The sequence below is a fragment of the Hibiscus syriacus genome, unplaced genomic scaffold, assembly GCF_006381635.1.
Source record: "Hibiscus syriacus cultivar Baekdansim isolate YM2019G1 unplaced genomic scaffold, ASM638163v2 tig00011079_pilon, whole genome shotgun sequence".
Classification (NCBI taxonomy): Eukaryota; Viridiplantae; Streptophyta; class Magnoliopsida; order Malvales; family Malvaceae; genus Hibiscus; species Hibiscus syriacus.
Genome location: NW_024062242.1, coordinates 922,865 through 1,211,222, shown reverse-complemented (window position 1 = coordinate 1,211,222; position 288,358 = coordinate 922,865). Strand labels below are relative to the sequence as shown.

The window sequence follows — 288,358 nt, the reverse complement described above, 5'->3', positions numbered from 1 at the left end:
GGGGTATTGTCTCATAGCTTTTGTACACTGTTAACAATTGGAACCATTCAGAAACTTTATTGGCCTTTGACAACACACAAAAACCTCGCTGACATAACTGCTTGAAGCCTCTAAAGGAAATATTTATGACTCTAAGGTCACTCAATGAATTCTTATCTTTGGTTTCAGTATCTTAAATCAGATATCATCTTTACTAATTGATCATCTTCTTCATATAAATACAGTCGAGTGGACAATGATGGGAATCCACATATTTCAAAGAAGCATTACAGAAGGGTAAAGGGATGAGCATAATCCTTAACGTCAAATTATGCCTTAAAATTCAAATATCCAAACACAATCTTTAGGTTACAAAAAGGAAACAAATTATTAAGCAACCAACAAACGAGGAGGATCTTCATTCCAAAATTTGTATGGGAAAACACAAACTACAGAAACCCCACAACACTCATTTGCTTAGGGATCAATCCTAGCAAATGGTGTGCAATCGCGATGATGTTTCTTTCTAATAAACTTAAACTATGTAAAGGCAAAATGCAAAAGAAAGACTCGTTTAAGAATCTGCGATGGTGACCTCCACCTCGACACCGGGTTCAATGGTGATAGATGTAATCTGCTTCACCACATCAGGGGAGCTGAATAGGTCAATGACTCTCTTGTGGACACGAAGCTCAAATCGATCCCATGTGTTTGTTCCTACAAAGCAACCAAATAGTTATGTAGATTTTTCAAACATATTACTCGAGTTAAATGAAACCCTTAGCATATTTCTGCATGTCAAGCCCAAAATATACAACAACATAGAATATGCACCAAGTAGTTCAAACAATCAAAGCTTCCATTACCAGCATAAGTTCAAACACAGTTAACCATGGAAAAAATGGCAGCCCTTAGAGGTTGTTAAAAAAGTTACAAAAAAGGATGGTTGCATATTAAGGTAGAAGACAGGTAAAGCATACACCATATCATCAAATATGTTTACTCAGGCTTGGATAAGAGTACCAATATCGGTATGTGTCCGGCAAAGGTTAAGTTCATATTTGTCTATGTTTTTCCATGTATTTGGTTTTAAAAAGCATAAAGCGCCCTAAAGCACCTAGGGTCCTAGACGCCGAAGCGCTAAGCGCTAAGCGAAAGCGATCGCTTTATGCACACGAAGTGCCAGAAAGGCCGAAATTCACAAAAAAAAATACAGAATATTTATAAATTATCTTATAAATACTTAAATATCAAAGTGTCAATGCATATATTCAAAACTTATAAGTACTTAAACACCAAAATATAATTCTCAATTTACTTATAAGTTATAAACACTTAAATACTTATATACCATTAACCATACGACTATACGAGCATATTAATCTCAAAAGATGGTCTACACCAAAAGTAGTCTAAAGTGAGATGAACAAAAGTATTTTTCTAAACCCTCAATTCCTTATAACTAAAAATCCTCTAAATTGTCATCGTCATCGTCATCAACTCGGACAACACCATCTCCTTCATCACTAGACACTCCAATATCTTCTTCCATCTCATCTTCATCAACTAAACATCTACGAGATGGTCTACTAGAGATAGGATTATGAGCAGGAGATTTTCCTTTATCATTTCGCGATGGTCCGGCTCCATCATTCACTACTTTTGATGCTCTAGTTAGATAACTAGGCTCATATGCACCGGAAGCGTTAACAACATCACTCCATGTCAAATCCTCACCAACAAACACCGCCTCATCATCATCTTCCATTCTTCACATGAACCACTCATTGCTCTCGTCAATATCTTGCAAAAGAATGGGATTGGTCTCCTTACTTTTAGCTCGGCGCTCCAAGGCACGATTGAATTTCACAAACACCATGTCATTCAATCTAGATTGTGCCAATCTATTTCGTTTCTTAGTGTGAAGCTACAAGAAAAAAACCAAAACTGGATGTGAGCGTGAGGCGAGAGGCCAGAGACGACAGGAGTGGAAGATGATTGCTCTCTGTGAATTTTTTACCGCTCAACCTCAATCGTTCTCTGTAAATTCTTCGATTATCGCCTATTTCAATCGCATTTTTTACCCTAGCCCGCCTAACCTAAAAGCCGATCTAAGCCTGATAATCTAATAACCCGCTAAACCCTAAACAAGCCCAAAAATCATATCTGCTAAAGCCCAGAATCGTATCTTCTAAACTCGCGATTAAGCGCCGATTAGCGCTTTGCTAAAAGCGCCGATTACTACCGCTTAATGAATTCGTAGTGCTTTTGCTATGCTGAAGCGCCGGGGGCCTTGCTCGAGTCGCTTAGCGCTTAAGCGGCGCTTTTTTAAACACAAATAGGGCTTTTGGATTTCTATACTCATGTTTAAATGTGTTGAACGCGAGTACTCGACATAGATACTTCAAGAAAAATAGTTTGACAAAAATAGATATTTAAGTCAATCCGATGCAAGGCATGTAAATTACCTTCACCACAGGGAGACTTCCTGGTGGTGATGTGAAGAACCTTGGTGGGCATTCTTACTGATCCCTTAACCCTCAGTCTCTTATCCTTCGCACCACGAACCAAATCAGCACAAACTACCAATCAAAACAGAAACAGATTAGACTAACAAATTCTATGGGCATCAATTCAATCCATAACATCAACCAACCAAAGTATCATTTCATGATTATAAATGAAACCATACTACTTTCATTAAACAAAAACAAAGTACCTTTTTCGAGGTTTTTGACATTCTTAGAGGAGAGAGTGATTCTGATCTTGTGAATCTGTTCTAAGGGCTCCTCCAAACCCGGCTTGGTAGGCTTCATTGCAGCATACGCCATTGTTATGAAACTGGCTAACGGCTTCACGTTCAGAACAATTTATTACAACAAACAAGAATTCCTCGAATTAAGTCGCAAAGTTGAAAATTTTAAACTATGGGTTGTGGGTTACAACATGAGATTCAATCTCACTAGATTCTAACTACTAAAGCAGAGAACAAGATTTTCGCATATTCCTTTTTTCCAAAGCAAGAAGAAAAAAAATCTAATATGCAAGATAGAGCCTTTTTTCCAAAATAATTTGCAGAAACGGGAAATGTGATGGGAAAAAATAGAGTAGCACAAAAAAGAAAATTCAAGCCTTTTAACATACAAAACAAACAAACGCAGAGAAATGGGAAAATTGAGAGGGAAACCTTGAAGAAGGTAAGAGAAGGGAAGTGTAGAGTCGCCGCCTCTGCTGCCTTTTTTCGCACAAATGATGGATGGTTAGGGTTAGGGTTTTTCGACGAATAAAAATGTTCTGCAAGTCGGGTAACGGATACTTGACCCAGGATGGGATCAATTATAATTAGATTTTGGGGAAACTACCTCATATACTATTGAACTTTTCTCTTTGATTTGTTTATGTCATAGAATTTTTAATTTTGTCAATTATAACACTAAATTTTAGTTTTGTATTGAATTATATCACTATGTTGTTAAGTCAATAAAGAGACGATGATATAACTAACAATTGTTCATGTAGTCTGTCACACCAAAACAATGATGTTTTGTTATGGTTGTTTTGAGGCCATATCTTTTTATACAATGAATTTTTATGGGTATATTGATTTTGTCATTGAACTTTAAACAATTTTCATTTTTAGTATTATATTTTTCGGATGTCATCGACAACCAAAGTATTCATATTTCACTCATTTTCCCCCATGATTGATTTTTCATGAAACTCATTCAAAATCGATGAAAATTCATGTAAAAGTTCGACGTGTTAATACTTCGATATCTTTCAATGACTGTCTAATGGGACTAGTTTTGACGTATATGTTTGTTTTCTCAAAATAATATTTTTCACCATTTAGATTTTCAAACAAACACACCAAGTCCTGTAAATCTAAGAAAGTCCCCAAACGTCTAAAAATGATAATTTTTTATTTAATTTTATCAATTTTGAATGGGTTTAATGAAAAAGTAATCATATGAAAATAATAAGTGAAATGAGAACATTTTTGTACTAATTTTATCGCGAAAAAGTAATAAAATCGATGTACTTTTAAAGTTCAGCGTCTAAAACGATGTCATTTTAAGTATTAGAACAATCACACTAAAACGAAGTCGTTTTAATGTAATATGTCGTGTCAGCAATCGTTAATCATATCATTATTCTGTTAATGACTTAATAGTGAAGTAACATAAAGGAATGTAAAACTAAAGTTCAATATTATAATTGATAAAATTAAAAACAAGTCAGTAAACAAAGTTAAGTGATATTTGCAATAGTTTTCCCTTATATTTTTACGGAATTCGCTTCTACCTCGTCTACTCTTCTTAAACCCTTGAACCCAAATTATTAACAAAGAAAATGATGAAATTAAGCTCATCAATCTCCAGCATTCTTTTTCTGAATTTCAATTCTCCATCCATTATATCTCACCCTTCATCAAAATTTCCCACCAATCTCAAAACAACCATGACTTATTTCCCTAAAAGTTCCATTCACTGTTCAAATTCTTCTCCCGCCATTCCTGCGGAGGAACCCCAAGTGGCGCCGCCCAAAACTATGCCTCGGCATCCGTGGCTCATTGTTGGCCTCGGTAATCCCGGCAAGAAATACATTGGCACCCGCCACAACGTATCTATCTATATCTTCTTCGAATCGTCCTCGTTTAGTGTTTAAATATTTTTAGCGAATTTAAAATTTTAATGGTTTTTTTTAACAGGTGGGTTTTGAGATGGTAGACGCCATAGCTGAGTCTGAAGGGATTTCCATTACCGGTGTTAACTTCAAATCCTTGCTTGGAAAAGGTTCTTTTCTCCTTTTCCCTCCTTTTTCGACCCCCACAAAAAAAGGGAAAAAAACTTCAGCTTTCTTCAATCTTTGAATTACTCTCTATGATTTTGAATTTGTGTACTTTAATATGGTTTGGACTCTTGCATACCTGCTGTGCTGAGAATATTATAGCCATGGCTCTTTGGCCGAGTATAATCTCTTGGTTCTTAATGGAATTAGCGTTGGACATTATAGGATCCCCCAATTTTGATATTGGACTTATTTATTTTGACATGGATTTAATTCTAGTTCGCCACTAACTTTGAAGATCAGAATGCAGCGGGTTTAAAGGGTATATTTCATAATTAGGACTTAGATGTAATAATGAAATGCTGAATCCAGTAGTGAAGTAGCATGGTTCTTACATTGCAGTTTTTTCATTTTACTAACTTTAGCTTTAATTTTCTTTCTAATTTAAAGTCTTAACTGATTATTTGTTTATCACTCTATTAAATATGAATTTTTGATTAAGTTATTAATAAAAAATAATGGTATAGAGAAACAAAATACGTGTGTTTAGATAATGGAAACTTATTAAATCGTGATGCCACTCCTCAGTTTCCTTCTGATTTGAATGATGGCAGACAATAAAAGTGACTGTTCTTAGTAAATTCTCATCTTCTGTCATCCTGTTGGGAAGGGGCATTGATGCATGATATAAATTATGCCAGAAACCTTTACCTTAGCTTCTCTTAGTTTAAGCATCAACATGAATGTTTCTTATGAAAGCCAGAGATATGTGAATCCAGATATAGCATGCTTGGCAAAGTCTAGAAATAGAATCAGACATAGTTCATGATTAATATTTTATAAAAATTCAATCTATATGTGTGTATATATATGTACAAGTTATGAACTTGTGCCTGATAGATGTAAATAAAAAGTAGAAAATTCTTTTTGATTCATGAAAAAAGTGAGTAAATTACAGAAGAATTTGTGTCGCAATTTTAATTTTTCTGGTTATAGTACCTGAAAATGCATACTACACAATATTTAATTGAAGATAGTTACTGTTTTCCAGGGTTTATTGGAAATGTTCCAGTCATGCTTGCCAAACCACAAACTTTCATGAACTTAAGTGGTGAATCAGTAAGTGGCCATCAGACCTATATATTGTTCTTGAGGGTCAAAGCTTCACATCTGATTGAAACTACTATATTCTAATTGTCATTGCATGGTTTTTCAATACATTTTGAAGGTTGGGGCCATTGTCTCGTATTACAAGATACCATTGAAGCAAGTACTTGTGGTAATTTTCTTTAATGCGACATAATACTAATCTTTCCTTCTCTCTTCGCACTGACTGTTCCTTTTAACAGATTTATGATGATTTAGATTTACCTTTTGCCAAATTGAGACTACTTCCAAAAGGTGGACATGGAGGACATAATGGGTATTTGTTTTGTATTTTCTTATCCTGTTAGAGTGAATGTTTTTAGTGTAATGGTTGGCTGTACAATTTTTTTTTAACTTTTCCTTCTAGGATGAGAAGTATCGTTGACCGTTTAAAAGGGAGCCGTGATTTTCCTCGTCTAAGAATTGGTATGCTGCTAGAAGCACTAAATTAATTTCTGAAATTCTGCTAATATCCTTAGTTGCTGGTCTTTAAAGTTGTAGAACTTTTCTAGGCATTGGACGGCCTCCTGGGAAGATGGATGCTGTTAACTTTGTTCTTCGCCCTTTCAATAGACAAGAACGCGAAGAGGTATGTAAAAATATATCAAATAACCATAGAGAAGAAAAAAGAAACAAATTGGTAACAGATGTCTTTGTTTTTTTCAGCTCGAGTTCACATTTCAACATGGGACAGAAGCTATTCAGATTCTATTACTAGAGGGTTTTGATAAAAGTGCTACATTTGTCAACAGCGCCAAAGCAATTGAACAACTTGGTTAAATTATTGCTCTTGATGGTATATCTTTTGTTAAGCGCATTGAGGTAATTTACAGAACTAGATTATGATTACAAAGAATTTTTTAGTTAGGAACTAGATTGTGGATTTTTTTGAGCTTTTTTTCTTTTATCATCCATTCCTGTTAACATAAAACAGCAGCAATATGTGAGGTGTTATTATTTTAAAGATTTTTATAGCGAGGTGTTTATGTTTTTAATGAAGTGTCATTATATGTTTAATTGTTGGTATATAGATTTTTTTACGTTGATAGCGTGTTAAAATATTTATATAAAATTTGACATATTAATACTTTTTTTTGTATTTTTCTCCTGTTGTATTTGTCTCGTATCCAAGATTATTAGTCTTTAATGTTGGAGATTTGTGTTGATGGATGTTGTTGAATGAAATATGAATGTGGTTTTTCATATGTTGTTCAAAGCTTTGGCACAGATTTAATGAAGCATTGGAGGGCTTGAAAAATACGGTGGGTTGTGGTGGAAGATGATAAATATGAATCAACATTCAAGACAGAGCAAGCAATGTGATCACAGTAAACTGACTCCGTCAAACATGACTGGTTTGCACTACTTCAGCATACATGGCTCAGGCAGATTATTGGGTTCGGACTTTCTTTGTCAGGTATTTGCAGTTGTTTATAATAAGTGCAAGAACCAGGTTTGAGAAACTATTTGTTTAACATTGCTTATGACTCCAAATGTATTTTTTTTTCCAAAAGTAATGGTGAACATCGCCCTTTGTCGTATGGAACAATGTTGAGATCTTTATTTCAGTCAGGGAAGAATTACTTGTTTGGAACAACATCAAGAAATCACCAATAAATATGTATTGTTTCTTTACCATATTTGATAGGCTCGAGAGAATAGAAGACTTTACAATTTTGCAAGCACTGACAAGCATTCACATGTTGATTCTTTGGTGTTGGATTTTTTTAAAGGATTTGATTTCGAAATGCTTCCATGAAGATGGTCCTTTTTTCTCGCAAATATTGGCACCATCTTTTGACAATTTTGAACTTTTGATTTAGAACTCAATTTTCCATTTTCAAATTTTTTTGTCACTCCATAGTCAGTTGTCTAACGATAATAGAAAAATATAGTGTTTTGGTTAGTTTTATTTATAAATTTGTCTTGATATTTTACCTTTCTTCTTCCTTATGTCTGACATCCTTTTCACCATTGCTTGATCACCGTCGGCCTTTGTTTTCTATGTAACTGGTACAAAAACATTCCCTCTTTCTTTCATCCTTCTTATGTTCAGTTTGGTTCTCCTTGAAACCCCTTCGAAATTGACAAAATTCAAATAAAAACTTCAACATTATCTTGGTCAATCTGTATTCTCCATCACTTAATCATTGTAAAATCAAGATATATTGCTTTTCTTTTCCTTGACCTTATTATCGCCTGGAATTTAGTCAAAGGGAGTTCGAAAATCTACATTTGAAAGGAAAGTTTAGGAGGATTTTTGCATAAATTTATCCAAGAATTTAAACTATGTTAGACCCTTAGTTGTTCGATGATCAAAAAGAACGAAATACAAAATTTTGGTGGTAAGGTCGAAAGTTTCTAAAGTGGAGTGACAAAACAAAAACAAAGGCAAAACTGAGTGATAAAAATATAATTTTCCATTTTGTATTTTAATTTATATTCTCATACTCGACAATTAAATGTGTAATGCACACGATGAGCATTGGTATCATTAATATGTGGTTAATTAGTCAAATTTAAATATTAAGAAAAATAAGGTATATAAATTCAAAATAACATAAATTTATTACGTATTTAATATAAAAAGTTAGAGGAACAAAAATCTAGTTTTACTTAAGTTTAAATTGATAAGGACGTAAAATGTTATTAGATCAAGTATTAAAATATAACTTTATATATTAAAATATACGTCGATAATGTATTAAAATATAACTTTATATATTTATTTAAAAGTTGACATGTTAAGAATCTTATTTTGTATAAAGTATGAACATTTTGCATGCATTTATTGTATGCTTACATATTTTTTTGTACTGTTAGTCCAGATTTGTTATATCTTTAATTGGAATCTTAAATGTTGGAGGTGAGCATTGATGAATATTGTTGAATGAGATATAAATATGTTAAAAACTTTGGTACATATTTAATGAAGCATTGGAAAGGGACAAAAATACGGTTGACAATGATAAATATCAAGAAAAAGAGCAAGGAAGATTATTCAAAAGATTGCCTCTCACCTACATGGCATGTATGGCTCGACGCATATTGGCGGCTTCAAATGCCGGCCACAACATGTTGTTGAAAAATGAAAATGCTAGACTGCTCCCAACATGATTTCTTTCTATATTGTAACGCGGCTGATTCAATATTGTCACGACAAATGCAAATTGTTCGTTGGGTTAGATCGATGTAGACAAAGCCTATTACATATCGACAAGTTCAGGGGCGATAGATAGTTGTAGTAGTAGAGATCATATCAAATATGTGAACGTTTAATTTCAAGGGTTGAGTATTATCTTTAAATATATATTAATAATCATTCCATTAACAATCATGGATAGAATTTTATAAATTTAATCTAAATTAAATATGTAAATAGAAATATCTCCTATAAAAAATACACCTGTAAATAAAAATATAACAAAGATGTGAACGCTTAATATCAAGCGGTTAGGAATTATATTTAAATAAATATATTTTATATTTACTTGTGTTAGTAAAAAAAATTATTAAACCCTTTTGATTTGAATTTGAGAAGAAAAAAAGCTACTCCAAACCTTTTACACAGTGTTTAATTAATTAGGTGAAACAGATATATATTTTTAATGAATAAAAAAATGGTGTAGGCCTTGATTGACTCGAAGACTGGGGATGCCTCGTGGGATGTTTGCTCGATTCTTACCCTCTCTCCTGCTAATGCCATCCTTTTCCCACGTGCATATGGAATATTTACTCTCGATTTTATTATTTTTATAATATAACATAGGTAAATTTAAATAAATAATATCCTTTAATAAATAATTATGAAAATGATATGTCAAGCAATATTTTTAAAAAATATTACTCATTTCAGACATTTAGGATAGAAGTATGTTTTACGACGATTATCAAATGTGTATTTTGTTAGAAACATCTGTTTACCTTGTAAGAATCTTTTAGGATTTTTTATTTTTCTATTTTGAGGATTTAGATTATTTTAGTGATTATGTTACAGAAGATGATTTAAAACTGTGGGATTAAGGGTTAGAATTATTTATTATTATAATTTTACAGAAATTAGTATATTTTATCTTAAATTTATTACAAACTTCAAAATAGAGTGGAAGAGCGAAATAAAAAACATAAACATATACAAACAGTGAAGAACTGTAAAAAGAAAATTCATAATATTCATCATAATTACAAGAAAACTCTTTCAAAGGACATAAACATATACATACAGTGAAGAAATATAAACCAGTGTTATTTGAAACACAGAGAAAAAAAATTGTAATATAAACCACATATCATCATCGTCGATAAAAAAAATATACGTAGATACCGGATCTTAATGGTCATCCAGAAAAATATATGATAATTTTATTGACAAAGGACGTGATTACCTTTTTAAATAGACATAAGAAGAGTTTATCTTTTATAGGCATAAGAGAAAAAAAACATATAATGAACCTTCAATACATGAACTGCTCCTCTACCACTATAAAAAGTTCATCTTCAATACATGAACTTTCATTTATATTTTTATCAATAAGTTTACTTTTTTACAATTTAATCTATTGACTTTATATTTTATTCAATTTAACTTATTACTGTAATTTTTTACAAATTCTTTATTCGCATAAATTTATTGTCTTATTTATACTTTCATCATTATTGTCCCTAAAATATATTACTCAAAAAAAATTCTAAATATATTTTATAATTTTAGATGAGTTTTTATTTGTTAAATAATATTATAATGTGAAAAAATGTAAAATATATATTATTTTATCTTATATTATTAGAGAAAGTTTTTAAAAGTTTTAGAGATGTTTATAACTAATTTTTACTAAAAAATTGAACAGTTAGATTAGACTAAAAAACTAAATAAAATTTTAAATAATAAAATATTATTCATAATATGGTGGGACCGGCAGTAGAATCTTGTACGTGTCATCACACATGTATATAAAACACGCTTGCCGATAATCACGGAAAAAGGTCCCCACATTTTAAGACCTACGTTTATCTCAATTTTTATTTAATTTTTGTTTAAGACTTAATGCAAATATATATATAAGCAAATAATTAAGATATTTTACACAATATAAGGTTAAAGATTCAATTACACAATATAAATTCTTTAATTTTACACATATTTAGTATCGTTAGATGAGTGAAAATAAAAGTCACTAATTTTATTAAAAAGGTTATATATATAATTATAATGAAGGCTTACAATCATATTTGTAAACTAAACAAATAATTAAGATATTTTTCCATGACTTTAAAAAAAACTAGTCACTTAAGATCATGATTATACAAGGAAAAGGTTAAAAACATATTCAAAAATTCAAACAAAAGATAAGTACGAGCAAATCTGACCGCATCGATAAACAAATCACAAAAAGAGATAAAGTTATTGAAAGATCACCGACAAACCACAAATCAGAGTCGATATACATGAAAAAAATAATCCACAAACACAAATCGCGTATCCAAATTCAATCTGAGGGTCTAAAGTATGAAATATCAGCATGATAACAAATAAACGTTATCTTGATCAGTCGTGGAGAATGTCAAATCCAACCCTAAGAAAAAATAAACAAAAATAACGACCAAACAAGCAAAAACATGTCAAAATACATAAAAAACGTGTCATAAAAACAGAAGAAAACGTGTTATAAAAACAGAAGAAAACGTGTTATAAATGCAAAGTAATTAAGAATTGAAAAATTGGAAAAATTAAAAAAAATAGTATAAGAAAATAAAGGGAAGATAAATATCGATGGTTGCAACCAACATCAAGGCGCCACCTATCAATCAAAGACGAAGAGAGGTAACAACGACGTTTAGATTTAATGCAAAAATAAATGTAAAAATTATATTTTTTTAAAATTATGCTTAAAGAAATTTTTGTTTAAAGTAAGTGTTTAACGTTTTAGGTGTTTGACCCATCATGATCGTTAAATTCAATAATTATATAACAAGACTTTTAAAATTATAAAAATTTTAATTTAAAATAAAAACTTAAAATTACAATTTGTTTAAAAACCTATTTTTCTTAAATATAAAAAGAACTCAAAACTCTAAACATCATAACTCCAAACCCCTTCACCTCTGTCTATCGCCGTCGATGTTCCCCTAGTCATCGCGATGTCTTCAGCCACTTTATCTATCTGGATTTCAACGACAGAAGAAACTGTCGTCTTTTGCTGGAATCATGTAACCGGAGTCATCGTCTTGCAATCGTCCATTTTTCGCTGCAATCGTCACTTGAAACGCAGGATTTCGACCAGTGGGTGTTTACGTGATTAGTCACAGTCAAAATTTCGATCAGTTGGCAGTGTTTGTGGCAACCTATAGTGAAAAGGGGATTAAATTAAGGTTTTAGTGTTTATAATTTCAAAAACTGTTCAATTTTGTTTTATAAATTTAAGATGAATATAAGATAGTATTCGTTCAAAGATTCTCGCATCTTTAACAATAAACACTTGTACTTTTCCATATGTGGTATTCAAATACAATACCTCAAGAAGTAACAATAAAACGTTGAATTATTGATATCGTTTAATTCATATTAATTACAATTTGATTGGCATATTAATTTTGGTATTTTAACACATTCCTTGTCTGGCTTAATGACCAAACATTAACCCTCTTGACAGGGGGTCCCACTTCGCAATATAAACCCTAATCGAGAAAGAAAACAATAAACATCTTTAAGTTTTAAAGAATCGATAAAATATCACATAAAAAAACAATCGACAAAAATAACAGAAAATGTTAATGATATATTTATCAAAATAAAAATGTAATAAATTAGTAACTAATGATTTATTAAAATAAAATAAAGATAATAGATTCATTACCAATGGTATAGTATACCCAATATTCAAATGTAGACATCAAAGTAAAACTTAATGCAGAATTTAAAAATAATTAATTTCTAACTTAATCCAACCCTAATGTTTGTTCTGGAATGTATTCCCCACCATTTTTTAACCTGCCCCTTCTCAACTGAAGCCCCTCGTTCAATTTTCCATACCTAGTAAAAGTACTAATACGATATTACACTTACAAGTAGAAATCTTGTAAAAATAACGAGTTAAACCTTTTTTTTACCAGATGTTAAAAGGGCAGGAGAGGGTAATTAACATCTAATTACTGTCAACATTTATGAGAAGAGAAGCCAATCTTATTGTTAGCCAAATCGAAGCTGACACGTGTCCCTTGCTGTTGCACGTTGCCAATAATAGACAGAGACGACGACGTAGGAGCAAACGCGAAGCAAAACGTCCCCGAGGAGTCCACCGGGATTAGGTAGTTCTTTGCGGGTAAATCCATGGATTTCCCACCGCCAAAATGCAACGACACCGTTGGCACCTTCACGCTGTTCCTCGAAGAGAGGTCGTAACACGTGTCGAACAACGCCACCCCGCTCGTGGTCGGCAAGTCCTTCGTCAGTCTCACGAACGCGTCTCGGAGCGCGTTGTAAGCCTGAGTTTGCAGCCGAGTTATGGCGGTACCGCAGTCTATTATGACACCTCCGTCACCCGATTCGTCCATGTCGAAGAGACCCGGGGCGAGTTTAACCGGTTGGCCACCTACGCTGAACCCGGTCAGACCGATGTAATAAAACGTATTGATCTTTCCGCTCTTCATTAACGGAGCAACCACCGATTCGGCCGGTAAGCCCGAGTTGAAATCTAAAGTCGACGAACCGCTCGAATCACGATCCACTAAACAGTAAGAAAACGACGTCGCTTTGATCTGCGAAGTTAAAGACAGGGACCCGCCGCCGAGTCCAATCAACCCGGCCGCTCCGACAAACAAGCCTTCATTATCATGGCCACAACCCAAAGCGACACCTTCGATGTTCCCGGATTTCCCGAACGACACCGATTCGGTGATGAACTCGCCGACAGTATAGGACCCATCACCGTACGAGACTTGGTACATACGCTTCCCGCTACGGCAAGTGGAAACTTCGAGAGAAGTACACTGCCTCGACTCGCAAGTAACCGGACTGTAAGTAGAGGATCCGGATGGGTTGAAAATCGGATCGGATTGTTGGTAACAGTCGGAACAGGGTTCACATTGGATCCAGTTAATATCACTCCCGGTATCGAGAACCATGTAATATTGCTTCGCTGGGTTACCGACTCCGACCCGGGTGAAATACTCTCCACTCCCTTGGCTTGTCCCGGAAATAATCGGGGTAGAAAGCGCCTCAGTTTGGATCTCGGTCGGCACAGGCTTCAGCTCGGATTTCTTGACACCATTAAGTGCAAAGAGGAGTTTAGTAGTGAGTGAGTCGACTCGGGCGGAGTCACGCTCGAGTCGGGATAGGACAAGGTTTTTGTAATCGGTGTGATGGGCTTTGTGTACGGATCCCCGAGAGTGAAGTGGAACAGAGAAAACAGAAGAAGACGAAGAAGAGGAGTTGAAGAAAAGGGGTTGGTTTTGGGCCTGATAGAAAGCCTCTACGGATTGAGGATCAAAAGAAAGAATATGGTGAGCTTGTTGAAGAGAAGAAGAGACATCGAGGGTAGTGGTGGTGGACTCCGGAGAGAGACGAGCGAGAGTGGAAGTGAAGAGGAAAGAGAAGAGAAGAAAGAAATGGAAAGAACAAGAAGAAGAAGAAGAAGCCATGTTTGAGGGAAGCAGCAGTGGGGGAGTTGGGGTTTTATTAAGAATGGGGAGGCGGGTCACGTCAAGCTTGTTGGCACACTTTAAAAGCAAGTAGCTGAGAGCCTGAGACGGAGGAGATTTCAACCTAACTTTGCTTTGCTTTCTCTTCGCAGAAAGATACGTAGGAACGTAGTCATGTTGCTTAAGCCTTAAGGCCAAATAAAAGGGTAAAACATCTTTAACTACAACAGTAAATGAGACCGCTCGAGTCCAATTATTATTTAGTTTAATTTGATTTGAAAATTTTAAAATTGAGTTCAAACTAATTTAAATGTTCGAAAACTTAAGATCATCAAATTTGATTTGAACCCTATAGGAAAAATAGAAGTTCAACTTAAGCTTGAAACATTTTAAACTCGAAATATTTTTAAATTTAACTCGGTTAAAACTTGAATTTATATCTTAAGTATATGAAAATCTTATATTGTATTTTTTTTTTAAAATAATATATAAATATCAATATTATTAATAATTTAATTTTAAAATTCAAAATTTCATATATTATTTCTTTAAGTTGCTCGCAAGCTTTTCAAGCCATGTATCAAATAATTTGTTTTGACTCGTTAAAAATTCGAGTAAAATTTATTCAAATATAACGTTAATCAAATTTTAATCAAAACTTGAGTAACTTACTATCTTTCTCGTGTCATTTAAATTTCTATCTTTAACTATGTCTTATTATCTGTGAAAACATTTATACCTCAATATTTGAAAATTAACATAAAAAAACAAAATGAAAGAATACAATCGCATAAAGGAAATAATATAAAGTTTTTTGGAGATTTAAATGTTATTGGTATCACTTTGAATATAGTAATTAGTTTTATTTCAAATCCCATTTATTGGATTTAAAACAGTTATGATTTTATCTGCTCTAATTTATTTATTTAGTAAAGAGACAGCTTGAAAATACTTGTTTAAGTATAAAATATAAAGAATTAATTTAAATAATGAATTTTTGGGAAGAACATTTTAACACGTAATTATTGGATGAATTTCAAATCTTATTATAATTTAACTAAAATACTATATATGTTAAAGTGCAGTTAAGATTCATTTAATTTATTTAAAGAAATATTTTTATAATATGATTTTATAAATATATATTTTTTTGTATTGTATATTTATTAAATGTTTATTTATTTTATATAAATTTCTTTAACTATAATAAATAAATAGACATAAAAAAACTTTGAAATGAAGATTTAACAAAATAAACATTGCTGGTTTTAAATAAAACTTGTAAAGGTGAAATAATTTAATTCCTAGTTTTTGCCGGCATTCTCACTCGGATACTACTAAACGTATGACTTGCGCCTCGTTGCAGTTGCAGTCGTAATCACATTTAATTATACATTTACTTGCTATTTTATGAACGTAATATCCACCGGCACAAAATTAATTAATTTTCACATCGTTGTTTAACAAACGATGAGATTGGGCATTGACCGATAATTACTATCTAAAACAATCTTAAAATACTTTCTAAATTAATTATCTTTATCATAGTTGCCAGATTTAGTACTAATAGATCAATGAGTCAAATCGAGATGGTTAGTTCTAGTTTCGAACCTCATGGGGTTCAAACAGAATATGAGCCAAAATTTCAAACTAATCACCAATACGGGCTTCCATCACCGTCCGCTCCAGCCCTGCCTGCTCCGTTTCCGACGGAAAACCGGCAAACAATCCCAACACAGGCGGCATGGTGACCAACGCCCCAAGGGCCACAAAACTATGGCCATGTGATGGTGCATTCAAATGAGCATGCACAAGCTCCTTACCAGGCTCCTCCACAGTAAGTCTATATGGCACCATACGTTCTATCAGGGTTCTACAGCCTGTTGAGGGCTGTAGAGCCCCTTATGCAATGTTTTCTATTGATAATATGTTTTCATTTCTTAACATAAAATCATGTGTCCGTCCTTGTCACTTGTGTGTTACAAACTAACGAAGGCTAATTTCGTGACCAACAGCTTTGATAACAGTTTGCTTCCCGTGAGTGGCATTCGGCCAGGTTGCAGAGATCGTGGACGAAGGCCGTACCTGCGAGTGATTTATCTTTTCATACACTTTCCTTAAAAATTTGATAGGTTTATCGGTTGAAGCAAGAAAAAAATTCTTTATATTATGATACAGAGTTAGACAAGGGTTATAGTAAGAAAAGGGGTTGATTTTAAGATAATATATTCTTCGACTGTAAAGATTTTTTTTATCAAAATTATATTGAGTTCGATAACTTACTATAACTTGAAAGTTTTTTTTAAATTAATATAACTTAAAAGTTAAATAAACAGATGCGAAAATTATTGTTATTCATAGTCATTTAGAGAGAAAAAAACTTTACATGGAATAGCCAAACTATTTGGTTGCACAAGGAAAGATAACTATGCGGTAAATTAAAAAAATAAAAAATAAAAAAGAGAGAATTTGAATGGTTTGAAGAAAGCTCCAAGATAATATTATAAGAAGTTTGAGTCTATTATAGAGCATGACCATAAAAGGACTGCCTCCAATTATTATTCTTTTTATTAAGAAATTTTCTTGGTGGTGAATTTATTAATTATTTTGCCTTATAAGAACGATATGCTTATTGTAGTGTTCTAGAATTGACAATTTTAAGTAGAAGTAAAGTACTTTGCAGTAAAGGACAAGTACCAACAAAACAAATTGTTGGTATAAAGTTGACATGTAATAGAAAGGTTAAAAAAATTGTGATTAACACAAAAGAATTACATTGAAAAGGTATTTCAAAGGCTTGATGAGGGCAGAGTTAAAGTGGTAAGCACATCCTTCTATACTTATTTTAGATTTGTGTATCAAGCATTGTACGATGTATACAATCATATGTAAGAGACTAAACTTGATCTGTTTTGTTGGTATAATTAGTTGGTTTCTTTCTAATTTAGACAGTATTGGAATTTAGTGAACAGATTATGAGATATATCCGAGACACTTGCAACTTGAATCTTCGTATAAGTTTAATTTTTAAAAGGAAGTTACTTGCAAAAAAAAAGAAACTTTATGGTATAAGTTCAACTTTTTAGAAGAAAAATTATTTGAAAAAAGTATATGAAGAAGCTGAAAAATCAAGCAGGATCAATGGAGTTGGTTGTAAAAGATCTATGGTGAAAGTGTCACAATTGTTGACGAGTCAACTCAAAAGCTACAATGACATAAAAGATTGTTATCAATCCAAATCAAACACAATACCAAAATCTTTTAGCCCAACGAAAAAGAAACTTGAGATCAAAATCAAGAGTGTCAAATGTGAGAGAGATGGGATTGGTTAAATTTAATTAATCCATACCACAACGGAAGAAAAATGAAACTCAGATGTTGATCGTGGCTTCCCAAAGCCGAAGAAGTCCGTTCCGACCACCACTGCATATCCTTTTCCTTTCTAGATCCGAAACCACACATCTTACCTACACGCACACATCCATACCCACATTATGGCAGACATAAAATTGCTACAAATCAAGAAGTGCACGAGAAAAAAATGATAGTGAAGAAGGGAAGTTAAGCATACCACAGCATTGGTCTTTTGCGGGGTCCGATAAAGTTGCCACCCGGACATTTTGGATCCCGAATTAGGGATGCCACCGAGCCTCTCTTGAGGCCGTTGGAAGAGAGACATGGAATTGTCAGCAGCTCCAACTCCTAACCACTGTTCTCCGGCGTTTATAGATAAGATAGGCGCAGTATGAACGGTTACATTCTTAACGCATTTTATTCCCTCTGCAACCAAAACAAAATATAAACTCGTTGCGTTATCGAGAGGAAAAGACAACTTTCGGAGACATGTACTGAAAGAATATGAGTCAAACAAGTTCTAGATTAAATCTTCAGTAATCGCTTTAACCAGGTTGGATAAAACCAAACCTAATAGAAAGATTAATGATGCTAGGAATGAAATACAGCACTTGCCTTCATCATTTTCCCAAAATCGGAGCAGTCCGTCGGTAGAGCCTGAGAGAAGATTTTTTCAAAGTATTAATAATATATTCTATTCCATTCTTTTCCAGCGCCAAACATAAAATTGTTGCTAAAATTCATTAACAATTACAATAAAATAAACAGATATAGGGCCAACCAGTTATTATTCCTCTGTCTGATGCCGAGTACTCGACACAAAGCAGTGGGCCGGCATGACAGGCAAGAACAGCATCACATGTTCCCCGGGTCCAAACTCTAGCAGTCCAATCATCACTTCCCGTAATCAGAGTGTCTGCAACCATTCTCATAGACCTGCATAACTGACTCGTGAACTCACTGTTCCTTCCAAGGTCCACACACGCATAGATATGAACCAAAACATTGAAAAAATTCATCATTTCTTTGCTAACCGTATCCATTTTGTATGCCCCAGAAGCTTGTGCATCTGTCTACCGGCACGGATGTCCCAGATATTTGCTACCCTGACAATGCAAAGGATTCATCAGTTGAGCTTCAAGGAGACAAACCATAAATTTAATTTCACCTACAGGTGAATTGTAAGTGACTTATACTTACGCGTCTCTGCCAGCAGCAGCCAAGATCCCACTGGAGTCATCATACTCCATGCATAGAACTGCACTAGAGCAGCGACCGACTGTCGCCACACAAGTATCAGTTCGAACATCCCACATCTTAACAGTTCCATCATAAGCAGCTGTTAGGACACGTTCACCAGACAGCATCCGCACACAGCTGACCTGCAGTAACATAAAGACAGGGATGTCATGTTTCAGTTATCCAATTCATGCACATTCAAGAAAAGGAAAAATCACTAAGATTCCTTGCAGAACACCATTAAATAAAACAAATTTAGAATTAAGAATCCCAAAAAGTAATTCATAAAAACAAGAAAACAAACAGCATTCAAAGAAGTTAATGGGAAAGCAACCAAGTAAAATGTTCACAGGCACTTATTTTTACACAAAGGACTGCATAGAAGTTATCTCTGTCCATGAGAAACCCAATACGTAAATATCCAAGATGAAAAACAGACATCTCAAAGGAGAAAACTAATATCGTATTTAGTAAATATCAACTCGGCATATGATTAATAATCCCAATAATGGAATAATCAATTCCGAAAAAGGTAAAAGAACATAGGGCTATAGAGAAATTTCTTCATTCGTAACTAGATATGCATGTCTATGCTAGTATTCAGGTTTCATTTTCCTGGCTTTACTGAGAATTGATACAACTACATATTTAGTTTAAAAGAAAAGCGGGTAAAAGACAGGAGTGACAGGGAAATGTCTTATGCTTGAATCCTTTGGACAAAACAATAAACATTTTCCCCTTTCTTTACTTTCCACTCCATGCTACCTCGAGCTCTTATTCCCCAACCAACCCTTCCCCCTTCCCCCTTCCCCTCTGAATTTTACATTATGAGTGCTTCTGAATCCAACATTGTAAAAAAGGACATTCTTAGATATCAAAGCAAATCCTTGGTTGGCTCCAAATCTGCTGTGTTGATGCTACCATGAAGGTAAAAGGTCAGGATTTACTAGATCATATCTACAATAATGCTGATGATAATTGCCATTGCTCTATGTATATACAAATATATCTTCCATAATACTAACTGCTGCAGTAAAATTTGTATTCACCAGTTACACATTCCTTAAAATGGTCCATTTCAGACTTAAACCCAGTTACCACTCAAGGATGTTATGAACAAGCAAACCTGGTCATCATGACCCTTTAGTTCCTCCAGCAACTGGGTTGTTTGCTTGTCCCATACAATAACAGACCGATCATCGGAACCAGATACAACTTTTCCTCTATCAGAACTAATGGCACGGACAGTTCTGCATAGCAAGAGTTGTGGGAAATGTTAAAGAAACTTCTGAACAAGTAAAAAAAAATCATTTTAGTGAAAAGAACGACCAGTAAAAGGGTTTAAATATCAAATAACAGAGACCTTGTATGTCCTTTCAAAGTTGCCCGAAGTTCAGAACCACGAAGGCTAGGATCCCAAATCTTAACCTGGACAAGTTATAAACCCACATCGTAAAACTGTTGAACTCAACAAAAATGAGCAATCATAATACTTGCTCCAGAAAATGAAGCAATATTTCATAGAGACAAAGAAGAACACAAGGCATATTCCTTACACATGTGACACTAGTAATTTATCAAATACAATTTCAGATAACATAAACAACTCTGTCCTAGATATACCATATCATATCATATGGATATGAAGATGATGGAATTAACAAGAGTAACTAAGTTCCACAGAAGGTCCAAGAATCCGAATTCTCTAGTGATGTAGTGACATTTTGTTTAGTTGAAAAACCAACCAATGAACTCTTAGGATACAATCAAAATACAAGATTGTACAGAAAGAACTAGGGTCCCTCAATCTGAACATGATGCAAGTTAGGGAAGAACAGAACAATTAAAGAGTGAGATGAACAATGGAAACACTCTTAGAGAAACATAACCAAGACTTACAAACACTATATTAACTTCTATCATTTGAAGACTAAACCAGCCAAAGTATGATCCTTTTTTCCTATTTTAGAAAATAGATGTTGGATAAAAAAGGCCAGAAGAGCACAATAGAACCAAGCCAGAAAATTGGAGGGAATCCCCATCCTGTTACTTCATCATTTAAAAGCAAACACCACCAATGTAGCACCTGAATTATGTGATTCAATATATAAAATAAGAGGTATAGCCACTCACTGTACAGTCAGTGCTTCCACTATACAGAAACCAGCATCTTCACGATCACCCACAAGATCCCACACCTCTCTTCTTGTTACACAATGCAAGCAGTAACAGCACCACTATGACCCCTCAATATGCGAACATTGGTTTGTGTTTTCTTCGGCCCAGCAGCAGACAAATCTTGTTTGCGTGCATTCCCATTCTCTGATCAGTTAAAAGATAACGAGCCATGAAAATATTGGGTCCATGACCTCAATATAGAACACTCTAGGCATCTAATGCTAACAAAAGATTTACCTGCAGCACCATCAGAAGCCCATTTACGAACACGACTAAATGAGTTTGTTCTTGATGCTGAATCCCTACTGAACATGCTCTGCACCCAACTCCTTCCAACACCAGAAGCCTCTACAGGTTGCTGATTCTCATCCACAGCATCCTTTACACGTGGGGATTGCAATCCAGGAGGCAATACTGACTGTGGCTTCACAGATGTGACGCCCCAGTAATTGATACGAAGTTGCTCAATATGTGACAGAAGTCCTCTGAGTTTTATCTGAAACATAATGGGGGACCATCAATTCAGCAAATATATTTATTTTTTATTTTTTTTAAAAAGAGTTCCATGGACAATCAGGCCAGGAATGGACCAAATGATTACTAGTCAGAAGCTTCAAATCCAACATAAACAAAGTGCTTCAAACCAGAGCGAGAGAGTACGAGATGTTAAAAGGAGAGAGAGTTGAGCAAACTAAAACTGAATTCCATACATGTCACAGCATAATAATTATTCTTCATACTGAGCTGGCACACTTAATAAGGAAGAATGAGCCACTACGAGTTCCTATCCCAGTAGTAAAGTACAGCTAAGGTAGTTCCAAGTCTAAACTTTTAAAACATATGCATTAGCTCGCAAGCTTAATAGGACAGCATTCACTAATCATTCATAAACATTATCTTCCAAAAACAATTTTCCAACTTCCTCATCACATCACCCAACCACACAACAAATGAAAGAAAACAAGTTCATTCCAATTACCAAAAACCAAGTTAGATATGCTGAAATTTACCTTTCAAGAAAAATGAGTTGTGAATGGGATGGTCAAAGATGCCAATTTAGTGGTTATGTACAAAAGAGTATCAACACATAAAGAAATGGTACCTAACTAACTGTACACAATTCATAAGGTACAATTAGTTAAAGGTAATGCATGTCAAATCACATGGAAATTATTTTCAATTACTAGAGTGTCTTCTGTGTGAAAGTAAAGCAAATGTACTATGAGGTGATTTTTCACCTTTATATACTAAGCATGGCACAATTATGGGCCATAGAAATGAGAAAGCGTGCGTTTGAGAAAAGTACTGACTTCTAGCTTGTGCAAAAGGGGTACTTCCGCACAAGTTGAAACCTTAAAAGTCAAACTGGAGGAATATTGCATGGAGGAGAGAAAAAGTGCTAGATGGAAATCAAAATTAAATTCAAGAACAATGTTAAATTTGGGTTCTTTAATTAAGGCTTAGATTACACTTTTACTTTCCTTAAGTTTCTTGACTTTTTTTTTTATTTCAGTTGATTTATTTCCCTTCTAGAATAGGTTTTCTATTTATGTAATAAGACTGGTCCTTATTTAAAGGGCCATATGAAATAATTAAATGCTATGCAGAACTTCTATCAAAAACCGTAAAGCGATTTGAATCTCTCTTTAAAGAGTCCTAAGGTTTCAGTATCCCTTTAATGAGCTAAAAGGTTTCAATCTCCCTTTAAACTGACTATGAACTTGGCAGGGAAAGTGGAATTAAGTGGGAAGGGTTTATGAAGGACAGATGTTTAGAGAAAACCATATTCAGTATCCTTTTATTCCATGACAAAGCAGTGTCTGATCAAGGTGCTGTCAGCAGATTAGTGGAGCCTTTGCAACTAGAACTGACAGAAGCTAAATAGATGAACTCATATCTATAAAGTTATGGGACACTGATCAACAATTACTCATCTGTTTTTTCTTCTTTTTTTTTTATAGGAATAGTAGGCCTCATTAAAAACCTCCCTCTTAGTTTACTCTAGAAAAGAGAAACTAGCTGAAGGAGAAAAAGAGTGCCTGAATTTATTAAATATAGTAACTATTACAATAAAATACACCAATACATTTAGGGCAGCAGATTAAAACTCAAATCCTTAAAGCTCCCTAGAAAGACACCCTTACAATCAACTGATCCCGTCCTTAGCTAATTTATCGGCCTCCCAATTACAGCCCCTAGGAATCAATCTAATAATAACTGCCCTCTCTAAAACTAATGACACAATATCCAAAACAAGGGAACTGAAGAAATAGGAGCAGAATTAGGCAACAAATCCAGTCTACTGCAGATTTGCAGTCACTTTCTAAGATCAGTCTTCCCTTCACAGCCCAATCTGATGATAGAAAAATGTCTATGCCTTTCTTAATAGCTTTCAACTCAGCCAAAGGAGGAGGGCCTGGACCAACACTAACAGAGAAAGTCGATAAAATGAGACTGTTACAGTCTCTCAAAATACCTCCAATTCCACCAGCCAACCCATCATACTTAACAGTCCCATCAACATTAAATTTGTAAAAATCTGCTGGGGGAGGATGCCAACTTTGTATCAAACTTTTGTGAACATGCTGATAAAAAAGTCTGCAAGAGAGGGATCTGTTTTTTCTTTTCTTTTTGGTTTGGGGTTCCTCATCCGTTTTATGTCACATACAGAATAAGGGAATACAGGGAGCTCTCAGATCTAAAACCAAATGTTGCCTTATGCAAGAATTGATTATGCTCAAGTTCATGATGTAAAATATCAGCTCTGGCATAGAGAAAATGTTTATCTTTTTGAGCACTACAAAAAATCCCCAGAGCATCTACTCCTTGAATGGTAATATATCACGTGAGAAACTAGTGGAAACTTAAAGCAGAAAGGATTCTTAGATCAAGTAATACATCAAAAATAATCAAATCAGGCTGTGAGATAATCACAAAGTATTCATGTGTTTGTTTGTTTGTTTTTTCTTGGGGGGGGGCACTACACTACTATCAACCATGTACTTCATTGTCAATCATAATAACACACCACAGAATAGAAGATTTACTTACTAGCAACTTATATCCAATATTGTTTCTCTCTGCTATTGTTTCAATAATGTACCAGGCATCGTTATCAGGAAGTCCCAGCCCAGCCTTCAAGTTAACATATAGTATTGTTAATGCTTACAGCTTTGGAAACAAAACGCAAGTGCCAGAGATGGATTCAAAATTATAAAACAAACTACCATGTGCATAGCTAGCACAATTAGCTGTGCTGTCACCGAAGTTGCATAATTGGCAGATCTGAGAAAAAAAGAACCAAAATAGATGGGCATTAGTTTCCAGTTTAAGACTTCATTAATAAGAGAGAAACTAATACAAAGTCCCATATAACTGGTTCAGCAGATATGCATGGGAAATAGCGGGTTTGATGGAACATAATGAAAAACCAACGGACAGTATGACCAGATATGATTCTAGAGTAAGTAGGATAAAGAAATAAAAAAAGATGACAAGAGATAAGGATACAACCCAGAAACTCATCCTTGTTAATAAGAGAAATTGCATGAAATTCAGAAAAAATCAAGCATATATGAAAAAAAAAATTCTAGTAATTTTCTTTGGGGTATGTTGCACCAAGTTCTCTGTCATTTTTCACAAGAATCATCCAGGTATTTTTGAACTAATAACTTATTTCATGGTCATCTTTGACAATAAGTTAACGCCATAACTGTTTCTCTTCATTATTTTTGAAGGAAAAGCTTTTTTCTTTTTTCTTTTTTTTGGGGGGGTTAAAATTGAAGGAAAAGAATTATTTCGGCACATTTATTCTAATAGTCTAATGCAACAATTAGGCATGGGTCGTAGAAAGCATAAATCAGCAATAGAAAGCATAGATAAACACCAACATTACCTGATGTAGGAAAAACAGATACTGAGCAAATATACATCAGGGAAAGAGCCTAAAGGAGCTAGTCTGCTCTTTTTTAAGGGAAGAAACAGGTTATGTGATAAGTGCTCTATTAATAGATTCTTGAGGCACTCTTTTCCTCCTTCCAATGTCCTTCATGTTACTGCTAGCATGAAGGTTATGAAGGGGGGTTTTAATGAGGCCTCCATATTTTTATCAAAAAAAAAAAGATTGTATGATTGTATCAGTAAAAGTGTTTTACCTAGCATAACCTCAAACAAACACAAACACTAGAAGTCACTAGTGTTATTATCTCAGATAAAGTAGTAATTCTTACATATATTCGCACAGTCACGCTAGCTACAAAATGCTAATGAATGGAACAAATGGAAGTTGCAATCAAGCTGAAAAGTGAAAAGATCTCAAAACGAACTCAGTGAAACCCACAACAAAAATTACAATGCAAAATAAATCCACTATGCTTTCTTCCAAAACGCCTTCAAAAACAGAATGAGTTCCATGAGCAGCCAAAGTTCAAACATATTATTATATATGAATAATATATCAAACTTAAAGATATATTTCATGAACACAACTGTTATAATCCAAGGAAATAAAACGAAGGAGATGGAAAGAATAAAAGAGGAAATGAAAGAGAAATCTGATCATTGAATTTAGGAGAGAACAATAGTTTAAATAAACCGAGTTGCTGACTTCTAATAGGACTTTTCTGCTAAAGATAAAATTCTATCTAGAGATGGAGATTACAAAGACTCCAAAGACTTATCCTTTCTTATCATAAAAGACTCTTAAACAAACAAGATTTTCACAGGGCTGATTCTAACAATAACAATAACAATAACAATAATCCAAAATATAACGTTTCAGAAATTAATTTAAAAAAATATTAAATTTATCAACTTACTTGTTAGACGACTGCTCCAGAAGATGGTCGAAATATCCTTCCCAAAACCTGAAAGAACCTTGTCTTAGTTATATAAGATTAAGGTATTTTGGTACAGAACCCCAAGAACTAACTCGAGTTCTCTAAGGCAAATGAAGGATAAAGCAATGATCTAAATTTTGGAAGAACAAATACCACTTCTAAAAGTAATATTGTATAGCATAACTGGTTTAGCTTTCAATTTATAGAAAATCCAACTTGCAAAAAGTGAAAATGACCATAAAACTCAAGCCAAGAGCGTAATAACCAGTTGTACATACCGTAACTCCTCCCATATAGACAGAGAAAAAGATGGCGCTGAACATAGTCCGGAACATTATTAGCATCTTTCTTATACATCTCAGCAGACACTTCCAGGCATCTCTAATAGTCAAAACATCATTCCGAGAGGTTGCACGACTGATAGCTGTTTTGAGCTGAAATTGTGCATTAACATATTCAGAAAAAGGAGAAAAAAGAACATTTAAAGAAGAAAGCATTATTACAAGATGAACATCAAACGTTAAAAGAAACAGACCAGAAAGTAAAAGAAAACAGCTTAAAGGAAGTTAGTGAACAATCTTGGTCATTAACAAAATTATCTAAATTTAATCATGTTTATGATTCTTAAATTACTCAAATTCTGAAAATCATTACTTAGTGGAAAAGAAAAAATGAGAAAGAAAACTGGTTAAACCTGAATAACTACACCCACTATTGAAACCCAAGAACAGTAACACTTTGCATAAACATACCAATTCTTTCACAGCTATAAACTGTTCTTCAGTCAATTGACCATGCCATCCCTGAGCAAAAAATCCAGTATAAAGTTACTAGTGCACTAAAACAGTTAATAAGGGTATGTTTCTTATAGCTATACATACTGAATTTATGTGCTCTCTTATACACTCAACAAAACCACTACCACCAATTCCCTCTGCATCCGATTCAATCAAAGCTGCAAAATTAGAGCACATATTGCTGTTACTTTGCAAATATCTTGGAAAATGGAAGCATATAAAAAATTCTCAACTGCCAACATAACATATCAGCCTAAACTACCAATTAGATTTTAGCTGTTCCAGAAACATACCCAGGATTGTGCCATATTCAAATGATGAAAGTGGATCTTCCCCTGCTTCCAATTTCAGAAGACGTAGCCATAATCCCTGTTAAAAGGAGAAAAGCACAAAATTTATTTTAAAAATATGAGAAGATGACGAAAGATCACCATAACAACTAAAGTGATCAGCTTGACATTATAATGCATGCAAACCAACTTCTTCCCCATCTTGTTAGAAAAATAAAAATTCATGAAAAAAGAAGAAGAGAACTGCTGTTTTTTTACTATGGATTTCATTTCAGAACAACCTGCTTATCTCCAATACATACAAAGCAAACTCCCCTACTGGCTGTCATAATAACAGAAAATATATATATTATATATGACAAACTGTATTTCAATGTAGCCATAAGGTTGAGAATGTAAAACCAAGCAATGTCTTATTTTGTATAAGAAACAATACAACGTAATGAGAGAAATGGCAATATTTCTCTTTTCAGATTCAGATTGTAACGAAAAAAAGTTTCTCTCATACATAGACAGGCAAAATGTAAAAGTAAAAGTTCACGAATTTTTACCTGCAACTTAACTTTTATGTCCAAAACCATACGCTCTCTTTCCGCCTGTAAAACAATGATAGTTGAACTCATTTACAGAGATCCTAATCTTGATGATAAAGCTACTGAAACATCAGATGATAGTGTAACTAACTTACAGCTCTCTCCAATGAACTTATAGAAGGTGAACTGGAAAAGAAAGAACGGACATGTTAGTGAGCATCCTAACTATTAAAAGGACCAAGCACACAAAAAAATACTTATAACACCTTGCCGTTTGCATTCCCGAGTATTCAATAGCCCCATTTGCTGCAGCAAGAATCTGCTTTCTCTTTTCTTCTTGCTCTTCTGTTCTAACATTTGATGGGAACCTGTCATAGCAATATTTGGCACCTGTTCCTGAAGAAATAAGAACATGAGAAATGGTTATTTATTTACAACCTTGCTTGTATTTGTCAGTTCAAATAAGATAATGAACTCGGAACTTTGACAAAGATTCATGCAAGTTACCAGATACTCCAACATCAGGATCTGATATTGTTATTATCTCAGGTTCTGCCAAAGGGGAAGGAAGAATAGAAAGAGGATTTTGTCCTCTTCCTAGGGCATCTTGTAATTTGTCGAGAAGATTATCATTGTTTTCCTCAGAACCTAGACCGCTCTCCAGATAATCCAAGAAACCATGAGATTCTAGAAACTGTGCAACCTGCCCAAGGAAAAGACAACAAAGGTAACTACCAATGAGCAAATTATACTAAAGATTTTTAATTCACAAAAGAGCTGACGTGTCTATGGAAAAAGAGACCGGTTATTTGCCCCTTTTAATTTCAGCACCAGAAATTTAGGGTATTAATTTCAGAAATTCCGGCTTTTATCATGTACAGGGACAACTGGAATTTCTGCAAATCCTGCACCTGAAGTAAATTTTTATTTACAGTCTGTTTTAAGAATTTCAGGAACTAGGTCGATTTCTTTAAACCCAATTAGGCTCTTACTTGTCTATAAGCCACTTCAACTAGGAATACTAGTCCTTATATGTCAGTAGAAGCCTAGATTTAGTCTTTCAAATTAGAAAACAAGCTTGTCAATGATATTATTGAGAATCAATGTCCTGATAAATACCTATGTAGCTCTTGGCAAAGAGAAAATAAAAGGAAAAAAACAGCTTTCATATTTTAGTTTGTTGAAGCATGGATGAATAGCAGTACTGAGTGAAATTTTTCTTCTTCCTCTCTAGCTACAATGTTCTCAAGTTATTCAAGACAGCATAACAAAAGTAGCCATAACCTTCAGCTACTTCTGCTGCTGCGGAAAATTTCAGTAAAGCAACACTCGATTTCCATTCCTCAATTGAGATCTAAATGAAACCCTCATTTTAACAAAACCTAATTACTTTATACCACATCTCTAACCTACACTTCATGAATTCCAAAAGTTATAAAATCCTCAAAACTGCAGTACACCATGAGAATTGACTATGTATCCACAAACCTAAACAATTAATCATGCTGAATAGAACATTCTAACATATTCATTAATCATATATAATGTAAACAAGGCAAAGTATCACCATAGGCTCTGGTGGCTGGTTGGTTGCCCGAGACCGCTTCTTCAAAAATGCCTGAGTGTTAAAGACATGAGTGACATTGTTTTCCTAACAAAAACCATTTCAACAAGATACTCAGGTTAGATTGGTCCAAAGTGAAAAGCCAAACTCATACAAGATTAAAGACAAATTTTCATACCATGAAATTGCGGTAGCCAGCTAAAATTGAAGCAAAGAACTTTAAAAATATCAACCTGCACAACCAAAAATGACCAAAACACACTAAATTTACCATGTTAATGAGATGTATAAATAAGATGTCTACATTACGTGCTGAAAGTTTCACAATAAACAAGTATTCACAATAAAGTTTTTATAAAGATTAATTGAATGCATATTCACATCTGATGAGAATCAGATGAAGCCTAATCAGAACCATAGGCAATAGGATAAGTTACAAAAATTAAGAGGAAAAAATCTCTGAACTCAAACAATTCACATCTCAACAGCTTTTAATACCAACTCATAAAAAATTAACAAATCAAAATACATACAAATTCAAGCTATAAAACCCTAAGATAAATTCAACTCCAAAAGGCAGCCCTCTACAAAGGGAAATGAAATAGCAGTAGTTTTGAGGCATAGGAAAATGGGTTATCATTTGATACATGGGCTGCGTAAAATTTATTTTACAAAACCTGCCTACTTCAATCCTAAAATCTAAAATCCTAACCCCTAAACTCTAACCTCTAACCCTAACCCTAACCCTAACCCTAAATCCATAAACCCTAAAATATACAGGTTTACACAGCCTCCATATCAGATAATTTTCCAAAGTACTATTTGCAACTATACCAAAAAGGAAATGTTTTAAAACAAGAATAGCTCAAGCGATTGCATAATCATCCAAAAAATGATTTTTCTACAGTACAGTGAATAGAGCAACTCTTGAAGAGCAATACAAGGTGAAACATAATGTTATTTGAACAATACCTTAAGATGAAGGCTATACAACTTTTGTTTTTTGAAAAATTTTCAATTATCTAAAATCATTGTAAAAAAATCAAAATTAAAAGGCAGAATCGTGTAATAAACATGCTCCCCAGTAAAGGTGACAGCTAATTAAGAAAATATATGGTCAGTTCACATTACTTCTAGAGAGAGAGAAAGAAGATATTTTCAAACAAAGTGTCATTACAAAATAACATGAAAGGTCAGAAAATAAGATAAAGCATAACCCACATAGCTAATTTTTCCTAGATAATTATCTAATTTGATACTTCTCTTTTTATAGGCAAAAAACTTCACCCAGAGCCTCTTTTCTCCTCTAAAAATAAAATGAGGAAGAAAAATAAACATATGCACTCCACATCATAAGTAACAGCAATTAAGTAATTAGCTAAGGGCTATTCAGAAGGGCTTAATTTTCTTTGATTCAGTGAAAGGAGGTATTAATGGTCGTTTGTTGTTAGAATCAGACTGCAAATTGGCAGTGGATTGGGTTAAGAATGGAACTTTCTGCCCTCAGATTTTTTTCATTCTTGTAAGGAACATAACAATTAAGCTAAAAGAAGTTGAGGGTGTTATTAGATGGGTTGCTCGGACAGCCAATATTGAGGCTGATGGGTTGGCTAAATCCGCCATTGGCTAATTCCAGTGTGTCTTAGGGGTATTTTATGTTGGGATTTTCAAATTGTTGTAAGGGGCTTATCTTCTTGTTGTAATCTTATGTATTTTCATTAATGAAGTTTAAGGCACTCTTTTCCTCCTTCCTCTGATGAAGGAACTCATTATAAGTTCCTTATTCAAGAAGGGGGTTTTTAATGAGGCCTACAATTCCTATCAAAAAAAAAAAAAACCATATGTCATAAAACAGGAAATTTGCAGTAAAAAACAGAAAATTTATATAGCAATGGGTTACGTTATTGTAAAGATGAAAATATTAGAGATTCTTCATGTCAATGCACCTAGTATAGAATACATTGTATGGGACTGTAAATGTACTTCATAAACATTTCATATGGCGTCCAAGAATCACCTAAGCTGAAGGTCATGCTCTTCTCCCCAAGGCTTGTTGATGATTTTAAAATTCTGATCAGATGAACCACAGAAATCAGCCTTCATCAGATCTATCCCCACCACATTTGGATGCAATAATTTCAGTATTTCATCACGCAGTAAACTTAGTTCTGGTTCAGGAATTGGCGGTATTTCTTCAGTCGTGGTGATTTGATTGAACTCGAGATCCACGATAACTACCTAAAAAAGAAAAGGGAAATTGCAGCTTAAAATGCCGAAGTAAAAGGTTCAACACGAACAAGATACACTACACAGCAATCGGGTTATTAAATATTAGGTAGCAAAATATTAAGCTGAACAATCATATGGACAATTATATGCTTGAGAAATTCCAATTTATTGTGTTTCTTTGGAGGATATGGGGAAAATATGATGCTATGGAATATAGTAATGCAAAAAAAAAAAACAATTGCAGAGAAAGGAACAGGATCCAAACCCCTAGAGACTGAGTCCATATTGTTTGATTTACTGATTTCCTACTTTCTAGAAATAAAAATGGGCAGGTATGGCGTTGGAAGTTCCTAAACAAGATTCTAAAATGGAAATGATGGTAGATTGTCTCAAGTTAGAGTTCCTGTTATGCTATTTTAGAACCCCCCCCCCCCCAAAAAAATAATAATAATAATAATAAATAACAATAATAAAAAAATCTACCAGGAGAGAGAAAAATGAAGTGGTAAGGATTACAGGGCATGAGACATCCAACATTCACCATCCCCATGCTTAGGGTAATATAATAAATTTCTAGATTAAGCTTCTGGAAAATTGGCTACCTTAACTCTCATTGAAAATGAGTAGGGACCGTTCTTTAGACACCTGATATGTATAAACATGTGAATCATCCCAAGTTAAATGATGCAATATCTTTTCCCAGTAACTTTATAGAAAGAAGTAAGCAACCATTCAACTATATACTCTCTCTGCCCTAGAAACTTCGTACATGTAGCATTAGTTTTTTTATACTTTTTTTTAAAAAAAATTTGACCTTGATTGTTTGAAATACTTCAATTAACTAAATTTTACAACAATATATATAGAAAAAACCATGATCATTCAAAGTTTTCAGGAAACTAGTTTTGTGTCACATGCATTGCACATAATGTTACATAATCGTTAATAATGTGTCTAATAAAAAAAGACCATGGAAACAGTTATCAAACTCCATAGCTTGATTATCAGAATATTTTGGAAGAGATGCAAACATCCTTATCTCCCTGTAAGCCAAGCATCTAACTCTTACATAAGCAAACCATTAATATATAGATAAGGTGGAAAATACATTATGTAGTAAGTTACTTGGCATGTTATTAGGATGATAAAATGCCAATTAATAGAGATAGAAAAAAGGATATCTTTGTATGATTTTTTTTTTTTTTTTGATTGGAATAATAGGCCTCATTAAAAACCTCCCTCTTAGTTAGCTCTTGGAAAGAGTAACTATCGGAAGGAGGAAAAGAGTGCCTTAGTTTATTGAATAGAGAAACTATTACAATAAATTATACCAATACAATTAGGGCATCAGAATAAAACTATAATCTTAAAACACCCTATAAAAATACCCTTACAATCAACCAATCCCATCCTTAGCTAATTTATCTGCTTCCCAATTACATCCCCTAGGAATCCATCGAATAATAATCGCCTTCTCATGAACTAAGGACACAATATCCTCAACAAGTGAACTGAAGAAACTAGGAACAGAATTAGGCAGCACAATCCAGTCTACAGCAGATTTACAGTCACTTTCTAGGATCAATCTTCCCTTTGCCGCCCAATCTGATGATAGGAAAATGTCTAGGCCTTTCTTAATAGCTTTTAGTTCAGCCAACGGAGGAGGGCCTGGACCAATACTAACAGAGAAGGTCGATAGGATAATGCTATTACAATCTCTCAAAATACCTCCAATTCCTCCCTTCATCCCATCAGACTTGACAACCCCATCAACATTAAATTAGTAAAAATCTATAGGGGGAGGCTGCCAACTTTGTTTCGAACTCCTATGAGTATTCTGGTAACCAAACCTGTCTGCTAGAGAGGGGTCTCCTACCAACAAATCAACTTGAATTTGGATATTAGGAAACTTTGCTAGAAACCATCTAGCCAACCTAAATCTTATTAGGAAAAAGAGAGAGGTTATATCAAGGCTAGAATTTTCAAACACTACTGAATTCCTTGCTTTCCAAATATACCAAAGAACTACTCCCGGAATGAATTTCCAAATGTTCGATTTTCTGTTTAGATCAGACCATGAACTTAGCAAAACTTGTGGATAATTAGGCAAAGCTGTATAGATGTCCCAAATTGTAACATCCCAAATTATTGGTTAGTGACCAAATTGTAAAGTTTCAGAATTTGATGACTAAAGTAGAAGAATGAAGTAGTTTAATGATTATTGGATATATATGATGAAGGTTATTTAGTAATTATTAAAGGAAATAAAGGGTAAAATGGTCATTTGATCATTTAAGGAAAAAAATGGAATTATATACACGTGGAAAGGGAGAGAATTCTCCAGAATTCTCTTCTCCTTTCTTCTTCTTTTTCACGTGGAAGCCAAGAGCAAAGGTAAGTTTGATTTAGCTTTTGATTTCTTGAAAGTTTTAAGTTGGATTTGAGTCTTTGAGGGTTACATAAGCTTAAGGAAAGCTTATATAAGTTTAAAACACCAAAGAGATAGAATTAGAAAGGAATTTCTATTAAGGGTTTATAAATGAACTTTTGTTATAGAAAGGTTTTTGAAGTTCTAAAGTTGGATTTGACTTGCCATCAGCTTAATTAAGAAGTATTAAGTGTTAGAATTGGATTTGAAACATGTGGAAAATAGGGTATGATTCTTGAAATTCCTAAAGAGGAGAGGATATTAAGGTTAAAGATGAGATAAATGAATATTAATGAATTTAATTATGTATATGAAAGTTAGGAATATGAAAGGGGTTGAAATATGAAGGATTTAATCCAAAAAGAAGGATTTTTCGGGTTCAAAAAGAGGTTCTGGGCAGAGTGCATCGATGCATATTCAAAGTGCACCGATGCATCAATGTTAAAACCCAGAAATTGTTTGAAGGTGTATCGATGCATTGGTAGTGCATCGATGCACTCATTTAAAATAAATACATCGAATGCAATTTGTGCATCGATGCATAAATAGTGCATCAATGCATCCCATTAATAAGGAAACATCGAATGCAATTAGTGCATCGATGCATCCCAGTAATAATACAACATCGAATACATTTTATGCACCGATGCATCAGTAGTGCATCGATGCATACCTTCATTAAAAGATGAAATTGACTTTTCTCTTGGTCTAAAGAGTGAACCATTAGAGTATATTAGTTATAATACTAATATAGATCTATGTACGATGATGTAGATGTAGAACGTGATCCCGTTCCGGATCAATTAAAGGATTATAATCGAATCAAATCAAAGCTAAGGTGAGTGCACATTCTCTAGTATATGAGGTTCAAGGGAAAATAAGACTTGTGATAAGTCTATTTCCAATAGTGAAAAACATGAATTCATAGAAGTATGTATTTGTTATGATTTATATGTGTGCATGGGTATATGTGTTATTGATATGAATATGGTAAGTAAAAGGGATTAATGGTGATGATAAGAATAATAATAAGGATAATGAAGTGATAGGTATATGTGAATATAGGTATTGATATGTTTTGTATGTATTGTAAGATGATATGTCTATGTGGTAACATGATAAGATGACAATGAGTTACATGTCATATGAACACATGAGAAATGTTATGAGCCATATGAAAGAGAAAGTATATGTGATACATGAGGGTGAATCCTATGTGACACATGAATATGAATTCATATGAAAAGTGACATGAATTACATGAAAGAAACTACGTGATTACATGTATATGTGAATGAAACCATGAGCTTATATGAATATATGATATGGTTACATGAATATGTAAAAGGATATAAAAGATAATGCCCATGTTATGTGTTATGAGAGCTAGGGGTATAGTTGGCATGCCAAGAGTCGAGGGTCTATGTGGTCCTTCGGGATATATATGTATTCTTTGGAACATGTGTGAAGTCTGGTGAGACACATACTTGATCCCTAGTATATGTATATGATTCTTAAGGAGTGATATGTGGTCCTTCGGGATATATATGTATTCTTTGGAACATGTGTGAAGTCTGGTGAGACACATACTTGATCCCTAGTATATGTATATGATTCTTAAGGAGTGATATGTGGTCCTTCGGGACATTATTATATGGCACTACGGTGCAATTCTACGTGGCACTCCGATGCAATTCTACGTGACACTTCGGTGCAATTATATGAGCTGTGATGACAGCATTAGTGCACAACCTCTATGTACTCGCATATCTTTAGTTCTCACATGAGTATCATGGGCTATTAAATAGATAATATTAATAAAGTTATAGGATAATATGTTTGTTCCCTTGTGGAATTTCATGTGTGATATTAATTGTACAAATGGTAACTTATAAGACTATATGATGAAAGGAATCGATGATAGTGATAAAATAAGAAAGAAATGAAGATGATAATATAATTGATTGGGTGTACGTGTTTTATGATAATATATATATATATATGGTTTACATGACATGGTATGTGTATGTGCAATTGGTTATGGTATATGTTATATGATATGGACATAAGAGATAATAGGAACATGAGATAAGATATATGACTGATAAGGACATATATGTATGCATATATTCGTTACATGTAAAAGTATGAGTGGTATGAAATGATAGTAAGAATTGTTTAGGTATGATTATTAGTTACCGTTTACCTTATAAGTTTTTATGCCTCACTAAGTCTTCGACTTAGCGTGTGATTGTTTCACACGTAGGTTTCGAGAAGAGTAAAGAGTAATGCGGAGCAAGACAGGTCAGTTCTCCTTACCAAATGTCAGATCAAAAATATGTACTGGTTATAGAGTGTAGTTGGCATGTAGTCTAAAGATATAAATTGTATGAACTCTGATATATTTTGTAAACGTTTTGAATGAGTTAACTGTTATCAAAGTTTTTAAATTACTCACTATTTTATACGAATAAATGTTTGAAAAGTCAATGTGACACTTCGGACTCGTATCCGGGTCGGATACGGGTTGGGGGTGTTACATTTAATGGTATCAGAGCTACGGTTTAGCCGATTCTAGGCTTAAATCGAAGTCAGAAGTGTTTTAAAAAGTGTACATGCCAACTCAAAGTGAAAAATTCTGATCTGATAGTGTAAGAAGTATGATGTCTTGCTAAAAAAAAAATAGATTAGTATGTGATAATAGAAGTATGATAATAAGAGCTTCGAAAGAAGTGAAAGGTAATAAACCTGAAGGTAATAGCATTCACCTGCCCTGGCTAGGCAGGGAGAAGAGCGAACACCTCAGGAAATGTCTGTATAAAATTTGGAAAATTATTCTTCATGATTGAAGAATGTTCTGATGTGTTTTCAATTTATACTTCTTTAACTCATAGAATGAATGTATCAAATTAGTTGATAAAGTTGCGAGCACCCAAGTTCAAGGGTGGATTTGAGGAAGGTTATATTGTTATAGACTTTTGGTTGAATGATATGATAGAAGGTTTTCATTTCTTCAAAGTGGAGATGTTGAATTGAGTATTTTTGTTACTACTTTGGTAAGTTAGAGTATGGTGGACAATTGTCACCATAAGAACGTTAAAAGATTAAATGATGTGATTAGAATTGTATAAGAGTTCAAGAATAAGTGCATTGATGACCAGTTTATAAAACAGATGAAACTGGAATACACGAGCTTGAAACAAGGGAATTACACCTTGTATGAGTATGATTATAAGTTTATTAAGTTAAGCAGAATTGCTGCTGAGTTAATTCCGACTGAAAAATGATACATGTGATATTTTGTTAGGACTTGTACCTTAAATTAAAAGAGTGTTACTGGTTTTGAATTTGTTATCGTTTCAAGAAATGTTTAATTGTGTTAAAGCTTTAAAGAGAAAAAGCTCAGAACGAAAAGTTTGGAGAAATAAAATCTTAGATGATTAAGAGAATTAGTGCTTCATAGAATTTTCGCACCATCAAAGAAAGGTAGAGATTCTGGTTCAACTTTAAACCAGACATGAATTAGTTGTATTCTCCGTCAGAGAATCAAATCAGATGAGAGTTCGACAGACTCCAACAGTAGGGTTAATCTTGAAAGATTAAACAAAGAGTTAATTGAGGATAAGTCAAGGTTAAAGACAACCCTTGTGAAGTGGGTTAAAAGTTCTTTTAGAAGTTATGTAAATCGAAGCAGAAAAAGTATTGAAATCTGGTGATTTTTTTTAAACAAGTGGAGAAAACATAAGTATAAGAATAGTAAAGAATAAGGTTTTGTGCGAGTAAAGTTGACTATCAAAGTAATGAAAATGTGATAAGGAGTGATAGTTATGGATAAATATATGTGATATAAAAGAGCATGGGATTATGAAGAACATGATATGGTTTAGTTATGTATAAGACAATGCGGATTATAAAAGGATAAATGGATAAAGATCAAGGAAGGGATTAAGTGTTTTGCTAGAAATTAAATAATGTGAAGGATAAGAAGTATTTTAAATGTATCAAGTGAGGTAGATACTGTTTTTGTATTTAAGATAGAAAGAGTTAGCGTGGGCTAACAAGATTATCGGACGGAATGTATTGAAATTACAAGATTTCAAGATATGGTAGGTTATGATAACCAAATATGAAGTGAATCTGGATACAGTTTTATACTGTGATTATAGTAAAGTGATAGAGTGAAGGAAGTGAGGATTCAAATGTTTGAGTAAAACTAAGGATTGATAAGAAGAGTTTAAATATGGGTACATCAATGATCAGTTTATAAATAAAGGAAGTTAGAATGTTAAGCTTGAATAATGGAAGTGAAATGGTGTATGAGATTGAATGTTTATTTGATTAGTTGAGTAAACTATTGTTGAAATAATTCCGACTGCAAAGAATGTATATGAATGGTTCGATGAAGGTAATAAAGGAGACAAGGCATAATATTGTATATGAATGAGAGTATGGGTTCAATAAGTGAATTACACTGGGTTGATTTTAACTGAAATGATGTGTAAGATTAATTTGATCAGGGCTTACGCCCTAGATTGAAAAGTTGTTATTAATTAGCTGTAATGGCATGGATGTTAGAATTATCAGATTTGAAGGAAACATAAAGTAAGTTAATCAAATGAGATACGAATCTGGATGTGGTTGTATATTTTGATCATATAAATATGATATAGGCAAGGAGATAAATATATGAGAAATTGTTTAGTTATGCAAAGTGTATGTTTAATCAGTTATGATGAAGATTTAAGGTTATGTTTCTTGGTCAAGTGGATGTAGTCAGAGAAATGAATAAAGATTTATATGTATTAAGGAAGATTTGGAGTCAGTCAAGTAAGGATGAAATAAAAGTTTGGTGATTCTTGAAAGACAATTGAAGATTGGCAAGGAATTTGATTGATTTATGAGTTTGAGTAATAAGAATTAATGTTATTGTCTATCTGATAAGTGACATGATAGGAGATATAAAGTAAAAAGGTAGTCGAATAATTGAAAAGATAAGAACCAAGTTTTTAAAGATGATACAAAAGATTAAGTTCAGAAAGCAGCAGGAGAACGTTAGAAGATATGTCCTTTTCAGGATGTGCAGTGAAAATTCGAAGACGAATTTTTTTTAAAAGGAGGGGAGATTTGTAACATCTCAAATTATGGGTTAGTGACCAAATTGTAAAGTTTCAGAATTTGATGACTAAAGTAGAAGAATGAAGTAGTTCAATGATTATTGGATATATATGATGAAGGTTATTTAGTAATTATTAAAGGAAATAAAGGGTAAAATGGTCATTTGATCATTTAAGGAAAAAAAATGGAATTATATACACGTGGAAAGGGAGAGAATTCTCCAGAATTCTCTTCTCCTTTCTTCTTCTTCTTCACGTGGAAGCCAAGAGCAAAGGTAAATTTGATTTAGCTTTTGATTTCTTGAAAGTTTTAAGTTGGATTTGAGTCTTTGAGGGTTACATAAGCTTAAGGAAAGCTTATATAAATTTAAAACACCAAAGAGATAGAATTAGAAAGGAATTTCTATTAAGGGTTTATAAATGAACTTTTGTTATAGAAAGGTTTTTGAAGTTCTAAAATTGGATTTGACTTGCCATCAGCTTAATTAAGAAGTATTAAGTGTTAGAATTGGATTTGAAACATGTGAAAAATAGGGTATGATTCTTGAAATTCCTAAAGAGGAGAGGATATTAAGGTTAAAGATGAGATAAATGAATATTAATGAGTTTAATTATGTATATGAAAGTTAGGAATATGAAAGGGGTTGAAATATGAAGGATTTAATCCAAAAAGAATGATTTTTCGGGTTCAAAAAGAGGTTCTGGGCAGAGTGCATCGATGCATATTCAAAGTGCACCGATGCATCAATGTTAAAACCCAGAAATTGTTTGAAGGTGTATCGATGCATTGGTAGTGCATCGATGCACTCTTTTAAAATAAATACATCGAATGCAATTTGTGCATCGATGCATAAGTAGTGCATCGATGCATCCCATTAATAAGGAAACATCGAATGCAATTAGTGCATCGATGCATAAGGCATGCATCGATGCATCCCATTAATAATACAACATCGAATACATTTTATGCACCGATGCATCAGTAGTGCATCGATGCATACCTTCATTAAAAGATGAAATTGACTTTTCTCTTGGTCTAAAGAGTGAACTATTAGAGTATATTAGTTATAATACTAATATAGATCTATGTATGATGATGTAGATGTAGAACGTGATCCCGTTCCGAATCAATTGAAGGATTATAATCGAATCAAAGCAAAGCTAAGGTGAGTGCACATTCTCTAGTATATGAGGTTCAAGGGAAAATAAGACTTGTGATAAGTCTATTTCCAATAGTGAAAAACATGAATTCATAGAAGTATGTATTTGTTATGATTTATATGTGTGCATGGGTATATGTGTTATTGATATGAATATGGTAAGTAAAAGGGATTAATGGTGATGATAAGAATAATAATAAGGATAATGAAGTGATAGGTATATGTGAATATAGGTATTGATATGTTTTGTATGTATTGTAAGATGATATGTCTATGTGGTAACATGATAAGATGACAATGAGTTACATGTCATATGAACACATGAGAAATGTTATGAGCCATATGAAAGAGAAAGTATATGTGATACATGAGGGTGAATCCTATGTGACACATGAATATGAATTCATATGAAAAGTGACATGAATTACATGAAAGAAACTACGTGATTACATGTATATGTGAATGAAACCATGAGCTTATATGAATATATGATATGGTTACATGAATATGTAAAAGGATATAAAATATAATGCCCATGTTATTTGTCATGAGAGCTAGGGGTATAGTTGGCATGCCAAGAGTCGAGGGTCTATGTGGTCTTTCGGGATATATATGTATTCTTTGGAACATGTGTGAAGTCTGGTGAGACACATACTTGATCCCTAGTATATGTATATGATTCTTAAGGAGTGATATGTGGTCCTTCGGGATATATATGTATTATTTGGAACATGTGTGAAGTCTGGTGAGACACATACTTGATCCCTAGTATATGTATATGATTCTTAAGGAGTGATATGTGGTCCTTCGGGACATTATTATATGGCACTACGGTGCAATTCTACGTGGCACTCCGGTGCAATTCTACGTGGCACTTCGGTGCAATTATATGAGCTGTGGTGACAGTATTAGTGCACAACCTCTATGTACTCGCATATCTTTAGTTCTCACATGAGTATCATGGGCTATTAAATAGATAATATTAATAAAGTGATAGGATAATATGTTTGTTCCCTTGTGGTATTTCATGTGTGATATTGATTGTACAAATGGTAACTTATAAGACTATATGATGAAAGGAATCAATGATAGTGATAAAATAAGAAAGAAATGAAGATGATAATATAATTGATTGGGTGTACGTGTTTTATGATAATATATATATATGGTTTACATGACATGGTATGTGTATGTGCAATTGGTTATGGTATATGTTATATGATATGGACATAAGAGATCATAGGAACATGAGATAAGATATATGACTGATAAGGACATATATGTATGCATATATTCGTTACATGTAAAAGTATGAGTGGTATGAAATGATAGTAAGAATTGTTTAGGTATGATTATTAGTTACCGTTTACCTTATAAGTTTTTATGTCTCACTAAGTCTTCGACTTAGCGTGTGATTGTTTCACACGTAGGTTTCGAGAAGAGTAAAGACTAATGCGGAGCAAGACAGGTCAGTTCTCCTTACCAAATGTCAGATCAGAAAATATATGTACTGATTATAGAGTGTAGTTGGCATGTAGTCTAAAGATATAAATTGTATGAACTCTGATATATTTTGTAAACGTTTTGAATGAGTTAACTGTTATCAAAGTTTTTAAATTACTCACTATTTTATACGAATAAATTTTTGAAAAGTCAATGTGATACTTCGGACTCGTATCCGGGTCGGATACGGGTTGGGGGTTTTACACAAATCTTCAACATTCTGTTCCAAATATCCCCTGCAACTGAGCATGAGAAAAAAAGATGCTGGACTGTTTCTTCATTATTTTTACATAGTGGACATAGTGCGTCTTCCATAGGAACCCCCTTTTCTTCAGCTCAATTCTGACTGCCAATTTCTTGTGTGTGATTTGCCAAAGGAATGTTTCTACTCTAGGGGGAGCGAAACCTGACCAAACCCATCTTTTCCAAGAAAAACCACCTCCTTGACTATTTGATAGAGCCATCCTGCAGGATTTCACCGAGAACAGACCATCCCCCTTCCCAGACCAAGAAAGAAAATCCTCCATTGAGTCAGATAAATTAAAACAATTTAATGCTGTCATTAGTTCAATCCATTGATCCAATTCCCAATCACATAAGCTTCTTCTTGTTTGAACATTCCACACCCATCCATTTGCATCAAAGCAACCAAAATCAGCCACTTTACCCCTTTTATTGTTTGATAATGCAAATATCCTGGAAATTGAATCTTCAAGGGTAGGTTATTGATCCAAACATCATTCCAAAATGAAATCGATTTGCCACTTCCCAATTGAGTCTTAGTATTCAACCTCAAACATCCTCCAATATCATCATCCTTCATATAATTATTCACAATTCCTTTCCAAATCTAGGAATCTTGAGTCGAAACAACGTTGCTAATTGACAGAGATAAAATACTAGCATTGTGTTTGCTGCATATCATCCTTTTCCAAAGTGAATCTTTCTCATTTGCAAATTTTCACACCCATTTACCCAACAAAGCCCTATTTATGTTATTCAAATTCAAAATTCCCAAGCCACCGTCTTCCAAAGGTTTACAAACTGCCTGCCAACTAACCCAGTGATTTCGATTTTTACTTGAGCTTTCCCCCCACAGAAAGTTAGACATCAAAGTATTAACTTTCTGCCTTACTTTGAGCGGCATTTTGAAAATGGATAAGAAAAAAATCGGTAACGATGATAATACCGATTTTATAAGCACTAATCTGCCCGCCATTGACAGTGTAGAAGCCTTCCAACCAGCTAACTTGTTGTTAAAATTTTGTAAAATCGGCTCCCAAAGTACTTCAGAGTTTTTCTTTGCATCTATAGGTAAGCCAAGATAATCCATAGGAAAACAGCCCACTGAGCATCTGATATCATTCGCCCATTCATTTAAGGTAGCATCTTCAACATTTATACCAAGCAATTTACTCTTAGATAGGTTTAAATGTAACCCTGTCATTAAACTGAAAATCCTTAGCACTCTTTTGATGTTCTGAATGCTAGTAAGAGAGTCATGACTAAACAGAATCAAGTCATCGGCGAATTGTAGGTGAGTCAAAAGGAAAGGATTAGCTGATCTACCAATATCAAAACCCCTGGAAAAGTCCCAAATCAGAAGCTTTAATCACCATTAGATGTAGGAGTTCACCAATTAGATTAAACAGCAAAGGGGGAAAGACTGCAGCCTTGTCTTAACCCTTTTGTCATTGGGAACTCCTCAGTAGGAGAACCATTTACTAGAACCGAAATTGAGGCAGAAGATAGACAATATTCAATCCAAGAAACCCATTTCTCCCCAAACCCCATAGCTTTCATTACTTTAAGAAGAATCGGCCATTCAACCGTATCATAGGCTCTTCGAAAATCAATTTTGAAGACTACCCCCTTCCTACCTTGCTTCCTCCAATAATCTATACCTTCATTAGCTAAGAATGCACAGTCAAGGAGTTGCCTACCCGGAATAAATGCGAATTGATAAGGACTAACCAAATCTGTTATACAAGAAACCAATCTTTTGGATAGAACTTTAGAAATGATTTTGTATAAACTGCCAACAAGGCTAATTGGACTGTAATCTTCTAAGCTTTCTGGATTCAGTTTCTTAGGGATTAAGGAAATGAATGCATGATTAACCCCATGGTCCCATTTTCTTCCACTGTAGAAATCAAAGACACTTCATAATCTGCTCCTTTAACATAGGCAAATACTTCTTGAAAAATCTCATAGTAAAACCATCTGGTCCAGGGGATTTATCACTAGCTGATGAAGAAATTGCTTCCCAAACTTCCTATTCTGTAAAATTCTCCTCAAGACGATCCCTTTGCACAACAGATATCTTTGTATGAATTATCAAATCAACAACAACAAAAAATCTACGGCGAGCCTAGCAAGCGAAAAAAGAAAAAGATGCAAAAGCAAAAACCCTAGATATAAAACAGAACTGATCAAAAATATCAAAGCAATAAAGATTCCTATAAAAAAAATCAAAGCAATAAAGATTCCTATAAAAAAATCAAAGCAATAAAGATAAATAAAGTGTAGTTTCTAAAATAAAAGGAGAAACTGACAATACTCTTTATATTTAAACAAATTGCAATATTTTCAGGATGACAACACTATTGCTTTGAACATTTTTAACTTATCTCCAATTTATGCAATTTTTAATCTAAAGCTTACGACCAATTTTATAGGAAAAAAAGTAAAAACATCTGAAGTCAATTAAGTTTACTAATTCCAATTTGCCCACTAATTAGTGAAGTCTTGGATAAAAATTGGTTAAGACTATAGTAGGGTTGCCGATCAAAGAAAGATAGTAACTTAGAAAATAATCCATCATTCACCGATTGACACTAGTTTATGACAATCACAAGACTGACAAAACAAAATCATCAGACAAACAAAATTGATAAAGATCAATAAATTTAAATGAAACTTATATATACATATATTACCAATTAATTTTTCTTTACCAACAAAAATTAGTCTCAAATTTCTTGAAAGATGCAAACTTATTAATAGTGCATGGACATCTGAAACACTGAAGTTAATGAAAAACTTACACCGTCCATAATAAGATTTGAAGTATCAACACCTGAATGAAGACCCATCATATATGGTGTAGGAGCGTCAATGTAGTCTACTCCACTGAAAAACAGTAATGGAATGTAGACATGCTTCAACACGAAAAAAAAAGTTCAAACATTAGATTAAAGTTGACAAATTTCTCATACAAGGGAACATTCAGTGGTGTTCGTAGTCTATCTAACCATATAAAAAGAAAAAAAAATCTTAGCTGGGGATTATCCATTAAACAACAGATAGTTCCAACCTAATTAACTAAAAGAAGTTTGTCAAGTACATAAACCTACCTGCCACCTAAATGGATAAATCAAATGGCATATCGCCTCTGATACTAGGGTTAGAAGTGAATACCTGCCAGAAGTTAACAAAGCAAAGGAAACTCATTAAGGGCAATAACAACCAGAAGAAAATGGTGACGAAATCGACATCAAAGAAGATACTAACAATGTGGTATCAATTAGATCTCTTGACAGCCTAAATACATTTATCACAGCAACCACAAAGTCATAGGTTGTACAAGTAATCAAAATAGCTGATCAACATAGTGCCACATCAAAAAAATGGGGCATAAGATGCATGGTTTCAAGAACAAAATGACTCGAGTTACCGATCACTACCAAGGTTTTTCTTTTCTTTTATAAGGAATTCACTTGACCAAGATGAAACAGGTGATAATATGAACAGTTAGACAGCTTTGGAAGTGGTTTTGCATAAAGTAAAGGGTCTCTCATGAAGCTCTAGTCCCTACCATGAGCTATTAGTAGAAAGAAGCAAGTCCCTTCAAACCAATCACTAGAATGCAATTGCTAAAACAAGCTCAAGAAAAAGCTGACAGTAATCATAATTAATAACTACAACGAAAACTACATCAAGATTTGTATATTCAACAGGCTGTTATTAAATAGAGAGAGACTATAGAGAGAGCACTACTCCAATGAAAACAAAATATATTACAAAATCTTAAGAAACTGAAAAAGGTTAACATAAATTATATTTTACTTTCAGAAAGTCATGAGTGATGTAGACAGTTCCATACAACAGCTGCTCATATCTAAAACATAGTAGGAACTGAGAAGAATTTCCTTTTCTCTAGATTTAGAAAATTACTTGTTTGATCGAAGCAAAATCCTCCTTTCAAGTAACACAGATGTAAAAAGTTTAATCAAGTTGTCAACATCCAAGCACTGTACCAACGGCTGAAAAGATATCTGCACCATTTGGTGAATAGATGTCAGCTACTGTATCATGTATGTTGTTCTGTTCACAAATGATTACTAAATAATACAACCAGAATAAAGAAAAAAATGCAGTTAATAACATATAAGAGAAGAAATAAATACTCATACATCTGCATGAGGTAGACCATCTTTTGGAGGAGCCTCCACAGAAAGCAAGTAATTGTCAATAGCAAATAAAACTCGTTCTTTCCCAGGTGTAGGCAAAGGTACTTTGGAGACCGTATGTGCAATAACATCCCACAGTGGCTTGCTGGAATTGTCACAGAGATGACAAATTAAATGCACCGAAAAGAAAACCAGATTTTTTAAACTCCATCAATCATCTAACATTTTTCACAAATGTAAACCATAAAGGAAAAAAACATATGGACATACATATTGATCTTGGAAGGTGAATCTAGGATTAGATGTGTTAACATGGCAGCTATTGGCCAGATTTGACACTTGGACTGGATACATTTGAGGTGCATTTGGTGCCAAATGGCTCGATCCAAAGCAAGCCAATACAAGACTAACTATTGATGCCAGATCAGTGTAGTTTAAAATTTCATCCAATATTGATAGTAACAAACGAGAATGAGCAAAGATGAAAATGGAAACGGAAAATATATATATATATATATAATAAGAAATAAGAAATATTTACTCTCACAAGTTACCTATCTTTTCTATAATTAGGTATATTAATCCCACTCAAATTTTAATAAAGATTAGATATTATTTAATTAGCTTGATTTAAAAATAAGTTACATCATTAAGTTTTTTGAAATGTAGGCAACAATCAGAATATGCAGTAAATCGTGATTAAAGTTTTTGACATGTAAGCATACCATATAAGGCATGATAAGTGCTCCTATTCAACCAAACTAAGGAAAAGAAAATATTAGGGAACAATCAAAGTCCCCAAAACTCCTGCCAGCTACTTACTGTTTATGACAAATGAAAACTCACCTACTACCACTAGGAGAAAAGCAAAGTGCAAATATCTCTTCTAGTGTATCCCGAAGAACACAAAAACAAGGTGAACGTGAAACAACACAAATACATTTGTCAGCAAATGAGTTTGCCGGTATACGATAAGCTTCTGCAATGTCCTCACAAACCGGATCCCTAAATGTGATGCAACTGACATATATTTTTGACCCATCCCCCTCTGCAGAAAATAATTCATCAAAACTGATGGAGTCAATAATTTTTTGGTGCAAACCAATAAACAATATCTTTTGAGCTTTACAGCATAATCACACAAAATGGAATTACTACAATAAAGGAAATAAACTAAAATTAAGAAGAGTAAATCCTTAATCTCGTGTCATGAAACATGTCATTGTTTGAGAAAATCTCTACACCAGGTAAACTGCTTTATTGAAAAGCATATCCTACCAGCAATTTTACCAATACTCTTTCCTACTATCACTTTCTTTAACATAACTTCCCTTCTGTTCATCTAAATCTCAAATTGATCCTCAATTAATTTTTGTTCCTTAGCTTAATTACGTGAGGATAAGAAAAAAATTACAATTTTTGAGTAGTGACATAATTTTCTGTTGTTAGACTACCTTGTAATCCATGTAAAAACACTAGCAGATAACTATAGAAGGATGTCAGAAGAGACAATAAATCATTTAAACCATTGATTTCTATCAAGCCTTTGTCTGAGTAGTTGCTGCATTCAAATTAACCTCAGTAAAATTTAAGAATCTCTCCAACTTGCAATGATTCCGTTCTATAACAATTCAAGCTTACTGGAAAGCTAGGCAGAACCCCAAACAACTAACCAACTAATTGAATCCAGCAACATTTGACAAAACCATATCATTGACATTATACCGGTGGGGCATGTTCTGATAATCCAAAAAGGAAAACTAAGCTCTAGAAGTTCTCATTATAAGAAGAATAAAATTGCTTTCGTAACAACAAAATCTTCATTGCAACACTAACTACAAAGAAAACTCTTACATAAAAAAACAAGAGAGAATACCGCATCATACCAGTCAAAACAATGGGATAGGTCCGGGGATAAGTTGAGGGATCATTAGCATCAAATCCCGATGAATACAACTCCACACCAGCTGGCAAGACACACTGCAAACACCATGTTTTGAGCACAGAAACATCAAGAATTGTGGAAGAGCGATTCATAATTCGAAAATGATTTTGGAAGTCGGGGAACTTACGGTTGGGAGCTGAGGAGGAGGAGGCGGATAGAGGGTATGATTGAGAGGAGGATACTGGTCAAGGAGAGAAGGCAAATACATGTACTCAGTTCCATGGTACCCTTTGATCCCATCCAATGTTCGCATCTCGGGGCCGAGACCGCACACCACTAAGTACTCGAATATTCCTGCCATTTTTAGACTTTGCTTTATGCTGATTGGATCTGATTAGATGAGTTGATCTCTGTTGGATTATAGCTACGCTTTTTCAGATCTGATTTGAATTTTTGATCTCCTCTTTCTGGGTTTTGGGAGAATACATGTGTGAGATTTGGGAAGACTACGGAACTTAATCGAGGAAATGCAAATGAAGCTCATCTTTTTGCTGTTTTTTTTTCTGGGTAAATTGCTCTAAGATCATTAAATTATACTAAAAATATTTTTTTTGACTAATAACATTGTAAAATTGTAAAATAATAATTAAACTTTTGATTTTTTTAAGGTTTAATGTTAAAATAATGTTTGTAACTTTCGATTAAATAGTTGCTTTAAACTTTAAGTTTTTAAATGATTTTAGTTATCAACGATTTATTTTAAGATTAAAAATATCACTTCATAAATATGGACAAATATTAAATTAAGATTTCAAATTTAGTTTATTTTGATTTTGTATTTCATTTTTTATGATTAATTATATTTTACCTCTCTCATTTTTTATGGGTAATTGTACTTTGTCTCGTTTAGTTGGAATCTCGACTTCATCCCTGTCTGTATCTAAACTAACGCACATATAAACCATGTTTCTCGAACTCAAATCACTAAGGGAGAATAAAACTTTCTTTAATTATTGGAACCACTTCAAAAGTTTTAGTCAACAAAAGCTTCAAAATAGATGTATTTTTGTTTAAAAATAAAACATTGGAAGTCATAGTGCTCTAAAAATAGGGTCTAAGGTGACAGACAAGTTTGTAAACATTAAGGACCTTTTTATCTTAAAATAGTACGTAAGGATCAAAAAAACTCAATAAAAAGGCATGGAGCATAGTAACTATTTAATCAAATATTAAGATATTTTTTAATATTATATTTTTTTTAATTGTTAAGCGATATCAAGAAGTACCGTGATATGAGTTCTTCAGTGAAATATTAAGCAAATGGCTAAAAATGTGTAGACACCATATTTCATCCTAATTATGTGATTATAATATATATATATATATATATATATTATTTACACATTTTCTTCTTTTTTTTACAGGCCCAGCAGAAGCCTGAAATACGAGCCCAATGCAGCAGCCCAAGTTACATGCCCAGTTTCCAGAACCCTAGTGTTCTCAGTGCCGCTCCTTCCCAAGCCCGCCTCCAGCGCCGCAATAGGGGAGACCCGTCCCAACCGAGGACTCTTCGCCACTGCCGTGTTTGACGTCGGATTCCTCGCCCACGTTAACAACCAAGACAACCAACAAGTATTAGGATTCTAGTTGGAATAGGAATGTTAAAATAGGGTTTTTATTCGACTATAAATAACATGTAATCCACACTATGTAGGGGGATTTTTACACGATTTTTGTACACGAAAATACGGTGGAAATACATACGAAATATAAGCACCTTTTTTACGAATAAAAAATCTGCAATTTTTCTCTTTTCTTTGATTTTATTTTTCAAACAAACTTCAGAAAAAAGGGGTTAGAAAGTACCTTGCTGCCCGTGGTGTTCCCACACCTTGTGGGTTGTGGTCGGAGTCGGATGGCCACCCATATAGGATGGTCGAGGCGTGGCTTGCTTCAACTCGTCGGAGGATCAACCATGTTGGTCACTGCTTGCGTGAAGGAAAAGAAGGTAGAGGGGACATGGACTGGATGAGATGCGTGGATCTGTAGAGAATGGCAAAAGGAAAATCCATGGTGGGCCACGTATGCTCAAAACATGGCAAATGAATTGAAACACCTTTAGCTCTTGTTGCGTGAAAAGTAAACAAACCCACATGGTTTAGAACTTTGGCCAAACTCTCCCTTTAGTCCCTCAATTATTTTGGTTTCCTTCCTTTTATTTCGTTTTTTATTATTTATTTGGTTTCTTTTATCCCTTTATTATAATTCCAAACTTAGTTGTTTTTTACCTTGCATGTTACATTTATTTTATTTTGGGCATTTTCCTTTATTTTATGTTTTATTCTTAATTTATTAAATATTTTTTTCCTTTCATTTGATTCATTTTTATTTTTACTTTTTACTCTATAGACGTTTTTTTATCTAACGTTTTTGACACATTTTCAGTAATAATCTCAATCGATCAAAGGTAAGTAATTCAAATTGGGTAATTTAAATTTTAATTTAAATTATTATTTTCGCAATTAAAGGCAACCGATAAATTAATTGGTACCGAAAGGGCGGTTCAAGGGTGCTAATCCTTCCTTGACCGTAATTGACTCCCGAACCCGACACGTTTCTGGTATAACGCAGATCAGGTAAGATGGTGTCCGACCCACCTAAATTCGTTTTAAAGTGGTCGGTGGCGACTCCCAATCCACATTTTTCCTAAGTCGAAGCCCGATTCCGGGGCCCAACCGAAAGACGGTTGCGACAGCTTGGCGACTCCGCTGGGGACCAGGTAAGTGAGTCAGGCCGAAATTAATTTTTGGTTGTCTTTTTATGCGAAAATGTTAAATTTTAATTTTAATTTATTTATTCAGTTCCAATTATTTATCTTTGATTATTTTGTTTCAAATAAATAGTTGTACTGATGTTTTTTAATGATTTCAGATTTTTTTCAAAATTGTCATCTCTAAGCTCTAAACCCGAGCTTCGAACCCTATTTAAGTGGGGGTGAAAGCGACGCCTTCGTGTGAATTTATTCACCGTACGGGCCTAGCAAGTAGCCTTCGGGATTCATATACCTTATGTCTTCGTGTGAATTTATTCTCCGTATGGGCATAAGGGAATGTTTCCTCTCGAGTTTAACTTAGTCCACACAAGCCTGTGATGGGTTTAGGACTAAGGGTCTGGTAAGCCTAAGGAGGCACCAGCAAGGAGAACTCGGGTACCGTTTTTTTAGAACCTAACTCGGGAGACTACAAGGAGTTAGAGCCCACCTCAAAACCTCATTTCAAACCCTAGGATGCCGAAATTATTTCCTGCTTTACTTTCTGTTCAAAGCATGCGAACTAGACAAATATGCGGTTAGGATTTGTGTGGAATTAGCATGCGGGATAGAGATCATGTCCGGGTAGGAATTAAAGCATGCGGGGTAGATATCATGTGGGGTAGGATTTTTCGTTTTTATTATTGTTTTGATTTATCTCACTAACTCTATTTTACTTTTGTTCTCTTTTATTTTATTTTCATTATTTGCATCATTTAAAAGAGGTGTTGATCCACCAAAAACTTGTTTGTTAAAACATGAATAATCTGCATTAATGGACAAAGGGGTTGTAATACAAGAGATAAGAACGCAGGGGTCCGGCTATGGTCCGAAAAGGCTCAGAAAGAAAATGAGGACAATTTGCAAGACAACTATGTGTCACATTCATGGTGCCCACAATCAAGTACATCAAAAGTTAACTTTTCAAAAATGGGTTGACAAAGGTGGCAGGGGCAAGACGAGAAAAAGGTTACTGACCTCGAGAGTCCATTCAAAGACAACAAGAATAAGATGGCAAGTCACTGTCGACAAATTCAAGAAACAAGCAAATGAACTTCGAATAATCCCTTTGATGGAGGATTTCAATGGAATTTCCGATTCAGCAAAGGATGAAAGCCAGAGATGAAGTCATTCGACACTTTTTGGGAACCAATACAAAAAAACTCAACATTTTCACGGTTCATCCAGAGAGGCCGGAGCGGTTCGACAGGTTATTCAACCGGTGAAAGACGAAGGCAAATGACTAGTCAACCGGTTCCGGGCCTAGAGGATTTAGTCCGGATGTACTTTTAAATATGTTTATTGTCTCTTAAAAGATAAAACATTTTTGTCCCAATAAAGGTTATTTACAATAACATACATGTTTTTGGATCAATGCCTCGAACATTTCATGCATTTCATGCATTTTTGCATTTTGCATATACATTTCATTTTTTAAGTATTTTCATAAACATGAAATCTCTTCATGGAGAATTCGATGAAGTGGTTTTAACCACATGACACCACATGGAAGCAAGATTGTAACATCATAAAAAAAACTATCACAACGAATGAGCCCAATCAGCTGGTTGTACGACTAAACCTGCTAAGATGATCTGAGAAAAAAGTCCACATATCCTAAGGGCTACAATGTTGAAGCTATTTGTAGTTGCCACATAGGATGCTCCAAACATTCCTCTGAGAACTATAAGGCGCTGAAGCGCAAGATCCAAAACATAATGGATTCAGGGGCATTGACAGCCGAAGAAGGGGGCATGGCATATACCATTTGCACTTAGAGGATTGTTTTGTTTGAACACGTCATTGATATTTCATGTTTGCTTAATCTTTTAAACGATTGAATTTATGCTACTTTCTAAGGTGGAGCAATTGAACAAATTTTAATCTTTAGTTCTTCGAATATTAAATGAATTAAGGATTCTTTTAACTCTTCAAGAATTATAGATTTTTGACATATGACAAGATTAGACCTTTCTTATCATGTCTCAAACCCCAAAATGAAATACCTTGATCATTACCAAAAAGACCAAATTTTGACATAACTTCCCTTTGAAATTCTTGAACATTGTCTTTATCTTTTTGATACACTCATACCTTTCTTTGAGTCAAATAAAGTCACACCATTGTCTTTTTAGACTCAAAATTGACATTTTAATACCCAAGGCATTGAGTTGTTCATTTGAACATGAGCATTCTTCTAAGACACAATTTGGGGCATCTCGCCGGGAGCCTGAACATTGAGATATGTTGGGAGCAAGGAGCAAAAAAACAATTCATTCGAAATAATTCTATTACGCATTAACTACACTGTTTTCATGTGAATGAAATTAATCCTGAAAATCTATCCCCCTGGGGATACCTCTTTTGTGAGGACTTCCATGTATGAAATGATGAACGGCTTTCTTTCTTTATCTCTTTACAACAGGAGAAAATATATATCCCTTGTGTCCCCTTTTGAGCCTGTAGTATTTTTCTTCTGATTCAACCCTAACCAAGGATCACCCTCCACATTGGGGGGCAAGGTGGAAGAAATTTGCTCACATGAGTGAAGACATCAATCAAAAGGAGACACCAAAAGGTGGACCAAATGGCAAGTGCGAAGATCCAATCAAGAACAAAAAAGAAAAGAAGCAAAAAAGCAAAAAAAACAAAAAACAAAAAAACAAAGAAAAGAGAAACAAGAGCAAAAGGAAAAAAGAGCAAAAATCAAAAAGAAAAAGGGACAAAAAGCACATGCAAAGATTCCCTAAAGACAAATGGCACATCAAACTTCAAACTATGAGATTGATCAAGCACAATCATTCCCGAATCTCTGAATCACTTCACTCGAAGATCATGGAACATCCAGAGAAAATCCATGAGAAACACATATGAGCAGATCCAAATTGAGCAAGACATGATTGAAGGCATCAGAATGAATTGATCCTTGGTTCAATACCCTGAAACACTTGTTTGGGCCTATTTATCCTTTTCTTTCATAACCATGAGCCATGGCCTACATTACGTGCCTTAAAAGTCCCTTCTAATCATACATGGATTTCTAAACAGAAGAGACTATCTTCAGATTTCATCCCGCCCATCAGGATTAATCTTTGTTTACAAAAAAACAATGTAATTAATGCATGGTAGAAAAAATAACAAAGGGGGGTTCAAGACGTAAATCCTGAATAACGTCTTGAAACCAAATGAGGGTTCGAGTTGAAAACCTGAAAAGGCGGCTCGAATATAAAAATTGTGCAACTGAGGCGATCAAGTAAATTCCTTGATAAGGCATCGCACAATCCGAGTGTGACAACAAAGGTTGGGAGTCAGGGAACACTTCCAGCAGAGGAGCATGCAAGCTACCCCATCAATCTTTTGAGCATCCAATGTCAAACCTTTGAGCATCAAATGCCAAACCTTTGACCAAACACAATAACCTAAGACTTTTTATCCTTTCCTTACTTGACTATCTCCTAAAGATAGCTTGGATCTTGGCAGTTGTCAAATATCTATAATTTATTGAAGGATTAACATTGTAATTAATTCTTTGATATCCGATGAACTCTAGTTTTATGATTCGTCTCAATTGCAAAACCGTGATAGGGGCAATATTTTTAAAACTTGAGATTAAACATTTTTTGAAACTCTTTTAATTGATATTTTCATGACTTTGAAAATAAAAGAGAAAGAAAAACATTTTTTTTTCAAACAAGACAGTCTCTCTAGATTGGATCTTGGTAAATGACATGTGACTCTCAAACACAAAGCTCATGCTTAGAATCAATGATGAAGCAAGAAATGAGGAACATTTGGGGTATCTTTGAAGATTCAACATCAAATATTGGGGCGTTTTTGGATATTGAGGCATCTTTGGGGATTCAACATCCTAATGCGAATTATCGGACCTTTTTCAGGAGATAAAATATAACCAATTCATGTTACATGCATCTTATGCATATATTTTAGAGCGTCATATCTATCATTTTCTTTCCACGTACATAATTTTTTTACAGCTTTAGAGTCAAGTTCGACTTCAAGACGAAGGATACTCGATTCAAAAGCACCTTTACAGATTGATGTCGGTTGCTTAGCTCAGCAGCAAGAAGCTACACTTCAACCAACTCGACAGATAGAAAGATCGGCATTCATTTTCAGATTCGACATTTCCAATATAAATTCTGTCTCGCTTGAGACAGTCTCATTTAATGCAGATGATTATCTCACTTGAGATTGCTTTTTTAAAACAGACTTTGTCTCACTTAAGACTGTTTTACTCGAAACAAATTTTGTATCCCATGAGGCAGTTTCGCTCGAAACAACACAATGTGCTCGAGAGTAGATTTCAACTTCACGACGGAGGATATCTAACTCGAAGCCAAACTTCACAACAAAGGGGTCTCCATGGTTTCAACTTCACGACGAAGGGAATCGTGTCCACCCGCAACATACAATACTTGGATTTCAACTTCACGACGAAGGATATTCAAGTCAAGGCTCAACTTCACGACGAAGGGGCCATCCGCGATTTCAACTCCACGACGGAGGATATCGTGCCACTCGAGACAGCTCAAGTTCAACTTCACAACGAAGGGGCCGCTGACTGTCAACAAACAATTTCCCAATCCAATTTCAACTTCACAGCGAAGGATATTGGAACTCAAGACAACACAAGTTCAACTTCACAACGAAGGGGCCGCTGGTTGTTAACAACAATTTCCCAGTATCAGACAACACAAGTTCAACTTCACAACGAAGGGGCCGCTGGTTGTCAACAAAATTTCCCAGTTTAAGACAGCACAAGTTCAACTTCACGACGAAGGGACCGCTGGTTGTCAATAAACAACTTCCCAATTTCAGAGCCAATTTCAATTTCACAACGAAGGATATTGGACTCCAGACAACGCAAGTTCAACTTCACGACGAAGGGACCGCTGGTTGTCAATAAACAATTTCCTAATTTCAGAGCCAATTTCAACTTCACAACGAAGGATATTGGACTCCAGACAACGCAAGTTCAACTTCACGACGAAGGGACCGCTGGTTGTCAATAAATAACTTCCCAATTTCAGAGTCAATTTCAACTTCACAACGAAGGATATTGGACTCCAGACAACGCAAGTTCAACTTCACGACGAAGGGACCGCTGATTGTCAACAAACAACTTTTCAGTTTCATTCAGAGTCAATTTCAACTTCACAGCGAAGGATATTGAACTCGAGACACAAGCTCAACTTCACAGCGAAAGGGCGACTGGCTGTCAACAAACAATTTCCCAGTTCCAGAGCCAATTTCAACTTCACGACGGAGGATATTTGACTTGGAATAATACTACCTACTTGGATTTCAACTTCACGATGAAGGATATCCAATTACCAGGCTCAACTTCACGACGAATGTGCCACCCGCGGTTTCAACTTCACGACGAAGGGAATCATGCACACAAGCAGCATCCATCTTTAGGTTGGATTTTAACTTCACGGCGAATGATATTCAACTCAAAGAAGGAGTGTCTGTCAACAAACTTTCCAGTTTCAGAGTCAATTTCAACTTCATGACGAAGGATGTTGGCCTCAAAACAACGCAACTTACATTAGATTTCAATTTCACGATGAAGGATATCCAATTTCAGCTCAAACTCACGACGAGGGAGTCATTTTGTGATTCAATCCAAATGGGTTATGACAAATCAATCATGACATCGGATTTCAACTCTACAACAGAGGATATTTGATGTGGACGAAATTTGTGTCTTGTAATCTTTGCTCTATTTTCGTTACACGATAATGAGCAAAGAGGGGCAGCTGTAGACACCATATTTCATCCTAATTATGTGATTATATATATATATATATATATATATATATATTATTTACACATTTTCTTCTTTTTTTTACAGGCCCAGCAGAAGCCTGAAATACGAGCCCAATGCAGCAGCCCAAGTTACATGCCCAGTTTCCAGAACCCTAGTGTTCTCAGTGCCGCTCCTTCCCAAGCCCGCCTCCAGCGCCGCAATAGGGGAGACCCGTCCCAACCGAGGACTCTTCGCCACTGCCGTGTTTGACGTCGGATTCCTCGCCCACGTTAACAACCAAGACAACCAACAAGTATTAGGATTCTAGTTGGAATAGGAATGTTAAAATAGGGTTTTTATTCGACTATAAATAACATGTAATCCACACTATGTAGGGGGATTTTTACACGATTTTTGTACACGAAAATACGGTGGAAATACATACGAAATATAAGCACCTTTTTTACGAATAAAAAATCTGCAATTTTTCTCTTTTCTTTGATTTTATTTTTCAAACAAACTTCAGAAAAGAGGGGTTAGAAAGTACCTTGCTGCCCGTGGTGTTCCCACACCTTGTGGGTTGTGGTCGGAGTCGGATGGCCACCCATATAGGATGGTCGAGGCGTGGCTTGCTTCAACTCGTCGGAGGATCAACCATGTTGGTCACTGCTTGCGTGAAGGAAAAGAAGGTAGAGGGGACATGGACCGGATGAGATGCGTGGATCTGTAGAGAATGGCAAAAGGAAAATCCATGGTGGGCCATGTATGCTCAAAACATGGCAAATGAATTGAAACACCTTTGGCTCTTGTTGCGTGAAAAGTAAACAAACCCACATGGTTTAGAACTTTGGCCAAACTCTCCCTTTAGTCCCTCAATTATTTTGGTTTCCTTCCTTTTATTTCGTTTTTTATTATTTATTTGGTTTCTTTTATCCCTTTATTATAATTCCAAACTTAGTTGTTTTTTACCTTGCATGTTACATTTATTTTATTTTGGGCATTTTCCTTTATTTTATGTTTTATTCTTAATTTATTAAATATTTTTTTTCCTTTCATTTGATTCATTTTTATTTTTACTTTTTACTCTATAGACGTTTTTTTATCTAACGTTTTTGACACATTTTCAGTAATAATCTCAATCGATCAAAGGTAAGTAATTCAAATTGGGTAATTTAAATTTTAATTTAAATTATTATTTTCGCAATTAAAGGCAACCGATAAATTAATTGGTACCGAAAGGGCGGTTCAAGGGTGCTAATCCTTCCTTGACCGTAATTGACTCCCGAACCCGACACGTTTCTGGTATAACGCAGATCAGGTAAGATGGTGTCCGACCCACCTAAATTCGTTTTAAAGTGGTCGGTGGCGACTCCCAATCCACATTTTTCCTAAGTCGAAGCCCAATTCCGGGGCCCAACCGAAAGACGGTTGCGACAAAATGTAAATGAGATATTAAGCCACTAAAATCTCAAAGGTGAAAAAATCAGAATTCTTTCACAGTATTGATAATTAAATATAATTATTAATATACGCATCCGTTTGCATTGAGCAAGTAGACCACAAATATACATGTTTATTAGCAATTAGTGTCCACCCATAATTAATGTTATATAGTTTTCAAAATATAAATAATTAAATTATTTTAAATTAAGATCAAGTTGATAAAATATATAAATTTTGAGGACTAAAAACATTATTTTACCTAACCATGTAATTATTCTGTCTAATACTTAATATTCAATGATATGTTTGTAACATTTTCTAAATTGAATGGCTAGATTGTACTAGTATTTTAAATTTTACTAATATGTTTGATAAAAAATATATTTTATCAAAATAAAGTATAAAGATGCCATCGACTTTAACGATTTAATTTTTATATTTATTGATTTATTTAAATTTATATTTCACTGATGAAATGATTAAATATGAGAGCTAAATGTGCTAGTATGCCAATTATAACATATGTCATAATTATGCTAACTATTTAGTAACGAGTGACCCAAAATTTAAGTCATACTCAAGTAAAATACAAAACCTAGTTTACCATACAAAATATATCGTAAAACAGATGTAAGGGTGAAACGGTACGTAAGCATAAGAGAATGGTAGTTACTCCTAGTGAATATGAGTTGAGCATCTCGTGAGTTGTTAAAATTCTACTCGGTTAAACTTTGACTCGCTCGATAAGCATAGATAAGCATCCCTAGCAGTTACATGTACTTCTCAAACAACAAAGATCGAATAACATACTTGAATCCGGTCTTTAACTTTCTAGTTCGGATGGGACGAATCGAAGGATAAAAAACCATAAAAGTCAAGACTAAAGCCATTAATATTAGAGGTCAGAATGTTTGCCCTACAACCTTGTACACCGTCGGTTCAAGTTGAGTTCGGTTAAGATCAGCAGTTTTCACTTCCCGTTCTGTCGGATCTGTTCTCATCGAGTTATAGAACATCATCTAGGGAAGAGACTTGTTAAAATCCAGAACTATGATGTCGTATGCAAATTCTAAAACTTCAGACATTTAAACAATTTGGAACAAAGGCCAACGGACACTCTTGCTGCTGCTGGTAACTCCTCGGGTTCCTTAAAGTTTGCGATCTCGCTCAGCTCTTCGAATGCATCAACTACGTTTTGCATTCTCGCAACGAATTCAATCAAAAGTGAACTAAATGTTGCCAATGACAATGCACTTGCATTCTCGTATGTTTTTGACTCTTCCAAAACTTGATTCGTTTCAGGAATAAATGAAGGGTGTGCTGACCATGAAATCTGTTTCTTAAGTAAACCTTCGGAGGGTGCACCGGGGGAGACAATGGGGTTGACACTGACAATAGTCTTGAGGTTACCCAAACTATTTGGCATAGTAACCGATCGGAGATCAAGTACTGCCTCACTATGGGACTTATAACCCAGGACTTTATGTTCATCACTATCCAAGCTCAGAAAATCTTGAGGCTCCGACAGAACCTGTGATCGATTTCCGATCTCCCAACTCTCGGCATTGACAAGAAGGTAGGATTTCCGGTCAACTTTATTTTGCAACTCTTCTGCAGCCTCATGTAATTCAAATAGTATGTCAGCATGACCTAATTTCTCCATCTTTTTTACTTTGTTCCCAAGCTCACGCAACACTCTAGCACCTTCTGCACCAACCCTCTGAAGTTCTTGACGAAAGACTTGTCTCCGTTCTGGTGGAGCCTATACATACAAATATTATAATTCGAAACACGTGAAGCCATCTCTGTTTTTAGGGAAAAAAGGTGGCAGTTACAATGATAAGCACATTTCAATGAGGTGAAGAACTATAATGGATGTTCATCAACTAGTAAATTCTGATGATCAATCAAGATTCCTATATATATATTATGCACACGTGGATGCCAATGGATACTTCAAGAAAAATGAAGAGAGCAACATAGCAATGCACATACTGCTAAATGAAAAAGGAGAAGCCAATCCTCGGGATACTGCCGCACTTCTGTAGAACAAGCAATGCATGAAGAGCGTGGAATTGGTCATCAATTGCATGCATTCTAGAGAGGTGAGAATACGTACCTGTATTTCTGAAAGTATACAGCCATGTAAAGCCATAACCATGAATGCACAGTGCCTCAGGGCTCCACTTAATGTGGCATAATTCTTCCATGGGTAACGAAGTGACCTATAAGGACCATGCGGTGGCTCCCATATGGCGAAGCCCAACTTTACACCAGAACGGAAAAGGAAGTGAAAAACGTAATAAATACGAGAATACCATCATTTTAAGTAACAAGTGGAAGATGCAAGTACAATAAAAATTACCAGTGCTTCCTCCTGACTTTTAGATTCTACAGCTGATCTGTAGCCACTGTAAACCGGGTCATCTGACGCTTGATAAGTTAGAATTTTGGAAGGGACCCTTTTATATTCAACGCAATTAAGGTACCCTTTAACACATTCTGATCAAAAGTGAAAGAAAACAAGCGTGAGAATGATCGATTAGTTTCGAAATTCCAAGAGATAAATAAGTAAACTACAGATGCATACTAACCTTCTAAAGAACTTGCCACACTCATGAAATTTTTAGCTACCGAATTGTGCAGGTCCTCACCAGCCCAGATGGGGTAAATGCATATGTTAACGACTAAACAAACACAGGCACCGAGTGCTATCAGCAAAAATCGAGTAACAGCTGTATGGACAAATTCCCCTGTATTATACCCAGATACTGTTATGTAACAATATGTCAACGTGAACACTCGGAACCCGTACTCATAAGCCTTCAGCGTCGGGTATAGTTTTGCATAAGTTGAAAAGAACCCTGGCAACGTATGGCATGTCAGAGTAAACCTAACAGAAAGTCGTAAATAAACTAATAACTAATAGCATAATACATTATCATGATTCATGACCAAGAAATGAACCTATTATAAAGATGCTAATAACAATAGCAACTTCTTCCCATTTTCCAGCCAACTGCGACAACTCTGCCATAGCGAGAGCAAGCCCTCCGGCCGTTAATGTACCCAGCCCACGGTTAAATCCTTTGCTAAGAGTTGCTCCTGCAGAAATAAAAGGTGGGCATTAAAGTTGCTAAGAAAACAAAACACCACTTTCATTTATGCTAACAAAGATAAACGTAAAGTGCTTTTAAAATCGGAACCCCTTCCTTAACAAGCAAAAAGCTTTTCCATCGGTTTTACCGATTGAAAACTTAAACCTGAAAAGGAAGAAAGAACTAACTTACCAAGAAGAAAGTAAAATGCCTAATAACCAAAATGAAGATTGGCTGCTCAAACATACATGATTACAAGCCCGATAGAGTAAATAAGACGATCTATTCGATTACGGCATTGGGGGAAAGAAACTATTCATGAACATAGAATGGAACCAAATAAAACTAACATTTTAGAGGTAGAAAAATTCAAGAACACATGAATTACCCATGTAACCTTCCATAAGAACACATGTGAGAACAACATTGAAGATGACAAAATCAAACAAGATCAACACTGCTAAGAACCAAACTAACCCTCTTTTTTTGTCTTGAAAGCAAAAGAACAAATAGTACATCGGCAGCCTAAAATAAATACTAAATACACCATTTTTCTTAATTTTGTCATGATATTAATTCCAGTAAGCGACAATAAATAAATGGTAGATAAACTGAAATATGAATACTTTTTAAAATTGCTAACCTATGCTGAACTCAAAGACGACGACGACAGTGAGAATAGCCCAAACAGAGTGGTCACTGAGTTCCTTGATGGGTTCTTTCAAGAAAATAAGCAATGAAATAAGCATCAAGGCAAGACCCATCTTCGCAGAGAAAATAATCTTCCTGGGATCCGACATCCCCATCTGCCATGCCTTGCCCATAACCTGTCGAACCAACTCCGAAAACCCAGTTAGCTTGTCGCTTAAGTACCTGTAAGAAAACCATCTCCGTCCTTGTTCTTGTTCCAGTTCATCTCCACCTTCGTACAATCCAAGCACCGAATACCCCATTGTTCTCCCCCTTTTCTCCAGCAGGGAGTGCCTGAAAGAACCAAGCTTGGCAGCCATTGAAAACCCAGAAATTTCTTTTCACGAAATGTTCATAGATATATGAATCTGAGATCTGGAGAGATCTTTTTTTATGGATTTTTTTAAAAGTTTAAGCTTTGTTTCAATTAAAGCGACGGTGATAGAACAGTAGAAATAAAGCTAAGAATATTGGGCGGGTGGAGAAGTGAGAAACGGCATCTCTTAACCAGAGAAGACTAGAAGAGAGATCCCGGATCAAACTACGGATCGAAGTACGGAATGGTGGGACCCGAAGAGACCAAAATCAATGAATGGTGGGCGCCACGTAAATTTGTAAGAGATCCTCATAAAGTAACAGATTAATAATATTCATCCGTCCTTACGGTATTAATTGATAATTAGTTTAATATTATTTAAATATATCTTAAATTTGAGATTTTATACATATATAAAATTTTCGTTAAAAAATCTATATATCAAAATCAAATATATGATATAAATCAGATTAATAAAACTAAAACTGCAAAGACAACTAAAAAATATTTTTCATTCATTTTTTTTTTTGATTGATGGGTTGTCTAGTAGTATTTGTTTTTGGTTTCTTTTTTTTCCGACATATTTCATTGTCCCACTATCTCCGATTTTGTTTCTTTAAATATTTTATTTATGGGTGAACTATTGAAATTGTCACTCTTATTTTATAATTGTTCATTTTTGCTCACCTAATTCGAAAAAAAACATTTTGGTCACTTCAGCTATTTGTTTATAATCTTTTAACCATTTACGTTATTAAATTATAATATTTTAATCACTTGGACGTTAATATTATTTATTTGATGACTGACATATTAATAAAAGGATAACTTTTAGTTTGACCCTAAAATTTATAAAAAATACAAAGTTGCTTAAATTTTAGATAAACTATCAATTTAATCCCATGAATTCAATCAAAGTCTCCCGTCTTCAATTGCCGCTCACCATTATTTTCGATCATTGTATGCTACCATCAATCGTCATCACCAACCAAAATTTCTAATTCACTCTTTTTTTTCTTTAACTGCATGTGAATCCTATGTTCATTTCATTAAAAAATACTCCAATCTCCATAAATATAACATAAAACCTTTCACTTTATTTAAAATTAAAGTATAATAGTTAGGAAGTTTATGAAGAAAATATAAAAGAGATAGTAATTTGGTGATTAAAGACGTGATTTATTCATAAATATGTGATTCCTATGAGGTGGTAAAAGGGATTATCATAAGCATTTAGATTTGATAATGAGTTTGCCTGGTAATCATTGATTCTCAAGAGTGAAGGAGAGGGTTCTGGCATCGTAATTGCTACACTTTCTCGTTTCTTTTTTCTTTTTAATTATTAAAATATATCGGACATTCCAGATCATCTCTCAAATTATATGTATTTTTTGAACATCTATAAATTTTGTATTTAGTTTTAATATAAGATCAGAATTTGGAAATGTCAATATAGAATGTTTTAAAGTTTAGGGACTAAGTTAAGATATTGGTCATAGTTTTGGACAATGGATGCAATTATCTCTTAAATTCCTCAAAACAATTAAGGGTCTTAATGATAATTTAAAAATACGAGAGTCTAATTACATTTTTTTAAATTTTAGGAGGTTTAATGAGTATTTTTAACAACTTTGGGAGGGTCTAAAATATTTAAAACTTTTAAGACTCCATAAAAGATTCTAAAAACTTTGAGGGCCTAATTAATTATATTTTGTACCATGATTTCCAAAGATAGTAAGACAGCTATTATTTATTTTTTCAAGCTTGCAGTGAATGATTCTCAACGAAAAGTAACCGTTTTTTTTGTTGGGTGAAAAAATTAGGCTTAATATAAAGTAAGTGTCTAAACTTTATCTCTAACTTTATATTTTGTACCATGATTTCCAAAGATAGTAAGACAGCTATTATTTATTTTCCATAAAAAAAAATTCGTTAAAAATATGCGTCTAACTGTCGTTATAACCTATATACCTAAAAGTATAACGTAAGAAACGTTAGACATTTATTCTTAGCAAACAAAATTTGAGCACTTAAAATTAACTTAGGGTATAATTTGAGCACTAATTTTTGTATTAAGTCAAAAATATAAATATGACACGTGTTATTTAACAATTATTTTAACGGTTGTTACTGTATATGCACCTAAAAGTATAAACAAAATATTAAACACTTAAAATTGTAACAAAAAAAATATTAAGCACCTATTTTTAATGAAAATTTTCTTAGACACTTAATATTATCTTAGGATATAATTTAAAAACTTATATTTTCAGTAAGCCAAAACATAAAAACAAATAAGAAGAATAGTACAACATAAATGGACAGAAGGGTGGTGATTGAAACAATTTTTTTTTCTAAAAAAAAATTATTGTGTATTTTAATTTTTTAAATATTTTTTTAATAATTTATTCTTCTATAATTTCGTTCCTTTTTAAAATCTTAAAAATTCATCTTTTATCATAAAATTTTGTTTTCTTCTTTCAACACAAAATATGATACCAAATTCTTGGTAAATGATTGGTAAATGATTTTGACCAACTATTTTGAAAGTATTTATGGGTAGGTGTGAATGAGATATTTTAAACTTCCCAAATTCTCAAAGTTGTGGATGTAAACCTACTTCCTCATTCTAATTTATGGGTAGGTACGAATGAAACTTTAGATTGAATTTGAAGGGAATACCTTACACATCAATGACGTAAAAGAAAAAAGAAAAAAGAAAAAAGAAGAGAGAGAAGATAATAATAATATTATTATTTTTATTCAATAAAAACAGTGATTTAATTTAAAATATATATATATATGGATATTATTGTATTATTCATAAATATATAAAGTAAAATTATATTTTTTCCAGGTCAGGTCGGATCGAGTATTTTTCACCCTAAACTCGAATCTGGACCGACCCGAATATCCCCTTAAAAAATCCGATCCGAACCGAATATTACCTTTAAAAAACCTGATCCAACCCAAACCCAAATTAAAGTAAAAACATAACCCGATCGGATTGGGTAAGAACCCGTCGTGTTCAAGTCTCATGTCTATCCCTAAGAGCAATAGAGTGGAGCAACGGTTTGAGGAAGAAAATATGATGGGAACCTTGCATTATATATATAGTAGTATTATCATAAACATAATACATACATACATTTCTATTTCATAGTTTATGCTAAGCTCTTGTACTTCTGGCATCTCCACTTTGCAATTCATTTTCTTTCTTAGGGTCCGTTTGTTTCATTGAAAACGTTTTTTGGAAAATGAAATCCGGAAAATGTTTTACAGAAATGTAAATCATTTTTCAGAAAACATTTTTCAGTGTTTGGATAATACATTATAAAATATTTTACACTGTTTGGTTAATTTTTCTGAAAACAATTTTCAGAATCTGTTTTTAATAAAGAAACTGTACATATTCGATATGTTTAGTATTTATTATTTTTAAAGGTTATTTTTTATATATAATTATATTTTTATAAAAATATGTATTTTAGATAATATTAATAATTGATTAAAAATATATTATAAAAGTTTATAAATCCTAAGAATTGTTTAATTACTACACCAAATTAAAAACAACAATAATACATAACATTGTAATAATAATAGAATCAAAATATATAATTAAAGGGTTTATCACATTAAAACAATAATAATATCCAACCGTAATAATACAAATTAATTTTATAAGCTGAACAGTAAACAAATCTAATTAGCTTTACATTCATAGTAGAACAATGATTTTGATACTCGGTTATTCCTGGAAATAAGTTTCTCTCCACCAAATGTTAAAATCTTGGAGAACTTAAAACAATAACGTATGGACATATCTCATGGTTGAACGCACTATCATCTGGCATGAACACTGGAGGGGATCGACCAACTTTCTCACAGCCGACATCATATTCTACTTCACTCCCGTATAAACAATTGCCATTATTAATGCTAAGCTCTGAACTACCAATATATCAGGCATTTATCCTTGCTGGTTCCTTGTGAACTATTGATGTAGGTACAAAAAGGCGCCTTTCATTTATTTAGAACAGGGCTAAGAGTTAAGACAGGGCTAAGTTTTATTTAGAACAAGGTAAAAAAAAGGAAATCAAGTAACTTCAAATTTCCAGATAAATTGTTGTATCATGTACTAGAATAATCCAAACTTCTCAAAATGTGTGCAATCCATATTATAGCGTTAAGGAAAAAATTAGTTACTCTGGATTTCAAGGCAGTCGAACGAGTGTTAGGAGTGCCAATCTGACTCATTACAGTCTTTTGTGAGTCCATCTCCAAGGAAGGAAAAAGGGGAGTACCTGGAGGTGTTAAGAGCCTGACAAGTGAGACAACTCCTGTTAATACTGTCATATTACAAGGAAATAATTTAACTTGGTTACATTCATGTAGGGAAGCAAAGGACCAGCACAAAGCCGACAGAAGTCAACCTTAACACATTCTTTACTATAGATTCATGAAACATTGCGTTTGGATCTGATCAAATTGGAACAGAAAGGACATAGAACCAGGAGAAAGAAATGGAATCAAGATTTTAACAAGGAAAATCAATTCAACTCAATCCAAAAGAACTAAGAAGGTCAAGTTTTTAACAAGAAAATCAATTTAACCCATTCCACAAACAGATTCTTTACAGTCAAAACAAAACCCTTACCTAAACCCCAAATTTGCCTCCATAACTACGGCTTTCCGACAAAACCATAGAACCAGTACAGAATAAATAAGATTATACAGCGCATAAACAATCAAACATAATTCCACGAATTAACTAAATATCTAATAACCCATTAAAGACGACATGTTGCATTTTTTTTTGATAGGAATAAAAGGCCTCCAAAAAACCCCCTTGGTGGTTAACGGAACTTAAAAATAGTTCCTTGACCCACACAAGGAGGAAAGGAGTGCCCTAGGATTCAATAAATTCAAATAAAACAAAGTATACAACCCATCTCCCTCAAGAGAGATAAAACCAAAAAGAAACAGTCCTTAACAGAGCATAATTCACCCAATACCCGCCTTAGCTAGGACATCCGCCTCTATATTGGCTGTCCTACTAACCCACCTAATAAAACCTTCAAAAACACTAAGCTTTTGAATAATGTCTTTAACTATTTGAACATAAACAACAGGACAAGAGACCACATCCTTAATCCAGTCAACTGCCACCTGACTATCACTCTCAATAATCAGTCTATCTTTAACCCTATGACGAATAGATTCAAAAAAATCTAAACCCTTTAGGATAGCCTTCAATTCCATTAAAGTTGGGGGCCCCGGACCAGCCGGCTCTTTGAAGGAACCAAGAATCGAACTAGACATGTCTTTCAAAATACCACCTAAGCCACTCCTCTTCCAATCACTCGAGGTAGCCGCATCCACATTAAGTTTAACAAAACCTTTTGGAGGTGGGGACCAAGGAAACACGGTTGAAACCCGATAAGAATGGGATGAGTAGGAATCCACTATGGACGGGTCAGCAATAATATCATCCTTGGAAATACTAACATGAGTTTCCTTAGCTAGAAACCATGAAGCAAGCCTGCACCTTGCAAGAAAGAAAATCTCTGCTCGATCAAGCTTCCCTCCTTCAAACACAATAAAATTCCTGGTCTTCCAAATTGTCCATAGAACAGCTCCAGGAATGAATGGCCAGATAAGAGAGTTGGACTTCAAGTCATTCCAAGCCAATAGGAATCTTTTAGCCTCTGTATGAAAAACCGATTGAAAATTCCAATATCCCAAGAATTTCATCCAAATTGGCCAAACAAACGAACATGAAAAAAATAAATGCGATGAAGACTCCTCTTCAAGATTACAGAAAGAACACAAAGTATCATTTATGCCCTGAACACCTCTCTTAACCAGAGCTGTCTTGACCGCCAACTTCTTTAATATAACTTGCCAAAGAAAAGTCTCAACTCTTGGAGGCAACAGACCCCTCCAAACATTAGACTTCCAAAATTTAGCTTCCTCTGAATCGGGAGAACCCGAATAAGATAGGTTGACACATGATTTCACTGTATAAACCCCTTCCCCATTCCCCTTCCAAAACAATCCATCAGTGGCATCAGCAGAAATAGAGAAATCAGAGATCACAACCATCAAATTTGCCCATTGCTCAAATTCCCAGTCATTCAACTCTCTCCTCAACTGAACGTTCCAAATCCAACCCCTTGAACTGAACTCCCCAAACTGAGTTAATCTTCCTTCTTTATTTACTGCAATAGAAAATATTCTAGGGAACAATACCATCAACGGATGATCCATAGTCCAATTGTCTTGCCAAAACCGAATGCTCCTCCCATTGCCAATTTTAAAGCTATATTTACCTCTGATACTACAGCCCAACGAATCAGCATTATAATGGTTTCTCACCATATCTCTCCACATCCAGGATAGTTTAGGAGAGACTTTACTGTCAAACTGCATCAAGGAAGGATCCAATTTATATTTGATGCAGAGCAATTCCCTCCAAACCGCCTCCCTCTCAATAGCAAACCTCCAAGCCCATTTTTCCATGAGTGCCCTATTCACCACCTTTAAATTAGGAACCCCCAATCCTCCTTCAATTTTAGGTTTACAAACATCGGACCAGCTTACCCAATGTATCCTCTTTCTCCCATCACCACCTCCCCACAAAAAATTTGACATGATAGAATTTAGAGTCTTGTAAACTGATGCTGGAACCTTGAACATTGACAAAAAGTAAATAGGGAGTGAGCATAGCACTGATTTAATTAGAACTAGCCTGCCTGCCAGTGACAGAGAGGAGCCTTTCCATCCCGCCAGCCTCTTATTAAAGCTTTGAACCACTGGATCCCATAGGATGTTGGAGTTCCTATGTGGACCTAGAGGGAGTCCCAAATATTCTGAGGGAAAAGAGCCCACTGAACATCCAATCATAGATGCCCAACCCTTAATTTCCTCTTCCTTTAAGTTCACTCCAAATAATTTACACTTCTTTAAATTCAGCTGTAGACCAGAAATAATCTCAAACACCCGAAGAACCCTCTTTACATTCAAGATCTGTTTTTTCGACGCCCCACAGAACATAATAAGGTCGTCAGCAAATTGCAAATGGGTTAAATTAAAATTCCTCTCCTCCTTTCTAATGACCAGACCCGAAAAGAGCCCTCGTGAAACAGCCTTCGCTATTAAAAGATTCAATAGTTCCCCAACTATATTGAACAACAATGGAGACAAGGAACAGCCCTGCCGAAGACCCCTCGCCATAGGAATTTCCTCAGTTGGGACTCCGTTCACCAAAACTGAAACAGTCGCTGAAGTGACACATTTCGAAATCCAACCTATCCATCTAGAACCAAAGCCCATTTCCTTCATTATTCTGAACAAAATAGGCCAGTCAAGAGTATCATATGCCTTCTTGAAATCAGCCTTAAAAACACACCCTTTCAAACCATTCTTCCTCCAAAAGTCAATCCCTTCATTTGCTATAAGAGAACAGTCCAGGATTTGCCGACCGGGGATAAAAGCGAATTGACTTGGACTGATCAAATCTGAAATGCAGCTCCTAAGTCTTCTTGACAGACATTTCGATAGTATCTTATACAATCCACCAACAAGGCTTATAGGTCTAAAATCGTCCAGTCCACCAATGTTAGAAATCTTAGGAATAAGAGTGATGAAAGTGTGATTTACACCATGTTCCCATTCCTTCCCCAAGTAAAAATCATGAAAGAATTTCATAATATCTACCTTCAGGACCTGCCAAAACCTCTTAAAAAATCCCAAATTAAAGCCATCAGGACCCGGAGCTTTGTTGCTGCCACAAGATTTCACCACTTCCCACACTTCCTCCTCAGAAAACTCCTGTTCTAAGAACTGCTTCTGCTCCAAAAAAATTCTGGGAAAATCCAGATTCAAATCATCAAGCTCTAGAGTAGTTCGTTCATTATAGATCTTAAAAAAATACTCTTTAACTATGGCCTTAATTGCCTTTGGGTCTTCCACTGTTTCCCCTTTGAAGTTTAAAGCAAGTAGAGCATTCCTTTTATTCCTAATCGTAGCACAAGTGTGGAAGTATTTAGTATTGCGATCCCCATCAACAATCCATTTAGTTCTCGAGTACTGAAACCAGATCTGCTCCTGAATCCTGTAAAGCTTCCACAATTCTGCTCTTAGATTCTTCAATTCAACTAATACCTCACTGTCAACCGTTCCTTGCTTCTGTTGAATATCATCCTCTATCAACGAAATTTTCTTCTCTAACTCAGAAATCAAAGCACCTGGATATTTCACTCTGTTCCCAGACCACTTCTTAATTGCATGTTTGGTGTTCCTCATCAGACTAAAAACGCCTGCCTCGTTCTGACTACCCTTACCACTCTGAAAAGAAGAAACAACCAGATCCTCAAAACCCTCCTCATCCATCAAATAATTGAATAATCTAAAGGGTTTTCTGCCCCAGTCCACCCCTTTATTCTCCAGAACTATAGCATTATGATCTGACAAGGATCTTGGTAGAAGCGACTGCACAACGCCCGGAAACAGCTCTAGGAAGCGACAATCAACCAAAAAACGGTCCAATCTAACAAAAGTGGGATTATCTTGGTTGTTACACCAAGTGAACCTACCCCCGTTCAAAGGAAGATCAATCAAACCCGTATGGAGAATGAACTCATTAAAGATCTCCATTGAACTCCTACTTTGACCCCTTCCCAATTTCTCATCTTCTTGTAAATATACATTGAAATCCCCTCCGACACAAATGGGATAAGTCTGCCCACTAAGAAAACTGCTTAATTCTTCAAAAAAACCAGATTTCTCCTCCTCCACTGATGGACCGTAGACATTGATGAAACCACACCCGGAATCAATACTCCGAAATTTACCGAAAGTAGCAATGAATCTCCTGCTAACAAACTGATTCTCCAGCTCAAAAACATTATCATCCCAACAACACAACAGGCCCCCCGCTGATCCAACTGAAGGAGATTCCAAAATTCCTTTAAGTTTATAAATTCCACTTCTCCTAAAAAAAGACTTCCTAAATTTCTCAGTCTTAGTTTCTTGCAGCCAAAGAAAAGTAGGGTTAAAGTTGGAGACTAAATTCTGAACAGCCCTCCTTTTCTCGTTTTTCCCCAAACCCCTAACATTCCATGAACATATTACTAGCTTTGTCATCATCAAAAAGGAAATAGGTGCAGACACACTCCTCAAACAACCAATCCTTTATTAACCCCATTTACGCCTTTCTCTAAAGCTATGATTTTATCCAAAAAGGCTTCTTTCCCTTCCTTAAAAGACACACCCAAAAGCTTGCTAACCTCCCAAGTTTCCACCGCTTCTTTCAACAGAATCGAAAAAGCTGAGGAGGATGCTGTATCAATGCTCACCTTGTCAAGGGCTTCACGATACAGGATCCTTTTAGTTCTTCTCTTCCTTCTAATCAGCAAACCAGATTTGGACTTTAGGCCACCACCTTCTGAAAAGTAACCTTCAATCTCCCTTCCTACACTCCCACCCCCATATCCTTTGTCAAGATAAGGATCAAGACTCCCCTCAGCAATGTTCTCTGCTGATAAACAGAGCTGAATATTCGTACTGGAATCAACATCTAACTCCCTCTGCTTAACTACGGCATCCCCTGTTTCAGACGAGATGTTCAACAAATCCCCATACCAGTATCTTCTTTCCCTCGACCTGTTGTAAACCCTTTTACAATTGCTCAGACTTCTAGTTTCCAGCACATTACTCTCTGTTGTAAACTCCCTTCTAGACCGAATTAACTGCCTCCCCTAGAGTTGTTATTTAAAACCTGTTCCGATGGTCTTAAGTTTTCTTCTTCGGGGTCTATCTCCACACTGAATGGCTTCTCTACAATTGGACTCGATTCCATTCCCTTGGACACTCCCCTGCATTTTCCTGATAAATGGATGTTTTCAATAAATTCCCCAAACTTATTAATTGTATATGCTGGCCCAGAAATAAAACCCGAAAAGTATTTTGACCCAGTCTGCCCAGATTCTTCAGAATGGGCCTGAGATCCATCAGCCGAAAAATTTTGACTTCTAATCCCCAAACCTGCATACTCACCAACTTTAAACTTTCCAACAGTCTGACTTTCTGACAGACCACATTTAATATCTTTCCTATCTAAGGAAAGTCTTGCTAGCTGTCTGTCCTCACTAGCTCCTCCAGAAACATGAAACACTCCCTGGTCAACCCAATTGTCCACTGACAAACGATTTTCCCCTGCTGCGCAAGTCTCACCTTCCCCATGAACTGACAACAATCTGTCTTCATCCTTCTCAGACATCCTCTCTTCAAAAAATATCTCACCGGAATCCTCCACCGGAAAATTACTGAAAAACGAACTAGAGTATTCACTTGCTGATCCAATCTTGATACTTACTTTGTATGATCTTCCATACGATCCAAGAGTAATAACCTCTGGAACATCAAAAGGACTTTCCACCTTCAATAAGATTCTTGCCATGGTGAGATCTTCTCTTTTCCTTGTACTATCATGGATATCTACCACACTGCCCCATCTACCAGCCAACTTCTCGAAGAAGGGTTCATTCCAACACAGCAAAGGAACACCTTTTAATTCCACCATGCAGAAGGCAATTGGTTTCCCAGCTTCATTCAGTAGAGGTTCCACCCGCTCGAACCACTGTTTTAAAACTTCTTCCTTCTTACTCCATAACTCCAGCATCTCCTCATGAGATTTGAGGATTATCACACAAGAATTCCAGACATAGCCCCATCTCGCAATTTGAACATCGTGGCCTTCTTTTAATAATGCCGTCCGAATGAACTCCGCTTGAAAGGAGTATTTGATAATCCCTGTTAACGACCTCTTCACCCAGTTGGCGCTGTCTGTTGGGATATGCATCTCAATATATTTCCCTTGACAGTCCTCCTCTGGATATCCTCAGACATTAGACCATTGTTCCCCCTTCTATTCCCATTAGACAACAGAGCATCCCTATAAGATCTATCATCCCTCCTACTTCTATTAATATTATCTCTATCTCTTGATTTTGAAGATTCTGCACTAAACTGACCAACATCATTGTTTGAAGAAGAAAGCAACACCCTTGACCTTGAACGTTCATCCTTAAATCTGGCAGGACTAACTGAGATCTTCCTTCCATCAATCACAATCCCGTTTAACTCCTCAACAGCCCTCTTCAGATCCTCCTCCCTCTTAAAATGAACAAAGGCAAAAGTAGAGAACCTGTATTTTGGATTTCTAGTCTGACTGGGAATAAAAACTCTCGTAACAGGACCATGAACTAAGAATAATTCCCTAAGCGTACGATGGGAGACCCTTTTACTAAGATTATCGATAAACACCGACCAACACTCAACCGGAACTGACTTTCCTTTCAAATTCTCTCTCTCTACGTTTTTCTCTCTCTCACTCATCTTGTTCTGCTTATGTGTATATTACGACATGTTGCATTTAAATCATTATTCAGATCAGAAGCCAAGAAGCAATTAATCAAAAGCTAATCGACAGAAAACACAATTGTAATATTGTCGAATACAAGCAGATTTAATGGATAGCAGTAGGAATCAATAGCAGAGTAATAGAGAGGAAGTACCAGAAAATGCAGAGGGGAGAGAGAAGTAAACTCAAAAAAATGGAAAATTAGGGAAGGAAAAAGAAAAGGGAGAAGAAGAAACGAGACATACCTGAGAATACGACCGCCCGCCTTGCCTGTGAGAAGGATTCCAAACAGTCGTCAGTGTGGAGCAAGGGACGGGAGAAAGAATTCATGGTGTTCTCTGTGTGGAGCAAGGACTGCAAGAAATTTGGATTTCAACTTACCCTTTTCCAAACGGTAAGTTGAAATACCGTTTTTAAGCCTTAGTTTTCCATTGACTGGAAAACATTTTACATTGACCTGGAGTTTTCAGCGAACCAAACACCAGAAACGGGGAAAACGTTTTCCGTAAAATGTTTTCCCCGATCCAAACAGACCCTTTATTTCGATGGCCACATCTCGAGGGTTGAACTTCCCACAAACGCTTACTCTACACTGCTTCTTCTCTATCAAATGAGTTTCCAACTCTATACTCACACATTTCATCAAACATCAAAATATTATAAAAAATAAAGATTGGAAAGGACTATCTTTAGGGTTCTTACTAAGCATGTTTAATGATAATGATGATGATGAATATATTTCATGAGATGCTTATTCCATGGCACATAATTTTAAGCTTAAAAGACAAAAAAAGCTCAACATTCATGAGAATTTCCTTTAAAGTGTTTGCAAAGAGAAAATACAAACATTAGCTTATAAATCAGGGGCCAAAAAGAAAACCATACAAGTTCCAAGTGATTTGTTTTCTCATCCAGATATATGCAGACCCTTTATCTTGTGGCAACTACTCTAAACTGGGTGCAACTTCAGTAGGGTTAGATTCAAAGACATCCGAAGTAGAGGCATCGGGTTGTTCTAAAAGCTCCTGAGATTGGATCGACTCTTTGTATGCAGGAGTCTCCTTAAAATCTGTTGCCCCTTCGTTGTAAGTCGCCACGGCAATCCCACATGCAATCAACTGATAAAAAATAGAATGCAGAGACTTGGTAGATTCAATAATCAATTATAAAATGCAGAAGAAAAAAAACAAGCAGAATATTTTACATGTTCCATGGGTACCAATGAATCATGAAATAAACAACTTGGGCACACCCCCTTGCCAAAACAAAACTGGTACACTAAGGACTACACTTAGATTTATTGTACTTGTTGCTAAAATGTCAGTGTTAAACTCGAAACTCTCGGTGGATGCTCAGTGACCCAAGGAAAGGAAAGAAACTTTCCGGCAATGAAAATTATAATCTTCTTCTGATCTTCTCATTCATCAAATGAAATGGAAACTTTTCAACAACCAAAAACTAACCAGCATGTAAATAGATGTGGATCGGCAAATTCTCCCACTACTTTTAAGACTGAGCTTCTGAGGTAAATAACCAGTAAATCTTTTATGAGGTACGTTTCCTGCCTAATTGCCTAGACTTTAACGCTTTCAAAAAAATTTCAACCATACAAAAGAGACCGTTCCCAACCAATTGTCTTCAAAGAAATATACAACTTCAAATATCGATAATTCCAAGCATCAACAATGCAAAAATTGAATAGCGAAAAAACGAAAGAAGAAAGGCGGTGTTAAAAGCTTCGAAATTACCGCGAAAACGATGCCGAAAGCCCACAAATACTGAACAAGGAAACCAAGAACATCCCACTGCGGACCTTCAAATGGATCCGGCTGAAGACCCTGAAGATCCGGAAACGGCTTACCGTCAGCCGAAACCAAATACGAACTCCCACCAAGTGTAACGTTATCCAATCCAACTCCAGCAACACCATCATTTTCTTCTGTTATCTCCATTTCATCATCTTGTTCTTTGGTCGTGAGATTGCTCCTCCTGTTCTTGCTGTCGAAGCGTCCGGTTCGGAACTTTTTGGCAGCTGAGGTCAAGTGGAAGGTTCTGGGAGAGTTTGGGAAGAGGAGGCAGCGGCGGCGGAGGAGACCGGTGGGTAAGTGATTGTGGTGGAGGATTCGGACTCCGTTTCCGCTGCTACTAGTACTACTGCTATTGCTGATGGTTAAGGTTAGCGCCATTTGAGTGGAGAGCAGCGAGCAGGATAAGAATTAGAAGATTTTTATTTTATTTTATGGTAACGGTTTATTACTATTTTTATTAAAAAATAGAATTTTGCATTGGTCTTATTTAATCCACGGACTCCTCTCAACTTGGCCGGCCCAAGTTCTTCCATATAAAAGGTTAATTCAACAGAAAGTCCCCAAATTATAACACTCATTCTAAATTAATCCTTAACTTTGAAAAAAAAATCTATATTAATTACTAAATTATAATCTCATTTTAAATTGATCTCTATATTTGAAATATCATATATTAATCGTAAAATTATCGTATCATTCCTTTTTGATATCGTTAAATATCTTATATTAATCTTAAAATTATCAATACTATTTCATTTTGATATCACTAATTCTATTAATTTTTAAAGTTTTTAATAATCGAACACATAAACTTCTAAAATGTTTTAATTTTTTATAAAGTTATAAGAATTAAATATGCAATTTAAAGATTTTCAATGTTTTTATAAATAAATTTATTTTAGAAGCTCATTATGCTTTCATAAATAACTTAATTTTTTTTCAAGACTGTTGTTAATAATATATTAATATAAATTTAAAATATAATGATATCCATAATTTAAGAGTTGATATAATTCAAATTTAAAAGTTAATTTTGAAAAAAAGTTATACTTTAAAGATCAATATAAAATATTTGAAAGATCAAAAATTAATTTAAAATGAGAGTTATAACTAAAAAATATTATGTGCAATTATCTCCTCTAAAGATTAATATTTTTTATATGTAAAAATATTTAATTTATCATAGTTCGATAAATGAGTATTGTAACTCAATGTTGAAGTGGCTAACTGCACGAATCAATTTATCTCAATGGTTAAAGGAACTGTTATTATTCATAGTTTATTATCAAAAGACTGAAAATATTTCAAACAGATACTACTTTGCAATCACCTTTAACTTAATAAAAAAAAGTGGCTAACCCATAATTTAATAGACCGGCATGAATAACTCATAATTTAACTTTAATTGAACAAACAAACAAACACGAATAACTAAACAAACAAAAATTTATTATTCGTGTTCATTCATTAATGAATGTAACTTGTTCACGTTCGCTTGTTAAAATGAAAAACGAACACAAATGAACGAACGTAAATGTATATAAAATTAATTGGATTTATATTAGAGAAAAGTTTTTTTAAAAATAATTTTTGTGTTTATATTTTCTTTTAATTGACTTGGGCATTTTTATTATTTGAGTTTTAAAATATTAATGGATTTAAGGTTAAAAATTAGGGTAAACTACACATTTAGTATATAAACTATTAGTTTTATTTTTACTTTAGTTCTTAAACTTTCACTTGTTTCAAAATTATATCTAATGTTTATTTTTATTTCATTTTAATGTCTCTGTTAAAATTTTAATGAAATTGCTGCACGGATTTTTATGGGTAATTTATATCATTCATCACTTAACTATCTTCTCATTTCTATTTTGATCGCTAAAGTTTAAAAAATTTCAACTTAACTATTCAACTTTCAAAATAATTCATATTTTAATCACTCTAATTTATTTTAGTAATAACTTTTTGACATGACATTTTTATTATTATTTTATTAATATATAATTAAAATAAAAAATAAATTTCAAAGTTATACCGAGTAAATTTATAGTAATTTAAAGTTAAATAATTAAATTAAATTAATAAACCTCAGTGATCAAAATAAGAGTATAAAAATTGTTAAGTGATGGATGATGTAATTTATCAATTAAAAAGTGTCATGTTGTAACTGTTATATCAAATTTTTAACGGCTAGATTTCAAAACGTACAAAATATAAATGTTAGGTATGATTTTAAAACAAATGAATAAATACTAAAACGAAACAAAACAGACAATTTAAATATTAAATATGTAACTTACTTTATAATTTTTTATGTCTTAATATTTTAAACGAGTTTAGAAATTAAGTTGAATATATGTAAATGTTAGGTATGATTTTAAAATAAACGAATAGATATTAAAACGAAACAGAACATATAGTTTAAATATTAAATATATAATTTACCTTATAATTTATTATGTCTTAATATTTTAAACGAATTTAGAAATTGAGTTGAATATAAATGAACGAACATAAATAAATATAAACAAACATAAAAAACACAAGTAAACAGACATAAACAAATAAATTATTTTATATTTTTAAAGGTTCACAAACGTAAATAAACGAATAATTTTTATTTATTTATGTTCGTTTATTTAAATAAACGAACCTAAAATCACATTCATGTTAATTACCAAGCAATTCATTAAATGTTTACCAAACAATTCATTAAATGTTTACCAAACAATTCATTAAATGTTGGATTCGTTTAGAGGCGTATTCACGATTTTATTTGCATCTTATTTTCTGTTTCTTCAATTAACCAGTTCCACACTTGACACAAATTTACAAACCTAAATAATTAATTAATATCCACTGTTTTTATTTGGGGGTTGGATCCAAAACGGCACCGTACATACGGAAAAGATTCAGGACATAACGTAAGCTCCGAAATTTCCACCATCGGTTTCGTACAAGCCTCCTAACGCCACAAAATCACCATTATTGTTGTTGCCAACCGAGTCACCGCCGATTCCGAACTCGAACGATTCGTAACCCGGGATCGGGAACTCGTACCCCATCATTTCCCCAATTCCATCCCCTCCTGACACAACACTTTCTTCAACATCAACGCTCCTAAATTTCTGCCCTTCCTCAACGAACGAGAAACTCGGTGGCAAACCCAGTTCATCATCCGATGCCTCGAAAAGAAAACCTAGATCCGGCTTCGACTCACCGGGTTCCGATGATTTTACCGGCTGCGTAGCTTGAGTCGGGATTAGTATCTCTTCTTCGAAACTCTTGAGCACCGAGTCAAGTCCCTGAATCACTGGTTCAGGTCCAATGACCGGGTCGGAATCGTCCAGGAAGTTGAGCAAATCCTCCTGGATAAGCTTCGACTCCCGCAATTGAATGTTCCCATCATCGGCGTCGGGTTCTATGTGAGTAAACTCGTGCGAGTCTGAGCCGTTATTGGCCGAATCGAGACGAGCGAGTTTTAACTTAGCCGCCTCTGACTCAAAATCCTCAAACTCTTCCCGGACTCTCTTCTTGTTGTCGTCACTTTCCATTGGAAAATGGATTCAGCTTCGAAATTACAAACCAAAACAACCTTAGTGTTCAATGCATTAACTTAGTCATCGGATAGGGGAGGCTTTACAAGAAGCAAACAAGTAATAAACTTCTTTTAGTGTTGAGTGTTTGGATGGCGAGAAAGTTGATAACAGAGATAAGAACTGAAAACAAGTGAACGAAATAGAGAGGTGGCAGTGGACCGGAGTTTTTCTAGAGAGAGAAAATGGGCAGTGCTGGGTGAGTTGGAAAGAAATACTAAACCGGTTTATATAATAGTTGCAGTTGCAGACATAACATGGTCGAAACTTTTATTTTACATCTTTTTGGTTTTATTTTCCAGAAGTTATATTTATTTTTTATTAAGTTTAATAATGGATAAACTGCATATTTAGTCATCTATCTATTCACTAGTTTCTGTTTTGGTCATAAAACTATTTTTTTTAAATCATGCATAACATTATTATGTTTTGATCACTAACCGTTAAAAATAAACAGAAGTGCATATGTAACAACTGCTTTTATAAAAAAAAATCGATGATAATATGATATTACCTTATGATGACATGTTAGCATCATCGTTAATATTTTAATAGTATGTGATCAAAACAGAATTAAACCTCACATTATATGTGATTTTTAAAAATAATAATAATTAAATGATCAAAACAAAACTACGAGAATAGATAAATGATTAAATACATAATTCACTCTTAATAATTTTATAATTTTGATAAAGACAGGCACACCAAACGTGCGCGTGTAAAGTAGGGATAAATCTACAAATGCATATTATATATCCACGTCTGATCTAAAAGTCTAAATATGATAAATTATCATGATAACAGATAAATAATATCTTAATCACTTGAGATGATATCAAGTCTAATCTTTGAGAAAAAATAAACAAAAGGAAATAGTCAAACGACTAGTAAAAAATTAAAATATACTACAAAAAGACATATAAAAATATGTCATAAAAGTGTATTCATTATAATTTTAAATAAATAAATAAATAGAAAATAACATCAGTGTTCGAAAATACCTTATAATATATGATTTTAACTATTTTTTTGGATTTGCGAAAATGACCAACAAGTTCGCAACGCGAACTTCAATTTCGCAACGCGAATATGTAAATCGCAACGCTAATTATCGATATAGGTAAACAGTACTATTGCAACGCGATTTTCAAATTCGCAATGAGATTTTTAAATTCGCAACGCTAAGTACTGATATAGGTAAACAGTATCGCAACGCGAATATGTAAATCGCAACGATAATATGTAAATCGCAACGCTAATTACCGATATAGGTAAACAGTGTTATCGTAACGCGATTTTCAAATTCGCAACGCTAATTACCGATATAGGTAAACAGTACTATCGCAACGCGATTTTGGAAACTGTGTTGCGATTTACAAATTCGCGTTACGAATTTGAAAATTGCGTTGCGTATTTGGAAACTGTGTTGCGAAATTAGAGTTTGCGTTGTGAATTTGTTGGTCATTTTCGTAAATCTAAAAAAAATTTGATTAAAATCGTATATTATAAGGTATTTTCGGTGACTGAAATTATTTTCTCATAAATAAAAATAAAAAATGATATAAGAAAAGAAAATAAGAATTATTGACAAACAACGATCGGCATTAAAATTAATATAATCGTATGCAAAAAGACCAACACTGAAACTAATATAATGGCATGCAAAACAAGGATGAGAAAAAACTTGGGCGGCTACTCATACTCAATTTTTTTTATATATCCAATACTATTAGTTACATACACGACTTAGTCGATATTAATTATATATATATTGATTTATATGACACATACTTAAGAAAAATAATAAAAATACAGAGATTAGTTAACAGGTGCCTTTTAATTAAATTTGATTTTATAAATAAAGAAGTTGAAAGTGATCGATGGAAGGCATTAATGGGGGAAAATGAACAAAATAACTACCAGACATATAGAAGAATATCAGGCGGTATGACTCTCTAAAAACTCAATCTTAGAATTCATAGAGCAGTTTCAATAGGTTAAGAGAACAATATTTCTTTTAAACAACTCGAATTCGAGCAGTTATATTGGTAAATTTACGTACTTTATCAATGATTAAAAAAAAGATGAATAAATATTATATTATAATCACTCAAATTATTAAAAAAATTATTATGTATGCATAAATAATAAATTAAGTTATTTCTATAACAACAGAATATTTATATTAGATAAATTTTATTTTATATATAATTTCAATTTAGCTCTTTTTTTTCTTTAATTAAAAGTACATATAACATTAAAAAATATTTTTTCATTATCTATTTTCTAATTTTCCATTTGTTTTATTTTTCATGTCAAAGTTTCAAACAAAATCTTCAATTATTAATTTGAAAGGAATGGGAACCTCAAAATTTGCTATGTGTATGCATCACCGAAATTTGAAATGAAAGTAAGAGGAATTTAACTCAGAAATTTCCACGAAACAATGAGAGGGAGAGGAGATGTGACATTAGAATTACGTGCCATCCAACCTTCCTAGGTGGGTCCATCGTGGATAGTGAGGTCGTAAATTCTATAATACAAGAAGTCATTATATTAAAAAAAATACCTTTAATATTCATTAAAATAATTATTTTGATCTTAAACGTTTATTTTTATATTAATGAAAATTATAAATTAATAAATGATTAACGTTTAAAAAATATGAGTATTTTTATCATAAAAATAAAACATTACGACTCAAAATACTGTAGGAAAAAAAGAATAATGACCAATCAAACCTTAGGAATCCTTTTATCCTAAACGGAATATTATAATTCCAAATATATTTTTAATAAAAAAAGAAGACTATAAACCAAAATGATTATTTTATTAAATATTAGTGGACTAATTTTGACATTATATCATATATGAATATATATGAGTTAGCGTTTGTATACATATTATGAGAATTAAAATGTAATTATATTTTATGAGTTAAACATATTTAAAATTTTAAAATTTATTAAAATTAAATCTATATGTAATTTTTTAGTATAACCACCAATATCTAATCTATTTACCAACTAATCCGAATTGGATACTGCAGAGATGAAGACGACTCTCTCAACCCAATTTGCTCCATTCGGAAATGTCAAGATTCAAACCCTAACCTTATTTAAAGGATATAATATCTCATCTTATTAGACTAACTGATTGTCTATCATTTATATATAATTATTAGGATAATAAATTATATCTTCGTATGATTATAGATTTATATTCTCGAGTGCAAATCATTCTTAATGTATAATTTGATAGGTTTAAACAGGAGGAGAATTTAATTGAATTGAATTAAAAAAATTCGAGTAAGCTGAGTTGATGAGCTTTATTTTATAACTCAAATCTTATTTGTATTTTTTATTAGAATCAAACTGAGTTGTTTGAGTTTTTATTTAAATTTAATTGTAAATATTTATAATATTTTGGTACATATTAATTTAAATTTAAATTATTTTTCTATAACCATATACAATATACATATATATTTCACATATGTAACCTGCATATATTATGCAAAGTTGAAGGACTCGACTCGAACTTAAAAATCAATCAAACAATTATTAAAAATTCCAGCTATCCGAGTGTCATTCAAACTTCATTTAAAAAAATTCAGTCGAGTTTGTAAAATTATGATTCGAGTCAAAAATTTTAATATCAAATAGAATTGAAAAATTCAATCTTTTAGAGTTGAATCTTATTCCCCTAGGTTTAAATATGCCAAAGGTTCATGTATAATTTTATAATTTAAAATTTAACCCCCTATATATACAAACCAAGCGATTTTGATAATAAAAGAATTTTTGTTATTCATTGAGGTTACGAGTTCGTGTTTCATGAATATCAGAGGTTTAAACGTTCAATATCAAATGATTGAGTGCTATATTAAAACATATATTACCTTTTACTTAACTTAAATTAATAAAAAAATTAATCCCTGTACTAATCTTATGTGAAAATTTTGACCCTCCTCTAATTTTTATTTAATATTATATCCTTATTCAAAATTTAATTTAATTACTGATAAAAAGAATTATATTTCAATATTAAATTTAAATAATTATATCTATAAAATATATATTATCAATAGTTAAATTTTTTAAATAAATATTATTTATAATCACCTTATTTCTTAAAAAAATCTACGTATATTAAATAAAATAATCATCGCAACGATAACGGCAACTCTGAGCTGCCACCATCTATCCTGCAACTGTACATTTAATTAAAATTAGAACTTAATAAATATCTTCTATAAAAAAATTCATAAATATATTAATGCAAGCGAAAAAAAATTAGGGAAATATAGGTTTTAAAAAATCAACTTAAGATCTAAGTTATTTGTTATAACATTTAAAAAATTTCATTGTATAGAAATAATGAATTTTATAAAATATAATAAATAATTAAAATTCGTCATATGAACATAACGACATCCATATAGTTTTCGTCCGATTCATATGACATAATTTATTTTTAATATATATATATATATATATATATATATTATGAAACTCATAATACAAACATAATAGATTTTACGTATATTATAATAAATAATTTAAATTTCAAAATAATCTTTTAATATCCACATATTTCAAAAAAGATTTCTGCCCATAACATTTTTAAATTTTATTCTATTTATTGATTAAGTATTTATTTTTAAGAAATATAAATCATCATCAGCAAATCTCTACTCTTGGTCCCACCTCCTTAATTCTCGCCGTGTAGGCAACTTTTCGAAGCCGAACCAACATATTGTTATCGCGCCGACTCGACTAACAATTTCATCGCTTTCGTGGCTCATATACATGCACGGCGCCACGTCTACCCTCATCCCCACCCACGTGTTACTGTTGCTCACCGACTCCGGTAAGACTTCAGATTCTTTTTCCTTTTAATATTTTTTTATATTATTATAGATTGATTCGTTTATATTTGACGAACGAGTTTAAAACTTAATAAATAATAAAATGATTATTTTATAATTTTAATAATAGAATGATTTAATAAAATAATTTTATATATTCATAGGATTATTTTATAATTCTTAATAGTCATAAAACTCAATAAAATAATATCATATAGTCAGAAAATCATTTGTATTCTTCATCCTATATTAAGTTACTTTATTTTAATTTATTTTATATGTATTATATATGTATTATTTATTTATAATGTTTCATTATGAATTCATTGAGTTGTTTTAATGGTAAAAGTAAATGTTATTTTTTTAAGATTTCGTTCGAACAATTACATCTGCCTGTTGTATACATTATAGTATTACTTAATTATTTGTATAGTTGATATTTTAATTGTAAAATGGTTGAAGGTGTTTTGATTTCTATATAATGAAAATATTTTGATGATAATATCTTAATATTTTAAATTATTTTGATTTTATTTGAGCAAAGACATCTCAATGGAAGTATTTCAATATTGACATCTCAACATTATGACGAACGAGGACATAAAAAATATATTCAATGACAACATTTTTATAAGGTTTAATTTCTGAAACTCATTATAAAAAATGAAAAATTACCAAGTCTGTAGTTTTGTTTATTTTTAACAACGGATGACTAAAATAGAACAAAAATCATAACTACGTATGATTTTGAAGACAAAATAATTATGATATCAAAATGAAATCACATAAATAATTAGGTGACTAAGTACGCAATTTATCCTAAAATAATTTATCAGTTAATAATACACTAAAGATAAGGTGTGGATGAGACGTTAGTTATGGATGGGCATACATAATACATTGTCTTTGTATTATTCTTTGTTACGATAACGTAAAATAAAATTTTGGTACTCCAACAAACATTTTGTTCTCAACATATAGAATTGACAAAGAAAAATAATATTTGATTCTCGTGTTGATTTATTTATTTTTTTTGGATAAATTAATCAGCTTCATTATCCAAAGAACAAGTTCAACAACAAGAACAAAATCTGCTACAGAACCAACAGTGTTCTGTGTACCAAAAAAAATTAACTTACAAAAGAATCAAGAGCAGTTTATATTCCAAAGTGTACAAAGGGTAGAATTAGTGCTATCATTTCTATTTATGTTCCTATCCCTCAGCTGAAATTGCACCACATCCTTAATGGCAGTGAACAGCTCTTGGGTGTTTTCTGCAGTGACCTTGAAAGAGCCTCCTGTTTCTTTCTTCCCATAGGATATAGATGAGAGAATTAAGAGCAAGCTTCAAAATCAAAGTTAGCAAAGATTTACCTTTCCAAGTAGAACTCGCCATCACAAAAAAAACATCCCAATAGATTATGAAATGTTGCAGACCAGTGTGAGTGAAAACAGAATTCCATAATTGCTTGGCCATATGACAATGGAGAAACAAGTGCTCCCTTGTTTCCCAAGGATCGTTGCAGAATAAGCAAAGACATTCATTGATAATCCCCATTTGGTGAAGTCTCACTTTTGTTGGAAGCCTATTAAGTAATGTCATCCAAGAAATCAAGTCGTGTTTAGGAATGTGCAAAGGGAACCAGATAATTATCTGCCAGTGGACTTGGCATCTGTTTTCACGAATTGCATCCCAAATTGCATAAACTTTCATTGTTCCAGCAGACAACACTGAGGAAGCCTCGGTTCTAAGTTTAAAAATACGCCTCAAGTTCCAGCTATATGTGGGATGAACATTAAAATTCCAAAAATTGTTGCCTTTAAGAACATAGTGGTTGACCCATGCAACCCATAGAGAACCTTCACCTGCTAAAATATTTTTGATATGGAGAATCATACAAGCTTTATTCCAAGTCTTCAAATCTTTAAGACCAAGCCCTCCCTCGGATTTCAGAAGACATGTGTTTTGCCAACTCACTTTAGCTCATTTCGTAGCTTTATCCTCACATTTCTAGAAAAAACGTGAGCAAAGTTGTTCAATTTTTTTAAGGACTGAATGAGGAAGTGAGATTTGCCGACACCAATAATTAGTGATACTGAATAAGACAACTTTGATTAATCCCAGCCTTCCAGCATAACTTAGAGATTTAGTAGACCAATGATTTAACCTTGCTCTAATGCTATCAAAGAGAGCAGCACAATCACTTTCAGTAATTTTTCTGGTGACAAGAGGAATTCCGAGATATCTTACAGGAAGTCTGTCAATTTTAAACCTTGTGAGCAGTTTGATTTCCTTCAGAATTGAACAATGAATACCAGCATCATAAAGGTCACATTTTGAAGCATTAATCTTAAGACCAGACATCTCATAAAACATATCAAGGACACTAGATTGACATTCATAAAGCCTTTGACACATTGAATTGGGACTTCATTTCTGCTATTTTACAAGCCATTGGTCTGCCAAGTACTTTCATCAATTGGATTGAACTTTGCTTCTCTACTACTAGATTCTCTATTTCCTTTAATGAGAGTCTTCTTGGTTTTTTTAAGGGAGCTAAAGGCATTCGTCAAGGTGATCCCCTCTTTCCTCTGTTATTTGTTCTCTCTATGAACATTCTCTCTAAACTCCTCAATTTAACAGCCGCCAAAAGTATTTTTGGTTTCCATCCGAAATGTAAAAAAATTGGCCTCACTCATCTTTCTTTTGCCGATGATCTTTTGATTTATTTATTTTTAAAGTATGTTTTGGTTTGTATTTATTTAAATTTTTAGTATTATATTCGTTTATTTATATTTAAAAGTATTTTTGGTCATTCGTTTAACATTCATGTTCATTTAACGTTTGTTTGATGATGAGCAACCAACACTATCTTTTACCAAAATATTTTGCAAGCCAAATAAAATGGTGAAAGCCACTAATTCTTAAGTACCTTATACTTTACAATATGAACTCTAAAGTTTATCCATATCTTTACCATTATTTAAAATGTAAAAAATAAAGGGAAAAGAAGAACAAAGTAAAAGAGATAATAAACGAGTTTATTTGTGAACATAAATAAATCAAACACACATGTTCGTATTCATTCATTTATTAAATGAACAAAAAAAATTTGTTTATACTCGCTTATTTATTTTAGAAAATGAACAAAAACGATCGTTATACAAATGATTCACGGATAGTTCATCAAACGCTCTATTCATTTACGGCCCGTCTCTTTCTAGTCATTGTTTGGAAAAGTTTCTTGAAGGCAAGATTCATGTTCCACCATTGACATAAATGTGCGATAATGGTGTTGATCAACTTGCAATCCCACTTATAGCCTCCCTTAAATTATAAAAGGGTTAATTGCACGTAATTGATTTTGTGTCGAGTTTGTCTTTACATATAAATGATCATAATCAATCGTCGAACTTGTAAAGTTGAAATTTTATAAAAATAAATAAAAAATTATGAAATACTTCATATCATAATGATGCAAAAATTAAGAAATACGATTGTTTATTCAAATAAAAATGGATCAATTATCCACTATCATCACAATTCAATTAAAGTTCTATTGACGTACCAATATCTTAAAAAGATTATTTTATATTTCTTTGATCAACAACCTTCTTTTTCTCTTTCATGACTACCAAGTGATTTGGCCATTAATCCCTTGACTTTTAATCCAAAATAAAAGAAGTCAATCCCTAGAACTATCAATATTTAGGCTATCCATCAACTATATTACTCACCAATGATTCATTAAATATTGTTGTTCTTAAAATACCAAGATTCGTCCACTGAAGAAGAAGAAGAGCAGGAGACGAAGAAACAAGAACCAAATTCTGGGAGTCATGTGATTTTTTCAAGGAGATTACTTGTTGTGCGGTTACCTTCCTTCTTCCAAAAGCGATGGCAAAAGACTTCAAAAATCTTGTATGTCGAAGGGTGTTCGACGAAGGACTTGGGGGTAAATTTGATGCGAAAATTAGAGATTCTTTCACCAAGAAACGTATATGGTTTGACACTTTCGACACTGGTGAGGATGCTGCTGCTGCTGTTCTGGCCAAGGAACGCGAGTTCGAGATGATGAAGTCGGCCATGGATAATAGGAACTCATCCGTAGTTCCATCGTCTCTTTTGCCGGCACTCAATGTTTTGGTCAATGCCATTGAAATGGAAGACAACAATGAAGAAAAACAAGGTACGCAATAAAGAAAGCTGCGAAAGAACACAGTAGTTTTGCATTCTTGTACACATTTGTATTCTTTTGCAGCTTTCTTTATTACGTACCTTGTTTTCCACTTCAATGGTATTGACTGAAACATTGAGCGCCGGCAAAGGAGACGATGGAACTACGGATGAGTTCCAACTATCCCTGGCCGACTTCATCATCTCGAACTCGCGTTCCTTGGTCCGAACAACAGCGGCAACATCCTCATCGGATGCGGAGAAAAAAAAAATCAACTGGCCTTGGATAACTTTTCAATACACAAAACATCATCAAGATCGGATGCGGTACAAGAGTCGATAGAAACACACACAAATCTCTATGGTCATCTCCACTCCACCAGATTGAGAAGAGAAAAATCAGCACAATGAATTGCATTTTGATGTAGGATTTGCTTTGATTTAAGTTTCCAATTCACTGCCCCATCCAAAAGGAGCATCTCGTGTCTTGAATCAATTGCCTATCTGGGGTCATCTCCACTCCACCAGATTGAGGGTTTTGCAAGAAAGAATCTGTTTTACCCCACACTGGCCAATAGAGGCCGTACATGAGACATTGGAGAAGGGGAGAGCTTTTCAAAGCATTGTTTCGTACCACAGATAGGCAATTGATTCAGGACACGAGATGCTCCTTCTTTCGGATGGGGCAGTGAATCGGAAACTTAAATCAATGCAATTGATTGTGCAGTGAATTGGATGTGTCATACTTTGTGTTACCAAACACAGCCTTAGATGTAGAAGCTTAACCAGTGAGTACTTGTTGCAGAGGAAGATACAGATCTTTGCTTTCAGAAGAGCTTAATCCTGGAATTGATAGGGCTTGCCTTTTTCTATGTTTTGGGAATTAAACAGCATGGGAGATGTTTTGGGTTGGCCGTACAGTGATAAGGCCTTATTGTAAGCTTTCATATAAGCATGCATCATTCAAGGGATAACTGATTGGGAGATGATTTGATGAAGATGGTGTAGAGCAGTGTAAGTGAGCGGATGGATTCAAGTTTTCTTCTTGATGCTTTTGGAAAATATGACAGATTGACAGCTGCAGAAGTAATATGTAGAGCTTTTCAGCCTCTGGTTAACATCTTAGATAAGTATGGTTTGCCCGCGCATTCACCTACAAAACACACGTGGAACCGAGTTCAGTTTTTTCTTAGACAATTCCGAATTATATGGCTTGGTACTTTGGACATTGATGAGGAAGCTGCTACTGCTGTTCGGGCAGGGGAACTATATGAAATATCAGAATAGTTTTTCCATTAGAGTTAAAGCGTATCATAATGTAACATAGATGCTTAATATCATGTGTTGTCGGTGAAGTTGTCATCCGAATTTTTTAGTATAGAATGCATGAAATGGAAACTATAGGCATCATTTGCATTTGAGCCATACCTGAACTCCACCCCGCTGAAATCGTTGCTGACATGATCTAAAATCCAAGGTGCCTCCTATGCTTCTACATGTGAATGCAATGGAGAAAAGAGTTGCCAATCCAAAGGCTCCATCATTAATAGTTCATCTCAACGCTTTAAAGCAACAAGTTCTCTTACTTCGGCATCCAACATATTGACTATAATTTAATTCTCGAACCAAAATATTGGGCTGTTAAGAAAAGCATCCATTTACAAAGTAGTTTCATGTTTGATCCAGAATATAATCATAAGAAAAATCCTCAACCTCAAAGTTACTCCATAATTCAATAATGATTAGTAAGTTCTCCACTCATGATATGAAATTGTTAAGTGTTGTTCTGTATTAACGACAGATGAGAAATGTAAATGACAGATTCGTAAGTTCTTTTGCAGCTTTCTTCATTACGTACCTTGTTTTCGCTTCATTGCTGTTTTCCACTTCAATGGTACTGACTGAAACATCGAGTCTCGACAAAGGAACGACGGAACTACGGCTTAGTTCCTACTATCCATGGCCGCCTTCATCATCTTGAACTCCGGTTCCTTGGCTCGAACAGCAGCAATAGCTCCTTCATCAATGTCCGAAGTACAAAGCCAAGTCATAGACGTTTGTGAACATAGACATGGCGGTCCATGGTGGATGTGACTGATAACATGACAGATAGACTAAATTAGTTTTTTGGTCGATTTCAAGAGTCAAATTGATTTTTTTGAAAGTTCAAGTGCTTATTTGATTTTAAAAAATATATATATTTTAAATTTAAAATATAAAAATGTTTGAAAAATTAAATATAGAAAATTCCAAAAATTAAAATTAAAATATTAAAAGAATAAAAATACATTATTATTTTTTACTTTAAATTTTATCTGAATTTGATTTATATAAACCTAAACTCGTCTATCTCGTACAATTTTTATTTTATATATTTACATCTAATTTTTTTAAAATCAAAATATATTTTTAATTCTATTTCATTATTTTTTAAATAAAAATTTAATTAAATAAATATTATAAATTCTTATGAAAAATAAATTTTAAAAGTTATAAAATTAAAATTTACATATAACTCATGAAACTATATATATATATATATAGTTTTTTATTAATTTATTTTTTATTTTTATTATTTTTGTATTTTAAATAGTTTTTTAAAATAATTAAATAAGACCTTGAACTAAAAATAATAATTTGATCTACGAACTCGATATAATAACCCATCAGTCATCGTAGACCATCACATTAGCACCATGAAGTGTCAAATCAGTATTTTAACAGTCAATGATAGAAATTATTAGTCAAAAGGTTACATTAAATTATTTTCTAAGTTTAAGAGCCAAATTAAGGGTATGCTTGTTTGGGGGAATTGGTTTTCCCCGAAATCTCGTGTTTGTTTCACGTAATTCATTTTTCGGAAAACAATTTCCAGTGTTTGGTTGGAGAAAAACTGGTTGGTTAAAATAAAACATTTTCTTGGTCAACAGAATTTCCTTTGTGTTTTCTGGAAAATGACTTACGGTCTGATTTTCCTTAAGTCATTTTCCGAACTTTTCACTTCAAAGAATAAATACTCAAAATAATTTTATTTTATGAAATTAATATTAATAAAATATTTTAAGACCATTTTAATCAAAATATTAATTATTAAAATATTTAAAATAAATTTATTAATATTTCTAATAATATATAATATAATATTTTTAATATATAATAAATAATCAATTATATTAATAATATAAGATATATTTTTATTTTAATAGTATATAATAAATTATCAATAAAATTTATATTATTTATTAATTTCATAGAAATAATATTAAATTATTAATAATGATAATATTATTTATATATTTAATATTAATATAATAATCTAATAATATTTTAATAAAGATATTTAAAATATACTAAATAATATTTTTAAAATATAATATAACACTATTACTTTAATAAATAATTAATATAATTTATAATATTTTTATTTCAATAAAATATACCAATATTAATATTTTTATTAATAAAATTATAAAAATAATATTTAATAATAAATAAATTATTTTAATATTTTAAAAAAATTATATTAAGTTTTATGATAAATAATATTATTTATTGTATTTAATATTTTTAATAAATAATTTTTAAAAAAACCCATCAAGTGGAAAAAAGGTTTAAACAACATCTTCCAAACATCGTAAAACATTTTCCAGAAAATATAATTCATTTTCCAGAATTCAATTTCCAGAAAACCAATTACATCCAAACAAACATACCCTAAGGGGTGTTTGGTTCAAGGATTGTGGGATTCTCATTCTATGGGGATCCCACATTCCCATGTTTGGTTGGTTGGGAATCTCATTCCCGGTAATATTTTATTACCAATAGTAGATTTTTTGAGGTATGTTACCGAGAATGTCATTACCTCCTTTCCCTTAGGTATTGGAACATTACCAGCATTTTGGACTAAAATGCCCTTAAATTTTTATTTTTTTTCAAAAATATCATTCTTCTGTCGTTGAATAATAAAAATTTTACGAATGTTAAATTACAAATTTATCCTTAAATTATTTTAGATTTACAAAAAAAAAAGTCTATAATTAAAATTTTATATGAAGTTCAGAGGTTAAAAAAATTTACCCTTTCATTAAACATTTTTTATATTTTTAATTTTGTAAAAAATTATATAAATATTATGAATTTAATTTTTTAAAGAAAATATATAAATATTTTACAATTTATAATATTATACAAATATATAATAAGGACAATTTGGTCAAATATACATTCCAATAATCTTTTATTCCTTTAACCAAACACGGTAATATTACATTCCTGCTAAACCAACCAAACACAAAATACAATATTCCCAGTAATCCTATTCCCTGGTAATCTTTTATTCCCATTGGTAATCTTACATTCCGTGAACCAAACGCACCCTAAGTGTAAAAATAATTTGAGGGCTAAATTGATTTTTTTTTAAATTACAAAAACCTCATGTACCCTTTTACCTATTGTAAATAATCTTTGTACAAAATCTGCATCCTCATTCCTGAAGACCAATATTTATCTTTAATGACATGTGGATTTTAATTTAACCATTTTTCAACTTGATCCCTAATACGTACCATTGTAAAATTTCTACATGACACCGACTCTATACATAAGCATATATAATATTTAATTTGACTTTTTGAATAAGATATATTTTACATTTATTGCTGGTTTTTATTTACCAACCATAAAATATAAAAAAGTAAACATTTATCTCAATCAACTTGAAGATGCTACTAAAAAGTTTGGTCATCGTTTAATTTTTTTTTAACTCAAATATTCATTTTCGCTCAATATTTTTCTTATTTCAATCAAGTTGTTGGTTTTTCTTGAAAATCAAGAATGCCAAAAGATACGTTAAATATTTTGTTTCCTTTCGCCATGCAAAGCTTTAAGCAAAAGCTTTAGCGTTTGATAGAAAAACGAAAACCATGGAACCCAGTTCAAATTTTCCCAAGACTATTCGAATTATATACACTGATCCCTACGCTACAGATTCGTCCAGCAACGAAGAAGAAGAGCAAGAGATGAAGAAAACCAGGAATCAAATTCTGGGATTCAGGCGATTTGTCAAGGAGATTACTTTTTGTGTGGTTCCCTTCAATTCGTCGAAAAACGATGGTCAAAGACTTCAAAACTCTTGCACCATGCCGAAGGGTGTTCGACGAAGGCCTTGGGGCAAATTTGCTGAGGAAATTAGAGATCCTTTCACCAAGAAACGTATATGGCTTGGTACTTTCGACACTGAAGAGGAAGCCGCTGCTGCTCATCGGGCCAAGGAACGCGAATTCCAGATGATGAAGGCGACCATGGATAATAACAACTCATCGGTTGTTCCGTCGTGTCTTTCGCCGACGCTCGATGTTTCGGCCAATGCCCTTGAAGTGGAAGGCAACAGTGAAGAGGAAACAAGATACGTAGTGCAGAAAGTAGCAAAAGAACACAAATTTGTTCAAGAATGCAAAACTAATGTTCACAAAGGAGTCTCCGTTAAAGATTTGTGGAAGGACGAGGCATCGGTTATGGTGTTGTGGGAACTTCCATCGGCTTCAGAATCATGGGAGGATCTCTTCGGACGGTGTTGTCTCGATAATCGTATGTATAATCTTAACAACCATCTTTTATCGAACGACGACGGCGTCGACCACCACCCGGAGAATGCTAAGTTGATTGAGTTGCCTGACATGAAAATAGACGATGAGAAAATTGCTTGGGTGGATGAAATTATAAAACATGGGAAGTGAAGTAAATTTTGCACATACGAAACAATATCATTTTCATTCTCTCGAGTACAATATACATTATCATTGCATTTAAATTTAGATAACTGCAATATTTTAGTGTAACATTATTTCTTTTACTTTCAAGTTGTTGAAACTAACATCAATATTCTAAATATTTAGATTAATTAAGTGTAATCGATCATTTATTGTTAACCGTTATTATTCTATTGATCACGACATCGAAATTCTTGCACCATGGCCACGGGCGTTCGACGAAGGCCATGGGGCAAGTTCGCTGCCGAAATTAGAGATCCTTTCAACAAGAAACGTCAGTGGCTCGGCACTTAGTGCACTATAGAGGAAGCTTCCGCTGCTTATCAGGCCAGGAAACGTGAGTTTGAGATGATGGCGGCCGAGGAGAATAAGAACACACCGTCGATTCTGTTGTCCCCTTCATCGGTGCTTGATGTTTCTGTCAAAGCCGTTGAAGACAATGAGAAGGAAACAATGGAAGATCAGTACGTAATGAAGAAAGCTGTGAAAGAGTACAAATTTGTGCAAGAAAGGAAACCTAGTGTCGACCAAGTGGTATCCGTTCAAGATTTGTGGAATGGCGAGGCATTGATTATGAGGTCATGGGAACCTCCATCGTCTTCGGATACATGGGATGAGCTCTTCGGGCGATGGGATCTCGACACTCATATGTCTAACCTTCATGACGATCTGTCGTGGAACGACAACGGCATCGACCGCCGGCCGGAGAAAGCGAAGTTGATTGATTTGTCTGACATGAAAATAGACAATGATGATATAGCTTGGGTGGATGGATTTTAAAGAAAAAGAAAAATTAATTTTTTGTTGCTGAACACAATAGCATTTAATCAGTTGTCATTGAAATATTCAAACATCTTGTAATGAGTGTAAAATATATCAACTGAAATCGTGATTTGTGTCGAAATTTGGATACATGCAAAGCACATGAAATTAATCCTACTGCCATAATATGTTTATATCTCCTCATTAAAGGCACACAAAAGTACAGTAAATTAATTCTACTAACGGTAAAACGGATTGTACAGCAATATTTTCATTGTTTTTACCATAAAAAATTGCTAAATATAGAAGGAAAAGCATTATATCACTCTAAAATATAAATATCTCTTCTAAAATCCAGGAAGCAAGAATTGAGAAGCAAATAACGAAAGTAAAAATCAAATCCTAAAACTAAACAATAACTATGATTCATCGTGCAATGAGATGCATTAACTCCGAATATAATTTCAACCATTTTTTAAATAATATAAATTTTTTGTCCGAAGTGGACACAAATAAAATTTCAGTTAAGTACAATCAAAAAAATAAGTAACTAATCAAATAAAATTCAAATTTCAAGATAAGAACGTGTTCACTTTGAATGGAGGATGGATCCATCGTTGTGGGTATGTTACGGCATCACATAGATATACTACGTCAGTGATAAGTGGTGGTTATTAATTAATTAACAGTTTCCTTTCCAAGAGAGTTAATTTAATCAAAAATAAAATATCTTCCTCCTCCCCAGTTGCATTCAAAACACTCTCCATTGTGTTCATAAATCCTTAAAGTTAATTTAGGGTGTGAATGATAAATTTGGAATTGGGGTTAGAGATTTGAGTATTAAGTTTAGGGATTTAAGTTTGGATATTTTGATTTAAGGGGATTGGGACGACAACAAAAGGGATGGTCGATAGTGGAAGTCCGACGATGGGTGAGTAGCCGTTTGACGATGGCAAAGGCGGCTGGTGATGTCCGACGACAACTGGTAATGAGGTTGAAACGAGAGATTTTAGTGTAGTAGAGTTTTTCTATAATTTTAAAAAAATATGTTTTAAAAAAATAATAATATTATAAAGTTTTTTAAAATAAAATTTTAGAAAATATAAAACATGACACATTATTTAACGATTTTTTAAACAGTCATTATAGCTTATGCACCTAAAAGTGTACAGTTAGACAACTACTCTTAGCAAAAAATTCTTTAAGCACCTAATGCTAACTTATGATATAGTTTGGACACTTATTTTTACATTAAACCAAAATATAAACATGACATGTATCACTCTACTATTCTTTTAACACTCGTTACTATGTAGACACCAAAAAGTATATCAGATAAAAACATTAAGTACCTAAAAGTGTAACAAATGTTGTAAAGTGTATTATAGAAAACATTAAGCACCTAAATGTGTAACAAAAATAACATTAGACGCTTATTTTTAATGAAAAAATCTTTAAACACTTAAAATTAACTTAAGATATAGTTTACACATCTACATTTATATTAAACCTTATTAAAATGAAACAATTTAAGGGATAAAGTAGGTCTCCTAATAAAAACAGAAGGGTCAAAGGTGCAATAGAGACGTAAGCAACAGATTGAAAGAGAGAGAGATGAGAATGAGCGGATAGTGGTGCCACGATTTTATGATAATGACGCCAATAGAATTAGTATTAGCCATTAGCCAACAGTTAAAAAAGCAACAATTCAATATACCCACTTGTCCCCCTTCTTTGATCTTATCAACTACTCCCCCTACACTACTATCCACCCATACCCCAAATCCTTGATAACCCTAAACTACAACACTCATGCCCTATTCCATAAATCTAATCTAAGAATGTTACTAATCCAAAAAAAATATAGGAATAATAAATTAACTCGTATCTGACAAATTCTGACTTAATTAAGTTTAAGTTTTTTTTAATAAAAAATTTAAATCCACATCTTACAAAATAAAAATCAAATATAAATTTTTATCTCAAAATCTAAAAGTGTAATAAAATTACGTTATTCTAAATTGAGTCAGATTTGGGTGTTTCTCGAGTAAGGTCAAATTAAAAATAAAAGATAAATAAAACTCAATCCAACCCAACCTATTACCATCCTTAGTTCAATCCTTCGTCTTTCCCTCTCACCCATACTATTTCATTTTCTACTAATTCAAACACATAAGAGAATAAAGTATGAAGAACAAGATGAAAACCTTAATTTCCTTCGAATTACAATCACATGAGAAGGAACAAGGGAATTAGAGCCATCAATAAACCATAACAATATATTACACAAAAGTCTCTCAAATCCTCTCTTCAAAAACATTTAAAAAAGATACCCCTGACAAGAGCGAGAGCAATAATTCTTGTTCTTTTCACTCCCCCCTCTTTGAAATTTTTATCAAAATCCCATCCCAATAATCAAAAACCCATCATCATCATCATCATCATCTCCATTTTAATTTGTGATTAATCTTCTTATATTTACAATCCAAACACTACCCACACTAATAACGAGTTATAATTTTTACTAATTTCTCATCATCTCCCTCTCTCTTTCCTTTTTTCTCATATCAAAACTTTTTCTTTAAAGATGAATCTCCGGCCCACCTCCTTTGAGGGTCTTCAGTTTTGTTATAGTTTAAGCCACGGCAGAGATGCTGCAATTGCGGTTATCTCGATTGAGACAATCGAACCCCTCGACTCGTACCGCCGCCGGCTGAAACCCGAATTTCACCCTCACGCACCCTCCTCCCCTTGAAGATGGGGAATAGGGCGGTGCCACCGTTGTTAGTTGTGCCATATCGTTGTTGAATCGGACGTCTTGGATTAAAGGGTTTGTCGCCCTACTCGGTGGTGATCCGCAGAAATACGGTGGCGATGAAGCCATTTGGTTGTTGGATTCTTCAGCTTCATATCCTCCCTGTAAATCAATTAAAAAAATCAAACTTAAAAAGGGAAATTAAATCCCAGAAATACTCTTAAAATTTGGGGAAAATGAATTTACCCTAGAGAGGATTAAATCGAGAAGATCTGTACCAGCATCTGAATCCTCCATCTCACTCTGATAATAACAACTGAATTTTCCACCAAAATTAAAAATTATAAAATAAATGAAAAAAATAATACTTTGAAAATAAAATAACAAAGAGAGAAACTAATCAGAAGATAAAAGGAGAGGCTTACTTGGTAGGCCATTTAAAGGTACGGATAGGCTTAGGGCAAACCACAGAGTCAAATCCTCTCTCTTCAAACCTTCCCATGGCGTTGGTGTTCATTTAAACTCTTTTTAATTTTCAATTTTTTTCAAACAAACCAAAGATCTGAACACCAACAAGGCCTGTACAAGAACAAAATCCCCCCCAAAAAATTAGATCTAAACAGAGAAAAATTAGAAGGAAAAAAAACAAGAGAAGAGATCTGGGCAATTTGCCAGACGAACCTTAAGCCCCTCCAATGGAGGATTTAAGGAAGAGATTTGTGTGGAATCAGAGAGAGAGAGAGAGAGAGAGAGAGAATGAGCAAATCTGGGTTGAGATTCAGAGAGAGGAAAAGTTTCAAAAGAAATGATACAAAGGGATTGGGCTGGGTATTCATAGAGAGAAAGTGACGGAGGGTGGATTAGGGTGTGGACGAACTTAGATTGATGTGATGTGAGATCAATTGGTATTGGCCGATTGATTTGAGTTGGACGGTTGATGATTGTTTTTGAGAGAGGGTCAAAGGTGTGGTTGAGACAAACAATGAAATATCAATCAATCAATTTTTCCCTTTTTTTTTAATTCGGTGATTTGTATATTTTAATCCGTCTGAAGCATGCACGTTTCTTATTATAATTATTTTTCCTTTAATAAAAACGCTCCCCTTCCTTATATAATATTTTCACTCCAATTTATTAATTGGGCAAATTTTGTTAGCCACTATATTTATTCTAAATTATGGATTTAACAACTGATTTTCTAATCTCCTCATTTTAGTTCTTATAATTTTAAAATTTTAATCCTAACTCAAACAATAACATGATTAAATTGGAAAACAAAAAAATAAATACATAATCTATGCATAATACTAGGCCTAAATTTGACCTAACAAATTTAATAGTTATTATTAGAGTTAGGATTGACATTTTAAAAATAAATAAATTAGAATACATAAATTTTAAATTTTAATAGTTATTATTAGAATGTTGGTACAAATGGTTGGTATTCAGGAATTTGAGCTTATAAGGCTAAGTTCGAATCTTACCATTGTTACTCTTGGTGGACAATCTGTAAATTACTATGTAAATTCTAATTGGGTCTTAAATATGTCCTAACGCTGGACTGAAGGAATCACCCTGACCTAAACTTTTATATACTAAAAAAAACTCAAAAACTCACCTATAATTACAAATTGCTTAACCTAAAGATTTTCAATAGTTAATTTTCAATAATTTTAAGGCATAATGATAAAAATAGTCCATAACGTTTGCACAAATGATCACTTTGTCCTTTTTCTTTTAGCGTTTTAGCTCCCAAAGTTTTAATTTTTTTTGTCAAAATGGCCCATGTTGGATGAAAGTCATTAATTGACTAACAGTCAATACATATTGTTGATGTGATATTTTTGCACGTGCTTAATTGATAACGTAATATGTTTCACATCATCAATGATGATGTGACATGTATCATGTCACTCAATATAATGACATGACACATGTCACATCAATAATTAAATACATATGAAAATATCACATCAAAAACATGTGTTAACCGTTAGTCAACTAACGATTTTCATCTAACATGTGTTAAATGTTTGTTTATATTCACTAACACACATATGTTAGTGAATGTGGAGACTAAATTGAACATAACATTAATTTTTGAGTTTAAACTATAAAGTCTAAGGAACTTAAGGACTAATTACATAAATTTCATCATATTTGCCTTGCAAATAAAAGGGTAATAAGAGAGAGTTGATTCGTGAATATTAAACAAATGTTAAACGAATATGTTTACAAGCGCTAAACAAATAAATACAAATACATTCAAAAATAAATAAATTAACACGATACTAAAAGTTTTAATGAATGCGAACTAAACATTAACACATTCAAAAATAAGCAAATAAACATAAACATAAATATATAGGGTGCGGTAAGGCAAAATAAATGTATTCAACGTCTATCAGATTTAGTAATAACATGTTATTCTTTGAAATTGTAAATATATTAATTAAAATATTATTCAAATAAATCACTTCATCTTTAGGTATTAGATGATATGATACAATAATAATTTTAGTTTTTAAAATTTATATAATTTATTATTTTAGTCCTAATCTGAAATAACTCAATAATTTAACCCTTCATATTTAAAATTTTGATCATTTTTAATTTTATTATTAAAATTACTTTTAGTAAATATTAAAATCATAGAATCAAAACACAAAATGTCTGTATAATTTTCTTGTGAGAAAAATCAATTTATAAATTTTTAAAAAAATTATCAGTAATAATATAAAATAATTAACTTATATAAAAATTTTGAAAATTTTAAAATAACGACCTTCTCATTAACTATGCCCTTAACTCACTAAAATCTCGTGAAGCGGCTTGCCAAACAACCATAAGATCGTTTTGTTTACGGAATGTAAGATTATCAAGGAATAATATTAATGGGAATGTTGTATTTTGTGTATGGTTGGCTTAGCAGGAATGTAAGATTACCGTGTTTGGTTAAAGGAATAAAAGACTACTGGAATGTATATTTAACCAAATTGTCCTTATCATATATTTGTTTTTTTAACAAGTTGAAAAATATTTATATATTTTCTTTAAAAAAATTAAATTCATAAAATTTATATAATTTTTTTACAAAATTGAAAATATAAAAAAGTTTAATGAAAGGGTAAAATTTTATAATTTTATTTTAATCCCTGAACTTCATATAAAATTTTAATTATAGATTTTTTTGTAAATCTAAAATAGTTTAAGGATAAATTTGTAATTTAACCTTCGTAGAATTTTTATTATTCAATGATAGAAGAATTATATTTTTGAAGAAAAAAATTAAGGGCATTTTAGTCTAAAACGTCGGTAATCCAACAATATTTAAGGAAAGAGAGGTAATGTCATTCCCGGTAATATACATAAAAAAACCACTATTGATAATTTTACATTACCGGGAATAGGATTCCCGAACTAACCAAACTGAAAAATATGTATTTCATTCTCATAAAAATCCCACATTCCCCATCTAAACGCGCCCGTATAGCCTTTTAAAAGTCCCCTAATTCCTAGCCTTCCAAATACTAGTTAAAGTTTACTAAAAATCCATATATTATACTTAAAAGTTGATTTTAATCTCTTTATTATAAAAAATATTTTAATTAGTTTATTTTACTTAAAATTTGTTGTAATTTCTGTATTATAAAAAAGATATTTTAATCCTTGTATATTTTAAAAGTAAAAGTTTTAGTCCAAAATTTTAAAGTTATAATTAATTAACCTGAATATTTTGGTTTAAACGTCTTTTAAGTCTCTATTAACTTTGAAAATGAGAAAATTTAACTCCTTTGCAAAAAGAGTAATTTATTTACTGTATACTTTGAAAGTCAAAAAATAAGAACCATCTAAGACGATGTTGATATTTTTCATCAGTACATGACATATGTCTCATCATGATTGATTTTAAAAAAAAATAAAATTGGTAATTTTGTATAATTTTATAATATTTTTTACAATTTTAAAAAATAATAAATTTTAAAAAAATATATAATTTTTATACTATATTTTTCAATTAAACCTTTACTCTCATTCCAAATCTAAATTGTTTTTAAGAAGAATTAATGTATAAATTTTCAATTAAACATTTTAACCTTATTTATGCTTTGACTTATAATTGTAATATTATTGTAAGATAAAATAACAAATTGTAGAGTTATAATATAAATTACTTTTATATTTAAATTTCACAAGTATTAAAAAATTATGTAAATATTTATAAAATATGTTTTTGAAATTGATTTGCTCGAGTTCCTAATTGTAATATTCTATGTTTTGAGATTAATAAAAAAATAGCAATTTGTTCAAGTTCAAAATAACTCAATATTATATGTTTTTCTAGTTAATTATTTTTATATAAAAAACTCACAATAACATTACAATAAAAAAATAGAAAAATGTTAATTATTTGTACTAATTAACAGTGTTATAAAAATAGAGAAATCGAGACATACTAAAAATTAAAATATAAAAATTAAACTTAGACAAAGAATGAAATGATAAATTAATTTAGATTGAATAAATAATATTTTTTAAAAATTTAAATTAATAAAGTGTGGATCATAATATTTAAATTATAGAATAAAATACGATTACAAGTACAGTTCTTAAACAACTTAATTAATTAATTAAGTATAGTTAGGCAATAAATAAATAAATGAGGAGCGTTCTCCGTTCAACGGACCATAGATGTCCACGTCATAAGTTGCTGAAAGGATGAAATATTAATAAGGAGCATTATTTTAAGCTCAATACAATATTTTTATTTCTTTTTTTTAAGCATTTTGGATTTAAATATTTTATTTTGTGGAAAAATCACTTCATGAATAAAAATCAATAGCCAACAAACAACTAATTCTGTAAAATAGGATTTTTCTGGGTTAAATTAAATATTATGAGTTGAAATGCTTAAAAATAAAAAAAGAGTAAATTAATTATTTAATCAAATATTTAAAAAAATCATAAAAAATGAAATATCACTTTAAAAAACAAAAATATATATGAAATGGTACAATTTTTTTTTGGTCTAGTAGACGGATATGATCGAATTTAAAATAACTAAAATCTAAAATATATCATGAGTGTTAATTAGAAGACAAAAAAAATAAGAAAAGAGCATCCATGGCCATGGGGCATAGATTTCCACATCCAAAGTGGGGAGAAGACAAAAGAATGCAGCAAATTGTGAGGATGCGAAGACGAAAAAGTAATTAAAAAAATAATAACAATTCAATATAAAATAATAACAAAAATAGAATATATATATATATATATATATGAAAAATAAAAACGTACAAAAATTATCCAATAAATTAATATTTTATTAAAATTAAATAATATAAAATTATAAAACAATTATCACGATGAAACTATAAAAAAGTACACAAATCAAGAAAAAATATATTTAGGGTAAAGTACAACAATGGTCCCTCGATTATAGTATACCACTTTGTTGAGTATCTCAACTATTAAAAGTTACAAAATGATCCTTTAATTATATAGCGTTACTTTGTGAGTCCATTGACTATTAAAAGTTACAAAATTATCACCTGACTATTTATATGTTTCAAACTCGTTATTTTTCATTAAAAAATTTACGATAGTTTTAGTTGAATGTTAACATGCTGAATGAGATATGATAAAATATGATCTCAGAATCTCAAATGACTATCATATCTCAATCAGTATGTTAATGTCCTGCTTAGGGCTATAAATGAGACGAGACATATCATGAGCTACTTGAGCTTGACTCGGTTAAAATTCGATAAATACTCGACTCGAATGGACTCGACTTGAGTTTTTAATTAGCCGAAATGAGTTATTTGATCTCAACTCGAAAAACTCATGAGTAACTAGATAAAAATAATATATTAATTTTAAAACAATTTATTAATAATATTAACATTTATGTGTTGGTTTAAAAAATGCATTATAAGGTTTTCATATATTTAAAGATCAAGTTTAAGCTTCAACCGAGTTAAGTTTAAGAAAAAAATATTTCAAGCTTTTTTGAGTTTTAATTATGGCTTCGAGTTCGAGTTAAGCTTGAAAATTTTAGACTCGTGAGTTTTCTAATCGAGTCGAGCTCCATTTAAAAGTTATCGAGTCAAGATGAGCTCAACAATACTCGAGCTCGATTCGGTTCGTTTACAGCCCTAGTACAGCTCATATGACCGTTAAATTTTTAATGAAAAAGTATCAGTTTGTAAGATATGAGTAGTCGGGTGATCATTTTGTAACTTTTAATAGTCGAGGGACTCAACAAAGAAACACCATATAGTTAAAGGACTATTTTATAACTTTTAATAGTCATGAGACTCAAAAAAATATTATCATATAATCGATGTACCATTTGTGTACGTTACCCTTATATTTAATGGTACATGTGATTGATTAAAGTATAAGGCAGAAATGATTGAATTGATATTTCACGGTCAACAAAAAGGCAGCACATAATGAATTGGATTCCTCTATAAAATATTATATTATTTTTGTGAATATATAATATAATATTAATGTATAGTCCATTCTAGGTACAGACATTAATGTCCCATTTGCCTTGCATTTTCCCCACCACCCTTGTCCACACGTTCCTTGTATAATGAACAAAATTATTGGGATTTTTTCCTCCTTTTTTAAAGTTTTTTTATTATTTTTTAACATTTAAAAATCAGATTTGAAAAAGTGCGAAGAATAAAAATTTATATTTTAATTTTAAAAAAAATATTTTTCTTGGGTTTAACTTCAACCTTAAGAATAATAAGAAACATATAAAAAAAAATGAGACATAAACATTGAAGTATGGGAGAGGACGTTTGAGAGCGATCATACAATTTATATATTTTTTATTAATGAAGTAATTTAGTATTTTATATAGTTTTATGATTTTATACTCTTAAATTTTTAATAATTTTTTTAAATATATATGTATATTAATATAAAATTGTGTATTCATTCATGTTTATAAAATTATTTTTAATATCAAACTGTTGAAATGATACAAACAAATTGTCGGAACCGTCTTTCGGTTGGACCCCGGAATTGGGTTTCGACTTGAAATGAATTGGGTTGGAGTCGCCACCGACCACTTTAAAACGAATTTAGGTGGGTCGGACACCATCTTACCTGATCTGCGTTGTACCAGAAACGTGTCGAGTTCGGGAGTCAGTTACGGTCAAGGAAGGATTAGCACCCTTGAACCGCCCGTTCGGTACCAATTAATTTTGTCGGTTGTCTTTAATTGCGAAAATTAAAATTTAAATTGAAATTTAGAAATCCGATTCGAATTACTTACCTTTGATCGATTGAGATTATTACTGAAAAGACAAAAGAATATTAGATAGAAAAACAAATAAATAAAAATAAAAAAATTGAAGAAAAGTTAAATAAATAAAAAAAACTTATTTTAAAGGTAATAAAATGGAAACGATACGAAGTAAAAATAGATAATGATAATTAAAAAAACATGATAATAAAATAAATAAGAATTCAGGGGTCAAATTGCAAAAAATGTAACATATAAATGGGGACCGAATTGAGTCGATTGAAAATCCAGTGGCCAAATTGCATACAATGACTGAAACGAATTGCGCTTCAAACCTTGGGGGACGGCGGAGCGAATTTAAATATCTTCTAATTGCAAAATGGTCCCCCGTATATAAAAGGTCCAAGAGACCCATTTCTGCTCACTTTCAACGTTTTCTCAAAATGTATCTTCTCTCAAACGAGAAGGCTCTCAATTCCTCTCCCTTGGCGATTTCCGGTCGCCGCCTCGTGTCTCCTCCGCCGCTCCGGCCACCGCGCGGCCGCCACTGCCGGCGGCCGATGAAAACCCGAACCTCACCAAAATAAACCTCACGTCCCGTGAACCCAAATCAACACTCAAATACCCAAACAACCCCCTTATCGGAGTAGATCTAAAGAAAAACCCTTCAGTTTTTTACCTTTTCCGGAGACCTTTCGCCTTTTCCGGTGGTTTCTCGGTTCCGACGCGTAATGCTTTTTGCTTTTGTGTTATGTTTGCATGGGGTTTTGGTTGGTTATTCTTGATCTGTTGTCGTTTGGTTTTCTCTCGATCTGTTGTTGGTTGTTTGGGTTTTCTGTTGATGTAGTTGGTGTTTAGTTTCTTGCGTTGATGGCCTTGTTTGTTCTCGGGCTGGATCGATGATGCTGGTTTACTGTTCGGTGTAGACACCGTTGGTTCTCTGTTTTGTGATTCTCGATGGTTGGTTTGTGATGGCTTTGTGTGGTGTTCTCGATCGGTCGTGTTTTGACTGTGTGGTACCCGATGATCCCCCTGATGGTTTCTCTCTGTTGTATTTATAGGCCCCGATGGGGGTCCGTTTCCGACTGTTTTGGGGTCGATCCCGGATATTCCGGGGTAGTTCTCGGTGATCTCGGATGGTTCAGTCCGAGTAGTTCCGGTTTTGGTGTTGCACATCGCCGAAATACTCGGCCGGCCAGTGACATTCGATCCTCTGTAACCCTTGATCTCGACCGTTGGATTGGGTCAGATCCAACGGTCCAGGATCTGATGCGGCGCTGGACTTAACGTGGAAACCCTAATCTTTGGACTTTGTTTCTGGACTGGGTCAAGCCCTGCTGTTGGACCTGCACATTGGATTCTTGGACCCTGGATCCTGAACAACAAACAAAACATAAAAATAAGGAATAAAATAACATAAAATAAATAAAATAAAATAATAACAATAATAAATAATAAAAATAAAAATATTTTCAAAAACATATATAATATATAAATTTCTAAAATATTTTTTTAAAAAACTATAATATATATATATATTCAAAAACTATATAATATATATGTTTTCAAAAATGTTTTAAAAACTATATATTATATTTATTTTCAAAATGTTTTAAAAACTATATAATATATAAATGTTTTCAAACATGTTTTCAAACCTATATATTATATATACGTCTTTTTAAAAATGTTTTTAAACTATATATATATATTAAAAAAATGAGACGAAAATGTGTGTCTACAGCTGCCCCTCTTTGTCCTTTTTCGTGGAACAAAAAATAGGACAAAGATAAAAAGGACACAAATTTTCGTTCGGTGAAGTTGAAGAATAACTCCCTGTCGAATTGAGTTGTGGATGACTCATCCGTCGCGAAGTCGAGTTCACCTTGGAATTGAAGCCGCAGTTCGGAATTAGAATGTGGCTTCTCGTTGCCCTTCAGTATTCTTCTCGGTTTGAAGACCTTGGTTGGAAAATTCGACTGGAAAATAGTTCTTTGACTCCACCTTGTGGTTGACAGGCCTTCGAGCTGAATGAAATCGAACTCGAAAAGTCTTCGCTGACAGATAGCTTTTCTCGGCTTAAGCTATGCTGTCGGGGAACGTTTTTTTTATTACTGAGGCACGGGTTAACCCAGGTCTTCTTCTCGACTTGAAAACCTCGATTGCAGCCGAACAGTAGTGTGATTGGGGTGTCATCGAGCTGAATGGAGTCAAACTCGACAATTTTATTGACAAATAGCCCTTCTTGACAACACCTAGACTATAACAGGTTCTTCTTGACAATCTTAAGAAATTAAATCCGTAAAAACTGAGCTATTCCGCTAAGGCAATTGGTTATAGAGGAAACTTGAAAGCCCTGGCCTTATGAGTAGATTACGTTCAAACCATGACATTGCTCGGACACTTGGCAATTCGGTGTTTGCTCCACTGCTCTTGTCAGGCTGAAGACTCTGTGATGAGATGAACCCTTCAGTTAACTTGATAAGAGTGATTATAATATTAAGTTGTCCCTCTAAGGCAATTGGTTAAATGCCCCGGCTTTATGGATTCAGCTAGCCAGATAATGACAAGTTAAATCAAATTTATCTAAGCAAGAAATTTTTGGTAAAATGGACTAAGGGAGTTAAGGAATACCTGTTATAGTCGATTACACACGAGTACTCAAGAATTTCATTTTTAGACCGATATTCTTTGCACTGCCTTCGCTAGAGGAGCTTGCAAAGCTTGAACAAATGGAAGATTTCAGAGGACCGAAATAAAAGGTCTAGTAATTGATTATGTTAGTTGCATCATTTTGTCTGCACCTAATTGAAATGCCAAAGTATGGTTCGATATTTCAAAAAATGGCATTTTTTACCAAAACCTTAGAAAGGAGGCCAAGCTAAAGCCAACCCATCTATTTGAACATTTGTCAAAGAGCTGTAACTCTGAAAACGTTAAAAGAGCTATTGATTTCTTTGATATTCTTTGAACTCACGTTTATAACTTGATTCAATTGCGAATAATATTTTACAGCATTTTTATCATTTTCTCTCTTGAAACAAGAAAAATGAGAAAAACATTTTCAAACAGAACAATCTCAGATATGAAATGTCTGTAAAGCCCCAAGCTCGAGAAGCAAATGGGGCACGATCGATTCCAAGGACCAGATTGGCAGACAAAGCATGAGACTCCATCCAAGAAATAAAGTCATAATTCATTCATGATTGCATGCATCTTAGACATACCTAGGTGCATCACATCCATCATTTTAGCATGCATAATTTTACAGCTTTCAGAGTCAAGCTTCGACTTCAGGATGAAGGCTACTCGACTTGCAAGCACCTTTAAAGAACGATGGTGTAACTCAGTAGCAAGAAGCTACACCTCAACCGACTTTACATATCTACAGATCTCAGAACCAATTTCAGATAGGTTCGAGAACCAATTCAGATCAAATTCAGGTCCAAGTCAACTCAACAATGAGCAACATGTTTCCAGTTTATGTATTCAAGCCAGATTTCAATTCCACAACGGAAGATATTTGGCTGTCAGAATTCATCAACGGCCTTTCCCATAAAATGGGCGTCATCCAAAGATTATCTTACTTGGTTCTCGCTCAGAGGAACCACCTGAAGAATCATGACCGGCTTCGACCCGTTAAGGGAAGCCATTTTTTTTAAATAATCATTTGCAACATAGCTTAAGTCGAGAAGGGCTATCTGCCAAAGACCCCCGGGTTCGATTATACTCAGCTTCGAGGGCACATCATTTGCAGTATAACTTAAGTCGAGAAGGGTTATCTGCCAACCAAAGACCTTTGAGTTCGACTACGCTCAGCTCAACGGCACATCATTTGCAGCATAGCTTAAGTCGAGAAAGGCTATCTGCCAAAGACCCCCGAGTTCGATTACACTCAGCTTCGAGGGCACATCATTTGCAACATAACTTAAGTCGAGAAGGGTTATCTGCCAACCAAAGACCTTTGAGTTTGACTACGCTCAACTCAACGGCACATCATTTGCAGCATAACTTAAGTCGAGAAGAGTTATCTGCCAACCAAAGACCTTCGAGTTCGACTATGCTCAGCTCCAAGGCATATCATTTGCAGCACAACTTAAGTCTAGAAGGGTTGTCTGCCAACAAAAGACCTTTGAGTTCGACTACGCTCAGCTCAACGGCACATCATTTCCAGTATAGTTTAAGTCGAGAAGGGCTATCTGCCAAAGACCCCCGAGTTCGATTACACTCAGCTTCGAGGGCACATCATTTACAGCATAACTCAAGGCTAGAAGGGTTATCCGTGACCAAAAGACCTTCGAGTTCGGCTACGCTCAGCTCCAAGGCACATCATTTGCAGCATAGCTTAAGTCGAGAAGGGTTATCTGCCAAAGACCCCCGAGTTCGATTACACTCAACTTCGAGGTCATATCGTTTACAACATATCCTTTCTAAGGTTTTGGTAAAAAATGCCATTTTTTGAAATATCGAACCATACTTTGGCATTTCAATTAGGTGCAGACAAAATGATGCAACTAACATAATCAATTACTAGACCTTTTATTTCGGTCCTCTGAAATCTTCCATTTGTTCAAGCTTTGCAAGCTCCTCTAGCGAAGGCAGTGCAAAGAATATCGGTCTAAAAATGAAATTCTTGAGTACTCGTGTGTAGTCGACTATAACAGGTATTCCTTAACTCCTTAGTCCATTTACCAAAAATTTCTTGCTTAGATAAATTTGATTAACTTGTCATTATCTGGCTAGCTGAATCCATAAAGCCGGGGCATTTAACCAATTGCCTTAGAGGGACAACTTAATATTATAATCACTCTTATCAAGTTAACTGAAGGGTTCATCTCATCACAGAGTCTTCAGCCTGACAAGAGCAGTGGAGCAAAAACCGCCGAACGTAATCTACTCATAAGGCCAGGGCTTTCAAGTTTCCTCTATAACCATTGCCTTAGCGGAATAGCTCAGTTTTTACGGATTTAATTTCTTAAGATATGTCAAGAAGAACCTGTATAGTCTAGGTGTGTTAAAAGTTAAAAAAAAATCATTTTTAGAGCTCAATTTTCAAGGAACTGACCTAAACTGGATTCACCTACTCGAAAGATCATCATCGTCATTGAACGTCTTAATAAAAAACATAGTAATGTCATATGCTAATGATGCCCCAGTTGTTCGCACCTTATGAAAGGAAAAGGGTATATTGGTTAATTGCAAGAGCGGGGTACGGTGTTTGAGGGTATATTCTGGATAAGGTCAAAGTCCTTGTTTTAAATCATGTCATTTTGTCAAAGATGTAACTTTGAACCGTTTACAGAGTTTCTTAATTCAAATGATATGCAAAGAATTGCAAATTTACAAATATGATCCATTGCTTAACATCTTTTAAAGTAACATAAATTTGATTTAAAATGTCTTTACAAAAACTTGAGAAAAATGGAATAAAAACAAAGTCAAACAGAATGCTCAAATGATGAAATGATATTCCTCACTTGGATGCCCCCAAGTTGTTGAAGTCGATCCAGTTCTGGTTACGCATCTCTAACCCTCTTGAATGCGTAACAGTTCTCAATTGTGTGCCTGGGACTCCGTCGTGATATTCACAATACGCATTCTCATCATACCACTTAGGGTATGGGGGCTTCATGGGTTCTACTGGATATGGTTGACACCACATGGGTGTCAAGCTCTTTGTAGGTCATGGGAATTGGGTCGAAATGTTCCCTTTCCCTCCTGGAATCTTGTTTAGAAGTACTAATGGTACGCTGCAGTTGATTTTGGGCTGGAGATTGTAACACCTTTGCTGGAGTGTTTGATGTTGTTAACCTCTCCATCCCTCTCCCTCATAGGAGGCTTCTTACTGGCTTCCCCATCCTTAATCTTGCCTTGTTTTATGGCCGACTCAATCATTTATCCGGCCATAACCAAGTCTGAAAAGCTTCCTGATGATCGCCACCAGATGCCCGAAGTATGGAGCCTTCAGAGTCTGCACGAAAAGTTTCCGGGTTTCTTTTCATCTAACGGTGGATGAACTTGCACAGCCAGTCCATCCATTTTTGTGCGTACTGCCTGAAACTCTTGTTATGCTTCTTTTCCATGTTGTAGCATAACTCGATCTGGCCTTATGTCATTGTTTGCTTGTATTGTTCCAGAAATGACTTGGCCAGGTCCTTCCAGGTCTTGATATTTGATCGGCTTAGCTGGTTGTACCACCAAATGGCTGAGCCCGACAGACTATCCTGAAAGCAGTGGATCAGGAGTTGGTCGTTTCCTCCATATCCTGTCATCTTTCGGCAGAACATGGTGATGTGAGCGGATGGGCAACTATTCCCGTCAAACTTCTCGAACTCCGGGGACTTAAATTTCGGGGAAGAACCAAGTCCGGGACTAGACTAAGTTCCGTTGCATCGATTTCATGGTAGTCACGGTCTCCTTTGACTATATTCATTTGGTCCTCCAATTGTTTGATTTTTTCCTCCATCTTCCTCGCTTTTTCCTCTTCGTCCAAATCTGGTACATGATAATAACCCGGATTGTTCCTAGGGTTAAATACAGAGGACAAGGGCTTTGTTTTTGCAGCAGATGAGTCCCCTCGAAGTTCTGGTAGGATTTCAGGTGAGATAACCACTTGCGGGGTAGGTTGTATAGTTACCCCTTCCGGTGAACCTGCCCCGGGCGCACTGGTCTGTTGTAGGCCAACTAACTTGGCAACGATCTGATCAACCATGGACTCTTGGTTCCTTGTGATTGTTTCCAGAGTATTTCGACTGTTCTGGTTTATCTTGTCTTCTAGCTCCTTCTGTAGTTTTAACATATTCTCCTCGATTTGTGTAATTCTGGCTTCCATCCTCTTCCTCTTCAAACGAGTGTTTGTGGATGGGGTGTGTCCAATGCTTGAGGCGGTGTATCCAGTATTTGTCCCCTTAATGAGACATGTTTATGTTAGTTAATGTGAATGCAAAGAAAATAACAAAATGCAAAGAAAATAAGAAATGCAAAATGTCTAAATATATGATGCATGAAATGTCCGAGGCATTGATCCAAAAAATGTGCCTGTTATTCTGAATAACCCTTATTGGTGACAAAAGTGTTACGTCTGAAGAGACAAAAAACTCTTTTTGATGGTACAAATCCTGTACAGCTTCTGACTAGTTGAATATCCTGTCGAACCATTCCGGCTCCTTTGGCTAAAATGTGCAAATGATGAGATGCTTGCCCCAAAAAAGATCTCGAAGGACTGCATCTCCGACTTTCACTTTCTACCGAGCTTGTTTCTAACGAAAGTGTCATTGGAGCCCTCCATCGAGAGAAACTATCCGAAGCTTGCTTATTGAATTCGTCAATAATGGCATCCAGCTCAGCTAGGGTTTCACCATCTTGTTCTTGTAGTTTTCAAAAGGAGCGACCCGGGTCAGTGACCTTTTCCTCGTATTGCCCCTGCAACTTTGTCTTTGAGTATTCTTTGACCACGGTTGGACTTCTGAGTTTTTTTATCTCTTTGTATTATAACCCCTTTGTCTGTTAATGCAGATTATTTATGTTTAACAAACACATTTTTGGTGGATCAACACCTCGTTTTAAATGATGCGAATGATGAGAACAAAATAAAAGAAATTAAATAAATAAAAATAAAAATAAAAAGAGTTAGTGAGGTAAATCAAAACAATAATAAAAATGAGAAATGCTACCCCACATGATATCTACCCCACATGCTTATTATTCCTACCTAGACATGATCTCTATCCCGCATGCTAATTTCAAACAAAACCTAAACACATGTTTGTCTAGTTCGCATGCTTTGAACAGAAAATAAAGTAGGAAATAAAATAGCCTAGGGTTTGGAATGAGGTTTCGGGGTGGGCTCTAATTCCCTGTACTCTCCCGGTTTAGGTTCTAAAAGGGTACTCGAGTTCTCCTTGCCGGTGCCCCCTTGGGCTTGCCAGACCCTTAGTCCTAAGCCTGTTACAAGCTTATGTGGACTAAGTTAAACTTGAGAGGAAACGTTCTCTTATGTCCATACGGAGAATAAATTCATACGAAGACATAAGGTATATGAATCCCGAAGGTTACTTGCTAGGCCCATACGGTGAATAAATTCACACGAAGGCGTCGCTTTCACCCCCACTTAAATAGGGTTCGGAGCTCGGGTATAGAGCCTTAAATGGAAACTTTTCGAAAATCTGAAATCATTGAAAAAATGTTAGTACAACTATTTACTTGGAAAAATAATCAAAGGTAAATAATTGAAATCGAATAAATAAATTAAAATTTAAATTTATAATTTTCGCATAAAAAGACAACCGAAAATTAATTCTGGCCTGACTCACTTACCGTCCCCAGCAGAGTCGCCAAGCTGTCGGAACCGTCTTTCGGTTGGACCCCGGAATTGGTTTCGACTTGAAATGAACTGGGTTGGAGTCGCCACCGACCACTTTAAAACGAATTTAGGTGGGTCGGACACCATCTTACCTGATCTGCGTTGTACCAGAAACGTGTCGAGTTCGGGAGTCGGTTACGGTCAAGGAAGGATAGACCCTTGAACCGCCCTTTCGGTACCAATTAATTTTGTCGGTTGTCTTTAATTGCGAAAATTAAAATTAAAATTAAAATTTAGAAATCCGATTCGAATTACTTACCTTGATCGATTGAGATTATTACTGAAAAGACAAAAGAATATTAGATAGAAAAAAATAAATAAAAATAAAAAAATTGAAGAAAAGTTAAATAAATAAAAAAAACTTATTTTAAAGGTAATAAAATGGAAACGTACGAAGTAAAAATAGATAATGATAATTAAAAAAAACATGATAATAATAAAATAAAATAAGAATTCAGGGGTCAAATTGCAAAAAATGTAACATATAAATGGGGACCGAATTGAGTCGATTGAAAATCCAGTGGCCAAATTGCATACAATGACTGAAACGAATTGCGCTTCAAACCTTGGGGGACGCGGGAGCGAATTTAAATATCTCTAATTGCAAAATGGTCCCCCGTATATAAAAGGTCCAAGAGACCATTTCTGCTCACTTTCAACGTTTTCTCAAAAATGTTATCTTCTCTCAAACGAGAGAAGGCTCTCAATTCCTCTCCCTTGGCGATTTCCGGTCGCCGCCTCGTGTCTCCTCCGCCGCTCCGGCCACCGCGCCGGCCGCCACTGCCGGCGGCCGATGAAAACCCGAACCTCACCAAAATAAACCTCACGTCCCCGTGAACCCAAAATCAACACTCAAATACCCAAACAACCCCCTTATCGAAGTAGATCTAAAGAAAACCCTTCGGTTTTTTACCTTTTCCGGAGACCTTTCGCCTTTTCGGTGGTTTTCTTCTCGGTTCCGACGCGTAATGCTTTTTGCTTTTTGTGTTATGTTTGCATGTGGGTTTTGGTTGGTTATTCTTGATCTGTTGTCGTTTGGTTTTCTCTCGATCTGTTGTTGGTTGTTTGGGTTTCTGTTGATGTGGTGTTTAGTTCTTGCGTTGATGGCCTTGTTCTCGGGCTGGATCGATGATGCTGGTTTACTGTTCGGTGTAGACACCGTTGGTTCTCTGTTGGGTGATCATTTTGTAACTTTTAATAGTCGAGGGACTCAACAAAGAAACACCATATAGTTAAAGGATTATTTATAACTTTTAATAGTCATGAGACTCAAAAAAATATTATCATATAGTCGATGTATCATTTGTGTACTTTACCCTTATATTTAATGGTAGACTAAAGTATAAGGCAGAAATGATTGAATTGATATTTCACGGTCAACAAAAGGCAGCACATAATGAATTGGATTCTCTATAAAATATTATATTATTTTTGTGAATATATAATATAATATTAATGTATAGTCCATTCTAGGTACAGACATTAATGTCCCATTTGCCTTGCATTTCCCCACCACCCTTGTCCACACGTTCCTTGTATAATGAACAAAATTATTGGGATTTTTTCCTCCTTTTTAAAGTTTTTTTATTATTTTTTGACATTTAAAAATCAGATTTGAAAAAGGGCGAAGATAAAAATTTATTTAATTTTTAAAAAATATTTTCTTGGGTTAACTTCAACCTTAAGAATAATAAGAAACATATAAAAAAAACGAGACATAACATTGAAGTATGGGGGAGGACGTTTGAGAGCGATCATACAATTTATATTTTTTATTAATGAAGTAATTTAGTATTTTATATAGTTTTATGATTTTATACTCTTAAATTTTTAATAATTTTTTTTAATATATATGTATATTAATATAAAATTGTGCATTCATTCCTGTTATAAAATTATTTTTAATATCAACTGTTGAAGTGATAAAACAAATATAATCCACCAAATGATTAAAGATTAAATCGATGTTAAAAATGATTATTATAATCATGAGTTTGAAATACTCAAGATTCTAGATGCCAAGTGATTAAGTCCGTTATTTGGAATGCTACTCATGAATCGAATTATTATAATTATTTATGAATTTGAATATTCTAGGGAGTAATAATAAAATTGACCTTTAACACGGAAATAAATTTCTTACTCCGACTGCGTCAAGCTAGTACGGGTAAAGTCTTATGTTTTTCATCTCCTTAACCCCGCCATAATATTAGTTTGCTCTCTCTATTTTACTATTTAGTCAATTAAATAAGACTAAAATTCTGATGATTTCTCATTGTATTCTTCTCTCAAGAAGTTCTCATTATTTGGTGCCTAAATCATAATCTAGGTCTAGTCTCTCATGATGATGATTAGGTGATGATTTTGTCTCAGATTCTTTAACTAATGTTATTGTTTATAACTGCTTTAGTTAAATAATAAAAGATTCTAGCTACATTATTATTTATTTATTTATTATCCGACAATGTCAAACAATTTTGTTTTCTGGCATGAGTTCAGATATACATTAGGAAACAAATATAATTCGTGCAACATTTATTTATAATATGTTATGATTATAAGGTAATACATGTTCATAATTTTATAACTTCTTACAACGTACACATACGGTGCATATATAACTCCTCGAACACGAAATCTATAAAAAAGATTCTTTTGTCGATAAAATTGCTCAATTAAATAGAAAATAAATAACATTTAATTTTTGCTATATATTGTTTCAGCGGACAGATTTCTTTATATATTTGTAGTAATGTCCTTTAGAGTGGTGGCATGCTCAAATTCCCTTTCATTGTGTTGCTATGCATGTGTGATTGTTGAAACTGTTACTGCTTCTCTTCTTTTCATAAACCAAACCCTAAAAATCCTTAGTAGACAAAACCATAACTGAACTAAAGCAAAAGTAAAAATTAAAGCTACCATTGTCCTGTACCCAATCTTCATGTTCTTGCTTTGTGTCTGCTCTTTCATGTTCAAATTTTTAGAAATATCAGATAATATAATTAATATATATTTACTTTTGTTCTGTTTTAGCACACAAATTTATTTATTCGTTTTAGTACTCAAATCTTATTTTGTTTCAAAACCATACATAACATTTAGTTTATATTTCATTTAGTACATCGCCGCTAAAAAACTTACGGGGATATCAACGTGTCAGCATAATATAATGTCACCCATCATTGATTTTTTTAAATGTCACATCAACAGTTTTGTTAATTTTTTAACGGTAGGGTACAAAATTAAAACCCAAAACTAAACGTATGTATGTTTTGAAAATAAATAAAGTCTAGGTACCAAATTGAAACCTAAAACTAAACTTTCAATGATTAGTATTGTATTGAAGACTAATTTCAGTATGAAAACAATACCCATTGTTAAAGATTTAGCTAACTACTTGATGGACAAAACTCTATAAAGGCATGATGATAAGAACAAAAATATTAAAATATGATTAAATAATCACTTTAACTCTTACTTGAATATTTTAGCTCACAATATTTTATTGTGGGATAAAAAGTATTATTCGTAGATGAAAATTGTTACTTAATAAATTATCTTTTTTTTTATTAAAGTCAATAAATAGAAAATGCTCTAAAATAGGGTCTTTGTCTTAAAATAAAATATTGTGGGTCAAGATACTCTAAAGAAACAAGAATTAAAGTAACTGTTTAGTCAAACGTTAAGAGTTGTTTTACTTTAAAATGAAAAACGTTGAGGGTCAAAATACTCCAAAAAGAAAGAAATCAAAATGATTATTTGATCAAACATTAAGATTAATTTTTAGCATTATACCCTCTATAAACTTATTTTAAAGAATTGGAAAGTTTTTTCAATAATGTTTATTGAGAACATTATCTTTTACATTACAAAACAGTGGTAGATATATGTGTTCTTCAGGGTAAGTATGTTTTTACTTTGAAAATCAATTTTTTTTATGTCAGCTGTTTATCTTATTAATGGTTTACTCTAAAATTTTAATTGTACATTTTTTATACGAAAATTTATATATTAGTACATATATTTCCACTTTAAAAATATTTGAATCACTATTGTTATAAAGGAGATGTAATTTGAGAACGTACTTTGGCATTAACTTCTTTCATGAGTTGAAGGAGTGTAAGGTAAACTGAACCTCTTCTCTTTTTTCTAAAGAAATTTCTAATGATTTGGCATGGTTTCTCCTTGTCTGCCTTGAGAAAATTCATGAAGGTTTGGATTCCATCCTCCATTATCACTCCAAATGTGTCTGCTGAGATTCTTGACCCAAACCCTTCATCCCTTTCATCTTCTTCAAAATCTTACCCCCACATCAATATAAGAGAAAACAATCTCATAATTATCAATATATATTACTCATTTAAGATATTAAATACAGGATAAATTACATATATAGTCATCCACATATTCTCGTGATTTTATTTTAGTCATTTAACTTTTTTTAAAATCATACCTAACATTACATTTTTGTTTTATTTTGGTCACTCATTGTTAGAAAGTAAACAAAACTGCTGACGTGATAATTTTTATATTTTTCAATGATGACATGACATTACTTTATGATGATACGTCAGCATCATTGTTAATTAATTTTTTAATAGTGAGTGACTAAAACGGAACTAAAACATAACGTTAGGTATGCTTTTAAAAACATAAGAGTTGAATGACCAAAACAAAACCGTGAAAATAGGTTGATGGCTGAATACATAGTTTACCCTAAAATATATATAAGAAAAATAGTATGATTTACCCCGATATTCAGGTACCAGAAGCAGCTTGGGGGGCAAGAAGACTCATCCTGGCATAAACCTCGGGTCTCCGCCCTTGCTCCTAAGGCTCGTTCTCGATGTATCTTTGCAAAAGAACCTGGAACTGCTGAGCAACCATGGCGAGGCAGTTGAAATCCTTCCGATCGGCTCGTTTACATTCGAAGTTGTTGTAGTTCCAATTGAGTGCTTCCCAAGTCGAGCAAATTTGAGCAACGTATGCAGATTCCAGTTCATGGTAAGGGTTTTGTCTTATATCTGATGGCTTTTTGTTCATTGTGCCAAACCTGTGGACTATTCTCTCGGATATTGATCTTGGGCAAGCTTGAATGAACCTCAGCGACTCTGGAAAAACAATTTCAAATCCATCAGACAAATATGCATTGTTCATATGTCTAAATATATTGTCGATGAAAACAAGTTTATTTCATCAATCGCTTACTGCTATACGGAAAATGGTGGCCAATGAGAACTACGGTTGACGGATGTTTTTATAGGGGAGATGGTTGAACATGAGGATAAAGATAAAGAAGAAGAATGTCTCTAGGTCTTAGAGGTTCCAAACCTTTCATGTTGAAGAGTATTTATAATGACTCGATAAGTGAAGAGGTCAGAAGACTAAATAGATATTCGCTTGGTAGATCATTTGAACTTGTAGATCTTATGCATTGTAGTTGACTTGTAGACCTCTATTCAAAGACTATGAGCTCTAGTGACTCCGATAAGCGAAGAGGTCTATTTGAAGACCTTGAGTCCTTGACTGATGGAGATCTGATAAATTTCGTAGGTATCTAACGGAAAATTGGAAGTTTCCCAGAAGATCCCAGATATATATATATTACCTGTTTTTTGGAGCTTTTGTGCACTGATTCTGTCGAGGAACACCATCTCCTCATCATATTTTTGAAATACTGTGTAGGATTCCCATTTGGGACAACTTATTGAGGAAGATGAAAATGGATCATTTGTTACTGAATCTCTGCAATTTATTGAGCTTCTCCACTCTGAGGAGCTCTTTGATGTTGAGCCGGTTGTGTAAGAATCTCCATAGATTTTTTCATCATCTTTATCCTCAGCTAGTAGCGTCTTAGACTCCATTCTTGGTTCTATGACAAAAAACTTGTCACTTCTTGAAAAATCTGCTTGCACCCTTTGTTTGATTTCTGGGTCACTGAAATTTTCTGCAGAAACAAACAGAAAGTAAGCATCAGGCCAGCATGTGATAATGTTAATAAAGGTTAAATACATGCACATGCATATTACCATCATCATCTTCATCATTGTCCATGTAACTTTTGTCCATTGGTGAGATTATAGGAGTGGGGCCGTCTTGATTTTCATGATCATGCAAATCAGTATCATCATCAGCAGAAGAATCTGAGCAAGGTGACGACTATTCAGTGGAGCAAGTTACATAATATTCATGATCTTCACTCGTGATAAGCTGATCATCATCATCATCATCATCGTGGGGCTTCACGGATTCCTCGACAATGATGTCGACACCATTTCAAGTCTTTCGAAAGCTATTGTCTTGCAGTAAAACAAGTGAATCACCGCCATGAATTATGTCCGCCACAAGGTGGTCGTTTTCCATGAAGTTCACCTTATAGTTATACCTTTCAACGCCATACTCTTGTTCTTCTTCTTCTTTTTCCTCTGAAAACTTGTAATCGTATCCATTTCGAGTCCTGCAAACGAAACAAGGAACAGACAAACACAATAAATTCAAACAACACAAATTCACGAATGAATTTCTTCAATCAACAATGGGAAATCACAGAGACCTTGGAATGAGTGGGTAGCTTCCAACGAAGAAGAAGACATTGACAAGCAAAATTGACAAGGAGTATAGGAAGAGAAGGAGAAGCAAAGATGAGCTTGAGAGATTGTAAAACAATATAACTAAAGCTTCTTTTTGCATATTTTCTTGGGGGTTTTTTTTTTGGTGCTTTGAAATGAGCTCAAAAGCAAAGTGAAGTCTTCGGTTCAGAAAAGAAAGAGAACGATGTGTTCCTTTCATTGGGTTTCATATACTTGGCTTAAAGTAGTCTTCTTCAAAATGACTGATCTGTCCTACGATATCAACTTTACCTCTCTATCATTTTCCAAACACAATTGCAATTTGGGGGCAAATTAGTCGCCTTACTTACCAATAGGGATGAATATCAGATGATAATTTATAAAATTTTAAGAAAAATAAAAATAAATTATAACAAAAAAGTAAAAAAAGTTTAAAATACATAAAATTTAAAATTTAAAATTTTCAAAATCAAACTCTTGATCGATCTTTTTAGTTCTTCCCTCGTACTGATCCAATCAGAAACAATATATCTAACCGGTTGGATTTTTTATTTGTTTTTACTTTTTAATATAGAGTTTATGCTATTCGAGTATATTCCTATAGATATGTTCGAAATATTTCAACCAATTTCTAGTAAGTTTTTCTCTATGAGATGTTAGTAAGCAAAGTTGCATAATACATATACAAAATCTAAGCTTGAGTCTATGGATTTTCATTTTATTAATATTAATTATTATGTGTCTGAATCGATTTCAGAGTTACTAGTAAAGATTAACTTAAGACGAAACATCAAGAATCCAATATAAATGATAATAAGATGAAGAATCAAGGTTTAATTATTTAAATTATCATTGGTTAAAAGGATGTTTGTTATCCTTAAAAGTCTCATGTTGAGCACCAGAGACTACAAGGGTGTTTAAGCTTTCACTATCAAATAGTGTAAAATCTTTAAAATATATACTACCTTATAATCGTCTTATATTAATAAAAAAAATTATTCAAAATATCATAGCAAACATATTGGTAGAGGTGGCAAACGGGTCATTCGGATCAGATTTGGGTCGAGTAATTTCGGGTCTAGATTATATTCAGTTTAATTTATTCGGGTCGGTTTGGATCTGGTTCGAATTTATTCAGGTGTATGGTAAATTGGGTCGGTTGAGTATAAATTTGGGTCAAGTGATTATCGGATCGATTGATTTTTTGGTCGGGTTAATACTGGACTGGTTGATTTTTGGATCGGATTAATATTGGATCAGTTAGATTTCGCGTCAGGTCAATATCAGATTGCTTGATTTTCGATTTAGGTCAAACTTTGGATCAAATCAATTCGAGTTGAATTGATTATGAGTCTAATCAAGTATATATATGATTATTAATATATTCTTTTTAAAAAAATATGTATTCTTATTTGTTAATCTTATCATTTAGACAATTAGACTTAATTTCAATTCTCAATCGTTTAATATTTTGAATTAAATCATCATTTAAAAATGATAAATTAATAATTTAACATAAATATAATCTTATAATACGTGTTAGAGCTTGTTACCAAAATTTTATATTAATCTTTTACGGAAAGTTTATAATGACAATTATTTGATAAAAAAATAAACTTTATTTTCAATTATAAATTTAATATTTTTATTAAATTTTAAAAAATAATACATAACTTTATGTCTTTAATTGTTAAATTTTAATTGTAACGTAAGTAATTTTTTTTTTATAAATATAATATTATTTCTATTGTTTTAGTTGTTTTCAATTATTTTTATTATAAATCTAATATTTTTATTATAAGTAACATAAGTATACTTTATTTGTTATTGTTTCGATCTAACTTTTATTCCTCTTATTATGAAACATAAGTAAACTTTAGTTGTTTGGATTACTTTCGTTCGGATTAATTTCGGTCCCGGTTATTTTCGAATTGGGTTAAATTCGATTTGGATTGCTTTCGAATTGAGTTATTTTTCGGTTCGGATTGCTTTCAGTTCAGGTTAATTTCGATTTGGATTATTTCCGATTCAGGTTAAATTGGATATGTGTTCATATTGGTTTAGCTAAATTTTGGATTGGGTATGGCTCGGGTCGGGTATGGCTTGGGCTTCGAATCAAATTTAAGCATCATGTTCGGGTTAATATCGGGTATTGAATCGAGTAAATCGGTTCGGATCAAGTTTACCAGATCTACATATTAGGTCGATTGGTCAAGTTGTTGTTTATCTTTATTCTTTCATATTTTCTTAGGTCATGAGTTCTATATTTATTATGAGACTCTTTTTCTTTTTCCTAAAGTCTCTCCTTCTATTCCCCTCTAATCTCCTCCATACAGAATTAAGATTAGATTTAGTATTTTAAAAAACTCAAACCACACAAATTCCTAAAAATGGTTTAAATAATAATAAAATTATATTTTAAAACCAATCCCATAAACCTAAATAACAACAAAAATATAATGAAAAGAAGACCAAAACCTGACTACACTAGGGTAGTTATGTTGTATGATATCCTAATATATGATCAAGGAAATGCATTATCGAAAATTTTAATATTTCCGGTAAAGCGCTAATTGAAATATATATTTTTTACCGGAAATGTTAATTTTGCTAACTAATTTCCAGTAGAAAAAAATAACATTTTAGGTATAGTCTAATATTAATATTTTTAGTAGAAAAAAATAATATTTTAGGTAGTGCTTTACCGGAAATGTTAAAAAAATATTAACATTTCCGGTAGCACATTTCATATTAGGTTGTTTTTTCATAGACATCCCGACTACACGCATCTGTATATATACACACAAGTATTGTTTTTTTCTTTTTTGCTTTATAAAAGAATTAATATAAATACACAAGTATTGTTTTTCTTTTTTTCTTTTTTGCTTTATAAAAGAATTAATGTAAATACTATAACTTTTATTAGTAATAAAAAAATATAGTACCATGTAACATAATTTAATTGGGTTCATATAATTATTTTTGGAAAAAACATGTGTAACTTTTTGATTTTTTTAGATATTATGAATATATTTGATTTATTTTAGAATTTTATAAATTAAATTAGAGTAAAGTACACAAATGATATAAAATGATCTCTTGATTATACGACACTGTTTTATTGATTTTCTCGAATATTAAAAAATATAAATTGATCTCTTAACTATAAAACATTATTTTTGTTGAATCCCCGACTATTAAAAGTTAAAAAATAATCATCTGACTATTCATAAGTTCCAAACTTGTCCTTTTTTGTTAAAAAATTAATGGTCTTCTGAACTGGACGTTAATATGGTGACAGAGATATGATAAAATCATATTTTAATGATGTCTATCGGCATCGTTGTTGCTTTCAAGCACTGACTCAACGTTATAATGTTACAAGCACTTGTTTGATGGTATAATGTAAACAGAGACTCGGTCAAAAAATACATCTCAAACAGTTATGAGATCATATTTTATCATATCTAAATGAGCATGTAACATCCAGCTTACACGGCTATCAATTTTTTAACGAAAAATGATAAGTTTAGAACATATGAATAGTCGGATGATTATTTTGTAACTTTTAATAGTCGAGACACTTAAAGCAACACATCATGGTCAAAAGATCATTTTTGTATTATACCCATTAAATTACGGCCGATCGACTTATAAATCATTACACTAATTTTATTTTTTCTTTTTGTAAAATTATAGTCGTAAAATTAATTTATAAATGTTTTGTCGTTACACTAAATAGTTGATTGATAAATTCAGATCGAATTTTATAAATATATATATTATAGAATGATACTTTTAATTTAATTTTTTTTATTCATGATATTAAATTTTAATATTTTTATCTTGTTACACTAATAGATAGTTATTGATTTAATATTATTTTAGGAACAATTAGAACTTGAGATATTCGTTGCCTCTGGTCTAAATTATGAAAAAGCCTTTTAAATGTTGATGTGTTGAAGTGTTTTTGAGGGCTTTTTGTCTTGGAAATATGTTTGCTGCATGTCCTTAACTTGGTTCCCAAGGTTTTTTCCCCCAGAAAAATGCTTAGGATTTTTGTCCCCCACTTTTCATTTATTTATTTAATATAAATAATTTAAGATTGTTTAAGACTCAGCTTGTTCATCAAGTTATTGTCTACTTATTGGAAAAGAATTAACCGAATGAATAAAAGACTGGAATCACCTCACTTCTGATTCAATAGTACACCCAAACTTGATCGGGTTCTGCCTAGAATCCGGACCATACTAATTGAGATCAAATCGGGGAGACATGGATGGATAGAAAAAGCAGCGAATGGAGTAGTCGTCTTTTGGAAATTTAAAATTTTCATATATTTAAGTTATTTTTGTATTTTTTATCGATAATCTATTTTCATCTCCTAAAATTATAAACTCATATCTCCTAAAATTATATAAACTCATATTTTAGAAGTTTAATCTCTTAACATAAATTCATATGTGGTCAAACTAGGGATTAAGTCTTCGTTTGGAAGTGCTCTTCCAACGAGTTTTTTTTTATAAATAAAAATACCGGTTTTTTTAATTTCTTGATTTTAGTCAATAATCACTTTTTAAACATGATTTTTTAATTGAAAATGAATTGTTTGGGAATGCTTATATGATTTAAACGGAACTTTAAGCCAAAAACACCTCCAAAAATATTCCTAAATCATTTAAATTCACTTTAATTTCATGTCAAAGATTAAAGGTACAATTGAGAAGAACGGATAAAATTGAGAATGTGTTTGATTTGAGAAATGTTATTTAGAATATATTATCTCGTTTGATTCTATCGTATTAACTAACGGTTATAATATAAGATTATTAATATTAAATATTATTTTGAATATAGGGACAATATCATCATCATCATCATATTTTGTATCATTTCATCGTAGAAGTTTATTATTTTATCAATTTAATACTTTTTAAATTAAACCTATAGTTTTCACTCATATATTTGTTTAATTTATTTGGAATAATTTGTGGGCCAATTTTTCTAAACCTTTTGTTTACTACAAACCCAATCTCTCAAGCCGTCAATTGTACATAGGCTCTTAGTTATTGGATCAGATAGGATTGTGAAAAGCTTGAATTGTGTCCAAAGATTAAATGAGATTTGCATAAAGATTTGCCAATGATAAATGGTCCAGATAAAATTTGGCACCTATACACGTGAATGAAAATCAAATAAAGATCATGTCACATGGTTGTCATGTCATACCATGCCATGCAAAAAAACATAAAGAGATTTTATCAATATAAACTTGATATATTTGTAGGAAAAGTAAAGCTAGCTCTGCTTTTATCAATAAGGTTTTAATGCCAATTTTGTAAAAGTAGTAGGGATTAGTAAGAAGCATGGCTAACTAACACCCTTCTCCACCTCATCCACTTCCTATATACATTGGTTTTTGAGTCTACTATACTTGGATCCTTGAACTTGCCCTTCATTTGCTCATCAACTTCACCTGATACGTAGAGACGAAGTTATGCTTTATCCCGGAGTTATTGTCTTTATTAAAATATATATGTGGATAAATATATATTTAGACCTCCCATTTTTATTTATTTTGATTTTTCTTACTAATTTTCTATTATTAATTACAGTTTGTCTTCCTTCAACTAGTATCTTGACTCCGTCCTTGTTAATATAAATTAGCTGATCCTATTCCCATATTTAATAGGATAAAGAGGAGGTAGGGTAGTAGGCTGTCCCCAATGCCAGGTTGAGAGCAGCTTCCGTGGAAGACCTCCGGCATTATGAATTGCTCACCGTGGGACTCGATCCCACGACCACAAGGTTAAGAGCCTTGTTAGTATGTGACCCTAAATGTAAAAGGCAATGCATGAATTTTTTTCATTTTATGGGACCCTCAGGTTCGTGAACTTTACTTCCCTCATTTTTTTGGGATAGATTTGATAATTCGTATATTCATATCATATTCATATATATTGTTTTAAAAAAATGTTAGGGCTAGTTCATGCATTGCTCCGGGAGACAAGCAAATGATTTAGTCAAAAAGGTGTCAAAGAAGAAAGATTTTGATTGGGAAAGAGTAACAAAAGTGGCTTTAGAAAGGGTTTAATAAGCTCTTAACTATGTTCACATTACCCCCATCCTCTTATAGGCATGGCCCAACTTCCTTTTGTGCACTGCATTTGCCCCCTTTACTCTTTTTATTTCTCACTATACAAAATAAAATAATTTGAAAATCTTTATAGCAAATAATTAGCCCTAAACATAAATCCTTAGGTTTTGTGTCCTTATAAATATTTTGCGAGTTTAGGGTTTTATTTTTTTTCCTTCCACGTGTTATACACAATTATAACCATTTATTTTATTTCTGTTTTGAAAATAACCATTTGGTCCATCTACCCATGGAAAATACACAATTTCTATATGGTATTCTTTTATCAGTCTCACAAATACAAACTTAATATAATTATTTAATACATTAAAGCTAATATGGGTTTTTAGGAATTTTATAGTTTTTCGAAGAAAAATAAACAAATTAAAATGTTGTTAATTGAGTAATCGATGGACTCCTCAACAGATTTAACATTATGTTCTCCAAATGTTTATGCTCAAGTGGGATCATATGTCCATATACATGTCCTACATGTCTTGGGATATGATTTTGAATCTCATCAACAACGAACAATTTTATTTTTATTAGTGAATGTTCTTAAATGTGTCTAAAAATACCATGCCATATATATTACAATGCTTTTCATAATATATATGTATGTTTGTAACTTTAATATTTTTCAAATTAGAATATAAATTGACTGTACTTTGGGTTCTAATCAAAAGGTGAATTGAGAGAGAAAATAGGTATAGGAATGGATGAACAAGTGGAGAAGAAATTCCATCATTAAGAGCTAAAGACATACAACATGCCATGCTTTCATGTTTTATTCGTTGTTTGTTTCTTCTAATATGTCTATGATGTGGAATTTGAAGTCTCAAGGACTAAAATAGTATTTTATCTGTACTCAAAAGAAATATAATTTTGTTTGATAGTATGAAGTGATTATAAGATAGTATTTATTCAAAATTTTCTTAAGCAATTGACAATACATATCCTGTGATTACAAATACAATTGTTCAAATTTAAAACTTTCAAGAAAAAAATATTTTTTTTAATAAAACGGCTAAATATTAATAATAAGTTGGTCTAATGGGCTAAATATTGTTTATAAGTTGGTCTAATGGGCTAAATATTTTTTTTTAATAATAAGTTGATTACAAATACAATTGACAATATTGATTTGATTTTGTTAATCTTGTTTATTTAATAAAACGGCTAAATATTAATAATAAGTTGGTCTAATGGGCAAGGGCAGAACTAGAAATTTATTATAGTGGGGGTTAAAATATTTTTTATTTTTCATAAATGTAATTTCTTTTTAATTGAGGGGGCGTGGTAATTTTTTTTAAATATATAATAATTAATAATTCCAATGTTAGTGAGATGAGATACTAGATTTCTTAAATAATATAAGAGGTTTGAATTGTGACGTTTGTGAATGAAACAAACTAAGTTAGGAGGATTGCCCTTATATGGACATTTGCAAAACTCGATCTAGATTAATCGATCCATATCGAATATTGCAATAGGATGCATGAAATCTTATGTACGTATCACTTTGTTCATTTGTCGGGTTTTCTTAGACAATTAACCATTGATTTTTTCGTGATTAACTAATGTCTAAAATGTAATTGAAGTCTATTCGGAAAGGAACTGATTAAGATTGCTCAACCTAAGAACTTACTTTTGTTAAGTTTAATGCCCCAAAAGCCCAAAAGCTTTTCTATTTTTACTATCGTTTTTATCTTCATTTACTTATACGAGCATTAGAGACTAAAGTTTAAATTTAGGGAAAAGTACACATTTATTGCCCAACTATTACTTTTACTCTGTTTCAGTCACCTAACTAACTTTTTAACACCATACCTAATATTCTGTTTTTGTTTTATTTTGGTCACTCGCTGTTAAAAATTAACAGAATTATTGATGTGATATTCTTTATTTTTTCAATGATGGGGTGACATTATCTTATAATGACATGTCGACATTGTCATTAATTTTTTTAACGATAATGACCAAAATAAAACCAAAAGTAAACGTTAGATATAATTTTAAAAAAAAATAGTTAAATAACAAAAGCGGAATAAAAATGATAGTTAGGTAAAAGAAAAACTAGGCAACTTAAATCAAAATGAAATACATTTGTACAAAACTTCATCTTCGAAGATTTTTTTAATAGTATGGGGTGATGACAAAATAATATTTTTTTAAAATTTTCTTAACCAATTGATAATGCACATGTAAACGTAGTTATTTGAACCCAGAACTTTTAGGAAAAATAACATTCTTTTTTACCAATGAAATCCCCAAAAATTACAAGAAGCTAATTTTGCTCAAAATCATATTTGTAATTAACTAATTCCTTGTAAATATAGTGAATAGAATTCCATTAATGCTTGTGAGGGTAACAATATATTACAAGTGTATAATTTCTCCACATATTATAGTTGGGGTACAATATATTTATGATACATATAAATACTTGTAAAGATGAAAGAAAAAAGTGGTGTAAAATAAAGCACGCCCTTGATCATATGTGTTTGTAAGGCAAATTAAGTCAAAGAGGACCATGTTGATGATGATGATGATGAGTGGAAGCAAGCTACCCCTCCAGCATTTCCTCCTCTCATCAATCTAAATAAATACTATATCTACATAAGGAACAAGATTATATTCATGTTCGTTTGTTTATTTTTAAAGGTAATGTTTAGTTCGTATTCGTTTATTTATTTTTAAAGATATTCACATTTGATTTATTTAACGTTTGCAAACATGTTCGTTTTGTGTTCACTAACATGTTAACATTAGGCAACTAACAATTTGTTTCTACTTTTTTATTTGCAAGTAAAAGAAAAATGGTGAAATTATGCTACTAATCCTTATTTTTTTAGAGTTTACAGTTTAGACTCTAATTCACTTTGTGTTCAATTTAGTCCTTACCTTCACCAATATTTAAAATGTAAAAAAAGAAAAGAAAAAGGAGAATTGAGTAAGCAAGCTTATAAATAAGTCGATAAACGAGTTTGTTCGTGAACATAAACGAACCAAACACATCGTTTTTCTTGTTCGTTTATTAAATAAACATAAAAATTTAGTACATACTCATTTATGTAACTTAATAAACGAACATTATGTGAATGATTTATGAATAGTTCATATAACGCTACGTTCATTTACACCCATATTAATCTATATATATGTATATGTATATATACTTTCCAGCTATACCTGCAATCTTTCCATGGCATCTGAGTCTGAGTTGAAGTCATAGTAAGTGCTTGCCGCTGTTAGCTTCATTGAAAGAAACTGTAACATTTCAAAAACAGTCAAAAACAGTACATACATGCATGCATACATCATACATAGGAAACAGATGAATGGGTAATTATTCTTTCAACTGACCTCAACTTGGTTCTGCAAGGACTGTACATAACTGATTATCTCATCTAACATGACTGCCATGCCCATGGTCTGCAAATAATCAAAACACATTGGAAAATTTCTAAGTGATTTTTGTTTGTTGTTTTGCTACTTTTAATGAATTTATACAATTATTTACCTTGTAGCATCCAGGGACAATATCTTGCAAGCATCTTAGTCTCTCATTGATTTTCCGTCTTCTAACCTGATTGATGGAAACAAAAGAAAACATCATTTTCAATTGATTAGAATGGTTGAATGAATCAAATTTCAATGTTTTTTTTTTGAAAAATGAAGAAATTTCCATTTTTTTCTCGAGAAAATTTACCCTTTCTGCCAAACTATGGCTATCAGTAGCTTCACCTCTTCTGGCCCTGACATGAACAATATCTTTTGGTTTATTTTCTTCCTTTCCGTTGTTTTTTGTTCTTTTCCCTCTCCCAGAATTCTTCATAACAAACAAAACCCAGATTGAAAATGCAGTAAAAAATAAAAATAAACAAAGGAAATATATATACTATACAGAATATGTACATATACTTACATTTCTTCTCTTGGTCCAACTTTCTAAAGGTTGTGGAGATGATGAATTCCCAGAACTACTTGCTGACACATCCGATGATTTTCTCTTGTTGCTTTCATGGAATTCGTTTTTAGCAGCGACAATGGGTACTGACTGAGAAACTGGGAATGCTGCAGTTAAACCCTGATTGGTATCATGGAAAAAACCAGGAGGATTTTCTCTGCAGTTCCCCGGAATTTCAGCGGCTTGGTTGCCGAAGAAGCTTTCATTGGAGAAGGGGAAGAAGGTTTGGAAATTCAAGGCAGATGAATTGTCTATGACACCTTGGTTTAGCACACCACAGAGTGATGACTCCACGGTTGTAGGATCAATATCCAAGAACGAAAATGATTGTTTAAAATTCTGCAACTCTGATGTGAAATCAGCCATATAGAATTTATGAGAGTATTTCTTTTTCTTTTTCTCTTGAAATGGGTGTTTGGATGATGAGAAAATGTGACTTCGTGTATATTTATAGAGTGGGATCAATATACTGCCGTTCGACATGCATGTAAAAAAATCTTCTTTTCTTAAAACTCTTTTTTTCTCTTAAATTATTAATGAGTTTTATTGAAATAATAGTTTTATCATTAAATTTTTAAAAGTTATAAAATAGTTATTAAATATATAAAATTATTATTATTATGGTATAATAATTGTGAAAGTCTAATAAATCTAATATATATTTCGTAGCAGTTCAATAAAATTTAAAGATTATTTTATAATAGTTTGACAAATATAATGACTAATTTATGACTTTTGAAAGTTTAGTGACCTAAACATCATTTAAATATAGTTTAAGGACCTATAGTGTACTTTACACTTTTCTAAAGAATGAAATCGAGTGGACGCGTGGAAGTCTGGCTTCTGTCTTTTACTCTTAGGCTGGGTCCCATGTTTCAGGAGAGATATCCAATAATGAAATAGGCCCATGAATAAGCATTTGGCCCACTTCAATTTTTACATTTATTTATTTTTTTGGATTTTTTCACTAACTTTTTAATAAAAAAATAATAGTAGGTTGAATTTGAATTAGTTTGTTATAATTATTTGTAAAAATATTTTAAAAAATAAATATTAAATTTTTCATATTTTAAAATATAATATTTTTAATAAAAAAATAAAAATCTTAAAGATAAAAATTCAAAATTTTAATTTAATTTATTAATATAATTATTTTTTAAGCTAAATCGAATTTTAATATCTCTAATGTCTTCATGTATAATTATATCAATATTCCTATTACATAAAAAATAACATATAATTTAATGGTACTTTCTTTTTATTTGTATATAAAATAATGTGGTCTTTGGTCCATATAGAGTGATTGTTTTATATTAATTTATTCTTTCTTATAATTATTAAATATTGGGGGGGGGGATTATCATCAGCACCACAACCAATGTTATCATTACTACAATAAGTGAATTTGGACATAAAATGGGTGTATCAAAAGTATTTGCTTTAGTGGTTACAAAGATGTGAATCTTTGATCAACTATACATTGCAACCATCCAACTATTCCTAACCTCTACTTCTTCAATTATTTGAGAAAAAAATCAAATAAATCTCAGTTTGATGATGCACTTATCACTTGGAAATGCCCATCATTTCCTATGTACCATGATAAATATAGATAGCTTGTACAATATATATATATATATATATAGCAATGATATGGTAGCAGTGAGATATGTTCAATCAAATTATATTATTAGTCATTGTATTATGCTTAAGTTGTAGGCTTAGTTTGCGTTTTTAAGTACATGTAATAAGATTAAATTGATCAAACCCACAAATTACGCATAGTAAATGGACTAATGACATAATTAGACCTTTTACATGTTACTATAATAAAATTAAAAGTTTCTACCATCATCGTATAAAAAACAACTTGAAAATGAATATGGATATCCATATTGAAGCAAAAGAAAAAATAAAATAAACAAATTAACTCGATGCATGTGAGATGTGTGTTTGGAAAGTGGGCAAAAGCATTAGAGTTTTGTTTCTACTGAGGGGTGTTTGGTTCAAGGATTGTGAGATTCTCATGGGATGAGAATCCCACATTTCCATGTTTGGTTGGTCGGGAATCTCATTCTCGGTAATGTTTTATTACCAATAGTAGATTTTTTTGGGGTATATTACTGGGAATGTCATTACCTCCCTTCCTTTAGGTATTTATTTTGGACTAAAATGCTCTTAAATTTTTATTTTTTTTTCAAAAATATCCTTATTCTGTCATTGAATAATAAAAATTCTACGAAGGTTAAATTACAAATTTTTCCTTAAATTATTTTAGATTTACAAAAAAAATCTATAATTAAAATTTTATATGAAGTTCAGGGATTAAATTTTTTTTACCCTTTCATTAAACTTTTTTTATATTTTTAATTTTGTAAAAAAAATTATATAAATATTATGAATTTAATTTTTTTTTAAGAAAATATATAAATATTTTACAATTTGTAATATTATACAAATATATAATAAGGACAATTTGATTAAATATACATTCCAATAATCTTTTATTCCTTTAACCAAACACGGTAATCTTACATTCCTGCTAAACCAACCAAACACAAAATACAACATTCTCAGTAATCCTATTCCTTGGTAATCTTTTATTTCCACTGGTAATCTTACATTCCGTGAACCAAACGCACCCTAAGGACATAAATTGATAGGCTTCCTTAACAAACCAAGATATAGTGGTATGAGTTTATAGACTATAGTCTATAAATATAGGTGGTGTTGGAAGATCTCATTTTGTGAAATTGAATCCCTTTGCCCAAATTTGGATATAGTTTGAAATATTGGTAGCTAGTAGGATTTGGTGCCTATTACATAATAGAATTCCCATTACTTTACTAATTTGTATATTGAATTTCAGGCACCATTTCGTCCACAAATTCATCTCCCTCGAAAAGGGTTTGTTTTGACTTAGGGAGAAGATGATTAATTTTAGTCCTAAGTCATTGGGAATCGGAAGTATATAAGTACACGTTTGTTCCGAGATATAGGTACATTAACCGTTAGAATCTTAGCACTATTGCTTAGTAGAAAATAGAAAGAAAAAAGAGGGGTACAAACTGAATATATTATTTTTAATTATATTCTTATTATGCATAATATATATATATATATATATGGGATAGAATTTTTTACACAATGTAAAATTCTTTTAATTTTACACATATTTAAGAGCGTTGGATAAATGAAATAGAGGGTTAAAATTAACAGTACGAATGAGAAGATATTCACTGGGGAAAAAAATAAAGAGTCAACTTTAATCATCTATTTTTACTCATCTATCGTTTATAAATCTTTATAAAATTAAAGAGTTTTATATTGTGTAAATAGATATTAACCATATATATATATATATATACACACATGCGAGAGGTCAGATTCCCTTAAAATCGGATCAGTTGTTCTCCCAATAGAGGCCCATACAAAAAATATAGTCCAAAACTCTGGCCCAACGTTAAACTTACGATGATCACATATCGTAATCACTGCCGCACACGTGTGAACTTAAAGAATCGTGGCCTTCAACGTCACACTATAAAGATACAACATATCTTGTAACCCTAGGGTTTTTCTGTAGCGGCAATAACGTGCATAGACTGCCTCCTTTCAACGCTCCTGTGCTTCTGTTTCAGGTACAGCTTTTCATTTCGCCGGTGAAATTTTATTGTTCACATTAAGGTTTCTCTCACATCTAAAACTGAGCGATAGGGCTGTTAATCTTTTTTATTACTGTGGTCTGTTTGTTTGCTGAGAAAATTACAGGAAATGGGAAAACGAATGCTGTTATGATCTGATTTAGATATTTTACATCAATAATTTGATTTCATTACTGGAATCTTAAACGAATCTTTATCCAGCTGTTGTATGAATTTTTTTTCTAATTTTGTGTTTCTTTAATTTTTATGTGAAATGTAGTAAATATTTTAAAAATGTTGAAATTATGTTTGCGATTTATTGTATTAATTAATGCTATAAACTATTAACAATCACTTCGGTCGATTAAACTTATGCTTATTTTACAAGGAATGTAGTGAAGAAGTAGTACTAACGGTCATTGGTTTATGAACAAGATGTTTCAAGTTAGTAATATCTCATTTGCTTTTTGTATGGTATGGACTTTATTGAGAAATTTACGAATTATCAAACGTATTATTCCATTTGAACCCGGTGCAATGATTTTAGTCATAAATTGAACCATGGTATCAATTATCAAAAGCTTGATCTTAGCTTCTTTAAGTGTCTGAGTGAAACCACATAGGCCTTTAAATGTAAAATTCATTCTGATTTCTAATTATGATATATTGTTTGAAAATTCCTATCCACTATGAAGATCTTGAGGATGTATACCGCTAGGAAGAAGATCCTCAAGGCTAAGGATGTTGAACCAACCGAGTTTGAGGAATCAGTTGCCCAGGTTTTAAATTTTCTAATGCTTGTTGCACTTCAAAAGTTTCCTGAAATGGTGCAATCGTGAGTATGATTTAATTTTGGATGCATGTTTGTAACAGGCATTCTTTGATTTGGGGAATTCCAACCAGGATCTGAAAAGTGACCTCAACGATCTCTACATTAATTCAGCAATGTAAGTATGATTTTATTAAGATTCATAATTTGTAAAGTGATTTTTGTATTTCTTCTTCATATGATTGGTTTAATCTTTTCACATTTAGCCAAATTGATGTGTCTGGGGGGCGGAAAGCTGTTGTTATCCATGTCCCCTACCGATTGAGGAAAGCTTTTCGCAAGGTTTATGTTAAGCTTGTGAGGGAACTTGAAAAGAAGTTCAGTGGCAAGGTGAGAAATTCTCCTTCAAAGGTCTTTCTTTGAATGAAATATGGGTTAGGCCTATTTATAATTCATTTTAAGTACATTATCATATAGTACAAAGTTCAGTGAACACATTTTTATTTGCACGCTTTGCATAAGATGCTATTGTCTGTGGAATTGTTTTTTCCAGTCTTGTACATTGCAGTTCCCCTAGAACCAAGAAAATTGATCAAGTTTTGATGTTATTTGTATTTATTATGATGCACATGTTTTTGGTTTAATTATTGAACTTAGTTTGTGTATATATGATAGGATGTGATTCTTATTGCCACCCGGAGGATATTGAGGCCTCCAAAGAAAGGTTCTGCTGTTCAGAGACCTCGCAGCCGCACACTGACTGCTGTACACGAGGCAATGCTCGAGGATATTGTTTTGCCTGCTGAGATTGTCGGGAAGCGCACTAGATATAGAATTGATGGATCAAAGATAATGAAGGTACAAATTGATGAGTGAAAGAATTGTAATCTTTATATACCTATGTATATATATGGTTAAATTATTCTTTTGAAGGCTAATGGTTTGTTTCATTCAGGTCTATTTGGACCCCAAGGAACGTAATAACACCGAGTATAAGCTGGAGACCTTTTCTGCAGTTTACCGGAAGCTAGCAGGAAAGGATGTTGTGTTCGAGTTCCCTGTTACAGAGGCATAAATACTTCCTATTACAAGTGTTGTCACATCTTTCTAATCTTATTTTATTTCTTGTCTTTCCTGAAAAACTGCATTTTTGTTTGGGTAGTTATTTAAAATTTTACATTAATGAGGTGCTGAACAAGCAGAGATAGAAATGTCATTATGGATTTTATTTAAAATGTTTTTATTTGCGCTCCAATTTGTTGATTTTTTCATCGAATAGTGTTGAAGAAAGAATTGGTCAAGGAATTGTGATTCCTGGAGGTCCCGAGTTTCGAGCATCATGTACACAGGAGTATGAATGTTAAATAGTTGAGTGTCTTTGAACATATATTATCAAGGGAATCCTAAAACAAACCCGGCAGTAACCTGGAAAAACAATGGCTGCAGGCATGAATACCGTCAGCCATGGGTGCAAGCATGAACATAGATGACCTGTAACGACAACAGAAACACACACAAACAAATGCAAACAATGAAAACACGGTTAGTATTGGCAAAACAAAGGACGACGGTGGTTCTATTTGGTTCATCGAAGTTCATCTGGGCTAGAAGATTTTTGAAGTGAGAACTTTGCGTCAAGATTGGATGAAGGTTTTGGTGGATGCTTGATTACTTGAGAAAGGGTGCGATATTGATCCCTGCTGTGAAGTTTATGGTCTTGTTGAAGATTTTGATAATGTGTTTGCAGGTTGAATGTGAGCGAAAGAGGTTTGGAGGCTTGCTGGTTATCGTATTTTCCATCAGAGTTTGCTGGCTTCTTTTGAACAGTTGTTTGCAGCGTCAGGATCAGCTGGTTTGGAGTATTTGGTTTGCCGCGTCAGGATCAGCTAACTGGGCTAGCTCGGTTGAGGACCGACGTTCGATTGTGGCTACTATATATTTCTCAAAAATAATTTCTTAGTAGCATGGTCTTCTAAAAAAGCAGTGTTGTATCTAGATCAACTTCGGAGGCTTATTCGCAGCCTTGCAAACTCTACCAGTGAACCTGTATGGTTCAAATCGTTACTAACTGAAGTAGGAATCAAGTTAGATGCCTTACCAGTTGTTTGGTGTGATAATTCGAGTTCTGTTGCCATTGCTGCAAATCCAGTTCTACATGCTTGCATGAAACATAGAATTCGATATTCACTTTATTCAAGAAAATGTTATGAATGGAGAATTTCACGTTAAAACAAATAAGATCTTTACAAATGAGATCATCAGCTTTACAGAAGATCTTTACTAAAATAATAATTACAGTGAACTAATAGTGGCTCATCTCCCTTCATCAATGGAAGAATATGACATGGAATTCCTTGAATAATCTTCTACAAAACTACTTCCTGCTGATGCCTTTGTGACACCTGTATGGGTGCTGCTTGCATTAGTATTAGTAAAAGCCGACGTGGACGTGATCGTCCACTGTCCTACACGGCCTTGGACTGCGGGTTTATGTGGCCTCGGCAAAGTGAACGAATCGCTCGATAGCATGAGATGGACTGAGTTCATGTCTGGCCTCTCGGCAACAGTCTGTTGACAGCATAACAAGCCCAGCTGAATGCACATTGCTGCCTCGTCAGGATTGTATTCCTCAAGGGAGGGATCAACTAAATCCAATGACTTTCGTCCTTGGAATAGTAGCCATGACTGTATAAGAAGAGCTAGAAATATTGTCAGAATTCGACACTCAAACACAAGTTTGTATCGGGTACGGATAACTATCTCTATGCTTTTTCCATATCTCTATATCCATTTGTCAGATACGAATGTCGGACAGGGGCACTAATAGTCTGAGCAACATAATTTATAGCTCATCTGTATTATAGCAAAATCTTAAGCTTAAAACTAGATATCCGAGCAGGCCGTAGGCGCAAGACGCCTATTGATTAGGGGTGTATTCGGTTCGGTTCGGTTTGATTTTTTACCAAAAATTGAACCAAACCGAAATAAACGGTTTTTCAATATTTAAACCGAAACCGAAACCGACCGAAAAAACCGAAACCGGTTTTTTCGGTTCGGTTCGGGTTTTTTAACGGTTTGGATTTTTCGGTTCGGTTCGGTTTTTCGGTTTTTCAATTAAAAAATCACTTGAAACTATATTTTTTTTTACAAAAATTGCCTATTCGGTTCAATATGGAACAAATAGGTTCCATATGGAAAACCCGAACCGAACCGAATTAAAAAAATGAAGCCTTTAAACCGAACCGAAAATCGAACCGTTTAAAGCCGAACCGAACCGAACTGTTTTACTCGATTCGTGTCGGTTTTTCGATTTTCTCGATTTCGTTGCTCACCCCTACTATTGATATCTAACACTCAAATGAGTCCGAGTAACATAGGTTTATGACGCTAATGGCACAAGCGTAGGTTGTTATGCTATAGTTCAAAATAATCCCTAATGCATGCTGATAAAAATTATCTAAGCAGCTAGCTTAAACATGCAGTTATGTTTATCTTCAATTCTGCATATTAAAAATTCCAAATTACTTTGGGATTATTTATTATAGCATTAAACTAATGTTCCTATAAGTGTAAGGCCACCTGCCCATCTGGCAACAGAAATCTAGCACTATTTAACAAGATTTGAGAATTTACATCACTTCTTTTTTTTTCCCTACAAATTTAACTTACATAATTCAAGAGGTCTGCCTTCTCTGGACCAAGACGGTTATCATGATTTTTTCTCCCACTTACTATCTCCAAAACCACAACTCCATAGCTGAAAACATCCGTCTTCACAGACAAATACCCATGCATGGCATATTCAGGTGCCATGTAACCACTGCATGCAATAGAAGGGTTTACTTATGTTAATCTTTCTTAGCCAACAACAAAATTGGAGCAGATAAAACTTGAAAGAAAATTAACCTAATAAACTTACAGATGCAATTACAGTTATATAAGAATATGACGGGTAAGAAGCAAATAAACTACTCACTGAGTGCCAGAAATCCTAAAGGTATTTACATGAGTGTCATCCCCGGGAAAGAGCCTTGCCAAGCCAAAATCAGAGATTTTGGGGTTTAATTGTTGATCCAACAGTATATTACTGGTTTTGATGTCTATATGGATGATCCTTTCAGGCGCCTCCTCGTGCAGGTATAGAAGACCTCTTGCAATGCCAGAAATAATCTTAAATCGTGTTGCCCAATCCAAAGAAGGAGACTTGCTCTTATCTGAGACGTTTAGTTGCAATTATGAGTCTTAATTTACCAAACAAATGATAAGACTTGGAGCTCATAAGCTTACTTAGTAAAAGAAGTGAATGCCACGTATAAAAGGGTTCTTACTGAAGAGAAAATAATCAAGGCTTTTATTTGGCAAATACTCATAAACAAGCATCTTCTCGGGTCCTTCGGCACAGCACCCCAACAACATCACTAAGTTCTTGTGCTGGGTTTTCAGTAAAAGTTTAACCTCATTAATGAATTCTTTCAGTCCCTGTCTCGAATCCAATGCAAGTTTTTTGACAGCTATTTCCTGACCATTTGGCATCAAACCCTGGAAGATGATATAAGCTGAAATGAGAATAATTCACAACAGTTTCCAATCATTAACATTCCTTCTCAACCCAAGCAAACAAAGTAAGATAGCACAGACAATAACCAAATATAAAAACTAGAGCTCTTTGACTGAATACATCATAATTCATAAGGATGAAACCATAAAGGAAGGGCTAACTAAAGTTATTATCTTTAACTATATTGTCTCTTTGAAGATTTAGGGGACATTGTTGGATTGATGACAGTTCAAGAGAGTAAACAGGTAAGATAATAGGAAAACAACTAAAGTGGCATTGTAGTATAGAGCTTCCCACACACAACATAACATTCCGTCAATGAATCAGAATAAAGTTGCACACAAAAGCAACGAGGGACCATTAGATAAAAAGAAGTAAACAGCAATAGATGGATGCAGTAATACATTCAAGATTAACATCTTCATTGGATTGCAAAAACACGATTTGCTCTAATTTAGTTTCATTCTATTCTAGACCATAAGCTCAAGCTCCCACTAAATATATGTGGCATAAAGATTGTTGGTAATGCAAAGAATCCTGGAGTAAGTAGTAACCGCTCGGCTTGGTCCAATTCGATTCATGTGTGTTTCTTTTAGACACAATTCCACCAGTATATTTTCGACCTCAATTCCATCTTTTTGAGAAGAGTAGTATCAATTGTTTTTCACTTTGATATTTGGGTGTACAAATAAAGGACTTGGGAGCGACGTCAATTTCAACGATTACATCAATCAAGAAGGATTTACTTCTAAGGCAGTGATTCATACCATGACATAGTTAAACTTTGTTTTAATTTATTTCTCATTACTTTTCTAGTTAATGTTAATATTTGTTTTGCAGTAGTTATATTTTTCCAACAAAGATCACATGCTTATGATTAGGTTCAAATTCCAATCTTCACGAAGTCATGGACACAAATAATTGACTGCTCATTGTACATTGGAATGTCATATAAGTGGCAGAAGCCTAAGAAAATTCCCAGTATGAGAGCATTTAGTTGGGTGGGTAACGCATGAGGTATTGTCTGAGTTTTACCCTGCGCGATAGCTATGAAGATCAAGGATTTGTGGCCACCAGAAGCTCCTTAAAAGCTCTCTTACACTATCAAAAACCTTGTTACATAAAGAGATACTAGGGCTACATCTTTGATCTTTCTCAACAAACAAATGCTCAAATCTCAGATTCGGAAAGGGAAAAAAAAGATAGAAATAGCCTTTGTGATTACAGTAATTCTAACAAACAACTCAATGCAAATTTGTGCACTAAACTTTTTATAATTAATGAGCCCTTGGCATATGATTGGAACTTGGAAGCCTATAGACATTGTATCATCAAATGCTTTTGACTCAGTCTTACAACAATATTACTCTATTTGCTCTAAATTACTATGGTGCTGGGTTGGTGTAAAACACAAGCAAAAGAAGCCAAATCTGTGCAATTTGCAATTATTTATTTATTTCCCCACGACTGATTTATTAGTATATTCATAAGTTTCAAAATAAAAGGCATTTATAATTAAATAAACTTGAATTGAAGCTACTTTTTAGCCTAATAAACAATAGCAACAGTGACAAGTATCTGAAAATAATAATAAATATTCACTAGAAAAAATATTATAATTCGCAACGGCCATAAAAAAATAAAAATTCAGCGAACTAAGTCAAAAGAAGGAAAAAAAATGAGATGAAGAGAAACGTACCTTGTAGACGGGACCAAAACCACCATGACCGAGGCGATTAAGTTCAGAGAAGTAGTTAGTAGCAATCTGGAGAGCACGAAGTTCGAAAAAAAGGCCTTGAGTGTCCGATCCGTCGTCGGATCCGCCTTCAGCGGCGGAGCCACCTCGAGCCGCTTTGAAGCGTTTATCAATGCAAGCAAAGAGTTTAGCCAAGAATCCCATGAAGAAGGAAGCGAGCATGAAGAAGAAATAGAAGTTTTCTGCCGCGTTGTTGTTTGGTAAAGAGCATTGACTTGGCTGGCAATTTAAAGACGGAAATTGTATGACTTTTCCACTCATCAAACAAACGAATCATTGAGGCGGGGTTTGTTTTAAGATCTTTAAAGTTTTTATGTTTGTATCGCGTAGATCACGAGTAGACATTTAGTTTCGCAGACCGTTTATTTTTTAAAAGATATAAATTATTCTAACGTCTACGCGTCCTCTTATTGACGCATACGTGAACTTATGTCTTCAAAGTTCTTCTAACATCTTCAAAGAACCATTTTTTCTATTAATTTTTAAAAAATTATAAAATGTCATTAAATTTAATGAATTATTACAAAATAATCACTATAATGTTGTAATAAATTATAAAAGTTCGATAATATAATAATTATTTTATAGTATTTAGATAAATTTATTAATAATTTTATAATCTTTTAATAAATTTAATAAGTATTTTATATTTTTTTAAACTTTATTGACGAAAATGATCATTTGTATATAACTCAACGATATCTAATATACTTTATTTGAAAAAATATATTAAACTTAGTAAAAAAAATTTATACAATTAAACTTAGTAAACTTTTTTTATATATAAAAACTTAGAAAATCACGGAAACATACAATTATTAGTATTAAAAGATAAAATAAATGTTTTAATAAAAAATATTCACACTATTGAAAAATCTGATTCTTATCATTTAATTCTGGTAAAGTACGAAAGTCTCTTTATACATAATAAATAAATAAAAAATAATAATATATTTTTTCTAAATAGAAAATTACTAATTAATGTATATTCTATGGAGTATATATTATATATATTTTTTGATGTTACTAGAATCGGATTGTACCACTCGAATAAATTAAGATGATTTAAATGATATTATAAAATCGAATATTGATATATTTGTTAATCGATAATAATTGAGAATTAAAATATAATTTTTTTAACAATTACTTAAACCGAAACAAACAGATTTAATTAAAATCAAATTGATTTCATTATCGATTGATTTAATAATAATTTTTAAAATGATATATAATATTAAAACCAAAATCTAATAGTCCGTAGATATAATAATTTATAATAATAAAATTCGTATAATATTTATTTAATATATTTTTTCAAATAAAGTATATTAGATATCGTTTAATTATATAAAAATGATCATTTTCGTCAATAAAATTTAAAAAAAATTATAAAATACTTATTAAATTTATTAAAAGATTATAAAATTATTAATAAATTTATCTAAATACTATAAAATAATTATTTTATTATCAAACTTTTATAATTTATTACAACATTATAGTGACTATTTTGTAATAATTCATTAAATTTAATGACATTTTATAATTTTTAAAAAATTAATAGCAAAAATGATTATTTGAGTATAGTTTAAAAAATTATTTTATTTTAGCAGCAGACGTTAAAAAATAAACAGTCTTTTCTTGCAGACTGCAGACTTTTGGTCCACCTCTTCTGCTACAGATGTAGTCCGCAGACTGCAGACATTTTACCTATGCAAAAACAAACACCACCTGAATGTCGTTTGAATTGTCTGCTGATCATGATAATTTCTACTATACGACAAGCCTTAATATACGGTTAAAATAATGTGCTATCGGTTTTGTTATTTTTTTAATAAAACTAATAAAAATTTATCTAAAATATTATTATTTCTACCTAAAACATTAATATTTTTAATATTTCTGGTAAAATGCTCAATAATAATAAAACCGGTAGAAAAAAATAATATTTTAGGTAACGCTTTACCGAATATGTTAACAATATCGGTAAAACGCTCAATAATAACAAAATGATAGAAATAATAATGTTTCCGGTATTTTTTTACCAATTTTATTAAAAAAATAATAACAAAACCGATAGCATCTTTCCTTAGCTGTATATTAAAACTGTCGCACATGAGACTTTCTCGTTTATCCCAAATGAATGAAGGGTTCTATTTTCTTTGCAACGATTTTTATTTTTGGAAAATAATAAAATTAGTTGAAAATATATTAATAATATAATATTTAAGTTAAATATTATACTTTTTAGGTTAAAATCGAATATATTATGTTTTTAGTAACAAATCATATGAATTATATAACTATTCTGATTGTAACTTAAAAAGTTATTGTCAATATATTCTTGGTTGTAATTGAAATTCTTACAAATTGTGTAACTTTATAGAATGTACATATAATATTTTAAGTTTAAACTAGTCACAATATAAGTTTCTTGGTTGTAATCAAAATTTTTATTAATTGTATAATTTTAAGTCGGAAATAATAACATTTTATGTTAAAAGTTGTCACAAATCAATTTTAAGTTAGATTGTCGCACAATAAAAATTACTCTTTTTTTTGGAAGTAAGTTCTTGTATTGTTGATTCTATTTTTATAATGAAATAAGATGTTTTATTAATCAAATTATTATATATGTTTTATTTTATTTCAATTAAGTTACCGATCATTAGTTATTAATTGGACATGTAATAGTTAAATAAATTTATATAATAATGAATTTAATCTTTATTATTTATATATTATATCAAATTGATCATAATTCTAATTAAAAACAATTTAATAAATTTAAATTTTTAATAAAATATTTAGGTTTAATTGGAAGGATTACAATTATTAATTAGTTTAAAGTAAAAATATTAAATATAATTTTAATATATATATATAAATCTTATTACAAGCATAGTTTAATCTAAATATATATTTTTTCAACTATTAAATATATTGAGCTCGTTTTGGCGGTTAAGTGTTGTAATTACACCTATATTCTAGGTAAGAATTTCCTAAAATCTGTTAGAACATCTTTAAATGCATTCTTATGTTGAAAAATATATTGCATTAACTACAGTTTAACTTTTATATATAATATATATATATATATAATATATAATTTTATCATAAATCAAATATTGAACTTGACCGATGGTTAAGAGCACCTGTACTTCCAAGTCTCACGTTTGATTTTTTTATCATATTCTTTGTCACTTTAATTTTCATTAGTAAAATAATAATATATGTTATCATCTTAATTTTATAATTTTAATTATAAATAGATATTATATTGTAATCATTTGAACCGATAATTTTTTTTTACGATTTTAATGATTTTACTGTTTATTGATGTGTTGTTCTATAGCGTGTTACTTATCATCGTCTCATGAACCCATTTTTTAATTAATAATCATAGTTGATCAATGTTAATAGATACAATAAATAAATATTTTAGAATGTTATTATCTCTATAGATCTCATAATATAAAAAGTAAAATGCAAATGAGATGTAAATATTTTGGGTAAAATACACAAATGGTCCTTGGCTATAGGATACTACTTTGTTGAGTCCTCCAATTATTAAAAGTTATAAAATGACCCCCCTACTATAGGATTGTTGAGTCCTTGACTATTAAAGTTACAAAAAGATCACTCAATTATTCATTATGTTCCAAATTTGTTATTTTTCGTTAAAAAATTAACGACAGTCTGAGTTGGACATTAACATACTGACTGAGATATGATAAAACATGATCTCATAATCTCAAACGATTACCATATCTCAGTCAGCATATTATCGTCCAGCTCATACTATCGTTAAATTTTTAACGAAAAATTACAAGTTTGAAACATAATGAATAGTCGTGCGACTATTTTATAACTTTTAATAGTATATGACTCAACAAAGCAACTTCCTATAGTTGGGGATCATTTTATAATTTTTAATAGTTATAAGACTCAATAAAATAATATCTTATAGTAGAGGGATCATTTGAGTACTTTACCCAATATTTTTCCATTACTTAAAAGGGTTTTAATTATTGTCACCAATTTCTCCACGGCCTTTCATTGATTTCTATAAAAGTCAAGGCTGTTATAGACTTGGACTTCCTGTACTGAAATTGGTGCCCCAGAGAGTTTCTCACCACTCAATCTTTTTGATTTAGTTCAATCAAGTGTGGTACAGTTCAGGTTCAGTAGAGAAATCTATTTTGTTTTACACAAGTAAAAACAATAGAAACCCTAATTTTATATTTAAAAAGTAATCAAATATCAATAATATTTAATATTAATATTGTATTTTCAAATCAAGTCAATGAATTTTATTATTAAAATAATAATTTAAATCAAATTATTGAAAAAAATTAAATTAAAAATAATTGTATCTAAAACTCAATTCGATCACCATAAATTTTTGTCACTCCTTAAGTCTTGAATTCGAGCACCATGAATGTCCAAAATTATTTGAACGTATATTATCTCATACTTACCCAGATTACTCAAAAAGATTATATGTTAGAAAATATTTACATAACATGTCTAAGACTTTCGAATTAAATGAAATGAGAATATAAATAAAATATATATTTATTTCTATTTAGTAATTTTATTCATAGAAAGAGAAAAGAAAGAAGAAAAATATATTTTGTTTTATAAAATTAATGTTAAGGTATATAATCTAATAAATTAAAAAAAATAATTTAAATTAGTATATAAATAACTATTATTTAAAGTTTTATATATATAAAGGAATAAAGTAAATTAAAACTTTTTTATACAACTAATAAACGTGTATGATTTCTTAATTAGTTGCAAAAAAAAATGCTTTCGGTATAACATAAATTATTATTTTGAAATTTATATATTTTTGTAAAAGGATAAAAAGTGAAAAAGGAAAATAATTTGTTGGTCCAAAATACAATGCAGAAAACCCAATTGAGTCATTATACAAAAAATGAATAAAACAATTAAAAAATAAAAAAATATACTATTCAAGTTGATAAACAAAGAAGGAAATTAAATAATATATTAATTTTCTTTTAACCCCAGTTAATGATTAATTTCACTAGTTCAAACTCGGTAAAAACACTATTAATAGCAAGGGAAAACTACTTCAGATGCTATCAAACTTTATCTAATGACTCGTTTTTAACACTAAATTTTTAATTTTTCCAATCATAATATTGAACATTAATTTCACATTCAATTATCACTATGTTATTAAGTTAGTAACGACACAGTGACATGCCTAATGGTTGTTGAATTGGTCTATCATACTAAAACGGTGTTTTGGTGCAACTGTTCTGATGCCTAAAATGACGTTGTTTTATATACTAAACTTTAGAGATGTATCGATTTTACCACTGAATTTTTAAACATTTTTCTTTATTAACACTGATCTTTTTGGCCGCTGGCGGCGGCCAAACACCGCCCATCGTCTATCATTGCAGCAAGATCGATACTAAAATGTTTGTATTTCATTAATCTTTCTTCTCCTATGATTGGATTTTCACGAAATCCACTTAAAAGCGATGGAAACTCATTTAAAAGTTTGACGTATCAATACTTCGGTCCCTTTCAATGATCGTTCGATGAGGCTAGTTTTGAGGTATGTTGTTCGTCTTCACGAAATAATACTTTTCACTGTTAAGATCGAACAAACATCGTAAATCCAGTAAATATAAGAAAGTCTCCAAACATCTAAAGGATGATATATTTTTTGTTTGATTTTGTCGATTTTGAGTGAGTTTCGCGAAAAACTAATAATGTGAGAAGAATGAGGAGTGAAAATGCGAACATTTTGGTAATATTTTTGCTGCGAAAGATGATCGATGATGGGCAGTGATTGGTTTTCGACGACAACCGAAAAGTGTAATGCCAAAAAAGTAAATTGCTTAAAAGTTTAGTGGCAAAATCAAAACACCCCTAGGGTAACATGCCATGACAACAACCGTTAATTATGCCATCGTCATGTTAGTGACTTAACAATGGAGTGACATAATTGAATGTAAAACTAAAATTTAATGTTATAATTGATAAAATTGAAAGTTCAATGGTATAAATAAGTCGACTGATAAAATCCAATTGTATATGAAGTAATTTTCCCAAGTAATAGTATACCCGCAAAACTTGACCCAGTCAACCCCAAAAACGACTTGCAAACATCATGTTAATCCGGACTAAAACCATGCGGCCAAACAACAGAAAAAGAGGGATAAATTATGCATTTTGATCATTCACTTATTATTTTAAAAAAAATACATTTAATATTATATTTTGATCCCATATTGTTAAAAAATTAACAATAATATTAACATGTTACCATAAAATAATATCATGCCAATATTAAAAAATAATAAAAATACCATTTCAATATCACTGTTATCTTTTTAATAATAGATGACTAAAATAGAATAAAAACACAACATTAAATATGATTTGAAACTATTAAAAAATATATAATTTGAGAAATAATAATAAGTAGGTGATCAAAACAGAAACTAAATAATAAGTAGTGACTAAAAAAATATTTTACTGTAGATTTTCTTTTGTTAAACATGTCGAAATAAAGAGTTTCAACATTTCCATAATTGCCCATAAACGAGTCTTCTCTTTGCAACAATGTCCCTACCTTCTCGCCCAATACTCCGCCGATGACGATATTTCTCATACCTTACGGTTAGCTGATCGGAATCCGCCAATCCTACCAACTTATATCTATACAGAAAAGAAAAAGGAGGGACAAATTGAAGGGAAAGAAGTTATGAGGTCTTCGACGGAGAGAATAAACATAGCGGCGAGCGCACGAAAACTCGAGGTTGATAACCGGATCTCTCTCCCGTATTACTACCGGATCTCCGACAATATTCTCAAACAGGTTTATTTTTCTTATTAAATTTATTTATTTTCCCCTTTAAATTAATTAGTTGTTATATATAAATATATTGTGCTGTTTGTGATCTGTAAGTTTGGTATGTTTAGTTGATTAAGGTGACTTAAATCTCGTTTGGAGGTTGCATTTGTCACTTACATTTTGCTCTCTGCTTCCCCCCCCAATAGTTGCCAAACATTAGAAGAAAATAACACAGAAGTGTAATCATTAGTAATTTGAAGTAGTGGATATCGGAAAGGGAAATGACTGATCTGAATCTGAGAACATAGTAGCCTTTGTATAGTTAGGGTTTCAGGGCATACACAGCTTGGGAAAGTATGAAATGTTCATATTCTAGTTAAGTATATCCCATGTAAAGTTCATTAGTATGTCTACCCATAGAGAGATTCCTGGTGATTCAGGTATTTGGCATTTACGACCATTTATTGTAGAAAACAGAAATACCTTGAAAGCGGAGAGGGGAACTAAGCTAATATAATGTCTCACTGCAAGAGTCCACTCATGAGTTTACGACAAGAACTCAGATATCTGTTGGATTATTGATGACATTTTATCCTGCTGCATTCTGCCCAGAAGATGGGTAAACTAAAGAGGAAATGAATCATCATGGGTTGTTCGAGAATAGGGACTTGTGGCTTTCTTGTTGATGCAAGTAATTTAAGCCTTAAGAAGAATATGAATGATAGCCGGCAACAGAAGAATTAACTAAAATGCGAACCCAATTTGAACATAAACTTTCTCTAAAAAGAATATAATTTTAATTCTTTTTTTCTTTTTCTTTTTTGATAAATGTGAATAATTTAATTTTTTTGAATTGCCAAAAGTATTTTCTTGTATGCAAATGAACTCCTAAACTATTTGGAACCGGAAAAACATATGGTGAAAGTGATAACCACATGGAGGACTAAATTGGAGAAAGCTGATTTATAATGTAACTGCCATTGGGATGGAAAATTTGATGTATTCTAATGCTGTCATTTATAAAGGATAATGGTAACTTATGTTACTTGGATTCTTCATTTTCTCTAAATTACTCATACCCTGTACTTGTATTTGATATATGTTTGGACATGAATATACACAATTCACCAAATATATGGAAAAACATAAACATTGTATCCAAATCAATCCCGAGTCTGGTTAGCATTGATGGTAACATTGTATAGGAGTTCGACTAGGTGTTTGTAGTTTGACGGTATACAATTGATCCCAAGGTACTCATTCTGGTATAGTTCTGTTGTAACCCTGCATTTCAAACTAAGGTTCAAATATGGCAAGGCACATTGCACTCCCAAAGAGAGACCCAGGTCCAAACCTTGGAGATGACATTGTTGGGAGGGGTAACCAGGAATCCGGAACATGGACCGTAAAACGGACATGAACCATACAAAAAAAAGTTCAAATATGGATTTTTTTTCCTTTCTGTTGTAAATTTTGTGCATCAGTGAGAAATATATATTTTCATGATAAGTTTGTTGTTGTCACTATTGTCAAAGCTATGAATAATCTCCATTTAGATATTTTTTTAGGTTATAGTTAGTGAGGGATATTGGCAATTATTTTTAAAAATAACAGATAAGGAATTCTTCGGAGTGAAATGAGTGTTAAAAAGTAGGCAAGTTCTTTTATTTGTGGAAAAATTTGCTGAAGTGTATTTTGACTTGAGAAATGAATTATTTTGCACTTGTGCAGAGGATTATTTTTGAATTTAGAATGTTGATGGCTTTATTATAGTGCATTCTTTTGGGTATAATGCATTACTGATACTGGTTACTCCCTTAGATTCTCACTTATATTATGTTAAATATTCGGCTATGCTCATGCTTTAATACTGCCGGCTGTTTGATATTGCGAATAAACTAACTTCTTGGTTTGAATGATCTGTCTTTTTCTGATGTACTCACTGCTCTCTAGGCTGATATCTTTCGAGCTGAGAAGAATATTATAGATCTATACATCATGCTTCTAAGGTTTTCAAGGTCAGAAAAGGCACTTCATCTTTTTAAATGAATTTCTTAATATTCTTTTGAACTTAATATAAAGGTACTTGTTTCCTATCTTGCTGTCTTTCTTCCTTCAGTTTGGCTTCTGAAACAATACCATGCCATCGAGACTATGGGGCGTCTCTACGAAACCAAAAGGTTTACTTCAAAAAGGTAATATCTCCCTCTCTCCCCCCTCCCCCGCCTCTGCTTACTATTCTAAAGGTTTGATGTGAAATTTGATTTCAAATTCTTTTTTGTAGAGATTAGTGAATGCCTTGACTGAGCTAGAGGATTTGAAGCCACAGGTGCAACAAAGGATCAATGAATTAAACAGAAGATATACTTATCAAAGTAATTCAGTACAACAATCTCCGATGAAAAATCAAAATTTGACATACTATGGTGTGACAAAGGTACTGTGCTTCTTAATTCTGCTCATGAGCTAGTACTTCAATTCCTTTTGACTTCCTTTTTATCATCTTGCAGTATAGGCCGAGTTAGTGTTCATTTATGATCATAGCTACACAATTTCTGATTAATTCTTTTACTCTTGTAAATCTAGCTTGATGATCTAAATGAATTCCTTTGTTCATCTGCAGGCAGTTAGACCACCTGCACGAGAACTTGGTTATTATGGCTCAAAAACTCAGCAACTTTCATATTCCAAACCAATGGAAGAGCAGTTTAAGAGAATGTAAGTTGTTTTCTTTATTTTAATGATGCCCACTGATGTTGCTTAGAATTTGGAACTTGAAGTAAAGTGTTGGTTTCTTCTCCTCAATAACATACAGAACAACTATATTGCTCTTTCTCTCTGCTACCCTTCCTCTTGCTTGTATTCTTATGTTTAACATCTGGATGCTACAATGCACAAAACTTTATCATAAATTTTTGGTCTCTACTGTCAAATCACCCTTCATAATCATTCAAATATAGACAATAGTTGTAAATTTGTAAGGTTAACTGTCATATATCATCCTAATTCTTTTCTAAATGGAGAAAACAAATTTCATAGCTCTTGAAACAGTACCAAATTGCATAATGTTTCTATTATTTTCAACGGCAGTTGAACTGGTTACTATTAAAGTTAAAAGAAAATTAAATATGAGAAACGAGCTTTAGGGTACTGTAAGATGCTCATTTTGTCATAAATTGATTTTTTTTTTCGTTTCTTTTTCATGGAGAAAGAGTAGACTCAAGTGGTAAAAAATTATCAGGCAATCCCTTAAGCTCATTAGACTATTGCTTTGATTTTGATTTGAAATTGTATCTGATGCTAAATATGTATTACCAAATGAAGTGCATGTTAGACTATTTGCTCGCCTCAACGCCAGCAACAAGGTTATAGGCTTCGTCTCATGAGGGAGAGCCTACATCACAGTAGATCTACGCTGACACCTATAGAATCATCCGTCGTCACCGGTGGTTGTTGAGCCACAAGCACACTTGGTGGACTCGCTCCGACACTGGTAATGCAAATCTAAACTTGGATTTGTGAAAAAAGGCACTCATCTTAACAAAAACCACTGAGATCATTTCGGCTTAGAATGTTCCGATCTCCTTCGGTAGTTATTGGATCGTGTCGGATCCGAGGTAGGTTGTTCCTGGGGATTTTCTACGCCTACTCATCTTTGGGATTAGCCAAACGAGAGGCAAGACTAAGGTTAAAGGCTCCGTCAAAGAACTTTGATTCAAGGTCGGCAGCTACAAGCCGATTACAGTTTCTACAATCTCGGCAGAGTAACAAAATTTTGTTGTCTGTAAAAATAAAAACCCACAGTGGGCTTCGGTAACCTATGGTGTTTTCATGTGCTCAGAGTGTTCTTGCAAACACCAAGGCTTAGGTGTACATATCTCGTTCGTTCAATCTGTTACCATGGATTCGTGGTCAGATATTCAGATCAAGAAAATGGAATCAGGTAGCAACGACAAGCTCAACGCTTTTTTGGCACAATATGGTATTCCTAAAGAAACCAATATCGTTACCAAGTATAACACTACTGCTGCGAGTATTTACCGTGATCGTATGCAAGCTCTCGCTGAGGGCCATGTATGGAAGAATCCACCTGTTGTGAAGGAAACTGTCAATGGTGGTTCTGGTGGTAATCAGAAGAAATCGGTAAGTGTTTTTAGATTGGGAAATTATCAAGGTGGTAGAATGGGAGGTGCTAAAGTGAAGTCGAGGTCGAGTGAGGACAAGTATACGAGATCCCGATTGGACGTTTCGTCGGTGAATAAGGAGACTTTTTTTACGAGAAAAATTACGGATAATAAATCTAGGTCTGAAGGTTTGCCTCCTTCACAAGGAAGGAAATATGGGATTGGGAAGATTTCTTTAGTACAGGCATCAACAGCTCAACCTGCTGCAGATGTTGTACACGCTGGAACCAAGGAGTTCATCACAAAGGGGTGTCGTGGTAACAAGTCTGGTGAATGAGCAAGAATTGGGAGAATCGATTTTAATAATTGGTGGAAGGAAGGCCATACAAATGTTAGTAATGGGTAATGTGGATGCTTCACGTTATTCATTGAAAACTTACCGGGGAAGATCCATCGGAAGAGACTAGGATCTTTATTTTGCACTCACGGTCATGTAATTGATGCCTTCATTCCTAACAAAAGAAATTCGAAAGGGTTCGTTTTGGGTTCATTCACTTTGCAACAATTGAAGAAGCAAGAAAAACGATATCAAAGATGAATGATTCTCATATTTACGGCAGCAAAATTAGTCTCTTTGGCTAAATATAATCCTCGACAGTCTTATTGGAGAAAGTCCTCGACAGTTGTTCAACGTAAGTCTAGGATTGAAGTTGTTTCGAGGAATAATCAATGTGCAGTTGAGGGTGCTGTGGACGAAGATAAACTTCACGTGTTAACTGTCTAGTGGGGTGGTGCAAGAACTTTATCAAAATCGGTAATCTTGCTAGCCAAATGCAAGCCAAAGGACTCACTGGTTTCACGTTAATGAGAGTTGCTGGAAATGTAGTTCTAATGATTTTTGAAGACTCGGCTTCATTGAGAAGTGTGAAGAATGATAAATTGGAGACTCTTGCAAAGTGGTTTTCTAGAGTTGAAGCTTGGTTATAGAGTCTGGTGGTGGAGTGCCGTCGAGTGTGGTTAGTTTGCGAAGGGGTTCCTTTTCACGCTTGGAATTGGGATACTTTCAAAAACATTGCAGCTAAGTGGGGCAAATTATTAGCAATCGACGACACCTGTGAGTTTCCATCGTCTTTTTTTTATAGAAGTTGGATGTCTCGTTAAAAACTCCCTTCGTATTCGTTCACATACTTAGAAGTATGTTAACGAACATTGGAAGGAAGAAAAGAGTACCTCATAATTTATTAATAATAATACCCGATACAAAAGACAACACGGAAAAATCTCCTATAGTGATATACACCATTACAACAAACACCTTAAACTCTAAAATCCTCATCCAAAGACAAAGTCGAATCACCTTAAATCTAATTACACCTCCATCAATAGGATTAAAAACGACGCAAAAGAACATAATACAAAAGAAAAGCAACACCTTCAACCATATAAGCTAAATCAAAGCCACTAATGGAGAGACGAGATCTACTGAGATTCGTCTTCTTCAGGAGCCCAAGAGTTTGGTTTGAATGAAGGTTCTATCTCATGCACCATGATCTTGAAGGAGTTGTCACCAACCATCAATTTCATCGTCGCATCAATTCTCGCCTCAGCCTTTGTGAGGACTTGAATTTTTCCCGATCAAAGGATGATGGTGATTGACAGCTTTCGTCGATAGCTAGTAAATGACCCCACTTATCAGCAATGTTCTTAAAAGTATCCCAATTCCATGAGTGAAGGAACACCCTCGCAAACTAACCATATTCGACGACACTCCATTACCAAACTCTCTGACCAAGCTTCGATTCTGGAGAACCACTTTGCGAGAGTCTCTGATTTGTCGTTCTTCACACTTCTCATTGAAGCAGAGTCTTTGAAAACCATTAAAACCGCATTTCCAGCAGCTCTTATTAAGGAGAAGCCAGAGAGGCCCTTCGCATGCATTTGTCTAGCGAGATGATCGATTTTAATAAACTCCTTGCACCACCCCACTAGACAATTGCTCAACACAAGAAATTTTTCTTCATCTATAACGCCTTCAACTTCATAAAGATCCTTCCTCGTATCATCTTCCATCCCGGACTTGCGATGAACAACTGTCGAGGACTTTCTCCAAAAGAAATGACGAGGTTTGAATTTAGCGAAAGAAACACCGATTTTGCTTCCGTCGATATGAGAACCATTCATTTTTGAGATCGCTCTCCTTGCTTCATCGATTGTCACGAAGCGAATGAAACCAAAGCGAACTCCTTTTGAATTTATTTTATTTGGAATAAAAGCATCAAGAACCCGACCGTAGGAGCAAAATAAAGATCCAAACCTCTTCCAATGGATCTTCTCTGGTAAATTTTCAATAAATATCGTGAAGCATCCAGACTTGTCATTATTGCATCCCTTTGAGATGGACTCCTTGGTTTCCTCGTGGACACCATCCACTGCAGACTTTACATCACAACACCCAGTATTAACAGAGGCACGTGAATACTAGGAGGTTCTGTAGAAACTGAACTTGGCGCAGGCAGAACTGGAGGAACATAATCTGTAACTATTCTTCTTTTAACAACAAGGTTCTTCCTTGCCATCTCAATGTGCAAAAGGGACTTCAACTTATCATCAAAAACCATTTTCTGAAGGGTATCCTTGGCAGCAACTGCAAATTTTGCATTTGAGAAGAGAGCGAAACCCTTAGGCTTTTCTCCCTTGTAGCTCACTTGCGAAGCTTCAAAACCTGGAAGCCATCTTAGAAGATTCTGCAACTCTCTCTCTTTGACATCTTCAGGCAGACCCATAATGAAAATAGAACGAACCTCATCTTGATGAGAATGGTGAGATGGTGAAGAAGTCACGGTTGCAGGGGGGAAGAGAAACTTGGATCGGTGGTCTCTGCTGGAGAAAAGGGTGGGAACCAGCACTCGATATGTGATGAAAACTGATGAAGAAAAAAACCCACTGACTAGATGACGTGGATGCGTGCCCGGCGATTGAGACTGCCGGCGAAGAAGAGGAGTGAAGGTGATGTAGAGAGTCCAACAGGAAAACCTTGAGCCTGTGGAAAGACGAAACTGCGTAGATGTCCTTCAATCAACCCTCAGAGGTGGTTTAGATCGGGAAAACTGCTTGGCAGAACCAAGGCTTGTTCTGATTTTGTCAAACCGGACAAAGAGGCGTTTCATTTAGTTTTAATGGTTGCAAGTGTTGGTTTTCTGTTCTGTTATGTTCTTTTGCGTTGTTTTTTTCCTTTTGCTGGAGGTGTATTTTAGATATAAGGTTATTGTCTTTGGGGCGTTGTGGTTGACGATGAGAGATTTTTAGGTGATATGGTTTTTTTGTAATGGTGTATATCCCCTTTTGAGGGTATTCGGTGTTTTCACATGTAATGGGTGTTCTATTTAATAAATTATGAGGCACTCTTTTCTTCCTTCCAATGTTCGTCAACATACTTCTTAGTATGTGGAAGAATACGAAGGGAGTTTTTAATGAGATCTCCAACTTTTATCAAAAAAAAAATGAAGTGCATGTTGGTTTGCTCATTTTTCCTTTTGTATTAGTGATAAGGACAACTTTCTCTTTTTGGAGGAATGATAAGGACAACTTACTCTGCCATAAAACACCGTTTGGGTTGAATTTTCTGATATTGCAAATGAAGCTTTGCTGAACATAGAAGATATCAGTGTCCACCAACCCAGTCTCCCAACCCTGAAACTTTGGTTTTACTTTGGCATTTTGTTTCCCTATTTTAGTTGATATTTAATGATGCTATGGTATTTTATGTTATAGGAATTGATTCTGGAATCCAACATCAAGATTCTAGTGCATGCTACGTCTGAAAAGTGTTTGATGACCCTTAATTATTATTTTCTTCTTTAGGTCATTAAACCTGTTGCGTCCAAAGGAGGAAACCCTCTCCAAACATTCTATTTTGGGTCCAAATGGGCTTTATGGGCAATGGCAGCCACCTAGGAGTGATAGAGGGGTATGGTGATATTTATCTAATTCTCTGATCCTCACTAAGAGACTGTTCTTACAGTTCTTTTCTTTTTCAGGTGAAATATCCTAGTAACCTTGACCTGACTCTGGTGGAAATTCCAAGGTGGCCATTTTTGTGTTTAGTGTTTTGGGAATAATTCGTATTTGTTGATCTCAAATTACATTGCTATTAGAATATAATAAGATAGTTTCTAGATGCATTGAAGGATTATTTTATAGAAGAATTGCCTTCACAGTGAATTTGAAACTTTGCACTAACTCTTCATGCATGAATTGATGTCTTCTTTTATTTATTTTGATTGTTTAGGAGAAGTTTATGGTTTGACTACTTTATTATCTGATGGTCTTTATGTGCAACCAGTTTGCAGCGGCCTACAGAAAATGAACTTCCAGGGAAGAATGATCATAGCAACTCAGAACCTGTAGCGTCAAGCGTGGAATCAACTCTTACCATTGATGATCATGTTAATAGTGAGAAAATTCAGGTGGATGAACCTTGTCCGATGATTTCTTTTGAAGAGTCAGAAAATGCTCCTGCTCATAATAATATTACCAGACAGCCTTCACCTCCTCCTGTACTTGCAGAAGTACAAGACTTGGTTCAGGCTACCCATGCCTCCAAGACAGATTGTACAATAGAGAATCCCTCAGCAGATGGTCTTGTTCATTCTGAATCTCCCCTTGAGTTGCACATTGTAAGTTCAAGACATTCTATTCCTTGAGAATCAAGTTTCTTGGGATGACAATGGCATAATTTGGTTATTCTAAGGAAAGATCTTTTTCTGTTTATTATCCTCAAGAACCATTAATGTTTTGATTTGACATTTGTCTGTTGCAGGCAACCACAATGATGGAAAGCTTCATGAAGCTGGCTAAATCAAATACTGATAGGAATCTAGAAACTTGTGGGGTTCTTGCAGGTTCCCTTGTAAGTATCAATGCTTTATGACCTTTGCTTTGCCTTTGACATAATGCAATACTTAAGTTTAATGTGATACTGTTTTGCAGAAAAACAGAAAGTTCTATGTTACAGCTCTTATTATCCCAAAGCAGGAATCAACATCGAACACAGTATGGCTGTGTCATTGTGGATTTACCATGTCCAACTTCAATTGTCTTCTGTCAATCAGATTTCTCTTTCTTTTCTTACTGTTTTTTATCAGGTTGCGTGATTCCTTTTATTATACTTGTCTTCTTATTAGTGCCAAACGACAAATGAGGAAGAAATATTTGAAGTTCAGGATACGAAATCTCTCTTCCCTCTGGGTTGGATTCATGTAAGTGTTTCATCGTCAGCTCTCTTGACCTTATAATTAATCTGCTCAGTTACAAAGTGATTTTGCCTCCTTTAGTAGTAACTTGAACACAAACCCAAACTCACTTACTAAACAAGTTTAGGTGGAATATAGGTTAGCTCTGTCCATAAATTAACTCAATGACCTATTTTTGTAAAAGCTTGATAGAACTTTGTTTTATTTTCCTAAGTTCTCTGCTTCGGAAGATAATTATATTTGAGAAAGTTGGCATATTGTAGATTAAAGTTCATGCACTACTTTAAAAAGGTATACGGCTACAAAGACGTTTGTCATGTGTCCATGAGTCCATAAATGATCATTTGATATGGAGGACATGTCTCTGTTGATAAGCCCCTCCTTTGTATTTATTATTATTATCTTTTCAAGCTTGATTAAAGTTAGACGAGATGAACCTCAGCAAAGGAGACTTGGCTTTCCTTTACCGCCCATTAAACTTGACACATTTGCACCGCTATTTTTGATATAATAAACCATTTCTAGTGACTTAAGTCTTTTCTACTTGGATTCTGTATATTAAGCTTGGTATATGCTACCTTATGTGGTGTTGAAGTCTTTGTATGGGGCTTATGGCAGCACATTCCGGGGGATTAGTGGTGTGAACAATTTTCAGTTTGAAATTTGTAATGTAAAATGCAATCGATACAATATTTGGGGCCAATAATGTAGTTAAACTAATTGTGATATAATTGCACCTAAAATTTTAGGATGGAGCAGTTGGGAGAAGTGGGCTATGGGCTCTTTGACCTCATAATATTGGTCTCACTGATTGGTGGCACCAAACTAATTAAGGAGCTTTATATAATTATAGACTATGGGAGGGAATGGGAGTAAACAAATTAAATCTATATTAATTTCGAAGTCCATTAATCAAGATCTTATGTCATGAAATAGGAGTACATGACATTAATACCGAGCAATACATATCGCAAAGTATTTGTCTCACTTCCATTCTTTTAATTGACATTTTGCATGTCTAATGGGGTACATTTCAATAATATGTTCAATGTTTGAGGGATGAGCTTTTTTATAGCTGGCCAACTGATTAACTAGCGATGAGTTTTTTATAGCTGGTCAACTGATTAACTATCTTTCAATCCCCAGACGCATCCTACTCAATCATGTTTCATGTCATCAATTGATCTTCATACTCACTACTCATACCAGGTATGTTTTTCGTGTCATCATTAAAGTAGTGCCTTTTTCAATCATTGATTCATCTGTGAATGTTTTTGTCAGTTATATATTTAGATCGCTGCTAATGTCTCTATTTACTCTGAATTACGTCATTTTTGTGCTTATCTTGAAGTGCAGACAGTGTCTGGCCTAAGAAAACTGTGTAAAATGTATGGACTGGGTTGGATAAAGTGAAAATTCATTTTCTTTTAGGTATCTGTGTTTGTACTCTGTAATGGGTAAAGGATCATATCAGCGAAAAGATAGCCAGAGCATCCGTTACTTCGTCACATGATTTAGAATGCACATTGAACTTAATCTACGACTGAAATATTAATTTAAAAAGACAATGATTTGAACAAATAGTGACCATATATTTATTTGAATCTGCATTATCACACTTGGATGAAGTAGTAGATATCTCAGCTATTTAGAAGGCAGTGGACAGGATCATTCCCTTTCTACCATTCTTCATTTTGTGGTTTTCTAATCTCTTTGTGAAATCGGAAGAAAGATTAAAGTCCATAAAACTACATTTTCTCCTTAATTTGGGATGCTGAATTGGGGTTTGTAGCATGTTGGTAGGAGTTACTTTGGGGCATGTCAATCGGAAAATATATTGTTTTCTTGTGTTTTACTTAGCAAACTGTAGATCAATATTTTAGCAGGATCCCCCTGAACTTAGTCATTTGCAGTAGAGAAACCAATATGGGTATTGGTATTGGTATGGGTCTGTTGGTCTTTGTATGTGCCCGTAATGATCGATTGTATTTGTAGATTATGTTGCCAGAAGCTGTAGCCATAGTAATGGCTCCAACAGATACTAAAAGGTTAGAAGCATATTATAATGTTAATGAAATTTTGATTCTCTGCTATGTGCGTATATATATACATATATATGCAATAAGTGTTGAACTTTTCGTTCCTCTGATTACGAGTGCAGAAAACATGGGATTTTTCGTTTGACAACTCCGGGTGGCATGTCGGTCATCAGACAGTGCCAGGAACGGGGTTTCCATCCACACAATCCACCTCCTGATGGGGGCTCCATCTATGATACATGTACAGATGTGTACATGAATCCGAGCGTGAACTTCGAGGTCATTGATCTCCGATGATGACTACCATCAACCATGGCAGCTGGATGGACGTGTTTTGGAGATGCATTTACCATGTGCATATTGTTACCAGCGATTAGAGTTGCACTTGTACCAGGTGTAAAACTGCCAGCTTTTATATTGCATAATATATAGAAGATAAATAACTGTCGGGAACCAAACTGTGTAATAATATCATATTTGCATGGTTAGGGTAGGAAATACTAAATTAAAAAAGAAAAAGAAATTCCATTCTTTGTATGAAAAAGATTTTTTTATAAAAAAAGTAACTTCTTATTATGTTGAATATATTATTAATATTTTTTTGAATTAGTGGTTAAAATGTGGAGACATCATTCTAAGCTTGCGTAGAAGAGTCCAGTACTGATGTGAAAGATAATTTTTTTTTGTAAAAACATAAGCTAGTTGGTGTTGTGTAAGAAGATAACTTAGTTGCAATAAGCCTTGTTCAAAATTATTTTGTTATTCTTCATTCTATGGATGTAGCTGTTTGAATTTTGTTTTTTTAAAGAGAACAAAAATTTTTTTTATCACTAAGATCATTTAAGGAGTTAATCTTATCTTTAGTGAAATGGTAGATAATTTTGTTGTCCTTTCATGGAAAATAGGGTTCTTGACAATGTGTAATGTACTTTGATTTTCACAATACAATGTAATTGGCTTGCGCTTTTGAACCTGCAACTTCTTAGAGTTTGATCAACCAGTTTAACTTCATATGCGTCTTAAGACATAGCCCTGTGTTCATTTTCTGCTTACGGCGTTACACTAATGATTAGAAGAAATACGAGAAACAGTGTTAGAATTGTAAGAAGTATGAGGAACATGTGTCCAAGTAAATCATGAGAAATACTCTACAATTGTAAGAAAATGTTTGCAACCACTGTGATTTGCACCGGTGACGGATTTGAAAATTTAAGAATATGGTATGAAATTTTAATATATTTATTTTCAAAAATAGAGGATACACAAATTTTCTTTTTTCTTTATTCTTAACATATTAGACTAATCTTTAAAAATTTTCCAAAATAATGAGGATGCCCTCGGTCAAGTAAGAATTTAATGCATTCGCCCCTGATAAGCACCCCAAATGTCTACATGAAGCATCTCAAATAATCCACCACAGCAGTGGTGAGGGTGGGTACACCTTAAAATCTGAATGTTCTTTGAATAAATATTTATTTATATTCTGTGTTCACCTTAAAATTTTATTTGTATCCGTCCTATATAAAAATCCTCTATTGTTAATATATGTGTCAAGTCCTCAAATGTTTCTCAATCCGCTATTACACTACATAAATAACAACTCTTGGTAAAAGAAGATTTAGACATTTTTGCCTTAGGAAAAATCTGAAAAATATTATCTGAATATACCTTTTTTTTATCATTTATTACAGAAATATGACTCATATTAGAAAATGGCAGATGAACAAGCTTACAATACCAAGTTTTAGCATTTATGGTACAAGCAGTAGCTTCTGTAACTGTTTCTTCATCAACACTAGCAGAACAAACTTCGTCAGTAAAATATAGTCCACGAGGTGCCTTACCAATAGTCATGGGAATGCTCATTGAAGGGTGGGTCTTGTATGAAATATTTGTTAGGCATGAAACTCAAATGACAACCGATGACCGAGTATGCGAAACACCAAGATTGCCACCTTTCCCACCCTTTCTCTGTTGTGTACACATTCCAGAAGACTCAAAAACTATACGGGCAGAAACAAAAATTTACCTTTGTTTTTCTTCTTGTATGATTTAGCATTACTTACATGGATTCAAATATTCAAATCTACAACATCTATCCATATAAGTAATACAGGTTTAAATATATTATCTATATCTATTCTAAATTAATAATATTAACATCTTTAAGAGAAAATTCTGAGTAGATGAAATTTCGATGTAGCTTCAGAGTTCTTTTTAGAAAAACAAAAAGGGTAAATTATTGGATTAGTACTTAAACTATTAGTTTTGATATGTTTTAGTACCTAAACTTTTAATTTTTTCAAAACCATACATAACATTTAGTTTTTTGTTTCATTTTAATACACTATCGTAAAAACTTAAAGCTTTTAATATCTAAACTATTAGTTTTGGCCCGTTTTAATATCTAAACTTCTATTTTTTTCAAAACTTAAGTATAATTTAAGTATTGAACGTGTTTTGGTACCTAAACTTTCAATTTTTTCAACACTTAAGTTTTGGTACTTTAAAAAAACAAAAACTAAACTTTAGAAATGTTTTTGAAAAAAAATAAAAGTTTAGATATTAAAATAAATCAAAACTGATAGTTTAGATATTAAAATCGTAATTTATCTAAATAGAAAAGTCAGTGCGACTCAGAGCAACCATTCATTTCTCTTTCATGGAAAATTCTAACAAAAGCTAATGTTTTTTTTGTGTGTGTGTGTTTTGGTCAATCGGAATAGTCCAATTTATTTACATTTTAACCCTTGAAAGAATGCATAATTTTCCAAATTTTTATATATTTTTTCCCCTTCGCAGTTCCTCCCTATTCACAACTTCAAAAAATGCATCATCACCTCCCTTCAATCTCCTCCTCCACTTTCTTGCTCAACTTACTGTTCTTCGCTCAGCTCCCAATATCATATACCCAAAATACTGCAAGTATTAATCAGTGTTATGAAACTTTCCGTTGTGGAAACATACAGAACCTCTTGTTTCCATTTTGGAAGGAAGGTAGCCCTGAAATCTGTCACAATGAAGGCTTTGAGTTGACCAAATGCGAGGAGGAGGACGATGAGCCCGTCATAAAAATCGGTGAGGCTGAATTTCGGTTGGTCTTCGTCGATCAACCCGGTTATAGAATGACAATCGCTAGAGAAGATTTGTGGGAAGGAATTTGTAATCCAACTAGCAAACAGAACATGACTCTGGGAAACCATTTCTTTCGATTCCATCCAACAAATCGAAACCTTACTTTCTTTTACGATTGCAACGAATCAGTAGTACAAAGAGATGGAGTTGGATTTACGTGCACCCAAGGGCTAATTTCTTTCTACGCCGATGATTTAGTTGAGAGAGGTTCTTATGAACGGTTTAGCAGCTCTTGTCGTGGCGGCGCAATCCAAGTTCAGATTAATGACAGCATTTTCGGACGACTAAAAACAGAAGATCCGGAAAATTTTGAATCTGGGAGATGGAGACTGGGATTTGACGTGCAATATGATCTGCCTGAAATTTTCTGTGGGAAATGCAACAGCCACAAAGGTTTATGCGATGACATGACTTCACCTCAATACCCAATCTGCAAAACGCATGGTACGCACAATCTCTTAAAACTCCATTCTTCATCCACATCAAATTGATTGCTAAAATCTGGTGAATTCATTAGACAACCTGTTCTGTGAAATTGTGTTGTGTTTAGTTTTCCGGTCTACAGTAATCAATTCTGTTTTTCATTCGGCTTGCTTTTGGACCATCGTAGGTATAGCAGCAGTAATTTGGATGATAAAATACAAAGTAAAAACTACCCTTTCTAGATTTTCCAATAACAAAAATTTGGTTTACGGCTATACGAACTTCGAGATCACATGCAAAGAGAAGCATCTTACATTTAAAATTTATGACTAAATCGGTGTTCTATTCAACTCATGAATCAACGCATGATTTTAAAAGTAAACGAAGGACGTATTTAAAAATATTAAGGAACAAAATTAAATTATCATTAAAATATAAAATATATGATAAATTAAAATTTTTAAGAGAGATGATCGCTTCTATTCATTCACTGGATCAATTATTAGTTGAATCTAAACAATAATATTTTAGTAGTAAACAATATTTCGTTAAACTTTATAAATTTAATATGTTATCTCCATTATTTATTTTGTTTGTTCAACATTGATTTTTCATTGTATTTCAGTATTCTAAAGTTTTATAAATTTATTTTTTTGGATAAGTAACTTATATTTCATCCAAAAGAAAGCAGCATAACTGCTACAAAGAATACAAAGAACGTACTAGATCAGACCCCAATTAGTGAACAAAAACCTATTTGCATCATCGATCCTATGTATGTAATTCCTATACAACTTGATTTTTACAACCTCTTTAATCCTATACACAATTGTATTAGCAGAACGAGTATATCCTCTAAAGCACCTGTGATTACGCTCCTCCCAAATGTAATAAAGGAAACCAGACCAAGCAAGCTTGAGAATTTGCACCCAGAGGGATTTACCTTTCAAATTCACGACCAACCAGTTAAGACATTCATCCCAGGTTTGCATGTCATAGCAGATCTCACATGAAACTGAAATAGATCTCCAAACTTCCTTAGCAAAGAAACAGCCTGTGAAGAGATGGTCCCGGGATTCCAGATCAGAGCCACACACAGTACAATCAGTTTCCAAAATCAAACCAAAACGAGCCAACCAATCTTTAGTAGGCAATCTGTTGAGGAAGACCATCCACGAGATAAGGGAAAACTTGGGAATATGACCAGGGAACCAAACGATTATGTGCCAGTTAACCTTCTCCCTGCTGACTCTAGTGTTATCCCAAATCCATCTGCCTTTAATTTGGCCCCAGACAGTACCAGGAGGAAACAGTCTCCTTGCCTCATCTCTTAGCCTCAGCAGCTTCTTCATAATCCAACTGAAGTGGCTTTTACAATCAATATCCCAGAAGCTCACATTTGTAAAGCAATACTCATGAAGCCATGCAATCCAAAGAGAACCATTATTAGCTAGAATGTTTTTAATAAGCAACAAGCAACAGGTTTTATTCCAGAGAACAAGGTCCCTGAGCCCTAGGCCCCCTTCTGATTTCAATGAACAGATCTGACTCCAGCCCACACGAGCTCCTCTAGCAGGGGAGTCACAGCCTTTCCAGAAAAAACGCATACAAATCCTCTCTATGTCCATAATAATCCCTTTAGGGAGGATGAGTTGTCTGCTCCAGTAGTTAAAGATACTGAAAAGAACAGTCTTAACAAGTTGTAATCTTCCGCCAAAGCTAAGTTTCTTAGTGGACCATTGACTAAGCTTGCCTTTAATTCTTTCCAAAAGAGCATCACAATCCTTACTTGTGAGTTTACGAGTAACCAGGGGTACCCCGAGGTACCTAACTGGGAGATGAGCCACCCTAAACCCAGTAGCCAACTGAATCCGATTAAGCAAATTATCATTCAAACCACAAGCATAAAGTTTTATCTTCATTGCATTCAACTTAAGACCAGATAATTCATAAAAACTCTCCAAGGTGCTCAGAACACCCAGAATAGATTCAAGGGAGCCATGACAGAACACTAGTAAGTCATCCGCAAAGCAAAGATGAGTGAGGGAGAGCCTCTTACATTTAGGATGAAATCTGAAAATTCTCTGTCTGGCAGCAGCATTCAAAAAAGAGGACAATACATTCATCACAATGACGAAGAGATAAGGGGATAACAGATCCCCTTGTCTAACACCCCTTGCCCCCTTAAAGAAGCCCACCAAGCTACCATTCAAACAAACAGAGTACATAGGGGTAGAAATACAAACTTTGATCCAATTGCAGAACGCAGAGGGAACCCCCATGGCCTCAAGAACAGAATACAGAAAGGACCAACTGACAGAATCAAAAGCCTTCTGCAAGTCAATCTTGATTGCACATATAGGAGAAAGACTCTTCCTAGAGTATCCTTTCACTACCTCCTGAGCTAAGAGAGTATTATCAACTATATTCCTTCCTTTGACAAAGGCAGACTGATTATGGGAAATCATACCAGAGAAGTAAGGAGTAAGCCTATTAACAAGTATTCTAGTGATGGTTTTATAGACCACTGAACAACTAGAGATAGGCCTAAATTCCTTAGCCAAACATGCATTTAAGGACTTAGGGACCAGAACTAATGCAGTGGTATTAAATGCAGGCAGCAAACAAGAAGTTTGGAAGAAGTACCTTACAACAGCAATGAAATCACTACCAACAATGTCCCAGGCAGCTTTGAAGAAGCCAGCAATGAACCTATCAGGACCAGGGCTTTTGTCCTTTCACTGCCTAAACAGGGCTTCTTTGATCTCAACATCACTTACCTCCTTGATTAGATATGTAGCAACATCCTCAGGTAAAGAATAGTTCAGTAGATTTCTCAGATTACCAGCTGAACAACCTTTAACTAAAGGATCAGGGGAGCCAATGAGGTTAGTAAAGTAGCCCACTAACTCAGCAGCCATTCCTTCAAAGGAGTCATAGGTCTGCCCAACCTCATCTTTGATAACTCTAATTGTGTTCTTTTTCTTGTTGGATTGGACTCTCTGGTGGAAGAACTTAGTGTTCAAATCACCATCCTTAAGTCAATGAACTTTGGCTCTCTGTCTGAAGAAATCAGATTCAGCAATCTCCAAGTCAACTAAATCAGCATGGATTCTTCTTTCTTCATCAATGCTTCTCAGATTTGAAAGGGACAGATGACGAATTTGCATTTGGTCCAGTTCATTCCTTTTGGTCCTGACTCTGCCAGAAATATCAGAAAAATATTTCAAGTTGAACTCCTTGAGAAGAGGCTTAAGTCTTCTCATCTTATTAAACAAGCAACACATGGCATATCCGCTACAATAAATCTGCCAAGAAGCCCTGACAGTATCTAAAAATTGAGCATGCCCAATTCAACAGTTAAAAAACTTAAAAGGACGAGGTCTCATGGCCATAGCACCCTTGTGAGTCCACAGAAGTCCAAGACAATGATCAGAAACACCCTGGGCCTTGAATTCCACAAAGGATTCTGGAAAGTCCAGTAGCCATTGATCATTTACCAAAATTCTGTCCAATTTACGGGCTAAGAAGCCATCCTCTTGTTTGTTGGACCAAATGAATGGAGGCCCGAGAAAAGGGTGGTCCATAAGGTCAAGCCCCTCCAAACAGTCTTGAAAATCCTTCATATCAGGGGTGCAATGGACTCCCATGACATCAAAATCAGAGCTCTCCTCAGCCTTGGCAATGATATTGAAGTCTCCCCCAATCAGCCAGGGAGAGGAACCAATAACATTCTCAACAGTATGCAAGTAGTCCCAAAGAGCCCTTCTAGATACACCAAGGTTACTACCATAGACAGCAGTAATAGTTGTGCTATGACCACTAACAGTCCCAATGATAGAGATAGCTTGGTCACAGCAGCTCAGAATAGAAAACAATAAGTGCTTCCTCCAGAAAATCCACAGTCTACCCCCATCAGCATAATTGTAATTCTCCACAAAATTCCAATCACAAGATAGAGCAGCAGTAAAATTAGCATAATTAACCCGTCTAATGCGCATCAACACTATAAGACTCTAACCTCCTCAGCACCTTCAACTGTTTAAGAAGGTTATTTATCCCCCTTACATTCCAAAACTAACAATCATTAAACTGGGATTTGCTGGGCACAGTTGTCAGTGCCTAGATTAACCACTGAACTCTTAGCCTTCTCAAGATGATCCTTCTTCCTCTCTTTTATCTCATTGAGAAGAACAACCACACCCATAGAGGCAACACGAGCTTTCCTAGGAGCATCAGCCACAACCTCTACTTGAGGAGCCAAAATTATCTTTTTTCCTACCCTTTACCTTCTTCTTAAGAGAGTCCTGCAGAGAAGGAAACTCCCCAGGAGGAACAACTCCCTGCAAATGTTGGCTGTCACCCTTATCTGCATCACCATGAGTCAACCCATACACACCAGAATCAACCATCTTCAGAGTCTCAGAGGACAACATAACACCAGAATCTGCAGTAGCATTCTTCATGGTAACCTCTAAATTGGGCTCATCAACCTCCTGCAATGCCTGCATTGTAGTTTCCATGGCTTTACCAACCTGCAGTACCATATTAGTCCCCAAGTCCTTGGAATTGTTAACACTGCCAGTAGGGAGATCTGAGCTAGACGCCTTGGAAGTCCCCTTAGCAGCATCATGAACAACAGCCAAAATATCCTTACTAACAAATTCAGAAGCACTGATGTCTTTCCTTCTCCAAACTTGTATAACATAAGTGTACATTTAAATTTTCGAATATATATATATATATATATATATATATATATAACTTCATTTATTTATTTTTTTTTGTATTTCAGGTGGTGGTTCTAACTTGAGAAGAAGGCTGCTCATCGGTAATAGAATCCCCTGGTTCTACACTGTTTCATTCTTAGACAGTTAATTGATTGCATGATAGTACATATATATTTTTAAAATATTAAAAAATACATAAATTATTAAAAAATTTAGAAAAATTGATTTTTTTTTATAAAAAATATATAAATTTAAGAATAATTTAACAAATGTATCAAGAAAAAAGAAAGAAATTTTAAAACCCTAGGTCCCATGCATTTGTTTGGGAAATTTTTCTAATTCAATGTCAAAGTAGATATTCAAGTATTGTTTCATCAACTGAAAAATTAAACATTAAATTTTTAATACATAATTTTATAAAATTTGAATTTATTTATATGCCTGATCAATTTTCTGCTTATATGACAGGCCTTGTTAGTGGAGCAGGTGGTCTACTGATCAGCTGTATCATCCTTCTCTGCTTTACAAGAAACAAGTTGCGCATTACAATAGCTACCTTTCTTCGGAAATTCACAAACAAAGATCAAGATCTTGAGGCTTTCCTGAGAAACAATGGAACTTTAACTCCTAAAAGATACAGTTATTCACAAGTCAAGAAGATGACGAACTCATTTAAAGAAAAGCTCGGACAAGGAGGTTATGGAAGTGTTTACAAAGGGAAGTTACCCGACAACCATCTTGTTGCTGTCAAAGTGCTTAATACCTCCAAAGGAAACGGTCAAGAGCTCATTAATGAAGTTGCTAGCATCAGTCGAACGTCTCACGTTAATATCGTCACCCTTCTAGGCTTTTGTTTGGAGGGTGGGAAAAGAGCCTTGATTTACGAGTTCATGTCGAATGGATCTTTAGAAAAATTCATCTACGGAAAAAATACTTCAGAGGACGACGACGGTCGGCTCCTGACGGCCAAAGACTTGTATCGAATCGCGGTCGGAATAGCCCGTGGTCTTGAATACTTGCACCTCGGCTGCAACACTCGCATTCTGCATTTCGACATAAAGCCTCATAACATTCTTTTAGACGAAGGGTTCCGTCCGAAGATCTCCGATTTCGGGCTCGCGAAACTATGTCGCGGGACCGATAGTGTTGTGTCGATGATGGAAGCTAGAGGAACGATGGGTTACATTGCTCCGGAAGTGTTTTGTAGGAACATCGGAAGTGTTTCGCATAAATCGGATGTGTACAGCTATGGGATGATGATTCTGGAGATGGCTGGAGGAAGAAAGAACCTGGACGTTGGGGTACATGAGAGCAGTGAGATATATTTTCCACATTGGATTTATCAGCATCTTGAGCAAGGCAATATTGAACCGGAATTGCTTGGTGTTTTGAGTGAAGAAGAAGCAGAAACTGCAAGGAAGATGATAATAGTTGGCTTGTGGTGCATACAAACAAATCCTAAAGATAGGCCTTCCATAAGTAAAGTCAGAGAGATGTTAGAAACCAAAGAAGCCTTGCAAATTCCACCAAAGCCATAATTTTTTATACTTTTGACTAAATAATTATTTTGATTTTTATTCTTATTTAATTGGTACTTTAACTTTAAATAGAAATATTTTTTCTTAAACCGAAACGTTGGATCAAAATACTCTAAAAAAATAAATAAGAATTAAAGTGAATATTTAATCGAACGTTATTAAATAAAATGTGTTGTTATATTTTTCTTTTGAGTCGAGTGTATGAAACTTTTGGCAGCTGTTGTTTTGGGACCTTAGTTGCCCATATGTTTGTTCCCTGGGCTGTTATGCGCTCTATATCCCTTGATTCATTTAGTGAATTTCAATTTTCTCAATGAAAAATAGAGTTAATTTCATAGGAGATCCCAAAATTATGTAATTCATTTTAAATTAATTCTTAAATTTTAAATATTTTATATTAATTCTCAAACTTTGATCTCATTTTAAATTGGTCCTTAAGTTTAAATAAAATTATATATCAATCCTCAATCTTTCATTATCATTTCATTTTGATCATTTCATTTACGTATCATTAATTGTTTTTAAAGGTTATGAGAATGGAATATGAGACAAAAAAAACTAATATACTTTCAGATATTTTAAATATTCTAAATTTCTATAATTTTAGATTTTTTAAGTATTTTCTATTGAAAATTTATTTTCGTCTCCTAAAATTTTGTAACTTTTTCTCACCTTCAAATTTTATAAATTCGCTCCATAACATAAAATATTGTGTTCTTTGCCAGCTGCAATGTAGGAAAACGCTAATAAAACTAAGAAATAAATTCCACTATTATATACTTAGATTGTGACATATGTATACTTTTATATTAGAGATGTAAATTTGAAAGATTATATTAAAATTATGTAAGGTATAAAACTATAAAATTTCAAAAGTTTGAATTTATAATAACAAACAAAAATATAAAATATATTTAATATATATGAAAATTTAAAAATTTGGAGATGCAATTGCAAGTCGCAGTCAACACTTTCAGTCAAACAAACAAATAAAGAATATTAAAAAAGAAAAGAGAATTAGCTCAAAATTTGAAGAATTCATTCAAGACTTATCCACATGATGTTTGCATGCATCCCATTTACCATTCAATGTATATATATATATATCGCCAGGAAATTTAGAAACTTGGTGTTGTAGTGGAACTGCCATTGCTAACCCATTTGATCATCACAGAATCTGGAGAACGAGGCATGGGTCCACTCTTCAACAATCCACCTTCCTCCTCTGCAGGAAACATATCCATTTCTTCGGCGTTTCCTTTCTTGTAATCATCATTCTTTATCACCATCAAAGCCTCCAACACTTGTGCCATTGTCGGCCTCAAGTCTTTCTCGTTTTGCAGGCACCGGAATGCCACCTCCGCCACTCCGGTTATCATTCTCCTAACCTTGTTGTTCGATTCGAACCCGAGGGAAGGATCCACCAGCTCATGCAATGCTCCATTTTGAATCTTGTTGATGGCCATGTTCCGCAAGTTGATCTCGTGACGGTGCCTCGTGATGTCCACGGCCGGTTTCGATGATATTAGCTCGATCAATACGACCCCGAAGCTGAATACGTCGCTCTTGCTAGTAAGCTGGTAGCACTGGTGATATTCGGGGTCAACGTAACCGGGAGTCCCTTGCGGAGCAGTGGAAACATGTGTGACATCGGATGGAAAGAGTCGGGACAGTCCGAAATCGGCGACCTTAACATGAAAATCCTTGTCGAGGAGGATGTTGTTGGTTTTCACATCACGGTGGATGGTATCCGAAGCATGGAGATATGTCAATGCACTTGCAGTCTCTATGGCTATCTCTAGCCGGATGTGCCAAGAGAGTGCCCCAGGTTTGGCAAGTTCACCATGAAGATGGTCTGCAACGGTGCCATTCGATATATATTCGTATACAAGCAAGAGCTCCCGACTGTGCTTCGACGTACTTCCGTAAAGTGAGACGAGATTTTGATGGCGCAACCGAGTTAAGATCTCAACTTCGTTCATGAATTGCTCAACTCTCTTGTAGTTGTGTTCGTACAAGCGTTTAACAGCGACAGCTCGACCGTCTCGAAGTTTGCCTAGTTAAGAAAGACGGAAATGAAAATCGGTAGACTTTTCGACAGACCGATGATTCGAGTATAAAGTTTTTCTTACCATAATATACAGTTCCAAAGCCTCCATCACCAAGCTCCCTATTCGAGTCGAAATTGTTGGTAGCTTCTTCAAGTTCCTTATAGGTGAATACATGGACGAAATCAAAGCTATCACCCTTCTCACCATCGACCACCGATGAGCGGTCCAAAGAGTTCTTGCTGGTAAGGAAATATGATTTGAAGATCCCTTTACCGCGACGACGTTGTAGCCAAAAATAGAAGACGGCACATGAGATTAGTATTCCTCCAGCGGCGGCACAGAAACCTGCATATGTTCACATCGAAACTTCATTTCATTTCCGAAAAAAAAATGCATGAAGCAACCGTCTAAGAATGAGACAGAGGAGGATCAGGGGATCATATTACCGATAAGCAGCTTTGTGTGCAAGCTATAACCGTGATCTGAAATACAAAAGAAGAACAAGAAGTTATATCTTTGTATTAAACTTGCCAATGAAGTTAGGGGCCACTGCCAAGGTAATAGTGTAAATGAAAGATAATTGATAACTTGCCTCTCAAGTACAATCGATTAAGGAAGCTAAAATGAAAACAAAAAATAAAAAAAATGAAGAAGTCATGGAAGGAAGCATTGGTAGAGTTAGAATGTATGCCCTATGCAGTTACCATCGTTGCAGGTCCTAGGATGAGGTCCGTCCGAGCAAAAGCAAACGAATTCATGAGTATAACCAAAACCGCAGCGGCCTCCACTTCTCTTACAGTTGCTGCAACTATGTGCAGTCCAGTTCAAAACGAACCCCAACTTCAAAACGTCGGTATAATTCATTCCTAATAAGCTAACGAAACTAACATCATTGTCGACATACACGGGGGATTCGATCAGAGTCCGGCATGAATCGATCGAATAATTAGTATTCTCCAAAGCTTCTTTGTGGAAAACAGCAAAGGAATGGAATGAAGTATTGCTAGCGCAATTTACTGGATACGTATGGTACGTCGGTTGCCCCTCACAGTAGTATAAAAAGGAAAGATTGACATTATCAGGACTAAGGCTAAACGGAGTTCGATCGAGACTAACATTTTCCCGTGGAGTCGGACAATAACCCTCATGAACTACAGCGTTGACAACAAGCAATGAATTGTTGTTGTAAAATATATCTCTGACGATGTAAGTTTCCTCAGAAATTTTGAGTATAGGATCTTTCCCTTTGCAGGTGATCTCGAAGTTCGGGTAGCCGCAAAACGATTCTTGTTCTTCAAAAATCCAAAAAGGGTAGCTTATATCCGGACCGTTACCACAGCTTCGAGGCATACAAGCTTCGAAGTGCGAGTCGTCGGACAGGGTTCCGGGTGCCATTGCTAAGGTGGTCAAGAAGATGATCATTACATAGGGAAATGATCTGAAATTTATCAGCTTTTGTGGATCCATTTGAGGAGAAAGCAATAAGGGATAGCATGAACTAGAAATGGGAAGAAGAAGAAGTAGTAGTTGAAGGAAATTGTATTCTTCTAGAGTTGACGGTATTTGAACTTTTAATTTATGAATTAATTGTGATCCAACTTTGAAAAGGAAAAAAAAATTAAGGAGAGCACAAAGATATTGTTGTTTAGTGTACAACTTCCCACCTAGATTGACCATACTATATTCATATCAATGGTGTAGCTTTGCCTGATCTCATGCATCCATTTAAGGGAACTCTATGGGCCAATAAACTATGCATTTTATTTCAAATGATTTGGTGCCGCCTACCCTTCTAATTGCTTCAATGGAAGCCAACTTATGCATAAAACCCACCACAAATATATTTAGATTTACATTTAAATTTATATTGTACTTAAAAGTTATTATTTTGGTTAAAATAAGTACTTAAAATATTTTTATTAAAATAGTTATCTAAAAAATACTATGTTTTTTTATTTAAATTCTTAAAATATTTTTAATCAATATCACGTGTCAATTTTATAAATTTTTTTAATTAAAATACCAAAATATACTTAAAGTAATTGAATGAAAAGGATTGTATACTTTAAGTAATTAGTTGAAATATAAGACATATTCATTATATGTCTGCAACGTGATAAACATAATTTGACTATAATGATAATACTAATTTAAAAAGATTTGAATGGACTAAACTGCCCTTTATAGTTGGGTGAGAGGAAATCTCATTTGATATGGAAAAAATGTCTATACCTACCCATTACTAAATGGTGTGGAATTATAAAAACAAAAGGTTTTGGTGGTTGAACAGTAAACGAAAGGATCAGCAAACCTTTCGATTTCCATTCGATGTGGGAAACGATGGGTCTAAAGCATCAGAAACATGTTTCTCAGATTTGTCAACTCAAGTTAAGAAACTTGAACAGTACAGAGAAAAGAAATTTGGGAAATGAAGGCAAAAATGTGAGCAATTGACGGATTCAAAAGTTGGACATTAATGGAAGCTGCTGATTAAACACCAGGAATGGTTTATAAGGTGGCCCCGCCATGGAACTAAACGTCAAAATGATTTGATCATGTTAAGACCAAAAGCTTGTCTGTTATTGGCCATAAAAAAAAGGCAGGTGTAAAAGGAAGAAAAACAGATACCATGAATGGGTTTTCCTCCATGGAAAAGGAAGGAAGATGATGACATCCATTCATGGCGGAAGTTTATGAAACGAGGCCGGTGTATAGTTTTTCTTTATTTTGTTTATTTTATCATCTAAATTCAAAATTCGTGATTGTTACTCCTAATAATATCGTCTACAAGATAATAGGAATAGTTTTAAAGGAAAGTAGAGAGTAGAAATTTCCATGGGATTGAAAGAAAGAGAAAGGATGGCAGGTGGCTGGTGAAAGATACTAGTAGAAAATGTTAGCAGCTTAAGTTTCAATTGTCTAAATATAAACGCTAATTCACCTGCAACAGAGAATTGTTCCAAGACCAAGTCCATATTCAAAGTAGTTGCCCAAATTAACTATTAAAATTAAAAAAAAATCTAAAATTTAATATTCATTTCTACAATTTAATATATTAATAAAGTCTTATTTTGATGGTATTATTGCTACTAGACCTATAATGGTCCAAAAGACAAGCCCAGTAGGCCGAATGAAGAAGAATAAGAGAGAAGATATGTTTTAAAAATGTAAATTTGATTTTAATCTATTAATTATCACTATTAGTATCTGTAATCTATCCACAAACACCTACAACAGCGCGTTGGTTAGAAGATACGTGGTTTGACTCATACCATTTTTGAGTTGTACAATGTAGACCGGAAAATTAAACGAGACAAACACAACACAATTTCACAGAACAGGTTGTCTAATGAATTCACCAGATTTTAGCAATCAATTTGATGTGGATGAAGAATGGAGTTTTTAGAGATTGTGCGTACCATGCGTTTTGCAGATTGGGTATTGAGGTGAAGTCATGTTATCGCATAAACCTTTGTGGCTGTTGCATTTCCCACAGAAAATTTCAGGCAGATCATATTGCACGTCAAATCCCAGTCTCCATCTCCCAGATTCAAAATTTTCCGGATCTTCTGTTTTTAGTCGTCCGAAAATGCTGTCATTAATCTGAACTTGGATTGCGCCGCCACGACAAGAGCTGCTAAACCGTTCATAAGAACCTCTCTCAACTAAATCATCGGCGTAGAAAGAAATTGACCCTTGGGTGCACGTAAATCCAACTCCATCTCTTGGTACTACTGATTCGTTGCAATCGTAAAAGAAAGTAAGGTTTCGATTTGTTGGATGGAATCGAAAGAAATGGTTTCCCAGAGTCATGTTCTGTTTGCTAGTTGGATTACAAATTCCTTCCCACAAATCTTCTCTAGCGATTGTCATTCTATAACCGGGTTGATCGACGAAGACCAACCGAAATTCAGCCTCACCGATTTTTATGACGGGCTCATCGTCCTCCTCCTCGCATTTGGTCAACTCAAAGCCTTCATTGTGACAGATTTCAGGGCTACCTTCCTTCCAAAATGGAAACAAGAGGTTCTGTATGTTTCCACAACGGAAAGTTTCATAACACTGATTAATACTTGCAGTATTTTGGGTATATGATATTGGGAGCTGAGCGAAGAACAGTAAGTTGAGCAAGAAAGTGGAGGAGGAGATTGAAGGGAGGTGATGATGCATTTTTTGAAGTTGTGAATAGGGAGGAACTGCGAAGGGGAAAAAATATATAAAAATTTGGAAAATTATGCATTCTTTCAAGGGTTAAAATGTAAATAAATTGGACTGTCCCATTTGACCAAAAATAAATAAGATAAGAAGATTACGTAGCTTGTTTAGAAATTTCCATGCAAGACAAGCTGACAGGAACAGCTGATAGTTTTTGACTTGTACGATGGTTGGTAGAAAACGTAATGCATTAGAGAAGCTACGTTGAAATTTCATCTCTTCATTCAAATTTCCTAAACCTGTTTCAATTATATTAATTTGATATTTATTGTTCATATTTATTATATAATTTATATTTAATATTCATGATTATTTATTCTCACGCTTGCATTTGAAGTTATAATATAATGAATTTAGCTTAACAAAAGCAAAATAAAAAAAATTAACGATGATCATGCTAATCAATGGAAAACGATTCGATACTTGGGTTGTTTAAATTCTATCTTAACAAGCGTGTTTATTTTAATGATATGTAAGTTATTTATAATTTATAATTTAGGGTTTAAAGTTTGAGATTTATTGTTTAATTTAAATTTTATATTTTAAGAATAGTTGAGTGAAGGCTACATAACTTGCATATCAAATAATAACTTACATTGATAGTCATTTATTAAATTTTAATTACATTTATTGGTTTAACGTGTTATAGAAACGTTATTAGTTGGTGTAAGCGTATTATAATATTTTTATTGTATCATAATTGCAACTAATACACTGATTATTTAACAAAGCAACACTGAGAGGACCATTTGTGGTTGTTTTAATATGTAATTTAGTAAAGAACCATGAAAACTTTTGTTAAGGTTAGGAGTTAAAATTATAGCGTGTACGAATGAAATAAATTGGGTTAGAAGGATCGTCTTCACCTCTATAGAATTCATTCCAAATTAATCGATTAATAAATCGGATATAAGTGATTATAAAAAAACACATCGAGAGTGCTTTGAGTTTTGTTTATTGTTTTTGTTAAAGTTTGACTCGAATTTAAAATGACACACTTTAATTGAGAATTTATTTAGTTTCCTTTTGTAATAAAGTATATATCCCTATAAATGGATAGTAAAAGTTAGATATCAAATTTTTCTTTCTCGAAAATCCTCTTGTATTTTTTTTCATATTAGTGAAATTCTTCTCGTATGCCCGTGATTTATCTCTTTTCGATTTTTTGCGTAAATCTTGGTGTTATTTGTTTTCTCATATTAGTCATTTTATATATTTATTTTTGAATTCGAATAATATAACTTATTGTGATAAATAAAATTCTTACATTATACATTTACAAACCTATTGCTCTGATTCCAAATTTTAGAATAAAAAAATCATAATGTTATAACTTTGGTCGTCCAGTTTCATAATATATTTTAACATGAATTTTATGTTGCAAGCAAACAATATACGATTCTTATTTGATGTTGTGAAGCAAGACACCCATCCACCATTGCAATAACTCCATGTAAGAGCTCCCCAATTCTGAACCAATAAGCTGAGGGTTGGCTTCTCCTTGCCCAATTCGGACAAGAGTGTAGGCTTTTTTCCCAGAACGCATGATCAGTTCCTTCATCTGATGGATCATGTGAAGGTAGCCAGATGCAGAAAACTTACTGTCATTGAGAACACTCTCTGAAGCATGTTCTGATAAGTCTTACACTATGAACGAACCCTCGATTTAAACATCGAAATTCTTTAGAACGGGTTACTATCATAACCCAAGAATGACACTTGGCTTCCATAATTCGATTTCGGAAAAGGCAATCACAAGAGTGTCCTCTGCATAATAAGTTCAGGAGGAACCGACGTGAAAACCTACCTACACCAAAGTGTTCCTACTAAAATCCCAAACATATTAGCATCTTTTGCTCTCTCCACTAGATAATATCTGCAAGAAACACCGGTCACATAGTGCCAGAAAGTAACAACCGTATTGGTAGGGCATAAGGAAAACCGAGAGAATGTATCATGTAATTAACGATACGACTAAATAGAACACAATTATGGATGATGTTAGCTCAGAAAGACCAGTAAGAGAAATTCGGCGAGAGGTAACAGAATAAGCCGTGGAAGCATGAAAAGTTGAAAGGCATACCTACGCTCAAGGATCCTCTTCTGTTGCATCATATGTGACTAAAAACAAAGACCGAATTATAAACAAATAGCTTTTCATGAAGATAGAGTAGCATATCCTTCTAATTGTTAATGTGTGTACACACAGCACTAGGAAAAGCTAATTTTCCAAAAGCATCAGTAGGAGAAAAAGGGTTCAACAAGATGAAATAGAGCTTCGTTGATCAAAAGGTCTGAGAAAGTCTAGAAATAGCATGGAGAGAGGATTTCAAGCTGGTATCGCCAGACTAGCTATTGAACCAAAAATACGCAAGGATGTGAAGTCCACTGATGAAATAGAGTAGCTATTGCTCCTTCCGACTTTTAAATACTTAAAAAATTCTTATTCTTTAAATATAAAACACCTCAAACTTAATAAATTCTTATTCTTTAAATATAAAACACTTCATCATTTGATCGTAACTCCGTCCTGCCACCGTATGAATTGAAAATTACTAGTTTTAAAATAACACAATTTCAAACTACAGTTCATTGTAAATAAAAGCAAGGTAAAGATTTAGAAATAATTAATAAACATGAAATAATGTACGATTGGAAGTTTGTGAACATAAAACCCATGGAAGCAGTAATAGCATTGAAATTTTAGCACTTATACAGGTGCAAAAGTATGTCAAACACGTAGTAGTAGCATCCCCAGTTTCATGTTCCGATTCTCATGGGAACATACACCAAATTGTCTTATATTCTCAAGTTTACTGTGGGGTATAAAATGTAAAAGTCGGAAGCTGCATGAACCCCATGCAGCAATTATGTTCTCCAGCCGCTTTATCCTTACAATATGTAGCAATACATCATTTCATTTACACAGCTCAGCGCTGGAATTCTTGCAAGCTCAGACAATTTCTTTTTATTGACTATAAAACGGGTGATGAAAGAGAACGGTTAACTTCAGTTATCACGCATAACCCTTTCCGAATCACGCCAACCCCACTTCTCTAAACCCCATTTTACCCACTTTTCTCCGACGCCTTACCCAAGGATGTGAAGTTCAATCTGCGAATCACAAAGGAAATGGCAAGGCTCAATTGTGATATAGCAAACAACTGAGAGTTATAGATTTACCAAACGAACTCAATTGCAATTTACCTTATTAGTGGCTTCCTCTGGACCACAGGTGCAACCGGAATTGATGGCATTGCAGTAAGTTCTGTAGGCTGCAAGTGAAAACTAGTAATAGTCAGAACATTATCAATCCTTCGTAAAAACAAAAATCAAAATTCAATCTTGTGAACATTCTGAGATTCCCAAAGAGGTAAAGCAATATTTACATGGTATGATAATCTTGGTTTTGGTTGAATTATCATTTATTTTTTTTATAGAAGTTGAATTATCATTTATAATTGCATATTTTAAATAACTAGTCAACTCATTGTCCCAAACATTGTTCAAAGGAATCTTCGTATAGCAACCTTAAGAAATCAATGTAGCCATTCTTATGAGATGACATCCAACAAGTATGGTGTTCGAACGCCAACATCTACAACTATACCCTATCTCCAGGCTGCGACCATATTTGTGCCCCAAAAAATATGGTTATACATAGTAGTTGAGATATCAGAGCCTCCTCATGCCCAAAAAGGCTTTATAATTATAAAGGGCGGGAAGAAATTTTTGTTTTCAGGCACAATGGTACACTTGACAGTAAACAAGGAGCAGTGCTCAAGTAAATATAAGCAAGAGAATCATATTCAAGATATCTAGCAATGTAGATAAAGTTGATAGAAATTAGTAATGATTAAGAAAGGAAGCAGGACGAACCTCTAACTCTTCAATACCACCACTAGCATGTAAATTAAGGGAAGGACCGGCTCCATCACTTGATAATACTGGTGATGCTCCTGCCGAATCCGACACTGAAGACTGCAGAGGGCCATTATTAGTATTCCCCACAGAGACTATTGGGTTCCTAAATTCTAAATCTTCAAGCTCTTCAGGTTCCTCCAAAGCTTGGTGGGAGACATATGGACCAGACATTATTTGCTCGATGGCCAAGTTCTCTGCCTCTATAGAACTTTCATCATAGGTAGTAACATGCAAACCCTTATGTCCATCAACCTCACCGTTATGGGAAGAAAGTTGTTCCATACTAAGATTTTTTGAGCCATTCATCATATTGCTCTCAGCATTTCCCTTTGTTTGTTCAACTGATCCTGTTGCATCTAGATACTCACCCTTTGTGGAACAAGAACTCACAATGCTAGCAAGACAACCAACTTGAACTTCCGGACTAGAAGATGGCACAGCAATAACACATTTTCCGTTTTTCGATTGAGCATCTGCATTGTCTTCTACCCTCTTCCTCTTCTTTCCATCAACCTGTCCAACTGCAACTCCTTTAACTTCACTCGACTTGTCTGATCCAGCATGTAGAGAAACGTTTGCATCCGATAACCTTCTACTATCCCAGGTCGTTTTAGATGGACGGGAAGGGCGGACACCACCAGGAAATACGAAGCTAGGTATGTTTCTACGTTTTACATGGGATACACGGATCTCCATTCCAGACTTCCGCAAAGTGTACGCATTAACAGTGTGTTTAAACTCCTCTACAGTTAACCTTATATCAAATTGTTCACTTCCATTTACTGGAACTCCTTGTTTGCGTTGCAAACCCATAAAGTAACTGCAATGGAAGGGCCTAGATTTGTCTTGAAAATCACCAGGATGTGGGTGGCACTGAAGCATGTTATACGTGTGCCTTTCAATCTAGATTTAAAAATAAACAATTGAAAAAGAATTACAATAGTTTAGAAGCATCAAAAAAATAATATCAGATAGGGCATTGAACACCAATTCAGAATTTTATAAGAGGTAAGTTGGGAAATTTTCAAGAGGGTATATCTAGAACTCTAGTAATATGTCCCCTCTTGTACAAAACGAATATAATTTTCACCTTCAATGTGAGTTGACGGAGACGGGACTCAACCCAGCCTTTCCATTTTCTTAAATCATCATCATTTTCGGCAGAGATGTCTATTTCTAGATAATTCTTATATGCATCAAAGAATGCATAAGCCTCAAAAAGGGTATCCCAGTCAGCTTCGTTTGCCTCCATAGCCTGCAAGCACTAAAAATGTTAACAGCAAGTTCAAAGACAAAACAATATGAAATATAGAAATTATTGAACAAGGTATGAAGAAAATCAAACAATCAAGTTTTATTGTCCTTCTGGAAACAAAAATTGGACAGTGAAGGATTTTGAGTTCAGCTTTGAACAAGTTCTTAGATGGGAAGCCATTCAAAAGTGCACGGACTTATATATGAACCAAACCTGCCTATACATTTACAAGTTTAGATGTTAAACTTTCAAATGTTGTCTTTGATTATGTACATCCCAGAAAAACTACTTGGGCCAGGAATTGGAGGAATCCAGCCATTAAACTTATTCCACCTAGTTCACAATCCGAACACAAGCCATTAAAAGACTTAAATTTGTTTAAATAGTGGGTAATACTTAATTATGCAAACAAGAGGCCCAAACCCCAATCCTATTTTTCCAACGAAACTTTAAAGTCAATCATAAATTGAGGTCTTAACTTTCACTAAGAAGTTGATTATCTTCCACTTACATTGAAATAATTCAACAATCATGAGTGCTCAAAAAATATATGGCAAAGAAAGACGCAACAAGATTATGAATCCACCTAGAAACCGCTTTGAATTTCAAACAACTTTGAGCAGTAGGTCCCAAACCCCAGAGTCAGCTCTAATGGAAAGGAGTTATTGCTATGATGAAAACTCAAAAGTTCTTACAAATGCATCACATCAGCTGGCATTGCCTTTTCCAAATCAATTGCTTAAAAGTTGATGTAAGTGGACACATTTGTACATAAAATATACAAGACTTTTTTCTGATATAAGATCAGTATCTTGACTTCCCCTCATGTTCTTATCTCTATTCTCTCACTCTCTCCTCTTTCCACCCTTTCACACCAACATTTCTCTTATTACATCTTGGTATCAAGATGCATAACTCATACTCTCCAATACAGTCCCCAAACTCAAAACCTCAACATCTTTCCACTTGAAACAAACATCGCCATTTCTTCTCTCCTCAGACTCTCCCTTATCACCTTATTCATGCCAAAAAAAACTTGAAGATGTAAGAAAGTTTTTTGTTTGCTTTTGGGGTTTGTTGGGGAGGAAAACAGAACTACTTTGCGGGAGATGACATTATACTAATGAAAATAAAACAAGTTGCCATTAACAGATTTGACATGAACCATAACATCATACCTCACAAATTTCACCACCCCTCTGAAATTCATCTGTCATGATTCTCAAAGTACTTGAGGACACATTGTAACTAGAATTCATGGAAGGATAAGCAGGGGTAATTATTGGCATCAAATGATATCTATCTTTTGGGTATTTTCTGGGATCCCAAACTTGAAGACCAAGAGACCTTTCCTCGATTGGACAAAGCAAGACTGGATTTGGCCAACGCCACTGAGTATAAACCCTAAAAAATCGAGAAACTAACATATTGGGCAAAGCATTAGGGTATAGCTGGCATATACGAGCAACAAGCAATGCCCAATTTATACCACCAAGAAAACCAGCAACCTGCCAAAAAAATTACTTGTTCTGTTAAGGTAAGACTAAGAGTAAGGTGATCTAGAGCATAATCTTGCCAATACAAACAACATCTCATACATTAGAATAGACACCACGACGTTTTCCCCAAAACCTCATGCATCTCAAAGTTGTCCGGAAATTCTGCAAGTCGTGTAACAGAACATAATCAAAGTCAAGAATCGCCGGGCAAGAAAAGATCTGTATGCTTAAGATACACAAAGTGAACCAAAACCTGAATATTTGGAACCAAACGTAAAATTTGGTCAGTGACTCTGCAACCATTAAGACTACGAACTGTCTGCTCATCTGTATTTTGTAATATAGAGTCTTGCAAAATATCCAAGTCCTGCACAAGAAATCAACACAAGCTATGAGAATTTTCACATGCATCTCAATTTTTTTAATAAAATAAGAGTTACAATGTAATGACTTTTAAATGAAGAACTAAATCACTAAAAGTCATCTCTCCCTAGACCATAGCCAAAGGTGGGTAAAAACAGCTCCAGTTCACCCTCAGAGTACCTCAAGTGCACATCTCTAAAAACGATTATTACATATTCAAATGCTATCCAAATTTAAAGGTGGTTACAATCCAATATTCTAAGTTGTTCTTTTTATTGTGTTGGAGAGTGTATATTATTCATTGCATGATCACGAATGTTTTTCATCGGATGGCCCACTAATTCTTGATATAAAAAATCAAACAATTCTAACAATTTACATAAGCTGCCAAAACATTCGTTACACTTTCTGTTTGCCCTATCTAACTTACTACAGACATTAAAATGTCTCCAACTTATTACAGCTAACCTCATGTAGGTAACGGCTTCTGTAGGTTACCTAATTCTGAAAACTGATATGGAAAATCAGGTCCAATTCAAAGCTGGAACTGAACTTTTGGGTAACAAAGGAAAACTTTTTCTTCATAGCCACTGGCATCAACAATAAAGTGGAATTAACTGCTTTTCCTTTTGAACTTAAAAAATAAGTCCTAAATTGAGATTATTGATAATTTTATACTTAGATAATCGAGCCAACATAAATTACATACCATAGGCACATCCCTTGTGGTAGAATTTGTTCAATAAAATACATAATGGTATTAACCTGAGGCTTTCTTTTGATTCAGTACCACAACCAAACCTGCAAGCTGAAGCAAACTCTAAACTACAAGGAGACCTAATCAAATTCCTCCATAACTAATTAAACTGCTTCTATTATAGTTATGATAACTCCTACGTTCACTAAGAAGAAGGAAAAGCAAGCCAAAGAAACCAAGTAAATTACATGTGGAGAAGAAAATCTAATGGTGACCACGAAGAGGAGATGACTTATAATTCTCCATGAAGAACTGAATGTCATCATTCATAAACTAAAATACTGACATAACTCATATAATAGTGACTCCACTCATGCAACCAACCTGACATTGCCTCCACAAAGTAAAGGCCCAAATTGCTCTAAGCCTCTAACTATAAACTTCAGGGGAACTAGAATAAAAACAGCTTCATCAGTGAGCTAAATCTTCTTCTAAATAGAAGGTAATAAAATAGAGTAGATGATAATTAAAGGCAGACACAAGATAAACCGGTACATACTTCAGGAATATCCCAAAGTGAGAGTCTTGCATAGAGAAGATCTATGGAAATTCCTTTGAATTTGAATCCCATGACTGGGACATGAGCATCAGGCACTGGGTGCAATTCCGACACTTCAGGCATCTCTGATAGCATCTTGTGCAGTTCACCAAAGAAATCGTCCTACATCCAAACATATTTGAGCATTTTTTTAAAGTTTGTCAATCAAAGCCAAAGCTTTCTCAATATAAAAAAAAAACTGATGCACATAGGCAGTGAAAGATCTGATCGCACTTCTCGTGTTGCATATCTAGGTCCCACACAAAGGGTATCTATATCTGCACCAGGTCCATGTACCTGTTTTCAAAAAGAACACAAATGAAACCCTGAAAAATTAGAACTCCAAATTCAAAAAAGAAGTTAGAGAAACCATGTATATGACGATATTATTATGAAAAAGCATAAAAATCAAGCTCAAAGCGGTACAGACATTAATCAATTGAAAACCTTACACTCCAAAAATTGGATTATAGAACAGCAAATTCTAGACACGGATTTGTCTCCTTTCTTGAAAAAGAAATGAGAAACCAAGATGAAATGTCCTATTCCAGTCATATTGGAGAAACTTAAGTAAAACAAGACAAGATCGTAGCATATTCTAGAATCTAGATCAGACCAAATTAGAACACACATGATACCACTACTATGTAGGTATGTCTAACATTACAATTTTGCACTGGAATAAAGTAAAACCCTAAACAGAAATAGCTGAAAATGTACTTCCACAAAATCCTGTATTGTTTCAAAAATGAAATAGATAGGAGCGCAAGCAAGTACGCTGCATAAAGTACTTTCTTGCCCTTAAAGTTAGACCCAAGCTGAAACAGCTAGTTCAAAGTGGCATCCACCAAGTATTCCCAAGATAGACGGCATTAGCTAGGAATATATAACCAAACATGACAAGCATAATTTTGCAGAAATTTAGACCGTACAAGGTCATATCAATAGTGGCTTGAAGGTAATACAGGAGTACTATGTGTTATCACTTATCCCACGCTAATTCATTACAAAACTTTAGATAAATTAATCCTCATGCATTCTCTTTATAACTTACAGGATTGCAACCAAAGCGAAAATTAAAGACAAATACACAGAAGCAAGGACATGTAGAAATGAGTCATACCCCTAGTCGATAAGAACCAAAGGTGAATATCTTAGCATTTGCTTCTTGAACTAGTTGCTCATTCAAACCTTTGGCACGGACAATTGCTTTAACCCATTTCTTCACAATCTGTTCAAGTTAACAACATCAGCATTAATCACTAGAACCCAAAAACACAAACCCACATTCTATTAGTCAAGCAAGAAATAGTAAGTACCGTACCAAGTCATTAAACTCAAATTCTTAAGAGAAAGTCAAGTAAAAGACTACAAACCTACCCGGTCAAGCTTCCCAAGTACTTCCTCACGTCTACAAGACTCCTCTGGACTCTCATATAATCCCACATCTTGCAAATACTAAAGGTCCAGAATTCCAAACAACCAAATTTCAGAATAGTCTCAAAATAACTTCAAAAAGAATAAATACTGCACAACTACAACAGTGAAAGTACAGTTTAAAAGGAAACCTTCTCGAGCTCTCGGGTTTTAATCACATCATAGTCAGTCGGTCCTCCCAACGAAATAGGTTCCGTGATGCCCAACCTTTGCCCACTGGTTTGATTTCCCAATACATGACTCCCCATTTTTTTTCTTAATTTTTATATTTTTTTCCTTTTTTTCCTCTCACACTCGAGTCTCACTGCTTTTTTTTCTGGCAACAAAATTAGAATTTATCAAAATTTTATTGATAACATTTTCTACAAAGACAATTTTGTTTTTCTTTTCTTCCTAAGATATATAAACATAATAATAAGTGCAGAGGTGAGAATCAAATTATTGCTGATTGTAGCGTATTGGAGAGGATACAAAACAAAACTGAAACTGAAATTACAGAATAAAAAAGCTAATCCTTCTTCTTCTTCTTTTTCCTTATAATAAGACTATAAAGGAAAGCTTACAACATCAAAATTGGGGGTTCTGATTGGAAACCTAAAGCAGGCACAAAACCCAAAAACAAAATACAATTAGAAATTCGAACTCTCGAGAACTTTGAGGTCTCTTCCCTGTGTTGATGACGATGCCTATGGTGAAGTTAACGTTGCTATTCTCCGTTGGTCATGGCGATCGAAGAAGAAGAAAAATAAACCCCAAAAGCCTCCGATAGGAAATATGAATGGACCCTGAAAAAACCAATTAAAAGGGAAATGAAATCAGAGAAAAAATGGGATTACGATGAGGAACATTTTCGAGAGTGAGGAGAATGTTTACAGGGGTTTCGTGACTGTTGAAATGGTTTGCTTTTCTCTTGTATAGGGGAAAGAGGGATACGACTTGGGCCTTATCTTTCCTTCTAAACAGCTGATAGTGGGCGTGACTGACGGTGGATAAAATCAAGGGGGCGTTTGACTCGAAATGTTATTCTCATATTCATTCGAAGTTATTAATCATTTAATAATAAATATTTATATTTATAGGGTTCGAATTTAAAATTTTAAAGAATAATTATTATTATTTTACCACCGAATATCACACCGCTCGTGCCCTTTATTTCTTTTAATCACGTCATGCAAGGAGTATTTTCAAAGGAACTTTTATACAATGTGTCTTTACTTTATGCAATAAAAAATAATAATTCAAGAAACAATAAAAAATATGTGTTATTTTTTATATTTGGATTTAGAAAAAAAGTCCATTTCATGTGAGTGAAAATTCTCTAGTAAAAAAAAAGTTAAAGCCCAAAAGGCCTAAGCAAGGGCCAAAGCTTTCGTTTGAATTATTACTCTCCATTTTCCACCCTTCCAGAACACTCTCCTTTTTCTATATTTTCCCTCTCTTTTCTCGGTTCTTCTAGGGTTTTTCATTTCTGATCCACCCCATCATTTCCAATCCTCAGCTTCCATCCAAGACGAATCCAGAAATGGCCGCCGTAACTGCAGCCCCCCCGCGCTCTTCCAAGACGGAGTCCTATGTGGACAACAAGCGCAAAGAAGACATCCGCCAAGCCAACATCAAAGCAGCCCGATCCGTGGCTGAAGCCGTCCGAACCAGCTTAGGACCCAAAGGTATGGACAAAATGATCTCATCCGCCAACGGCGAAGTCATCATTACCAACGACGGTGCCACCATCTTAAACAAGATGGAAGTCCTGCAACCCGCCGCTAAAATGCTCGTCGAACTCTCCAAATCTCAGGATGCCGCCGCCGGTGACGGTACCACCACAGTCGTCGTCATCGCTGGCGCCCTCCTTAAGCAATGTCTCACACTTCTCTCCCATGGTATTCACCCCACTGTTATATCCGATTCTCTCCACAAGGCTTCGACAAAAGCGGTCGATGTTCTAACTGCCATGGCCGTTCCCCTCGAGCTCTCCGACCGCGAATCGTTAATCAAATCCGCTAGTACTTCGTTGAACAGTAAGGTTGTTAGCCAATACTCAACTCTTCTGGCTCCGCTTGCCGTTGATTCTGTTCTCTCAGTCGTTGATCCAGCAAAGCCGGATATGGTTGATTTAAGAGACATCAAGATTGTGAAAAAGCTTGGGGGAACAGTGGACGATACGCAGTTGGTGAAAGGGTTGGTTTTCGATAAGAAAGCGAGCCATGCAGCTGGAGGGCCGACCAGAATGGAAAACGCCAAAATTGCGGTAATTCAGTTTCAGATTTCCCCTCCTAAGACTGATATTGAACAGAGTATTGTAGTTTCTGATTATACTCAAATGGATAGGATATTGAAAGAGGAAAGGAATTATATTTTGGGTATGATTAAGAAGATTAAGGCCACTGGCTGTAATGTTTTGCTGATTCAAAAGAGTATTTTGAGGGATGCAGTCACAGATTTGTCGTTGCATTATTTGGCTAAAGCAAAGATTATGGTTATTAAGGATGTTGAGAGGGATGATATTGAGTTTATTACCAAGACTTTGAACTGCTTGCCTATTGCTAATATTGAGCATTTTCGAGCTGAGAAGTTGGGGCATGCGGATCTTGTTGAGGAGGTTTCGCTTGGGGATGCAAAGATTGTTAAGGTTACTGGGATTAAAGATATGGGAAGAACAACTACTGTTTTGGTTAGGGGTTCGAATCAGTTGGTACTTGACGAGGCTGAGAGAAGTTTGCATGATGCTTTATGTGTGGTTAGGTGTTTAGTGAGTAAGAGGTTTTTGATTGCAGGTGGTGGTGCTCCGGAGATCGAGTTGTCGAGGCAGCTTGGTGCTTGGTCTAAAGTGTTGCATGGGATGGAGGGGTATTGTGTGAGGTCTTTTGCTGAGGCACTTGAAGTCATTCCTTACACATTGGCTGAGAATGCTGGGTTGAACCCTATTGCTATCGTGACTGAACTGAGGAATCGCCATGCTCAAGGGGAGATCAATGCCGGGATCAATGTAAGGAAGGGACAGATCACTAACATCTTGGAGGAGAATGTTGTGCAACCACTGCTTGTAAGCACAAGTGCGATTACACTGGCAACAGAGTGTGTGAGGATGATTTTGAAGATTGATGATATCGTGAATGTCAGGTAGTTTTCTGCATCAGATGATGAAATGTGTTTGAGTGATCCGATTTAATGCTCTTTTTTCTCCTAGTATGACTATGTTTCAAGTTTCTTTGTTGGCTATCTACCACCAAATGTTTGTTTATTTCAGGCAGTTTTCTGCATTGGACTATAAAATGTGTTCTTTGTATTATCGGATTTAGTGCTTTTGTTTCCTTATAGTACCGACTATGTTTTAAATTTCGGAGTTGGCTATATACTACCACGAATTTGCTTGTTTTTAACAATGATATTTTGTGGCGCCGTTTTCCATAAGAGCTTTGTTTGTCTACTCTTCATCTATTTGATTGGATTACTTCCCTTGAATGGGAATCGAGTGTTATCAAATTGGCTTTGTTGCTTTTAACATGTTTTTATTAGTTTTAGTTACAATGAATTGTTCTACTTGGAAGAAGTAGAACATAGCAAATCAGGATAGTTTAGGGGAAAACTTTTGGAACTAGAATCCACTCTGATACGTGCTTCAATTATGTGTAGTGGTTAGAGTGTAGATACAAGGGTCTTCAAGGGTAATATTGGGTTATAACATGCAAAGTTCCTAGTGCAAAAGTAAAGCTTGGCTGTTGTAGTTTTAATGGTTAATGTGATATGCAGTATCTCTCTTTTCCTCTTCTATCTTCATCAACCTTTTCTTTCCCACATTTCCCTTCTTAATCCATGATTCTCAATTGTAAATATTTTGGTTCACTTCGCTCTCATGCAGGAGCTTTATTTCCTTGGTTGAAACTCATGTATGAATGGTTAACCTGCATACATAGTGAAGTATATTTGATTAATTTAATTCATTCTTTCTTGTTCTGGAAATGCTATGATAATTGACTTAAAATTTGAATATAATTATTCATGAAAGTCTTAAGAAATGAACAATAAAAAGGAAACGGGACAGTATAAATGGTAGGAAATCATTGATCTTTGCAGTTCAATATATGATAATTTACTTTTTTTACCTAATTATTTATCATTATATGACAATTTTAAGATGGTGACGTAGTATAACGTAAATATAAATTTTAATGAAAAAATTAATATCTTGACCTATTTAGTGATTAGATGTTAAAATTTAATGCAGGAGTTGTTGGGTTCAAATCCCTAAATTTTCTTTGGTGACTATTGGTGTAGTTTACCCGTAAAATTATTATAAAAATAATGTAAATTTATTGAAGTGGTAGTTTTAATATTATCCTGGTTAAATATAATAAAAGTTTTATTGGTTTAAAATAAGTTTTTTAGTTTTTTTTAAAAACAATTAAGTTTTTCATTGTTTTTTTAAAACTTTATAAAGTTTAATTAAATGGATGATTTAATCGACATTAACTATATTGACGTGATGTTTAACTATTACAGTGAAGGGCTCTTATGTTCAGATTGAAATTGGTAAAGAGAAAGAAAAGGAAAGTGAAAGAAAGTTAAAGATAGACAAATATTACAGTTTTTTGAATAATTAAAATTATTTTTAAAAAAAAGAAGGAAAGGTGGGTAGATTACACGAGTGATCACTCAACTATTATTTCTTTTCATTTTGATCATTGATATTTTGATTTTATCAATTAGATTATTTAAGTATTTAAATGTTTCCATCGGACTACCAGTTGTTAACATTTAACAGAGATGGTGACCTAACAATTAGTAAAATTGACATAATTATACATTTGGTTTTCAGTATTTATATATTTTATTAATTTAATCTTGATTTTAATTTAATTGGAAAAATTAATCATTCAATCAGGAAGTGTCGTATGTCAACATTTAATTGAATGATTTTTTATATTAATTTTAATATTTTAGTTGAATATTTTTTACCAATTAGGTGATGACACCACTTATTTTAAGGGGAAAAAAATTAAAGAAATATGCAACCGCAGAGAGTTGAACCTAGGACTAACAATTACTCTAAGTGCACTTAAGTTGAACATGGGACTAACAATTACTTACACCTATGTTAACCAAATGAAGTTGAGTGATTGCTTCATTCATAAAAAAAAAAAAACTTGTCCTTTATGACTGTAAATTTAGAACTTTAGGATATTTTATGTTAAGAAGGCTTTAACGTATCACGTCAGTTTTTCTTAACAATAATTAACGACGGTGACAATGATGAAATCGAATTAAAATTTTAATTGTATAATGTAAGATTTCAAAGTTAACTACCAAAGCCAGAGACCTCTAAAAATTCAGTGACCATGAGTGTCATTTACCCAAACAAATATTACATTTACCTTTAAATGGTATTCAACTGTGGTGGCTAGCTAGACATATGTTACGTGAGGAGAATTGGTGCAAGTAATTGGGAGTGAATAATTTTGACCTATAGATGGCAGCGTTTTGAATGTCCAATGTTAGGTGAGTATCAGCCGCAACAGCTTAATATAAATAATCTCACTCAGAAATCAGAATCGCAAATAATTTGAAAAGTCGAAAACCAAATTTTCTGGCAACTCCCAACCAAATTCAATCGTCATTTGTGAAGCACCTGGAGAAGAATATTCTCTTGAGAAAAATCCCATTCCCATGGAACAATCTCAAACCGACCGAAACCCCAAAACCCAATCCATCCCGCCTTACATGAAAGCCATTTCCGGTTCCGTCGGCGGTGTAATGGAAGCCTGTTGTTTACAGCCCATCGATGTGATCAAGACGAGGCTGCAGTTAGACCGGACGGGTAATTACAAGGGAATCGTTCAATGCGGAGCCACCGTGTATCGAGCCGAAGGGGTGCAGGCTCTTTGGAAAGGTTTGACGCCCTTCGCCACTCACTTGACGCTCAAGTACGCGTTGCGGATGGGTTCCAATGCGGTGTTTCAGAGCGCGTTTAAGGACTCGACCACCGGTTCGTTAAGTAACCAGGGGAGGCTTTTGGCTGGTTTCGGTGCTGGGGTTTTGGAAGCCCTTGCGATCGTCACTCCTTTTGAGGTCAGTTGTTTCGGATTCATAACTGATAATTGACCAGTAGATTTTACGTTAAGTTGAATGTATCTTAGAAAAATATGACCATGTTCATGTGAAATGCATATATGTTTTCTGAAATATATAATACGGACAGGATGGACTAGAGAGTATTTATGTTCGAAAATTTTAAATTTTCATATAATTTAGATTTTTTATATTTGGACTGGCTTTACGACTGCGAAGGTGGTGAAAATTAGACTGCAACAACAGAAAGGGTCGAGTCCAGAGCTTCTGAAGTACAAAGGTCCCATACATTGCGCTCGAACAATCATCCAAGAAGAGGGCATCTTCGGGCTTTGGGCAGGAGCCGCCCCGACTGTCATGCGTAACGGGACGAACCAAGCCGCAATGTTTACGGCCAAGAATGCTTTCGACGTGATATTGTGGAAGAAACATGAAGGTGATCAGACAGTCATCCAACCATGGCAGTCCATGGTATCAGGGTTCCTTGCAGGAACAGCCGGTCCGGTATGTACCGGTCCCTTCGATGTCGTCAAAACTAGACTGATGGCTCAGAGTCGAGACGGAGGCGAGTCGAAATACAAGGGTATGATCCACGCTATCCGAACCATATACGCGGAGGAAGGAGTTTGTGCATTGTGGAAAGGATTGCTGCCTCGGATGATGCGGATACCGCCTGGCCAAGCCATAATGTGGGCTGTTGTAGACCAAATAACTGGTCTTTACGAGAAAAGATACTTCTATAGTAGTGCAGCATTATAAACTTGCATCTCACCCTATTTCCCCCATGGATTTCAATACAATTGCAGGTATAAAACCTTGGAAACCCCCATTTTTTTAATTCTTGAATCCTAAATACCATGCCATGTTGGACTTGTACTTTCTTTAATCATATTACAGTGGTGAGAAAAAAAAATTAAAAAAAAAAACTAATTTTAAAATTAGTGGAAAATCATCTTTGTTCCACCATCTACGTGGGTCTTGAAGTCTACTTAATGCCTCTTATATTTATCATGTGACTCGTTTCAATGTTCGTACAAGTATGGGTTAAATAAATATAAACTATTTTTTATAAAAAAAATATATAAAATACATGTTTTTTAGACTTTCAACACATATGTGACACTATTTTAATTGTCATTGTTTTAAGAAATAATAATAAATTATTATGCCCTTTGAATCAGTAAATTAAAATATAACTTTAACACGAGTTCAAAAAATTAAGAAAGTAAAGTCCATATCATATTCAAATATAAATAATAATATGTGGTGGCCGGAATAAGGAGAGTATAAGGTCGTACTCACGTTTTCCCCACCATCCATAGTGAGTCTAATTTTTATCCCCACCTCTATCTCACCACCCATATAACATGTACTCATCCTCATCCAATTGAATACGAAGTGAGATAAAATTGTGAAACCCAACTTACGAGCATCCATAATTAAGACTTTCTTATTGATATTTTACATTTATGGTTTAAACCCTAATTCGTGTCATTGACTCGCTCTATAAGAAATATATATTTGTTGATTTTATGCTTATAAAATTAAAAAACAAATATGATGGCAACTATTTTAACAAAATTGGAAGTTTTACATTTTCTTAGTATTCATAAAATAGTTCATTTTATTAATACTTGAGTTAGTTTTATGTTTGTAAAAAATATTATTAATTGAATGCCAGTTTAATGAAAATAAAATTGTGAATTTATTTATTTTATTAATTGTATATTATGGTAAAGTTTAAATCGAATAATTTCCTTCATCACGTTGAATAAACCTTCCTCTCCTCTAACTATACCACCAAAAATTCTTCAGTTCCTCTCCTCCCATATAAAGAAAACTAACACTATTCCATGTCAAATTGAGTAAAAGGGAAAGAAGACTTCCACCTTTTAAGACAGCAACAGCCCAGGACAGTTCTTGCTCCCAATTGCAGAGCCCAAGGATCCCCTTCCAAATGCTAGCCAAATAATAGATGTCGTAACCGGTTTTCGTCCGGGCACGAAATATTTATTTGGCGAGAAAATTGATGTGAATAAATGGTTTTGAAAATAATTTGGGAGTCGCCATCGGCCTTTTGGGTCAGGTAGGTCGAATACCTAAAAATTATCTTTTAACAGAGTTTTTAAGAAAACATCAGTTAAAAGATGAACTGATCTGCGTTTATAACCAAAAATTCTTTCTTTTTAATAATAAAAAGGGATTCGTGGTCGGTTACGTTTAGGGAATGATTAGTACCCCTACAACGCCCAAAATTGATACTTTTTAATTATAAATTGTCTCTATTATTAGAAATTTAAAAATTCAAAATATATTTAATTTATAATCCTATTATTTCAAAATTATAATTATGAGAAAAAAATAATTTATATATATTTATAAATAAAATATTTATTTATTTAGAAATATCAGAAAAGGAATTCTAGGTGCCTTAAGACAACTCTTTTCTTCGATATTAATAAATATTAATATAATAATTTAAATAAAATTAAATTATAATTTTTTATAATATTTAATTTTAAAAAACCAGAATAGGACATCCAGTTGTATTAAGACTGCCCTTTTCTTCGATATTGAAAAATAAATATTAAAATAATTTATGGAAAAAATATAAATTATTATTTATTATATATATATTTATATGACTACATAATAATAATAAAAATAATATTTAAATTTATAAACAAGTAAAATTAAAACAATAAAATTACAATTAGAACTATATATTTAAAAAGCAGTAAAATAAAAGAAAATATTTAAAATTAATGACTAAATTAAAATTAAATACCTAATTCATAATTAATTATTTAAAATTATAAGGATTAAACATGATATTTTCCTTATTTATTAATTTAGTGACTAAAATAAAATTATATAAAATTTGAATATCATATTAAAATAAATTAAAAATATAAACTCAGGATTAAAATATTATTTATTAAAATTAAAGGATTAAATATGTTATTTATCCTAAATATTTATAAATACGGTTAAGGGCTAAAATATAAATAAATAAAATTTAGAGACCAAATTAAAAGGATTATAAATTTGATTTAGTGACTAAAATGTAAAGATTACAAGTTAGGATGACTGCGGACGGGATTTAATAAAAAAAATTACACAAATAGCCCTCCCCAAAATGGCGTCGTTTGGGAAGGGCTATTTAAAGCCAAAAACGGCTGGCCCGAAGGGCCAGCTCTCATTTCCCCGTTTTTCTTCTCTCTCAAACAGAGAGAGAGCCAAAGTTTTCTCTGGCTTCTCTCTAGCTTCCCTCACCGGAGGGAAGCCGGTCACCGGGCGGCAACCGTCTGCCGCCGTAATTCCCACCGCCGGCCATCAAATCTGGTGGCCGGAAAAATTTATTTTTATACCACAACGTAGATCGGACCGTCCTAATGACGGTTCCGGTGATCTTTTCTCCTAAATAGCTCCCGATCGGAGCAAATCTAAGAAAGTACCTTCGATTTTCGAAGGTTTTGGTGACGTTTGAAGAGGTCCGGCGGTCGTGGCTTCCTCGGTAAGCTTCTCTCCTTTGTTTTCTTTTGTTTTTGGTTGCTGTGTTGTGGGGTTTTTTTTCCTGTTCTCCGTTCTTCCTCTCCTCTTCCTTTTTTTTCCTCTATTTTTGCTGGTTGTCGTGTGTTTTCCTTGCAGGTTGGGTGATGGCTTTATAGCCATCACCGGCGCTTGTCTCGGACCGGTCCTAAGGGTGGAGTTCGGTGAGTCACCGAGCTATAGTAGTGACTCACTCTAGACTTCAACGTGTGCGGCTGCTCTGAGTCTTCTGGAGTCTTCATCGGAGGCGTGGCACTGGTTGAGCGTCGGCAATGGTGTTGGCAGCAGAAGAGGCGCCGCGTGGCCCTAGGGTTAGGAAACCCTAGGGCTTCCTTTGCTGGAACCATCTGGGCCGTTGGATCAAAGCCAGATCCAACGGCTGTGAGTTGAGGCGGCTGCTGGGATGATACAAACCCTAAATTAGGTTTAGGGTTTACTATGGGCTTTTGGATCCGGGCCACTGTATTGGGCCTTCAATTTGGGCATGTAATTATTATTATATATATTTTTATATTATTATTATTATTTATTTATTTATTTATTTAATAATAATAATAATGTATATAATAATTATAATAATAATAATAATAATAATAATAATGGGTAAAAAATTTAGTATCTTCAATAGCATTCAAAGAAAAGGTGGTTTCTCATCTCAGCAGCCACCTATCATCAACCATCAATCCTATCTTCTTCACCAAGCCTATGGAGGAGAACAACAAGCCAAGATATCACTGCATGCTTGGGTACATGCAAGGGAAACCAAACAAAAAGCTTGTGCTAGACCACCCTTTCCCTCCCTGCTCTTAATCTCAGATCATATATTCTTTAATTTGCACCTCTCTCCAAAGCGATGGTCACGAGCTGAATTTCTTATCGAAATTTTTTCTCTCTAAAGTTCCAGCTTACAGAGCCCTTAACCTAATATTTTTTTCATAAAATTTTTTAGGAGCAATATTCTTATCTAATCATATTATAAGTGTATTCATTTATAATTTTTTAAAATATTTTAATTATTTAAAAATTTAGTTCATGATCAAAATTTATTTTTTATATTATTATTTTTATGTGATTAGATCGATAATTTTACCACTAGATACCGGTTCAAATCAAACTGAGTTTCAATGAACTTAGAAAGCCGATTAAACCTACATGTAAATTGCACTAAAGTTGCATTCCACATGATATACACGATTTGTTAATTTTGTATTCATAAAAAGGTTTTTTGTTCAATATGATATACAAGAGGATGTTCAAACATTTCTTATCGTATTTAAATTGAAGATACTCATTTTTTTTCATTTAAATATTATTTATATTATCATTATTATTATTATTATTATTATTATTATTATTATTATTATTTTATTATTATTAATAAATATTATTACAGGCCCAAATCAGATTGGACCGGCCCAGTTACAAAGGACCCAACTGGCCCAAACCCATCCGGAAACCCTAAACCCAGATTAGGGTTTGATCTCTAACCCTAGCCGCCTCATCATCACAGCCGTTGGATCTGAGAGATCCAACGGCCCACACTCATCCAGCACAAACCCTAGGGTGATGATACCCTAGGGCCACGCGGCCGCCACAGCTACTCCTACGATCTCCACCGCTGCCACGTCTCGTCGGAAGCTTCCAGAAGCGCCACTCCAGCCGCACACATGTCGCCCTAATAATGAGTCACCACTGGAAGTCCGGTGACTCACCAGACTCCACTCTTTTACCCGGTCCGACGGCCACACCGGTGATGGCTATAAAGCCATCACCCAACCTGCAAAGAAGAGAGAACAACAACCAGCAAAAACAGAGAACGAAAAAAATAGAAAGCAAATCACTAAAACAACAAGGAAAGGAAGGAGAGAGACTTACCGTGGAAGCCACCGCCTTGATCGGAGTCACCACCGGCCTCTAGACGTCACCAAAAACCTTCGAAAACCGAAGGTATTTTCTTAGATTTGCTCCGATCGGGAGCTATTTAAAAGAAAAGACCACCGGAACCGTCATTAGGACGGTCCGATCTACGTTTTAGTAAAAAAAAAACTTTTCCCGGCCACCGAGTGTGCTTCTCTCTGTTTTAGAGAGAAGCGAGAGAATTTTTTTCTCAGAGAAGAGAGAGAGAGGGAAGAGAGGAGAAATGAGAGATGGCCCTTCGGGCCAGCCGGTTTTGGACTTAAATAGCCCTCCCCAAACGACGTCGTTTTGGGGAGGGGTCTGTTTGTAATTAACTAATTGTTAAATTCCGTCCGCAGCCATCCTAACTTGTAATCTTTACATTTTAGTCACTAAATCAAATTTATAATCCTTTTAATTTGGTCTCTAAATTTTATTTGTTTATATTTTAGCCCTTAATAGTATTTATAAATATTTAGGATAAATAACATATTTAGTCCCTTAATTTTAATAAATAATATTTTAATCCTGAGTTTATATTTTTAATTTATTTTAATCTGATATTCGAATTTTATATAATTTTATTTTAGTCACTAAATTAATAAATAAGGAAAATAGCATATTTAATCCTTATAATTTTAAATAATTAGTTATGAATTAGGTATTGAATTTTAATTTTATTATAATCTAGTCACTAATTTTAAATATTTTCTTTTATTTTATTGCTTTTAAATATATAGTTCTAATTGTATTTTTATTGTTTTTAATTTTACTTGTTTATATATTTAAATGTTATTTTTATTATTATTATGTAGTTATATAAATATATATATAATAAATAATAATTTATATTTTTACATAAATTATTTTAATATTTATTTTTCAATATCGAAGAAAAGGGCAGTCTTAATACAACTGGATGTCCTATTCTGGTATTTAAAAATTAAATATTATAAAAAATAATAATTTTATTTTATTTAAATTATTATATTAATATTTATTAATATCAAAGAAAAGAGCTATCTTAAGGCACCTAGAAGTCATTTTATGATATTTCTAAATAAATAAATATTTTATTTATAAATATATATAAATTATTTTTCTCATAATTATAATTTTGAAATAATAGGATTATAAATTAAATATATTTTAAATTTTTAAATTTCTAATAATAGAGACAATTTATAATTAAAAAGTACCAATTTTGGGCGTTGTAGGGGTGCTAATCCTTCCCTAAACGTAATCGACCACGAATCCCTTTTTATTATTAAAAAGAAAGAATTTTTGGTTATAAACGCATATCAGTTCATCTTTTAACTGATGTTTTCTTAAAAACTCTGTTAAAAGACAATTTTTAGGTATTCGACCTACCTGACCCAAAAGGCCGATGGCGACTCCCAAATTATTTTCAAAACCATTTATTCACATCACTTTTCCCACCTAGTAAAAAATTCGTGCCTGGACGAAAACCGGTTACGACAGCTTGGCGACTCCGCTGGGGACCGTCAAACTTTTAAAATCAATTATAAATTGTCTCTATTAATTATAAATTAAAAAAAATCATATATTTGATTTATAATTCTTTCTTTTTCAAATTTTTTTTATATACTTATTATTTTCATAATATTTATATGTATATTATTAATGTTTCATTTTATTTTATTTCATTATTTATCTGTCAGAGGTTTGAACATTTCTCCTCACACACAACACTTGCATTGCATAACATAAAGCTCTATAATTGAGTTTGTCCCTTTTAAGTGGGAGTGAAAGCGACGTCTTCGTGAGAATTTATTCTCCGTGTCAGACCTAGCAAGTAACTTTCGGGGTTCATATGCTCTATGTCTTCGTGAGAATTTATTCTCCGTGTCAGGCATAGAGAAATGTATCCCCTCGAATTGAACTCGATCCACTTTAGTCTGTGATGGACTAGGATTGAGGGTTAGCAACCCAATGGGGCACTAACAAGGACAATTCGGGTACATTTATTCTTAGATCTGAAACCTTGCATATAATAAACCCTAGAAACTCTTCCGATATGAAGTCATGCCGAAATTTTGTCCATAATAGGTGTACACACAGGAGAAATGAATTCTAACTTTCCTTTTAATTTATTTATTTATTTTCTTACTGATTAAATTACATGTAAATTTAAATTATTTAAATTATGAAAAAGCATGTTTAAATAAAGATATTTAGGTAGATATTATTATTAAATTATTTCTCCTTTATTATGTAAACTAATTCATTTCTTTTTATGTGTTCTTTATTTCTTCTGTTTGCATAGCATCATACAGGATAAAAGGCATTGATCCTCGTGTTAATTGTCTCATTTGAAAGCCTTCATTCATGGATAAAAAGTGTTCAAATCAAATAGTTCTAAACTCAGAAGTAAGACACTGGGCTGAGGACTTACAAAGACAAGGAGGAGACAGTCTGCAAGATGACTATGTATCTGAATTAGCCACTTATGCTCCAGTTTCGCTAAAAAGAAATGACATGCAAGATTTGCGAAGCATTTGGGAAAGTTGAGACTCGAACAAAAAGTTGCAGTTTTATCAGACTTACGGAGACATCCCATATTTGCTCTATGTCGAAGTTGATGATGACTTACTTCGAGCCCTAATTCAATTCTGGAATCCAGGGTACAATTGCTTCACTCTCAATAAGGAAGACTTGGTCCCTACTATTGAAGAGTACACAACTTTGCTACATATAGAAGGGGCTTTGGAGAATCGAATTTATTCAAAGTCAATTAAAACTCAACCCTTTCGAGTTAAATTAGCAAAGATTGCCGGGGTACGAGAAGAATGGGTGGCATCCCGTACAAAACAAAAGGGCGAAAGCGAAGGCATTGCTTGGACCAACATTAAAGAACTTATTCAGAGTCATCCAGACACTAAAGTACGATTAGATATATTTGCTCTGGGTATGTATGGTGTGGTCATCTTCCCAAAAGTATTGGGATATATTGAAGCTGCAGTAGTAGATTTGTTTGAGCAGCTACCAAAAAAGATTAATCCTGCTTCTGCAATTCTAGCAGAGACTTTCATATCATTAAATGCTTGTAGAAAGCTAGGAGGTGGACGATTCTCAGGGTGTACCCAGTTGTTATATGTTTGGATCCGTAGCCATTTCTGGAGGACAGAAAAGGTTTCATACCGGTGCTTTAATACGGATTACTCACGATTAAAAGAATTTCTGGAGCAAGAATGGCCGAAAGAAATTAAGAAAGATATGTGGATTAATGCCTTTCAAAATCTGCAAAGCAATGACATTGTTTGGCGAGCCCCGTGGCAAATCCAAAGGGAATTCTTTTACAAATGTGGTGATTACAACTGGATAATGCTGCTTGGATTGTGGGGAGGAATTGTATATGCACCACTTCTGGTCATAAGACAGTATGAAGGTCGTCAATTTATACCTGTCACCTCTGGATTACATTCATCTGAGTTCTCATTCCATAGCAAAAATTATAAAAGAAATATCATGGAAGCCGTTACAGCTTGGAAAACAACTTTTTGTATCCGAGCTAAAGCAGCAAAAGAAATGCTAACTCCTGATTATGAGGAATGAAGATCTATCAGGAAAAATGAAAATATTCCTCTACCATATCAAAATGAGGATATCTCTATGGAAGATCGCATTAAGGTGGTTCCATCAGAGATTGAAATCCTGAGAGCTGAGTTTGAAGCAGAAAGAGAAGGCTGGTCGAGAGAATTAGAGCAAATGAGACGAGATAAAGCTATGTTGGGTGTTGACATTGACTTTCATTCATCACAATGTGTAATGTTGAGAGAAAACAAAGAAAAAGTTGATGGTGAATTTAGAGCATTAAAGAAAAATTACCAGGAGTTATATAAATCCCGGAAAGCATCAGGACCAAGCCGATCAACAGTACAGATGACCAGAGAATTGAACATCGAGAAAAGTCGAGTTGAAGATCTGAAAGGAAAGAATAGCCGTCTACTCAAAAGTCTTGAGAAAGGAAAGCAAAAAATGGAAGATTTTGAGGTTGACAGAAGAGAGCGAATTATAAAACACAGAGCTGAACACCGCGAAATCATGAATGAAATGCAAAGAGAAAGGGATCGAGCCAAAGATTTAGAAGAAATGAAGAGTGATATTCTTGATAAATTTGAGGGTGAGAAAAATATCATGTTCAAGGGATTTGAATCTGAAATGAACCAGCTGATTGCCGAACTTGAAGTCAGAGGCCAAAAGATTGAAGAGTTCAATATTGAAAAAGGAAAATGGGAGCTGGAAAGAAAGAATTTTAACACCAAACTTGAGGTAGAGCAAGAAATGGCTAGCAATTGGATGCAAAGATGCAGAAACAAGAATGTTCAAATCCAGAAGCTTAATCAAAGAACGCAAGAAGCACGAACAAAACTTGAAGAAGATCTGGATCAGTCTAGAAACAAAAATGCAGAGTTTAATGCTTACATTTTGCAACTTGAAGAGTCATTATTTCAAGAAAAGGTTCGTCTAGGACCTAATGATCTCAAAGAAAGTAATGAAGAAAGTGCTTCACTGCGAAGACGCATTAGAGATCTTAAAAAAACTCTGCACAATTGTCAAGTCAGAATCACTGAGTTAGAACAAACTCTTGAAGGAACTAATGAACAATGGCAAAAGTCAACTGATTTCTATGTAGAAAGAAGTGAAGAAAGAAGTAATATGGTATTCGAAGACATGGTACAAATGAGCGAAGTTGCTAGATATATTGGGGAACTAGTTGTTGAAGCTAAAATAATTGAGCATCATGTTGATCCAGTTTCTAAGTTCGGAAAGAAGGTGTCATGGCTAATGAAAGAAATTATAGAGCTTAATAGGAAAGCTACGCCTTATCTGTAGTTATGAACTATTATAAAGAAACTTTTGTATGCCGATGAAAGTTGTTCTATGACAGTTAACTTTTTGGATCAATACCTTTTGCATACATGCATTTTGCATACATTCATTATTCATTGCATTATTTTCTTTATGTATAATTTTTATTATTAAGATAAAATTCATTAATTAAAATTTGAAAAAATTTATAATAATATCAGAAGATTTTTCAATCGTAGTTATTCTGGCCAAAAGAGAAATACAACATCACTACGGTACTAGACAAGCTACTAAGAGAATTATGGAGGATAAAATACAACGTATTGAGGAACAGCATAATAAAGAACAAGCAGAAATGAGAATGAAGCTGGAGAAAATTGAAGCCAGTATTGCAAATTCACAAGACAGCATGATGCAGAAAATAGAAGACATGTTTAAAAGGCATGCTATCATTGGAAAAATGCATGAAAATCCTGTATCTTTCGACCAAGAACCTATGTATCCTTTAGGTTTTCCACCAGAACCAATTTATCACTCTGGTACTACACCTATACAAATCAATGCTCGCACATCAGTATTTCAAGAAGCCAAACCACATGAAAATCGACAAGTGGATCCTGCATCTTCAAGCAAAAATCCACTTATATCAGATGTGAAAATAGGGGATTTTAATACTGAGCATTTAATCCCAGATTTGAATGAGCTGAATGAAAAAGAAAAAGTAAATGAAGAATTGACCAGACAGATCAAGAGCTTAGAAGAACGAATGAAATCCGTGGAAATAACTGAATTATTCTATGGGTTTGACGCTAGTGAGTTGAGTTTGGTTCCAGACTTAATTCTCCCCCATCAAGTTCAAAGCTCCCGAATTTGATAGATATGACGGTACCACATGCCCTTCATCCCACATTACTATGTTTTGTCGCAGAATGGCAGGATATGTGAAAGACGAGAAATTGTTAATTCACTGCTTTCAAGATAGTTTGACAGGACCAGCTATAAAATGGTATACTCAATTGACCAAAGCCAACATTAGATCCTGGAAAGATCTGGCTAAAGCATTCTTAGAGCAGTACCGCCACGTAACAGACATGGTCCCTGATAGATTGACTCTCCAAAATTTGGAGAAAAAGAATAACGAAACGTTCAAACAGTATGCTCAGAGATGGCGTGACACGGCAGCACATGTTCAATCACCTTTGTCAGAAAAAGAGGCCACAGTAATATTTGTCCATACATTGAAAGCTCCTTATTTAAATCATCTAATGGGGAATGCAACTAGAAATTTTGCAGATTTGGTCATTTCTGGAGAACTCATTGAAAATGTCTTGAAAAGTGGCAAAATTGAATCAAATGAGGGGTTTAGTTCCAAAAGACCTATGTACCAGAAAAAAGAGAATGAAGTCAACAATGCAAACTCTTACAACAAGGATTCATCGAAAAGTGTTACAATAACCCAGCCAAGGGTTAAGAAAGAGGAAACAAACACTAATCGAGCAGAGTCCAGAGGATCTCGAAAGGAAAATGAAAGGTTGTCTTTTACACCTTTACCAGTACCATATGTTGAGATCTATGATTTACTGTTAAAAGCATATGTCATACGGCCCTATCCTTTGGTTCCCATACAACCATCATTCCCTCCATGGTATGATGTAAAGGCACACTGTGTTTACCATGAAGGAATTACGGGTCATTCTATTGAAAACTGTTTGGCATTCAAAAGGGTGGTTCAAAATTTGATCAACACTAGAAAGTTGGAATTCAATTCACCATCTACATCAAATCATCCATTGCCAAATCATGGAGATAAAAACGTGAATGCAATTCAGGAAGAGAATAGAAAGAAAGCAAAAATTGACATTTCTGAAATTAAATCTCCTTTTGTTTGGATATTTCAACAACTCTCTTTAGCCGGTATAATTCCACAACAATTCATGCCAAAGCATAATGAAGGCAAGAATTATTGTGAATATCATCAAGAGAAGGGGCATGAAATTCAAATATATCCTGAGTTTAAGGATTTGTTGCAAGAATTGATGAATAGCGGAGAGATAGAATTCTTTGAAGAAGAACCAAGGAAAAAAGAAGATGATGTTTGCTCATCAGAAGATTCTAAACCTAGTCAGAGAACAAGTGATCATGTGATCATTAATGTAAAATCTTCTACGGTGATTCCTGCACCAACAAAGCCGAAAGTAGTTATCACAACTCCTTTACCATTTCCATACAAAGATACCCGCAGGGTACCTTGGAATTATACTACCAATGTTTCAATGGTAGGAGGATCTGTTTCTCTAGAAAAAAACAGAAGAGAAAATACAGAGTCTGGGTTCGACATCTGAAGCAGTGAGTGAAGTCGGTTTCTTTACAACAAGTGGGAGATGATACTCTTCCGAAACATCCAATGCCTCGGAACAAGTGAAAACAAAAGGAAAAACCATGGTAATACCCTCCAGCATTCAATGAGCCTGTAACAGAAAAACAAGCGCAAGAATTTTTAAAATTCCTGAAACATAGTGAGTATAGTGTGGTTGAACAACTACACAAACAACAAGCGAGAATTTCTATTCTTGATCTATTGATGAATTCAGAAGCACATAGAAATGCTTTGATGAGAATACTTAATCAAACATTTATCCCTGAAGATATATCCCTCAATAAACTTGACAGAATTGTGGGACATATAGCCGCTGACAATTACATAACATTCACGGATGATGAAATACCTGAAGGCAGAATGGGGTCAGTAAAAGCTTTGAATATCACTACACATTGTCATGGTCATGTTTTGCCAGGAGTATTGATTGACAATGGATCTGCTCTCAACTTGATGCCTCTAGTTACACTTCAAAGAATGCCTGTGGATAAATCACACATGAAGAGTTATCAGAATGTAGTACGAGCCTTTGATGGTACTCAAAAAGAGGTGCTTGGGAAAATGGAAATATCGTTGTTAATCGGACCAGTCGTGTACAATATTGACTTTGTGGTGATGGACATCCACCCTACATATAATTGTTTATTAGGGAGGCCATGGATTCATTCAGCAGGAGCCGTTCCTTCTTCATTACATCAGAAATTGAAATTTGTTGTTGATGGACAACTAATATGCGTCGGAGCTGAAGAAGAAATCATTGCGTTTATAACAAGTGATGTTCCATTTATTGAAACCAATGATGATGCTCTTGAATGCTCTTTCCGAGCTCTTGAATTTGTCAATGCAACCTTTATTGCAGAAGGAAGCAAAATTCCATATCCCAGATTATCTGATTGTACCAAGATGACGGTGCGACAAACTTTAGGCATCGGAGCTAAAACTGGGAAAGGTTTAGGAAAGAATCTTCAAGGGATTTCAGTTCCTGTAAGTATAAAGATGAAGAAAGATCGTTTTGGGCTTGGATTTAAGCCCAATTTTTAGCAAAAGGACAAAGAGATGAAAAGAAGGTGTGAAGATAGAAAGGCAAAGTTGAAAGGGGAAGAAATCCTTTGGGAACACATGTTTTTCCCACAATTGAAGACCACATTCAGATCAGGAGGAACAATTAATGTAGAACAACAGCTTGTTGAAGCCTTTAAAGAAGAAAAGTTGACGAAAGATCAAAGCATAGTTGAAGAAGCTATGAATGGATTATTTATCAACATGATCATGAATGACAACAAGACTGGCAAATACTTGGATAGGATTCGCCCATGTTTTCCTGGAGAAACACTCAACAATTGGACCACTGAAGATCTTCCTATAGTTTTTAATATTAACGCAGAGTAATATTCAGAACTAATCTTTATGTTTAGCTCAAAAGTATGAAAACTTTTTGTTATCTTGTAAAGGAAATTATGTTAACCTAATATTAAATATAAGAAATTTTCTTTAAAATTTTCAGATGGCAATCATTCTTTACATTTTCTTACATTTTTACATTTATTTATTTCATAAATTTACTATATTCTTTCAGAAATATGTCCGACTTAAATTTGCAGGTGTCACAACGTTAATAGCATGTTCATTCCTAAATTTAATCAAGAGATAAATTTAGAGCAGCCCATATGTCTGGAAGAAATCAATGGGTGTGAGGATGAACTAGAATGTGATGTTCCTACTGAATTATTAAGATTGGTAGAAAAAGAAGACAAACAAATTCTACCTCACAAAGAAGAGATTGAAACTGTAAATTTGGGAACAGATGAAGAAATAAAAGAGGTGAAAATGGGTACTACTCTGACAATCCAGATAAAACAAGAATTGATAAATCTTCTTCAAGAGTTCAAAGATATCTTCGCTTGGTCTTATCAAGATATGCCTGGTTTGAGTACAGATATAGTAATGCACAAGCTTCCAATCAATCCAGAATATAAACCGGTCCAACAAAAGCTCAGACGAATGAGGCCAGAAATGTTGTTGTAGATCAAAGAGGAAGTGATGAAACAGATTAATGCAGGTTTCCTACAGGCAGCTAAATACCCAGAATGGGTAGCCAACATTGTTCCCGTACCAAAGAAAAATGGGAAAGTTTGAATGTGTGTGGATTACAGAGATCTCAACAAAGCTAGTCCGAAAGATAGTTTTCCATTACCCCACATAGACACCTTGGTGGATAATACTGCAGGACACGCATGGTTTTCATTCATGGATGGCTTTTCAGGATATAATCAGATAAAAATGAATCCTGAAGACATGGAAAAAACAACATTTGTAACCATGTGGGGCACATTTTGCTATAAAGTGATGCCATTTGGATTGAAAAATACAGGGGCAACATATCAAAGAGTCATGGTAACTTTGTTTCATGACATGATGCACAAAGAGATTGAAGTATATGTAGATGAAATGATTGCCAAATCCCGAACGGAAGAAGAACATATTCAAAATTTGAGAAAGCTTTTCCAGAGATTGAGGAAGTATCAATTAAAGCTCAACCCCGCTAAATGCACTTTTGGGGTAACTTCCGGGAAACTTTTAGGATTTGTGGTCAGCAAAAAAGGTATCGAGATTGATCCAGATAAAGTAAAAGCAATTCAGGATCTTCCACCACCCAATACAAAAAAAGAAGTTCGAGGCTTTTTGGGAAGATTAAATTATATATCTCGGTTCATTTCTCAATTAACTGACAAATGTGATCCAGTGTTCAAATTACTTCGAAAGAACAATCCTGAAGTCTGGAATGATGAATGTCAAGAAACTTTGGATATTATTAAGAAATATTTATCCAATGCCCCCATTTTAGTATCACCAATGCCTGATAGACTGTTAATTCTCTACTTGACGGTCTTCGAAAATTCGATGGGATGTGTACTAGGACAGCATGATGAATCTGGAAGAAAAGAAAAAGCCATTTATTATCTGAGCAAGAAATTTACTGATTGTGAAATTCGATATCCACCAATACAAAAATTATGTTGTGCTTTGGTGTGGGTTACTCGAAGACTCAGACAATATATGTTATATCATACTACTTGGCTGATATCCAAACTTGATCCTTTGAAATTCTTAATGGAATCATCAGCTTTGACAGGCAGAATGGCTAGATGGCAAATGTTATTATCTGAGTTTGATATTGTATATGTCAACCAAAAAGCGATAAAAGGAAGTGTCATAGCTGATTTTCTGGCCAGTCGTGTATCAAATGATTATCAGCCTTTGAGTTTCAATTTTCCCGATGAAGATTTGTTGTGCATATCCATTAATGAAGAAATCAGAACAAATGATGCATCTGCATTTTGGAAGCTTTACTTTGACGGAGCATCCAATGCTTTGGGACGAGGAATCGGGGCAGTGTTAATTTCTCCAGAAAATATTTATTATCCCTTTACAAGTAGACTGGAGTACTTTTGCACCAATAACATGGCGGAATACGAAGCTTGTGTCATGGGATTGAAAGCAGCTATAGAAAGAAAAATCAAATGTCTCGAGATATATGGAGATTCATCGTTAGTGGTGTATCAATTACGAGGTGAATGGGAAATAAAAGATCCCAAATTGTTGGAATACCGAAATTTTACCCTCGAATTAGTGAAAGAATTTGAGAGAGTCACCTTCAATAATCTCCCTCGAGAAGAAAATCAAATGGCAGATGCTTTGGCTACATTAGCTGCTATGTTTCAGGCAACTAAGAAAGTTGATATGATGCCAATCAAAATGCAAGTATATGAAATTCCTGCACATTGTTATAGTGTGGAAGAATAGGTAGATGGTAAACCATGGTATCATGATATCCTGCAATATATCAAAAATCAAAGTTATCCACAAAACGCATCTGAAATTGATAAAAGAACCTTGAGAAGAATGGTTGCTGGATATTTTCTTGATGGCGAGATTATGTATAGAAGAAGCAATGATCAAATGCTATTGAGATGTTTAAATACCAGCGAAGCCAGAAGCATCATTGAAGAAGTACACAGTGGAATATGTGGAACACATGCAAATGGTCTTTCCATGGCTAGAAAAATAATGAGATATGGATATTATTGGGCTACCATGCACACAGATTGCATTGATTATGCAAGGAAATGCCATAAATGCCAGATATATGCGGATAAGATTCATGTACCCCCATCTCCTTTACATGTAATGACAGCACCCTGGCCATTTTCTATGTGGGGAATAGATGTCATTGGTGCAATCACACCAAAAGCATCGAATGGACATTGTTTCATCCTTGTGGCAATTGATTATTTTACCAAATGGGTTGAAGCTGCTTCATATGCCAATATTAAGAGGTCCACAGTCTGCAAATTCATAAAGAAAGAGATAGTTTGCCGGTATGGCCTACCAAAAAGGATCATTACAGATAATGCTCTGAACCTGAACAACAAAATGATGACAGAACTTTGTGCACAATTTAAGATCAAACATGCAAACTCAGTGGCATATCGTCCAAAGATGAATGGGGCAGTTGAAGCAGCAAATAAGAATATCAAGAGAATCATTAAAAAGATCACTGAAACTTACAAAGATTGGCACGAGAAGTTACCTTTTGCTTTATATGCATACCGAACTACTGTTCGAACATCTACTGGGGCAACACCTTTTTCTTTAGTCTACGGGATGGAAGCAGTCTTACCAATTGAAGTTGAGATTCCATCGCTTCGAATGCTGAGAGAAACAAAATTGGATGAATCCGAATGGACCCAAGCTAGATTTGATCAATTGAACCTTATTGAGGAGAAAAGATTGAAAGCTATTTGCCATGGACAGATGTATCAGAAACGGATGATGAAGTCTCATGACAAGAAATTACATCCAAGAGAATTCCAAGAGGGTGATCTAGTACTAAAAAAATCTTGCCTATACATAAGGATTTCCGGGGGAAATGGATGCCTAATTGGGAAGGGCCATATGTTGTAAAAAAGGCTTTTTCCGGAGGAGCGTTGATCTTGGCAGAAATGGATGGAAAAATTCTGAGAAATCCAATAAACTCGGATTCTGTCAAGAAATATTATGCTTGAAGAAAAGAAAAAAAAAGAACAAAAAAGAAAGAAAGAAAAAAAAAAGAGAAAAAGGATGTCAAGATGAAAACTCGCAAAGGGCATCTTGTAACCAAAGGAAGGATTTGAGTTGAAAACCTGAATGGGCGGCTCAAATGCATATTGATATTAGGCATCTGGAAATTGAACCCTCTTAAGATTTTGATAGTTTGGGAGAAACTTCACATCTACAAGCATTCTGACAACATTTGAAATCTTCCAGACAAAAGCTTACATCAGTACTCTAAATTGTGTCAATTTGATTAATTTAGAAATACTTATGCTAATAATTTGTTGAGTCATTTGAATTTTTATCATTCTTATGCTTGCCATAACTTTGAGTACAATTCTATCTATTTATTAACAAATTCCAAGTTCAATTTATTTGAGATTCAATTTATTTTCAAAAATTCAATTTATTCTTCTATGAATTAACATAATTTTGAAATAAGTTAAAGATTTCTGAATATCACTTTATGTTAATACTTTTAAAAGCATGGAATACAAAGTAAGCAAATCATCACCATCATAAAGCCATGAACAAGTCATTATTTGCACTCTGGTTATATAGGGTAACATTGGTTACAGTATTCCAAAAGTTGAAGATGACAAGTTTTACTGTCAACTAAACCGTTCCATGATTCGAAAAGAGTGGAATATATTGGAGCAGCAGAAGAGACAGTTTGTTGTAGCAATCCTTGCAAGTAAATGCACCAACAAGAATCTTCAAGCCCATGAATGATGTTTATTTCTTCCAGTAAGGTTGTTACACTGGATGCCACCGACAACAAGGTCGAGGCCGTTAAAACTATTCATCAATTGCTCCAACCGATCATCATTCAGTTCTTGCACATCTATTTTCAAAATTATGCCAAGACAGTAAAAGGCAACATCTGCATCATTAATCCCAGAGAAAAGAGACAGGACTTTGATACCACCATGGAACATATCTCTTTACAGATCCTTGTATATGGTTTTTAGGGAAACCTAGAAGTATTTCCACCTCATCAGATTCAAGTGGAACAAGTGCCGTGTGCTCATAGCATCTTCTGGAAGTGTTCATTGAGTTATCTGATCTGGTTTGGTATGAACCCCAAAAACCAATCATTGAATTTAGAAGATGAATGTGCTCATAGCATCTTCTGGAAGTGTTCTTTGAGTTATCTGATCTGGTTTGGTATGAACCCCAAAAACCAATCATTGAATTTGGAAGATGAATGTGCTCATAACATCTTCTGGAAGTATTCTTTGAGTTATCTGATCTGGTTTGGTATGAACCCCAAAAACCAATCATTGAATTTGGAAGATGAATGTGCTCATAATATCTTCTAGAAGTGTTCTTTGAGTTATCTGATCTGGTTTGGTATTAACCCCAAAAACCAATCATTGAATTTGAAAGATGAATGTGCTCATAGTAGAAATACGAAGACCCAATAGCATCTTATGGAAGTGTTCTTTGAGTTATCTGATCTGGTTTGGTATGAAACCACAGAACCAATCATTGGATTTGAAAGATGAATGTGCTCATAGTAGAAATAAGAAGACCCAATAGCATCTTCTGGAAGTGTTCTTTGAGTTATCTGATCTGGTTCGGTAGGAACCACATAACCAATCATTGGAATTAAAAGATGGACTGCATGATCGTCTTCATTAAGAAGCTTTTTTTCAAGCTTCTTCTGCTTATTCCTTTCCCAAAAATCATAGCCCAAGTTTCGCCTTTTCTTGAAATTGGGATCATTGCATAATGGCTTCCTATCTTTTACCGGAAGAAGTGCGTCAGCAGCCTTAGCCATTTGAGCATCACATATAAAATCTGTCAATTTTGCAATTGATGAATCTAAACCACATCTCTATGACTATTGAAGACATAGCATTTGAGTGTCCCATTTTCATCAAGTATAACAGTTTACTCTCCTCATCAGAATTCAGGATTTTCTCGGTATCAAAAGAACTATCGATATCTGTGAAATCATCTTGAGAGATCACTTCATAATTAGATGAGTAGTTATCAGAATCAACATGTTACATGAGCACAAACTTTTCAAGAGCCTGTGCCATTGAGTTTTGTTCTCAAGAGATTTTGTGACATTATATCTACATCTACAATTGTCAAAGATGATAGATTCTCCGATTTGAAGAAGAAAGATTTATTGGATTTCTACACAACTGAAGAAATACTCAGTTCACCAATTTGAAATCAAATAAACTTAACATTCATGCATCATATTTAGGCATTTGCAAAAATAAGTGCATTTTCATTAATTTCATCCATGTTGAATTTTGACAGGATTTTTAAAGATTTTAACAAAGATTCAAATCCATCATTTGATGGATCAGCTTCTCCAGAGAAAGTTCATAATGAGAAGAACTCATCTGAAGAAAAAAGAAGAAGTTCATAATGAGAAGAATTTGTTCAACTTTTTGTTCAAATCCATCACTTGATGGATCAGCTTTTCCAGAAAAAGTTCATAATTAGAAGAACTCATCTGAAGAAGAAAAAGTTCATAATGAGAAGAACTCATCTGAAGAAGGAAGAAGGAGTTCATAATGAGAAGAACTCATCTGAAGAAGGAAGAAGAAGTTCGTAATGAGAAGAATTTGTTCAACTTTTCGCTTGAATTCATCATTCGATGGATCTACATTGCCAGGTAGAGTTCATAATGAGAAGAACTCATCTGAAGAAAGAAGAAGAAGTTCATAATAAGAAGAACTTTTTAAACCTTTTGCTCGACTCTATCCCAGAAGGAGATAGATCAACATCAACATTTCCAGAGAAAGTTCATAATGAGAAGAACTCATCTGAAGAAGGAAGAAGAAGTTCATAATGAGAAGAATTTGTTCAACCTTTTGTTTAAATTCATCATTTGATGGATTAACATTGCCAGGTAGAGTTCATAATGAGAAGAACTCGTCATCTGAAGAAGAATTTGTTCAACCTTTTGCTCAAATCCATCACTTAATGGATCAGCTTTTCCAGAGAAGTTCATAATGAGAAGAACTCATCTGAAGAAGAAGAAGTTCACAATGAGAAGAGCTTGTTCAATCTTTTACATAATTTTATCACAGAAGCAAATAGATTAGCATCAAACTTTCCAGAAAAAGTTCATAATGAGAAGAACTCATCTGAAGAATAAGAAGTTCATAATGAGAAGAGCTTATTCAACCTTTTGAATGACTCTATCACAGAAGGAAATAGGTCAACATCATCCCCAGCGGAAAGTTCATAATGAGAAGAACTCATCTGAAGAAAAAGAAGAATTTATTCAACATCTCCATATTAATCAAGTGAAGTCAAATGAAAAAAACTTATCATCTTTTCGTCTTTGCTCTATTCTTGTTAACACAAGAATAAGCAAAGAGGGGCAGCTGAAGATACTCATTTTTTTCATTTAAATATTATTTATATTATCATTATTATTATTATTATTATTATTATTATTATTATATTATTATTAATAAATATTATTATAGGCCCAAATCAGATTGGACCGGCCCAGTTACAAAGGACCCAACTGGCCCAAACCCATCCGGAAACCCTAAACCCAGATTAGGGTTTGATCTCTAACCCTAGCCGCCTCATCATCACAGCCGTTGGATCTGAGAGATCCAACGGCCCACACTCATCCAGCACAAACCCTAGGGTGATGATACCCTAGGGCCACGCGGCCGCCGCAGCTACTCCCACCATCTCCACCGCTGCCACGTCTCGTCAGAAGCTTCCAGAAGCGCCACTCCAGCCGCACACATGTCGCCCTAATAATGAGTCACCACTGGAAGTCCGGTGACTCACCAGACTCCACTCTTTTACCCGGTCCGACGGCCACACCGGTGATGGCTATAAAGCCATCACCCAACCTGCAAAGAAGAGAGAACAACAACCAGCAAAAATAGAAGAAAAAAAACCAGCAAAAACAGAGAACGAAAAAAAATAGAAAGCAAATCACTAAAACAATAAGGAAAGGAATGAGAGAGACTTACCATGGAAGCCACCGCCTTGATCGGAGTCACCACCGGCCTCTAGACGTCACCAAAAACCTTCGAAAACCGAAGGTATTTTCTTAGATTTGCTCCGATCGGGAGCTATTTAAAAGAAAAGACCACCGGAACCGTCATTAGGACGGTCCAATCTACGTTTTAGTAAAAAAAACTTTTTCCGGCCACCGAAGGCGGTGGCTGGCGGCGGGGTCAACGCCGGCGAACGGCTGTCGGCCGGTGTGCTTCTCTCTGTTTTAGAGAGAAGCGAGAGAATTTTTTTCTCAGAGAAGAGAGAGAGAGAGGGAAGAGAGGAGAAATGAGAGATGGCCCTTCGGGCCAGCCGGTTTTGGACTTAAATAGCCCTCCCCAAACGACGTCGTTTTGGGGAGGGGTCTGTTTGTAATTAACTAATTGTTAAATTCCGTCCGTAGCCATCCTAACTTGTAATCTTTAAATTTTAGTCACTAAATCAAATTTATAATCCTTTTAATTTGGTCTCTAAATTTTATTTGTTTATATTTTAGCCCTTAACCGTATTTATAAATATTTAGGATAAATAACATATTTAGTCCCTTAATTTTAATAAATAATATTTTAATCCTGAGTTTATATTTTTAATTTATTTTAATCTGATATTTGAATTGTATATAATTTTATTTTAGTCACTAAATTAATAAATAAGGAAAATAGCATGTTTTATCCTTATAATTTTAAATAATTAGTTATGAATTAGGTATTGAATTTTAATTTTATTATAATCTAGTCACTAATTTTAAATATTTTCTTTTATTTTACTGTTTTTAAATATATAGTTCTAATTGTATTTTTATTGTTTTTAATTTTACTTGTTTATATATTTAAATGTTATTTTTATTATTATTATGTAGTTATATAAATATATATATATATATAATAAATAATAATTTATATTTTTACATAAATTATTTTAATATTTATTTTTCAATATCGAAGAAAAGGGCAGTCTTAATACAACTGGATGTCCTATTCTGGTATTTTAAAATTAAATATTATAAAAAATAATAATTTAATTTTATTTAAATTATTATATTAATATTTATTAATATCAAAGAAAATAGCTGTCTTAAGGCACCTAGAAGTCCTTTTCTAATATTTCTAAATAAATAAATATTTTATTTATAAATATATATAAATTATTTTTCTCATAATTATAATTTTGAAATAATAGGATTATAAATTAAATATATTTTGAATTTTTAAATTTCTAATAATAGAGACAATTTATAATTAAAAAATACCAATTTTGGGCGTTGTAGGGGTGTTAATCCTTCCCTAAACGTAATCGACCACGAATCCCTTTTTATTATTAAAAAGAAAGAATTTTTGGTTATAAATGCAGATCAGTTCATCTTTTAACTGATGTTTTCTTAAAAACTCTGTTAAAAGACAATTTTTAGGTATTCGACCTACCTGACCCAAAAGGCCGATGGCGACTCCCAAATTATTTTCAAAACCATTTATTCACATCACTTTTCCCACCAAGTAAAAAATTTATGCCCGGACGAAAACCGGTTACGACATAAATGTTTCCAATTAACCTTTTTTGTTCAAATAAATCCAATTTTGATAAATTTAATTGAAAACAAATAGAAAACAAAAGCTACTATTTAAAATAAAAATAAAATATTTTTAAAAATCAAAGCAATGTTTCTCCAATTTAATTTATAACACCACAATAAACAGTAGGTTGAGGTTATTCAACTGCACTCAAAAGAGATGTAAAAATAGAATTAGAATTACCCTTCAACATTCGGAAGTTAACACTAAGCAAGACTTGAAATTTAAAAACCCTCATGGCCCATTGCCTCCTCCTGCCACTCTTCACTCACAGCAACTCACAACTACAAAATCAAAACTCTTCGTCAAAATGTTTTAAGGACTCAGTTTATACATTCTTCCAAGAAAAATAAAATAAAATCCTCTGAAATTTCCATCTGTAACTGTTGATAAGGTCGATGTTAACGAATAGGAAGCCGAGTTTGTATACAGAGAGTATGGAAATGGGACTGCCCAGAGTGGTTAACAGAAGCTTACCATATAGGTAGCTCATAAATACCCACCCTGATTGAACACGATACAAATGCGTATACATTTCTTTAATCATTGTGTTGGAATTCAAGGTCAAGTTTCCTCTTCAGATGAGACCTGTCAGCACTGCATAACGACGACGAACGAATCAAATCGGTATTTTTTTTTACACCTAATTAATAACAAATCCCAGATATCTTGACATATGTGATACCATGTTGGATTTCATTACCTATATCTACTATCCTACGAGGACAAATGCTCTTTACCGAGCTTCATTACCTATATCTATCCTAGCAGTAATTCGTAAATGGGGGAGAAAAATCAACATGCAGCATGGGATTCTTCAAAACTTGCAGCATGGCAAGAGTGATTTGCTATCCATGTTCCAGATTTGTTTAAGAATACGATGAAGGATTTTGAATTGAAAGGATAATCTTAGATGAAGACTTAACCATGAAGGACAAAAAAACCATTATGACATAACCACAAAATAGCTATTGTCTTGCCTGTTAATTGTCGGTCTACTCAGAGGTTTTGACCCAAAGATTGAAAAATCTACTGACATTGGCACCTGTTCACTCTTTCCTGAAGGCTCACCCGCTGCCAGTCTAACTCCAACATGCTCATCAATCTTCTCCAGTTGGTTGGAATTACGATCTGGCATTACTCTCCTTGATTTTCGTGGTGGAGAAAGCACGGTGGGACCATCCTGGGGATTAACATCTGACGGGCGTGATTTAGGAGTAGGCCTAGGGAGCTTAGCTGGATCCGTAGGTAGAGGTGCAGATGAAAAGTACCTGAACAAAACAACAAACATGAGAGCCAAGATCCAAATGTTCGTTTTAGTTTTAATTAAAAAGTTCCAAATACCTGTGCTCTAATGCTTGCTGAGTTGTAATCCTAGCTTTTGGGTCATATGTAAACATTTTTGACAACAGATCTAAAGCATCATCACTGGCCATCGGAAACAATGAACGTAAAGGTGGTGCGGGAACATAGATGGGGTACATGAATATTGTCTGCATATATTTGGCATTTATGACATTTCCTTGCATAATCAAAGCAATATGTGTGCATGGTAGCCCAATAGTATCCATATCTCATTATTTTTCTGGTCATGGAAAGACCATTTGCATGTGTTCCACATATTCCACTGTGTACTTCTTCAATGATGCTTCTGGCTTCGCTGGTATTTAAACATCTCAATAGCATTTGATCATTGCTTCTTCTATACATAATCTCGCCATCAAGAAAATATCCAGCAGCCATTCTTCTCAAGGTTCTTTTATCAATTTCAGATGCATTTTGTGGATAACTTTGATTTTTGATATATTGCAGGATATCATAATACCATGGTTTACCATCTACCTCTTCTTCCACACTATAACAATGTGCAGGAATTTCATATACTTGCATTTTGATTGGCATCATATCAACTTTCTTAGTTGCCTGAAACATAGCAGCTAATGTAGCCAAAGCATCTGCCATTTGATTTTCTTCTCGAGGGAGATAATTGAAGGTGACTTTCTCAAATTCTTTCACTAATTTGAGGGTAAAATTTCGGTATTCCAACAATTTGGGATCTTTTGTTTCCCATTCTCCTCGTAATTGATACACCACTAACGATGAATCTCCATATATCTTTAGACATTTGATTTTTCTTTCTATAGCTGCTTTCAATCCCATGACACAAGCTTCGTATTCCGCCATGTTATTGGTGCAAAAGAACTCCAGTCTACTTGTAAAGGGATAATAAATATTTTCTGGAGAAATTAACATTGCCCCAATTCCTCGTCCCAAGGCGTTGGATGCTCCGTCAAAGTAAAGCTTCCAAAATGCAGATGCGTCATTTGTTCTGACTTCTTCATTCATGGATATGCACAACAAATCTTCATCGGGAAACTTGAAACTCAAAGGCTGATAATCATTCAATACACGACTGGCCAGAAAATCAGCTATGACACTTCCTTTTATCGCTTTTTGGTTGACATATACAATATCAAACTCAGATAATAACATTTTCCATCTAGCCATTCTGCCTGTCAAAGCTGGTGATTCCATTAAGAATTTCAAAGGATCAAGTTTGGATATCAACCAAGTAGTATGGTATAACATATATTGTCTGAGTCTTCGAGTAGCCCACACCAAGGCACAACATAATTTTTGTATTGGTGGATATCGAATTTCACAATCAGTAAATTTCTTGCTCAGATAATAAATAGCTTTTTCTTTTCTCCCAGATTCATCATGTTGTCCCAGTACACATCCCATCGAATTTTCAAAGACCGTCAAGTAGAGAATTAATGGTCTATCAGGCATTGGTGATACTAAAATGGGGGCATTGGATAAATATTTCTTAATAATATCCAAAGTTTCTTGACATTCATCATTCCAGACTTCAGGATTGTTCTTTCGAAGTAATTTGAACACTGGATCACATTTGTCAGTTAATTGAGAAATGAACCGAGATATATAATTTAATCTTCCCAAAAAAACCTTGAACCTCTTTTTTTTGTATTGGGTGGTGGAAGATCTTGAATTGCTTTTACTTTATCTGGATCAATCTCGATTCCTTTTTTGCTGACCACAAATCCCAAAAGTTTCCCGGAAGTTACCCCAAAAGTGCATTTAGCGGGGTTGAGCTTTAATTGATACTTCCTCAATCTCTGGAAAAGCTTTCTCAGATTTTGAATATGTTCTTCTTCAGTTCGGGATTTGGCAATCATGTCATCTACATATACTTCAATCTCTTTGTGCATCATGTCATGAAACAAAGTTACCATGGCTCTTTGATACGTTGCCCCTGCATTTTTCAATCCAAATGGCATCACTTTATAGCAAAATATGCCCCACATAGTTACAAATGTTGTTTTTTCCATGTCTTCAGGATTCATTTTTATCTGATTATATCCTGAAAAGCCATCCATGAATGAAAACCATGTGTGTCCTGCAGTATTGTCTACCAAGGTGTCTATGTGGGGTAATGGAAAACTATCTTTCGGACTAGCTTTGTTGAGATCTCTGTAATCCACACACATTCAAACTTTCTCATTTTTCTTTGGTACGGGAACAATGTTGGCTACCCATTCTGGGTATTTGGCTGCCTGTAGGAAACCTGCATTAATCTGTTTCATCACTTCCTCTTTGATATGCAACAACATTTCTGGCCTCATTCGCCTAAGCTTTTGTTGGACCGGTTTATATTCTGGATTGATTGGAAGCTTGTGTATTACTATATCTGTACTCAAACCAGGCATATCTTGATAATACCAGGCGAAGATATCTTTGAACTCTTGAAGAAGATTTATCAGTTCTTGTTTTATCTGGATTGTCAGAGTAGTACCAATTTTCACCTCTTTCATTTCTTCATCTGTTCCCAGATTTATAGTTTCAATCTCTTCTTTGTGAGGTAGAATTTGTTTATCTTCTTTTTCTACCAATCTTAATAATTCAGTAGGAACATCACATTCTAGTTCATCCTCACACCCATTGATTTCTTCCAGACATATAGGCTGCTCTAAAATTATCTCTTGATTAAATTTAGGAATAAACATGCTATTAACGTTGTAACACCTGCAAATTTAAGTCGGACATATTTACGAAAGAATATAGTAAATTTATGAAATAAATGTAAAAATGTAAGAAAATGTAAAGAATGATTACCATCTGAAAATTTTAAAGAAAATTTCTTAAATTTAATATTAGGTTAACATAATTTCCTTTACAAGATAACAAAAAGTTTTCATACTTTTGAGCTAAACATAAAGATTAGTTCTGAATATTACTCTGCGTTAATATTAAAAACTATAGGAAGGTCTTCAGTGGTCCAATTATTGAGTGTTTCTCCAGGAAAACATGGGCGAATCCTATCCAAGTATTTGCCAGTCTTGTTGTCATTCATGATCATGTTGATAAATAATCCATTCATAGCTTCTTCAACTATGTTTTAATCTTTCGTCAACTTTTCTTCTTTAAAGGCCTTAACAAGCTGTTGTTCTACATTAATTGTTCCCCCTGATCTGAATGTGGTCTTCAATTATGGGAAAGACATGTGTTCCCAAAGGATTTCTTTCCCTTTCAACCTTGCCTTTTTATCTTCACACCTTCTTTTCATCTCTTTGTTCTTTTGCTGAAAATTGGGCTTAAATCCAAGCCCAAAACGATCTTTCTTCATCTTTATACTTACAGGAACTGAAATCCCTTGAAGATTCTTTCCTAAACCTTTCCCAGCTTTAGCTCCGATGCCTAAAGTTTGTCGTACCGTCATCTTGGTGCAATCAGATAATCTAGGATATGGAATTTTGCTTCCTTCTGTAATAAAGGTTGCATTGACAAATTCAAGAGCTCGGAAAGAGCATTCAAGAGCATCATCATTGGTTTCAATATATGGAACATCACTTGTTATGGACGCAATGATTTCTTCTTCAGCTCCTACACATATTAGTTGTCCATCAACAACAAATTTCAATTTCTGATGTAATGAAGAAGGAACGACTCCTGCTGAATGAATCCATGGCCTCCCTAATAAACAATTATATGTAGGGTGGATGTCCATCACCACAAAGTCAATATTGTACACGACTGGTCCGATTAACAACGGTATTTCCATTTTCCCAAGCACCTCTTTTTTAGTACCATCAAAGGCTCGTACTACATTCTGATAACTCTTCATGTGTGATTTATCCACAGGCATTCTTTGAAGTGTGACTAGAGGCATCAAGTTGAGAGCAGATCCATTGTCAATCAATACTCCTGGCAAAACATGACCATGACAATGTGTAGTGATATTCAAAGCTTTTACTGACCCCATTCCGCCTTCAGGTATTTCATCATCCGTGAACGTTATGTAATTGTCAGCGGCTATATGTCCCACAATTCTGTCAAGTTTATTGAGGGATATATCTTCAGGGATAAATGTTTGATTAAGCATTCTCATCAAAGCATTTCTATGTGCTTCTGAATTCATCAATAGATCAAGAATAGAAATTCTCGCTTGTTGTTTATGTAGTTGTTCAACCACACTATACTCACTATGTTTCAGGAATTTCAAAAATTCTTGCGCTTGTTTTTCTGTTACAGGCTCATTGAATACTGGAGGGGATTCATCATCAAATACCTTTTGGGGTATTACCATGGCTTTTCCTTTTGCTTTCACTTGTTCTGAAGCATTGGATGTTTCGGGAGAGTAACATCTCCCACTTCTTGTAAAGAATCCGACTTCACTCACTACTTCAGATGTCGAACCCAGACTCTGTATTTTCTCTTCTGTTTTTTCTAGAGAAACAGATCCTCCTACCATTGAAACATTGGTAGTATAATTCCAAGGTACCCTACGGGTATCCTTGTATGGAAATGGTAAAGGAGTTGTGATAACTACTTTCGGCTTTGTTGGTGCAGGAATTACTGTAGATGATTTCACATTAATGATCACATAATCATTTGTTATTTGACTAGGTTTAGAATCCTCTGATGAGCAAACATCATCTTCTTTTTTCCCTGGTTCTTCTTCAAAAAATTCTATCTCTCTGCTATTCATCAATTTTTGCACCAAATCCCTAAACTCAAGACATAGTTGAATTTCATGCCCCTTCTCTTGATGATATTCACAATAATTCTTGCCTTCATTATGCTTTGGCCTGAATTGTTGTGGAATTATACCGGCTAAAGAGAGTTGTTGAAATACCCAAACAAAAGGAGATTTAATTTCAGAAATGTCAGTTTTTGTTTTCTTTCTGTTCTCTTCCTGAATTGCATTCACGTTTTTATCTCCATGATTTGGCAATGGATTATTTGATGTAGATGGTGAATTGAATTCCAACTTTCCAGTGTTGATCAAATTTTGAACCACCCTTTTGAATGCCAAACAGTTTTCAATAGAATGACCCGCAATTCCTTCATGGTAAACATAGTGTGCCTTTACATCATACCATGGAGGAAATGGTGGTAGCATGAGAACCAAAGGATAAGGCCATATGACATCTGCTTTTAACAGCGAATCATAGATCTCAGCATATGGTACTGGTAAAGGTGTAAAAGACAACCTTTCATTTTCCTTTCGAGATCCTCTGGACTCTGCTCGATTAGTGTTTGTTTCTTCTTTCTTAACCCTTGGCTGGGTTATTGTAACACTTTTCGATGAATCCTTGTTGTAAGAATTTGCATTGTTGACTTCATTCTCTTTTTTCTGGTACATAGGTCTTTTGGAACTAGACCCCTCATTTGATTCAATTTTGCCACTTTTCAAGACATTTTCAATGAGTTCTCCAGAAATGACCAAATCTGCAAAATTTCTGGTTGCATTCCCCATTAGATGATTTAAATAAGGAGCTTTCAATGTATGGACAAATATTACTGTGGCCTCTTTTTCTGACAAAGATGGTTGAACTTGGGCTGCTGTGTCACGCCATCTCTGAGCATACTGTCTGAACGTTTCGTTATTCTTTTTCTCCAAATTTTGGAGAGTCCATCTATCAGGGACCATGTCTGTTACGTGGCGGTACTGCTCTAGGAATGCTTTAGCCAGATCTTTCCAAGATCTAATGTTGGCTTTGGTCAATTGAGTATACCATTTTAAGGCTGGTCCTGTCAAACTATCTTGAAAAACAGTGAATTAACAATTTCTCATCTTTCACATATCCTGCCATTCTGCGACAAAACATAGTAATATGGGATGAAGGGCATGTGGTACCGTCATATCTATCAAATTCGGGAACTTTGAACTTGATGGGGAGGATTAGGTCTGGAACCAAACTCAACTCACTAGAGTCAAACCCATAGAATGATTCAAATTATTTCCACGGATTTCATTCGTTCTTCTAAGCTCTTGATCTGTCTGGTCAATTCTTCATTTACTTTTTCTTTCTCATTCAGCTCATTCAAATCTGGGATTAAATGTTCAGCATTAAAATCCCCTATTTTTACATCTGATATAAGTAGATTTTTGCTTGAAGATGCAGGATCCACTTGTCGATTTTCATGTGGTTTGGCTTCTTGAAATGCTGATGTGCGGGCATTGATTTGTATAGGTGTAGTACCAGAGTGATAAATTGGTTCTGGTGGAAAACCTAAAGGATACATAGGTTCTTGGTCGAAAGATACAGGATTTTCATGCATTTTTCCAATTATAGCCTGCCTTTTAAACATGTCTTCTATTTTCTGCATCATGCTGTCTTGTGAGTTTGCAATACTGGCTTCAATTTTCTCTAGCTTCATTCTCATTTCTGCTTGTTCTTTATTATGCTGTTCCTTAATACGTTGTATTTTATCCTCCATAATTCTCTTAGTAGCTTGTCTAGTACCGTAGTGGTGTTGTATTTCTCTTTTGGCCAGAATAACTGCGATTGAAAAATCTTTTGATATTATTTTTTCCAAATTTTAATTAATTTTTTATCTTAATAATAAAAATTATACATAAAGAAAATCATGAAATGAATAATGAATGTATGCAAAATGCATGTATGCAAAAAGGTATTGATTCCAAAAAGTTAACTGTCATAGAACAACTTTCATCGGCATACAAAAGTTTCTTTATAATAGTTCATAACTACAGATAAGGCGTAGCTTTCCTATTAAGCTCTATAATTTCTTTCATTAACCATGACACCTTCTTTCCGAACTTAGAAACTGGATCTACGTGATGCTCAATTATTTTAGCTTCAACAGCTAGTTCCCCAACATATCTAGCAACTTCGCTCATTTGTACCATGGCCTCGAATACCATATTACTTCTTTCTTCACTTCTTTCTACATAGAAATCAGTTGACTTTTGCCATTGTTCATTAGTTCCTTCGAGAGTTTGCTCTAACTCAGTGATTCTGACTTGACAATTGTACAGAGTTTTTTCAAGATCTCTAATACGTCTTCGCAGTGAAGCACTTTCCTCATTACTTTCTTTGAGATCATTAGGTCCTAGACGAACCTTTTCTTGAAATAATGACTCTTCAAGTTGCAAAATGTAAGCATTAAACTCTGCATTTTTGTTTCTAGACTGATCCAGATCTTCTTCAAGTTTTGTTCGTGCTTCTTGCGTTCTTTGATTAAGCTTCTGGATTTGAACATTCTTATTTCTGCATCTTTGCATCCAATTGCTAGCCATTTCTTGCTCTACCTCAAGTTTGGTGTTGAAATTCTTTCTTTCCAGCTCCCATTTTTCTTTTTCAATATTAGACTCTTTAATCTTTTGGCCTCTGACTTCAAGTTCGGCAATCAACTGGTTCATTTCAGATTCAAATCCCTTGAACATGATATTTTTCTCATCTTTAAATTTATCAAAGATGTCATTATTCATCTTTTCTAAATCTTTGGCTCGATCCCTTTCTCTTTGCATTTCATTCATGATTTCACGGTGTTCAGCTTTGTGTTTTATAATTCGCTCTCTTCTGTCAACCTCAAAATCTTCCATTTTTTGCTTTCCTTTCTCAAGGCTTTTGAGTAGACGGCTATTCTTTCCTTTCAGATCTTCAACTCGACTTTTCTAGATGTTCAATTCTCTGGTCATCTGTACTGTTGATTGGCTTGGTCCTGATGCTTTTCGGGATTTATATAACTCCTGGTAATCATTCTTTAATGTTATAAATTCACCATCAACTTTTTCTTTGTTTTCTCTCAACATTGCACATTGTGATGAATGAAAGTCAATGTCAACACCTAACATAGCTTTATCTCGTCTCATTTGCTCTAATTCTCTCGACCAGCCTTCTCTTTCTGCTTCAAACTCAGCTATCAGGATTTCAATCTCTGATGGAACCACCTTAATGCGATCTTCCATAGAGATATCCTCATTTTGATCTAAGAGAAGAATATTTTTATTTTTCCTGACAGATCTCCATTTCTCATAATCAGGAGTTAGCATTTCTTTTGCTGCTTTAGCTCGGATACAAAAAGTTGTTTTCCAAGCTGTAAAGGCTTCCATGATATTTCTTTTATAATTTTTGCTGTGGAATGTGAACTCAGATGAATGTAATCCAGCAGTGACAGGTACAAATTGACGACCTTCATACTGTCTTATGACCAGAAGTGGTGCATATCCAATTCCTCCCCACAATCCGAGCAGCATTATCCAATTGTAATCACCACATTTGTAAAAGAATTCTCTTTGGATTTGCCATGGGGCTCGCCAAACAATGTCATTGCTTTGCAGATTTCGAAAGACATTAATCCACATATCTTTCTTAATTTCTTTCGGCCATTCTTGCTCCAGAAATTCTTTTAATGGTGAGTAATCCGTATTAAAGCGCCGGTATGAAACCTTTTCTATCCTCCAGAAATGGCTACGGATCCAAACATATAACAATTGGGTACACCCTGAGAATCGTCCACCTCCTAGCTTTCTACAAGCATTTAACGATCTAAAAGTCTCTGCTAGAATTGCAGAAGCAGGATTAATCTTTTTTGGTAGCTGCTCAAACAAATCTACTACTGCAGTTTCAATATATCCCAATACTTTTGGGAAGATGACCATACCATACATACCTAGAGCAAATAGATCGAATCGTACTTTAGTGTCTGGATGACTCTGAATAAGTTCTTTAATGTTAGTCCAAGCAATGCCTTCGCTTTCGCCCTTTTGTTTTGTACGAGATGCCACCCATTCTTCTCGTACCCCGGCAATCTTTGCTAATTTAACTCGAAAGGGTTGAGTTTTAATTGACTTTGAATAGATTCGATTCTCCAAAGCCCCTTCTATATGTAGCAAAGTTGTGTACTCTTCAATAGTAGGGACCAAGTCCTCCTTATTGAGAGTGAAGCAATTGTACCCTGGATTCCAGAATTGAATTAGGGCTCGAAGTAAGTCATCATCAACTTCGACATAGAGCAAATATGGGATGTCTCCGTAAGTCTGATAAAACTGCAACTTTTTGTTTGAGTCCCAACTTTCCCAAATGCTTCGCAAATCTTGCATATCATTTCTTTTTAGCGAAACTGGAGCATAACTGGCCAAATCAGATACATAGTCATCTTGCAGACTGTCTCCTCCTTGTCTTTGTAAGTCCTCAGCCCACTGTCTTACTTCTGAGTTTAGAATTATTTGATTTGAACACTTTTTATCCATGGATGAAGGCTTTCCAATGAGACAATTAACACGAGGATCAATGCCTTTTATCCTGTATGATGCTATGCAAACAGAAAAAATAAAGAACACACAAAAAAGAAATGAATTAGTTTACATAATAAAGAAATTTAATAATAATATCTACCTAAATATCTTTATTTAAACATGTTTTTTCATAATTTAAATAATTTAAATTTACATGTAATTTAATCAGTAAGAAAATAAATAAATTAAAAGGAAAGTTAGAATTCATTTCTCCTGTGTGTACACCTATTTTGGACAAGATTTTGGCATGGCTTCAGATCGGAAGGATTTCTAGGGTTTATTATATGCAAGGTTTCAGATCTAAGAATAAAGGTACCCGAATTGTCCTTGTTAGTGCCCCCTTGGGCTGTTAACCCTCAATCCTAGTCCATCACAGACTAAAGTGGATCGAGTTCAATTCGAGGGGATACATTTCTCTATGCCTGACACGGAGAATAAATTCTCACGAAGACATAGAGCATATGAACCCCGAAAGTTACTTGCTAGGTCTGACACGAAGAATAAATTCTCACGAAGACGTCGCTTTCACTCCCACTTAAAAGGGACAAACTCAATTATAGAGCTTTATGTTATGCCATGCAAGTGTTGTGTGTGAGGAGAAATGTTCAAACCTGTGACAGAAAAAAAATAAATAATGAAATAAAATACTTGCAAATAAAATGAAATATTAATAAGAAAATATATAAATACTATGAAAATAATAAGTATATAAAAAATTTGAAAAGAAAGAATTATAAATTAAATATATGAATTTTTAATTTATAATTAATAGAGACAATTTATAATTGATTTTAAAAGTTTGATCATCCCTAGCGGAGTCGCCAAGCTGTCGTAACCGGTTTTCGTCCGGGCACGAAATATTTATTTGGCGAGAAAATTGATGTGAATAAATGGTTTTGAAAATAATTTGGGAGTCGCCATCGGCCTTTTGGGTCAGGTAGGTCGAATACCTAAAATTATCTTTTAACAGAGTTTTTAAGAAAACATCAGTTAAAAGATGAACTGATCTGCGTTTATAACCAAAAATTCTTTCTTTTTAATAATAAAAAGGGATTCGTGGTCGGTTACGTTTAGGGAAGGATTAGCACCCCTACAACGCCCAAAATTGGTACTTTTTAATTATAAATTATCTCTATTATTAGAAATTTAAAAATTCAAAATATATTTAATTTATAATCCTATTATTTCAAAATTATAATTATGAGAAAAAAAATAATTTATATATATTTATAAATAAAATATTTATTTATTTAGAAATATCAGAAAAGGACTTCTAGGTGCCTTAAGACAGCTCTTTTCTTCGATATTAATAAATATTAATATAATAATTTAAATAAAATTAAATTATAATTTTTTATAATATTTAATTTTAAAATACCAGAATAGGACATCCAGTTGTATTAAGACTGCCATTTTCTTCAATATTGAAAAATAAATATTAAAATAATTTATGGAAAAAATATAAATTATTATTTATTATATATATATATTTATATGACTACATAATAATAATAAAAATAATATTTAAATATATAAACAAGTAAAATTAAAACAATAAAAATACAATTAGAACTATATATTTAAAAAGCAGTAAAATAAAAGAAAATATTTAAAATTAGTGACTAAATTAAAATTAAATACCTAATTCATAATTAATTATTTAAAATTATAAGGGTTAAACATGCTATTTTCCTTATTTATTAATTTAGTGACTAAAATAAAATTATATAAAATTCGAATATCATATTAAAATAAATTAAAAATATAAACTCAGGATTAAAATATTATTTATTAAAATTAAAGGATTAAATATGTTATTTATCCTAATATTTATAAATACGGTTAAGGGCTAAAATATAAATAAATAAAATTTAGAGACCAAATTAAAAGGATTATAAATTTGATTTAGTGACTAAAATGTAAAGATTACAAGTTAGGATGACTGCGGACGGGATTTAATAAAAAAATTATACAAATAGCCCTCCCCAAAACGGCGTCGTTTGGGAAAGGCTATTTAAAGCCAGAAACGGCTGGCCCGAAGGGCCAACTCTCATTTCCCCGTTTTTCTTCTCTCTCAAACAGAGAGAGAGCCAGAGTTTTCTCTGGCTTCTCTCTAGCTTCCCTCACCGGAGGGAAGCCGGTCACCGGGCGGCAATCGTCTGTCGCCGTAATTCCCACCGCCGGCCACCGCATCCGGTGGCCGGAAAAATTTATTTTTACACCACAACGTAGATCGGACCGTCCTAATGACGGATCCGGTGCTCTTTTCTCCTAAATAGCTCCCGATCGGAGCAAATCTAAGAAAGTACCTTCGATTTTTGAAGGTTTTGGTGACGTTTGAAGAGGTCCGGCGGTCGTGGCTTCCTCGGTAAGCTTCTCTCCTTTCTTTTCTTTTGTTTTTGGTTGCTGTGTTGTGGGGGTTTTTTCTGTTCTCCGTTCTTCCTCTCCTCTTCCTTTTTTTTCTCTATTTTTGCTGGTTGTCGTGTGTTTTCCTTGCAGGTTGGGTGATGGCTTTATAGCCATCACCGGCGCTTGTCTCGGACCGGTCCTAAGGGTGGAGTTCGATGAGTCACCGAGCTATAGTAGTGACTCACTCTAGACTTCAACGTGTGCGGCTGCTCTGAGTCTTCTGGAGTCTTCATCGGAGGCGTGGCACTGGTGGAGCGTCGGCAATGGTGTTGGCAGCAGAAGAGGCGTCGCGTGGCCCTAGGGTTAGGAAACCCTAGGGCTTCCTTTGCTGGAACCATCTGGGCTGTTGGATCAAAGCCAGATCCAACGGCTGTGAGTTGAGGCGGCTGCTGGGATGATACAAACCCTAAATTAGGTTTAGGGTTTACTGTGGGCTTTTGGGTCCGGGCCACTGTATTGGGCCTTCAATTTGGGCTTGTAATTATTATTATATATTTTTTTATGTTATTATTATTTTTTATTTATTTATTTAATAATAATAATAATGTATATAATAATTATAATAATAATAAAAATGGGTAAAAAATTTAGTATCTTCAATAGCATTCAAAGAAAATGTGGTTTCTCGTCTCAGCAGCCACCTATCATCAACCATCAATCCTATCTTCTTCACCAAGCCTATGGAGGAGAACAACAAGCCAAGATATCACTGCATGCTTGGGTACATGCAAGGGAAACCAAACAAAAAGCTTGTGCTAGACCACTCTTTCCCTCCCTGCTCTTAATCTCAGATCATATATTCTTTAATTTGCACCTCTCTCCAAAGTGATGGTCACGAGCTGAATTTCTTATCGAAATTTTTTTTCTCTAAAGTTCCAGCTTAAAGAGCCCTTAACCTAATTTTTTTTTCATAAAAATTTTTAGGAACAATATTCTTATCTAATCATATTATAAGTGTATTCATTTATAATTTTTTAAAATATTTTAATTATTTAAAAATTTAGTTCATGATCAAAATTTATTTTTATATTATTATTTTTATGTGATTAGATCGATAATTTTACCACTAGATACCGGTTCAAATCAAACTGAGTTTCAATGAACTTAGAAAGCCGATTAAACCTACATGTAAATTGCACTAAAGTTGCATTCCACATGATATACACGATTTGTTAATTTTGTATTCATAAAAAGGTTTTTTGTTCAATATGATATACAAGAGGATGTTCAAACATTTCTTATCGTATTTAAATGTTTCCAATTAACCTTTTTTGTTCAAATAAATCCAATTTTGATAAATTTAATTGAAAACAAATAGAAAACAAAAGCTACTATTTAAAATAAAAATAAAATATTTTTAAAAATCAAAGCAATGTTTCTCCAATTTAATTTATAACACCACAATAAACAGTAGGTTGAGGTTATTCAACTGCACTCAAAAGAGATGTAAAAATAGAATTAGAATTACCCTTCAACATTCGGAAGTTAACACTAAGCAAGACTTGAAATTTAAAAACCCTCATGGCCCATTGCCTCCTCCTGCCACTCTTCACTCACAGCAACTCACAACTACAAAATCAAAACTCTTCGTCAAAATGTTTTAAGGACTCAGTTTATACATTCTTCCAAGAAAAATAAAATAAAATCCTCTGAAATTTCCATCTGTAACTGTTGATAAGGTCGATGTTAACGAATAGGAAGCCGAGTTTGTATACAGAGAGTATGGAAATGGGACTGCCCAGAGTGGTTAACAGAAGCTTACCATATAGGTAGCTCATAAATACCCACCCTGATTGAACACGATACAAATGCGTATACATTTCTTTAATCATTGTGTTGGAATTCAAGGTCAAGTTTCCTCTTCAGATGAGACCTGTCAGCACTGCATAACGACGACGAACGAATCAAATCGGTATTTTTTTTTACACCTAATAACAAATCCCAGATATCTTGACATATGTGATACCATGTTGGATTTCATTACCTATATCTACTATCCTACGAGGACAAATGCTCTTTACCGAGCTTCATTACCTATATCTATCCTAGCAGTAATTCGTAAATGGGGGAGAAAAATCAACATGCAGCATGGGATTCTTCAAAACTTGCAGCATGGCAAGAGTGATTTGCTATCCATGTTCCAGATTTGTTTAAGAATACGATGAAGGATTTTGAATTGAAAGGATAATCTTAGATGAAGACTTAACCATGAAGGACAAAAAAACCATTATGACATAACCACAAAATAGCTATTGTCTTGCCTGTTAATTGTCGGTCTACTCAGAGGTTTTGACCCAAAGATTGAAAAATCTACTGACATTGGCACCTGTTCACTCTTTCCTGAAGGCTCACCCGCTGCCAGTCTAACTCCAACATGCTCATCAATCTTCTCCAGTTGGTTGGAATTACGATCTGGCATTACTCTCCTTGATTTTCGTGGTGGAGAAAGCACGGTGGGACCATCCTGGGGATTAACATCTGACGGGCGTGATTTAGGAGTAGGCCTAGGGAGCTTAGCTGGATCCGTAGGTAGAGGTGCAGATGAAAAGTACCTGAACAAAACAACAAACATGAGAGCCAAGATCCAAATGTTCGTTTTAGTTTTAATTAAAAAGTTCCAAATACCTGTGCTCTAATGCTTGCTGAGTTGTAATCCTAGCTTTTGGGTCATATGTAAACATTTTTGACAACAGATCTAAAGCATCATCACTGGCCATCGGAAACAATGAACGTAAAGGTGGTGCGGGAACATATTGGTATTCTACATAATCAGGCAGGTATATCATATCTGGCCACTGAGAGTATGTCGGTGTTCCAAAGGCTGCAAAGATCTTTCCTAACTGATCGATGTCACTTGTACCCTATTTAAATGGTAAACATTGAACCAAAGAAAATGATAAAATATACCAGGAGTGGAACTTCAAATTAAAGTCACAGAACATAATGGAAAGAAGGAAAACTGAAATGACCAAACACATATAAGCTTGTTAAAACCTACGTTATGCAAGTTCAGAGGTGAATTTTGGATATGGATATGTGTTCAATACGTGTATGCTGAACTTTTCCATACATTGGGATGATCACACCCCAATACCCTTATCTAATATGTGTTGGACACAGGTAGTTTAAAAATGAAAGAATCTTAAGTAACAAAGGTCAAATGACTACCTAAATATCTTTTTCACATGTTACAATGACAATAAGTTCAACTAAACTGGAAAATAGTCAGTACAGTGATAATCCTAAGTAACACCAAACTGCAAATCAAACATTGCTCATAACATTATCTGACGAAAAGTTCTAGCCTAACACACAACATGGCAAAGGGAAAGCAGAAAGCAGGGTTGATAAAGAAACTGATAAAATGAAAAACCATTTCAAACCACAATGTTTGGTTTGGTTTCTGTTCAGTTATCATTGGATTCGGTTTGGTTATAATGAAATACACTTGGTTTGATTTTCAGTTCATAAATAAAAAACCATAATTGTTTTAACTGAATCAAATCCTATTTTATTTAATTTTAATTATTTTCTAGTTTTTTATAATATTAATATTTATAAATTAGCAAACAAATAATAGATTTTAAAAAACGGTCAACTAAACCTATGCAATTTGGTTCAAGCCGGTTCATGTTGGTTAGGTTAGTTGTGGCATTTGGATTGGTTTGTGCACATTAACTGTATCTTTTTTCCAAAACCGAACCAAATCACTATCATTCCCAACTCTCAAATTAGCTAAAGATAAGACCGATCAGAATAAAATATAAAAGGTGTCAGAACAATGCATACAACAAGATTTCTGATGAATATCTCACAAGCTAGTACAGAAATATCACACGCCAGACCAAGAATTTTTGCTTCATAAAACTAAAACCAAATCCTTATCAAGCTTAGCCAAGCCATCTACAATTAGTTTTAAAAGGATCTAATTGATGATCAACAAGATTTGATAAACCAAAAAAGCAAACTTATGTTTTAAACATGCATTCCATACAATGTTCACATTTTTGACAAATTTGAAACCTATCATTGTCATCGTTAAACAGCCTGCAATACTTTTTTATCTGCTAGAGAGACGCGTGTTGATAGAGCATTGCACCAGGTGCCCATTCTAACCTGATCCTTACTCGAAAAATACCATGAAAAAGCCTAAGAAACCAAACAAGTGAACATTCTTTAGGGAACTAAAAAGAAAATTAAGTCACCAACAGTTGAACAAAAACCAGATAAAAATCAAGGCGTAAGTGGCCATATTTTCCAGCATTATAAGCAATAACTCATAAAGATGCTAAATTAGCAAGGTCTCATCGTAAAAGAAGAAAGCTGAAAAATGAGATCCAATCATCACATACCATCATTCAATTTTAAAAAAACTCATATAATACAGCAGGAATATAAAAAACTTAATCTATAACTTGATATCATGCAAAGATCAAAACAAGATAAATCTAAAACTGAAGAACTTTGACCATATGCTAGGTTCACCTGCAGAAATGGTCGTCGGAGGAGAAGTTCAGCAAATATACAGGCAGCAGCCCAAACATCCACACCAGCACCATATTGCTTGGTACCAAAAAGTAATTCAGGAGCTCTGTACCATCGAGCAAAGACCTATTTATAGTTTCATGAACTGACAAGTAAGTTAAATCCAAAAGGATGGATAAATTTACAGCTTCAAATTGAAAGGTGAGAAAAACAAATCAGAAGACAATTATCCAGAACCAACTGCAAAATCAATAACTTTTCAAAGAGAGGTCAATAGCCATGCAAATAAATCAAAATGGCAGGTTTCAAAGTAAAATATATATATATGTATATATATATATATATATATATGCAATATCAAGAAAAGAACAAAAAAAATTAGATGGACAACAAGTCTTGTTGATCCTATTGGTGTCTCTCCGCCAAATCAACTACATTGGCAGTTTTGCTTTAAAATACTATAATAATGACAGTAAAAGCTGATGACACAACAAAATAATGGTTATAACACAGGATATCGATAATATTTACTACAATACAGCATGCATGTTTTGTGTACACAACCTAGTTCCTGCATAACTAATCAAGCCAAAAATGTAAAATACAAGAAGTTAAAACTGAAAACAAGAACAAAAATAAACCCAGTTTTTAAACTTGTAACACGGAAACATAGAGATTGCAGAAAACAGGGAGTTCTGGTTAGGAGTATTATCTCCGAAATGGTAGGAAGTTAGCACTGCCACTAAGTACTCTAATTCCTAGCAGAAAATACTGATTCATGATTCAAAAAATTTTAAAAATTATGGGGAGCCAAAAGATGCTATTCAAATCACCAATTAGTCAGTGTACTGTTAAAATTGAAAACACCACTTAACAGCTATAAGCTTACCTGGTGAGTAAACCTACGATCTGGGCTGCCAAATATGCGTGCTAAACCGAAATCTGCAAGTTTAAGTTGTCCATTGGATCCTATTAGCAAATTATTAGGCTTCATGTCCCTGTAAAGCAAAATATCAAGTAAAGCAATTTAGAAGGCCACAACCACACAAAACTAGGCTAAGGGCAAACTGAAACAAGACCTGTGTAAAACCCATTTCTTGTGGCAAAAAGCAAGCCCTTTCAAAGTCATCTGAATGTAGGATTTGATGTCAGCTGGTGAGAGGAATATATTTCGATCTCGAATAACAGCTTCAAGGTCGGTCTCCATAAACTCAAACACAAGATGCAAATTACCCTTGTGCGGGAATGCATCTGTTAACTCAATTATATTTGGATCTTTAAGCTCCTTAAGAAGTTTAATTTCTCTGAGTGCAGTAAAATTCACCCCTTCTTTCTGCTTCCCAAGCCGAATTTTCTTAATGGCAACTGTCTGTCCTGTCTGCAGTGGACGAAACAAGCAAAAAATTGCACTTATAACAGTTGAATAAATTAATTTAGTTTTATACACAATTACTTAGCGATTTGGTTGAATTAGATTTCGTTTTCTAATTCTCTTTTCTTTTCTTTACTTTAACTTTTTGGTGCGGAGGCAAAATAGCAAAATCCCCATCTAAAGTAAGCCTATAATCTCTCAGTTAAGTGACAAATTTTCTATTAACAAAAAATTGATAGCAAATAAACTGAACTATTTGATCCTTACAACTACTCTAAGAGAGAAAAAGGAGAATTGTGTATTGCATTTATACTATCAAAAGCCTAATTGTTCTATCTCCGAACTCAGTTTCAAAAAAGAATATAAAGGAAGAAAGATATTTAGGGTTACCTTAGTATCAATGGCTTTGTAGACAACACCATAAGTACCTTCACCAAGAACCTCGCGCTTCAAGTATCTATCCGCCACTTTCTTCGACGGATCCGTTTCTGTCATTTTCCCCCTTTCTTTTTCTTTATGTATTCTTTAATCTATCAGAATTTTCACAATGCATTACTTGTATTCTTTTCCATTTCAGACCTTAAAACCAGATTTCAAACCCAAAATAAGAGAAGAAGGAATAAAATGTGAGTAGCTTTTTTCGAGCTCCCAGCTCTGGATGAAGAGAAAATCGGAAATAAATGGAAAATCAGGCAAAATAAGAGAGATTGGTAAACAGATGAATTTTGAAGAAAAGATCAATTTGATTGAAAATTACTAAAAATATATATTTAATCTAAAAAGAAAAAGGAAACATAATCCTGGATGAAGGTACTCTCATGAGGAAGAAAATCAGCGGTGAGCAAGAAGAGAAACATATCGGCAAGTACTCTTAGACCAGGCGGCCTCGTTTGGATTCAAACGTACGAACGTTGCGGCACGTTTAGCATCAAATTGTGTACAATCGCACTGCGCCTGGCATTTAAGTGGCCACGGGCCACAGTGAAAAGTTTTCATCACAACGCACCTTGTTTTTTCTACTGGTCCCTAAAGGCCCAGTCAAAAATCTCAAGCGACATTTGCAGCTTCTTTGTCCTTCTTACCCTTTTGTCGACTGTTTTTCTTTTGTAGTTTTAGATTTTTAATTAGTTTTAAAAATAGTAAATAACTCGATATTGAGATTTGATTAATTAATTATGTAAAATAAACAGTTATAAATAGATAAAAACTAAGGCAAAATAATATATATGAAGTAATAACCGACGCTCAATTGGTTTAGTAGGAAGAAGCATAAGTAATGTTAAGAGTTTAAATCTTGACGTTTGTGAATAAAATAAATTAGATTAGGAGGGTCGTTTTCGCTTTTATAGTACCAGATCTGAATTAGTCGATTAACAAATTAAATATCATTGATTATACAATATATATTTAAAGTAATAAGTAATTGAATATTTGAAATTAAATATAGGGCAAAATATTAGATGTTATTTGACTAAATTAAAATGATCTTTTTGCACTTAAATATACGATTAATTTTCATATAAAATAATATGACATTTTTTCAAGTAAATATAATTTTAAATTTTAAGATGTTAAATAAATTAAAATACTATATATAAAAATATAATTAAAAAATCAAATCTTAAATTATGTAAATATATAATGATAATATATTAAGGGTTAGGATTCACTTGCACATTATAAAACTATTTTAGTTTTACACATCGTTTGATGAGTGAAAATATATGACCGGAACTAATTCCTTATTTTTTTTCTCTAAGTGAATATATTCACATTTTCTATTTTTAATTTCAATTTTCTATTTTCTGTATTCTATTTTCACTCTTCTAACAATATTAATTCTTTTAGTAATCTCTAAAGATTATTATATACTCTCATTTCAACGTTTATCATTATGATTAAATTCAAACACATATTTTATCGTAGATTTTTATTTTAACATCACAAACACCTAATCTCATAACTATAATATTTAATTTACTCATTGAACTTTAAAAATTGAATTATTTTGCTCATTTGATTGTTAATTTTCTAACGGTGTTATTATATGGATTAAATAAATACTTGTTAATTGATAAAAAAAATAATCAAACCCAACCCACGACCAAAGTATTTGTTAAGATTGAATTCGAATAAGAGAAAAGCAATTGTTATTCAATTTCAACATTTTATTTTATAATGAGAATTAAATGCAGAAAATATAATTAAATTTTATAGTTAATAATAATAATTAACAGATTATTCAATCGGCTAAGCCTTGGTGACGGTTTAACCCACCTAGACCGGGACTCAGGGGGGTGACCTTGATGCTCTCTAAGGCAGCGATGACACCTTTACAGCCCTTGGTGTCCCCTCAGACTTGTATGTTATTGGCGTTAACTGCAATAAATGTCAGTCATGAATTGTAATAGAACAACAAAATAGACATGTTAAGCAGTTTTATGGAGAATCTCTTGGACTATAGTCGTACCTTCTATCAGGTAAAACAGAGTGGTTCCCTCGTTGTCTAGAAATAGATCCGCCAGAACTGATATCTAAACATCTATTATTTGCTAACACAACGATATGATGACAATTTGCTAACACATATTTTTAACTTTTTATAAAACAAGTTAAATCTAAAATTTTTAACATAAGAAATTAAAATAAAGAAAAATCATACAATTCCTTTCATTGAAATTAAGAAATTATTATCAATAAAAAGTTATTACTTTAGTGAAAAAAATTAAGAGTTGAATTTAAAAATAGATTATAAAATTCTTTGTTTATTGTAATATAATCCCTCGGATCCATGTTAGAGATCATATCATAGGAATATTTTTCTCTGACGATGTCGGTTCTTCTAAAATGGTCAATAGACTATCTTCATCGGGAATTTTATATAAACGTAATCTATTTCAAATAATTATTAAGTTTAATTTCAATTAAGTATTAGTTGGATATTAATAAAATAATTTTATGGTTGTGAAAAATATATTAGTTGAGTAATTAATTAATGAAAAATAAACAAAAAAACGAATGAAAGAGAAAAATTGGAGTTAGTTTGTGTATATATAAATATGAACGCGTGATTTTATGTCAAGAAATATAATTTTTTTTAAAATTATATTAAGATTGTATAGATTTAAAATTATAAAATATTAGATATATTAAAAATATAAATTATATAAAAATTTAAAATTTCTCAGTATCTCTTATGTCAATTCATATATATAGTTATTTGATAAATTAATTTCACAAATGTTTTTAATTAGTCATCACATATATTTAATTAATATTTAAACATACACTTAAAAATACATAATAATAAATTAAAAAAATTCAAACGTCAATTTATTAATAATCATTGAGTAAATTGCATCATATGTCCCCAAACTATAACTCATTTTAAATTGGTCTTTAAACTTTTGAATATTTCAATTTCATCCCTAAATAATGACTCATTCTAAATTAGTCCTTAAACTTTTACTCATTCTAATTTCATGCCTAAACTATGACCCTCTTTCTAAATTGGTCTCCAAACTTTTGAATACTCCAATTTCATCTCCAAGTTCATCCAAATACGTAATTACTTTCAACCATAATTTAACCTAAAATTTATTTTTTCCAAACATATAATAATATAATGTGGCCTAACGATTTTATTAACAAGGGATGTGATTAGTGTATACGTATAATTTAGGATGAAATTGGAACATTCAAAAAGTTTGGGGACCAATTTAGAGTGAATGTCATGGTTTGGGGATGAACTTGAAATATTCAAAAGTTTGAGGATTAATTCAGAATAATAGTCATTGTTCAGGGATGAAAATAGAATATTTAAAAGTTTAGAGACCAATTTAAAATTAACTATTTAATAATTTTATGGAACTTGATGCTGACTTATGCATAATGGTAATGTCATAATTACAATATAGAGATATTCGAAACGTACCATGAACTGAAGAACAAGTTGGAATTGGCTGAAGCGAACCATTTCCCAGAACTTAACCGTCATATCAATCCAGCCTGCACAATCAATCAAATAAACTGAGTTCCAACTCAAATTTCTCCGACTTCATTTTGAGTTCACCCGGTTGAACTCATTTATATTAAATACAAAAATTTTCTTTTCTACACAGAGTAAAAGTTATATAAATATATAATAATAATAATAAAAATAAAATAACAAGTATATACATATAATAAAAATAACTCTTTTGCCAAACTCACAAATCATTTAAATTGAATATTAAAATAACTTGATACAAAAATAAATGTCTAAATTATATATTAAATTAATTTTAGGTGTTTAATTTTTTTGTTAAAAAATAAGTGTTTAACGTTTTCAACGTTACATTTTTAAGGTATATACATAATAACGATCGTTAAACAAACGTAACTGACATGTCATTTTTATAAATCTTTAAAATCTTTAATTTTATAAAAAAAAAACTATATATATTTAAAATAAACTCCATATTTTTCTAAAATAAAAAAATTCTAAATTCTAAAATCCTTAATTTTAAACTTCTATTATTAGTCATGGTAGATTATTACCACTGCTGTCATCGTCACTGACCAATTGTACCGTCACCCCCACTATGGCCGCCGTTTGCACAAACAAGTGGAAGCTTCATAACCTTGGTTGTTTATCATAGTAAAACAAAGTGGTGAAGACAGCAGCCTGTCCATTAGGCATTAGTGGCAAAGTGTCTCCGATGAATATCATTATAGCAGTAAAATAATAAGAACAAAACAAGTTAAATTTCCTCCACCAAATCTTCATATAATTCCTTACCACATCATCATCATCATCTTCCTTGTTTCTTCTTTTCTGGGTTTTCTTTGGATTTTTAGAAAGATAATGGAGTCTGAGCAGCGTCGGTTTTCGACTCGGTTTCCGTCGGTTTCAGGATTCTCTTCGTGGCAAATCACCCTTTGATAGTAGAAAATCAGTTTTTGGGGTTTGGCGAACGGGGACGACAGCGGGGTGACGGCGATGAGTGGATGATTGGTCGGCGGCGGGCAACGGCTGGTAACGAGGATTTAGATTGAAACACAAAATTCAAGTAGAATGACCAACCTTAATAATAACTCAGGTCTAAAGCTCGAAGTAAATGGAGACTTCGACCGTTCAAAAAACTCGTCGACGATACACAAATTACATTATCCATTATCGAGAAGGAAATGAAGGTATTTATACAAAGAACAGCTGCACGGAGAAGCCTGGTTGTCCAAATATTTGACCTCGTGAGCTTTTAAGATAATGTAATTAAGAGTATGATTGTTATTTTTAGAAGTTTTAGTTTAAGCATTATGTTTATAGCGAGTTGTAATATTCATTATCAAATAATTTGAAATTTTTTTGAACATATATTATCTTATAATTACTTCAAATTAATAAAAAATGAAATATTTTAAATATTAAAATTGTAACCTTACTCAATAACCTGAAAATTAACTTATTTTTATAATCCTAAAATCATGTGTTTAATAAAATTTTATATCAATAATCAATGTTAATAAAATTTTATAAAAATATAATTTTATGCACATTATGTGTATGACAAAAATCAATAATAATGATAACAACCAAGTTACATAATGATTTAATCTATAATAAAAGAAGACTGCGTAATTATCTATTTTTAAACCTTTTATTAGAATTAAATAATATTTGATACAAAAATTCGAGTCATCTTGTATAAATTCCAATGTCTAGATTAGACATAATTTTCAATTCTTAAATTGAAAGAATATATATTTAAAAACATATAAATTCATGATATTTAAAAATTATAACAACAATGATCGATGTTAGTTAAATTAATATTTAATTGGTGAATTTATTTTATTAATAATTGCACTCCCTTTTACCATTTTTTAAATTAACAGAATATTATAAATGATCAAGTTGAAGATGACTCAAGAGTTTAAAATATTGAAATTTGATTTAAATCTTAAATTAAAAATTAAAGTTTGACTCGAGTTCTAAAAATCTTAAAATTTGAATATTCTCAGACTTAGCTCGATTAAAGTTCGAACTCGAACTTAAACCTTAACTACATTAAACCTTATATATATTTTTAAATAACATATAAATGTTAATATTATTAATAATTTAAATTAATTAAACCTTATATATATTTTTAAATAACATATAAATGTTAATATTATTAATAATTTAATTTAAAAAGTTAAAATTTAATATATTATTCTTAAAATTGCTCACTAATTTTTCAAACTATATATCAAATAGTTCCCTGTATCTTGTTAACAACTCAAATATAATTCATTCAAATATTAACTAAACTTTAAATAAGTTAAAATTGAATAATTTATCATATCCGATCTCAATTATCGTCCTATGGACGGCTATACAATGCGTGGAGCAAAAGCAATTATCAATTTGTATCAACGTCTTGATCATCAGCAAGGTAAGAAAGAGACAAGGAAAGTGAAAGAGAAAATGACGAGTCAAATGGAACGTTGTTTGGCAGCCAAGGAAGTAAAGCAGTCAACAACACCCTTGTGGCTGTTGTTCTACATCACCCTTGTGGCTGTTGTTCTACATCAACCTTCTTCCTTCCTTGTACCACAAGAACATTTTTTTCTCATTTTAAATTTGAAATATAATATATATTTGAATAATATTTAGTATTGCACTATTGTTTTTCATTATAAATAATAAATTATTAAAAATAATATATTATTCCATCATTTTAATAATAAACCGTAGGGATTATCATTTGGCTTGGATTGATCACCTATAGAAAGCCATTTACACTATTGCTCAGATTACTTTAGTGTAAACTACACTAGTGATTCCTTATTTTTTCAGTCTATCCGATTTTAGTTATCGATTTTAAAAAAAGAACGGTATTGATTCATTATATTATCGATCCATTCGATTTTAGTCTACCAACTTAGACTTCCATTAATGGGTTAATGGGAGATAACGTCTGAGAGATTAAAATCGAATAGACCGATAACGTAAGATATTAAAATTATTATTTTTAACTGATGACTAAAATCTAATGAATCTAAAATACAAAGGACCACCCGTATAATTTATCCATTACTTTAATAACCTAAACTTTAGTGTGCGTTTGGTTTACGGAATGTAAGATTACCAGTGGGAATAAAAGATTACCAGGGAATAGGATTACTGGGAATGTTGTATTTTGTGTTTGGTTGGTTTAGCAAGAATGTAAGATTATCGTGTTTGGTTAAAGGAATAAAAGATTATTGGACTGTATATTTGACCAAATTGTACTTATTATATATTTGTATAATATTAAAATTTTTAAAATATTTATATATATTCTTTAAAAAATTAAATTCATAATATTTATATAATTTTTTTACAAAATTAAAAATATAAAAAATGTTTAATTAAAGGGTAAATTTTTTTTATCCCCTGAACTTCATATAAAATTTTAATTATAGACTTTTTTTTGTAAATCTAAAATAATTTAAGGATAAATTTGTAATTTAACCTTCGTAGAATTTTTATTATTCAATGACAGAAGAATGATATTTTTAAAAAAAATAAAAATTTAAGGGAATTTTAGTCCAAAACGCCGGTAATGTTACAATACCTAAGGGAATGGAGGTAATGACATTCCCGGTAATATACCCCAAAAAATCTACTATTGGTAATAAAACATTACCGGGAATGAGATTCCCAGCCAACCAAACATGGGAATGTGGGATTCACATCCCATGAGAATCCCACAATCCTTGAACCAAACACCCCCTTAGTGTGTTTTCACGAGAGAGGTGGCAACTGGCAAATAAAGGAAATAAACCAGTGATAGCTTTTGTATCCCGGGGCGGGTTACTCGTGGGAACGGGCTTATCATGTTAAAATTAAGATTTTATATGTGTGAATGGAATGATTTTCGTGGTAAAAGAATTATTGTTATTCTCTGATAATTTAGATTGGAGCACTACAGATAACAGAGAGCGAGCATTTAATTTTAAGAGTTTAAAAATTATTTTTAAATATATAATATATTGTAATTATCTATAAAAAAAAGTTACATTGATACACAATTTTATATTAAATAAATTTATAAAAATTTAAAAATAATAATATCTAAAATATATAATAATATAAAAATGATTGGTACGATTATTTCAACTGCCTCCTATCCATTCATGCTACCACTCCTAGTCCAACTTTGTAAACGTGCTTTGATTCCATTTACTAGAATCGAAAATGGAGGCGGTTGAAATGTTTATATTATTCTATCGTAAGTGATGGGATAAAAAGTGTTTTATTATTATTTAATTTATTTTTAATATTTTAGAGGGTCATGGCCCATTTGTCTTTGTCGTGACCGTTTTTTAGTTGTGTTCAAAATTGAGCTTCGACTTAAATGAAACATTAGAGCTGTCATCGATCATTTTTTTGTTGTAAAAAAAATTAGTTGATCGGACATCATTTTACCTGATATGCGTTTTACCATAAAATTATTGGATTTGAGAGTCGGTTACAGTCAAGGAATTATTAGCACCTTTGAACTGCTCGTTCGGTACCATTTTAATTTATCGGTTGTCTTAATTACGAAAATTAAAATTAAAATTAAAATATTCAATTCAAATTACTTACCTTTGATTAGTTAAAATTATTCCTGAAAAGTCAAAAGAATTATTCAATTGTGAAATAAATATATATAAAAAAATGTTAAAATAAAAAAAGAGTTAAATACAACAATATTGAAAGCAAAAAAGAAAAAAATTAGAAAATATTAAAATTTAAAAAAACAAATAAAACAAAATAAAAAAATGTTAAATTTTGAAAGAAATAACAATAAGGAGAAAAAAATAAAGGATGTTAAAAGAAAGTAAAAAAAATGTTAATAAAATACTAAATCAGAAAAGTAAATAAATAAATAATTAGATAAAAATTAAAGGATCAATTGAACTAAATTGAAATTTATGGATCTAATTAATACTAAAAAATGAGCTGCAAAAAAATGTTATGGAATAAATCGCAAAATATAATAAATATAATGAATGATTAAATTGAAAATTCAGAGTCAAAATTGAGGTGAGTGAACAAAACGAATTACACATCAAAATATAAGGAACTACAGAAATAATTTAACTATTAGCTAATTACAACCTAGTCCATTGGTTATAAATACCCAAAACCCAAAAAAATATTATTTTAAACCAAAACCCAAAAAAAAAACTTTCACCTCTCCAAAAATCTCTCAACCCAAGCCCACAACCGGCCAAAGGCTGGCCACACTTCGGCGAATCCCCTACCGTCTTGGTCACCATCGACCGTCGCTCCGGTCACTACCACCGGTGGTCGAAAAACCAAACTCACTCGAAACGTTCCTCTCCTTGTCGTGAGTCCAAAACCGATACTTAAATCCCCTAAAAACCCTTACACCGACGTAGATCTAAGTGCAAAGGTTGAGCCTTTACCTTTTCCGACGATGGTCTTTTGTTTTCCTCGGCGATTGTTCCTCTTCCGACGCTTGATTTTCTTTTATGTATTTTTTTGCTTTCCTTGTTGTATTGTTTCGTTTTCTTTACTGTGTATTGGGTTTTTTTTGCTTGGTTGGTGTTTTTGATTTTAGTGGTGCTTTTTGGTTACTTGGTTGCCTCTCGATCGATGATATTTGACAGATTTGGTGGGGTATTTATACCCCACCGCCGGTGTTCGTTGTTTTCGCCCTCAACGGGTTGTTCCCGTTATTTTCGGGTTGTTTGGTCGTTTGTGCGACCGATCATCCCGAGATGGTTCAGTCCCGGGGATCTCTGCCTGTTGGTAACCACGTTAGCGCGTGGCCTTCACGTGTTACTCTTGATGCTTCCTGGTCGTTGGATCAAAGGGCCAGATCTAATGACCCTTGTTTGTGTGGTGCCCCTCTGCTATATCTGAAACCCTAATCAGGTTAGGACTGGGTCAGGCCCTTTACCCGATTAAACTTCTGCTGGACCCGTTTCTAGACCTAAAACAAAGAGAAAGAAAAAATGAAATACATAAATAAACAAATATAATGTAAATAAAAACCATATAAAAAATATATTTACTTTTTTTAAAAACTATATACAAACTTTCGAAAACGTTTTTTCAAATTATATATTATATTAAAAACATTTTAAAACTATATATCATATATATTTTTAAAAAAAATGTTTTCAAAATATTATATATATTTTCAAAAATGTTTTCAAAACTATATAATATATATATTTTCAAAAATGTTTTCAAAACAATATATTATATATATTTTCAAAAATGTTTTCAAAACTATATATTATATATATTTTCAAAAATGTTTTCAAAACTATATACTATATATATATATATATTCAAAAATGTTTTCAAAACTATATAATATATATATTTTCAAAAATGTTTTCAAAACTATATATTATATATATTTTCAATATTTTTTTCAAAACTATATATTATATATATTTTCAAAAATGTTTTTAAAACTATATACTATATATATATTTTAAAAAAAATTCTCAAAACTGTATATTATATATGCTAAATATATATTTAGTAAAATTCCGGACAAAAATAAGTGACTACAAGCCTATTAGGTTTACAAAGTATGAAAGTAACGAGACAAGGGAATGTCATGGCTCTATACAAAACTAAAATAAAATCACAACGCACAGAATCAAATACCATCAGGATACCATGCTCAAATACGAGTATAGAAAAAAATTAATTATATCATTTAATTTTTAATTGTTTCAATTTTAATATTAAATATTGATTTTGATTTTAATTATACAAATATATGATTAATTTGGTAGCGACATAGACGGATCAGGTGGTGCAAGTTGGCCCATGTGAGTCAGCACGAAACCAAATCTATTCCTCATTTTCACCGTCGTTGCATGTCGTCATTAGATGAATAGAGATGGTGAAGCTTTGGTGGTTTCGATTTCAGGTGGCAGTTTAGGATTGGGTAGTGAATGACAAAGGAGTAGTTTAGAGGAATAATTCTAATAGTCAGGATTTCAATGATGTGATTTTGATGTTGTAAAACTGATATTACGTCGTTTTTACACCTATTAATTTGTATTTAATTAAAATAATATACATACCATCACAGTGATAGAAAACAATCTTCGTATCATCACGCTGCTATCAAATTAATAATCCAGTGATATAATTGAATTCAAAACTAAAATTCAAGGTTAAAATTAAAATAATTAAAAGTTCAATAATATAATCGATACATACTTAAAAATTTAATAACATTTGGTATAATTTACCTAAATTTTTTATTTGCGGTTGATTTTTAGATTTAAATTTATAATATCCAAAATATATATGTTTTAAGTGTTATTAAAATTTTATTATTATTATTATTATTACTGATATAGATATTTATCTATAAATATGAAGTTTTGAATTAAATTTCAGATTAGAACTTACAACATAATTTATACTTTGATATTATAATAGAAATTGGAATTTTTGTATATTTTAAAGGTTAAAGTGTACATTAAGAATTTATTTAATGTTAAATTATTAAGTGGTCTCAATGATATAATCAGTTAGTTTAGTTGGATGAGGTATTAGGTCCCTTAAGCAAGATTAGAGATTCTAATCCTGGCATTTGCTAATAAAGCAAACTGGATTGGGAGGATCGCCCTCGCCTCTGTAGTACCCGAACTGGATTAATTAATCATCAGATACTAGTGATTAATTAAAAAAAAGATTCAAATTCAAACAGTTGAATTATAAGATGTGTGTGCGTTATTATATGTAAAAAAATATTATCTTATAATAATTATAGATTATTAATTATTTAATACTATTTTTATTATTATATTTATAGATATTTGCTTATAAATGCATAGTTTAGGGTTTCTTATTTATCATGTGGAATTTAAAACCTAGCAGTTACCACTCTTCCTCTATACGGCGTGCGAGCCACAAACGGACTGCTCCGTCTACTTCTTAGACTTTTCTTCTTCGTTTCGTTTGAAAGCTGAATCTTTGTACTTGGATTTCTTCATCTCTTTATGTGTGGATTTCACTCTTAGGTAATACCTTTTCCCCCATTTTTGTTAGTTCTCATATCTGAAGATACTAATTGTTTCTTTCAAGTTGAGAACCTTTTATGCATCCAGGTTAATCAGCTTCGTATGGCATTGATGCTTAATCAATGCCTTTCTAGTTTTCTTCGTATGCAGCTTTGATAGATGGTTTCTCTTACACTAGTTGTGACACATTTTTTCTTAGATCATGTAACGGCTAATTGATTCTGCTACGATTTTCTTTATTCCATACCATTTTATCAGCCGGAAGTTCTGATTGAATGACACTTCGTAACCTCATGTTGTAATTTCAATAGTATATGCAAATCTCATTTCCAATTTGGAGCTAAGACATTTGATCTTTGTTATTTTAGATTTTTACTCAAGTCCATTTAGCATGTAAGTTTAATAGTTTTTTTTACAGAAGCTGAATATATATATATATATTAGATTTTTACTTTTTCAGTAATTGTAAAGATCAAAGGTTGAAATAATTTTTGTTGATAATTCGTTTAAAAAATCTGTGCATCCATTAAAGTATAAGGTACTATTTTTTCTTAAAAAAAAACACTAAAGATCACCACCACATTTGCCAAGGTGGTCGTGCAGGTGGATAATCAATCCCTCCCTATCTAAGAATGATTGCTCTCATTTTTGTTTGTCACTTGCTAACTTTTTTTTATTCCCATTCTTTCTCTGAGTGCTTTGAAACTCTTCACTATCTGACCAGTGTTGGTTTTGATTGATTCTCATGTAACTTATTCCCTTGAAGCAATATAAAGTGTGTTGCTTTTAATTAAATTTCAGTCACAGCTTGTTTGGTGCAAATCTGGTGCAACCATAAATTAAACTTAAGTTTACCATGTATTAGCCCAGACCCCTCCCCCTCAACCCCACAAAAAAAAAATAACAAAATAAAAAAAAATATTAATAACATGCATCAGTTTGTTTATCTGTTAGTAATGTTGTTTTTATCATTTTTATTCACAGGATCAGCTTGATATAGGAATGATTAGAATATAGTATATTTGTGCTTGAACTTTTAATGGCGGTTTCATCTCTCCCTTGTATTCAACCTGTAAGAGTTCCTTTTAAACCCTGTTCCTTATTTTCTGCTGGTGTTTGTAGTGGATTTAACAAGAAAAAGATAAATGGGAGATTTTTGCTTCGTGGAAAAAATTAGAGAAAGATTTCCACCTTTAATTAAAGGTAATTTTCTTTTGTGTCGTCTATTATTATTTATTATTGATGTATCTTTCTTGATTAAACATCAAACTTTTTTAGTATAAATTATGTATTTGCTTGTTTAATCTATAATAATATCGAGGGTTATGTTGTCACGGAACTGATTAATTTAATAGTTTTGCAAAGCAAAGATTTAGTACAGGGCTTACCCAGATCCTTGCAGGAAAATGTTAAATTTTGTATCTTCTTTGGAAAAAGTGTGAAATATTATCTGATCTTGTTTGTGCATACTTTATGAATGTATTTGACGTGTGAAATGAATAGAAGATACAAGCTAGGTCGGTCAGCTATTATTAGGGATTGTAGATATTTGCTAGAGAAAAGGATTTATTAAAGTTTGATTTGGTTTGATCAGTCTTATGCTTGGTGCATCTTCACTCATATGATTGCTTATTTCATGCCTTGTGCCTAAGACAACATGAGATGAGAGTGCTATTGCCTGAAGTGTTCCTTGTTCCCATGGCAGCATTGTTTATGAATATAGATGTATTTTTAGGTATTTATTTGTGAACTATTATTTAATATTTAGTTGTTTGTGTCCCATGAGTCCAACTAAACACTTCAGGTGTCTACCATTATCATGATTGTACAGACTTTCATATCTGGATAATTAAAGGTGGGGAAGGAATTGATGGTTTGAGATCCCATCCATCTAATAGCATCCATCGCAGGAATCCAACTGTTGTTCATTTTTATATACATATACTTTTAGTTATGTCTGTGAACTATCATTTAACATTTAGTTATTTGCATTCTATGACTGTGTCCAACCAGATGTAGTCAGGTGTCTACCTGTGATATGATGGTAGGGACTGTTACATGTCTGGAACATGAAGATAGGGGAATTGATGGTCTGGTTTTCCAGTCTATCTATTAGCCATCCTTGACGGAGTTCATCGTTGCCCAGTACTATGTGTTTAGTTATTACTTGAGCTACATATGGACCCTACATCTGTCAACTCCTCTTTGTGTGAATAGTCAATCTATACATTCAAGTATGAAGGTCATTCTATCAAAAAAAAAAAAAGTATGAAGGTCATTCTCATTTTGGATATAGTGGAGCATGTGTTGTAAATCTGTTCTTTTTTCTAGGGTCAGTATGCATTTAGAAATGCTTTTTATTCATCTATATGTTTTGAGTATAGATGCATTTTTTTGGTATACATTTGTGAAATATTATTTAATATTTAGCTGTTTGCTTCCATGAGTCTAACCAGATGTAGTCAGGTGTCTACCTTTGCTTATGATGGTAGGAACTGTTACATATCTGGAAAATAAATGATAGGGAAGGAATTGACGGTTTGCGTTTCCTATCTATCTATTAGCCATCCCTTGATGGAGTCCATCGTTGCCCAATATTATGTGTTTAGTTATTACTTGAGCTACATCTGGACACTACATTGCTCTAGTACCTTGTTATATTAGTGATCATTCTATACATTCAAGTGTGAAGGCTATTCTTATATTGTATATAGTGGGACACATGCTGATCTGGTTTTTTCTTTGTTAAAGGGTTAGACATTTTGAATTAAATGGTAATAAGTAATAACACTTAATAACTGCATCTGGAAATACATTTCTTCCATATCATTTGAATGTAGATGCATTTTTTGTCTTTTTCTGTGAGATAGTATGTAATATTTAGATTGTTTTCCATGAGTCTAACCAGATGTGGTCCAGGTGTCTACATTTGCTACTATGGTAGAGACCGTTACATATCTGGAAAATAGAAGATAGGGAAGCAATATCTATCCCTTGAAGGAGTCCATCGTTGCTCAGTACTATGTGTTTAGTTATTACGTGAGCTACATCTGGATTCTACATTTCTCAACACCTCTATATATTAGTGGTCATTATGTTCACTCAACTCTCAAGTATGAAGAAGCCATTCTTATTTTGTATACACTATACAGTGGAATGTGTGTTGTGAACCTGTTTTTTCTTGAAGGAATTGGCATAGTGAAGCAAATAATAATAACACTTAACATACGCATTTGACAATACTTTCCATGCTTCAATATATTTTGAATATAGATGCAATTTTTTTTGTTTATATCTGTGAAATATTGTTTAACATTTAGCTGTCTGCTTCCATGAGTCTAACCAGATGTAGTCAGGTGTCTACCTTTTCTTATTATGGTAGGGACTGTTACATATCTGGAAAATAAAAGATAGGGAAGGAATTGATGGTTTGTGTTTCCAATCTATCTATTAGCCATCCCTTGATGGAGTCCATCGTTGCCCAGTACTGTGTTTAGTTATTACTTGAGCTACATCTGGACACTACATTGCTCTAGTACCTCGTTATATTAGTGATCATTCTATACATTCAAGTGTGAAGGCCATTCTTATTTTGTATATAGTGGGACACATGCTGATCTGTTTTTTTTTGGTTAAAGGGCTAGACATTGTGAAGTAAATGGTAATAACACTTAATAACTGCATTTGGAAATACATTTCTTCCATATCATTTGAATGTAGATGCATTTTTTTGTCTTTATCTGTGAGATATTACATATATTTAGATTGTTTTCCATGAATCTAACCAGATATGGTCCAGGTGTCTACGTTTGCTACTATGGTAGAGACCGTTACATATCTGGAAAATAAAAGATAGGGAAGCAATATCTATCCCTTGAAGGAGTCCATCGTTGCTCAGAACTATGTGTTTAGTTATTACTTGAGCTACATCTGGATTCTACATTTCTCAACACCTCTATATATTAGTGGTCATTATGTTCACTCAACTCTCAAGCATGAAGAAGCCTTTCTTATTTTGTATACAGTGGAATGTGTGTGGTGAGCCTGTTTTTTTCTTAAAGGGATAGGCATAGTGAAGAAAATAATGGTAACACTTAACATACGCATTTGACAATACTTTCCATGCTTCAATATATTTTGAATATATATGCATTTTTTGGTTTATACCTGTGAAATATTATTTAACATTTAGCTTTCTGCTTCCATGAGTCTAACCAGATGTAGTTAGGTACCTTTGCTTATTATGGTAGGGACTGTTACACATCTGGAAAATAAAAGATGGGGAAGGAATTGATTGTTTGGGTTTCCAATCTATCTATTAGCTATCCCTTGATGGAGTCCATCGTTGCCCATTACTATGCGTTTAGTTATTACTTGAGCTACATCTAGACACTACATTGCTCTGGTACCTCTTCATATCAGTGATCATTCTATACATTCAAGTGTGAAGGCCATTATTATTTTGAATATAGCGGGACACATGGTGATCTGTTTATTTTATTAACGGGCTAGACATGGTGAAGTAAATGGTAATAACACTTAATAACTGCATTTGGAAATACATTGCTTCTATATCATTTATTGTGGATGCACTTTTGGGTCTTTATCTGTGAAATATTATATAATATTTAGATTGTTTCCCATGAGTCTAACCAGATGTGGTCCAGATGTCTACCTTTGCTATGATGGTAGAGACCGTTACATATTTGGAAAATAAAAGATAAGGAATATCCATCCCTTGAAGGAGTCCATCGTTGCTCAGTAATGTGTTTAGTTATTATTTGAGCTACATCTGGATGCTACATCTGTCAACACCTCTATATATTAGTGGCCATTCTATTCATTCGAGTATGAAGAAGCCATCCTTATTTTGGATACAGTGGAATGTGTTGTGAATCTGTTCTATTCATTTGGCAAAACTTTCCATGCATCTATATCTTTTGAATATAGTTGCATTTTTTGGTGTATACTCTGAAAAAATATTTAATATTTAGCTGTCTGCTTCCATGAGTTCAACCAGATGTAGTCAGGTGTCTACCTTTGCTATGATGGTATTGACTGTTACATATCTGGAAAATAAAAGATAGGGAAGGAATTGATGGTTTGGGTTTCCAATCTATCTATTAGCCATCCCTTGATGGAGTCCATCGTTGCCCAATAATATTTTTTTTAGTTATTACTTGAGCTACATCCGGACTGTACATCTCTGAAACGTTTTTAATTGTTTTTTCAGTAAAAAATGTGTACATACAACTATGAGGTCGTTCTTATTTCAGTTATAGTTGCGAATGTGTTCTTTTATGTTTTTGGATGGTAAAGCAAATGATAATAATACTTAGCATATGCATTTGGAAATAACTTCTATGCTTTTACTTTATTTTCATTATCGATACCACTTTTAGGTGTTTATCTATGAAATATTGCTTTAGTATTAGATGTCTTGTAAACAGAAGAAAAAGGATGGACAACTCTGATAATTGGTTTCTATTCTTTCGTTTGACTTCTCTAGAAGGTTTTCATTGATGCCAAGTGATCAGTTCTTGTAACTTACACGAGCTACATCTAGACTCATGTCTCCAGAGCTTGTCCACTGAAGTTCTTCAAATTATTCATTGTTTATAGTATGGATTTGGAAGTTCATAACATCTGGAGTTTAGGACACATGGTGAAGTTTTAGATTAGAATTTCTAACTCAATAACGTTTGATAAGGAATTCTATTTGTCATTCCTTTGTATTCTACTTGTACTGTTTATGAAACTGTCACGTTTCACTTCAGTGTTATAAAGCATGCTCGGATTTGTGCTTGCACTGCTCTGTATCTATGGTTCTTAAAGGACAAAAACTGCTAGGTATGTTGGTTCTGTTCACATGATTGTTCGTTTGGCATATGCACCTATGTTAGTCTCTGCAAGTTGGATGTTATGTAACTAAAGTATTGAGTGGTGTCTGGCAAAGCCCACAAGTGTTTGAACACCTTGTCCTCTCCTCTGTCTATATCCTTTCTTGATTTTCGACATTTTATTCTTACAGAAACCATTTGACTTTATTTCTTCTCTTAACTTGCTATCGTTGATTTCTGTGTATCCTTCTCTTCATGTTTCCTTTTTTTAAATTTAGTCGGGTCTTACGTTTCTGTCTATATGCAGAGATTTTTACGCAGGGATTTATTTGCGGGGATTTATTTATATATTTATTTATACATGCATTGCATTTTATCTTTACTTTTAATTTTCTGACTGCCGGAGGTCTTCCACGGAAGCTGTTCTCAACTTGGCGTTGGGGGCAGCCTAGTACCCTACCTCCCCTTTACCCCATTACATATGAGAATAGGGTTTTGTTGTTGTTGTTGTTGTTGTCAACTTGTCTTGATTTGTTTTATAGTTAAGTGTTGTGATAAAAAAAATTCTTTTACTTCTCTTTAGACTTTTGTTAATTGAAAAGACCAGACAAACATCTTAGTGAAAGGGCCTCGATGTCTAAAAATTTTAATTTCAGGTTGATACATTATTGGACAGTATAAAATGGGACGACAAAGGTTTAGCAGTGGCTATAGCTCAAAATGTTGATACGGGAGCCATATTAATGCAAGGCTTCATCAACAGGGATGCACTAGCTACAACCATATCTTCTAGGAAGGCAACATTCTTCAGTCGATCACGAGCAACATTATGGACGAAGGGAGAAACTTCTGATAATTTCATCAACATTCATGACATCTTTGTCGATTGTGATCGTGATTCGGTATGTTCTAGCTTTCTGAATGACATCTTTTTGATTACTTGATTTATTTTGACTTGACTGACAATTCTTCTTCAGATAATTTATCATGGGAAGCCTGATGGTCCTACCTGCCACACAGGGTCGGAGACTTGATATTTTCACATCGATAAGTGATCTGATAAAGGGGGAAGAAGTAAAGCAGCTCTTAATCTTTTAGCTAGTTTGTTGGCACAATCTTTTGAATCTACAATGCTACATGGTGCTAGTTTTCTAGTTCGTAAATTAACCTAGTCTGTTTTGGCAGGTCAAAGAAAATAACTTGGCGCTGACAACCTTATACTCACTGGAGTCAACAATTTCCCAACGAGAATCAGAGATAGCGGAGCGACACGAAAAAACCCTCTTGGACCAAACGACTATTACTCGATGAGAAATTGTTGTGCTCAAAAGTCCGGTAATAATCAGGTTTACCTTGGCAATGGTAGTAGTAGTATGATATGCCCCCATAAAGAACCGTAGAAAGTAGTTTTTAAGTGTTAAAAGTTTGAGACTGGACTGGTAAGGAACTAAACTGTATCAAATGATGTAAAGTAGGTTCGAACCGGCGATAATCAGCATGATATTGTGCTCATTACCATTATATCTTTAGTTTGAGCATGTTAATCTTATGCACGTATTGATTGTTGCAGGGAAGAAGCAGATCAGTTATGTCGGACGTTGGAGGAGAAAGAGGAGAGTTCACGAACAGCTTCAGAAATGGCAGATGTGATGTACCATGCCATGGTTTTGTTAAGGCGTAAAGATAGAAAATGTTCAAATTCTTCGTCAAAGATTCTCTCAGTCGGGTATAGAGGAGAAGCAAAATGGAGCTGAGAACAAAGCTAAAAAAGCCTAGGATGAAAGCTAAAAAAGCCCAGGATGTGGTACTGAATGATAACCAAAGTTAACCCTGGATCAAAAATTGTAGATGGTAACAAGCAAGGATATGCGAGTTCCACATGGCTAATTCCTTTGTGAATCTGAATTAAAAAATTAATTTTTCGAATCAAGTTTTACTTCCCTAATTTCCACCCTTTTTTGCTTTGCTTTATGTACTTTTTATCGTTTAAGATAAAATCACGAGGGAGGATGTTTTGTTTTATTAATTTGCAAGATTTTAATATCATTATTATTAGTTAAATCATAATTTAGATTCAGGCCAAGACGTATTGTTGCAAGATTTCATGGCATGGGGAACTAAAACATTTTAATTTTATAAGGAAATGCGACTAAAAAAGGCAAACTTTAATAAAAATAATAATAACAATAAATGCATCTTGAACTTATATCTAAATAGTCTGAAAGCAATACTGTCCCCAATCATCACATCATCTTATTTAAAGAAGAATTTTGGATTGAAAACTCTGGTCCTATTCCTTTTTCAAGTCACCTTTGTAAACACAAAATTTATATGTTTTCCCCAACTTTAATAAAACTCTATTTGTGTTTCATTTTTAATGAACGATGTGGGTGGGTGGGTGTGAATTGGTTCATACCAATATCCGATCCCATACATAAAAAAATAAAGCAACAATAACCATCTCAACTTTCCCTTAAAACTATTAGATCAGGCAACATGTAAAAATCAACACTCTTCTGAAATGCAACCCAACAGCATAAGCTTACCTGCCAAGGTCCAAGAGTAAAATGTTACCCACACGACTTCCTGAAAACTAAACACGATAACTTGGGATGGAATGCAATACTAGTCTAAACTACATAATTTTTCAACATGAACTCGAATTAAAAGCTGCTACCAAGAAGCAGAATGCGATTTGAGAGGAATCATGTGGACCAAGGATGAATCTCTGACAATTATTTGTTTTTCTTAAATTGATTAATACTACGGGAGAAATACAGTGGGCACAAATAAAACTTCAGACGGTTGGTACAAACCCGAATTCTCACCTCTACCAACAAAATCTTTTAAGCACTACTGCTTGAGGGAAGATCTGTGACTTTTCCTACTGCAACGGTTTTTCCTGAAGACAGGACACACAATTCAATGCGTCTCACAGCCACAAAGACTGATATTTTATCCACAATTGGAAGGAAGAAATAAAAAAAAATACCTTCTGTGCGAAGAGTGAACCTCCCAAGTTGCGGAAAATCTGAGAACTTCTCAATGCAAATCATGTTGTTAACCTACGCACAAGAAAAAAGTATTTATCAAGCCTAAAACTAACCGAGATCAATTCAGCCAATATCTTCTGTTCTTAAAACTTCTTTTTATGCAATCAGTTATCATCTGACAAATGTAACCTACTGAATGGAATTTCCAGCCCCTCCACAGAAAACATAACATTAAATAAAGAACATGCATCACACGTACATTGGAGAGAGTATAGAACCCTGATATTATGTTGCAAGTTCAATCTAGTTGGAAATATTGACACTAGCCATCTGTATCTGATTAATCAGAACATTTTCCATAGCTGGAACCCGGAAATGAGAGCTGATTGTGGTGGTCTATCATTAGTCTCTAAGCTACCCTACTATTTGTTCTACCCTTTTGCTTTCCATCTGTTTCTCACTAGTTCAATCTTACAATTCATTCAGTTTCATTTCAAAGAAGTATAGAGTATGAACCTGAATACGACAAACAACAACAGCACCATTCTTCACAAAAAGAACTTTCTTTTTCATGGGTTTCCTTGTCTTCGGATCAATTTGCTGTAGTAGTTGAACTATCTCGCATTCCTCAACAACAGAATGAATGTGCAAGACAGCCTTATAGCCAGCTGTAAAAATAGCCTAAACAGTAACAACATTTACAAACCATATTACATTCAGACAGCATCAAGTTCGTAAAATAAGGACAACAGAACATGACATTCATGCATACATTCTCAAGTAATTCAAGGATCTGAAGCTGGGCTGTAAATTCAGTGACAGCCGGTATCGATTTTACTGCATGAAGGAAAAACACACATTACACCCTAAAACCAAGGCAAAATAAAACAATGCAATTTTAATATTAAAAACAATCAATTAAGACGAGAGAAAGGGTTATAAAATTTATCACATAACTCCATTTAAGCAATACTTACCAACACTTGTCAAGACAAAACCTGCCGATATGTCGTCTTCTTCAATCCCAGATAATCTAACTCGTAGATTTTCACCAGGTCCTGCACGCCTAACCTTATTTTCATCACAATAAACAGCTAGAACTTTCACTTGAGCCTGCAACCCACGCATAAAAGCCTCATAGCCCATAAAATTAGAACACAATATACATAAATATAATAAAAGGCTGAAAAGATCAAGCACCTTGTTTGGCATAAATAATAAGGAATCACCCTCACAAACACTCCCAGATTCTACCTTTCCCATAACAACAGTTCCCATGTCTTTGAATTTGTCAATTATAGGCATCCTAGTCAATAGCAAATCATCAGATACATCATAAAATAAGATAACAAAGAAATTGGTCATGCATGCTACGGTTTGATGGTAGGACACCAGGAACTAGAACCAAACATAAAAGTTGTGTGTGCAGTGAATCCTGCTATGGAAGATGGTTTATAGATCACTTACCTAAATGGACCTTTTGGATCTCTGAGAGGAACTTCAATAGAATCGAGGGCTTCAAATAGGCAAGGACCATTCCACCAAGGACATGTACTCTTATCTACTCTTGTTTTCATATTAGCCCCAATAAGAGCAGATATTGGTAGGAACAGGACATCTGCAAGATAAAACAAGAGCTAGCAATGAATTATAACTTGTTTTAAAACATAACTTATATGCTCAGCAAACCAAGCAAGTCTCTAACGTAGGAACATAAGCTTCAATAACATAAAAAAACATGCTATCATAATCTGACCCTATTAAAAGTTACACAATGAGGAAAGAAAGATACATCGACACTCAATATCAAGAGCTACAGGAGAGGAAGCCTAATTAGACAAAAGTTTACATAATTACATTACAGCTAGGCAGAATAGAGCATTCCAAAGAAAAAGTAATAAAATGTAACACAAGTTTTCAGCAGCAAATTACTATCCTAAACAAACTAACAGCAATCATTTACCTTCTATTCCACAGTTTCAGCTCTAAAATAATTTATTAGAAACATCTGTTGAATAGCCAAACATCCAAATTAAAACTACATAATATAATTACTGTCAGATGATAAAACAGAGTTCTAAACTACCATACCAGATTGAGAATCTGAATATATACAGTACACAGCATTAAAATTTTTTGTAGTTTGTCAAACAACACCTAAGTTTCCTAGACAATCTGACAGTGATTTGGTTCCAATCCATGATTTCAACTCCCAAAAAATTGATTAGAAGAATATCTGAATAGCTAAATATGCGTGTTAAACTACAATAGGTAAAATTTATTTTGGAAGAAAGTAGAAAATAAGTCAAGTTGCATAAGAAACCACAGGCATATTACAAACACACAAGGGGTTTATTTAGCTTATCTATTTCCTTCGCAGAGTAAGTACTTCAATATCTCACTATGGGTAATAACATATATGAATGGTTCTACAAACTTGAAAATATCACGAAGAAAAAAATGCAACTTGCAAGTTTTTTAACAACAGTTCCAATACCTTTCTTCACATTGTATCCAGACGATCTCAGAAAAGGTGTCATCTTTGACTCAATTTCATCATACCTGTTGAAGAAGACCTCCATCAGTAATATTAACAAACAAGCCCATAATAGAAAATGCACATTAAAGACAGCTCAAAAGCTCAGACTTGTTACAAAATCCAGTCAAAATACCTTTCTTTAGACCAGTTGACGGTATGATCATCCATCTTATTAACTACTACAACTAGCTTCGTAACTCCCAAGGTCTTTGCCAGCTGGACATGTTCACGGGTCTGCCCACCCTTCTCGTATCCAGTTTCAAATTCCCCTTTACGTGCAGAAATCACCTAATTGAGAAACAAAAAGGGAAATTAGAAAGCCAAAATCTGCATTACACCATATTAAGCAGTTAATGGAAAGACACAGGATGTGACTTACAAGCACACCAACATCAGCTTGAGATGCCCCACTGATCATATTTGGAACATAACTCTTGTGACCCTAAATAGTCAATAGAAACCTTATTTAGTTTTAATAAACAAAAATTTCATCAAAATCTGAATTCAAAATAAAAAGAATCTGATAAAAAACAAATGACTTTGTTCAGTTCCATTCTTGATCAGATTCGAGCACATTAATTACGGTTAGACAATACCCTAAGGCATATCTAATGTATAGTACTATGCTATGGAAATGTTTAGTTTTTTTTTATTTCCTATCCCTTTCTCTATTACTTACAAGCAGTAACAGCATATTGCAAGACGGCATTCTATTGGTAACCTTATATGACAAATTTGTGATGCACTATTAAAGTTATCCTGCAATTTTAGATTTTAATCATTAAGGTAAATGGATTCAGGAAAGAAAGATCCCACGTCCCATACAAAAGACCAGGCGATAAAGAATAAAGAAAGAAGGCTAAGGGAAAGATCCCAGAACAGGCTAGCTACGGGCAGATTCCATTGAATAGGCAGTTGAATCTTGAGACCAATGAATTGAGCACCTTAGAACGAGTGGAGTGGGAAGACCATGAGTGGTGAAGTTATTTAGCATAGGGTAGGCTCCTCTACCTACTATAAGGATAAAAAAGGGTGAGCCTGCTATGCTAGTAAGAGTAACCTCGTAGCTGCCCTAGCTCAGGTCTTGACAGACCTCAGAAGATAACAGAACTCAAGGAAAACGCCTGGAGACCCTATGAAAGTAGATAAGAGGTAAGCTAGCCACATGGACAAGGGAAAGGCAAAAACCTTATTAAGCTAGGATGAAATATGATTTATAATGAGACATTCATGATGCACTATTAAAGTGATCCCGTAATTCAATCATTATGTAATGTGATTTATAATATCAATGGAGCATTTGAGGAGCAACACGGGTGCAAAAAGAAAGCAATCCAACTAAGCCACAAATCAGGACTCAGAAAAATCTCAATCTACAAAATAAAACAGCAAAATAAATCAAATCTATCAACGTATCCTACAAGTAATCAAACATTTAACTAGAAGATAAGATAGATTAAACAGTGCATTTCAGAGGCAATCCCCTTACTGGTGCATCCAAAATAGTAAATCTAGTAGTCTCAGTCTCAAAGTGTGCTCTTCCAACTTCAACAGTTTTGCCCTGCGATCAACATGTTCAAATTTAATGAACCCCCAGAGTAGCAACGGTACTCTAGCTAAGAATGAATAAATGTTGACAACACTAACGGAAATATATCAGGAATTAACTATAATTTCTCAAAGTTTGTAAGTTGTAACATCTCTCTGTTATACACTACCTTAACCCTCTCCTCTTCATTAGTGTCCATAATATATGCCATATACCTAACACATGGAAAGTAGTTAAGTCAGATAATGCAATAGCCGAAGATCCAGTCTATAAGAGAGAGGGAGAGAGAGAACAATCTCAACATCAATACATTGAAATTTCCTATTGCGAAAGCTGCAAGGTAATGAGAAATTGTTTTTAAAAAGGGTGAACCAATGGAAGTTCTCGAAAGATGCAGATAGCACACTGAATCAATAGCAAAAAGATCAAACATTCTAAAGCACACATGAATGTTCGAGACGAATAAAATAAAATATGATCAGAACTACTTAACAAGAAGCCAATAACATTTCAAGAAGTACAGCTTTAGTACACTTTGACATAGTTCAGAAGGAGGAAAAAGTGTATAATCTTTTGTGCTCTCTTCTCCATCCAAAATCACATTTCAAGCAGTGCCTCCTGCCAATGGATGTTAGTGCACCTAGTTACTCATTCAAGTCAAGGGTTAATCCTAGTACTATCATGTTTGGATTAGATTGAATCTTGGTTTGGAATTCTTGCCATCTTGGTCAGAAATACTCCACTCTTTCATCCCAGCTAATGTAAAATGCAAATCATGTCCGTCTCACCATTCACCTTTTTCATGCAGATCAACTCTAGCCAACTAATCTGAAACTGTCAGGTGATGAATTAATTAACACAAACAAAACAGTTACTGAGTTTAATTACAGCTAGGTATAATTGAACCTTTGAAACAAGGTATAAAAAGCCTAAATTCCAGGATCTGCACGCTCATCACAAAAACAAGTACAAAAATGATTAGACCGATTCACTAATCACTATCATGGTTATAAACCAAACTTAAAGCTCACCAGCTTTCCCTACTTTTCTCCTTGGCTTCTTTTTCATACTTCTGGATTGTACGGTCATCAACCTGACCACTGAGGAAGAGTATTTGGCCTCCAGATGTTGACTTGCCAGCATCTAAGAATCAAATAAAGGAAAGTCAAAACATAAAACGAAGATAATTTATTTAGATTCTGCATATAAATTTCATGTTTCAGTAAGAAAAATATTGATTACCAGCAGTCTTTGATGAAGGTTTTTTTTATAAAGAAGCTTAAGAAGGCACGGGGCAACTAATTAGTAGTGACTGCATTGGTTCCACATCCTTTGTGCAAGGTTGTTCGAATTTTCTCATTTCGAACTTTGAATTCCATTAAGCATTTTCTTCCTTTTAATCCACCATTCAATCATCCAAAAAGGGTTGAATTCTATTTACCCAAACTCAACCTTAATTCCTAACAATATGTACCGGAAATAATTAAATTTATAACTGCTTTCTCATTTCGAATTTATAACTGCTTTCACAGCATTCATGCATGTGGCTCAATTGACAAAGCCCAATGCAGCACATAATAAATAAGGGGTTGGCGAGGTTAACACTACAAATTTGAACTGTTTCCTAGGTTAGCATAAGCAACTCATAATGGACATAAACATGTATGCATGGCTGAATGCGGCATGCCAGCTTTCACATAAGCAAAGCCATGACGTAGGAATACCCACCAACATGACCAATAAAGACAACATTCAAATGGCGCTTCTTTTGTGAGTCCACTTCATCTGGTGCTTCTGCATCCTCCAGAACAACTACTTCCTTGTCTTTCAACGCACAACAAAAATGAAAAAGAACAAGAAAATGAAAATTGGAATAAGAAAGTTACAGACACAGAACAGACAAGCACGGGAGGCAGAGAAAAGGGAATGAAGAAACCTTTTGGCTCAGCCTGGACTGGCTGGGATTTAGTATCAACCTTATCCTTCATGCCTGAAACCAACAATAAAAAAGATAACAACATTTTTTTTTCAAAATGAAACTAAACTGACAAACAGAAGTTCAACATGAATAGATAAGCATGTAACATTTTAGCAAAGGAAAGAGCAATTAGCATCTATGCTGGGCCAGCTTTGGCAGGGACAAAGCTATGCTTCGTTCCGGGGGGATACTGCCCCCCCCATTTTTTATAATTTTAAAAAATAAATGGGTAAATATCAAATTAGACCTTCTAATTTAGTTTATTTTGATTTAGCCCCTCATTTTCTAAGGTAAATTATACTTTGCCCCCCTCATTTTCCATGATTAATTATACTTTGCCCCTTGAAATGGTATCCTGGCTCCGTCCCTGAGCTTTGGTATCTAAACTGGAAAAGAGGCAAATAACAACTATACATTTACCAGCAGCCTATTGTCAATAATAATTCAAAAATATGGTCAACAAAGAATTAGGTCACCAAAAAAGAAAACAAGTATATAATGCATCTGATTGGCTATGGTCCACGGACTCTTCACTTCATCCTATTATACCTTTGTCACTCAATTCTTGAATGCTTTTAATTTATAGGAGATGATGCATACTTTTGAATGTAAAAGATTGATAAAAACTATGCCTAAAATATACAAAGTCTGACACCAAATCCTAAGTCAATGCATCATAGACAAAGTAAACACGAAAACCAAATTTATATCTGCATTGCAACTCACAAAAAGCTACAGTGTGCATGCACAATATAAATTCCATAACCCATGTAAAAAACAAGAAAACACATCACCTAGAGATTTCATATCACTTTCGCATGCAACAAAAGGAGAGTCGTTTCAACTTCCTTACAAAACCTTATAATACAGTTTAATTCTTATTTGTTTATGAGATTGCAAAGTAGCTTCAGAGCACCAATGAAAATTACTTAGTATAAAAACTCTAGAATTCCGTTTTGGAGATAACAAAAACTGTAATAAAACCAAATTGACAAATTATATAAAGTTTAGAATGAATTTTCTCAGTGACAATCTCTCCTCTAACTATCTTCCTCTCCAACAGCTTCATTAACATAAGAATATTAGCAGGACATGAATACAAAGATCAACAACACTACCAACCTTCTTCCTCCATCTTATCTGTCATTTCAACTTCCTCTGCCTTATCTGTCATTTCAACTTCTTCCGGTTTTGCATCTTCAGGAATGACCGTACCATTATTATCTTCTGTTAAGATTTGATAATATAACTCAAAAAAAGACAAAGAAAACAGATTCCAAAAACAAAAGGGAAAGCCAAAACATTAAGAGTATACTACCAGCAGAGTCAAGCTGCAATGCACGGATCTCGGCCTCGATATCTACAAATTAGAAAAGGAAAAGAAACCAAGAGAGAAATTTTTGACACGTTAATTCCAAGAATTATCGATCAATATTCACCACTGCAGCATACAAAGGTGCTAAAGCTAAATTAAAATAAAAAAAAATGATAAATACAATTACAAACAAATTTCTATGATTTATAAGCCTACTCAACTAATACGAACCTTAGTTAATCAACTTTAAGTTCAATTCAGTTCATATCCTGAAATCCTAAACATCTCAATATGGTGAACCGAAGCTGTCATTTCCTAAAACAGCTTTCATTAATAAAAGTTTCGTAATCTTAAAAGAATTAAATCATATATATAATTAAGTGAAGTTCTCGGCGAAATAAGATCAAAACTGAAACAATCACCGAGTAAAACAACCAGATCCGTGATTAAGGGAAGCGACACAATCGATATGATTGTAAGAGTAAATAGAGAATAAGGGAATGAAAAATCCACGAAGGAGAAGACTGAGAGACTTACCCATGGGTGCCGAGAGTAAAAAACAGTTTGTATGAAGTAGTGTACGCTAGGGTTTTGAGGCAAATGGAGACGAGAGATGGAGGCGCTGGTTGCGAGAGCTGCTGAATTTTTAGCATAGAAAATGAAAGGGTAAATTCAAAAATGGTCACTATATTATTCCAAAATAATCATTTTGGTCACTTAACGTTAAAATATTATAAAATAAATCTTAAACTTTAGATTTTATTACAAAATAAGCACTACGCCGCTAGTTGGTTTAGAGTTGACATTTCACATTAAAATTAATGAATAACATCTTATTTAGCCCCTTAATTATAATTATAATTTTAATATTTTTCTTAGTATTTTCAAACAATAATTCTAAAAAGTCGATATATAATAAACATTTTTACATGAGAAAATAACCTCAGTGACAAAAAATGCCTTATAATATACGATTTTAACCAACTTTTTTTGGATTTGCCAAAATGACCAACTAAATCGCAATGCGATCGATAATTCGCAACGCGATCTCCGGTATCGCAAATCAGTTTCCAGATTCGCAACGCGATTACGTATTCGCATTGCGATTTACGTAATCGCATTGCGATTTACGTAAATCGCAACGAGATTCTGACTATCGCAATACTGAATTTCAAATTCGCAACAGGTTTTAATTTCGCAACACAAATGTTTTGGGTATATAACTACGCAGCAGCAGCAACTCATAACCTAAATCCCTAAATCGCAACTCATTCCATCTCCATCTATCACTCTCTCCGGCGACATCCGTTCCTATATCCAACGACATCCTTCCCCATCCGGCAACATGTTTTAGTTTTGCAGCTCGTTTGTTTAGTAAATTAATTTACAATAATGAAATCATCTAATGTTGATTATGTTTGGATAGATTTGTGTTTTGGAGGGTCATAGGAGAATGTTCATGGTGTTTTACAATATATGCCTTTACCCATGAATCTTCAACTAAAACTGTCATTAAAAAAGTTAACTTATGAAACTCTAATGTTACGTGTTGCAAATAAATTGAATTTAGAGCCCCTAAGTGGATTTAGGCTATCTTATCAGAGAAATGGTAAAGTTTATTTGTTAACCGACAATGAATATGTTGAACGATTCATTGCTTACATTAGTGTTTCAAGTGATGATGTTACATTGTATGTTGTTGAACCTAGAAGTAGTGAAGTTGGGTCAGTAGCGGGTAGTAATCAACTAAGTTTTTCAACCCCAGTCTATGGTGCTCAAAATTTAATGGTCCCACCACAATTTCATCACCAAGCAAATATTGTGTCACCACATTTCCAATACCAAACGCAATCTCAAAACCCACAACCTTTCCTTAATCCAAATCCCAATCAACTTTCAACACCAAATTTCGGTTTTTGTATTGACCAGTTAGACGATGATGAGCCAACAAAAAAATTTGTGAGTACTAGTCAGTATTCGAAATTTGATCTTGGTCAATACCCGGACTTTGATCTTGGTCAATACTCGGATTTTGATGATTTTTCAGAAGAAGAAACAGACCATGCGTGTAATGATTTTGATATTGGTCAATACCCGAATTTTGATGATGAAACAGCTGTTGCCGAGGAAGATGTTGTTGATGATAATGAGGAGGAAGTTACGACTGTAAATGAACATGTTGAACATCCATTCTGTAATTCATATAACACTGAAGAAGAAAAAGAAGAAGAAGAAATCCTCAAAGAAAAGTCCCCGAAGAAAATGCCACGGGAGTATAATTGGAATATGCCAGAATTACTTCAGATACCGGAAGAAGAGTTGGTAAAGATAGCAGTTGATTGTCACACAAAAATTATTCGTATCAAGAAAGATGATTGTTTTGATACAAAGGAAGACTTGAAGATAGCTTTGTATACCAAATGTGTGGAAGATGGCTATCAACTAAAAGTTAACAAATCAAGCAAAGATCGTTTCGAAACAAGGTGTATGATTGACAAAAATTGTATGTGGCGTATGATTGCAAAGAGGATAAAAGATTACGAAATGTTTCAAGTTAGGACTTTTATTGATAAACATACATGTTCAAGAACCCAAGTTTTTCCTCACTATAGCAAGCAAACAAAAAGGTGTTGGGTGGTTTTCTGGCTGAGTTAATATTTTTGAATGGTAGGGTATATCGGGGACATGAAATTATGACTGACATGAATGCTCGGTTCAAGATTAGTATCTCATATTCTCAAGCTTGGAGAGCCAAATGTTATGCCTTGAAATTGTTGAGGGGGTCGCCAGAAGCATCGTTTGCCCAACTGCCGGCTTATTGTCACAATTTAAAGCTGAAAAATCCTGGGTCGGTAACTCATATCAAAACAGATATAGATGGACGCTTTGAGTTGTTGTTTATCGCCATTGGTGTTGCGGTTAGTAAATCAATATAATTTTGTTGACTCATTTTTGTTAGTTACATGCATTTCACATTTAAATGATTATATTTCTTGTGTATATAATTTTGTAGATTCGTTCGTTTATTAATTGCATGCGCCCAGTTATTATAGTTGACGGAGCACATTTAAAAGGTCGATACCTTGGAGTAAACTTATTAGCAGTAGCCATGGATGCTAACAATGGGATACTGCCAATAGCTTACGGGGTTGGCAAATCTGAAACCTCTGATTCATGGACATGGTTTATGGGGCATCTTAGGGATTGCATAGGTCCTATTAGTAATCTGACAATCATATCCGATAGGGCAAACTCAATTGACAACGCTGTTAGAAGGTGTTTCCCAGATGCTTTTCATGGACTTTATGGTGTTCATTTGTATAGAAATCTAAAATCAAGGTCTTCTGGTATAAAAAATCACAAATGGACATACTGGAAGGCTGTAAAAGCTTATCGGGAAGTGGATTTTAATAAGCATATAAACTGTTTAAGACGTGTTTTGCCTCAGTGTGCTCAAACACTAGAAGATGTCGGGTTTGAAAGATGGTCAAGAGTACATCAACTTGGAGCAAGATATGGTTTCATGACGTCTAATAGTGCAGAATCAATCAACGCTCTAAGTCGTCATTCCCGGAAATTACCCATTACTATGTTAATGGAGTTTTTTCGAGCCTCTATTCAATAGTGGTACTACAAGAAAAGAAACCATGCAGGTATTATTTCTTTAAATTCGTAACTTATCATATATTTTACTAAGTATTATTTATTTAAATTTACAGGAACATTGGAACATCGTGTTACACCATGGACAGAAAAAAAGATAACGAAACGTGTTCTGAAGTCAACGTCATGGAGAGTTGAACCATGTTCAAACACTTTGTTTGAAGTACTGGAAAATAACTTAAATGGCCTTGTCGATCTAAATGCAAAGACGTGTAGTTGTATGAAATGGCAAACATCTGGTTATCCGTGTGGCCATGTTATAAAAGTTTCTCTTCATCTAAACCAAGATGATTCAAGCGCATACGCTATGGATTGCTACACTACAGAAGTATATCGACAAACTTATGGCGAGATTGTCTACCCTATTCCACATCCTTCTGAGTGGGACATACCAGATGACTTACAAACAGTTTTGCCACCAGCCATGGACAGAAGGCTACCTGGCCGACCAAAAAGTCACGATCGTATACCGTCTAAGGGTGAAGAGAAGAAGAGATCGACATGTAGTCGGTGCAAGGAAAGTGGTCATACAAGGTTGACATGTGGATCACCAGTGCCATCACAATCATCTTTTCCTCTACCAAAATATGTATCCTCATCACAATCATCTTTAAAATCCCAATCACAACCGGCTTCACCTTTTGAGACTGTTAACTTAGGTGATTTTTAAATGCAAACGTTGTATTATGTGGATTTTATGTGTGAACTTTTAACATTTTCAGTTAGGCATGTATTAGTAACTTGAGTTTGAAAATTGCTATGATCTGTTCAGTTGTTATCACTTATTAGGCATTCATTTGACTATCGCAACACGAAAATGACGTTCGCAATCATCTTAATGTCTATCGCAACGCGGAAATGACTATCACAATACGAAATGAAAATCGCAACGAGAGAATCACAATGCGAAATGAAAATCGCAACGAGGGAATCGCAAAGCGAAATGAAAATCGCAACGCGAATTTAGTTTCGCGTTGCGATTTTAGTTTCGCGTTGCGATTCTCTCGTTGCGATTTTCATTTCGCATTGCGATAGTCATTTTTTCCTTCAACATAATGCTAATTGAAATCAACAAAATCAACCATTACATTTCAATCAATTAAACAAGCACCAATAAGAATTATGTTCACATCAATTAAACAAATCAACTTTTACAAATCATCTTTTACAAATCAATTAAACAATCAAAAAATAAGCAATAATTCTTATTTCCTCATCTACTATTGAATCAACTTTTGCAGCCATACATCATTTTCACACAGCTCACTTCTGAGATTAACATGCAGAAACCAAGCATTTGCTCAAACAACACTTTCTACACATCTAAAACATACAAACAGCAAATTATTGAATTCTAGGTACTTAACCAAACATTTTCAAACCAAAAGCCTATAAACTTACCAATTGTTTATGGACATTTTTATAACGCGGATGCAGGTAGGCAACGTCTCGTATATATCGATCTAGCCATATAATGCCGAAACCACAAGCCTACTGCAGCTCTATCTCTATCGGTGGGAGGTAGATACTTTATACTTCCTGTGATCAAACGCTCCAACGCCAAGCATACGAGAGGACCACAATCCCCTCTGGGTCATTTCGTTTGTTGTGGTGCGGTCTCGTCTCTGCTAATTGTAATATTGAGCTTCTTTGGCTTCTCGTTTCCAGAACGAGTCCAATAATTTATCGCATCCAAGAATTTAGCCAAATGAGAGCTCCATCCCTTAATAATATCTCTTAAATCAGCCAATGATATATAATTTATCATGCTGTCATATACTATTGCCTTAAGGGATGGGAGCTGAAGCTCGACGAGAAGCCAATGTTTACGTTCCAAAACAGGGATAAACACCTGCAATCATAAGTAATAATTCATTCATTTGCGCACTTATTTATGAATACCTTTAAACTCAATCTAAAATAAATGCTAACCTTATCGACCTCCCACCATGCAGGATAAAGTTTAGCTTGTCCATTGCCCAACGCAAATGATTCATCTCGTTGATTCTTCAAGTGAACGGCGTTAAAAGACGTTGGCATAATTGTATATCGTGTATTTCTTTTATTTTCCTTAAGTTTCCTAATTATTAGAAGACGTGACACCCACGCATCGATATGCTGTTTTACAAAAAAAACATATATTAGTAACTTACATAAATTTTTTTTAAAAATAATCAAATTGAAATATAAGAAAAATATAAGACTTACCCCTCCATCGAAATAGCCATTGTCTTCGACCCCTAATAATACGCCCCACCAAGACCGATCAAGCAACAAATAGATATCATCGTTGAGCTTGCATATGTCAGTGAAACACCCCTGGCTCCGCTCATGTAGATAAAAATCAACTGCGGTCTTAGCCCAAAGGGTGTTATCCAGAATTGTGTCTGGTAGTTGTCTCCTCTCCACTTCAGATACCGGAATGGTACTGGCCGGTAACTCATACGAGAACCAACTCTCATCCATCATGTCCGGCACGTCAGAGGGTTTCTCAAGAATCTTACATATGACACCATGTGAATCGGGCTCTTGAATGGTGGGAGGAACCTCTTCAACGATGAAAGTGGCCTCTTGAACGGTGGGAGGGGACTCTCGAGGAATGATAGGGGCCTCTTCAACGATAGGAGTAGACTCTTGAGGGATGACAAGCGAGTCGGGCTTCTTCTTGCGGTGTCTTCACACTATTAGGGTGTACGGAGACTTAATAGCACGTGTACTCCGTCTGATGCGTGAACTCTGTCGTGCAAGAAAAACCCGACGTAAAGCATCCACCTTATCGGGCCGCTAAATAATTAAATACAAAAGCAGTAAATAAACAGACATGCTATTTAAACAGTGAAAACAAAGACAAATATGTTTCAAACTTGCATTGAATTCACCCAAGTCATTATTCTATCATAGTTCACAAAATGCATCAGATAACAAAGACAAATATGTTTCAAACTTGCAACACTGTCAACTTAGTATTTGTCTTTGTCTATTGGTTGAAGTAATGCAATTCATTCAAGTTTCAATTTGCAGAAGAAGAATAGTTTCTGGAACTTAAAATCGCAACGTGAAAAATGACTATCGCAACTTGAAATGAAAATCGCAACGAGAGAATCGCAACGAGAGAATCACAATGCGAAATGAAAATCGCAACGCTATTATAGTTTCGCGTTGCAATTTTTGGTTTCGCGTTGCGATTCTCTCGTTGCGATTTTCATTTCGCGTTGCGATTTTCATTCTCTCGTTGTGATTTTCATTTCAACCAAAAGACAAAACAGTGTTGCAAATTTTAGTTTCAAGAATAAACTATTTCTTCTTCTTCTGCAAATTGAAACTTGAATGGATTGCATTACTTCAACCAAAAGACAAAACAAAGACAAATACTAACTTCAGAGTATTAAAGAATACACAGTTTAGCAGAATTGGAAGCAAACGAACAAATTTACTTTCAACCAAAAGACAAAACAAAGACAAATACTAACTTCACAGTGTTAAAGAATACACAGTTTAGCAGAATTGGCAGCAACCGAACAAATTTACTTTCAACCAAAAGACAAAACAAAGACAAATACTAACTTCACAGTGTTAAAGAATACACAGTTTAGCAAAATTGGCAGCAACCGAACAAATTTACTTTCAACCAAAAGACAAAACAAAGACAAATACTAACTTCACAGTGTTAAAGAATACACAGTTTAGCAGAATTGGCAGCAACCGAATAAATTTACTTCAACCAAAAGACAAAACAAAAGACAAATATTAACTTCACAGTGTTAAAGAATAAACAGTTTAGCAGTATTGGCAGCAACCGAATAAATTTACTAAGCAATCTAAGTGAAATGGTTAATCTAAGTGAAATTACGAGTAAATTTATCATCAAGTTAAATATGGAAAATCTTAAACTTACCTCGTTGCGTAGAGTATGAACCTCATTCTACAACGATACTACCATCTCACGTAGAGCAGTAACCTCACCACGTAAAGTAGACACCTCCACACGCCATGCACCATCGTTATCGCGTAGAGTACCGATCTCCTCACGCAAGGTATTGACCTCATCACATAACTCCCTTGACTCATCCCGTGGAGGTGGAGAACAGGAAGATAGAAGTCGTGGCATCTTTGCCGGTCACCTATCATGAGGTGATGGTGGAGAAGAGGCTCGATGATGTGACGGGATAGGTGATGGCTCTCGTTGTAGAGGTGTATAGTCGGGTCGATCAGGTGATGGCTCTGGGTGAGGTGATGGCTCTTGAAGTGGAGGAAGTGGAGGCTGCTCATCATTCGTGCCATCAAGAAAACGCTGACTAGCTTGCCACCAATCAGTGGCAAGCTCAGCCTCTGTGGGTGTCAGTCTCTTTAATGGAGTGTTGGCCTCTTAAAAATATAAAAACTCAAACAAAGTTAAACGCCTACTATTAATAACTTGTTTATATATGATAGTATTTGTGTTAACTTACATTATTTATTGTCGCATATGGTATTAAGTCTTCCCAATCCAACAGACGTTTCCTCTTCCAAGAAATAGCCATAGGAATATCATTTGAAGTTTTTAATGCATATGTCCGCATGCTGGGGAAAGCCTTGAATATCCAAATCTACAAACAATATAATAACAAACATTAGTAATTGTTAAATAATTAATTATAATTTTGAAAACATTATATAGAAATTCTTACCTTAAAGGCCCAAACAAAGCCTGACAAAGTGTATTTCGACCCATCGCCACGCAAACTTTTGCGGTCATCAAAGGCAGGCAACAACTTAGTCCAGGTAGCTTTCCATATATACGAACCCCACGGAAACAGATTCCATGCATTTAGGTCCTCTACCAATAATATTAGCTCCTGAGGAATAGGTTGTCTGGCCTCTCTGCCTAAAAAGCTAGCATACAAAAGTACTAGAAGGCATACTCGGACAACATCGACGTCATTCATCCGAGTAAAACCATCTTTCTTATTAAACAATTTCTTCAGGTCGTCGACGTGTAAGTTCGGCTTCTCTATTGACTCATCAGGAAAAACCCTGGATAACCATGATGGACGGGTGATATGACGAGTGTACCGGCCTACATCATCGTGTCCGAATCGTAGACCAGTGATTAAGTAGAACTCCTTCCGCCCAAAACAAGTATACGCCGGTGGAAAATGAAACCATATCTCTTCCTCACCACGTTGTATACTGTAACACCCCCAACCCGTATCCGATCTGGATACGAGTCCGAAGTGTCACATTGACTTTTCAAACATTTATTCGTATAAAATAGTGAGTAATTTAAAAACTTTGATAACATTTAACTTATTCAAAACGTTTACAAAATATATATCAGAGTTCATACAATTATATCTTTAGACTACATGCCAACTACACTCTATATACAGTACATATATTTTCTGATCTGACATTTGGTAAGGAGAACTGACCTGTCTTGCTCCGCATTACTCTTTACTCTTCTCGAAACCTACGTGTGAAACAATCACACGCTAAGTCGAAGACTTAGTGAGGCATAACAACTTATAATGCACTTTATAACATATATCAATACATGCATGTTCTGTTCTATCATGTTATACCAATTCCATGCATTCTTCGTATCATATAAAATCATATCAGATTAATTACAGTAAATACATACATACACATAATTCATCATTAACAGTTTATCATGTAATCACATACTTTTATGGTTAACCTTTTCAATCAAACACTATACACACACAACATCATATCATTTCTATAACATTTATCATACCACTAACATATATTTGTTCATATCTCTGGATTAGCCCATGTACATATGTGAGAACTATCGATATGTGAGTCTATAGAGGTTGTGCACTATGCTGTCACCACAACTCGTATAATTGCACCGAAGTGCCACGTAGAATTGCACCGGAGTGCCGCGTAGAATTGCACCGTAGTGCCATATAATAATGTCCATAAGGACTACATATCATTCCTTAAGAATCATATATATATACTAGGGATCAAGTATGTGTCTCACCAGACTTCACACATGTTCCAAAGAATATATATATATGTCCCGAATGACCACATATCATTCCTTAAGAATTATATACATATGCCAAGGATCAAGTATGTGTTTCACTAGACTTCACACATGTTCCAAAGAATACATATATGTCCCGAAGGACCGCGTAGACCCTCAACTCTTGGCATGCAAACTATACCCCTAGCTCTCAAGACACATAACATGGGCATTTTCTTTTATACTTATCATTTCACATAACACATAGTTCAATTACTCATAGAACATTTTCATATGAGTCACATTTACATGTCACATAGCTTATATACTTTCTCACGTAGTTACATAGATCCATATCATATAACATATATCACAAAGTGCACATAATCACACATATCATATCATATAGCTTAGATCATTTCTCAGATATTCATATAAACATACATATCATATCTTGTTCACATATGATCATATATGCTTCATATAACACATAGAACACCTAGAACACTTTCTCATAGCTTATATCAATTTTCAGAGTCCTTTCATATTACCTAATGACATATATCATATAGATATATAATAACGGATATCATATTATCTACCTTATGCTCTATTTCTTTGTATTCCCTTAGATTATAAATTATGTCGTATTTCTAAACATATATCATTTAATAGTATTTTTATTTAGGTACTAATTTAATCTCTTTACTTAATTCAATTTCATATATTCATTATAATCTTTTCATATAGCTCCATTATACTAATTCTCATAATAAATCATACCACTAGGTACTTGTCCAACTCATGTTTCCATTATGCATATACTGTTACCCATGTTTACCTAGTTCATATCACTTCTTATAAACTCACTTTCATCATATTTTCCTATTATTACATATTTTATCTCATAACCATATATCCACATAGTTTTATATTTCATTATCATATTACATATATTTGTTCTCCTATGACCCTTAATAAACATCTATTTCTATTTCCCCTACATCTTTCGACTTATCTTCTATATTCCTATAATTTCATAACTTATTTTATATCATTTTCCCTTTTTATTCACATAAACCATCTATTTATTTAGTTCAATTTCTCATGACTTCCACAATACTCTTTAATAAAAACTTTGTAGCTCTTCACTTTAATACATAAACCATAGTTTCCTTTAATTTATCAATCTTCTCTATATAACTTATGTATCCTTATTTATGCCCTCGAATTCATACTATTCTCTTAGAGTCTCCTAACATTTCTCGTATAATCACTTATACCATATAATATGACTTATACTTGATTATCTTATTCTCTCATGTTCATTTCATTTCTTATGACTCTATCATATAACTTATTCCATGTTCTTCCATTATTACATAATAAAAGTCTTGCATAAATCATATAGCATATACAAATCATATCATTATCTTTAGTCATGCATACATACAATCAATGTAATACATATAATCACATATAGTTATAACCAACACATAATCATGTCTATGACTTCATGCATATTACTCTAGAAATAGACTCATCGCAAGTCTTATTTCCATTAAACACTACATGTCACTAGTATGCACTCACCTTGGCCTCACTAGTCAATTTCAATCTCTTATCTTTCCCTTGATCGATCTTACTTGCCAAATGTTCCGGAATTGCTTTACGCGCAGAATCTACATAAATGTACATTTTGAGGCAATCATTAGATACCTACACCTTGTAATTGGATACTAGCAACATAAACGAACTTATTAAACCAATATTCACATTTTTCCTTTAGGGGGAATCGGTTCCCTACTAAGGGGGTATCGATTCCCTCATGACATTCTGGAAATTTTTGTTCGTTTGAAGGGGTATCGGTTCCCCTTGAATGGGTACCGATTCCCCTTGCCCAGAAATCATATTTTAACTCGAAAATTACTTCATTTCCTCTCAAACACTTCATATATCATCCCCTTTTCATTCTTAACTCTAGTACACATACTTAAACCAATCTATATTTATTTATTTCATCTTAAACCTCAAAATCCTATCTTCCATATGAGATTCAAGAATCATACCAAATTTTTAATGTGTTCTAATTCCAATTCTAACACTTCATACTTCTTAATTAGATTGATGACAAGTCAAATTCATCCATAAAACTTCAACAACCATACCATATCAAAATTTCATCTTAAAACTCATATTGCAAATTCCTTCATAATTCCTTTATCTTATTGTTTAAATCCCATATAAGCTTTCCTTAAGCTTATTTAATACCCAAAGAATCAAATCTAAGCTTAAAACTCAAGAATTAACCAACTGAAATTAAACTTACCTTTGACATGGAGCATACGGGAAGAGAGGAGGAAGGAAATGACCCAGCTCCAGAACTTTCTTTTCTTCTCACCCTTCCCACGTTTTATATCACCTTTAAAAGAATGATAAAAATCTTTCTGGTCAAATGACCATTTAACCCTTAATTTCCTTTAATAATTACTAATTAACCTTCATCATATATATCCAATAATCATTGAACTATTTCATTCTTATACTTTAGTCACCAAATTCTGAAACTTTACAATTTGGTCACTAACCTGGTATTGCGGATGTTACATATACTGTCGGGTAGATCGCTAGTCATGGTCTGAAGCCACAAATGGGTCAAATTAGCATCTCCACCCGGATGCTGTACTCTCAGCCATGGCCCGAAGCAGGTTTCCTCAAACAATTTTCTTTGTGCAGGTGAAAGCTTCGAAACAATTGTAGTGGCTAGGCTAACTTTATTCCTTAATGTCAATGAAGCCGAAAAAAATTTCTACAAAAACAATAAACATACCAAGTTAGATATACCAAAAACTACACTGTGAAGATATATACCAAAAACAATAAACATAAAGAGTAGTAGTTTATTCTTGAAACTAAAATTTGCAACACTATTTTGTCTTTTGGTTGAAATGAAAATCGCAACGAGAGAATGAAAATCGCAACGCGGAAATGACTATCGCAACGCGAAATGAAAATCGCAACGCGAAATGAAAATCGCAATGCGATTTTGGTTTCGCGTTGCGATTATCTCGTTGCGATTTTCATTTCGCGTTGCGATTTTCATTTCGCGTTGCGATTTTCATTTCTCTCGTTGTGATAGTCATTTTCGTGTTGCGATTTTCATTTTCATGTTGCAATTTTAAGTTTAGAAACTATTCTTCTTCTGCATACTTCAACAAAAGACAAAACAAAGACAAATACTAACTTCACAGGGTTAAAGACTAAACAGTTTAGCAGTATTGGCAGCAATCGAATGAATTTAATAAGAAATCTAAGTGAAATGGTTAATCTATTATTGAAATTACCAGTAAACTTATCATCAATTTCAATATGAAAAACCTAAAATAATGCAAAAATTTCAAAATAAAAATAATTAAAAAAACTAACTCTCGGAGGTTGATTTTCCATTTCTGAATGATTGTGAGGGATTTCTGTCCGTGAATGGTTGTGAGGGATTTCGTCGGCGATGGGGACGGAAATCTTCGGAGATGGGGACGGATTTCGCCGTAGAGAGTGAGAGATGGAGATGGGACTGAGTTGTGATTTTAGGTTTTAGGTTATGAGTTGCGATTACGGGATATACTGTGGACGGTTCAGTTTCCGATATATTAATATATTCGTGTTTGGAATTTGAAAAAAAATACGCGTTAATACGAATGGCGCTATGTAAATCGCATTGCGATAGTCAGATTCGCATTGCGATTTTCCTAATTTGCATTGCGATTTACGTAATCGCGTTGCGATTTAGGAAAATCGCAACGCGAATTTGGGAAATCGCAATGCGATAGTCAGAATCGCGTTGCGAATCTGGAAACTGATTTGCGATACCGGAGATCGCGTTGCGAATTATCGATCGCATTGCGATTTAGTTGGTCATTTTGACAAATCCAAAAAAAGTTGGTTAAAATCGTATATTATAAGACATTTTTGGTCACTGAGGTTATTTTCTCTTTTTACATTTATCATTTTCAGTTGTTTCTTCTTATGTTATAAGATCATTGTTTGCAAGCAAACATAAAAGTGTAATATTTTTTAATTCATAATCATTTGATATGTATTTATTTTCTCCATTGTTTTAAGTGGTCATCATTTCTTCTTTATCAACTTCTATGTGTGAATCTTCCCAAAAATTAGTCACCTATGAATTATTTCATTTAATTTTGCGGATGTCAAATATTTTTTTGTAATTATTCATTTCTCATTTTCTTTGTATGTGAGAAATACATAAAATTTTCAATTGTTGTTGCATGATTTATTTCTTCATGTTAATTTACATTTGTAACTATAATAATCATACTTGTTACAATTATATCATTGTATTTAATTTTTTTTCTTGAAAATTGTCTTTATCTCGTCATCTGAAACATCGCCCCTAGTCCTCCCAGTTCCAAGGCTTCGCCTTGATTAATCCGGATCGACTCGTGTTGCACACCTAACTTTGATAAGTAAGTTTCCCCGCAAGAATTCTATACAAATATAATGACTCAAACTCAAAACCTTACTTAAGCGATATTAAACTGCTAACCACTTGAATAAGCCTATGTTGATAAATAAAAATATTGTTGATTTTTCTTTTTGAAATATTCATGAAAGAAACCTTATTATACATATACGCACCATTAAAAAGGTAAAAGTAATTATAGAAACTACCCGTTATGCCACTAGTACTATATATACTTCTTACCCCTTAGATTGTATGCCTTTCATTCTCCTTCGGGCTCCGACTTTCGATATCATCCGTCAAAATCTTAAAAGCCACCTCCGCCGTGAACGTCGGCGAAAATTGCAGTCTCTGAGGGATTGATTCCCCGCAGCACGATGAAAACCCACGCCAATTTGGACATTGCCATTGCAACTCTGATCGACAACTCCGACATGATTGTCACTCTAATTATCTCTTAATTAATTTATATCATATTAATATTTTATATTTTAAACTTATAATATAAATGATTAAATATAAAATTTTACGTCATCTACAAAGATGATGTAGATACACATGCCATTCTCAAATAAAAAAGCTTTTATTAGGTAAGCTTGGGGTAATCCCACAAATTAATATGTAGTTAAGATGTATAGCTTGTAATGCCCCTCTAAACGACAAATGTAATACAAGTATCCAGATAATCTCGTAATAATGATCGTGATTTTGTAATGGCCCTCTTCAACAACTTAGTGTTCGACAACGGGCTCCTTGAACTAAACTATGCTGGCCAAAAATCACGTCACACTAAAACCACGTATTTTATGCGGTTAATTTTATATGTAAAACGATGTCGTTTCAGACACTAGTCTTTAGGAGTGTATCGATTTTTTTACTGAACTTTTAAAAAATTTACTTTTTTAGCACTACATTTTTTGGATGTCACCTACATCTAACCATTGTCTGTCACCGATAGCTAATCATTGTCTGTCACCAATTGTCTTTCGTGATAAAATCAGTAACAAAATGTTCTCATTTCACTATTTATTCTTCTCATATGATTAATTTTTCATGAAACCCACTCTAAATCGTCGAAATGAAACAAAAAAATCTAATTTTTTAGATGTTTGGATATTTTCTTAGATTTACGGGATTTAAGGTGTTTGTTCAAAAATCTAAATGACAAAAAATATTATTTTGAGAAAACGAACAACATACCTTAAACCTAACTTAATTGGACCGTCATTGAAAAAGATCAGAGTATTAATATGTCAAACTTTTAAATGGATTTTCGTCAATTTTGAGTAAGTTTCATGGAAAATCAATCCTCAGAGAAAAAAGATGAATAAAATACGAACGTTTTGCTATCAATCTTGATGTAAAATATGAGCGGTGAAGGTTGGTTCATAACTATTGATGACAACTAGAAAGTTCAATATTACAAAAGAAAATTATTTTAAAGTTTAGTGACAAAATTACCACACACTTAAACTTTAGTATCTAAAACGAAGACATCTTAGGCACCAAAATATTTGCACCAAAACGATATCGTTTTGGTATGGCGTGTCATGTTAGCAACCGTTAGAAACTAAAAAATTTAAAAAATAGTGCTATATTTAACAAAATTAAAAATTAAGTGGTATAAATAAATTGACGAACAAAGTTTAAGGTATCTAAAGTAGTTTTCTAAAGAAATTAACTTTTGGAACTGAGAAATATTTTCCTAATTTAACTTAAAACAATATTGGTTAGAATTAATTCTTTCTTACATGATTAGACAATAATTAAAAAAATTAAATTAATAATATAAGGAAGAGCTTGAATTCTATAAACTTTAAGAATTTCTTAAAAAGAAAACATAAATTTGAAATATTACAAATTTTAATCTCATCAACTCATCGTATTTTTATCATATATTAATCAACATGTTAATATCAAATTCAAAAAGTTGTAATTTTTTAACCAAAAAAATGAGTTTAGAATAAATGAATAGTCATATGATCATTTTGTAATTTTTTAAAGAGTTAATAGACTTAACAAAATAATACACTGTGATCTAAATATCATTTTATAATTTTTAATAATAAAAAAACTAAAAAAATAGCGTCCTATAATCCAAACCATTCGTTTACTCTAGTTACTTAATAAATAATTATTTGAATAAAATTTGGATTTGGTCTAATGGGTGAGGGCAGATAGACATTTCATTATTCAAAACGGATATATTATTTTAAATTGAAGAAGCAAATTTATAAAATTACAAAAAATAAAAATAGATTTATAATAAAAATATATTAAATTTTTTAAAATATATAATAATTTAAAAATTTAAAAATTTTAAGGTACTAGCCATACTCGTTCCTATGTTATCATGACTTAAATGAGCTTTTATTAGGTAAGCTCGGGGATGATATCCGACAAATCGGCATGTAGATCAGGTAGCTGTAATGGCATGGCCTTCCAAACGACAAATGTAATACAAGTGGCCACCTAATCCCCCCAAAAAGAGTCGTGTTGCGTCTGCAACGGTTATACTTTTTTGTATACTTTTTTTATAGTTCGACCACAGATTTTTTTTAATATGGTTATTTTGTATTTTTTAAAAAGCATTTTCTTTTAGATATTAAAATTGTTACTAGTCACTTGAGATTAGATGTAATTGATTACTTTTTAAATTTGAAAAACATTTAAAAATGATAATTTTAAAACTTACGTATAAAATACCAATAATTAATTAATCATATGAGACAATAAATCTTTTAAATAAAGTCTTGATGTTGTAAATATAATAAATTATATTTAAAAATATCATACTCAAAACGAATCTATGTAATATACTATCTAAATTAGTTTATTAATAAATTTAATACTAAAATTAAATTAAAAAATTATGGTTTTTCTAAATACATGTGAATTGTAAAGCGAGTTGTTTTGCCAACATTGTCGAAATTATAATAACACATTTTTAGGCGGTTTATATGTTGATAATCTTTTTTACTATTTATAACACAGACTGTAACATCCCAAATTATGGGTTAGTGACTAAATTGTAAAATGTCAGAATTTGGTGATTAAAGTGGAAAAGTTGAAAAGTTCAATGATTTATGTGGAGATAATCCCTAGAAGTTTTTAGTAATTATCCAAAGTAGTAAAGGGCAAAATGGTCATTTAACAATAAAGATATTTTTATCCCCTTTAATAGGAGATTAAAACGTGGAAGATGAAAACATTTCATCTCTTCTTCCTTTCTTCTTTCTCCTCCCGTAAGAGCTCAAGGGCAAAGGTAAGTTTCTTCATTAGTTGATTATTTGTTCAATTAAAGGTTGGGTTTTGATCATTGGATGGTAATTAAGCTTAAGGAAAGCTTAATTGGTTTTAAAACAACAAGATGAAAGGTATATGAGAGATTAAAGATTTAGAGTTTTTGAATGAAATCTTGAAATAAAGTTGATAAGTTGAATTTGACTTGTCAATAGTTGAATTAAGAGATTTGGAGTGATAGAAAGGAATTTAGAACATGTTGAAATTTGAGTATGATTCTTGAATTTCATTAAGCGGAGAGGATTTTGAGAATTAAGATGGATTAAATGAGTACAAATGGGCTTAAGTATGTGTACTTGAGTTTAGTATATAGAAGATGTTGAAATATGAAGTGTTTAAGATGAAATGAAGCAAATTTCGTGCTGAAAATATGATTTCTGGGCAAGGGGAATCGGTACCCATTCAAGGGAATCGGTACCCATTCAATGGGGAATCGATACCCCTCAAGCGAACCAGAAATTCCAGAATCTCATAGGGGAACCGATTCCCCCACAGGAGGGAATCGATTCCCCCTAAAGGAAAAATGTGAATATTGGTTTAATAAGTTCGTTTAAGTTGCTAGTATCAAATTATAAGGTGTAGGTATTTAATGATTTCCTTAAATGTTCATTTATGTAGATTCTGAGCGTAAAGAAATTCCGGAACATTTGGCAAGTAAGATCGATCAAGGGAATGATAAGAGGTTGGAATTGATTAGTGAGGCCAAGGTGAGTGCATACTAGTGATATGTAGTGTTTAATGGAAATAAGACTTGAAGACTTGCGGTGAGTCTATTTCCTATAGTAATATGCATGAAGTCATGGACATGATTATGTGTTGTTATAATTATATGTGATTATCTGTATTACATTGATTGTATGTATGCATGACTAAAGATAATGATATGTTTTGTATATGCTATATTTATGTAAACTTTATTATGTAATAATGGAAAAAAAAAACATGGAATAAGTTATATGATAGAGTCATAAGAAATGAAATGAACATGAGAGAATAAGATAATCAAGTATAAGTTATATGATATGGTATAAGTGATTATATGAGAAATGTTAGGAGACTCTACGAGGATAATATAAATTCGAGGGCATAAACATAAATAAGGATACATAAGTTATATAGGGAAGATTGATAAATTAAAGGAAACTATGGTTTATGTATTAAAGTGAAGAGCTACAAAGTTTCATTAAAGAGTATTGTGGAAGTCATGAGAAATTGAACTAAATAAATAGATGGTTTATGAGAGTGGAAAAGGAAAATGATATAAAATAAGTGGAAATTATTTATAAGATAGAATGAGACTAATTGAACCTGTAATATAACTTTATAAAGGAGTACTTGGGTAAAATCTTATGATACAATTATAGAGTATTACTATACAAATTATATTAAAATATGATATATGAGAATATGAGTAAGTTTATAGGTTATTGATAAAAAAATATAAATGTATGATGATATGAAAAGGGAACTAAGTTTAATGATGTTGAACCCTATGAGTAGAAGTTATGTGATTATAAGTAACATGATTATATGATCACAAGATATGATACATGATATGAGATATATGAAAGAGAAATATATGTTATGAAATATTATATGACTATGTGATTATATGAAAATGTTCTACGCGTAGGTAAACCATGTGTTTATATATATGATTTATATGACAATGAGCTATGTGAAAGGACTACATGACTATGTGTATATGTGAATGTATGTTAACATAAATATTAATGCCCATGTTATGTGTCATGAGAGCTAGGGGTATAGTTGGCATGCCAATAGTCGAGGGTCTATGTGGTCATTCGGGACATATATGTATTCTTTGGAACATGTGTGAAGTCTGATGAGACACATACTTGATCCTTGGCATATGTATATGATTCTTAAGGAATGATATGTGGTCATTCGGGACATATATATATTCTTTGGAACGTGTGTGAAGTTTGGTGAGACACATACTTGATCCCTAATATATATATGATTCTTAAGGAATGATATGTGGTCCTTATGGACATTATTATATGGCACTACGGTGCAATTCTATGCGGCACTCCGGTGCAATTATATGTGGCACTTCGGTGCAATTATATGAGTTGTAGTGACAGCATTAGTGCACAACCTCTATGTACTCACATATCTTTAGTTCTCACATGTATATCATGGGCTATTAAATAGATAATATTAATAAAAATGAAGATGCTATTATAATTACCTGGGTGTACGTGTTTTATGATAGTATATATGTATATGTTATATATACATGAGTACAGGTTAAGGTATATGTGAGTATATTGATTGAAATGATGATATAATAATAAGTTTATAAGATATATGATATGAACATAAGAGATCATAGGAACAAGAGATAAGAGATATGAATGATAATGACATATATATATGTATATATATTTGTTACATGTAAAAGTATGAGTTGTATGAAATGATAGTAGTAATTGTTTATGTATGATTATTAGTTACCGTTTACCTTATATGGTTATTGCCTCACTAAGTCTTCGACTTAGCGTGTGATTGTTTCACACGTAGGTTACAGAAGCAAGAAGAGAAGAGAAGAAGAGTAAGACAGGTCAGCACCTCCCTTACAAAATTTCAGATAAGAAAATAGAGGATTTAAATGTTTTTGGTTATTTTGAGTATAGTTGGCATGTACTAATTGGTTGAATTAAGTATGCTCTGATTGATTTTGGTTATTGTGGTCAGTTTATGTAACTAAACCGCTTTTACTTTAATGAAATGTTTAAAAAAATTCTTTGAATTTTGTCAAGAGTCAAAGTTTGAAAAGTCAATGTGACACCTCATACTCGTATCCGGGTCGGATACGGGTTGGGGGTGTTACATTTAATGGTATCAGAGCTAAGGTTTAGCCGATTCTCGGCATAAACCGAAGTCCAAAGTGTCATAAAATGTGTACATGCCAACTAAGGTGAAAAATTCTGATCTGATAGTGTAAGGAGTGTGTTGTCTTGCTAATAGAATTAGATTGCTAAGTTATAATAGAAGTATGATTATATTAATTTCGAAGTGAAGTAAGAGGCGATATTCCTGATTGTGATATTAATTTACCAGCCCTGGCCAGGCAGGGGGAAGAGTGGACACTTCAGAAAGTGCCTCATAAGATCAAAGACTGATTTCAGAAAGTTGAAATCATATTAGAATAGTGTTAGAAAGTTTTCACAGGTCTGAATCAGAAAAGTGATATGAAGTATTCTTATTATTTCATGGATACGATTGAATATGATGAACAAATGTCACCATAAGAAAGTTAAAAGATCTAAGGATGTGGCTAGAATTGTAGAAGAGTTCAAGAATAAGTGAATCAGTGATCAGTTTATAAGATAAATGCAATTAGTGTGATGAATTTAAAACAAAGAGATAGTACTGTGTATAAGCAAAATATGGATATTATAAGGGTGCATTCTAGATGAAAAGAGTTAGCGTTAGCTAACCAGTTTATGTGACGAAAAGTGTATTGAAATTAATGGATTTGAAGATATTATTAGGATAAGTTAACCGAATATGAAACGGATATGGATATAGCTGTGTATCTCGACCATGTAAATGTGATGTAGTGAAGGAGATAAAGATTCATATGGTTAAGGAAAGTTATAAAGTAATAGAAAAGTTTAAGAATCAATATATCAACAATCAGTTTATAAGACAGAGAAAGTTAGAATGCTTGATTTTGAAAACAGAGAAATCGTAACGTGTAGGGATATGAATAGTTTGATAAGTTGAAGAAATTGTTGTTAAGTTATTTGAAGGAAAATGATGTATGTAAGTGAGGTATGGAGGGTTTGTGCCTAGACGAAAAGAATATTATTGATGTTAAAAAAATTGTTCTTTTCAAGAAGTGATGAATTGTATTAAAGATCTAGAGAGATCTCAGAAGAATTAAGAGAATTTGTATCTCATAATAATCGACATTATCGAAAAGAGACATAGATTATGATTGTCAATTACAGACTCGATTTGAATTAGTTGTATTCCATAGCAAAGGATCAAACTTGATGAAAGACAGATACGCTTGAATAGTAGAGTATGGTATTGGAAGATTAAATAAGGAGTTAAGAATGAATATGAAGTTAAGTTAGAAGGGAAAGTAATGGATTGGATTAAAAGTTCTGCTAGGAAATAGGTAAAGCAAAAATCATTTTAAAAGGATCAAGTGATATAGGTACTGTTTTGCAAGGGTTTAAGAATAGGTGCATTGATGATTGATTTATAAGATAAAGGAAATTGTAATGACCGAGTTTAAACCCAGGAAAATTGCATTGTGAATGAGTAAGAATGTGAGTTGAATGAGTCAAATAAATTAATGCTGAGTTAGTTTCGACCGGAAAGAGTAAAGGATTAATATGTTTGAAGGAAGTCAAGTATATGTGTATTATGATTTGAATAAGGACTTTACGAAGAATAAGGTATGTGCAAGGAGTGTTGATTATCAAAGTGATGAAGAGATGATAAAGATTAGTAATCAGAGATGAGCACAACTGAGAGGAAAAGAGTATGTGAGCATGAAAGAAAATATATGATTTATGTATAAGGAGATTTTGATTTTGAATAAATAAAGGTTATGTTTCTTGGTCAATCAGATTTAGTCAGAGGAATAAAGAATAATTTATATGTATTAAGGAAGTTTAAGAAGTAATTAAGCGATGATGGAATAAAGGTTGGTTATTACTGCAAGGTAATTAAAGATTGATAAGGAATTTGATTGATTAATGTTTTTGAGTGATAAGAACTGATGCTATTGGTTATATGATAAGTGACATGATAAGGATGTATAAAGAAAAAAAGGGTGGTTGAAGAACTAAGGGAAAGAAAGATTAAGTAAAGGAAACAACACGAGAACATTAACAAACATGTTCTTATCAATGTGTGCAATGAAAATTCGAGGACGGATTTTCTTTAAAGGAGGGGAGATTTGTAACATCCCAAATTATGGGTTAGTGACTAAATTGTAAAATTTCAGAATTTGGTGATTAGAGTGGAAAAGTTGAAAAGTTCAATGATTTATGTGGAGATAATCCCTGGAAGTTTTTAGTAATTATCCAAAGTAGTAAAGGGCAAATTGGTTATTTGACAATAAAGATATTTTTATCCCCTTTAATAGGAGATTAAAACGTGGAAGATGAAAACATTTCATCTCTTCTTCCTTTCTTCTTTCTCCTCCTGTAAGAGCTCAAGGGCAAAGGTAAGTTTCTTCATTAGTTGATTATTTGTTCAATTAAAGGTTGGGTTTTGATCATTGGATGGTAATTAAGCTTAAGGAAAGCTTAATTGGTTTTAAAACAACAAGATGAAAGGTATATAAGAGATTAAAGATTTTAAGTTTTTGAATGAAATCTTGAAATAAAGTTGATAAGTTGAATTTGACTTGTCAATAGTTGAATTAAGAGATTTGGAGTGATAGAAAGGAATTTAGAACATGTTGAAATTTGAGTATGATTCTTGAATTTCATTAAGAGGAGAGGATTTTGAGAATTAAGATGGATTAAATGAGTAAAAATAGGCTTAAGTATGTGTGTTTGAGTTTAGTATATAGATGATGTTGAAATATGAAGTGTTTAAGATGAAATGAAGCAAATTTCGTGCTGAAAATATGATTTCTGGGCAAGGGGAATCGGTACTCATTCAAGGGAATCGGTACCCATTCAATGGGGAATCGATACCCCTCAAGCGAACCAGAAATTCCAGAATCTCTTAAGGGAACCGATTCCCCCACAGGAGGGAATCGATTCCCCCTAAAGGAAAAATGTGAATATTGGTTTAATAAGTTCGTTTAAGTTGCTAGTATCAAATTATAACGTGTAGGTATTTAATGATTTCCTTAAATGTTCATTTATGAAGATTCTGAGCGTAAAGCAATTCCGGAACATTTGGCAACTAAGATCGATCAAGGGAATGATAAGAGGTTGGAATTGATTAGTGAGGCCAAGGTGAGTGCATACTAGTGATATGTAGTGTTTAATGGAAATAAGACTTGCGATGAGTCTATTTCCTAGAGTAATATGCATGAAGTCATGGACATGATTACGTGTTGTTATAATTATATGTGATTATCTATATTACATTGATTGTATGTATGCATGACTAAAGATAATGATATGTTTTGTATATGTTATATGATTTATGTAAAACTTTATTATGTAATAATGGAAAAAAAACATGGAATAAGTTATATGATAGAGTCATAAGAAATGAAATGAACATGAGAGAATAAGATAATCAAGTATAAGTCATATGATATGGTATAAGTGATTATACGAGAAATGTTAGGAGACTCTACGAGGATAATATAAATTCGAGGGCATAAACATAAATAAGGATACATAAGTTATATAGGGAAGATTGATAAATTAAAGGAAACTATGATTTATGTATTAAAGTGAAGAGCTACAAAGTTTTATTAAAGAGTATTGTGGAAGTCATGAGAAATTGAACTAAATAAATAGATTTTTATGTGATGGAAAAGGAAAATGATATAAATAAGTGGAAATTATTTATAAGATAGAATGAGACTAATTGAACCTGTAATATAAACTTTATAAAGGAGTACTTGGGTAATCATTATATGATACAATTATAGAGTATTACTATACAAATTATATTAAAATATGATATATGAGAATATGAGTAAGTTTATAGGTTATTGATAGGACATATAAGAATATATAAATGTATGATGATATGAAAAAGGGAACTAAGTTTAATGATGTTGAACCCTATGAGTAGAAGTTATGTGATTATAAGTAACATGATTATATGATCACAAGATATGATACATGATATGAGATATATGAAAGAGAAAATATATGTTATATGAAATATTATATGACTATGTGATTATATGAAAATGTTCTACGCATAGGTAAACCATGTGTTTATATGTATATGGGATATGTGATTTATATGACAATGAGCTATGTGAAAGGACTACATGACTATGTGTATATGTGAATGTATGTTAACATAAATATTAATGCCCATGTTATGTGTCATGAGAGCTAGGGGTATAGTTGGCATGCCAATAGTCGAGGGTCTATGTGATCCTTTGGGACATATATGTATTCTTTGGAACATGTGTGAAGTCTGGTGAGACACATACTTGATCCTTGGCATATGTATATGATTCTTAAGGAATGATATGTGGTCATTCGGGACATATATATATTCTTTGGAACATGTGTGAAGTCTGGTGAGACACATACTTGATCCCTAATATATGTATATGATTCTTAAGGAATGATATGTGGTCCTTATGGACATTATTATATGGCACTACGGTGCAATTCTATGCGGCACTCCGGTGCAATTATATGTGGCACTTCAGTGTAATTATATGAGCTGTAGTGACAGCATTAGTGCACAACCTCTATGTACTCACATATCTTTAGTTCTCACATGTGTATCATGGGCTATTAAATAGATAATATTAATAAAAATGAAGATGCTATTATAATTACCTGGGTGTACGTGTTTTATGATAGTATATATGGTATATGTTATATGATATACATGAGTACAGGTTAAGGTATATGTGAATGAGTATAATTGATTGAAATGATGATATAATAATAAGTTTATAAGATATATGATATGAACATAAAGATCATAGGAACATGAGATAAGAGATATGAATGATAATGACATATATATATGTATATATATTTGTTACATGTAAAAGTATGAGTTGTATGAAATGATAGTAGTAATTGTTTATGTATGATTATTAGTTACCGTTTACCTTATATGGTTATTGCCTCACTAAGTCTTCGACTTAGCGTGTGATTGTTTCACACGTAGGTTACAGAAGCAAGAAGAGAAGAGAAGAAGAGTAAGACATGTTAGCACCTCCCTTACAAAATTTCAGATAAGAAAATAGAGGATTTAAATGTTTTTGGTTATTTTGAGTATAGTTGGCATGTACTAATTGGTTGAATTAAGTATGCTCTGATTGATTTTGGTTATTGTGGTCAGTTTATGTAACTAAACCGCTTTTACTTTAATGAAATGTTTAAAAAAATTCTTTGAATTTTGTCAAGATTCAAAGTTTGAAAAGTTAATGTGACACCTCATACTCGTATCCGGGTCGAATACGGGTTGGGGGTGTTACATTTAATGGTATCAGAGCTAAGGTTTAGCCGATTCTCGGCATAAACCGAAGTCCAAAGTGTCATAAAATGTGTACATGCCAACTAAGGTGAAAAGTTCTGATCTGATAGTGTAAGGAGTGTGTTGTCTTGCTAATAGAATTAGATTGCTAAGTTATAATAGAAGTATGATTATATTAATTTCGAAGTGAAGTAAGAGGCGATATTCCTGATTGTGATAGCAATTCACCTGCCCTGGCCAGGCAGGGGGAAGAGTGGACACTTCAGAAAGTGCCTCATAAGATCAAAGACTCATTTCAGAAAGTTGAAATCATATTAGAATAGTGTTAGAAAGTTTTCACAGGTCTGAATCAGAAAAGTGATATGAAGTATTCTTATTATTTCATGGATACGATTGAATATGGTGAACAAATGTCACCATAAGAAAGTTAAAAGATCTAAGGATGTGGCTAGAATTGTAGAAGAGTTCAAGAATAAGTGAATCAGTGACCAGTTTATAAGATAAATGCAATTAGTGTGATGAATTTAAAACAAAGAGATAGTATTGTGTATAAGCAAAATATGGATATTATAAGGGTGCATTCTAGATGAAAAGAGTTAGCGTTGGCTAACCAGTTTATGTGACGAAAAGTGTATTGAAATTAAAGGATTTGAAGATATTATTAGGATAAGTTAACCGAATATGAAACGGATATGGATATAGTTGTGTATCTCTACCATGTAAATGTGATGTAGTGAAGGAGATAAGGATTCATATGGTTAAGGAAAGTTATAAAGTAATAGAAAAGTTTAAGAATCAATATATCAACAATCAGTTTATAAGACAGAGAAAGTTAGAATGCTTGATTTTGAAAACAGAGGAATCGTAACGTGTAGGGATATGAATATAGTTTGATAAGTTGAAGAAATTGTTGTTAAGTTATTTGAAGGAAAAATGATGTATGTAAGTGAGGTATGGAGGGTTTGTGCCTAGACGAAAAGAATATTATTGATGTTAAAAAAATTGTTCTTTTCAAGAAGTGATGAATTGTATTAAAGATCTAGAGAGATCTCAGAAGAATTAAGAGAATTCGTATCTCATAAAAATCGACATTATCGAAGAGAGACATAGATTATGATTGTCAATTACAGACTCGATTTGAATTAGTTGTATTCCATAGCAAAGGATCAAACTTGATGAAAGACAGATACGCTTGAATAGTAGAGTCTGGTATTGGAAGATTAAATAAGGAGTTAAGAATGAATATGAAGTTAAGTTAGAAGGGAAAGTAATGGATTGGATTAAAAGTTCTGCTAGAAAATAGGTAAAGCAAAAATCATTTTAAAAGGATCAAGTGATATAGGTACTGTTTTGCAAGGGTTTAAGAATAGGTGCATTGATGATTGATTTATAAGATAAAGGAAATTGTAATGACTGAGTTTAAACCCAGGAAAATTGCATTGTGAATGAGTAAGAATGTGAGTTGAATGAGTCAAATAAATTAATGCTGAGTTAGTTTCGACCGGAAAGAGTAAAGGATTAATATGTTTGAAGGAAGTCAAGTATATGTGTATTATGATTTGAATAAGGACTTTACGAAGAATAAGGTATGTGCAAGGAGTGTTGATTATCAAAGTGATGAAGAGATGATAAAGATTAGTAATCAGAGATGAGTACAACTGAGAGGAAAAGAGTATGTGAGCATGAAAGAAAATATATGATTTATGTATAAGGATATTTTGATTTTGAATAAATAAAGGTTATGTTTCTTGGTCAATCAGATTTAGTCAGAGGAATAAAGAATAATTTATATGTATTAAGGAAGTTTAAGAAGTA

At 33.4% G+C, this 288,358-nt stretch overlaps 22 protein-coding genes, 1 long non-coding RNA gene and 2 pseudogenes across 37 annotated transcripts; 9 read left to right on the top strand and 16 right to left on the bottom strand.

The window, feature by feature from the left end:
* Positions 1-411: 411 nt before the first annotated feature.
* LOC120204615 (40S ribosomal protein S20-2-like) lies at positions 412-3,250 on the bottom strand. Of its 2 annotated transcripts, none has more exons than XM_039204682.1 (4): positions 3,167-3,250; positions 2,699-2,834; positions 2,448-2,561; positions 412-696 (listed from the first exon to the last, which is right to left on the bottom strand). In XM_039204682.1, exons 2-4 carry the CDS (start codon positions 2,808-2,810, stop codon positions 554-556), a joined length of 369 nt encoding a protein of 122 aa, XP_039060613.1. In that variant the 5' UTR covers positions 2,811-2,834; positions 3,167-3,250; the 3' UTR covers positions 412-553. The 2 variants fall into 2 exon arrangements, with proteins under 2 accessions (XP_039060613.1, XP_039060612.1); XM_039204681.1 differs by having other exon boundaries at positions 2,699-2,831; positions 3,167-3,249.
* A 1,033-nt stretch (positions 3,251-4,283) lies between these two features.
* Positions 4,284-20,092, top strand: LOC120204613 (peptidyl-tRNA hydrolase, chloroplastic-like). Of its 5 annotated transcripts, XM_039204677.1 has the most exons (10): positions 4,284-4,602; positions 4,691-4,775; positions 5,822-5,889; positions 5,999-6,049; positions 6,120-6,193; positions 6,284-6,342; positions 6,429-6,505; positions 6,583-6,738; positions 14,337-14,343; positions 20,082-20,092. In XM_039204677.1, exons 1-8 carry the CDS (start codon positions 4,333-4,335, stop codon positions 6,694-6,696), a joined length of 798 nt encoding a protein of 265 aa, XP_039060608.1. In that variant the 5' UTR covers positions 4,284-4,332; the 3' UTR covers positions 6,697-6,738; positions 14,337-14,343; positions 20,082-20,092. The 5 variants fall into 5 exon arrangements, with proteins under 5 accessions (XP_039060608.1, XP_039060609.1, XP_039060611.1 ...); XM_039204678.1 differs by lacking the exons at positions 14,337-14,343; positions 20,082-20,092 and adding an exon at positions 18,409-18,419; XM_039204680.1 differs by lacking the exons at positions 14,337-14,343; positions 20,082-20,092 and adding an exon at positions 7,145-7,337.
* On the bottom strand, positions 6,069-14,617 carry LOC120204612 (protein ASPARTIC PROTEASE IN GUARD CELL 1-like). Its single transcript, XM_039204675.1, has 2 exons — positions 13,067-14,617; positions 6,069-6,080 (listed from the first exon to the last, which is right to left on the bottom strand). The coding sequence occupies exon 1, from the start codon at positions 14,551-14,553 to the stop codon at positions 13,069-13,071; it is 1,485 nt and encodes a 494-aa protein (XP_039060606.1). The 5' UTR covers positions 14,554-14,617; the 3' UTR covers positions 6,069-6,080; positions 13,067-13,068.
* On the bottom strand, positions 17,722-48,630 carry LOC120204611 (DENN domain and WD repeat-containing protein SCD1). The gene is given in 35 exon segments (XM_039204674.1): positions 17,722-18,020; positions 18,125-18,333; positions 18,523-18,564; positions 18,689-18,843; positions 18,942-19,013; positions 19,108-19,289; positions 20,273-20,396; positions 20,510-20,574; positions 21,280-21,305; positions 21,308-21,370; positions 21,373-21,468; positions 21,562-21,820; positions 24,376-24,459; positions 24,552-24,609; positions 26,142-26,189; positions 26,441-26,468; positions 26,471-26,539; positions 26,542-26,596; positions 26,915-26,965; positions 27,044-27,117; positions 27,253-27,328; positions 27,801-27,845; positions 27,938-27,968; positions 28,049-28,178; positions 28,290-28,485; positions 29,350-29,433; positions 29,525-29,579; positions 31,364-31,584; positions 44,828-44,941; positions 45,137-45,200; positions 45,957-46,057; positions 46,196-46,337; positions 47,039-47,240; positions 48,079-48,172; positions 48,265-48,630. Coding segments are annotated over 35 exon segments (3,585 nt in total). The 5' UTR covers positions 48,439-48,630; the 3' UTR covers positions 17,722-17,924.
* A 10,334-nt stretch (positions 48,631-58,964) lies between these two features.
* Positions 58,965-86,066, bottom strand: LOC120204607 (aluminum-activated malate transporter 9-like). The gene is made up of 8 exons (XM_039204668.1): positions 86,054-86,066; positions 72,853-72,862; positions 61,844-62,227; positions 61,070-61,207; positions 60,697-60,966; positions 60,468-60,604; positions 60,222-60,368; positions 58,965-59,864 (listed from the first exon to the last, which is right to left on the bottom strand). Exons 3-8 carry the CDS (start codon positions 62,208-62,210, stop codon positions 59,172-59,174), a joined length of 1,752 nt encoding a protein of 583 aa, XP_039060599.1. The 5' UTR covers positions 62,211-62,227; positions 72,853-72,862; positions 86,054-86,066; the 3' UTR covers positions 58,965-59,171.
* Positions 73,040-73,609, bottom strand: LOC120204655 (RNA-binding motif protein, Y chromosome, family 1 member B-like). Its single transcript, XM_039204713.1, has one exon. It carries the CDS (start codon positions 73,607-73,609, stop codon positions 73,040-73,042), a length of 570 nt encoding a protein of 189 aa, XP_039060644.1.
* Positions 74,564-75,882, bottom strand: LOC120204609. The gene is made up of 2 exons (XM_039204671.1): positions 75,383-75,882; positions 74,564-74,752 (listed from the first exon to the last, which is right to left on the bottom strand). The coding sequence occupies exons 1-2, from the start codon at positions 75,818-75,820 to the stop codon at positions 74,579-74,581; spliced, it is 612 nt and encodes a 203-aa protein (XP_039060602.1). The 5' UTR covers positions 75,821-75,882; the 3' UTR covers positions 74,564-74,578.
* Positions 78,197-79,259, bottom strand: LOC120204608. Its single transcript, XM_039204669.1, has one exon. It carries the CDS (start codon positions 78,997-78,999, stop codon positions 78,358-78,360), a length of 642 nt encoding a protein of 213 aa, XP_039060600.1. The 5' UTR covers positions 79,000-79,259; the 3' UTR covers positions 78,197-78,357.
* Positions 86,067-93,013: 6,947 nt separating the features above from the next.
* On the top strand, positions 93,014-93,826 carry LOC120204654 (ethylene-responsive transcription factor ERF118-like). The gene has a single exon (XM_039204712.1). It carries the CDS (start codon positions 93,014-93,016, stop codon positions 93,824-93,826), a length of 813 nt encoding a protein of 270 aa, XP_039060643.1.
* A 3,257-nt stretch (positions 93,827-97,083) lies between these two features.
* On the bottom strand, positions 97,084-98,217 carry LOC120204610. Of its 2 annotated transcripts, XM_039204673.1 has the most exons (5): positions 98,061-98,217; positions 97,802-97,957; positions 97,623-97,692; positions 97,251-97,538; positions 97,084-97,204 (listed from the first exon to the last, which is right to left on the bottom strand). In XM_039204673.1, the coding sequence occupies exons 2-4, from the start codon at positions 97,891-97,893 to the stop codon at positions 97,257-97,259; spliced, it is 444 nt and encodes a 147-aa protein (XP_039060604.1). In that variant the 5' UTR covers positions 97,894-97,957; positions 98,061-98,217; the 3' UTR covers positions 97,084-97,204; positions 97,251-97,256. The 2 variants fall into 2 exon arrangements, with proteins under 2 accessions (XP_039060604.1, XP_039060603.1); XM_039204672.1 differs by having other exon boundaries at positions 97,084-97,538.
* Positions 98,218-117,167: 18,950 nt separating this feature from the next.
* LOC120204604 lies at positions 117,168-119,774 on the bottom strand. 2 transcript variants are annotated; one of them, XM_039204667.1, is made up of 5 exons: positions 119,559-119,774; positions 119,035-119,462; positions 118,614-118,952; positions 117,756-118,116; positions 117,168-117,305 (listed from the first exon to the last, which is right to left on the bottom strand). In XM_039204667.1, exons 2-4 carry the CDS (start codon positions 119,072-119,074, stop codon positions 117,836-117,838), a joined length of 660 nt encoding a protein of 219 aa, XP_039060598.1. In that variant the 5' UTR covers positions 119,075-119,462; positions 119,559-119,774; the 3' UTR covers positions 117,168-117,305; positions 117,756-117,835. The 2 variants fall into 2 exon arrangements, with proteins under 2 accessions (XP_039060598.1, XP_039060597.1); XM_039204666.1 differs by lacking the exon at positions 119,559-119,774 and having other exon boundaries at positions 118,614-118,953; positions 119,033-119,535.
* Positions 119,775-128,202: 8,428 nt separating this feature from the next.
* LOC120204603 lies at positions 128,203-145,805 on the bottom strand. Its single transcript, XR_005523957.1, has 3 exons — positions 145,795-145,805; positions 140,657-140,663; positions 128,203-128,308 (listed from the first exon to the last, which is right to left on the bottom strand). It is a non-coding gene; the product is annotated as an uncharacterized LOC120204603 (long non-coding RNA).
* Positions 128,858-130,091, bottom strand: LOC120204601 (transcription factor BEE 3-like). The gene is made up of 5 exons (XM_039204664.1): positions 129,639-130,091; positions 129,423-129,542; positions 129,234-129,299; positions 129,077-129,145; positions 128,858-128,980 (listed from the first exon to the last, which is right to left on the bottom strand). Exons 1-5 carry the CDS (start codon positions 130,044-130,046, stop codon positions 128,897-128,899), a joined length of 747 nt encoding a protein of 248 aa, XP_039060595.1. The 5' UTR covers positions 130,047-130,091; the 3' UTR covers positions 128,858-128,896.
* LOC120204602 (40S ribosomal protein S7-like) lies at positions 134,020-135,250 on the top strand. Its single transcript, XM_039204665.1, has 5 exons — positions 134,020-134,103; positions 134,198-134,271; positions 134,360-134,483; positions 134,769-134,951; positions 135,049-135,250. Exons 1-5 carry the CDS (start codon positions 134,029-134,031, stop codon positions 135,166-135,168), a joined length of 576 nt encoding a protein of 191 aa, XP_039060596.1. The 5' UTR covers positions 134,020-134,028; the 3' UTR covers positions 135,169-135,250.
* LOC120204600 (cysteine-rich receptor-like protein kinase 29) lies at positions 136,328-140,589 on the bottom strand. The gene is made up of 5 exons (XM_039204663.1): positions 140,351-140,589; positions 138,422-138,632; positions 138,070-138,307; positions 137,763-137,913; positions 136,328-136,778 (listed from the first exon to the last, which is right to left on the bottom strand). Exons 1-5 carry the CDS (start codon positions 140,567-140,569, stop codon positions 136,407-136,409), a joined length of 1,191 nt encoding a protein of 396 aa, XP_039060594.1. The 5' UTR covers positions 140,570-140,589; the 3' UTR covers positions 136,328-136,406.
* A 1,190-nt stretch (positions 145,806-146,995) lies between the features above and the next one.
* On the top strand, positions 146,996-159,131 carry LOC120204599 (AMSH-like ubiquitin thioesterase 1). The gene is made up of 14 exons (XM_039204662.1): positions 146,996-147,278; positions 149,208-149,272; positions 149,374-149,449; positions 149,539-149,691; positions 149,878-149,972; positions 155,240-155,345; positions 155,416-155,462; positions 155,721-156,054; positions 156,198-156,287; positions 156,368-156,430; positions 156,562-156,636; positions 157,777-157,839; positions 158,626-158,678; positions 158,792-159,131. The coding sequence occupies exons 1-14, from the start codon at positions 147,165-147,167 to the stop codon at positions 158,964-158,966; spliced, it is 1,509 nt and encodes a 502-aa protein (XP_039060593.1). The 5' UTR covers positions 146,996-147,164; the 3' UTR covers positions 158,967-159,131.
* On the top strand, positions 150,826-152,365 carry LOC120204533 (annotated as a pseudogene).
* Positions 159,132-161,474: 2,343 nt separating the features above from the next.
* LOC120204653 (LEAF RUST 10 DISEASE-RESISTANCE LOCUS RECEPTOR-LIKE PROTEIN KINASE-like 2.4) lies at positions 161,475-168,495 on the top strand. The gene is made up of 3 exons (XM_039204710.1): positions 161,475-162,248; positions 167,023-167,058; positions 167,426-168,495. Exons 1-3 carry the CDS (start codon positions 161,498-161,500, stop codon positions 168,493-168,495), a joined length of 1,857 nt encoding a protein of 618 aa, XP_039060641.1. The 5' UTR covers positions 161,475-161,497.
* A 1,017-nt stretch (positions 168,496-169,512) lies between these two features.
* Positions 169,513-174,739, bottom strand: LOC120204597 (LEAF RUST 10 DISEASE-RESISTANCE LOCUS RECEPTOR-LIKE PROTEIN KINASE-like 1.2). Of its 2 annotated transcripts, none has more exons than XM_039204661.1 (4): positions 173,966-174,739; positions 170,993-171,028; positions 170,628-170,891; positions 169,513-170,551 (listed from the first exon to the last, which is right to left on the bottom strand). In XM_039204661.1, exons 1-4 carry the CDS (start codon positions 174,714-174,716, stop codon positions 169,614-169,616), a joined length of 1,989 nt encoding a protein of 662 aa, XP_039060592.1. In that variant the 5' UTR covers positions 174,717-174,739; the 3' UTR covers positions 169,513-169,613. The 2 variants fall into 2 exon arrangements, with proteins under 2 accessions (XP_039060592.1, XP_039060591.1); XM_039204660.1 differs by lacking the exon at positions 173,966-174,739 and adding an exon at positions 171,251-172,067.
* Positions 174,740-177,441: 2,702 nt separating this feature from the next.
* Positions 177,442-185,447, bottom strand: LOC120204596 (nuclear poly(A) polymerase 1-like). Of its 2 annotated transcripts, none has more exons than XM_039204659.1 (12): positions 184,666-185,447; positions 184,478-184,555; positions 184,221-184,328; positions 183,332-183,394; positions 183,059-183,220; positions 181,693-181,806; positions 181,535-181,601; positions 181,119-181,444; positions 179,776-179,940; positions 178,641-179,588; positions 177,969-178,036; positions 177,442-177,875 (listed from the first exon to the last, which is right to left on the bottom strand). In XM_039204659.1, the coding sequence occupies exons 1-12, from the start codon at positions 184,780-184,782 to the stop codon at positions 177,830-177,832; spliced, it is 2,262 nt and encodes a 753-aa protein (XP_039060590.1). In that variant the 5' UTR covers positions 184,783-185,447; the 3' UTR covers positions 177,442-177,829. The 2 variants fall into 2 exon arrangements, with proteins under 2 accessions (XP_039060590.1, XP_039060589.1); XM_039204658.1 differs by having other exon boundaries at positions 181,119-181,448; positions 181,539-181,601; positions 184,666-185,443.
* Positions 185,448-185,958: 511 nt separating this feature from the next.
* Positions 185,959-187,911, top strand: LOC120204595 (T-complex protein 1 subunit delta-like). The gene has a single exon (XM_039204657.1). It carries the CDS (start codon positions 186,057-186,059, stop codon positions 187,656-187,658), a length of 1,602 nt encoding a protein of 533 aa, XP_039060588.1. The 5' UTR covers positions 185,959-186,056; the 3' UTR covers positions 187,659-187,911.
* Positions 187,912-190,129: 2,218 nt separating this feature from the next.
* LOC120204652 (mitochondrial succinate-fumarate transporter 1-like) lies at positions 190,130-191,359 on the top strand. The gene is made up of 2 exons (XM_039204709.1): positions 190,130-190,600; positions 190,820-191,359. Exons 1-2 carry the CDS (start codon positions 190,199-190,201, stop codon positions 191,357-191,359), a joined length of 942 nt encoding a protein of 313 aa, XP_039060640.1. The 5' UTR covers positions 190,130-190,198.
* A 22,710-nt stretch (positions 191,360-214,069) lies between these two features.
* LOC120204594 (cyclin-dependent kinase D-3-like) lies at positions 214,070-233,424 on the bottom strand. 4 transcript variants are annotated; one of them, XR_005523955.1, is made up of 9 exons: positions 233,140-233,328; positions 232,457-232,755; positions 232,267-232,375; positions 231,378-231,503; positions 229,643-229,753; positions 215,258-215,382; positions 214,894-215,184; positions 214,391-214,510; positions 214,073-214,197 (listed from the first exon to the last, which is right to left on the bottom strand). XR_005523955.1 is itself a non-coding variant. In XM_039204656.1 (8 exons), the coding sequence occupies exons 1-8, from the start codon at positions 233,242-233,244 to the stop codon at positions 214,453-214,455; spliced, it is 1,224 nt and encodes a 407-aa protein (XP_039060587.1). In that variant the 5' UTR covers positions 233,245-233,328; the 3' UTR covers positions 214,070-214,452. The 4 variants fall into 4 exon arrangements, 2 of the variants coding, with proteins under 2 accessions (XP_039060587.1, XP_039060586.1); XM_039204656.1 differs by having other exon boundaries at positions 214,070-214,510; XR_005523954.1 differs by lacking the exons at positions 214,073-214,197; positions 214,391-214,510; positions 214,894-215,184; positions 215,258-215,382 and adding exons at positions 228,337-228,461; positions 228,655-228,774; positions 229,154-229,444 and having other exon boundaries at positions 229,518-229,753.
* Positions 233,425-249,177: 15,753 nt separating this feature from the next.
* On the top strand, positions 249,178-252,542 carry LOC120204593 (annotated as a pseudogene).
* A 402-nt stretch (positions 252,543-252,944) lies between these two features.
* On the bottom strand, positions 252,945-261,655 carry LOC120204592 (eukaryotic peptide chain release factor GTP-binding subunit ERF3A-like). Of its 3 annotated transcripts, none has more exons than XM_039204651.1 (19): positions 261,522-261,655; positions 260,988-261,029; positions 260,792-260,896; positions 259,628-259,681; positions 259,420-259,521; positions 258,723-258,834; positions 257,861-257,906; positions 257,632-257,703; positions 256,522-256,584; positions 256,276-256,430; positions 256,101-256,165; positions 255,071-255,221; positions 254,804-254,909; positions 254,581-254,716; positions 254,376-254,440; positions 254,120-254,284; positions 253,603-253,675; positions 253,439-253,512; positions 252,945-253,156 (listed from the first exon to the last, which is right to left on the bottom strand). In XM_039204651.1, exons 1-18 carry the CDS (start codon positions 261,523-261,525, stop codon positions 253,457-253,459), a joined length of 1,572 nt encoding a protein of 523 aa, XP_039060582.1. In that variant the 5' UTR covers positions 261,526-261,655; the 3' UTR covers positions 252,945-253,156; positions 253,439-253,456. The 3 variants fall into 3 exon arrangements, with proteins under 3 accessions (XP_039060582.1, XP_039060584.1, XP_039060583.1); XM_039204653.1 differs by having other exon boundaries at positions 259,420-259,515; XM_039204652.1 differs by having other exon boundaries at positions 260,792-260,893.
* Between the last annotated feature and the right edge of the window lie 26,703 nt (positions 261,656-288,358).

Coding starts and splice junctions, on each gene's coding strand:
- LOC120204607 (XM_039204668.1), bottom strand. CDS start 62,210: ATGGCTGCCAAGCTTGGTTCTTTCAGGCACTCCCTGCTGGAGAAAAGG. Junction 61,208..61,843: donor CGTCTTTGAGTTCAGCATAG/GTTAGCAATTTT, acceptor TTATTTCTGCAG/GAGCAACTCTTAGCAAAGGA. Junction 60,605..60,696: donor TGTGGCAAGTTCTTTAGAAG/GTTAGTATGCAT, acceptor ACTTTTGATCAG/AATGTGTTAAAGGGTACCTT.
- LOC120204596 (XM_039204659.1), bottom strand. CDS start 184,782: ATGGGGAGTCATGTATTGGGAAATCAAACCAGTGGGCAAAGGTTGGGC. Junction 179,589..179,775: donor TCCGTCAACTCACATTGAAG/GTGAAAATTATA, acceptor TTTTAAATCTAG/ATTGAAAGGCACACGTATAA. Junction 177,876..177,968: donor CAGAGGAAGCCACTAATAAG/GTAAATTGCAAT, acceptor TGTGATTCGCAG/ATTGAACTTCACATCCTTGG.
- LOC120204654 (XM_039204712.1), top strand. CDS start 93,014: ATGGAACCCAGTTCAAATTTTCCCAAGACTATTCGAATTATATACACT.
- LOC120204612 (XM_039204675.1), bottom strand. CDS start 14,553: ATGGCTTCTTCTTCTTCTTCTTGTTCTTTCCATTTCTTTCTTCTCTTC.
- LOC120204610 (XM_039204672.1), bottom strand. CDS start 97,893: ATGAACACCAACGCCATGGGAAGGTTTGAAGAGAGAGGATTTGACTCT. Junction 97,693..97,801: donor ACCTTTAAATGGCCTACCAA/GTAAGCCTCTCC, acceptor TGGAAAATTCAG/TTGTTATTATCAGAGTGAGA. Junction 97,539..97,622: donor TCGATTTAATCCTCTCTAGG/GTAAATTCATTT, acceptor ATTGATTTACAG/GGAGGATATGAAGCTGAAGA.
- LOC120204594 (XM_039204655.1), bottom strand. CDS start 233,244: ATGACAGAAACGGATCCGTCGAAGAAAGTGGCGGATAGATACTTGAAG. Junction 229,754..231,377: donor TCCGACGACCATTTCTGCAG/GTGAACCTAGCA, acceptor CCATTTAAATAG/GGTACAAGTGACATCGATCA. Junction 229,445..229,517: donor CAGCAAGCATTAGAGCACAG/GTATTTGGAACT, acceptor TGTTTTGTTCAG/GTACTTTTCATCTGCACCTC.
- LOC120204595 (XM_039204657.1), top strand. CDS start 186,057: ATGGCCGCCGTAACTGCAGCCCCCCCGCGCTCTTCCAAGACGGAGTCC.
- LOC120204615 (XM_039204682.1), bottom strand. CDS start 2,810: ATGGCGTATGCTGCAATGAAGCCTACCAAGCCGGGTTTGGAGGAGCCC. Junction 2,562..2,698: donor TGTCAAAAACCTCGAAAAAG/GTACTTTGTTTT, acceptor TTTGATTGGTAG/TTTGTGCTGATTTGGTTCGT. Junction 697..2,447: donor GAAGTCTCCCTGTGGTGAAG/GTAATTTACATG, acceptor GTTGCTTTGTAG/GAACAAACACATGGGATCGA.
- LOC120204613 (XM_039204677.1), top strand. CDS start 4,333: ATGATGAAATTAAGCTCATCAATCTCCAGCATTCTTTTTCTGAATTTC. Junction 5,890..5,998: donor TGAACTTAAGTGGTGAATCA/GTAAGTGGCCAT, acceptor TACATTTTGAAG/GTTGGGGCCATTGTCTCGTA. Junction 6,194..6,283: donor GGACATGGAGGACATAATGG/GTATTTGTTTTG, acceptor TTTTCCTTCTAG/GATGAGAAGTATCGTTGACC.
- LOC120204600 (XM_039204663.1), bottom strand. CDS start 140,569: ATGCTCGCTTCCTTCTTCATGGGATTCTTGGCTAAACTCTTTGCTTGC. Junction 138,633..140,350: donor GTTTTGGTCCCGTCTACAAG/GTACGTTTCTCT, acceptor ATCATCTTCCAG/GGTTTGATGCCAAATGGTCA. Junction 136,779..137,762: donor AGGCAGACCTCTTGAATTAT/GTAAGTTAAATT, acceptor CTTCTTATACAG/TCATGGCTACTATTCCAAGG.
- LOC120204655 (XM_039204713.1), bottom strand. CDS start 73,609: ATGAGTGAGAGAGAGAAAAACGTAGAGAGAGAGAATTTGAAAGGAAAG.
- LOC120204652 (XM_039204709.1), top strand. CDS start 190,199: ATGGAACAATCTCAAACCGACCGAAACCCCAAAACCCAATCCATCCCG. Junction 190,601..190,819: donor CGATCGTCACTCCTTTTGAG/GTCAGTTGTTTC, acceptor ACGACTGCGAAG/GTGGTGAAAATTAGACTGCA.
- LOC120204604 (XM_039204666.1), bottom strand. CDS start 119,074: ATGGACAAAAGTTACATGGACAATGATGAAGATGATGATGGT. Junction 118,954..119,032: donor ATGATGAAGATGATGATGGT/AATATGCATGTG, acceptor TTTGTTTCTGCA/GAAAATTTCAGTGACCCAGA. Junction 118,117..118,613: donor ACAAAAGCTCCAAAAAACAG/GTAATATATATA, acceptor TTGTTTTTCCAG/AGTCGCTGAGGTTCATTCAA.
- LOC120204601 (XM_039204664.1), bottom strand. CDS start 130,046: ATGGCTGATTTCACATCAGAGTTGCAGAATTTTAAACAATCATTTTCG. Junction 129,146..129,233: donor TTGTCCCTGGATGCTACAAG/GTAAATAATTGT, acceptor GATTATTTGCAG/ACCATGGGCATGGCAGTCAT. Junction 128,981..129,076: donor CCTTGCAGAACCAAGTTGAG/GTCAGTTGAAAG, acceptor GAAATGTTACAG/TTTCTTTCAATGAAGCTAAC.
- LOC120204599 (XM_039204662.1), top strand. CDS start 147,165: ATGAGGTCTTCGACGGAGAGAATAAACATAGCGGCGAGCGCACGAAAA. Junction 149,450..149,538: donor AAAAGGTTTACTTCAAAAAG/GTAATATCTCCC, acceptor TCTTTTTTGTAG/AGATTAGTGAATGCCTTGAC. Junction 155,346..155,415: donor CACCTAGGAGTGATAGAGGG/GTATGGTGATAT, acceptor TTTCTTTTTCAG/GTGAAATATCCTAGTAACCT.
- LOC120204597 (XM_039204660.1), bottom strand. CDS start 172,013: ATGGATCCACAAAAGCTGATAAATTTCAGATCATTTCCCTATGTAATG. Junction 171,029..171,250: donor TCCTAGGACCTGCAACGATG/GTAACTGCATAG, acceptor TTTGTATTTCAG/ATCACGGTTATAGCTTGCAC. Junction 170,552..170,627: donor CTTTGGAACTGTATATTATG/GTAAGAAAAACT, acceptor TTTCTTAACTAG/GCAAACTTCGAGACGGTCGA.
- LOC120204592 (XM_039204651.1), bottom strand. Junction 259,682..260,791: donor AGATAAGATGGAGGAAGAAG/GTTGGTAGTGTT, acceptor TGTTGGTTTCAG/GCATGAAGGATAAGGTTGAT. Junction 253,676..254,119: donor TTGTTGTTTGTCGTATTCAG/GTTCATACTCTA, acceptor TCTTGTGCGTAG/GTTAACAACATGATTTGCAT.
- LOC120204653 (XM_039204710.1), top strand. CDS start 161,498: ATGCATCATCACCTCCCTTCAATCTCCTCCTCCACTTTCTTGCTCAAC. Junction 162,249..167,022: donor CCCAATCTGCAAAACGCATG/GTACGCACAATC, acceptor TTTGTATTTCAG/GTGGTGGTTCTAACTTGAGA. Junction 167,059..167,425: donor GAGAAGAAGGCTGCTCATCG/GTAATAGAATCC, acceptor CTTATATGACAG/GCCTTGTTAGTGGAGCAGGT.
- LOC120204608 (XM_039204669.1), bottom strand. CDS start 78,999: ATGGAAAGTGACGACAACAAGAAGAGAGTCCGGGAAGAGTTTGAGGAT.
- LOC120204609 (XM_039204671.1), bottom strand. CDS start 75,820: ATGGCGCTAACCTTAACCATCAGCAATAGCAGTAGTACTAGTAGCAGC. Junction 74,753..75,382: donor CTTTCGGCATCGTTTTCGCG/GTAATTTCGAAG, acceptor ATTTTTTATCAG/TTGATTGCATGTGGGATTGC.
- LOC120204602 (XM_039204665.1), top strand. CDS start 134,029: ATGTATACCGCTAGGAAGAAGATCCTCAAGGCTAAGGATGTTGAACCA. Junction 134,272..134,359: donor CTCTACATTAATTCAGCAAT/GTAAGTATGATT, acceptor TTTCACATTTAG/CCAAATTGATGTGTCTGGGG. Junction 134,484..134,768: donor AAAAGAAGTTCAGTGGCAAG/GTGAGAAATTCT, acceptor TATATATGATAG/GATGTGATTCTTATTGCCAC.